The 233,342-nt window shown below is 40.1% G+C and overlaps 3 protein-coding genes across 4 annotated transcripts; 2 read left to right on the top strand and 1 right to left on the bottom strand.

Moving 5' to 3' along the window:
- Window positions 1–4,632: 4,632 nt before the first annotated feature.
- On the bottom strand, window positions 4,633–39,994 carry ANKRD29 (ankyrin repeat domain 29). The gene is made up of 11 exons (XM_042798242.1): window positions 39,924–39,994; window positions 38,391–38,582; window positions 32,959–33,069; window positions 30,971–31,069; window positions 28,348–28,446; window positions 21,407–21,505; window positions 18,332–18,430; window positions 12,482–12,580; window positions 11,940–12,035; window positions 10,770–10,868; window positions 4,633–9,106 (listed from the first exon to the last, which is right to left on the bottom strand). Exons 2-11 carry the CDS (start codon window positions 38,535–38,537, stop codon window positions 9,023–9,025), a joined length of 1,032 nt encoding a protein of 343 aa, XP_042654176.1. The 5' UTR covers window positions 38,538–38,582; window positions 39,924–39,994; the 3' UTR covers window positions 4,633–9,022.
- A 5,764-nt stretch (window positions 39,995–45,758) lies between these two features.
- On the top strand, window positions 45,759–171,228 carry LAMA3 (laminin subunit alpha 3). 2 transcript variants are annotated; one of them, XM_042798109.1, is made up of 77 exons: window positions 45,759–46,087; window positions 52,038–52,190; window positions 64,809–64,926; window positions 65,557–65,675; window positions 67,219–67,389; window positions 70,429–70,526; window positions 71,980–72,095; window positions 76,221–76,339; window positions 80,935–81,025; window positions 82,054–82,185; window positions 83,999–84,061; window positions 85,374–85,415; window positions 86,511–86,645; window positions 89,220–89,354; window positions 90,809–90,946; window positions 91,464–91,510; window positions 92,432–92,531; window positions 93,702–93,754; window positions 94,146–94,251; window positions 96,019–96,118; window positions 96,617–96,773; window positions 100,066–100,198; window positions 101,482–101,624; window positions 102,970–103,070; window positions 103,243–103,396; window positions 104,782–104,942; window positions 107,172–107,280; window positions 109,489–109,586; window positions 111,847–112,012; window positions 112,420–112,546; window positions 112,634–112,773; window positions 113,156–113,271; window positions 113,784–114,004; window positions 114,841–115,045; window positions 117,620–117,764; window positions 118,557–118,697; window positions 120,037–120,201; window positions 123,137–123,238; window positions 124,330–124,413; window positions 125,349–125,579; window positions 129,320–129,433; window positions 133,197–133,306; window positions 135,221–135,301; window positions 136,543–136,649; window positions 139,279–139,329; window positions 139,700–139,851; window positions 140,396–140,506; window positions 140,606–140,717; window positions 141,274–141,441; window positions 142,590–142,786; window positions 144,211–144,327; window positions 144,878–145,032; window positions 146,381–146,522; window positions 147,122–147,221; window positions 147,608–147,724; window positions 147,808–147,987; window positions 149,446–149,588; window positions 150,647–150,823; window positions 151,983–152,134; window positions 152,233–152,395; window positions 152,871–153,004; window positions 153,506–153,656; window positions 154,518–154,637; window positions 155,541–155,665; window positions 156,018–156,138; window positions 157,337–157,477; window positions 158,234–158,364; window positions 159,234–159,365; window positions 165,391–165,535; window positions 165,835–166,001; window positions 166,412–166,601; window positions 166,905–167,045; window positions 167,852–168,011; window positions 168,152–168,279; window positions 169,767–169,860; window positions 170,204–170,323; window positions 170,498–171,228. In XM_042798109.1, the coding sequence occupies exons 1-77, from the start codon at window positions 45,830–45,832 to the stop codon at window positions 170,641–170,643; spliced, it is 10,188 nt and encodes a 3,395-aa protein (XP_042654043.1). In that variant the 5' UTR covers window positions 45,759–45,829; the 3' UTR covers window positions 170,644–171,228. The 2 variants fall into 2 exon arrangements, with proteins under 2 accessions (XP_042654043.1, XP_042654042.1); XM_042798108.1 differs by lacking the exon at window positions 100,066–100,198 and adding an exon at window positions 99,736–99,874.
- Window positions 171,229–190,460: 19,232 nt separating this feature from the next.
- TTC39C (tetratricopeptide repeat domain 39C) lies at window positions 190,461–229,825 on the top strand. Its single transcript, XM_033001143.2, has 14 exons — window positions 190,461–190,861; window positions 201,171–201,219; window positions 202,742–202,870; window positions 204,429–204,543; window positions 208,072–208,426; window positions 209,750–209,918; window positions 217,128–217,221; window positions 218,060–218,167; window positions 218,700–218,809; window positions 219,492–219,615; window positions 221,993–222,090; window positions 223,043–223,147; window positions 226,084–226,122; window positions 226,781–229,825. The coding sequence occupies exons 1-14, from the start codon at window positions 190,716–190,718 to the stop codon at window positions 226,868–226,870; spliced, it is 1,731 nt and encodes a 576-aa protein (XP_032857034.2). The 5' UTR covers window positions 190,461–190,715; the 3' UTR covers window positions 226,871–229,825.
- Window positions 229,826–233,342: the final 3,517 nt, after the last annotated feature.

The raw sequence follows: 233,342 nt of genomic DNA, 5'->3' as shown, positions 1-233,342 counted from the left end.
CAGAAACAATGGGTGATGAACAGGGTGCAACCCCCATCCTCTGCCCCCCTGCACCACTGGTGGGGAGGAAGTTGAGAAATTGGGAGCAAAGCTGAGCCCGGGAAGAAGAGAGGGGTGGGGGAAGGTATTTTTAAGATGTAGTTGTATTTCTTGCTGTCCTACTCTGATTGATTGGCAAATTAGTAGTGGTAGTGGTGGTGGTGTTCAAATTAAATTGATGTTCTTTTCCTTCCCCAGCAGAGTCTGTCTTTTGGAGTCTGTCTTTTGCCGGTGACCATAATTGGTGAGTCATCCCTCCCTGTCTCCATCCCGAGCCTTTTGTTGTATTTTCTCCTTCCCACCCCTGAGGCGGAAGGGGTGAGTCAGTTTGTGGTGCTCAGCTGCCCTCTGGGCTCAAACCATGACAGCACAGAACAGTATTGCTGAATAGTTAACCCAGATCAATGCTGACAACAGCTCATTGCCTTGTCTGTGGTACATGTGACCCAGAAGAGACCGTCCCTACTCCCAGCTGCTCTTGTTGAAGGACATTTGTCAAGCCACATCTGATAAGGTTCCCTTTTTAAACCAGATGTTAGAGACTGTCTGCTTGGAAGGCTAATGGGGTATACTTTTTCCAGTTCTCATCAGCATACACAAAAATAAATTTTACTGCCTGAAAGAAGAGGCCAATATTAATTCACAGTGTAAGGTGTCACTTGGTGTCTCCATCACATCAAACAAGTCCTTTATTTGTCCGTTAGGATCAAATAAGCTCTTTCCCTCACTGAATACTCTGAATGGTGTAAAGGTGCCTGCTGGGAAGCACGTGTAAAATTCCTGCCTGCTTTGTTCTGGTTTACGTCTTTGATGAAAAGCCCTGATCATTGCCTTCAGAGGTGTAGGCCTCACTGATTCCATTGCTTTGCTCAATGCAGAAATGAAATTTGTGTTGTTGCTTCCACTAGAAACTCAACTGTCTAGTGTTAGTGACTTTGCAATTTCTAGATGGCAATCCGTCTGAAGAATTACTTGTGCATAAATATGGAAACATAGTACGTGATCGCTTTGCAGCAAAATCAATTAAAATGTCCATCGCTGTTTATTCTCCGTAATTTATTACAAACCTTTATTATTTCTATTGCGATAGCACCCAGAGGCACTTGCAAGAAGTTGGAGCTACGTTAAGCAACACCCTGCACAAGCCCATGGGAAAGCGGGATATTCTCCTTGCACGTCCTGTAATCTCTGTGAAGACAAGCTGCAACAGGCGGATGAGAAGTTCCACCCAGTTCCTCATGCCTCCATTTTTTTGTAGAGCCAGTCCAAACCACTATAGCTTGTTCCAAGAATGGTTTTCCAGCTAAACCAGAATAATACTTGCACTAAACAAAGCTGGAGTTTCCTATTTGGTGTTGTAAGCAAATCATATTATTTTAATCAGCTTTCATTTGTCAGCCTTCCTCACCTGTGGGGTCCTGCTCACCTTTTAATTATACCTGCCTCAATGTACCTATTACTTGGTCAGATGCTCTTGGCTTCAGACTTCCCATGTGGGATCAAATCAGACTGAGGGGGCTAACAGCAATCATGTGCCTGATGCTGCTAGTACTCACTTAAATATACATGTAGTATGTCAGGTGATGCTGAATCAAGTCTTTTAATCTTTGTATCATCTGCCCTAGTGTATTTTGACAGCTACTCTACCAACCTGTGCCAGTGTGTCACTATCTAACCTTAGAAAGTCCTATAGTCACTCTTTAAGATCACACCCTTTCTGCATTTATCACTGAAGTCATTGAAACTTGATCATTTTTATTACAATTAGGCAAAGTTATTTATTGGATAGTAGTAAAAGCTTGGGACTTGGATTCAAACCATTCAAAGTTTGTTCCAGTTTTGCTGCAAACTTGCTGGATGATCTGGGCAGGTCCCAACCTCTCCAGTTCAATTTCGTCTTCTATAAAGTGGTGCCAATTGCATGGTAACATGTGGCCTAGGAGCTCCAAAGCCAGGTGTCAGCCAGTGAGGTGTTGAAGGAAAACACTGTAGAAATGCAGCTTATTATTGCAGCAGAATCTGGAGGCACGCAGCACTTCTTGCTGTTAGCAAATAGGTGCAATGTGTACTCATGCCAGATACTGTGCGTAAGTGCTGATATGCTAACAGCTTCAAGGTTTGACCTATTAATGGCTGTGTGTGGCTTTTGGTTTGCATTAACATCAGTTTACTGAGTCCCTGTGAGGGATTCAGTCCCCATGACGGAGTCCATGCTGCCACTTGGTAACTCAGGATTTGCTGTCAAAGTGGAGAATATGGGCAGAACTGTTGCAGGAGAATCCCTGAGGGCACTACCAGAATCTGACTTGGCAGGAGGAACAGGAGGCAGGTTTATGAGCCACATTTCACCTGAGGAACATCCTGTTTATGGCTGGACTTGAAAAAAATTTGTCAGTTTTATAGCAGTTTGTCCCAGCGAGTAGGGTGCGATGCAGTGGCACGGCCAGGGGAGTGCCTGCAGAGACTGTTCTTGGAGTCTTCAGAAAGTGGAATAGTTCTTCTGCCTCTTTGTGCGATGCAGTCCAGACAAGCAGACCATGAGGTTCTGGTATCTCTTTTCCAAGGGGATCATAGGAGCCTGTACCCATATGCTGGGTAGAAAGTATGTATACATACATGTATATGTATGTACCACACAAGAACACATCTGTGCAGTACATATAAAATTGCAGTCTGTTTCAGGTCTGTGTTGTAGGTTAGTGTCATGCTCCATCGGTGCATCCAAGCCTGTGAAACATTTGCCACAGCAAAAAGCTGTGTCTCTTGTTCCTTCCTGACCTGGCTGGGCTCCCCACCGACACATCCCAGGTGACTGCTGATCCCTGCTCTCCGGCAAGGTGCAGCCCCACGCAGCCCTTGTGCCCACTCTGAACAAACTGACTCGACATTAAAAGAAGGACATTAAAGCATTAGTCTGGTTAAAATGCCTTGTCAACATTGTGAGAGTGAAACAGATTACTTAGGGACAATTCATGTATGTGTCTCAGATTTCATTTTGCTGTGTAGCTACAGCCACAGTTGTTAGGCATATGGTCATCTTATTGATCTCGTGAGAGTTAGCATCTCTTGAAATCACTGAGGAGATAAAGCAAAAATTTTATTGATTCGTGTATTTTAAGATCAAGGAGACTATTATGACAACATAATGTTAGTTCCTGCATATCATAATTTCATCCAGTGATTCCTGCACCAAACACAAAATGTTTCAGGTGAAACGCATCTTTCAGAATAAAAAGTAATTCTTTTTTTTTTCAAAGCCTAAATGATGAAGGAATCATCTTAGCAATTCATTTCAGTAGAGAATCACCTCGCTCTTGAAAATCCACATCTTGAAGTTTGAATTTTTCTACTTTCAGCCTCTTGACACCATTTTGTTATGCTTTCATGTGCAAAATTAACGTTTTTTTCACTACCAGAAATCATCCTTTGTAGTGATTTAGGCCATGAACAAATCACAGCACTTTCTCTGAATAGATGGAGATGCTTCACTGAGTTGTGGCTTTAGGAATTTTTGATGATGATTCAGAATGTAGCTCATCACAATAGAAAATTGTAGGAATAAGGCAAAAAGCCTCGGATGTCAAACACAAGGTCGAAAATACGGTTTTCAGTGTAGAGTCTTTTCCCCTTTTATAACGTGCATAATTCACTGCATACCATAATAAGCATATTAGCAGGATATTGACTTTTTTTTAATTGAAATAGGTCAGATCAGTGTAAGGGCCAGTTTTACATTTAGGAATAATAACAGAACCACCAAGACATATTCAAGTAACTGAACAAAAGTATAGTCTTATTCCTTTGGTTCCTAAGTTGCTTTTTATCATCTTCCCTTCAGATCTGACCTAATGGCTGTTAATGTCAAGGGGAGTCTGTCAGTGACATCTGGATCTTTGAAACAAACCTTGTTATGATGCTAAATTAAGTTTCTCTGTTTCTCAAGCCAGGGCATTGGCTTTATTTATTTTGTGAATGCTATCTCATCTGTAAAGACCTGGAAAATTATAAAAGTCTAATCAATCAAGTGGAATAGAACAAAGTGGTCTTTGTGTAAATAGGAAATTAATTCTGGTGTTCTACAAAGAGAAAGAGTAGAATACAGAAGAAAGGAACGAAATATTGAAATATGTGGATGAGATAATCTGAGTAGAATATTAATTTTTATTGAAATGATGGTATGGAAGAGTGTGTTTTAGCAAAGCAACACTCCTGTTGCAGAATATTAGTCTTACAGAGAGTTACATAAATTTATAGAGGTTTTATCAAATACATAAAAGGGCAGGTCAAAACAAACTGTGGAATTCAGAAAAGTATGGAACTGTAGTGACATTCCCAAGGACCAAATGCAGAGCTGCTGTGAGAAGGCACAATTCCATTTAGTCCCATATGTGCAGTACAATATGCCATTGCTGGAAAAAAGAGCCTTGTGTATAATCTTTGGTGGGACTCATAGCAAACGTTAACATTTTAACACTGCTGACTCAAGGGTTCCAGACAAAGGCAGGATTTTATGTCTGTTCAGTGTTCATATTAAGTGAAGTACAAATGGGCCAGCGTTTGTGCTACCTCATTTTCTGTACAACAATTCTGAAATTTCTGAGACAACACAAGATTTGGTTTATTTACGGATTTCCCAATAATCACCATGACTGGCCGAACAAAGAAGCGTAAATTATTCTTACAAGTAGGCTCTGACTCTGAGGCAAATAATCATTGTCATTAAAGTGCATTAAATATGACCTGCAGATGTTTGAACTGGTGCTCTAATCCTCTCAGCTCTCCTAAACTAAACACATGTGGGTGGATCAATAGTGAGATGGTTTTGCTCCAGGGGAAAAATGGCATGTGCATGTCAGGAGGTACAACACTGCCTTTTGTATCATTACTAAATAGATGTCCCCACACACTGCACTGCAGTGATCATCTAAATTAAGAGCTCTGTGTATTTGCGACCTCAGGCTATACCACTACCATGTCAGTGATGGGATGACACTTCTCTCTATACCCCAAAGGCCTTTCCTTGTGCTCATCCCCATCCTACAATGGTTTGATACTGGTGAAATAAAAGAAAGATGCCCTATACTTTTCATTGACTCATTTGTGTAGCCTGTTCTTGGTTGCACACCCTTTGTGCTCACCTGCAGCTGATGGGGAGTCAGCAGGCTATAGCACCTGTGTAAATCCCAGGTGGAGAGGACAGCAGGCTGGGCCCCGGGGGCTGAATGTGCCAAGAGGTAGGCCTAAAGCAGTGTGCTAGTGGAGCTGATTTTTTGGGGGTGTAAGATGGATATAGATATGGCAGGCTTTGGGGAGAAGAAACCCCAAAACCCAACCCAAAACCCAATTTGGCCTGTTGTCCTGTCTCAGTTCTATTTCACATAGTTATACGGTACCTACCTTCATCCTGACATCTATGAAATGGATGTGGTGCCCCTTAATTTCTAGTCTAAATTTACTCATCTGTTGACATGAACTGATGAACAGCTGCTGCATTTCACTGCTCTGTGAGTGAAATCATCTATTTCTGTGTCTCCCTCTGAAATGAATTTTGGAACTTACAAAGGTAATAGTGTCTGCAGAGCACTTTGAAAGCCTTGCACAAAAGGCACAACAACTATGCAAAGAACTACTGTCAATATTAGTGAACCACTTCAGCCACAAAGGAAACGCAGGTTTCCGTTTTAGAACAACAAACAAACCACAGCAGTATTTACTGAGCACTTTAAAGATAACAGCAGCTACATAAATACTAAGAATTATTAAGGTTTCTTTGTGAAAAGGTTAACTGCATGGTGAGAAACGGTATTGCAACTTTCAAGCCCATCCACAAGCAGAATAAGCACCTTTTGGTTACAGGGAACCCAAAACTAAAGCCAGCCCTCTTCCCAAAGGCTCTGAGATGAAACAGATGCTTCCAAGGGGAAGGTTTCCATGCCTACAAATCCCATATTGGCTGAAGAGTGTCTTTGCTGAAGCTAGATCCAACTTCAGCCTGAATGGGGCAGAGAAAGACTTTGCTGCCAGTTCTCCACCACAGAGCCCCCCCCAGAGCCTGTGTGCCATATCAGCCAGCACTAATGAGAGCAAGGAGGCAGCTACAAGCCCCTCCTTTCAACCTGTGCTAGCCTCACATTTCCAATTTTGTTTAGGATGAGGAAAAGCCAGTTACAGCCCATTATCACTCAGAAAAAGAGGACCTGGTAACTGCATCCTCTCAGGAGAAGGTCAGCAGATGCTCTTTCTGGGACACAGCATCCCAAGTGTTCTATGCTTGTTGCATGAGAGCCCCGGCTGTGGTGGCCAGTCACGGAGGCAGGTGGACACACAACTTGGAAAGTCCTACTCTAAATGGTGGGGCGCAGACATGCACCTTCCCATGGACAGGCATAGTTCAGGAAGGACCTCTTTGCTGAGTAGCTGCCTCCTTTGGGGTGAGACCACCCTCACAAGAAAATACACCTGGCAGAAAGGAGAGGCCACCTGCAGGTACTGGATATCTGCATGTTGTCATGTCAGCTTGCTCACGTAAGCTGTCACAGGACCACTGTTGCCTTGCCCTGTCCTCTCTCCTATGCTTCACCATCAGGAAAAAAATAGGAGGCCCCAACCAACAGTGGCTGCTTCCACATTTTTTAGGAAGACTGCTTGGTCATTACAGCCTGTCTGATATTAAGAGTATTTATTGCTCATCCAGCATGACTACTGAAGACCTTCTAATGATTATCCTTCTTTACAAGTGTGAAAGGGCTTTTTACTTTAAGAATGTGATTGTTCCCAGCTGTTGATCAGAAGAAACTTTAGAGAGAAAGATCAATATCGAGGCCAGTTTGCTTAGAGTTCCTCTAGCACTCTCCAAACCAATATGTTCATCTTCAACCCAATGGGGGCTCCAAATAAACCTGTACTCTCCAATGTTGTTTGTTAAAGAAGTTAAATCCCGTCCCATGTAATGCTGTGCAATTTAAGTTCCCAAAAAGGCTCTTGAGATTTCTGCATGCTCAGTATTTTTTAGTCCTTTGCAGAATTTAACCATGAATACAATAATCCTCTAAGCATCTTGCATAATTCTTTGGTTCTGTACCAGTTCGTCTGCAAGTTTCTGTTAGGCACAACATTAAATTTAAAAATACAGCAGCTTGAATTACCGAAACAAATATATTTTTCTGGTGTCTCCTTGTACTGTTGGAAAACGTAAAGCTTTTCTTTGTAATGCTGAATAGAAATTGAATAGCAATTCCAGCTTGCAAGCAAAAGTGAGCCCACTTCTGTTCTCTTCACCAGAACCCCGACTTCTTACCAAACTTACTCACAAAAAATAACAATTATTCAGTAATATATATGGCTAATTTGCACTAATTAAACTGCATTCATTTGTGCTAGCTCACTAAAAGATTTTTTTTAACCCACAGAAGCAAACAGTTCAGCTGAATCCTAGACAGACATTTTTTAAGCAGGGAATATTTTGTCTCCTTATGATCTTCTCTGCCTTCAACTTTTAAAGCAATTTTTCAGTAATTTGCCAAGGTTTGAAGGCAAGTGAAGTGCCTGGATTTAGGTACTGACCTAACTTTATGCCTCAACTCACTGTAAAACAATCTCTAATGTTTTGTGATTAACAGGATGTAGCATATACTGTTTATACTGCAAAAATGACTGGGTTTTAATGGGTTCTCTTACAGCAACACGGTTAAAACAAATCTTCACAAACCATCTACAATTTGCACTGCCTTCCCCACACAGGCACTAGTAGCACGTCTAAGCATCTCAACCACAACAAAGGCCAAAATTGCTGTTGAGAGTTCATTTTACATGCCTGCATTAATTAGTGGGCTCGTTCAAGTGTGGCTAGATGTAACCCTCTCACCAGCTGCTGAAACCCCTGTACACTGCGCACTTCTCCCTTAAGTCCTGTCACAGACCCGGGGAACAAGTGCATTGCATAGTAGCTGTGGGTACTAAACCATAGTGTCTCATATATGCGTGTGCAGAACATACATATACCACTTGTATAGCATCTGTGCTGTTGTGCTCAACAGCTAAATTTCTGATGTACTTGGTGCCAGTGAATGATATGTCCTGGTTGGTTTGCTCCATAACTGGCCCTCCCCTACCCCTAAAAATGCACGTACGTAGACTGTAGGGTTGGGGATGGATCCCTGTAGCACTGTGTATGTGTTGCAAAATGGTATCAGCTGCTCCACTATGTTTCTGTTGCTGGACAGATTGACAGATCAAGATGCTACAACTGAGGAGGACATCTCCTTGCATATTTTTGGTTGGCAGCTTTCGGCATAATTTGTGATGTTCTGGATCATTTCTGTGGAGCTTCATGTAGTAGACAAAACGTTACCAAAGCCCTGGGCTGGCAGGAGGACTTCTCCTGTTGAGATGTCGTGGGTGGGATCTCACCTCTAGCTCCATGCAGCACTTGGAGGTAGAGAGGAACGGTCTGAGCTAGCACTGCCAGCAAAGGGAGGGCAGTGGCACAGTGGGGCTTCTCCAGGACCAACTGCATCCAAACAGCTGCAAGGTCCAGATATCCTTTTGGCCAGAGCACTCCTGCCCCACACGTGCACCCTGAGGCACCCGTTACAGATGTGTGGCCACACCAGTACAGGGACGCGTGTCTGAAACGGCGAGAGGGCTTGCGTGTGCGGGGAAGCGTACGCTGCCGGCATGGAGGAGCAAACGTCGGTGCTGGGACCGGCAGGATCCTGGGCTACAGGCAGGGCTGCAGTGCAAACACAGCTCCCAGGCCAAACCCTGCTCTCGTCGCAGTCCTGCGTTCAGAGATGCCAGGCGGAGGCCCCAGCCCATGGCAACCCCGTGGCAAGGGCCTCGTGCATCCAGGGAGCGTGTACTGGAGAGGCTAATCAGTTCTGCAAACTGTTCCGACAAGCCCTTCTCGGGCAACCTAAGGTTACTGTCATGCTACCGTGGTCAGGGCTCAACTCTGTCAAACTGCATTTGCTATAGGGCTGCATTAGCTTTTCCTTTGCTTTTCCTTTGTGCGAAGGAGTCGGAGGATGCGTTCATTTTTTGTTAGTTCTGCTGGCAGTTCGTTTGCCTGGAACAAAAAAACCTTCAGGTTAGCAGAAATGAATGAGTATTTCCAAGACATGGTTTAAAAGCATTAAACTAAAGAAGATGGTACTGGGCATTATAATGACGTGTTTATTCCAGTGTTGTCTTCACCACTGTTGGAGATATCTTAAGAAATCACCTTTCAGTGTGCTGACTCACTTAAGTCTTCAAAATAATCCTAGTGTGGGGTTTGAGTGATCATCTTATTTTGTGCTGACTGTCCAGGCTAAGTGGTATTGCTATGCTTCTGCCACAGAAGTAATAGCATAGCTGCTGATTTTTGGGGGGAGATAAGGCAGGTCTTTAAGTACCGAAGTCCATAAAAATCCAAGGAAAGACTTTAATTGTTGTGAAATAATCAGTGCTATTCTGCAGGATTGGTAATAGAACATCAGAGTTTGGTCTTCTGTATTTATTGAATACCATTTTGGTAACATAAAGCACTTATATTGAAGCTACTTCTGAAAATCAGTAATTCTGTCCTGCAAATGTACTCTGCTGTGCCAAATTGCATGTTATTAAAAAAAAAAAATCAAATCAGTAGAAGAGGCTACAGCCACAGACTTTCTTATACTGCACACCCTCCTACTGCAAATCGCCATCAGCAGCAGAAAAATCTTGCACACTGTTTGAATGATAGTATCAAAACAAAGAGGCTATTGTCACGAACTACTGTGTGAGAGGCATTAGCTCTGCTGCCATCAAGTGGAATGATAGAGAAATAACAGGCACAGTTTTTACATTAAATGACGAAAACACTTGGAAGGTATGTGCTGGATTACTTGTATTACAAACTTTCATTCACCCAGTCATAAAGCAGAGGTAAATACCATTCACAGCTTAACAAACCCAACTAGATATCAAAGAGTAGTGACAAATAACTCATAAACACAACTCAGAGGAAGATATTTTCATGGAAATTATCAAACGTGTAATATTAACGCTTTACAGAACAAAACCAAGATAAGTTGTCTGCAGAAAAGTTGCTGTTATAAAAATAATATGAAACTATTTCAAGAAGCTAACAGATTTAGAGTAAGATATGGGAAAGATGCATGTAATTTGGGATATTTTTTTGTATTAGCAATGTGCTGAATTCTAAACAAGTTCTCTTACGAAAGGCATGCAGATACGCATTTCTCCTGCTGCTGAAATATCCTCCTTACACATCTGTATGGAGATACGAATATAACTTATGGCTTATCGAAATCATAACAGATTACTGTTTCCCTAAAATGCAACCTAGCCAGCCCATGACCAGTTATAGTTAACAATTTAGCCTGTGGTGCTCGAGGGAGCGAGTGCCTGGTTTGGTTATTCTCAGACTGATGTAACTTCACAAGAACCAGCATCACCAGTGGCACTGCCTAGCACCCTTACAGATGCTTGTAGGCAGCAAGGAATGGACCAAAGGGTGGTGCCTCGGGAGAGGATGAAGGGGCAACCACGGACCAGCACAGAAACGTGGGCTGCCGCCGCCCCCGTGGCACGCGTGGCTCCGCCGCTGGGTGCTCCCCGCTGGCTCCCCACCCAGGGCTCCCCACCCGGGGCTCCCCGCTGGCTCCCCACCCGGGGCTCCCCACCCGGGGCTCCCCACCCGGGGCTCCCCGCCGGCTCCCCACCCAGGACAGCGTGCCAGGACCTACCTTGTTCCTCAGGCACGGGTCCGCTCCTGCTTCGAGGAGCAGCGCCACTGTCCGCGCGTTGCCGCTCAGCACGGCCGCGTGGAGAGCAGAGGTCCCGTTCTAGAAAGTACCAGTGGAGATGTTTGTACCGTGCATGGGAAGAAATCAAAAGGCAGTGGAACACAAATGTTTGCAAAGAACGAACCCACAAACAAGAAAGAAGTAACGTGGAAGAGATTAAGCCATCAAAGGTATAGGGTGTGGTTTAGACAGGGTGCTGGATGGCTAGTGGGCTATAAAGGAGATGATTTTAAATGCCTTAATAAAAACGAGAGTCAGGTTCACTTTGCCACAGCAATATTTCCTTTTAAAAATTACCTTTGTCAATAGATTAGAGGTGAAATGAACACAGCACTTGCTTCTGTCTGGCAAAACCAGCCATTAGCAAGTGAAACAGAAGCATGAGCAGTAATGGAAACCATCTGTGCATTTTATCTTCTTTCTCTGATGATTAATGGTCCCAGTGTCAGACAGCTGAGTGGTGATTTTTTTATGGCTGGCCTTTTGTTTGCGGCTGCAAACTGACAGTTCAAATAAGTGTGGAAGCTGTTTCATACTTGTAATTAATAACTAAGTTAATGCCACCTGGGTTTTCAAGTACATCAAAATTGCCAATTAGTTGCATGCACAGAGGCTATCAAAGTATGTGATTTATTTATAGGCACATAAAATCAGATCAGGTATTAAAAAGCAGCTTCCAAATATCTGTTATTTTTCAAGTCACTTTTTGAATTCAGTGGAAAACAAAATCAAGTAGAGAATCTGCTCACAACAGATCTCTTAGGATACTATTTTGTTGACTAAATGCAATAGAGGGCAGGGTTTAATGCTAAAAACTGCACTGTTGAGAGCAATCCATTTACCATAGAAATAAAATCAGATGATGACAAGCAGGACAATTCCTTCTATGGCACAATGTGTCTCCTCACTCCAAAAACCACATTCACAATTTTGTTTCCGAAGATTTGTGTGTGGTGTTAAAGGCTAAATAAGAGAGTTTCATTTTTCTCTTGACTTTTTTGGGCTCACGCTCCTTGTCTTCCACTGGCATAGTCATAAACATCAGATCTTTCGTCAGACCCTTTGTCTTCTTGAGTTTCTGCCTAAAAATCTGTGTGTTTCACTACTAACCTTCAGCAGGCCAAGTGTGGGAGAGAATTTCAGCAATTCTTCTATCACATTGTTGTACCCTTTAATGGCAGCCTTCAGTAAAGCAGTCGTACCGTCCTTTAAAAGAGGGAGGAAGGTTGGTTCAGTTATTACCAATGCTTTGCCTGTATTCCCCTCGGCTGGAGGGAAATGCCAGCTCTCCCCCACACTTCTGAGAGGAGGGTCTCCTCTGCTCATCGTCTCTGAGGAGGCACCTCCACAGCATATGCTGCTGGTTTTAGGGCATCTGGCAGGTGAAAACTACGGTAAAATAAACCAGTGACACCATATGTTATCTTTGTCTCACATTTATATGGACATTTCCATTCCCTTATTCCAGAAGGTCACTCCAGGAAGCTGTCCCAGACATAACGGGGAAAAGGGAGCCCATGGTGGGACTTCACAACCTGGCAAACAGGACCGACTCTGGGGACACCAGGCCTCCGTTCAGGCACACTTGCAGCCCCCCAAAAAGCTGGGAGGGATTAAGCTGCAGACAGAGCGCAGGAAGAAATGCTACTCACGTCCCGCGCGGCGTCTCGCTCGGCGCCCCGGAGCAGCATTACTCGCACCACTTCGCTGTGACCCATCTGCGATGCAATCCACAAGGGAGCCGTCCCATCCTGCAAACAAAATATGACTGCTAACGGTTTCACTTCGAGATCCTGTGCTCCCTGGTATTTTACCTCCCAAGTCTTCCTACTGGAATGGACGTACTTCAATTCCTCAATTAAATCCTTCATCCCAGATAAACATATGCGGAGTTGCTTCCAAAAGCACGTGGGAGCTGGGTGTATCAAGTCACAACTGCTCCAGTTGTGGAGTAGGGCCACCCTTAGCTGTTTTCTCTTGCATGGTTGGCCTGAAACGTGCGTTGCTGCATGAACAGTTAAAGCCCTCTTTGGCTTACCAGCTGTGCCGAAGATACATGGGGAAGTTTGAAATGTAGACGCCAAAGGTATCCTGTGTACTTCGAACTCTATGTGGCTAGATGTGACAGAAGACACAGGCAAATCTCAGCATGCATGGGCAGATTCTGCAGCTGGGCTTCTGTACATATGGAGTGGAAGTTTATAGAAGCTAAAGAGCGATGCAAAGGTGATCACCAACTCTCAATATTAAGTTACATTATCCACCCTCATGGAATCTGGTAAAAATATCCTGCCTTACAGTGATGGTGAATATTTTACAAATCTTATCTTCAAGGACGCCACTAGAAAACAGAGCAATTATCAAGGAATCCAGCATGAAAAAATCTGGTTTGGAAAAATTGTCCTATGCAACCATTGAGCAGAAAACCCCAGAGAATAAAATTCAGAAAAAGGTGAACTTTGTGATGGAATTGCATCCCAAAGACAAATGTGAGTTGAAGCACTGGAAGTATTTCTCACTGCAATTATAATTTAGGTTTGTGTCTTCTCTTCCTTTTGCTTCTAAATGGCCTGATTCTCCAGACTACAGGAGGACTCCAGCAGTTATATGATGCCAAACTGATTCTCCTGGGCCTTTAACAAAAGGCTTTGCCTGTATGGACTTTAACATAAGAGTGAGGCCTCATGTAGCAGAGTGCCTGCTTCTACCTTCAGTGCTTGCCAGCTCCCCTCGCCACCCTCAGCAGCCTGAAGACTTGGCAGCAAAGAGGAAGACAAAATATACTGGGGCTTCCAAAAGAGCCTTAATGAGAAGTTTCAGAAGAAAACAGCTTTTTACTCTAAATAAGATATTTCCACCTTGATCAAAGAAGGAATCTCTCTCCTCAGTGCCAGCTGAAGATTCATATGACTTGCTCGTGCAATCCAAGAAACCATTGCTGAACCAGTTCTCTGCTTTCTATGGGCTAGTCTCTTAACCCTTTGGAAGAAACAAAAAAGTTATTTCTTCCTTTGATGTAATATTCTGGGCTTCCCTTTTTCTGATTCTGAGAAAAAGCAAATGCATGTCCTGAGATCTTCAGTCTTCTCAAATGGTGAGGAACAGGATCTTTGCCCACTCCTGTATCATTTCTCTATAAATTAACTCATTGAAATTAGTGACAGACCTCATTCTAGTATATATCCTGTTAATACAATGAGTGTTCTTTGTGATTCAAAACTTACAAAGGCTCTCTTGTATACAGTGTATGTGAAGTTAGCGCAATGGCAAAAACTGTCCCTCTCTAATTTATAGTGTTTTCCCTACCAGTAAACTGACACTTCATATTTTTTCTAATCTCCCTCCGCCAGATGGCTCTATAAAATAGCAACAGAGGCAGTGAAAAAGCCTATAAAACTTAGAAAATATCCGAGAGCCGACTACACAATTTAATCTGCATAAAGAACCAACGCTGTGCAAATCCACGCTTCTAGTTACACAACAAACACAAGCACGAGCACAGCATAGGGAACGTAGCAGCTCTTCTTTATTCACAGTGAAGTCTGTAAGAACAACTCTTATTTTCAGGTATAAATGAAAAGGAGCAGAGGGAAATACAAGTGTTGGGTAATAACACTTCTGTCAGATTAACTATCCTTAATAGTATTGCTGTTAGGCATCATCCTCAGTATCTCAGGCTAGAGGCAAAAATACATTGTGAGAAAGAGTTACTGTCTTGGAGGACTTACCGTGAAGAGAAGAAAGATGATGAAGTTGATGGGGGGCTCACACTAAATATTGTCAGCTTCTCTCTCCTAAGCAAACAGCATCTAACATGCAGGTTTATGCAAACGTGTATAATATTTACATAGAGTAGGTGAGACTTCTGTCCATTTTCATGTTGGTGTATAGTGCAAAAGAGATATTACATTTTACTAAGAGGCCACATGAGAATTCCTGTGTAAACAGATGTTAGGGCTTGGAGATGAGTCAGGAAGAAAGTGAGAACAGGGAAAGACATAGCTCAAAAACTACTTTCCTTTCCTTGTCCCTCTGCCCACTCAGCAGACTGCACACCATTATGTTTCTACAACAATGTTAAATACCCCATATGTTTTTAAGCTGTGCTTATTTCCATATTTGATTACAAGCTAGTATATGTGGACTACATCTTGCTATATCCAGCAGCCAGCAGTTTCAAACATACTCTGACCAAAATTTCTGATACTCTTTCTCTTACCCATCAACAAATGATTTTGTTTTGCAGCTTTGAATCTCAATGTTTGCTTGTGGCTTGGAGTTTTAGAAGGGGCCAGGTTGGGGTGGGAGGTAAAATACCCCTTGAATTTCCAGTAAAGACTTCCAGGGACAGAGAGCCTCTACTCTCAGGCTACTTGGCGTCTATTCTGCCACTGTTCTGCTCATCAGCCCACTCGCACCACTACACCAGCTGAATTCTTGCTAATAACAAATTGCTTGCTTGTCTGAAGTGTACACTCTATATAGGTTTACTGGCTTACATATACGTGTAATTGAATATCATGTGTTAAGAAAAAATCATTAATTTTCAGAGTATTTTTAATGTCCTTGGCCAGACTAGGCCTGATGGGATATTGGCTGCCAAAACAGTGCAAAATTCATTGGCAAATAATCTTCTTGCTTTGTTTATGAGTTGGAGAAGCAAAGAAACATCTCCCACACCAGGCTTCAGACACCCTCCCCTGCTCTGTCTAGACAAAGATGACAAAAGAATTCCTGCCCATCTCCACAATATCAGCAAGAACAGAAGGCAGCTAAAATCCAAGAGAAATGACATTGCCAGGGAAGAAAGTTGCCAGGAAGCTTCGCTATTTGGTCTTGTGAGACCTGAGCTGAAGGACTTTCACACAGACAGCCAGCACCATCTGAGATGTTCTGTGGTGTCAGGAGCACCCGAGTGGGACTGGGAGATGGGACACAAGGGTGAAGGGGAACTGGTATCCACTGCAGCAGCAGAAGACATACAAGGCAGATGCACACACTCAGGCACATGAATTAAGTCCTGAAATCCACAAGGTAGAGAGGAAAACCTGGACACCATGAGAAAGGAGAAGCACGAACTCACACCTGGCACTCTGCAGCCCTGTATTCAATGTTAAGTTGCTCAGAAAAGTTTCCTACAGCAGTGAGAGCAATGTAGTTTGTAACTGACAGTAAGAGTCATATGGCATTGAAACTGCTCCATCTAGAGCTACATACCTCATGACCAACATGCCACCTTCGAACAAAGTACAAATTTGTTTGTTAGTAAGAAAGAGATTGAAGTCCACCCAACCATTACTTTACTAATTAAACAGTAAAAAAGTTCCGTTTGTTAAGGAAATGTTTCAGATTACAGTGGGCTCAAATACAAATGCCACAGGTTTATCCAGGCATAATCTTAGCAGGGATCGGAGGTACCCTGAAGCAAAGTAAGCCTGTCCTGCTGGAGATGAAACAGAGCCGGGAGGAACATTCACACAGAGTCAAGGGTTTGCCTCAGCTAAGATTTTAAAATGCCTCATGGAACATTGTGTTGTAGAAATTGGATCAGAGAGCTAAAAAAATATTGTCAGAAAGAATTAGCTGGTGCATTATAATTATGATCAGCAGAATGCAGTTTTTATGGCAACATGGTTCAGCTAAATCTAAGGCTCCCCAACTTTATTTTGGCTGACTCAGAAGGCATTAATGCATACCTTGGTCTATCCTTCTCCATTGATCTTTTAGATTGCGTTTCTTAACAGCTTTTAACAATTCTTAATCTTGATCTTGGAAGACAGTGTGGAGGCAGCGTAGGAGCAGCTAGAGCATCAGTCCAGGGAGAAGCTGCCAGCACAGCTCTGGTGCTGGAGAGGTGGGGGAAGAGGCAGCAGGAAAATTACTTTAGTTTGGACACATAAAATATTAATCTAGTTTCCTTACACTACAGGAGTGGCAAGGAGGCTACGCAGACCTACAGATGCAGCAGAAGTCATATAGATCAATCTGCTGCCAGGCTATGATTTGTCAGGCTTTTGGTATTGAGTAAAGGAAATACTGAAAATACCTGGCAAAGCTTGTGACATGCCATGTTGTCCACTGTTATTAAAAGTTTTGCATTCATTTGCTCCTGCCTGCTGATTTTTTACTTGCTGCAGTCAGTGATCACAGCCACCTGGCAGACATACATGACTGATTGCAAAGACAAGACCTTATCCCATCAATTTAAAATGTGCAGTGAAGACCCAGGACAGCTACCTTGCCTGCAGGGTTTCAGCAGACCACAGGGGAGGCTCTCTCAAAGCAGGCAAAGATTCCTGGGAAGCCCTGTCTCTGACCAGACATTTCTACGTGCTGGGAGCAAAGCTAGCTGTGCAACCCCCACATCTGGCTACTCAAAGCAGCACCTAAAGTGCTGTTAAATCACCAGTTTTAGAGGCAAGTAACAGCTAAACAATTAAGGAACCATTTTTTGGAAACCAAGAGAGCTTTTACATACATCTCTGTACACCATGCATGCTAACATATCCCAGAGTTAGTTTAACACCTAGGAAGTCTCTTGTACCCTTGCTTAACACCATCATACAGTGATGCAACGTGGATCTAGGCCTCAGTGCCCTAGCAGGAACCTCTGAACCAGCCACAAATCTAACTCATGCATTTCATTTAATGATCAGACAGCAGCCTCACTGTCTGCAGAGGAGCTAAGTTCATGCTTATGGTTGCCACTGGTTGTATGTGTTTGCAGGATCAGGCCCACTACAGTAACTAACTGGAAATGGGGACAGCAAGGCTTTCCACATGTATCAAGAAATTCCAGAGATGAAGGTGACACTCATGCTGGAGTTTCAGAGTGCACAGGGGTAGCACAAAGCAAAACTAAAAAAAGCAAAACTAAAAGTAAAAGCTTTTGTCAAAGATCAGCTTCAGCACTGAAGTTGCAGTACTGAAGGCCTGGTGATTTCAATATACTGAATTTAGTACTGTGTCCCACTAGAGTTCCCAGATTTCCAAAAGCTTTTCCAAGGATTTCCAAAAGAACACAGGGATGTGGTAGGCTGTGTAGACCTTTACAAGTAACTTGGTGCAACGGAAACAGTTCAATAGTTGCAAGAGGTAGTGCAAGGCCCTTACACCAACAATATATACAGCAGGAGGGTTTTATTTTGATTTAGTTTGGTCCCTGGCCCAAGTGTGCATGTGGTTCAAACCCGTTCAAAGGATCAGTCAGGGGTTTGATCTGCTCTAAGATGTAAGGACAACTGGTGCAGATCTAGAACAGAGCTTCCAGTTTTAATTCTTCCAGAAACAATATGGTTTTCATGCAAACAGAAATAACTGAGGTTACTCGCTTCAAAACCACATTACCAATCTGAACTAGAACACAAATGCAGGCACAGCTGCAATTTTCCTTCTAGTGAAACACTTCCATGGGAACCTGATGCCCTGAAAAATTTTTAGTGCTTATTTTTAGTAACTATAAAAAATTAGACCCCAGCTCTGCCCTGAAGTGTTGAGCTTACCTGCCGTGGCTGGTTAACCTTTGCTCCTGAAGAAAGCAGCAATCGGATGACATCCAGATAGCCTCCTTGTGCTGCCAGGAAAATTGCAGAAGCTCCATCCTAGGAACAAATACATCCAGCTTAAACTGTGTTGAAATGATGCCATTTTTCCACACAAAACCAAACCAAACTGACTCAAGTTCTCGTTCTTAAGCCATTATGCAGTGTAACAGCAGATATACAGCCATGCTCAAGAAATAATTACAAAAATCCAAAGTCTAGTTCATAACAAACTATGGTAACATTTTCATTCAGTATGCACAAGTACTGGCTCCCATCATACATCAAACCAAGCATTAAATCCTGGGTCTGGAAGACTAAGAATCTAATTAATTGAAGCACTGATTTACGTAACTAGAAATTAATTCCTGTATAGCAATGTAGGTTTATTTAGCTTTTATATGTTCATGAAGAGGTGTTCTCCTACATAGATGCATGGTGACAATATGTTCAAGTACTTTGCAGGACTGGAGACTCCAGCGCTGAAGTCTGCCCTTGAGGCTGAAAGAGTAAGTACTGTGTCATATTATACTGTCCCACCCCAGCAACTACCATGCCATTGCTCTGGCACATCTTGTAGAATAGACTTCACCTGTAATATAATAATGTGAAAGTAGTACATGCAAGACAGAGTATCTCATTGTCTCATGAGAAATCAGCATTTTCCTGCAAAAATCTTGTGAAAGAACAAATTGTGAACAAATAAGGGATTTTATTTTTCCTCAACATGTCTTTCCTGTGCAGATATTCTCAGAATTCGACTTCACAGAAACTTTTTCCTTAGGAAAAAGATTTAAAAGTCATATTTCATTAAGTTTTTTTGTTGAAAAACTTTCAAACAGCATTATAATCCATCCCACCAACTAGAAGTGGAAATCTACGTTGAGGGTGAGACAGGTTTTCACCCATCCTATATCCACAGCACTCAGCACAGAGCACTCTAGGGCAAGCTTTCCCAGGAGGCGAGACTCTTTTAGTTTAAACAGACACATGAACGAAACCCTTCACTGCATCTCAGATGTGCAAGTACACACCTCATGCCAACTCATGCATATTCTTATCATAAAATACAGGGCATTTTAGTGGAAGCCTGTTGCTGACCCTGTTGGCATATCACTATGTTGTGATCAAATGCTGTTGTTTGCTGAGGGATACTGCTTAGCTACTCCTCTTCCTGCAAAACTCAGCACAGACTTAGTGAAGCATGAGCTGAATATAGTGCCCCCGGGACTGAAACTAGAATGTTTGACCTTGATTTCAAGACAAATGTCCTGGTAAACAAGAGGGGTGTCTGCTGGCACTACAAATGAACACCCCTGGGCTCTCTGAGGGGCTGTTTTGTCTGGTTGCTATGTGAGTACACGAAATAGGGTGATGCTACCAGGTCCTTTGCAGGTTTCATCCAGAGACAGGTATAGTGAGAACACTCCCATTTAGAAAGCAAACAAGGTTGTGTAATATTAAAAGAGCTCTTTATTGTATCATCAATCAAGATAGAGAACCTTGGGTTCCCTATCACCTAAATATTTTTAAAATTATTATTTTTTTGTACTTTATTTGAATTGCTGCTGTAATGAGAAACCTGTTTTGAGACTATAGCATATTTCTGCAAAGCTACTGTTTAATTTGGGTATTCTATTGTCGTCTTCTTCTTTACCCCTCACGTGAGTCAATTTAAGACTACATCTGTCTTGATGGTTTGGGGAGGACTACTGAAATGCATGCTCGGAATCCCTCTCATTTGGCCACCTGCCAGTGAAACTGCCAGCCAGATAACACTTCGCAAATGCAGCCTGTCGATGTCCCGCAAAAGGAGCCAGGCTAACACTCATTTTCAAGAGATTGTGTTCTTATATTATTAAGCAGCTGTTTGTGACTGGTTTTGCCCAATGGCTGTGAGCAGTAAAAATACTTCTCTAAATCCAATTTCAATTATTGCTCATTTCCAGGAGAGACAAGAAGGAAGTTATTTTACTGCCTTCACTTCTAGGTAGGTATCTGCAGGTGTGTCAGCATGGCTATTTTTAAACCAAGTGGTAACCCCTGGGATTACTATGCAGAGGTATGAATCACTGCCCTCAGATTAGAAAGGCAATCGCTATTTGCACAGCAGTAAGGGTGGGACACCCTTCTTTATAAATGTGGGGTGAGGGCAACACAGAGGTGGGGACCCCCTGTGCAACCAGTGCACAGCCCCTAGCATGCTGGTGGCTTCTGTGGTCACCAGCCCTTGGCTCCCACGCACGCTCATGGGAGCTGCATGTGAGAGCATCCTGCAGATCCAAGCCCCATGGAAATGGCTGAAAAAAATGTAGATCCCTGGGGAATAACTTCCTCTTTGTCAGTCTTGAGTGCGCTGGGGTAGGAAAGAGTGATGGGAGGTGGAGGGAAAATCTGCTGCTTGTTTCTGTTGAACATTGAAAAGTTCAAAATATTTATGTCTCTGTTGGAGTAAATTAAATCCAGTGTTTCACTGGCTCAGTCCAACTTTCTGAAAAGTCAACTAAACAACGTCAATTCAGCCATTTTAACCATTCTTTGCCCAAAGCACTGACAAGCTAGAAATGCACAAATACCAAATAACATAATTTTAACAGGTATTTTAAAGATGTTTAGAGATTTTAGCTTTACTACTCTTTCTGGCAGAACTGATTAACTCATTCTCTAGTACCTCATGGGCTTTATAGCTATTCACTCTTCTGTTTGCAGTGAAAATCATGGTAGAACATGACATGGTCTTTTCTTCAAGGCTACTGGATAGTACAAATCTGATCCAGATTTGGTATATATCCTTCATACAGATAATGAATCAAAAGGAAGCCAAATAATCTTTTCTGATTTTGTGCTACTTCTCCCAGGATCATGAAAAGCAGACAGTTAACAAAATTCACATCTTAGAAGAGTGGAGTACTATAAAACTGCAATGTTTGGCAAATGCTTCTCTGTGCTGGAGCCAGAGTGTCTGCTGTTGTCCAACCAACAGCACATTTGTTCCACCACCACTGTTCTCAATGTTATCTGTGTCAAATAACTCACATAAAGTTGATCGTGAATGTTGGCACCGTGCTTCAACAGAGTTTCTACTACTTTTGCATGCCCGTACTGACAAGCAGCTAGAAGAGCAGTACCTCCGTCCTGTGAAAAAGCAAAGAATGGGTACAGTCAGGTGAGAGAGCAGGTGCTGGACTCAATATCACCACAAAACAAGCAAAGTTTAAGGCTCTTCAGAATTTGGCTCACAGCAGTTCTGTAGCAACTAGCTACTGAATCTTTCATAATTTCAGTACCATGTCTTGCCCTACACTTCTTTAAACGTGGCTCTGTCACCATAAACATTTTTCTCCTGAGACTTTTTTAGTGAGGGACAGAAACCAAGAAAATTCTTCTTTTTGTTCCTCATCTTCCGCCTTCCCACTAGAAGCTTTGTTCCCTGCACAAGTCCAAGCTCCTCCATGTCTCTTTCCTTTACAAGCAAGTCCCCCATTCCTACCAAGCTCTTCCACCTGCTGAAGGACAGCACACATCTCCCCTGCTCCAAAGCCTATTGATCATCTACCCTTCCTTGGCCAGAACCTCATGCCCTGCCTCTCATCTGTTGATTGTTGGCCTGAAGAAGAGTGGGGAGGATGCATTTTAAAGCATGCTAGGTAACTGTGGAAGTGTGCATCAGACCAAACCCATGACCACCAGTGAAAGCCTCATTATTTCTGCTGAAGAAGTGATCCCTGCAGGTAGTAGCAATCCCAGGTGGTTATAGTTGCTGCACATCACCACTAAAGGGAGACCTAAGCACATGCATCACATCCTGCTTGTAGAGATGCCAAGCAAGCTGTCTGAGAAGGGAAACATCTCAGTATTGCTGGCTAATGAGTCCAAGCCATCTGAAACCACTAAGACTGTAAATGTGGGTCATGCCATCTTGTTAAGTGCACTGTGCTCCACTCAAAAATTACACTTATTTCTGATGCTGATAGAGAGAAGTTCTTATCTTCTGCTTAAGATGGCACCATGCCATCATGTAAGTATGACGCACACCCCAAATTATCCACACCAGAGGTCTTCTCTCTCCCTCCCTGCCTTCTCCATGTTTCGAGCCCCTCCTCCACAAGATAAGCTCTCTAAAGTATTTCACATAAATGGTTTCTAGAGCTGTTATTAATGTGGGCAAGAGATTGTGTTTCTCCTCAGACTTGTTCTCTGAAACAGCTCCAAAATTTTGTCTGAAATTTTCCACTCAGATATCCACAAGAGAAGTCACAGACTGAATGGCCAAATGGATCTTTTATGATGGGAAGTGCCAATCAAACTTATTAACCTGTGGTGTTATTTCATGCCTATAATATCCTCATGAAAACTCAAGCTCTAACATGACTGAACTAACCCACAGGGATTGGCTATAGATACTGTCAAAAACTCATATTCACCCTTCCTCTATACAACAGTGGAAAAGCAAACTAGACTCAAGTGTCAGCAGAGTCACAGATGTGAAGCTCTCGTGTGACAATCTAAGAATTGCATATTAATTTGAGTAAATATACTGTGTAATCAGGTCAGTGGAATTAAGTTACTTATAGCTACAATGAGTCATTAGAATTTCCTGTCAAATTAAACTACCCTAATTTAATAGGAACTGCTGGAACAAAACACAAAAACAACCACAACGGTTCCTGGATTTAAAAACACCTTATACACATTTAAAAGACAATGGCAAAAGCTAATAGCTTCGTGAAACCAGTTTCCTGTTTCTAACCAGCTGACAGCCATTTTGCTCCAGAAGTGAGTTACCAGATCAAAGCGCTACAAACAAAAAACAGGGACAGTTTTAAAGACTCTTTCCCCAAAGGAAATGGAGAGAGAAAAGTTGATGAGCTAAGAGAGAAACTGTGCTATCCAAATTGCAGATCCTCTGTGGACAGGCAGGGAAGGATGAGCTATAGGAAGCTTCAAAATTTTGAGGTTCTCCATGTGGAGAGTAAATAGACATGGTCAGTTAGCTGCATGTGGGAATAGTTTGTTTATTGCTTTATGGTCTTTTTTTTGTTGTTTTCTAAAATTCTTGTGTTCTCCACAAACTCCTGTTATTCTAAGAAGATTGGTTATTAACATATTTTCTGGAGGGAACCAAATGACAGGTCCCAAATAAAACGCTGGCCTGCAAAGCTAACTGCAGTTAGCATAGTGGGGCTGACACCCAACGCTTGCAGGACAACTGTGTGATCCCACCTTGGGAAATGTCACAGATTCAAGTTTAGGAAGGGAGACACTTCTCGCAGGATATGTCTAAGTATCTCAAAATGGGGATCCTGAGCAAGTGTTTGGTTGAATCCAGTAAAGAGTTTGAGGCAGATACATTTTTTGAAAGAATAACACATTTCCAAAATATACCATTTTGATCTTTCAGCCTAGAGTGACCAAGTTTTCTAGATCACCCTGATCAGAGTCCAGGGATCAGAAAAAAGCATTGGGTGGTACCCAGTTCCAGCTGTCCACCCTGAATCAAATATTTACTGGGTCAGAAAAAATTGGGTAACAACTCCTTGGCTAAAAGATTTGGTGCTTGATCAGGAAGACAACTGGGCTCTAAGACCTGCTCTACTGCGTGTCTCCTATGAAGTTGAATACATTCAACAGAAGAGAGTGGAATTCATTTGCACACTCTGGATGGGGGTACCACTGTGATAAACAGAGATAAGTCTTGCTGTAAGAAAGGGAAATTGGGACCAGGAATCTTTTCCACTGACCATGTGGTAAGAGCACTCAGTTAAATCAAAGAATTCTCAAACAGTGCAAAGATTCATGGTTTCTTAGGAGGAGAAAAATTCAGCCCCGTCCCACCCCTATTGGACTTCCATCTTGCTTTCTCTTACGCTTTCCCCCAGCAAGCTCCAGCTGGAAACTCCAATGTTTTACAGGCCATAGGGCAGGCAGATGACTTACCAAAAAAAACCCCAAGAAGTAAATGACAGAGTTTTAACATCCCTTTCAGCCATGTGATTCCCTCTTTTCCTTTTTGGCTTCAGCTGAGACGAGTAAAAAGCTGAAGCAGCATCTTTGGTACGTTGGCAAGCCTCTTGGAAACTCTGAGCAGGGCAGCGAGTGGGAGCAGAGACACGTGCGCAACCACGGAGGCGCCTCAAGGGCCATCACAGGTCGGAGGCCGGAGGCACCGCTGAGAGAAGGCACAGCACCTTGGGTTTATTTCTTGCTCATATCCTCTCTTCTAACACAATGTAGCTTCTATTAATCCTTCACTGCCAACCCTTCCAGCTCGGATAGGAGTCAGTTCTCTCAGCTACCTCTGCAATTCTTCCTCTGAAACGACTTTTTCTTACCCCTCCCCAGTCTGTTCTCCCTACTGGTGGCACACGCAGCAGCTCCCAATCTCCCATGTAAGCGCTTGGAACAGCAGCACCCTATTAGACCATACTATCTGATGTAGACTTCCCTGATTATTTGCCTACCTCTTCCTTTGCCTCTGTGATCACCTCCTGAAAGCAGCTTAGAATTATATGGTGTTTTATCATGTCTGAAAGATGCTACAAGGGAGGGGAACTGATCTTCTGCAGTCACTACCTGCTGAAAAACACCATTCAACCTGCAGTATTGCTCAGAAAACATGTCCCCATGTTTTCTGAGCAAACGCTTTTAAGAACCCACCTGCTTATAACACGTCTCAGAGTAAGAAAAGGGAACGTTTCAATTTTTGATGCATGCTTCTAGGGATGTTAGACTGGGATAATGCAGAATTGTATTTTATAATATATATATATTAAACTTCAATAGAACTATTTATTATCTTTACAGCATTAGAAATTACTGGTAATTACGTTATTACTCTGTTTTAGAATGTGTTTGTTTTGCCTGCCATAGTGAATATCAACTCTAATGATAAAAGGGGTAATAAGAATTGAATGCCTATACTAGGATAGTTCTCCAGCATTCTTGCATATGAGCAACAAATGTAGTAATTACAATTGACAGAGAGGTACCTTAAAAAGATGTTAGGGTTTTCATTTCCTTCCTTTAAAGTCTCTGTTTTGTAGGATACATTCAATTTGTTTTCTTATTTAATTTCCACATTTTAATTTATAATAGAAAGTTCTTTTCAAATTGATTAATTTTGCAATCCCCTTTAAAACCAGCCAGGATCAGTCATATCTTTTCCAGAACTGCTGCCAGCTGAGTGCCTTATTTGGAAAATGCCTTACCTCTGACCTGAAAAGACCTATTTTGTCAACTATGTTGTTTCTGGGGCTTGGGGGAGATGGAGGAGTCTGTTTTCTTAGTTGCCTGTTAATAGAACGATGATTTGATGGAATAATTCCAAGCTATGAAAACCACATAATTAAATCAGAAAATTGAACTGATAAAAAAACAGACTAGAAGGCCAATGGAAGATGCATACTGTCAATGCAGCACATTCTCAATGATGCCTCCTGCTCAGGTACACACAGCTGCACAAAGTACAGGTGGGTTTCCCACCCAGACTCAGTCTAAACTTTCAGTGGGTTTCCAAAGCCCAGTCTGGAAGCTGTAATCATTTGGATTCTTGCATCTAGATCCACATTTCAGAAAAACAGCTGCAGTCCCCAAGCAAGGAATGAGTGAAAGAATGGCAATTTCCAGGATAGGTCCCAGTATTAATGATAAATCTAGCAAAGCCCTCATACTACTGTTCAGAGAGAGCAGAACCTTTCAACAAAGAGGGCATGGACGTGACAGCTAACCTCAACTTTTTAAACCAGTGTCATTTTAATCTTGCACAGCTTCATTTTAACTCAGCTATCCTTTGTTCAGCTTCTGAGAACCTTTTCAGGCACTATAGCTTGGGTCATACTGGGAGTGCTGAAGTGGCTGATACACCTCTTGAAAAGGTGATGAGAAGGAGAGAGTGTTTGGACAGACATGTTTGATGCTACTGGAAAATAGCCTCACATACACATCATATGCCAGTTTTTCATGTTATGTCCTGTGGGAGTTGGTGTTGTCTTACGACCAGCTTGTCTGGAAGTGTCAGAAAACTGTGGCCTGGAGAGGAAGAGCAACCTGCAGCTTAAAAGATACTTAGGACTGGCATGTGGGCCAAGTCAGGTTTGAATTCAGAAGAGGAGGCAGGCAGGAATATGGGGGCTGGGAGCAAAGTTTCAAGGTAAGAAACAGTAGAGCCCAAACCTGCATTTGTCCAAAGGTGGAAGACATTAGGAGTGGCTGAATGCATGAAGGTTTTCTTATAGTTTAGTTCTTTACTTCCTTTTATATGCCCTAGTGACTCATGTCAATATATTTTGCATGGTTCATAAAAGATCATATATTGTCATGAATGATCATTTTCAAGACTGGTGTTCGCCTTCTGGACCAAGTCTTGGCCTCTTCACAAACTCCTAGTTCAGAGGCCGTGGAAAGGTCTGGTGAAAATGTAACTGTCCCTCTAGACAGGATAAGGTACTCAGCCTCTGTCTTCCCTCCTTATCAAGTTTGCTGCACTCCCTGCTTTCCCTCCCTCTGCAAAAACACTGCCCAGTTGAACGCTGAACTGCAGTGAGTAGTCCAGGCTCCTTCTACACCTGGGACACCTTTGTTCCTTCACTATGGCTTTGTGGCCTTTCATAGGCCAGAGGACTCAAAGGACAGTGTACTTGCCATGTTGTTTACAGCTGAATGCAAGAGAATATGATCTTTCTGAATCTTGTTAACCCCTACCTATACCCTGAAATAGAAGACTGAGAAGTAACCCTTATTTTAATGTGCAGCTTCTTTCAGTAACTCTGGCCCACATATTATCCAGCACTTTAAAAGCCATCTGTTGTATTTAACATTCCAACCCTCCTCACTGCCAAGTTCCACAGCTGCACTACATGTTGAGTTAAATAGCCACAATTTCATTCATGTTTTTAAATTTACTGATTGCTGCTGTGGTCAGAGTGTTGCTTACCACAAGCATAGCTCCCTGGGGTACCAGAATTCTACTGTATGGGAATGTGTGGACTCTGGCCACAAAACCTCAGCATTTTTAGTCCATGGAGCATAAGGAGTTGAGTCTCTGATGTTCCATCAATTTCTGTAGTATTTCAAGCCTGTATTTCCAGGGACTGTGGAAAGCAGGTATGGATTGAGGGAATCATTCAAATCACAGACCATAACATCTTGAAAAAATGGTTACTGTGGGGTAAAGAAATATTCCTTCTTCTTCAAACACGTCACTATGGATCCCAGGGTAAATGACTGGCAAGTGTCCTCCCCAAATTATGGGAATGCTCCAAAATGTGGCCAGCATGTCAAGGGCAAGAATATTTAATGAAAATATGTTGCTTTTGGTTGTGTTTGCTGAAAACAGAGGTGCTAGTACTGCCTTGGGCAAAGAAACTTTGTTGATGTACTACTGTCAGTGATGAACTGCTGTTCTTGATGCTGTTCACTCCAGGAGGGGTGATGAACCAGACCCAGGCTCTGCTGTCTGTGCTTTTGGCTATTCTAAGATTTTGAAAAAGGACCTGCCTGAACAAAGAAATAGAAGATCTGAGGTGCATTTAATCTTCTTTTCGCAGATGGGTAAATGGGAATTTAGGGAGCACTGAAGCTATTGTACTCTTATGTATCCTATGGTGGTATGCAGACATCCCAATGCAGATGAAATTTCAATCTATGCAAGTACATATACACCTAAAATGGGATCGTATGTAACACGTATGAAAAGACCCTTTGTTCTTGTATTGAAGGATGTCTGAAGAGGAAAGACTGATATCACTATCAAGGCACTGATCTTTGATCAACTTATGCCATTAAGTCTAGGTAGTAGAAGCTAGTCCCAAGTTAGTATTTTCACAATACATTGCATTACTCGTATTACACAGAAAATATTCAAGTGAAGAAATCCTTTTATCATCTTCCTGATGCCATGTCATGTTTCATGTAAATAGAAAAAAACAGCCTTGATTGTCAGAATGTATCAGCATGCAAAAATAGACCCACCATCTTACTTTATTCTTAAATTCAGTGGAGGCTCCGAATTCAAAGAGAAACTTCACTACATCATTGTGGCCTTGCTGTGCAGCAAAGAACAGAGAAGTTGCACCTGACTGTAAGGAAAAAATATATTAAAAAAACCCAAACACATAACATACTTGACTTAAGTATAAGCATTTCAAATTAGAGTATTGACCACAATTGGTTGAATACCAGCTGAAAAAACATGATGATTCTGAGGACTCCAGAGGACACCAGGTATCTTAGGTCAGTTTTCTTCTCATTGCACTGAGAAATCTGTAATCTGTCCAGCATCATACGTTTGAGTAAAATACAAATTTTGCAAGGGGCTTCTGCACAGAGTTTCTAATATAGACCTCTCACGATTTGCTCACTTCTACCCAGTCACCAGATGGGGAAAGCAAGCCCAGAGTGAGAAAAGAAGAGTTTTGAACAACAGAGGAACAGCGAGCTTGAGACCAACCCCTACTCCACTTGCCGCTACATCCTGAGACAAATAGGAGTATGGGATGGATTTGGATCAGGGTGTGGAAAGACCAGGGAGGTGGTTATTTGGTACAGCAGAGCTCCACCTTGCTTGACTCTCCACTGACAAAATGTGACTGCTGTTGGCATAAGGCATCCTTGTCTCTTGCAGCTGTAGATCCCCATGCAGCCACACAGCCTGCAAGCAACTATAACCAGCCCTGCAACTCCTGCTTTCCCTTAACCTCACTGAAACCCCGTATTTTATACTAGTTGTATAAAATACTGTCATTAACATGTGAGTAAACCAGGACCAAAACCATGTAAGATTTTAATGGCTAGAGAGAAGGGGAAGGAGAAAGGGAAAGGGAAAGGGAAAGAAGGAAAAGGGAAAGGGAAATAAAGGGAAAGGGAAAGGGAAAGGGAAAGGGAAAGGGAAAGGGAAAGGGAAAGGGAAAGGGAAAGGGAAAGGGAAAGGGAAAGGGAAAGGGAAAGGGAAAGAAGGGAACGGAAAAGGAGAAGGGCAAGGGCAAGGGAAGGGGCAAGGGCAAGGGCAAGAGAAAGGGCAAGGGCAAGGGCGAGGGCAAGGGCAAGGGCAAGGGCAAGGGCAAGGGCAAGGGAAAGGGAAAGGGCAAGGGAAAGGGCAAGGGAAAGGGCAAGGGAAAGGGAAAGGGAAAGGGAAAGGGTCTTTCCTGACTTTGGGCTCTCTCATCTCATGTAGAAGATGCAGGAAAAGGGAGCTACACATGAAATTCAGTCCAGTGCCAAAAGCCTTTACAACACATGGCCCCTTGAGACCATTTCAGAGCCCCCTCTCCCAGACACACTTATGGGGCTCTCACTTCCCCAAGCTTCAGAGTACAACAGCACTGGTTTGAGTATGTGGGTTTTATTTCAAAACAGTGCCGTGGGTCTTTAGGGCTTAAACTTCATCTGTTTTGTTTCCTCTCTGCAACAGAGTGATTTTGGAGGATTTCAGTGTTTCTCTTTTTGTCATCTTGCTGAATCAGTATATCCTGAGCGATACTCAAGAGCAGCTCCATAAAACTGTCCTCAACTTTTCCTTTTGTTGTTGCTTTTCAAGCAATGTTTACCTAAGGGAAGGGACATGTTTAAATACATGCTTTGTTGGAACAGGACCCCACTGAAAGACACTGACAATCATGGCTAGAGCAAGTTTAGGCCAGTAAGTGCAAAGACAATTTTATCATTGAATATGGCATTCACTGACTCAGTAACTTGCAGATGTCAGCATGAGATTAATGCTCTAGTTCCAGGTAACCAAGGAAAGTGAGAAACATGGGCTTCTATTGTTAAAGTAATGAGCACACTGCTGTCCTGCACTGCCTGCCACCATCCCATGTTACTGCACACCCTCCTTAAACTGCTCTTCTCTTAGGACCAGTACAACTGATGTTGTCCCAGAGCAATTCGGCTCTCTGTATAGCCAGCATACAGACCAGAGTGGCTGCAGGTACTCCTTACAATCATTTGCCCAGAGTATGAGGGGAAGGCACTTTCCCAAAACCAGATGCTGACATTGTCCCTTCCACAAGCAAGCATGTCATGGTGTGAGAGATGCCCTGAATGCAAAGCAGAGATGCAGGTAAGGGTATGGGTGATTAAGCTGTGTGATTGTTAGAGATGCCTTGGCTCAGACGAGGAGGCAGAAACTCCAAAGCATAATGAGTCTAAACAATCTCTGGGCTAGCAATGGCATCCACTCAATTTTAATGACCAGACTCTGCAAATCAAAAGGTAAAGGACTCCTTATCATTTAGATCTTTATCATTTCAGCTCCCATCCAGAGAGCTGAAAATTATTGTGCCAATAAGTAAAACTGCAGATGCATAAATGGTGTAACCCTGAGGGGGTGACATCTCAGATATAACTGCCCCTGACCAACCAGATGTGCTGGGAATGTTTGATGAGTTATTTATAAATGTAACACTGGCATCTCGTTTTCTATTATAAACTCCAGACATCTGATTCCTTGATGTCCTCGGGAGAACAGACCCTGTTTATACATGCACGGCACAGCAACTGACAAATAAGCAATTGGCGAAAAGTGACAGACAACACTCTTTTATTATTTGTAATAATCCAGCAGTCACTTAATCAATCCCTGTTTGAATGCAGAACTTCTCTTACCTCTCTCTGCAGATTGATATCTGCTCCTTGCAACACCAATTCCCGTACACAATCTATGTGGCCATAGTAAGATGCTACCATCAGAGCTGTTGTGCCAAGCTGAGAGTAAGGAAAAACAAGTCAGTACCTTCAACAGACACCTCCAGCAATGAATCAGGCTGCCTGGAAGAGACAGCACCTCTTCTGAAAATCTGAAGGAAGCTTATGATCATTGAAAAACTTGTTATAATTTAAATCTTACCATCAAGAATGTTTTGAACATGAGCAATTAGCAGCTGTTAAAGCGAAAACATTACAGACTTGCCTGCAGTGCTAAGGTCTGACCATTCAACATATATGTATGCAATGACTTTGCCTTATTGTCCCAAAATAAGTGCAACAAGAATAACAAGAATGTTTTTGGTTTATAAGCAGCATTTTTACCAGAGAATCCCAAAGACCTTTGCATCATTTCCAGAAGAATAACCTTAGACACAGGAGCTGAGTGACTTAGCTGAGTCACTTAATTCTGAGTCATAGTCAGGAGTAAGGTCCATGTGATTTGAATACTAATTCTCTATCCAAATGATGAGAGCAAACTCACTCTGTGAGTCTTCACTTTATATGAGAGAACTTTCCATACCAGAACTATACGTTCAGGTTCCCTCAGTACACCATAAGGTCAGTGCTCCAGTGAATCAAGTAAGATTTAGGTTATGTGTATGTGGTGTATGGACAATACATGGAAACCACATGCATAAGGATGTAACTCATCTTTCTAAAACATTCACACATTCACACACACCAGCTCAATTTAAAGAAGGAATGTGTGACATTACAAAAAAAAAAGCATGGAGCCTTAATCTTATGAAAATATTTTAGTCTAGAAAATGTGTATGTCTGATATAATTAATAAGTCAGGATATTTTATAGAGCATTGTACAAATTCTTGACTGAAGTTAGCCGTCTTTTGAGAAAAAAGGAGCAACATTGGACGTTATTTCTTTACATTGATCTCTGTCCTCTTTACTTCATGCCCCAATCTGAACATCCTTCCCTCCCTGTCAGAATGACAGTCATAGCATCAGCTCCAGAAGTACTGCAGGACAAATACTTGCCTACAGGGCAAAACTGAAATTAAAATTAAAAGATAGGTTAAAGTCAATGGGCTTAGAAAATCTCTTGCACTTTGAAAATATTCAAAGTGAGAGAAGCTATGGCAGGTTCATGTTTCAGGTTGGAAGCAGCACTAATCCTGTACAACACAGGCACAACTCTCAGTCCCAGCACCAAAGAAACCTGGGAACTTCTCAACCTTGGTTTTCCCCTGCTCTTTGCCGTATCTTAGTACAATCAAGTACCTCTCCATATGTTGCAGGCAGAATATCAAGACATACCCATTATCTGTGTTTTCAACCCATTTCTAATCTCAAAACTAATTTCAACCCATGCCAGCTACAGTAAGGAAATCCCCATGAAACCTATCTGTCACGTGTCTCAGCTCCTTGTTGCTTGGCAATCTTACTGTGCCTTCCTTTTGGTGCCAAGACCAGGAGATACTGGGGAGGGAGGAGGGAGGGGGAGAAGAAGTTAAGAGGCCAGCAGTTCTTCTAATTATGAGGAGCTCTGCTAGCTGACAGAATCATTGCTACCTGGGCTCGGCTGAGTCGATTCTTCACCATGATCTATTACTACAATGACATTTTCTTGCAAAGAGAAGCCCGAGGTGCTAGGATCTCTGTTTTTAATGTCAGTGCCGCAAGTAACTGTGTAAGACACATTTTTGAGTGCTGGCAAATTCCTAACCCCTTGCCACTGATGTAAATCATCACACTATTTTATCTTGAGTTTCAAACTTGCTTCCTGACAAGAGAAGGTTTTAAATCACCCCTAAGTGCCATAAGACTCTCAAATGTCTCGTGTAAACTCCCTGTCACACCCTTGGTGCAGCAGGCTATGGAAAACCATGTAGGATCAGTGCTGTGGGTGTAGGTGCTTTGTGTGCATACGCTGTCTTTGCAGTCCACATCTACTCGCCCACTGTTCAGCAGCAGCTGCAGGAGAGCCAGGTTTCCTTTTCTTGCAGCCCAAAATGCAGCATTGGCAAGTGGTGTTTCTTTCTGGAGAAAAAAATGAAAAAGCAGAACTAAAACACATTGGAAGATGCATTGGACAAACGCACATGCAAATTCTGCATTCAAGCCAAGCAAGTTTCAGCTTAGTGTGCTGTTCTTTCAAAACCAGGGCATGGAAGGGAAGCCAATTTAATTTCTCTGTGTAATTAAAGAGATCCACCTTCCTCTGCTACCTCATGTTGTTTCAGGTCTTCCCTGTGTCCATGGCAGCCTATGACTCTTAGCTTGCTTTGTAATGAATGAGAGATGATGATGCTAGTCCAGATCCCCAGGGAAACATCACAGAAAACAATGTGCTAACCAGTACCTGTGTTGTCTGCTTCTGTGGCAGGGCTGGGCACAGTTAGAGAGGCTGAATCATCCTGCTGACATGTCCTGCTGCAGGACATCCTCCTGAGTTTCAGGTTAGCTCTCTGCCACCTCCTTCTTTTCTGCATATAAAGTCCCAATACAGGAAAAGTATCGCTCATGCATCTCCCATACTGTTTGATCTGCCTCCTCCCTGCAACTAACACCCTGTAACTGTGGGCACATGAGATATCTCCTGAGTGATGCTAGGAAAAAAAAAGGCTAAAATCTTGCTGTCTATAGACTTAGATTCATCTACTAGGTATGCAAGGCAATATGTAAGGCAAAACTGGGAAACTCTGAAATCTAGATAACACAGACCACTGTTAAACAAATTAATAGTAATACAATAATCTTTTGAGGCTTTCTCAGTCCTAGAAACAATGCCACAATGTGAATTCTCCTGGGTAGGAACAAATCATCACTGCCCAGCATAGGAAGAGGACAGCAGAAAAAGAAACAGACTTTTCTCCTGATCTCCTTACCTGACCCATGTAGGCAGCTGCCAAAATTCAGCCCTGACAGGTAATCACTGTGATGGCTGAAGTGCAGCGGGGAAACAACACTGTGATGGCAACAGTACATATGCTAGAGCAGGCTCATGCTGCTGATTTTTTTAATAAGGCCCAAAACCACCAACAGGTCAGTAAAGCAATGTTTCACTGATAGCCATCTTAAACCGAAACGATGTCAAAAATACCTGCAGGCCTTGCTCTCCAGTAAATCCTGCCTTCAGGATAAGCCAAAGAGAGTGCAGAGTGGATATAAAAGTCAATCATTCTGCTTGAGAAAATGTAATACACACTTCTCCATGTCTAAATGTCAATGCGCACGTGTAATGTGGTAGAGAATCAGGATTGCATGGTTTTATGGTTGATACTTGAAATGCATGCATGGAGCAGAGTTTAAATTGCTTCCTTCACTGACACGCAGGTAATAAACCTCACAGAAACCAGCAGATGCAAGACCAATCTTGTGTGATCTATCCCAGATCCATCGCACTGAGCACTTTCCATGAGCTGCATTTTTAATATTCATAAGTTGGAAAATTGGCAGTTGTTTGAGATGAGAGAAGTTTCAACCATTCCATAAATTATAAGGCACTTCCTATAAATTGATAGCGATATTTCTTGTACCAGCACACACAGGGGCAGGAGTCTGAAGAATTTAGCGTGCGTAATAGGCTAAATTCTGATCTTCCTTTTACAGCTAATAAATTTCCCCTGGTGAATCTGTAGATAATGTCAATCAAAGTAGAGCTAGCAGTTTATATCCACTTTGCTGGCAACACAGTAGTGTTCTCCTACCTTTACCCTTACAACCACTAAGATTTTATGTAAAAGCAAACAACTGACCTAAACACACAGTGGCCCATGTTGCCCTTTTTGCTCTATCAGGCAGCTATTTATTTATAGAGCTGATAGTTAGGAATATTGTCTTATTTTCTTTATTATTATGATATTCAGTGGAAACCTATTGTAAAAGAATAATATTTAGACCTTACAGAATGGGAAATCGAATTCCTTAGCTTTTACTGTCTCACTCTACCCTTAACATTTTAGAAAGCTTTCAGGTATTGCAATATATCCATACAGGGAAAGATTTATTTCATCCAGCTCATTTTTCACTATGAGGGCATAGTAGCAATGTGACTGCATTTTATTATGCCTACCATACAACAACATCTTTATCGACCAAGTAGTCAGGAACGGGAATCAATACTGAGGAACTCTTTTATCTGCTTTCAGCAGTTTACATGAGGAGAGAAGAGAACTAAGTTGCCAGTGTTACCCTAGTCCAGAAGTCTAAAGTCTTTGGCTTTATGAGTCATAAATTCCTACCTCTTTTTTCCCTCTGTAAGTCCTACAGTAGCTCTCCAGCAAAGTTGTCCTTATACTTTGGATCAGACCCAAGGAAAGGAATGGAAGAATTTTCCAGTGCATCAAGGACACGAAATCAGGTTTTTCCCAGTGGTGCTTTTGACCCAATTTGGAATGACTGCTCTAAGTACTTGTATTTCCCCTCGTGCTTCCATGTTGCTGGGGATTCCTTCTATAAAAGCAGAGTATGCAGCACACTCAGATCATCAGCCATGTAGTGATTAGATAAAAAAAGTAAACACAAATCTGAGCCATTTTACCTGCTAAGGTGAATGGAATGTGCAAAATCACTCAAACGATCTGGCCACCCTACAAGGACAGCCTCAAGGAGTATCATGTAGCAATTTCTCTTCTGCTTTCAAACCAAGGATTTATACCTCTGTGCTCTTCATTTTCAGATGATATCAGCAATACTGACATCACTGGTAGGCAAAGTGTAAGACACTGCTTTGGGATTAATAATACAATTAATTGAGTAATTTTTGAGTAATAAATGGGTTTTAAACTTCAGGATATGACACAAGCCTTGACTGCTGTTGTTCAGGTATTAACGCAATCCTGTCTCATCAGATACTTCTTAGGGGAAGGTAATGTTGAATTTCAAGAGATTAACTGGATACAGTTTTCATGTAATTCTTATTATAAAGCTAGTCTGCTCCTAAAGCCTCCATAAAGTAAACAATTGATCCTCAGCATTGACAGCCTGGGAACAGAACATAATAAATGTTTGAAAAAGTCATCAGCTAATAGCTTTGGTGAAAATTACATGTTTCATTGTGTCATTTGCTCCAGCATCAGAAACTTTCAGGATACAATTTCTTCCACTTCATCAAGATCTCTAAAACATTATTTCAAACTTTGCCTCTGCAATTCATTTCAATTGTTTATATGTTTTTTTATGAGAGCCCAAAGATGAAAAGCTGGCATTATGTTCATGTTGTGCTGACATCAAGCAAAAACACTTATTAAAAAATGGCCTAGAGGAAAATATGTTACAAATCTGACAAGAGCATTTCTACGCAGGAATACAGAAAAAATGTGATAATGTATCTATATGTGTCATCTTAGGAATATTGAGGGGAAAAGTATCATTTAAATGCTGTGATAGCAGCTCCGTGCCCTACCTTTGACTCGCTGTTTGCAGAGAAGAGGCAGTTCACAGCGGGGTAACAGCTGAGGAGGAAGACTACAGTTGTTAAACAATGATCTTGAAGATGAAAGAGAAGAGGCAATAGTCAAAGAGAAATAAAAGAGAGGAGAAAGAGAACACTACCCTGGCAGCTTGTTCCTTGTACTGTCAAGAAAATTCCCTTTTCTTTCTCAGTTTCCAAACTGATGGAAGAGTTGAGTAAAAAGTTTTAAGAAGAAGAATTGGAAATGAGGATCAAAGGAAAATGTTAGTGGGACTTAGGACGAAAGAGAGAGGACTTTATTAAATAGCAATACATCCTACATGAAGGATCCTGATAAAAAGGAAAGGTCGTTCAAGATATAAATGTAAATTTAGACAGTCAAAAGCTGGTAGAAGAAGAGACAGTATTCGTGTGTATAGACGGTGAGAAAGAAAGATAAATGCTACCTCATGGGTAAGTAGGAGAGTAAGATGGAAAACATTAATAGACAGTGGCAAACAGAGATGGTAGGAATCCAAGGTAAGTACACAGTCTTCTGAGAGAAAGAGAAGATGCCAAGCAAAAAGACAGAAAAGAGAGAGAAAGTGGGGAGGAAGGCTGCAATTCTCCAGAGGGAGAGGGAGCAGGCAGTGAGCTACCTCGAACAGGAGTACCTGAGGGAATAGAAAGTGAAAAATAGGGCACCACAAAGGAGCTGATAGGGACAGAATAGAAAGGAAGACCTGAAGGACAAGGTAAAGACCTAAGGAGGCCACAAAAGGAGAAGAAGGCAAGAAGAAGGGGCTGGCACCACCAGGAAAACCTTTTAGGGTGGATGCTTGTGATAAATGAAGGTGGGAAAAAACTCAAGAGACAGAACAGAGGGACAGATGAGACTAAGACTAAGAAAAAATAAGTAGGTATGACACCAATGCAGGACCAAAAAGGGGATGACCACATCGGTTTCACAACCCAGTGTCAGGCTGTACTGCACTGTGAGCAAAGGTTCCCTGCTCCCTGCCACATCAGGGCTTTAACTGCAGGTGGAAAACCACCTGCTGCACCACCATCGCATGAGAGACACGGTGCCAGCACCGCAGCACCAGCGCCCGGCGGGGAGACGCGCTGACAGGAGTGAGAGGCAACTACAGGGAAGAAATCCACCAGATAAAGCAATGCAATGCAAGCAAGGTGGCAAAGGACAGGCACAGAGCTGGCGATCAATAAGAGATGGGCAAGCACAGCATCCAGAAAGTGCATAATGGAGAAGATGATGTACATCTAGCATAAATATTATCTGTTAGCATCAGCAAATTACTGCTTGCTTCCCTCTCTGACAATTGATTGTGTTAATCCTGCCCTCAGATTAAAAGAAAACTTATTTTAGGTGATCTTTTGAAGATGACTGCTCTTGCATGGTTTTGGATGGAAGAAGTACAAATAAAAAGTGACAGGAATCAGACAGAAAAAGGGAATGAACCAGCCTGGCTTCAGTGGCCACCACAGCCCGAAATGAAGAGCTCAGAAAAACGCTGCCTCCCAACTATTACACAACTAGCACCAGCAGAGATGATTGGAAAAGTGGAGAGGAGGCTCCCGACTGCAGCAAAGCCCACAGCGCTGAGCCGGGCCACCCTCAAGCCAGAGTAAAGCTTCATGGACGCTTGCAGTTTATGTAACCCAAACCATCCATCCTTTGGGGATGTCAGCACTGGGAAGCACCCACTCCATCAGCTGCCACCGCAGCACTCCCAGGGCACCCCAGAGCTCAGCAAGGACGCTTCTATTCTCTTTCCTTCCACCCTCAAACATCCTCTTTTTTTCCCCCCCAAAAAAACCCCATAAACAAATCCCTAAATCCAAGAATACGATGGAGCCGCCGGCACGGCAAGCACAAAGCGGGGGGGTGGGGGGGACACACACCAAACGCGCATCCCCCCGCCCCTCTCCCCGGCGCCCGGCTCACCTTGAACGACATCCTGCACATCGCAGCGCCCCGCCTCCTCGCCGCTCCGCGCTGCTCCGCGCCGATCCGCGCAACTCCGCGGCCCGGGGCTGCGCGGGGCCGGGGCGGGGCGCGGCGTGGCGTGGGGCCAGCGCCTCCCTCCCGCATCACTTTGTGCTTATGGGTTCCTGGCTGTTACTCCTCTTTGAAGGCCTGGGGCGGGGGGGAGAAGGGTAGGGGCGTGATAAGGATTAATTACTTAGTGATTATTAGTTATTATTGTTTATTATAATAATAAATCAGCGGGCACGGCTCCCCCCCGCAGCCACCCGCACCCCCTGCTCCAGCAGCAGCACCCCGAGAAGCAAGATCCCACGGTGGGGACCCCCACGGCTCCGGTTCAGACCTATCGACTGGGGCTCTGCTGCTCGGAAGTAGCACTGCAATGGCCCGAACCCCAGGCAGCCCCCGCCCCAGCGCGGGTCTCCTCACGGAACTAATGCCACTTCCACGGCACCTCGTCTGCATTTCACAACCTTCTCCCCTTGGTATCCAGGAAAAAACTGTGGGAAGGTATCGGTGTGAGCGCACCCACGCTGCAGCCGCACAGGCCCGTGGGGGCCCCACCTTGTACGTATCCAGCTATCGCCAACGCTACCTCCTGTGGGTGATGTGCTCTCATTAGGAAGACAGTAAATTCTTAAGGGCTTAATTTTAAGCCTTTAGAAATGAAGAGCCATAAAGCCAATGCATGTCCCGTTTTGCCTGGCTGCCGCAGATTTCATTCAAAGCCTGCGTGATATCAACTAGGCAAAACAGGGCATGCTCTGGTGGGAGATTCCTGAATTTCTTCGCTATTGTTGGTTTCAGCTGAGCCCTTAGGGATTTTCTTCTTTTGATGTGCAGACATAAATCCCATTCACGACAAAATTACGCGTGTGCACCGAGAGAAAATACTTGCGCTGAGATCCAGATAGTTTATTCTACAAATCTTCAAGTGGAGGATTTTCTGCAGATTTTTTTCCTGAGGCAATATTCATCTGTGCATACAGTAAAACAAACTGTAGGCAAGCAGATGAAAGCTGCTAATAGCGTAAGATCATCTCAGCATGTATGCCCTGATGTGAACCTCATCTTAATTGCTGAGAAGATCATACAAACATGGATGATCATCCTGATTTTTTCTTAAACTTAAAAATACTGAATAAACTCAGATTGCATAGTTAAGAGTCATCCTTGCTCTGATCCAGTTGCACAGTGATGCTTGCCCACTGATAGAGGAAAATATTACTAATCCATACACACTCCCTGCCTCACCCCTGGAAAATCCCTGCATTTATTCAATCTATTGTGAATAACATCCCAGTCTTTTCACATTCATGAGCCAAAACGTTAAATTTTCTGACAAAGAAAAACCAAAGAATTCTCTGGATGAACAACAAAATGGATACTAATGCAGTACGTGGATTTTTTGGGGTCTGTATTTATTTTAGATGTCAATGGAAAAATTTTGAAGTGTCTTTCTTAATTTGCCCACAAAATCTGAAACTGTACCTATTTTCAATAGCACACGGTCTCCTGTGATTTTGCTATTTTCATATTCAAGTGCAGTAACTTGTCAGAGCTGTTGAAGACAGAAATACATATATAAGGTATGGGGTTTTTGGTCACCCTTTGAAAGTTTATCCCAGAAAGCATTTAGAAACTATCTTTTTTGGTGTATATCTCTGTCTATTGTTACACGCAAAATCTTGTTTATGAGCAAAGGGGAAACACACCTCATATATATATGTATATATATATAAACCCAAGAATTTATAATTAGTATAACTGAATCTTAGCAGTCTAATCCAAGAATCATTACTAGATCAGATAAAATTATATCAGAAAAAGACAAAAATAAGTCTATGCAGAAAAAAAAATCAAAATTAATAATAATACAGTTAAAACTTATATACAGTTCCTAGATTTATTCCTTTTCCAGATATTATCCTCACCTTTCCCCTGCTCTGCTCAGTCCTAAAGTCAGTGGTTTCATTCTGGTGCTGGTGGTTTGGGATGTTACGGTGAGCTGTCAGCATCTGGAGTTGGTCGCTGCAGGGAACATGATATTCATGTTGATGGCTCCTTTTTCCTCCCTCTAGGATCTGCATAAGGTCATTTTATATGCTTGCTAACACCCTTTTACACCTTGCTCCTTCTTTGCTAGCCTACAGCTCCATTTTACAACCAAACTTACTACACATAGTGGCTTTTATGTTTGTTAGATACTATCGTTCAGTTCCTTTTGTTATCTTTAAATCCATTTTTGTCCAGCTCCAGGTCTGCATTTCTGTACCAGACTATTGGCAAGCTTTTTATAGCTGTGGGGTCACCAGTACCAAGCTTGTACCCCAGTGCCTGTCACCTCATGCCCATGCTCAGGCACCCTGCATCCCATGCCGCCACTTCTCAGTCACACCAGGTCTGCATTGCTCTACGCTGCATCATCACGTTAGAGTCATAAAGCCATGGTGGTACTATACAAAGGTAAGCAAAGGTAAATCAGATTACTTGTAGACACATGGTCAATTAGAAAAACTGCTGTTAGAACTAAACTGCGTAAAACAAAGTTGAGGGGATGTCAACAGAGCAAGTCTGACAAGCCTTAGTTCTGAGGCCTTACAAACTCAGTGCCTGTTCCTAGCAGTGGGAATACTGTATATTAGGGCTACGTGGTTACACTACCCTCATCTCCCCTATTCTTGATGCTTGGCAGGTTATTTAATATTGTGGGATATTTGAACTGGTTGAGATTTGTTACCTGTTTGGCAGAATTCATCTGCAGGGCAGCAGGCTGCATTCCTACCACCTAATTTTTCATCACAGTGATTATTTCAAATATCCTGAGCTATGTTGTTTTGAACAAATCTGAAGGATATCTAAAATGAATTGCTGGAACAAATGAAACCATTGCCTTTAAAAGCTGATTCAACTATTCTGTGTAAGTCACGGACAATCCTCACCTAAGTCACACAGTTCAGGCACAGCTATATATGGAGAATTAAAAGAAGTGGCACAAATGTTGGGTTAGCCAAAGCATTCATTTGGAGATCTTGAGCCAAACATCTACAAGTTTTTATGAAAACACATACATTCATTTGTACTTGCTTTAAAAAATAGCAATCAGCAAGCAAATACACATTTAAAATGTCATTGAAGAGCAATAGAAGTTTGCTTGCTCTGTATGTAAACAGCTAAATGTATTTCAGCAAAGTACGGCAAATTCTAGGTATAGAACATTCATGGTAAATGTGATACCTTCCAAGCATGCTGTATCTACTGAGCACACCTCGTGTCATCATTTTGTACCTATGCAACAAGACCGATATACCCCTGAGTGCCTGGGCATGCCCATTCTCTGCCTGGGAGTATTAATCATTCCTAATGCAGCATGCTACACCACCTGGGAGTATTCTTCTGCCCAAAGGGAATCCTCAGCTGCTTCTTGATTGCAACTTTTAGTGCCCTCTGGCTCCTTCACAGGCACTTAGGGTTGAGTTTCTGGGCTTCCTCCTTTAAATGAGAATAGCACTGCTGATCTCATGTGAAACATTTGAACAACCACAGATAAAACCAGTTGCATGTCTCAGATGGATCACTGCTTATGTAATTAGCTAACCTTTGTTTACAAAATCCTAGGACATTATGAGGTGAATATTAATTTAAGCGCAATATATTATTGTTATTCCAACTGTCTTTCAATATAGTTTTAGACAATTACTCTTAAAAAGAGAAATAGTGACAGATCTGAGAGGCATTTCTAAATTAGTTCTGCAAACTGGTATTTTACTTCAAGCATTCACTTTTGTGTACGAGGAGCCTTAAATCATGAAAGTACCAGTACACATCCATTAATGTGTCACTGTGAAAATGCAGAGGCACACATATATACTAGGTGCCTCACAGCTCTGCTGCTGGGGTGGTATTCTACATTACATAGGGTGAGCTGAAGCTCAAACCAAGTCAGTAAGTGCTTTTTTGTGGGTTTCTGCTGGCCTTGGATTCGACTTAAAATAGATTAAAAAAAAAAAAAAAAAAGAGATACAGAGTTTATAAATTTGGAGAGTTGCATTAAAAAAAAAAATTCTCACTTCTCTGTTCTCCTTACTCTACCCTTCCTTCCTGTGGTCCTAAAGTTCTGCAGGACTCGTGGTCATACCACAGCCTGCACAACGCTATCGGAACAGAAGGACCAAGCTGCTGGATAACTTCCATCTGCTAGTGACAGGCCACTGTCACCTCTACATACACACCCACAGTCTTGCTCCTGCCTCCTTCCTCACATACCTGATTCATGCTGGCTTTACATAGCTCCAGGGTCTCTGCGCAAAATTTCTGGTCACTTAGACATTTTATAGCAATCAAGTTATGGACTACCTGTGTTGGGAATGCTGCTATAAACATTTTTGTCCAACTGCTTTGAGTTAAAGGCAAGAGTTGTCATAACATTTTTCCTAAATTCTGCCCACATCTTTAGGTATCTCTTAAGATTTTTCAATGAAATCTAAGAGGTGGCGTTTTAGCCTCCATTTCTAGAAAGCACACTGAATAAAGAAAGCTTGTTTGGCATAAGTATTTAACAAAAGGACAGAAAAATCACCCAGGTGGCCAACAAAATATTTTTAAATCTAGATATACGTTAAGCAAAATGCACATAATTTTACGAGGAAGGCAACAGGAGAATTTCTTCCTCTCTTTTTCTATCCGGTAGGCTAATTTTCTGAATGTTTGTGAAGTTTAATCTGTGTTTTTAACTTTTAGGAAACTAGATGCAATAACATGTCATTATTTTACTAAAGTATTAGGTTTTTGCTCGCGTAAGCCCTGTTTTCTCATGTGATACCTCCCAATAAATTCACTGATACTCCCTGTTTGGGGAAGGACATCTCCTATGAGCAAGGGCTGCCTTTGTGCTGTGCAACCTACCAGACAGCTCACAAGAATATTCTCCTTAAAGTGAGGTTGCAAAGAATCTCCTGCAGCTGGATTCCCTACCTGAACTACCCACAGAACTATGCCAGAAAAATTTGCCAGGCATTACTCTGCACAAGTGCAAAGAAAATTTAGAGCAGATTCTAGTAGACACAGGACTTAGCTCTTCATCTCAAGTTCTTAGTTTAGGCACTTACTTCCTCTACTTTCACAGTACAATCTGTGACTTTTAAAAACTTCATCAAATGTATTTGAATCACCTGGTTTATGTTCCGCTTACTCTTATTCTAGGTTTATGCTTCTCAGAAGACTCTTCCCAACTGTTTATTGTGGAGATCAGGGACAGAGCTGCAGAAGAGTTCAAAACTCAAAACATGGAAATGCTGCTTACAATCCCCGCACATGTAGAGGCAGGGGTCTCTGCAATAAGTATGTTCAAACTAACTAAAGGCTGGGGTTTTTTTGCAGTTATTTGAAGCATTTATAGCAAAAGATGCCTTGTCATTAAAATCAACAATCCCACCACTGGAGTCCAGCTTGGAGGAATGTACAGGATAACTGGAGTAAACTAATTTCCTCAAATGTTGTGCAAGACCAGAAGCTTCTTTCTGTTTGAAGAGGAGAAAATCTTTCATGACTTGGATATATACTGGAGCAACATCTTTCAGATACAGCTAACTGGAGATAATCTGACTACTCTGAAAGAGATTGTGATGATTCTCTAATCTTCATAACTGTAATCTTCAGAGGTTACTCTTAATATTGTACTTTATAATGGATTTCCCTTAAAGTACCCAAACGTTTCTTTCTACCAGGAATATGCTCTGCTCAGCTTTTATTCAATTTTCTTTAATTCCTCAAACAATAAGGAGGACAATGATGCTCAGCAAGTTAACCAATGGCAGACCTTTGTAGGAGCTTGCCTGCTCTGGACTTAAAGGTCACTTATATGAGATACTTCCAGATCTCCATTTGTAAAAATTATATACTCCAGGATATAATTACGATTTATTCAAGAAACAGGTTGAAAAGACCAGTGGATATTCTTTCTATTAATGGGGTATTTTATTTAATGGGATGTTTGAAGATGGTGTGGCTTGTTTGTATTCAAACCTCTCATAGTTCTTGTGAAGTACAAACTACTGTGGGAAGTGACACGATGGACTTGTGCAACAAGATAATTTCCTTTCCACAATGTTACAGTTGGAAAATAAGAATATTTTTAAGCTGCTCTAGAAATTGAAAACATTTATGGATAGAATAGCCAAACCTAATATATTTAAATTGGCAGCATGCTACATTTCTGAAAGCCAACTTTTATATGGAGGATGCAAAAATTGCCTCCTACAGATATATCTCTATGGCATGATAAAGCCATAGTGGCACAAAACCAAGGGTGGTGGTATTTTCTTGCAGACAAAATCAATAGCTTGTGGCTGGTGCTGCCTGAAACAGTATACCAGGGATCTCCCTTGCTAGTGCTGTGTGGCATGTAGCAAAGCCCTCATAAAAGAAATACTTTGGTTCTGAGATGAATCACTATTAAAATATTAGAGGTATGTGTATCTTAGCCATATCTTTGTGCCTGAATCTGGCAAATTTTATTAAGAGAACTGAATGCTGGATGTGTGAGCACGTGTGGGGTTGGAAATGTGAATGGGTATGAAACCTGGGATAGCAATGTCATTAAGCAGTGCAACTCCTGATGCAGATGAGATGGTTCTTAGGCCTCCTTCTCCCTCTCCAACCTCCCCTCCAGCTTCTGTGTTACAAAAAGCCTGCGCCAAATACCTTCAAAAAGACAGGAGGTTCATTGTCCGCCCTGGATGAGCAGGAACACCACCTCAGCGGGCGCGGAGAGCGCTGGCTGTGCGCTGCAGCGGGGTCCCGGGGCTGTGGGGCCTCCAGGAGCCTCGGAGCACTGACTGCGGCCAGAGGAGTTGCCATTTCTGCAGCAGGGTTGCGCGGGGTGTCTGCCCCAGGACCTGCGGAGCGAAGCAGGGTACACCTTACGCGGGGACTAGCCCTGCGTGAGGGGAAAGCTGAGAAACCTTCATTTTTTCACGCCACATGCGCGCGCGACACGACAGGTCCCAGGTTATCAGGATGGATGCTCCGAGATTTCTTCACGGCCCGCTAAAAATATTAGCACTGGGGGTGGAGGGGGGATCAGAAAGCTCCAGCTGAGCCGCGGCGGGAGGGGAGGGGAGGGGGGGTGTGTGCGGTGTGTGTCACCCCTCGGCCCGCCCGCGGAGCTGGGCCTCAGGGCGCACACCCGGGGCCACCCCACCGGCCCGGAGACCCTTTTCCCTTCCCCTTCGCCGCCCGGTCCCGCCCCGCCCGGCGCCCCGCTCCCCCTCACCGGGGCTGCGCCCCGCCCCGCCCCGCCGCGCGCACGGCAGGCAGGGAGGCGCGGGCAGCGCGCGGGCCGCCGCCTGCCTGCTCCCCCGGCCCGCGCCGCCCTGAGGGCAGAGCCCGGCGCAGGAATGGCCGCGCCGCCGGGCTGCCCGCTCCTCTGGGCGCTCCTCCCGCCGCTCCTCACCCTCTGCCCCGCGCGGCCCGAGCCCTCCGCTTCCCGCGGGACGGGGCTCAGCCTCCACCCGCCCTACTTCAACCTGGCCGCGGCTGCCGGCATCTGGGCGACGGCCACCTGCGGGGAAGCGGCGGCGGGCGGCGGGCGGCCGGAGCTGTACTGCAAGCTGGTGGGGGGGCCGGCCGCCGCCCCCCTGGGGCGAGCCATCCAGGTAACAGGGCCGTCGTGTGGGGCCGGCGAGGGCTGGCGGCGCCGGGACCCCCATCCCCTCGCACGCTGTTTCCGTGGCTCAGCGGAGCGGCGTGGGGTGTGTAGCCGTCCCTTCTGGGGTGTCCCGGCGCCTCCGGGGGGTGCTGGCGTTACCCTGAGGTGCGTGGTCTCATTCTCTCGAGTGTTTTCTCCTGGCTGGGCGTGTGCCGCGAGCAGAGGAGCGGAGTGTAGACCAGCGGGACCCCACGCAGGGTGGAAGCGGGCTTCCTCCCGCAGGTGTCCCGGCCCCACGCCGCCGGGAGCGGCCGCCCGCCCCTCCGGCCCCGCTGCCCGGTGCCCCCGGTGCCGCGGCTGCCCCCGGGGATGCGTGAGCCGCTCGGGAGCCTGGAGGGGCTTCGGGAGTACCCAGGCGGCGTGTCGTGGCCTCGGCGCCTGGCCCGCGGTCCGTGGAGAGCAGCGTGATGCTTCTGGGAGCAAAGCAGTGAGCCTGGGGCGGGGGGACGGGAAACGAACTGCACCGGTAACCTCTCACGGGAGAGTGGGCATCTGTCCGGGGGGCAGCAGGAAAAGAGGTCCGGTTTGACTCAGGTGGCTTTGTGCTTTTTTTTTTTTTTTTTTTACAAGCACTAAATGTGAGGCTCATCGTCTATGCCTTGCATTGCTTGTGGGAGGATGCTGGAGATTCCTTGGGAGGCTGTCAGGGAGTATCAGCACACAAGGGCAGTGAGGATGATGATGTTCTCTCCTAGCGTAGTCTTAAGATTATTGCACGGCTTTTGTGCAACTCTCAAAAAATACAACAATAACTGGTAAAACTCCCGGAAAAGCGTTAAAGGAAATATATTTTTCCTTTGTTAGAAACTTGTATGAACATGTCTGTTAGAGGGTAAGGAATGAGTAACAAATGCACCAAACTCTGTCATGTACTGTGATGGATGCTCAGTATCAGTTTGAGCAGAACTTTGTTAAAGGGGGGACTTTCCTACAGTCTCAGACCTTCCAAAGTCCTTTTGTTTCTATTCCCTCATGATGGGAGGAGAAGAGAGCCAGGATAAAACTGCAATTTGAAAGGGATTTCGAAAGCTTTAAGGTCCACTTTTTGACTCCAGGCAATACAGAAAGAATGCAAGCAAATTTTTAGCATCTTGGAAGAAGGGTTAGTGTTTCAAAGTCTTATGAGGTGTTTGTATGTTTTTAATAGTGAAATAACCCTAATACCTTGTTTCAGAAGAGGTTGCAATGGATAAGAGCATTTTCTTCTAATTTTTTAATGGGGACAGACCCTCAAGAGGGGATGAGAGGACTAAGAAGGTGCACTGTACATGCTCCTCGTCATGTGCCAGGAGGGAGCATGCACCACGCCGCAGCCTGCCCTCACAGTTCATTAGACAGCCACAGCCTGCAGCGTGCTTTGCCCTGAACTTCTCTCTGCCATGCCTCTGCCTCACTATGAAATCTCAGTTTACTTTACATCTGTGTAGTGCTCTCCATCATAAAAAGCTCAAAGTGCTTTGGAGATGCTTACAACCTGAGTAATACACAGTTTCACTAATAGGAAGACTGGTAACAGTTATTATATGCTTAAACTAAGGTTGCAAAAAAACCCGTTGTGATGATCAGGAAACTGCTTGGTTCTTTGTTTCTAATACACCTCTGAAGTTCAGGCATCCATCCCTCCATACTGAACACAACACCCATGTTTAAAGTTGCCTGAAACAACCCTGCCACCAGGTGAATAGCCCAGTAATCTCTCAGCAACACACTGTAGCCCACTGCTGCAGTGAAACCTCATACTGGCATGCCTTGTAATAGCAGAAATTACAGTGTAACAAAAATCAGCCAAAGCAAACATCAGATAAACGTGTCATGCAAGTGGAATGAAGCCTGTTGTGTGATGCATATTGCCATTGATGGGTTTTGTAATCGGTCCCTTTATGTACTAACAACCAACTGGAAAAGAGGGTTTGCTGTATATAGGAAGAGGCTAGAAAGTGAGGGGATCCTCCTGTTAAATATTTGCCTTACAGGTTCTCGGTTAGAAGGCAGTTATGGTTCATGCCTGATTCACATTCCCAGAAGGGCTACTGATAGCTCAGCCCTGGCACAGGGAAACATGTTGTGGCTCTTACAGTGTTTGTGTAAGCATGCATACAGCAGCATCTCTCTCCACTTTTAACAAAGCCCCATTGAGATACATAACATGAATACTTCTGTGGTTTACTAGTAATAGTTATGGTTCAAGAAGGGTTGGAAAGGCTTTCAAAGGCCAGAGAAATCCAGCCATGGAAAATGCGATAACAGCACAATGTACATATTATCAAGCCACTCTGCCTCACAAGGTCAAAGACACTTGTAAATAAGAGAATCTCTTCTTTTGTGGAAAATGGGAGAGAAGTGCATTAAACTCTTACAGAAGCTGAGCTTACACAGAAGGATTTAAAATCAGCGTAAGTATTCATGTGTTGTTTCTTAAGAGTCTGAAGGAAGGTCATGAGGCTTTTACATAAAGTGATAGGTGTCACAGGTAGATAGCCACTGTGTCAGGCCAGTTCAAGTTAAAGCAGTGCCATACACTCGAGGCACTTTTGGGGTCTCTACAAGGCTGGATTGCGGCTGTTGCTCTAGGAACAGGGAAATTGGAAAGAAGTTGTGGAGGGTGATCCTCATTCTGATGACCAGAGCAGACAGCTCTGTTGACAGTACTATCCTAAACACTGAAAATAAGGCAGCCCCAGCTTAATTTCCACTGCTCTGCCATTGGCCTATCTTGTTCAGCTTGTCATTTGGTGATGTGTCTTTTAATGAAGCCTGTAGTACCCGGTAAACCCAGAAAGAGCGTTTGGAGGTCGTTTAAAGCTCTTGTGATCGGTGGGGTGGACAGTCCCTTCACAGGCAGCTCAACTGAGGCTCTTGAGGTGGTGCTGGACATATGCTGTGGAAAGCAGTATGTTTCCCTTATTTAGTACATTGACAAGTGGGACAATGACTTAATAAGAACAGTGGTGAGTGAAGAGATTCACTGCAGTGTAAAATATTTCAGCAGCTGATAGATAAATGGCATGCCTGGTTTTGCCTGCTGATCTGTTCGCAGTGGTGTGCAGGTGTGAATTAAAGTTTAACTGCCTACCTGTCCTGCCTTGCCAGTGGGTGCAAAACTGTTAGATATTAAAGAGTGAACAAATCCTTCATTGTTGTCACTTTCTATAACTTACAGGCGAGACATTTTTGTTCCTAGGTGTCTTTCTGTTCCATACTGATACATTTCAGCAAACTCCTTCATGCAGTTCCAGTTTTCTCCTTCACACGGGAGAACCAAGGGAAAGGAGGGTAACAAGGTCACCAGCAAATGCACACCTGCATGCCTGATGAACTGCAGCCAAAATTCAAACAAAGTCTGGAGGCCCAGTCTCCTTGAATGGAGACATGTCCTGTAGCAGACAGGCTGAGCACGGCGTGCCTGAGGTACTGCCAGTGGGAAGTAGGGAAGGCAGCTCTGGCCAATAATTTATTTTCTTTCATTTTTTGTTTTGCTGCCTTGTTGGCAGGGTTGCTGGAATGTACTTTAAATAACTGAAACTCCAGCTGTTGCAATGAAATTCTTTGAATTATGTGCCCCAAAAGAAAAAGATGGTATCTTGAGTTCAGATCAAGTGCTCTGGTGTGCTGAAATCACATAGGTGTATGTAAATGTAACGCTTGTATTTAATACTCCCAATTGTTTTCTGCTCATTTAGCCTTTCTTTGAGGCTGTTTCCAGATCAGAGGTGAAACTGCTGTAGCAGCAATTGTTTCCTGTGTAATTCCTGCCTGATTATTGTGAACGTGAATTTACATCTAAAGATCATGTTTCATGCACATTATATAACTGTTTAGGGAAGCTTGTACTGATGTAACATATATATGTCAGAACTTCAAGTATGTATTTGTCAGGAAAGATGCTTTGGTGTGGTGGTAACTGCAGTTGTTGGTGCATAGATTTATTTCTCAATGTATTGATTTTGCAGATAGTGACATGATGTTCTTTGTCATCACTGCAGAAATTGGCAATGTTGCCTGTAGCTAGCGCGGGCTGATGTGCTGCAGCAAACTGTATCTGAATGTAGCAGTATCCTGGCATATTGTAGTTTGTATGAAAATCAGCCAAATCATCTTCTCTAACAGAGCTGGAGGAGAATCATGTTCTAACATGTCCCCAGACATAGTTAACCAACCCATGTACATGAGGATTTAGTAAGTCTCTAAATAACTCTGAATTCTCAAGAGTTAACTCTCAGCCAGGTTGACACCTGCAGTGCTGAATCAGAATGGCTAATGGTAGCCGTGTCTTCTGGAAATGACAACATACTCTGGGCTTTCCAGAAGAGCAGGATGAGGATGGAACCATTGCTAGATGCAGATGCTGAGATTGTTACTACTGATGCAGAAATATTCAGTGAATATCTATGTTTGGTATTTACAAGGCACAAGATGGTGTATTTGTATCGCATGAGCATGAAGAGGTAGTTTCCAATCCATTAGTAACTATAGCAGATGTTAAACAAATCCTGGTAGAGATAAATATCTTAAATTCATCAAGCTTGCAAGACTACCCAGCAAGAATGTGAGAACCCTAATGTTATTCCACTATTAAAAGTGGGCAAGTATGATTGCTCCAGTTACTTTACACTGGTTAGTCTGACAACAGTGACAAACAGAATAACGGCAGTTATATGGGAGTCTGTTAATACTTAAAAGGTAGGAATATACTTCATGCCAGGAAATGTGGGTTGTGGAAACAACAAAAGATTTGTCACATCTTTTTGACGAAAACATGCTTAGCTGGTAAAGGGAATGGTGCAAATATTATCTTATTTAAAACAGGAGTCCGGCAGTGTCAGCACCTCATAGGCTGAATGGATTAAGCAACTGTCCGACTGAAGTAACCATTAAGAGGGTACTGCCATTCAGTGAAAATGTAATTTTTCTTTTGAGGTTCTACAAAGATCTGTGCCTGGCACAGTTTAGCATTTTCGTTGATTATCCCCACCCAGTGATTGGAGTAAGAAGTGAATGGGACGCTAAAAAAAAAAAAAATCCCTTAATAAATAATTATAATGCTTCAGTACTAATCTTAGTAGACTGTAAAATGCAGTTTCTTGAAGATAAAAATACTGCTTGTGGGGCAAGCCAAGATACCAAATTAAAAGACAATTAAGTTTCCAGGAGTTTATTCATCCTTATTGTACAGAAGAGTACAAAGAGCTTTAGAGACTATCAAAGAGAGATTATCAGGGCATCTCCGGAGTGTGGCTTTAGTTGGGGACTGGAAATTGGGCAGTAACTTCTGCAAATGAAGATACAATGGGATTCTTTAAAGGGAAACTTAAAGGGAACAGTCCTATAGGATCCATTGCATTTTCCACAAATACATATTGTTCATAAGTCTCTGATTCAGAGTGTATTATAACAGCATGAAAAAAATGAAAGCAGTATTATAAAATTGTAACACCAAACTTACAGGCAAGTAACAGAGTAATTTTTGTGATTTTTATTAATACCAAGATATGTACATATGTTGATATTTCATGGTCTTTTAGGAAGATTGAGGGTAATTTGTTGGTCTTATTTCAGGTTTAAGAATCTTTGTTTCATTAATTTCTTGCAGATGTAAGACATATTTTCACCAAATTATCAATAATTCATTAATAAAGAAATACTTACTGTAGTTTCCTTAAAGAGATTTCTGAAATTTTAGTTTGTAACATAAAATCTAGTATGTTTCAGGGTATAAGTGTGTAATTTAATGCCAGGGTAATAATTTATACATTAAAAATTACACTATATAAAGAGAGATACAAAATGTAACCTCATTTTTAGTCAGTGCCTCGTTCATAATCTTGGTGAACAACAGCATGCATCTTCAGTGTGTAAGATTTCAGCTGAGACCATCTTTTTAATTTATGGTGTTTCAGGGACAGTTTTGTGATTATTGCAACGCTGCTGATCCCAGTAAAGCTCACCCAGTAACCAATGCAGTTGATGGCACGGAGCGCTGGTGGCAGAGCCCTCCTCTTTCTATGGGCTTGAAGTACAATGAAGTCAATGTCACTTTAGACCTAGGACAGGTAAGTGCATGAACAATTGGGTGAGGTTTAATCATTTCTTGCATTTATATACATGCTTTGCAATTGAGAGAGATGTTTGAACTGATGATTTTAACTTCCAACACCACAGCTTTTTTGTCTAGTTTATGTTCTTTGTTTTTTTTACCAAGTTAACTTTAATGAAGTGATTCATTTTCCTTCAGGAGTTCTTGATGATGTGGGTTCTTGCCACTGGCATGACACAGATTTAATGACTGTGCTTTCTTGCACAGGCACTGTAACTTGTTAACTTGAGGTTACAGGGGGGACTGACTGCTCCGCTGAAACTGGGGCTCTACCTTCCATTTCATATTCCCCCTTTTCCATGGGCACAGAGAGAGACATTTCATGATCTCATACCATGTACACATTTCAAGAATAATGTTTGGAGTTTGCTTTTGCCTCAGGGGTCCTTCTGGTTTCCCTGTCATCCAGCAAGATCTTCAAGATAGACAGGAAAATACTGATAACATGGTCTAAAAGGAAAGGGACAGCAAAACCAGTGTAATACGAATTAATAGTATGACAGTAACATGAACACCCATATTTCCTCTGCAGGCGATAGGCAAAGAGCTAACAGTAAAGCCTCTGTATCTGTATCTTAAGTCATAGGGACGGGTTCTCAGCTGCCATAATTGGGTGCTGATCCAGTGAAATTAGTTATGCTCTGCAACTTCACACCAGCTGAAAATATATGACTATAAATACATGCTGGGGGCTGCAAAATGTATGTATATGTATGCATATATATATTTTGGACAGTAGTAACTGTTTATTGACTGATTATATAGGACAGGATTTCCTGAATAGGCATTCAACTTAGTTGACAGCAAGGGGAGGAATAACTAAGGAAAAAAGTTTCTCTGTGAGACTTAGCTGTCATTTTGTTGGGGATTGAGGTGCAAATTATTTTACATCTTCTGTTACATGGGGTTTTAATGCTCTTGTCCCTTGCATGACTGGAATGGTTCTCATTTTGAGGATATCTTCATTCAGTGCTTTTGGATTCAGCATAGCAGCAGCAGTGCAGAAGGGTCAGACAACTTAAGATAGAGAGTATCAGTAAAACTAAACAGCTGTGATTTTTGAATTTGCATTTCAAGTAATTAGATTAATAACATGCCTGTTTCTTAACTGCTTGTCTCCACTGTACCACAAAAGAAGGGAGAGCTATGTAGAAGCAGATGCATTTTTAGGCCACAGTGTCCACGTTAGCCTAGCACACAGTGGTTGGACCTACCTCTGTGTTGTGTTGATCTTTCTGTTACACTGTACAGTTGAGGGGTGTTGCACCCCCTGATGCTTTGTGCTCCTGGGAAGGGTATTACTCGGTCATTCTTTCCCAGCAAACTGTAGGGAGGTTTGTGTTTCAGGCTCGGCATACACAGTAGGGACACTGAATGCAGAGCAGGGTGCTATGGATAGGCATGGGAAGGCGATCACCTCCTGATAAAGCAGACCTTACTTTCTGAGCTGCATGCAGCCATCATGGTTTCTGCAAGACTCAGGATTAGGTTGCAGGCAGTAATTTGTGTTGCAGTATAGAACAGCATACTTGTGACCAACACTTGTGCATTGTCATCATCATCATCCACTTGTGTAGCACATTGTTCCATCCAAAACTTCTATTCCCACTGTGTACCTGTTAGCTTCTTTGGAGGACCTACTGGCAAACACCTTGTCTTTTAGGTGTTGAGTAAACTTTTGAGAAACCTCCTTCCTTCAGAGGAAGGATATGAACTGAGTGCCCTCTTCTCATGGGACTCCTTGAAGACCAACTGCTATGTGCTAAAATTCTTGTAGTTATTAAAGGATTTCTCAGCAGGAGACTTTGTGTTTCTCTTTACTCTGGTACCACTTGGAAAGGTGACTCTGAACTCCCTTACTTGGAAACGAGGGAAACACAAGGCAAAGGTCAAAATTACTCCAGGTCTTGTGATCAGGAAGGGATCTTTTTAATCAGTGGATGGATGAGGGTTTAGTAGGATTTCTGTGATTTTTTTTTTTTTGTTTTTTTTTTTTTTTTTTTTTTTTTGTTTTTTGTTCCCCCTCCTGCTTCAGTGACATTATCTTGGATCTGCATTCAGTCAGTTCATCTCAGGATTTGTTTGAACTTGAGACTCACTTTTGGCATTTTGCCTAGTATTCTCACACCCCAAATTCATACAGTAGTGCAGAAGACTAATAATGTAGAAGAAAATTAAATACTGTGACAGAGTAAGTCTGCTCAAGTGAACAGGTAAGCACTGAGACCCCAATTCCTCTTACCTTATTTCAGGGTCCTAAAAATTAAGAACTTGGTCTTTCTCAGTAGGAGACAGAAATTTTCAGAGTGCAATTCCTCAATGAAGGTTTTGTTTTTTAAGGAACAATAAATGTTCTTAAAGTTAGATGTGTGCCTAAATGCCTTGCATACCTAAATTCCTTGCTGAGTAGTTGTCCTGTTCTTCATTTTGACACAAGGCACCTTTTACTACAAACAAAATATGGAAATGTTTTTGCATATGCAAAACAGGACAATAAGGTACATATGCATGAAGGAAAGCAATGACTGAGTCGTAAGTTGGTCATCAAATATTCACAATTAGAGGAAGCAGAACTTAGTCCAATTTCAAAAGATTTTTATTTACTACATTCCTGCCATCGTATCTGTGAGACTGAGAGGGGAGTCCCAGTGGAGCCTTTTCCCATGGTCTGATGACAATGTTTAACTGAATAGTTGCATTATTGGTGGAAGTTTGAGTGCTCACTACCATGGAGTTGGAAAAGAACACCCACCTGCTGCTGCTTCTGTTTCACAAGGATTAGGGCTGATTTTGAAAGTTAGAATTGCTTCAGGATGTTAAATCTTTCTGCTAGAAAGATGCTTATTTTGCTGTACTTTGTATTATGAGAAAAAGCTTAAACCTTAAAGCAAAAACCTTGCTTTACTTCCCTTTCTGACTTTATGTACTATAGTTACATTTCTAAACAATCACAGACTTTCTGAATAATAATTATAATGTTGATCCCTCCGGCAGTCTCTTGATTCTGTTAACATACCTGCTTATACTGTGGCTATTCCTGACTTGTTTCAAATATTTGGATCAAGTCTCAATTATTCCTTTAATTGGTCCTGATTTTTCCCAATGTAGTTTTCAGCACATTTTAAACTTTTGAATCCAGAATGTCAGACTGAAGTTCACTGCCCTTCTCCTGACTCTTTGGATTGCCTAATTTTAGCAGGTGTGCCCTCGTCTTTGGCTTGCTTAATGCTCAGCAGATGCTACGGTAATACTCCCCCAGGTATTTTTCTGAACTCTGTCTTAAGAAGATGAAGAAGGCTCAGGATAGCATGATAGTGCATGATGAAAAAAAAATGTCTAACTGTTAAACTTCAAAAAGTTTAGTTCACGAATTTTATTGTTGCTTTTAGTTATGTGTGATTATTTTTGTACTGCATTTTTGTGGCAGTAATACAGTGCTGGAAGGCTTGGTGAAGTCTTGTGCACTAATATGTTGAATAGTTTTTATGCAGTGATATTTCTAGTCACGGTTGTAAATTAAAGGCACTCAGTGGAATGTAATGTCCAAATTAGTACTTTTATTAGGGAGGGAAGGAAACTTAACCATGAATTTAAGATAAGTGGTATGGCCTGGGGAGGACTTTATGCTTTCATGTTATCTGCAAAATAAAGCATGTAAACATTTTAAAAAAGCCTTGCAGTTTGGCAAATCTTCTGAGTTGCTTTTATATGGTAGGTATGTCTTATGTGTTTAATTTTTGTATTTGATAGCAATCCTTTATGTTCATAGCTTTACAAACAGTATTTGTTGTTGGGAATATTGATCAGCTTTGGCTAATTTTTGTTATTTAAAGCAATTGTTCTTAACTTGCAAAAGATTGACATAATTTCTTAAAATGTGTCTGAAGATACAGTTAATTTAACTGTCATTCTGTAAAATATGAAGTGTACTGTAGGCCCTTCTTCCATAGGAGAAAATTGTCAAGGTGGAGGGAGATGTATCAGAAGATACATTGAACTGGGCTTCCAAAAATAGTCATTGCATTCATTGTGCTTGACTGTTGAAGATTTTGTTACTGCTGACCCTGACATTAGACCCAGCTCCAGTGTGGAATTGCATAACCTCTATAATAACACCAAGAAGTTCTACTAATTAGGGCACAAGAACCACTGCATAAAGCTGCTGCAGTCTTACAGAACTGCCTCCAGCTTTCCTCTGGAACCCCTGCACAGCTCTGCCTCTGCAGCAGCACTGACCCTCGCTCTACTGTTTTGGTTCACACTGGGGAGAAAAGAGGCTTTTAGGTCTGGGGAAGGCACAATATTGTCTTTGCAGTACCCAAAAATGGGGATGCTAACAACACAGAGTCTTGCGTTACTTCGTATTAGAGAAGTCTGGTTTGAAGTATTTCAGTTTGTTCAGGAAGCTGATTTGGAATCATGCCACAAAATATTATGCTTTGAAGTTAGTTGATTTTGGCTCATGCCGCACTAAGGTGAATCTGTTTGTGAACTGTAGATTAACACAACTTCAGCTGATGAAGTAGCAGCCATCTGACAGAAGTTTCTAAAAGTTGTACTGGGTAATGCACACTCCATTTATTCCTCAGTCACACTGCAAGCAGCTCATTCTGAGCTGAGCTGCCAGCTTTAGTCAGTGAAATACCCTAAATACATCCTTTCTTGCTAATATGTTATCCTTTAAGATGTCAATGTGCTGTGTTTTCTTAAACCTTTAATTAAAGACTTTTTGAATGGCTCAGCCTTTTTGTTCTTATGTTTGCATTAATAGATCTATGTCATTGGCTTTAAAATGTGGTTTTGATATTAATTTGGTATTATTCTCAAAATATACAGGAAAAAAAATCTTGCAAGCCTTGCTCTCCTTCACTTTGCTGACACTATCTTCCTCTGGTTTTTCTTCAGCATCCCTTGTTCCCACTCACTGATCGCACTTTCCTCCGTGTCTGTACTTCTGATTCTCCCACCTCCCTTCCCATGCTTATTCCTACATGTTACTTTCATTTTGTGATAAATTGTCCTAAATACCTCACTTTCAACTCAATATAGAAAAAGCAGAACCTCTACTAATAGCCTCCAACCCTCTGCACTTCCCCGTGTTTCCTTCCAGTGCTGACAGTACTACTGTGTTTTTCACTTTGGACTGCAGCCCTCATAAGGGGACGTTTATCTCCTGAACAACTGAGGTCTGAATTGTACAAATCCCTTCCCATATGAAAAGCTTCAGTGTTCTGTGAAAAAATAAGCCATATGTAAGAAATAATTATGAGCATTGAGTTGGTCTTTGTCCAAATCCCAATGGAAAAGTGTCTGCATGAGAGATTTCAGGATGGTAATTGACAGTCATTGATGTATTTGCCCGCAGCCTTTGCAAAAAGACCAAAGACTGATTGAACCTGGACAATGGATTACCCTTTCATTTCTGGAAGTGTTCCTTCTTTCCAGAGTACTGCATGTGAAGTGTGGAGAGCTTCTTGCTTCTGGTCCTGCCCCTTGACTGTGATAGAAAAAAGACTTAACATCTTCAGTCATGTCAATGAGGCATATTTGCAGGCACTGACTTACATAACTAAATGAAAGTGTAGCTTTTTAGCACTGGTGGCTAGTTAAATGAAAAAGTGGTATGAGTACAATACCTGCAGTGCTAACTGAACAGTGTTGGAACTCCTGCACTTATACTTGGCTTCTGCACCTCAGACAGTGAAGCTGGCACACAAGGAATGGCTTTGGCATGCTGTGCAGTGGGAGCCTCTCCAGTCACTGTCACTGTTTATGCACTGTTTGCATTGCTGTATATATGTGTATGTGGTTAAACTGTATGGAACACATTCAGTGGATCTAATGCCTCTCAGATACTACCCACACGGGCTTTTCTCTATACCTCTACCATAGCTGCTTTTTCACATACTCAGAAGTGTAACTGGCCACTGCCAAAAAGACTGGTTCTGCTCTCTCTAGTTGGCAATTTTTTATATTATAGTTTCAGCTGAAAAATACATTGTTGGGGATTACCAAATACTGACTGTCAGGAGTGTTTTATTAAGTCTCTGGATCTGCAAGCATGCCTCAAGTGTGACCGAGAGGGTACTGAAGAAAGGGGATGCTGGCCTTTTTGCAACCACAAGAAATCAAAGCTTTTCATTTTAACAAGAGTACATGGGTTTTTTATTTCATTTAAATAGATTGTTATTTTTATGTCTTGGTCTTTGACAAAAATCAGTGTTCAGGACCTTAAGGCTTCATTACATTAAGAAACTAATGGACAGGCACATGCCAACCTTGTGGAATCGATGGCACTAAGGTGTGTTCTGTAGCAGGTGCTGAGCACAATTCCCATTTCCTTGATTCCCACTCCTGCATCAGTCCATGTCTGAGAAGTTTAATTTAGGTACTGAATGATCATTAGATTTCTGCCTCTTTCTCACTTTCTTTATTAACATATCCAGCAAGCAGAGAAAGGCTGCATGTCTGCTAAGGCAGGGCACCTTTTGCAGAAGTCCTTCAGTGCAGGGACCTCACTATCTTCTGTGTAGTGTGCAATGCCAACCCTAGTGTCATCATTCAAGATAATGTCAGAATCCTAGGAGAACAGTCAGATTATGTTGAAGGAAGTTTTGGTAGTGTAGATGTATCTGCTAATACAGTCTGAGGAAATACTATCGTGTTGGAAACAGCTGTTCTCTGTACTTCTACAATTCAGATTACATGAAGAGAGATTGTTGTTGGTACGTCTTTGAACACATCTTGAGATATGTGTAATGCCTCAAATAGATGGTCTACCTGGCTCTAGCTGCGTTCTTGTTATTCCCACACTCGAGGAATTTTTATTCTTCATGAGCCAAAAAGATCTTTTGCTACATGTGCAGCACACAGCATGATTGTTCAGAACATAGTGTGGTTTTCTTTTGTATTAGTTTATGTTCAGCATTTAGCTAACAAGTCATTCCAGTAGTTTAGTGTCCTGTATTGAGTCTATGGTGGTAGGAATGGAGGAAAATATACTATTAAATATGCATATCTTTCTTCCATTTGCATATGTATTTCAGTATGCAAACACATCTTGGAAGTTCCTCTATTTAAAGAGCTTTTTAAAATTTTAAGGAGAAAATGGAGAAAAGATTTTTGATGACTATTATCGTAATTTTTAGAATTCTCATGAGAATGCAATGGGTCATAGGAAGTTTTTGTTCTGTTGGATTAAAATAAGTAGTATGCATACTGTTAGAGATCATGAATATTTTATCATCAGAAATAATGGTACAGTGTAAATCTATTTCCATTTAAATGAGCTCTTTAAGACAGCCTTAAATTCACCTGTAAGGGCTTCTACAGAATTGTTTCAGTCTTTATAATGTAATATTGGTAATTCCTAACACTGAATTATAATTTCTGTTCTCAGATGAGCAAGACATTTTGCTCATTCTACTGGATGATTTTTTAAAAATGTATCTGGGTTTTTATAAATCTTCAAGGCCACTGCCTGCAAGAACATTTCAATTCTCAACGAACTTGAGTGAACAAGAAAAGGTCACATCAATGTGGAACTGGTTAAATTCCAGCTGCTGACAATCCATCAGGTTTGACCCATGCTGTTAGATTACAGCAGGATATGGTGTTGGGACATTTAGATGAATACATACTCTTTCAAACATGCATTTCCAGAGTGGATTGTTTCCAATACTGGAAACAAAATACTGTTTCTACTTTTAAACTTAATTCTTATTCATATAAGAAAACTGTAGGAATTTTGATTAAGCCATATTTCAGATTTTTTGGTGAAATTTTTTTTCCCACTATTATATAATCACACCAAAACAGCAGTTATTTTTAATGTTCACTTACATTTTTAACACTCCTTTTGAAAAATGGTTGTTTTTTAAATGAAAGAAATTTGACTTAAAAGCAACCAAATAAACCATTTTTACATTCTTCCAAAAATGAAGAAACTCACTTGTCTCCCAAAACTGAATGACTGAAGAAAAACACTGCTTTGGGTTTATTATGCCTTTTTTTTTCAGGGTAGATTTTATTTCTGTCAGTGCAATGGGATCAAGATTTAAATTACAGAAATACCAGCTTAGAGTGTGTGCTTAAAATTGATTTTATGGTTGCTTTTCTAGGTCTTATGTCAGCAAGGTTACTCTTCTATCTTTAGTTAGAATTTTTTTGCTAAGCCAAAGATTACTTTTCTTCCACTGTTGCCTCATCAGATCTGGAGAGAGACCATCCGTCAACTCGATCAGTATTGAATCATAGTGGAAATTTGTATTTTCAGGTGCTATTCTGCATCCTTGATCCAGGTCAGAACCAAATCATTGGCAACTATGTGAAGTCAGAATCAGGAGAGATGATAGGGTTGGTGACTAAGTTTTAGTGATATATTGCCATTAACTAACACTAATTTATTTTTTATCGAGACATGTCCCTTTCCCCTTTTTGAATGTGACTGTACAGACCTGAGCAGTATTTAAAACTATGAGATGTAAGGAGAGCTGCATGTGAATTGAAGGTTTTCTTAGGCAACAGTAGTTTGAAGTTGCCTTACGTTTTTTCTTCCATTTTGTGGTTTGCATGGAAGTATGCAAATTGTGGTGCTGGGAGACAGTTCTTTAAGCATTGGCAGACTTGCAGAGTTCCTGATACAATACACATTTTGGACAGTACTTCACACACAGTGAGTAGTCATAGGCTTAAGCAAATTCCACAGCTGCACAGGAGACGTGGCATACAGGTATTTGACGAGTGGCACATGCTGATTTAGCTGTGTTACTATTGTAACATTTTGGCCATCTTTAAATTTAAATGCTTATGAAAGGTTATAGTCCAGGGTGACGCTGATGTGTAAGCGAGCTTGTCTTCTATTTCTTCCGCAGTGTGGAAACACTGTGGAAATGGAATTCACTGCTGCTGTTTTGCTTACACTTATGAGAAGGTATCACCTGTTATGAGAGATGAGAGGAGGCTGGTTGTGTCAGCGCTTTGATTAGCATCTGAGTAAAAGAAAATAATAACTGTATTACAGGCTGAAGCAGATGTCGTCTGCTTTTTTGGACAGTAGGTAGAGGTCACTGTCGTAATGATTCCGCAATGTGATTACAAGCAATGGAACCCTGGAGGAGGCAGGACCTTATCTATATGATTCCTTTGTTTCCCTGTGGTGAGTTGACCCTGACTAGATGCCAGGAGCTCACCAAAGCTGCTCTATTACTCTCGCTCCTCAGCTGGACAGGGGAGAGAAAATATAATGAAAAACTCGTGGGTTGAGATAAGGACAGGGGGAGAAAGCATTCACCATCACAGGCAAAACAGACTTGACTTGGGGAAATTATTACTAATCAAATCAGAGTAGGATAATGAGAAATAAAAACTAAATCCTAAAAACACCTTCCCCCCACCACTGCCTTCTTCCCAGGCTCAACTTCACTCCCCATTTCTCTGCCTCCTACTCCCGAGCAGTGCAGGGGAACAGGGATGGGGCTTGTGGTCAGTTCATCAGACGCTGTCCCTGCTGTTCCTTCCTCCTCACACTCTTCCCCTGCTCCAGCGTTGGGGTCCCTCCCACAGGAGATAGTCCTCCATGAACTTCTCCAACGTGAGTTCTTCCCACAGGCTGCAGCTCTTCACAAACTGCTCCAGCGTGGGTCCCTCCCACAGGGTGCAACCTTCTGGGAACAGACTGCTCCAGTGTGGGTCCCCAATGGGGTCACAAATCCTGCCAGCAAACCTGCTCCAGCGTGTGCTGCTGTCTCCATGGGCCTACAGGTCCTGCCAGGAGCCTGCTTTAGCAGGGGCTTCCCAGAGGGTCACAGGCTCTTTTAGGCACATCCTCCTGTTCCAGTGTGGGGTCTTCCACAGGCTGCAGGTGGGTATCTGCTCCGCTGCTAACCTCCATGGGCTGCAGGGCACAGCCTGCCTCACCGTGGTCTTCACCCCGGGCTGCGGGGGAACTTCTGCTCTGGTGCCTGGAGCACCTCCTTCCCCTCCTTCTTCACTGACCTTGGTGTCTGTAGGGCTATTTCTCTCAGATATTCTCACTGATCCTTCTGGTTGTGGTTTTTCAATTTTATTTTTTCCCGTCTTAACTACGTTACCACAGAGGTGCTACCGCCATCACTGATGGGCTCGGACTTGGCCAGCAGCAGGTCCGTCTTGGAGCTGGCTGGCATTGACTCTGCTGGACATAGGGGAAGCTTCTAGCAGCTTCTCACAGAAGCTCACGCTGTAGCCCTCCCTGCTACCAGAACCTTGCCATGCAATCCCAATACATTCCTCTTGACCTTTCTAAACCATTTGTCTTGATTAAATCAGTATCAATCAACATGCAGAGTGTTATCCACACTTGTTAACATGCATGCAAGGATGGGACTCCCAAAGACCTCAAAACATAGGGGAAGCAAGACTATTAAGAGATAGGCAGTTGCCTGCCCAGTGCAAACCTGGTTTGAACAGGGCAGTGCCCCTTGAGAGATACAGCTGGCCAAAAGCAAGAACATGAAGCACATTTTTTTTAGGATTTTCAGAACTATTATGCTTTCTTGGGAGGATACCAGTCTTCACACTGAATGGCCATACTAGATGACATGTAATGTCCATATCACCAATGTCCCTACTCTGAAACTTGACAGTCAAGTAGCAGAAGTTACTTAGGCAAAGAGTATCAGAAATCCTGTAAAAGCAAATCTTGCCACAGTCCCCAAAGTATTCACCTATTTCTGACAATCACTGTAGAGACTTTCCATCGATAATTTAAGGGCATTACTCCACGTGTGCAGTCATTGTGCATAATTCTGGGTTCTGTTATGGTTCTGTCAACAGAATGGCTGCCACTTACTTTGCTTGATACTGTTGTCTAGTAAGTAATTTTCCATATGTAGATACTGTCTGGCTGTTTAGGTACCTAATTTAGTATCATGGGAGGTGAAGTTGGTGCTTTTCAGGCTGTGTTAGCCATTTAATTTAATGTCCAATTTAAAAACTTAGGTATTTTCTTCTGGGATGTGAGGTATTATCATGAGAGCATGTTTCACGAAGTCCCTGAATTCCTCCCATTTCTTCCTGAGAACGTTTTACTTACTTTTGTGGATACTTTTGATATTCAGAAGCTGATGTCTGAGACAGATGTGTGAAGATTGAGGCTGCATGTAGCTGTATGACTGCGGTGTCTGTGTAGCCATGAGATCGGCATATGCAGTGCTGGTTAGGGACAAATATTTCCAGGTATCTGCTCCACTGAGTTGTTCACCATTTGCACCTGGTTCTTGGTGACCCCAGGTGGTATGACAGCTATTGGATTGGTCCTAGGTGGCACCTGAATGGGCCAGGCATGGCAACAGATGCTGTTCCCAGTTTGTGGTTGGGAGCTTGTACACACTTGTGGTTTGGAGTCTAATACCCTGTGCAAGTATTATCTTCAGGGTTATGACATTTATGATGTTTGAGCAAAGATAAATTGCGTGTGTATATTTGATGTGAGGGCTGTGGCAGCAGTTACTTGACAGATTGTTGGCTGTAACTCCCTGCCTTCCCCCACAAAGTAAGAATCTCTTGCAAGCAGATGATTCTGAATTGACAATGTTGAGTTGGAAATTCTGGTGCAGCTTCATTTGAATATTAATGGTATCTCAGTATTGGATCACTTTTATTGACAGCTCATATCCATGTGGTGGTTGTTTAAATTCTAAACGACCCTTAGAATCAATTTGTGTTCAGCCTTTTGTGTACAGGCAATTTTACTGATGTTCTGGTTTTTATGGCTGTGGACTATCCCAATAGGCTTACAGTACAATTTCCTTTCTTGTCAAATCCATTTGTTGCTCTAGTGTTTGGGAGCTTTCTGTCTTGGTGGTCTGTTACTGTGATAGACGAGAACGTAAAAGAAGCTAGATGGGACTCTCGGCCTTGGCCACCTTGAGCTGATGAAGCTCTTTGAGCTGTTCCAGACAATGAATGAGTTACCAGTCATAAGAATATCTCCTGTGTTATTTGATACCCACAAAACTGTGGGGTGGCTTGCTTCTGTTACTTGGAAAGTCTGTCAAGTGGCAAAATTATCTAGAAACATTCTTAAAGTGAGGGAACAGGTGGCTTAGATTGCTATTGAATGCAACCAAAGGAGTCCCAGTGTAAGGGGTGCGTGCATTTTCTCCTACATCGTTGTGATTTTCCTTGACTACAAGCACGATTACATGATTGGAATGCAACATAGGTGTACCAGGATGCTGCAAAAGTATCTTAGTTCAAAGATGTATTGAGATGTTGACTCTTCAAGGTTAAGTACTATACCCATAACACAGACAAGCAATCAGTCATGAGCAAAACAGAGCTTTTCTGAAATGTGAGAGATGGTGTTTAACACAATCCTATTGCAGCTTTCTTAATGTATTTGAGCACGTTGCCAGATGAGGTAGCCATCTGAGAATCTGGCCTATTATTTTAATGGGAACGAAACTGCAGAGGAAAACATTCTCAGTATACAGTAACGAAAAGGTGTTCATTGGCATTAGTTTTAGTATTGCAATACTTTTTATAGAGTTCAAAAAGCTCCTGATAAGATCTATGTATATTCTGTTACCAGCTCTTCCATGTTGCCTATATCCTTATCAAGTTTGCAAATTCTCCTCGTCCAGATCTCTGGATCTTAGAAAGATCAGTGGACTTTGGAAGAACTTACACTCCCTGGCAATATTTTGCTCGTGAGTATGAATCCTTGTGTCACTGCTTTTCTGTGGAAACGTTTCTTTAATCATTTGCCCAGTAGCAGGAAAATCAGACCATGGGGCGTGCTAAAGATTTCAACTTCAGTGAAGGCAGTGAACATCAAATACATTTCTTTTGTATTAGTTATCCACAATAAATTACTGACAAGAGTGTAACTAAAAATGAGTATGATATTTTGAAAGTGTAACTCAACACATGAATATTTTTCAGTCTGTTGGGAATTTTTGTTTTGTTTTGTTTGTCTTGGTTTTGGGGTATGTTAGAACTACAATGTCTTTCATCCCCTGGGACCCCAGAGTTCTTTGCAAAAATCAAATTGAAACAGAAATGCAAAATCTTGGAGTAAATACATAGCTTTTTTTGTGACAGCGTGAGAAATATTTGTGCCGTGTCTTGTCAGGCACCACTGAATTACTTAGGATAAGAAATTACTTGTTTTTAGAAATTTCCATTTTTCTGTGCTGAGCAACACAATCACCATTATTATTATTCAATTACAGGGGAGAATTTACCTGAAAGCACAGGGGATGCCTCTTTGTTAATTTAAATTAGAACAAAAGTGTTTATTTTCACATACGAAAGTAATTTTGTTCTCACTTGACTAGACTCCAAAGCAGATTGCTTGGAGCGCTTTGGAAAGGAAGCTAATCTTCCAGTGAGGAGAGACAGTGATGTCCTTTGCACCACAGAGTACTCTCGCATTCTGCCTCTTGAAAACGGAGAGGTAAGTGCTTTTAGGAAAGTAATGTGTAATGCTGGAAGCAAACAGCATCAGTTTCAGAAGTTTGCAGTTTCAGTGAAAACCTAGAACTGGAAGTAATTTTTCAGCTATGAATGCTTGAATTTACATTCATAAATCTATAACCAAGCACTTAAGTAGCTGGTGAGATTTTTGGAGGGTGAGCTGGCTTCTGACTTTCACCATTCCCTGTGGGGGTAGGGACTGCTTGGAGCCACCTGTGTTGATTTTTATCATGATTTAGGTACCTCACTTTAGCTATATGCATTTGAAGGTGTTGACTGCATTTTCTGAACACTCCAGTGTACATAGCAGAACTTACTGCAGTGGAAGTGCTCATGGGAGTAAAGGCTGTAAAAACAGATATTTACCATTCAAGAGTAAGTAGATATTTAAGAAAAGTTTATGTTATATAATACACGTTTAGAAAACGTTGCACTGATTTTAGCCATTGTTCCTTGCTATGCAGAACTGTGGCTTGTGTTATTTGAATGAATGTTAAACTCCTGGCTATGCTGATCATTCCTATTGACACTCTCTTTTTACTCCTGATGTGGTTAGAATCCAGTTCTAAACTCTCAGGAGTTATCCAGACTTTTGAGCATATGGATCTGGGGTTGTAGCTTCATATTAAAGTAGAATTTGTTTATTAACGTATCTGTAAAATTTTCCTAATAATATATTGAAAAGAATAATTTCCATAGAAGAACACTGCTGGTGCCATCCCATATTACACGCTGTATGACTTTTCCTAAAGGAATTGTGCTGCAATCACAACAATCACCATTCCCTTATTACATGCTTCGGAATATAGGAGCCATTTGAAAACAGAAATCTGTTAACTGCTCAGTTATAAATAAGTGAAAGTCTCTTACTCAGTCCTGTACATGCAAACTGGATCGTTAATTTAATAGAGATTCATGATTGCTACGCTGCTGGCATCTGTTTCTTTAAAAAATAAAAATATACTGGAACTCTTGTTTTGAAAGTCAGATAAACCTGCTTTCATTTGAGGGGATTTTCTAAAGCAACACTGTGTACTTTCTTCCAAAAGACCATTAATACGCTCCCAGGCACAGGACCTGGTAACAATAATATTTTCCAGGAATGTTTGTGCCTTAACCCAAAAATAAATGTGCTTTGGGAAAGAGCCAAAACCTGGTGTTTTTACTCAGTCAAAACTCCCATTGACACTCTTAACAGCTAATATAACTATTTGCAACTATTCCTATTGTTTTTCCTATTAAAACATATACTTTTTGTGTGTTATACCTACTGTTTTCAATACAGATAGAGGCGCTTTTTTTTTCTGATGTGCCATATGGGTAATGAGAATTCAGGAGGATCCAAGACTAACAACACTATTTTTCCCAATGTCCTGGCTTTAGTATGACATGTGTAGTTGTTACTGCAAATATGCTCAGAAACAATAGTAAGGTTTTGGATTCTTTTATTAATTTTGTTCTGTGCCACTAATGACACTTGCAGTTGTTATATTTTAACAAAAATGTGCTTACTTCTTTGCTAGATTGTGGTATCTTTGGTAAATGGCCGCCCAGGAGCAAAAAACTTCACTTACGCCCCTAGTCTTCGAGAATTCACAAAGGCAACAAACATCCGCCTTCATTTTCTTCGAACTAATACACTTCTTGGACACTTGATATCGAAAGCTCAACGAGACCCCACTGTAACTCGTAGAGTAAGTACTGTTTTTGCTGAGGTGCTCTCAGCAATCATATTCAGCATGTTAGAGACCAAAAAATGATACAAATGTTTTAAGTTTGCAACAACCTAAGTTGAAATTTACAGTGACCTCCTTTAAATTCCCATTTTTTCTCTAGGTTTGTTTGAGACAAGAAGGTAACAGGGTCAGTGCAGATTTATGGATGGGAAGTAATGATTAATGAATTTGTAACAGACCATCTCCTTTCCCTGTTTTTGAATACGGAAGGAAGTTGGGTGCATCATGGGAGCTATAAGGAGCCAGTATGGAAATCTAAATTATCTTACACAGAACCGAGAAAATTAATCTCGTCAGCTTTATTTGACACTACTTTCCCTTATTTATTGAAAGAAAGATTTTCAGGAAACAGTACCTGAATTTCTGAAGGAGCAGGAATCAAAGGACATACTTGAAAATTATTATCTTTCCACAAATCATTTGAGATGCCTAGGTGTTTTCTGTGGATTTTGGGCTATCCAAGAGCTTGAAAGCCAAAGTCCCACTCCCATTCAGTGGGGAAATGTAAGGAAATTCATCTCCCTCAGGAGAACACCGCATAGAAATTCATATACTTAGAGAGGTTGCAGACTACATACTGTATTGTTATTTTTAACCTTTTAATTTAAAATGAAGACTCAGTAACAATTGGAGGAAACCCTGGGGTGAGGCACCGCACAAATGTGTGTGAGGGTTTCTGCATCATAAAACATAAAACTATTCCAGTTACTTGATAGCACTCCCATTAAGTACCTTAATTGTCTTAAGTAAATTTTAAGATGTTGCTTACAGGCAGATGTAAACACAGTTTTTAGTTTACTTGGCAAGCAGCGCAGTTTTAGTGTAAGGAACTTTTGATGTTATCATAGCCGTGGGATATAGGATAGATGAATAAAAAAGTCAAGTGTTTTATTAAATTGTTAAAAGAGAGCACAAGTTTTTATTGTAGAGACCTCCCAAGCCTAGGAAATAGTTAATATTCTTATGGAAAATCTTTGTGTTAAACTTACAGAAACAGATGAAAACCAGACCAGTTCTATTCTCCTATCCAAGTAACTGCCTGGCTTCCCCTGTTAATGGTTTGAGTTCATGACACACTGAATTATGTAGAGTATGTTCTACGTCTACGCTGTGGCAGTTTGGCCTATTAATCATTTTGGCCTACTGCTAATTCAACTTCTTACTGACCAGTGAGAGTACAATTACTGTTAATAGTAAAGCGTAGCTCTGCAAAGTTGTATGAAACTATTGACTAGGTTATGAAGACTCTTATATGAAAAAACACTGTAAAATATGGTGGCGAGAGTCACAGGTGAGCATTTCTAGCTGTGCTGAAAACACTGAAAGCTTTTACTTGAAAGTTTTACTTACAGTATGTAAATAGTATGCATACTTAGAAACAAATGTGTATATTTGAATAGAGATAGTTCAGAAAGCAAAAAAATATTTCCTAGTCTGTATATACAAGTTACTGTTCTTCACCTGCCTAGAGCAAAGAGAGCTAGTTGGGAAAGCTCTCTGCCTTGGGGAAACATCTCATCTGGGCCAGCCAACTCCACCTACATAAAATTAGAGAGTGTATATGCAACTGAAATGAATTGCAAAATCACAGAATAGTTGAGATGGGAAGGGACCTCTGGATATCCTCAGGTCCAACTGCCGCTGCTTAAGCAGGGCTACCTAGAGCCAGTTGGCCAAGACTGTGTCCAGACAGCTTTTGAGTGTCTCCAAGGAAGGAGACTCCACAACCTCTTGGGACAACCTGTGTCAGTGCTCAGTCACCCTCACAGTGAAAAAAGTGTTTTCTGATATTCAGAGGGAACCTCCTGTGTTTAAGTTGGTGCCTGTTGCCTCTGGTCCTGTCACTGGTCACTACTAAGAAGAGCCTGGCTCCTTCTTCTCTATACCCTCCCTTCAGGTATTTATATACATTGATGAGATCCTCCCTGAACCCTCTCTTTGCCAGGCTGAACAGTCCCAGCTCTCAGCCTTTCCTCACAGGAGAGATACTCCAGTCCATTCATCATCTTTGTGGCCCTTCACTGAATGTCCATGTCTCTCCTGTACTGGGAAGCCCAGAACTGGGCACAGCACTTCAGGGGTGGCCCCACCAGTGCTGAGTAGAGGGGAAGGATCACCACTGAGAAAATCTATATATACCACTTAGAGGGGATGTACTGGGAATAGCATGAGCACAGGAGATGTACCTGCATAATGTTCTGATCCATTTTCACTTCATCCTCCAGTGGCATTAAATTTGCCTCTAATTTTTCTGGGGGTTCGTTCATCGGGATCAAGATTTACAACCAGCTCTCTGTTCTGCCTGGTGCTCTAAAGAGGCAAGGAAACAACTTCTGAGCTACAAAAATGTATGCAGAAGTTGCTGTTTATATGTAAACGCTAATGATATTTTCACTGAGTTGTACCAATTAAATTTTTATCTTCCTTTGCCTGGATGCCTACAAAGCATGAGGATGAGATACAAAGCAGTTGAACTTCAGGTCACAATTTCAAATCCAGCTTGAGTCACGAGTGATTTTGACCAAGCATGTGATTTTGGTCTCTCTCTAGTGTTCAGTGATCATGTCTGACTGACTGGGGAAACTGCACTGCCCGTACCTGCATGTCCTGTTTGTTGACCAGACCAGTCTCACAAATTGATGCTTTGACAGTACTTTACATCTTCATCCTCAGGCTGGCTTTGAACAAGCTTTGGGCTTGGGTACTGGTGGCTGTGTAGCTGCTGGGGGATGGAAAGCTACAGCAATATGCATTTGGTGTAAGCTGTGCAAGCCTGTTGCTATCAGACAGCCTGTGGGTATTGACTTCGATTTGCTGGTACTCACACTGAGATGTAGACATCAACAGAGGTTTGGCCATTGACTTGCCTGACTTTGGTCTTTTGTAAAGTCATGCCTTTAAATTCTGATAAGCAAGATTTAACAATATGATGTTGATATTTCTGACATAATACAAGTAAGGAAAGACCTATACATACTTCTTGTGCTTGTTCCATAGTATTACTACAGTATAAAGGACATCAGTATTGGTGGTCGATGTGTTTGCCATGGCCATGCTGAAGTATGTAATGCAAAGAGTGCTGAAAACCAATACCAGTAAGTAAACTGAGCATAACATTAATTTGAGAAAAACAATACATGAATGTTTTCAAATTACCTTTTTTATTATAGAATGATACAGTCTTACGAGGATTTTTCATTATATTTAAAAAACTAGAATTTGCTAATGATTGACAAGAAAACATGTCAAGAGCTATTGTATGTGAAATATAGTAATAAGTCTTTACTTAGATTTTTTTCTCTAATTGAAATAAGAGTTTAGCAGATTGAATAATTTCTTAGAAACCCTTTGTTCTTTTTGGAAAACATGGGTTTATCACCTTCCAACAGCAGGAATTACAAGCCCAACTCAAGAACAAAGTTAGTGAAGTTCCTGGAGATATCGAGCATTATAACTCACCTCAGCCAAGATCCAATGGCTTTCGATCATTACTAGAAAAAATAAGAACAAACTGAATGAACCGTTCCGTTTCCCTGTGAAGTTTATGATCTCCAGTATTGACTTCACAGGGAGTTACATCAGGCTCCTTGGCTCATCTGCTATGGAGAAGTGACTGTGAATACTCAGCCCAAACCAACACACTAAAACATATTTTAAAAGCCTGGTTTAAACCATCTGTTGCTTTTATCCATGATGGTGTTGAAACAAACTTTTATCAGGACAATGCAATATTTTCAGTTGTGTTTTAATGAGGAGTGGGCAGATGGGTGCCTCCTTTCCAGATGTCTATGCTAGAGAACAGTAAGTACAGAAGGTGTGAAATGTACAGGAATAGGATGGTTATACTTTAAAATTTTATCATCCCTTGGTTATTAGACTACACAGATAAGAGAGGAACATTGGGAAAGGCCTTTCCAGCCTCAAGGTCTTTGCTTCTCTTGGGTTTCAGTTACTATGCATCATAGTAAGACCTAGCCCATAATGAGAGCCTGCCCTTTAAGTAGGCTATGCAGCTGAATCAAAATAAATATGAACTACATTTTCTTGATGAATAGTGTGCACTGTTTTAAAAATAACAAGATGATGTTAAGATCTTGGTTTATTAAAAACACTAATAAATTTATTGTAAAAAAAGCATAATGAAAAAATCATGAAGGCATGCATATAAAGGTGATAAATATTTTGATTTACTGTAGGTCAACAGGCTTGATCCTTAGAATTAAGGTTTAATAGGATACATCCTAAAATGTTATATATTGTCTTGATTTAATATTCTAGAATAAAGTTTCATAATCCAGTCTATTGAATCCAATTATAAATGTTCTTTATAAGTAATCTGTGCTAATACATTCATAATCACATGAAGTAATCAGTCTTAAAAAATTTCAGGAAAGTTCCAAAATGTTGTAGTCTTACTGTTTGACCTCTTTACATGTGAACTTATGTCCTGTCCTTTTCACACTATGTGTAAATCTTGGACTGCAATAAAATTAAGAAAAAAAACTTTAAATCAAGCTTCAGTAGAATAAGAGGATTTTATTTCTGTAGGTTTCAGTGTGAATGTCAGCATAACACATGTGGGGAAACCTGTGATCACTGCTGCCCTGGGTATAATCAGAAACAGTGGCAACCTGCAACAGCTGGGAGCACAAATATATGCGAACGTGAGTAGCCCAAAAGATGCTAGGTTAAAAGGGACATTGACAAGAGGGTGGGAATTAGCTGTAGCACACGTGTTCATGGAGCACAACTAGCACACTGCATGTTTTAACACGTTTTTTCTTTACTGAGAAAATTCTTTCCATACAGCAATAAGGAATAGATGATGCAGTGAATATTATTTATATTCTTCTCTCTTAATAAAGGAAATAGTAATTCATGTGAGAATATTACATGAGAAAAGTAGAAGCCTTCCTGTAGTACACTGAGTCAACATCTCTCCCCAGTCACAGCTGTCTGCTGACAGATTGTAGATCCAACCCCCTAGCAGAGCAGAGACAATAGGCATCCTGTACAACTCCAAAATTTGCCTCCCCCATCACCAAGCTTCTTGCTGTTCAGATTGCAGAGAAATTGCTCAAGGCTGCCACTGCTTACAGGTGCTTGAGCTGCCCTCCGTTCTCCTGCTGATGGTTTCCCCTCACTGACTATGTAAGTGGGCACAAAGGCTTTCCTGGTACGGAGTCCTGGCAATTCCACACTTCCACCCCTTCCTGTGCCTGTAGCTGGGAGTTTGGAGTTCTTTAGCCCCACAGACTGAGTAGTCAAGCTGGAGAAGCCCATTGACCTTTCTCCCACTTCTCCTGTGTTTCATTCTTTTGTTAAAGAAAATGATCATGCGGACCCTATTTTGGTAGAGGGGTATGTACTGTCACATATGGGTGTTTTGCATCCTTCTGGCCAGAAAGCAGTGAGTGTGGTACAGACGCTCTTCCCATCTCTCTGCACATCCTCTTCCGAGCAAAAGCATTGGTGGCCTGAAGTTTCCTTTGTGTCTGGCCTATTTCCCTTGTCTGCCATTCTTGAAAGTAGTGTAGCCAGTGGGTACGAACTGTTAACAGGGGAACCTTATCTGAAAGCTAAAGAAATGTACCTATATAATTAGTTTGAGGAATAAAGAGATGGCTTGTTTAATCAAAACTGCAGTACTGAGTGTTGGGGGGCAGGGAGGAAGGTGATTAAAATGTTTGATAGGAGATAGGCATGTTGGGACACAATTTTTGGACAATATTTGAAACCTCATTGAAATTCCCCTCTTTGAAATGAAAACATTTTCTGCCAGTAAAGAGGTAGACAAAGAGCATAAATAATGTCGTGTTTTTTAAAGAATGAATTTATAAAAGATCGTCTACAAGATTCTGAGCCAAAACAACTTTGCTTCTAACTACTTCTGAAAAAATACCCTTTTTAGTATGGATTGCTCCTAGCAGTTTGAGGCGATTTGTTGGGAGCATTTGCCAGATGCAGACCTCTTTTCCTGGCAGACAATAGTGAAGGAATTAAAGCAACCTCGTTAAGCCTCCCAGAGGTTAAGAAGCCTGAGGTCTCTTGAGAGAAACTGACTGAAAGAAGTTGGTGGGAACCTGTAGCGATAAGCTCAACCTTTCACTATGATTTTCCCAGCACTATATGGGTCCACAAATGGCTCAAAGTGATAAGAAGATACTTGGTGAGGGAGAAGGGGTTTCTATTCCCCTGTGAAACAAAATGCTGTTACTATAATCAGAGCAAATAATTTCCCATAGCTGTTACAAGACATACTTGTGAGCTGTAGCCCACAGATGGTTGGCCCTAGAGGCAAGGAGCTCTTACTTACAGTGGAAATATTTTGGCGGTGGGGGGATGTTATCTTCTTTCGTTTTCTGACTTCATATCTTGAACCAGCATATCACTTGTGCAATGTTTTATTTTCTTGAAGAATCATATGAATAAAAAACCCCAAAGATCTTCACAGACTATCACAATCTGGACAGGGAACCCAGTTTTGACTGGTCTGGTTCCTGTCAGCAGACCATAAGGGAACTTGATGATAGGGCCCAACCTATCATGACCACAGCCTCAGCTGTGTTATTAGCAGTTTATAGATAAAAGCTTCCTTGCCCAAGGCTGTTCAGATATAAAGACATAGAAGAGATACAGAGAATGATCTAGTTTTCCTTCTCTTGTCTGTATGATAGCATAGGAAGGCACAGAGAGTCAGTTGTCCCTGAGTTGTGCTCCCAGTTGTGCCAGATACTTGGAGTAGAGTTTGGAAGGATTACTTTCCATACGCTTTCTTCATCAGGAAGAAAGTAGAGCCAAGGCCCTTAGCTTCTTTTTTAAAGTGCTTTCAGGAACCCATTATCATCCAGAGTATCTTATCCCCCTGGTCCAGATGAAGGGAGGATAAAATCATAGAATCATTTAGGTTGGAAAAGACCCTGAAGTTCATTGAGGCCAACTGTTAACCTAACTCTGCCGGGTCCACCACTGAACCATGTCCCTAAGTGCCACGTCTACATGTCTTTTAAATACCTCCAAGGATGGTAACTCAACCACTTCCCTGGGCATCCTGTTCCGATGCTTAACAACCCTATTGGTGAAGAAATTTTTCCTAATATCTAATCTAAACATACCCTGGCACAACTTCAGGCTGTTCCTTCTAGTTCTTAGGGATTTCCCTAAACATGAAATCATAGCTTTTATAAAGTCAAAACTTCAGGAATTTCCTGGGAAGGTTTCCCTGGAGTTCTGGAACGTCTATAATTAAAAGCCTAGCTGGCACCCAGATGCTTGAGGAAGCCTTTTTTGCTGTTGTTCCTCTCCAGTGAGGAAAGACCAGATCGGGAAAAAAAGGACATGGGATGATTTTATGGCAAAATCATGGTCCTGGTCTTCGATTTATTTTGCTTGCTTGCTATTATGGTTGGTTCCTACTCAGAACTGTATTATAGTTCTGGAAGATTTCAGTGAAGACAGGCAGAGTTTTGCATGAGCAATGGGAAGTGATTAGCTTTAACTAAGATGAGATACACATAACTGATCTATAGGAAATTACACAGATTATTTTCTGGGTAAATCCATCACCCTTTACTCAAACTGTATTTGCAGGAACTGTTTAAAGTGTGGAGCTATTTTTCAGGTTCATTCTCTTCTGCAAGCAAGACATGAACATTGGTCTGGCCCTGCGATTTGTATTGCTAGACCTTTTTGCCAAAGGCAAAACAACAAAGGTGTTTCAGGATTTAGGTCTCCCGCCTTGATGTAAGGAGATTGGTGAAGCCAGCAGATGCATGTACAAGGCCACAAGTGGATATATCAGTGGATATATCTCAGATGTTTTTAATAGGTGAACTTCCTAGGCTGAGACATCTGTGAGGCTGATGTGCCTGCAAGCAAAGCCTCACAGGTATCTCTTAATCTCTTTTGAGCACTGCAATATTAATGTCTGTTAAAAGGAGTTACAAGTATAGCAGCACATGTGTGTAGAAGTGGATTCAGAACCACTGTGAGTTCAGCTATTACCTTTATTTGGCTTAACAGAAGGGAAAAGTAAAGGAAAGGAGCTAACCACGAACAACCCAAAGTAGAGTTTATCACAGCTGAGACTATAAGCAACAATATACTGAGAAAATGAGTTATCTCAGTCACCTAATTCTATCCTTTTCTAGATAATTATATATTGTTATTGTTGGTGGTATTACTGTTCTTCATACCATACTTCTTTAAACCATACTTATTTTTGAATCCACAATTCTTAGGAAGTAAAATGAACTCATACTTAAAACTCTTCCATTCAGAAGACAGCAGCTGGGTAAATGTATAGCTAAGTTTGCTGGTATATCTGTATATATGGCTGAATATGAGAATTCTTTGGTGTAGGTTTTTTGTGTATATCTTACCTATAATTGTTTATTTTAATTAAAGATTTAGTGCACACAGCTTCAGCCCAGGTATATTTTTTTAGACATGGAAAAATAGAATAAGTGTGTTTCTGATAATTTTTAAAAACTGCTGAGACCATTCTTCTTGAGCTTCCTAGTTCTGCATTTATGCATATAGTTTTGAAATGGTACAACTGTTGCCTCCCTTGATAAGCCTAGGAGCACATTTTCTTCATGTCTACATGATCTTACCGTGTTTCTGGTATGAAAATCCAGTTGTTGATAGGTAAGTATGTGCATCTGAGCATACTCCAACATACCTGAGTGTATGTATACATAAAAAAATCTGAATTGCTTTTTCACCTCTGCTACATTACTGAATTCCAGCATTATAAAGAAAGCTGACTTGGAATTTTACTTTTTCAGCCTGCAATTGCCATGAACATGCCACTGATTGCTACTATGATGCTGATGTTGATCAGCGTCGAGAAAGCTTAAACATCCATGGGCATTATGAAGGTGGAGGAGTCTGCATTAACTGCCAGGTAAAAAGGTCATTTTGATCAGCTTAAATAAATGACATTTGAAGAAGGGCTGCTGAAGTGGACTGTGTCCACAGCAGTAGTTTGGAGGCTGACCAGTCTAGATAGCTGCATTTCTCTGGTGGTTTTACGTATACTTGAAGCAGTGAAAAAGTTGTCTGAAAGTAATTTACATTGTACAACATTGCATGTTAATGTATAGAAGACACATAAAAATTGTATTTATGCTCAGTCTTGTGTGATTCAAATCAAGCCACACAATGCAACAATTAAATCAACTACAAAAATTCCCTTTCGTGGTATTATAAACTCTGCCATTTTCCTGCTTAACAGAAGAAAGTAAAACTAACCAAATAAAATTCCAGCTTAGGCCGTCTGGTTCCTTACTACAGCAAAACACGGAGAGCTCTCCCTCATCAGCACATGTAAAGGAGGGCATAGACTATACCGGGAAGGAAAGTTATAGGTATTGAAAAACCACAGAATCATAGAAGGGACCTCTGGAAGTCATCTAGACTAGTGTTCCACTTAAACAAAGCCTAGATACAAAGTTCTATCAGGCTGCACTGAGAAATATCCAGTTGGGTTCTGAAAATTTCCAAGGATGCAGATCAGACAGACTCTGGGTAATCCTTTACAACACTTAATTGCTCTCATGGTGAAGAGGTTTTGTTACTGTTCAGTAGGAATTTCCCCAATTGCAACTTGGGACAATTGGCTTTTGTCCTTTTGCTGTGCATGTCTGAGAATAGTTGGCTCTGTCTCTGTGTAGAGGAGAACTGCCATTAGACACCTCTACCCTTCTTGAACATCTCTTCTCAAAGCCCACCAAAGCCATTCCCTCAGTTTCTTCTTACATGTCACATGGTCCAGCCCCATAATTGTTTTAGAGGCTCGGTTGGATTGAATCAACAAATGTAAATTTGGAATCGGAGACTTTAGACTGTAGCTGTCATTAATGCATAACACATTCTTGGAAAGAGAAAGAATGTCTCTCATCTTGAGTGACTTTTACTCCACTCTGGCTAATTACTATCAGGAGAGATCATACAAGGCTCTGATCAGCTCAATCTAATCTTGGATTTATCTCTGCTGTGAGTGGTACTGAACCACCTGACCTCCTGAGGTCGCTTACAACCTAAATTATCCATTGATTTGGTGATCTGAGGGTTAAATACATCCAGACTTATTTGGAAGTCTATCTTCTTTTTGTTGTCAAGTCATCTGAAGTATGATGACAAGCAGCTGACCAGAACATAATTCAGAGAGAAAATTATGATCAAGCCTATGTTCCTATGAAACCTATGCATCATGATTTATGCATTACCATGCTGTGCATTTAAAAATATAGCTATATTTAAGCAACAGAAAAAAGGAAATATTCAGTAAAATTTATAGGGTATGTTTTCCATCCTGTTGCCACAATATAATCAGGTATTTTCCAAAAGGCAGTCAGAAGAGAGTAGAGTTATTTTTACTAGCACAAGTAGAAGAAATGTTCTTTGTCTTCCAGTTGACATTTCTGTGCAGAACTTTGTTCTTGCAGTCTGGTAAAATTTATCATGTTGGTCCTTCCTGTCAGCTCTTTGTTCATGAAAGAACATTTCTCTTATATTGTTTCCAGGATAGAAAAGAGCAAAATTAATCTAAATCTATGAGTCCTGGTTATATGACTGATATTAATTGTTTGTAACCTAATTTTGTGGAAGTTATACTGGATTAAATGAGTTTACCATAAATCAAATTACAGCTTTTTTTTTTTTTTTTTTCATGGATAAAGCACATGGATTTTAATTTACTTCTTCTGTTTATGTCAGGGAAAAAAGTGTTAGGAATGGATGCCTGGACAAAGAAGTGATAGAATAGAAACGTTGCATACAAAGTTAGATTCAGTTTCTTTAGAGTCTGATAATGGGAGCTTTGTAAATCACATAGTCCAAGTCCCTACTCAGAGCAGGTTTAATCAGATCAGGTTGCTCAGGGACTTGTTCAGTCAAGCCTTGAACACCTCCAAGGACAGAGATGCCACAACCACTCAAGGCAACCTCTTTCAGAGTTTGACCTCCTTCATGATAAATATTCCCTAATACCTAATCAAAATTTTCCATGTTCCAATCTGTGCCTGTTGCCTCTCATCCTACTGCTGTGCACCTCCGAGAAGAGTCTGGCTCCATCCCCTCTCTATCCTCTTATCAGTTAGTTGTAGATAGCAGTAAGTTCTCTCTTGTCTTCTTAATGCTGAAGAGACCCAGCTGTCTCAGCCTCTTCTTGGATGTCATGTGCTTCAGCCCCTCACCATCTTGCTGTCTCTGCCCACCCCTTGTACGCAGCACCAGTCATCTTACCACAGAGATCAGTGAGGCTGACGTGGCATACTTCCCCCTAGGTAAATTTATCCTGTCACCTTCCTGTCCTTCATGTGTTCTAAGATGATTTGTTCACTGGATCTTCTTACCCACTGAGCAATGGGCCCTTACTCCCATTAGCTTTTCTTTTGCTACTGATGTACTCCTAGAAACCTTTCTTTTTGCACTTCACCTTTTTTGCTGGTTTTAACTCCAGCTAAACTTTGGCTTTCCTAACTCCACTCCTACATGTGTGGGCAATGCCTTTGTACTGCCACCAAGTAGCCTGTCACTGCTTCCACCTTCCATGTACTTTCTTTTTGAGATCAATCAGGAGCTTTCTATGCGTGCTGGCCTCCTGCCATACTTGCTTGACTTTTCGCACATTGGAAAGAACTGTTCTTGTTCTAAGGAGACTGTCCATGAGAATCAACTAGCTCTCCTTGTCCCCTTTTCCCTCCAGGGCAGTTTCACACAGGATCTTGCCAGGCAGATACCTGAACAACCCAAAATCTGATTTTTCTGAAGCCCAGAACTGTAATTCTGCTATTTGTCTTGCTTGCTTGTGTCAGGATCTTAAAATCCACAGTCTTGGGGTCACTGCAGCCAAGGCTGCCCTCAACCTTCACATATTTTTCCTTGTTAGTGGGTGTCAGTTTGAACAGAGCATCTCCCCTAACGTGAGAGGTTCGTGAACCTCTACATCCAGAAATTGTCTCTGATACATTCAAAGTAAGTTCTGGATTGTTTGCACCCAGCTGCATTGCCCGTCTGGCGGGTATTAAGGTGGTTAAACTCAGCCACGAGTTCCAAAGCTTTCTCTAGTTCCCTAAAGAAAACTTAATTTGCCTGCTTGTTCAGGTGGTCTGTAGCAGACACCTCCTGCAATATCAGTTGTGCTGGTCTCTTCTCTGATCCTTACCCTCAAGCTCTGCACAGGTTCAGCACCTGCCCCAAGCCCCAGGGAGAGGTCCAGGCACTCTCTACAGACCCTGACCTGGACAGTGGCATCCACCTCCTGGAGCCCTCTCTGGGGTGGGGACTCTGGTGTGCCACAGGAGTTAGCACCAGCAATCTCCGGAGAATGTGCCCTGCAGTGTGTGGAGACCATTGGCACACAACCTCCAAGTAACCCTACACAGTCTTGAGCAGAGATGCTGGGCCCCTCTGTGTTCCTGCCATGCTAAGTGTTGCAACAACCACTGCATCTCTGTCTGCTGGGTGATGTGAACATCACCCTCACTGATCTCCCTGCAGTAGCTCAGATGGGAAGATGCTAGAGGTGGCTCCCAGCAGAGCGGGAAGCAGAACCCAAATCTGCTGCACAAACTGAGAGCGCCAACCACGAGCAACAGCCCCAGCAGCTTCTTGCATGCCCTGTTCATGAACTGCCCCACCGGCTCCTCCATTAAATGCTAAGTCCCTGCTCAGCCCTGAATTGCAACACTCCCTAAGGAGGAACTATACAGGGAGTGGGAACTGGGGGAAACTGCTTTGGTTGCTCCAGGGCAAAGCTTCCCCTTCCTGTTCCCTGCTCACAAGACTATGAGCTTGCCAGGCTGCCTTGTGACCCTGATTTACTCAAGTGGTGCATGCCATCGCTACTGCACACTCCTGCTGCCCCACCGCAGGGGAGAGCTTTGCTGCACAAATTGAAATACACTCAGGATTGTGTTCAGAGGGGAGTTACGTATTTTTGTTGTAGTTCAAATTACTTATGGTATTTTTTCTGTGTGCCTAAAACACATGTTTACAGAGACATATTTTTCTAATGAAAAATCTGTTATGTGCTGACCTGGCTGATCAGGTTTTGGTTTATTTTGATGTTGCTGATCTTAGACATGAGGTATTCAAAAAAGTAATACATAGTATGAGGAAAAATTTATGATGCATTTGCTTGAATGATATATATGTTATGACAAGAAAGTAGCATAAAAGAAGATATCGTGTGATTGGGAGAAGAAATTCTTTTTCTCTAAATTTTTTTTTTAAATAGCTCTTTTTTATAATGCTTTAAAGATAAAATTCAGCTGCTTTATGTGAGAATACCATGATTCAGAAATCTGTAGAGAACAGGTGGTTCAGGAACGCCAAATGATGAGTGCTGTCTTTATTGCAGTCATATTCAATTTTTTACCTGTGCTGATCCTTTCTTAGTTGTATATAGAAACAGTGTAAGGGATGTTACTGTTTCTTAATTCTTCCAAGTTCCCCTTTTTATCTCATATTTACCTTTTGTTTTATTTTTCACAGCATAACACAGCTGGTATTAACTGTGAGAAGTGTGCAAAAGGTTACTATCGTCCTTATGGTGTTCCAGCAAGAGCTCCTGACAGCTGTATACGTGAGTCTTTCTCTATTATGTATCTTCTCATGGTGGTGGCTTGGGGATTTTTTGGCTATAATCAAGGCATGGGATTTTTTGGGGAGGAAAAATGAAAGAGTGGCCAAAAGATGTTGGAGAACAACTGCAAATTACTTTCTGTGTTGCTTTAGACCCTTTTAATGGTATTCTTCTCAGCTTATATGTGATACGAGCCTAAATCTTCGGACCAGCAGCAGGTCAATAGGAGGAAATAAGCCAGAAAGGGCTGCTGATAGGATCACTTAAGCCTGGGGTGCAGCTACACACCCCACAGCGAGGAGGTGTGACCTCTAGGAAGCCACTCTCATCTCCTACCCTCATCACCTTGCTTCTCTTAGCTCTCTGATGTACATGTGAGGTATTGTTTGGCTCTTGGTCACATGAAAATTTGATTCTGTAGCTCAAAAAGTCATGAGGATCACTGCTTCTGTTTTATGCAGTGCTGTACCTAACTACTAATAAATGATTCAATAAGATAATTCCTAATATGACACTTAAAAAAGAAGAACTGAGTATAGGTAAGAGATAAGTGTTGAATTACAAACAGGCTGAAGGAGCCTTGTGACGAGTAGGAGGAAGCTACAGTTTGTTGTGTTCGGGTATTGAAATGAATGGGAAGTCAACAGAGCCATGGTGTGCTGCCGTAGTGGTGCGTAAGGAAGGTTGGGTGGAGGGTGGTGCTTAGCCTAGACCATGGAGAGGGATGAGCAGACACCACAGAAAAGGTAGTTGCTGCAGTGCTGTGGAGTAATAGCATGCAGCTTTCTGAATTAAAAAAACCCTAAACACTCTAAGAAAATAACATGAGTCTTACTTCTAAGGGATATCACAAAGATTATTTGGTGATATAAAGTATTTGGAAAATAGGTAACAGCATGCAAATGTTAATTCTTTAATTAATGAGGCATTCACAGCTGCAAAGTTACTATTATAATGCCATTGTGCACTGCTGTGAAAGGCAAATTAATTATTTTCTGAAGAGTGCCTAATTGCTGATACTTACTTAGCCTGCAGTTGTAACTTGGAGCATGCAGAGGGCTGTGAGGAAGGGTCTGGCCGCTGCTTCTGTAAGGAGAATTTCCAGGGAGAAAACTGTGAACGCTGTGCTGATGGATTCTATGGTTATCCATTCTGTGTCCGTAAGTATGCAAATAAAAATGCCTTTTTTTCCCATATTTTAAGTGTGCATTAAAGAATTAACAGTTTTGATTACACTTTATGTGCTTAAAACATCTGACATTTCAGCTTCACGTGTTTACATGTTCTGATATATCAGTTGTCATAATACTGAAGAGAGTCTGGCTTGTTTTACAAAACGATGGTTACTTGAAAATTGAATAGGTAGTGCTGCATTCTCACAATTCTGAGTTCATTTAAGACTTCTTCATTCAGGCTACAGCCTACCTCTCAGTAAGTCATGAACTCCAGGCCTAAAGCCCTGGACAAATTGTAGAAACATATCTTAAGGTCTTTAGGTATAAAAACCACTTGGACTGGGAAGGGGAACATAACTGTAGTGAGAGAGAGGGGAGAAAATGGTTATGTGTTCTCCTTGACACCTCCTAGTATTTGGAACTTGCATCCATGATAAACAAAGCTTGTGGGATTTTGGAGGATTCTAAAATAAATAAAAATAATTCTAAAAGAGTGCCTGCATAATGTTGGAAAGGCTCTCCTGGCAGAGCATAAGGCTCTCAGCCGTGCTCTCTTATTTTTGCTGGACTGCAGGTAGGTGCAGATACGTGTTGAAGGAAGGGTTCCAGTTTGTTTCAGATTTTTTGAGAAGTAGCTGAAGGAAAGATGTTTGTAAATCCAAAGAAAATAAACATACTAGAAAAAACAATGTGACACAGTACTGCTGAGTGCTTCCATTTATTGAAAATGGTAATAGAACGCTATCTAATGCTATTGATTGATTGAAAATCAGATTTTTACTTTAAAATGTTAATAAAATTAAATGTTGAGAATTCAGAAAATTAAATGCTTTCCCCATAAACAAATTATATATAAAATAATGGAGAAGAAAATATAACATCAGTTTTGTGTTTGCTGCATAAAAGCTTGTGACTCCATGAAGAGATTCTAAAAATGCATTGGTGGGATGTTTTGTGCCCTCAGGAGAAGCATGTTTCTGACAGTTGATAAAACAGGTGTTGTTCTGGGGCAAGATTTGAGGTCTGACTAAAAGAGGGGTGACATGATAAAAATGGAAGAGGTAAATCAATACAAAACAAAGGAAAAAAACTGTAAAAAAAATAATATTGTTTGAATTCAATGGCTGTGATAGAATAAATCCTTTCTGTACAGTGCATCCTAGATTATCACATCTCATGTATCCTCTTGTTTGTAATCCAACATTTTTAAGTAAATTCAGCTCAGGTGGACCTTGATCTAAGTCCCACTGATGTTTAAGCTCATCAACTTTGGATCCTATCTTAATGGAGGAAAGTTTGTTGGGATGTCGTTCCCATTCCTAACCTGGAAGATTCTCAAATAAAAAGCTCCCAAGATGTGTAGTACATGTCATGAATTCTGGCAGTTCAGGCAGCAAGTGATAATGATAGCAGGAGATGGACCTTCAACTGGAAGCAGAAAATGTGAAATAAATACGGAGCTCCCTAGATAGCTCTCATAACACCATCTAGCATGAGAAGGCTTTCTGTACAAAAGGGTAGGGACCAGGGAAGTAACCTGGTAGCATTTCCAAATGGTGTCTGGCCTTTCATACTGTTCTTTTGAGAAGAGATGTTTGTACCTGAGTTGGAGATCAAAAGTAAAATGTTTCTTATCCTGTTCCTAACTGAAAGAAAACTAAACTGAAGTTGGTTACCAGAGTCATGTGAATATCATGTTCTCTGTAGTGACAGGAGATTACTTCATGAGTTTTCATGGTTTTTAATGAAATAAATTTGTCTGTTTCAAATACACTTCACTGTTTCTTTTGTTTTAAAGGTATTCCTGTATATCCTTTTACTTCTCCAAATCCAAGTGATGCTATGGCTGGTGACATAATCGGCAAGTTCTTGGTGTTTCCCCCCCCTCCATTTTGCTGTTTTTCCCTGTGTCACAGTTTTTCACTGTTTCAGTGGGGCCTACTCTTTGATGGAGATTTATGTAGTTATTTTGCCACTGTTGGTATTTTTCTTTCAGATAGCCTTTGTGCTTGCTAGAAGTTAATCTTATTGTCATGTTTGTATTAAACAGTTTACTAGACTAGTTTCAGGAAGAGTTATGGATCAAAATAAGTTTGACCAGCCTCCGGCAAACATCTGCAGAAGAGCCTGACCATCTTGTTTTGTGCTCTTATGAACAGATCCATCAAGACTTTCTGACAAATACAATTTGTCAGACGCTTTGCGGTGTAAATCTCTTTCTTAAGGCTAACTGTCCTCTGCTTCTGGACTGTCCTCTTGCACCTGGCAAATTGTACATTGCCCTTGGCCATGAAGGATTTTGATTTCTAAGAGCACTATGTATTTCCTATTCAGCCCACTGCAAAGCTGCCTGAATTCCATTCAATGATTCCCTCAGTGGGCTCACATTTTTTAACATATTTCATTACATTGCTGAACAGAGACATCATCACAGCTAGTGCTTAATCACATACATGTAATGCTCTTCAGGATTAATAACTTTAAAAACCCTCAGAACTTTTTTCATATCCTTAAATCAACATTCTTTCCCTTTATTTCAATTAACTTTAATAGAACTGGAGTTTATGTTGGCAAATGAAGAAGTGTTTTTTTCTGTGAATGTAGCAGACACCAAGATAAGCTGGCAGTATGAATCCATGTATGTATTTACAAGTCCCAGCAGTTTTCTTGAAAGTGTCTGCAGTTGCCATCACATCCCACCAAGCCTCAGTCTCCCGTACCACTTATCTCCTTCGTACAGCATCCAGAATAATTGCCCTGGTAGGCCTGTGGGTATGCTCTGTTATATATCCCATTCTTTCACGTATTTTTGAAAGGAAGAAGAGAGAAAACTCTGAAGAAAAATTAATAAATATAAACAGGAGAAAACAGGTCTTGAGCTATTTACTTTTTCAGTGAGTAGCCTCTGAGTCTGAAGGCATAAGAAAGGCAACCGCCTCTAGGTGGAAGCTTCTGTGTCTATGGAAGTTGTAAATTAGTGCTGGCAGACTAAGCATGAATACAGATTATTATTTTTTTAAATGAGGTTTACATGTAAGGGTTAAATAATTTTGTCAGTTCAAGAGTAGTAATTGCTAATCACTGATCTGTTTTTCTCTGCAAAAATACAAGGAGTTGCATGTTTTTATGCACTAAATTTGTTCCTCTTTCTTTTCCTTTTCTGTTGTAACTAGAAGGTGGCTGCAAACCAGGATATTTTGGCCCCCAGTGTCTACGTAAGTGCCATAGTTTCTTTGATGCTTGGAGCCTGTGCTCCAGTGTAAATGCCAGCCTTCAGCTTCCAAGTGAAATAGGAACTTTAAGTTCGTAATGCCACAAATGTTTTCTTTACAAACGTGCTCCCCAGCGTGCCAGTGCCATGGTGCAGAGTGCTGGGCGGTGACTGCGGTGGAAATAGCAGACAGTGCAGATGTCAAACTGGATTTCAGGGGTTTTCCTGTGATACCTGTGCAGCTGGGTATTTTCATTACCTCTTCTGCCAGGGTAAGCTGGATGTTCCCTTTTGGCAAGCGTATCCAAAACACAGACCCAAGTTTTTTACTGAGGGATGAAGTTCTTTTGCCACACAGGGGTGTTTATAAAGGGCTCTCCTAAAACTCACGGAAGTCAAAGAAGAAGAAAAATGTGATGAGCAGGGATTTCCATCTAAAAATGCCCCTTTTTCCTTGATTGCTGTCTTACTGTGTGGCACATCTGTCAGACTCCACTTTGGGGTTGCATTTAGTAACATTGATGAAATATAGAATACCAGTGGGAACATTTGTGTTAATTATCCTTTTTTTTTTTTTTTTAAATATTTGTGTTAATTTGAGTTTGCAACCTCACTTGATTCATCAAACTGCCCTTTCTAGTCAATACTAAAAAACTGACTGTTTTCAAACTTTATTAACCATCTCTGTCTTTTTAGGTATTTTATTAATGCCTCCCACCTGAGATTGTAAATGCAAATCATAAATTGTTTTGGTTTGGTCTTAAAAAGGTTGAAACTACTTTGAATAGACATACTATACTTGGGATCTATACTTCAGACTCTGAGTGCGGACAGTCCAAGGGTAGTGTTTCAGTTGACCCCAGTAGTTGCTTTGAGCTAGATTCTTTTGCTCTTTCATTAATGTCTTCCTTGATGTTGAATTATTATTGATGTGGGCAATCAATAAAAGCTGTTATGAGCCAAAATAAATCTGATAGGAAGATTTTGGTCCTATTGACCATCAGAGAGTTGCTTTTTATTTTCTTTTGTTTTTTTTTCAATTTCAAGATAAGAGAGCCTGTGCAGAGGCTGCCTCTGAAATGTCTTTTCTCATCTGCAGTGTGCAAATGTAACTTGGTGGGTACCCAGCCCGAAGTCTGTGATTTTCTTGGGAGGTGTCTTTGCCGCTCAGGGGTAGCTGGACTTCAGTGTGATGGCTGTCAGCCTGGCCGCCACTCGTTCCCTGCTTGTCAAGGTAAGGCTGCTGGCTGCATGTACAGCATCAAACACGCCCCCCAAAAGGCAGACAGGAGTGCTTTTCAGGTACTGTTTTTGCAGTGGCTGAAGCAATGTTCACAGCAGTAAATGGGCAAGAGAGTCTTGTGTTCTACAGTAAAATCCTCATTTATTCTAATTCTCCAATTCCATAGTAGGGAAGAATTATATAGTCTGTTTTCTCACAGGCTTTTTTTTTTCACATGGTCAGACTGTTTGATATAGCCTCAGTCAGCACAGCTCTCTTACTAATCACAAAGGATTTGAAAGCTGTTTTCACATGGAGGCCCACAGCAATGGAGCATGCTTGACTGCTAAGGAACTGGCATAACAGAGCTGTGAAATACTAATCTCCTTTTGCAGAGGGTCTTTGTTTGGTACCTTGTAAAATGTGTGTTCTGTAAATCTGAAAATTAGAAGCTGCTATTTTGCCCTTCATGGTGATTTCTCACTCATTTTAAGATCATCCGACAGGCACTGAGCCAACCTCTGTCCATCTAATTGTGAGACATGAATAATCTCCATAGGGTTTCACCAGTGTACCTGTCACCAAGGACTAGCCTGCCTTTTACAAGAGGGGAAAATGGGTCAGCACTGATGAAGTATAACCTTGGATATCATAATGGTTTTGTGTGTGTGTGTGAGGAACCCATCACGTTCTGTCTGGCCCCTAGGTTTCATCTACCTTTACACTGAATGAGAGAGGGGCCCTTAATCCTTAGTGAATTTTACGGTGAGAAAGAATATAGGATATTGCTGAGTTCTGGTATGTACTTTCCTGTACAGTCTAGCAAGATTTATATAGAACTTTATGATTTCCTTTCTTCTCTCTTACTATTTTTGGTTGCTGGCTATAGCAGTCCTCTTTCTTTTGGGCTTAAGTACTTGTTTATGTCCTATGAACAGACAGCAGAATCCTTTATGCCCTTGTAAAGCTATATTATGTTGTGTTACCAAGCACAATGGGTGAAATAAAGAAATACCACAAGACTGTGTTTCATGGTCTGGAGTAGATTAACATTTTTTAATGAAAAACATAAAATCAGGATTCTGAGTTGGTACATGCTGTTCAGTGGTTTTGAAAAACTCTAACCATTATTTTTTTTCTGAGAACTGAATCAGGTATCAATCTTAAATCAAACCTATATTGAATACATTTGAACTTTTAACACCAAAAGCTGAAAGGAGACTTAAAAGCTTAAAAGAACATGCAAAAACAAATTGTAAAAGGCAGATAAAAGTAATTGAAAACACAGTCAGTGGGATTACTCAAAACTGCTGCAGTTCACAGCTTGTTCTGTTAAAATAAGCTGCCATAGGTTTAAACTTAAAGTAATGCAGCATGCTGCAAACTGTGGTGGAAAGTGAGCAGCCCAGCCTGCTACTTGTGTTTGGAGTTGTCATCTTCGGAAGGAAGGTAGATCTATAACTTTTTGACTGCTGCAGCTAGAACTGATCTCTCTGGTTTTGTCTTATTGAACTCAATAGAAGCTTTATTCAGTAGGAGTGATATCAAAATAAAGCCTTTAAACAAATCAGTATTATTAAAATGAGGAGAGAATGTTCAGCTGGGGGTGGACTCTAGTGTAGATGATGTTTTTGGAAGCTTCAGTGTTTGTATTTCTCTTACACAAACTTCCTAGCAAGCCCTGCGTCTTTGCAGGCGTCTTTGAAGTAAACACAGCAGTCAGATGTCCTTGGCTACAGCAGAAAGAGGAACCAAAAGGGGGAACCAGGAACGTGAACATGGAACAGAAAGAAAATGATTGTTTTATACTTCTGTCAGTCATAAAATCCAAGTGATTAACTGTAACACTTTGACTTGTACCTGGAGCAGCTGGAATTCCCAGATGGGCTCCCATTCATGTACCTGTAAAGTGTGACCCTGTAGAACGTCCAGATCGTTTCAGTGAAGTAGTGCATCTTATCTGTGACAGAGCTGTTTGCCTAAAATAGTGGTAACTCCAAGAGAAATTTGTTGTTATAGTCTGACAATAGCTTTTGTTGTAATCTGACAATATGCCTTGTGTATGACATGCAGATTCCTGCAATGCACTGCTTGCCAGCTTGTAGAAATAAAGTGTCGGCAGTTTTTGCCTTGTGCATCATTTATTTGTGCATCATGAACTTGTGCTTGTTCATCATGACTTACAAGAAGTTTATTAGTAATTAGGCCTAGCCTACCTTTACAGATACTCTCTCTCAGAGGTTATTTTTAAAAGATGTTAAGTACTTCTGTCATGTGATGTTCTTTCCATTGTAAATTGGATTTCTGTCCCTTACATATGTGTTTTGCAAGGCATCAAACTAAATCTCTAAACAGTACATTATAGAATTTCATTAAGAACCTGATTATCAAAGTTTGAGGAGGCAATTACAGTATAAACATCTATTTCAAGATATTTGTTTCTGGTGGTAAAACTATGGTTTGTTTGCTTTCCTCATGATTGCTTTACATTCAAAGGTAACTTTTTTTTTGGCAAATTCTGGTTTAAATAATTACGGGCTTTGACACATATCTGTCAGGATAGTTATTATTTTTTTCTCTGTGCAGAATGTAACTGTGATGCTGTTGGCTCAGTGGAGAATACATGTGGTCCTAGAGGTCAGTGTCTGTGCCATAGTAACTATGCTGGACTGAAATGTGATCAGTGCGCTCCAGGTTATTACAGCTATCCCAGCTGCCTGTGTGAGTAAAAGCCTTTCCTCCTTTTACTGCAGTTTCCCTTCTTATTCCTGCAATACAGAAGAAAATAAATTTTCTCAAATATATTTCCATCTAAAACTACCTTTGATGGTTTTGTTCCTTCTAAAGCTGGCAACAATAACACTGAAGGTCCAGTCAGTGGCCAGGCTTCCTGGCAGGCACACACTCCGCTAGTCCTCCCTGGCACACCATTGCTGTTCCTGTGCTGGTTGGATTAATGTGAGCATGGCAATGTTTGGCCTCGTTGCAGCTGTATCTCTCTTTTTTAAAATATGAAAACTAAAGCTTGGGCTGGACAATGGGAATTTACCTTTATTAGTTCAGGCTCACTCAATTTACGGAACATAAACAGTAGTTCAACTGATTGAGGCTTCTAATATTTGATATGCTGTCCTGTAAACTTTTAAGGGCATTATTCTGTGCTTTTAACATGTGCTAATATTGCGCCATAAATCATAGTCTAGAAGGGTTTGACTCTGCAAATCTTTCGTCATATCAACAATTTTTCCTGCCAATGTGGATCAATTGATCAGACCCAGAATGTGTGTGTAGGTTTTTCACATCAAGCAGAGGGAAACCTGCAGGCTCTGTCATTAAAATGAGCAAGCTACTAATCATCATGAACAGGTCTGCTCTTTCCTAGAAATCAGAATGTTATTAGTGCTAAAGAGGGAACATATCCTCAGAATTCTGCTATTACTAATCACCACAACCACAGCAAAAAATAATCCAACAGGCTTGTTCTCTCTCTTTAGGAGATTGGCTACTACTTTACTAAAATAATTGTCATTAACCATTTTACCCTTAGACTCTATCTGAGCAAAGATTAGTCCCCTGGGCTGTAGCAGCATTGTTCTTTTTTGTGGCATTATTCTTACTTACTCTGTGTGTGTAAATCATTACACAACTGAGATCCTACATAGCAATCTGAAACAATAAGACTGTTGCATGATATATTTCAAAGCTTGCTTCTGGCCTCCTCAGTCCTCGAATCTAAAGGTGTGATGGGCATACAATTTTGTATTCTGTATTTCGCCATCATGTTTTTAAGTGCAGGTCTGATTACAGAATTTGTCCTGTGCTTTCTGTAACCATGAAGAAAGCAGACAGCCAAAACCAAGCCTGCTCTTAGGATGGGACAAAGAAGTTGAGGAAGAAAGATTTACAGTTCCAGATAATCCTACCAGTTTCTGTCTAGAACAGAGGAAAAAAACAATGACAAGGTGGTACAGGTCACCTCAAACTCAGAGGTTCCAAGCAGGAATGAGGACCCTGTGAGTTATAAGAGGACCTTGTGGGATATTTATTGGAACGAAAAATGAACACTCTAGACAAATAGTATTCAAAGCCTTTACAGTACTAAAGTTTTGGAAGGTTGTTGCTTGGTACCTACAGGGTGAACCCTCCCACCACTGTCTATGTTTGTTGCTATGTAGCTTGTCAGTGCTCTGCCGGTGGTTCCCAGCACAGCACGTGTGAGCCGGCACTGGGGCAGTGCGCGTGTCAACTGGGTGTCACGGGGCGACGGTGTGACAGATGCCTTTCTGCAGATGACACTTTCCCCTACTGCAAAGGTAACTCTTTTGAGAGAAAATCCTCCATTCTGATCCAGATCACCCCTGTTTTTATTGCAGGGATCTCCAGGGCAGCCTGCTGCATGCAGAGCTTCATAGAAACCCCCTGAAGCATGGGGAGGGAGGGACAAACCAGGACCACATATTAGATAAGCTTATTTGTCATTCTGTATGTTATTTCATTAAGAGAACTATAAGATTAAAACATTTTTTAGGTGATGGCACACAAACTTTAAGAAAGTGCCTCTCAGTTCTGTAGGTTAGTGCTGTATTTTTCCAGGTGACTACCTTGCATATCAACCTAAGTATTCTAAACCAGGCTAAATACACATTTGAAAAATCATTATTAAAGATTTCTGTTCATCTTGAAGTTTAAAGTATTTGAGTCCCTCCAAGGTAACCATATTAAAAAGCCTTTTCAAACTCACATCTGCTACGTTGTACTTCTGCACTACTACATTCCACAGCTCTGTTTTCAAAAGATCTTTCCATGTGTTTGTTTCTTAATTTCATAAAGGTGTCAACAATGAATGCGACCCCTCAGGTAGCATTGGTTCTCATTCCGTAAGTATTCTACCATTGCAGCTAACAGTGCGTGTTAATAATTCATGTTCCTTTGCTGAACACATTCACTTCATTACCCAAGTCCTGAAGTGTGCTTTTAGATTGTGAATAAATTGAACAAGCTTATTTGCATGGTAAGAGTGGAAATAGACTTTGTGTTTTGTTCTTTGATCATACTTGTGCAATTAGCTGTTGAGGGTGGGGGTTTTTTATCTTTTATATATAGAATATACATACTGTTTATGTCTTGGTATGCTAGAACACTAAAATGCACATGCAGATATGCATATAAGCCTATGTATATCTCAAAGACCTTCTGTTTCTGGGTTGCAACAGGCCATTTCACCATCAAATTATTTTTGAAAAAATTATCTCTGTAACTGTTGCTATTTCTCTATTATTGTTATTAATGCAGTGATGGTTATTAGTAGTAGCAAATTACCAGAAATCACAGTCATTGCTAAATGTGTAGCAAAGAAGACCTAGAGGTTAATTCTGACTGATGGAAGTGGTATCTATGTAGGCTCATCTATACAGCTATGTGTGTTTTCCACCAATAAAAGAAGGAATTAACATGGAAGTTAATGCTTATTTTTGAGGAAATTTGTTTGTTAAACTTTTTCCAAAACATTTAATACTTCAGAGCAGTTCTAATAAGTCTATAAAAGGATTGTGAAGTACATCCCTTGGGACATTTAGAATAAATTAGTTATGGAAAAAAATACGCAGGATGGAATAATCCCGTGCTGATAGTATGAGACAGAAAAATCTAAGACATCTGAATCAGCCTCAGTTTCCATGCATCTATAAAAGTCAGTAAATGGCCTGAGCTGTTAATAATATTAGGTTTTTCTTCATACTAAAGAGCAGTATGTTCTTTATGAAACAGATGAACCCATATTAACTGCTTTCTGTCATTAGGGCTATTGTCAATGTCTTCAACACGTTGAAGGTCCTACCTGTAGTAAATGCAAACCGTTGTACTGGAACCTGGCCAAAGGAAACCCTGAAGGGTGTACAGGTATGGCTTTATGACATATTTCTTTGGCTTATGGAATGTGTTAAATTCTTTTGAAAGTCATCTTTATTCACTCTTTCCATCTTTACTTAATTGTAACACCAAATTACCCATGATGCCAGCAGTTACTTTTAGAAATTAGACCATGATTTCATGAAGTCTGCTAGTGTTGGACCAGTGTGTGCTCTGAGTTGTAATGATGTGTACTTCATGTGGCCCTATGGCAGTTTTACTGGAGTGAGGCAGGTTTTCTGCTGTTAACACTGAGACCAGAATTTGGCTCATATTTTAGAGGAAAAGGTGTTTTTTCATTTATTATCATTTCCTAGCTTGTAGAGGAGTGAAAAGCCTTCTTGTGGCCTCAGGGTGTGACAAATTTGTTATGGTTTATGTCTATATAATACTGATCTGTGTGCAATTTTCAGTGTTTACTAACAGGGAGTGTGTGTTTTTTGGGCAGATAATAATTATTTTAAAGATTAAAAAGGATAAAGATTAAAAAAAAGTTAAAGAATTTTTTCTCCCTGACCATTTAGTTTCCAACAGGTTCTACCACAACAGCCACCTAGATAGGATGAATAGACTTAGAGCCGATACTGATATCATTACATCTTTGACTCTAAATCCCTAAATACTGAACAGTCTAAACACCTCCTCAAAGATTAATTACTACACCTTTCATGTAATTCATCTTCTCTGCCTTCAGTCACAGAGTCAATACTGGGTTTCACCAAACCTCTAGGTCAGCATAGCTGCTTCCCGCAATATTTGCTTCATTTATATTTCATATGGAGAGTTGAACTGTTCCCAAAGTAGTGCTGCAGAATAGAAGGTGCCAGTCAGGCTGCAAGGCACTGTTTTGCATCAGCTGCCTGAATGTTTCTCAGAAAACAATTGTAAATCCAAACTTAAGGTTGTTTTTGTTGAATACACGTTAGAACACTTTAAAGCACGCCAGTAAATCACAGATACGCAGAAGTCCTCATTCTTTCTCCTTTGCTTTTTCTTCTTACCTTGTGCCAGTATCTGTCTGCTATTCTGAACCTTCTAGTGTAAAATCCATCTTGTAGCACTATAACTCGAAATTGCAGATTCAGGGTGATGGTTTTTTTTTTCCCTGAAAAAGTATCTTGGAAAAATGAAATGCAGATTGTCTTTTTTTCATCTGTGCAGCGTGCCACTGTGATGTGAGTGGAACACTAAGTGGAGTTGGAGAATGTCAGCAGGTAAAGTGAAATTAAAAGAAATACATTAATTAAATTGATTTTTGCAAAGATAAATTTTTATAACATTTGGTAAGATAGAAGTCTTAGTATTCATTATTGCTTTTGCACATAAGGTATCTGGTTTTATGCAACAAAGAAACGGTTTTATACAGAAGTTTTATACATCCTAATGACGTATACAAGTTCTGAATAATTTTCATCATCTTGGTTTTATGGATTTTCTAGTCTGTTAATTGAAGATGATAAATGACAGATGTTATGTCCAGATAATATTTTTTGTCGAGATTAGAATGTTTTTCCTATTTAGAATTAGAGGGAATTCAAAGTATTGGAAGATTAAAGCTCTGAAAAAGGTGCTGAAACATTTTTGATGAAATTTTTTTCTTCACAGGAAAATGGGCATTGTTACTGTAAATCTAATGTTTGTGGAGATTCCTGTGACACTTGTGAAGCTGGTTATTATGCTCTCAAAAACAAGAATTATTTTGGCTGCCAAGGTAAAATGAATAAAGGACATCTCTGGTAGCACATTTGCACTTAGCACAAAAGTCTTTAGCATTCCCTAGGTTGTATTTTTAACATGTGCATGTATTTGTTGAATCACTCGTGCACAGCATTTTGCACTACTGTTTGTAGTTGCTTGTAAGCCCTGTAGCTCCTGCTTTGCCTTCCCAAGGAAGCAGGAACAAGGCAGATGCTACCACCGTGGTTGCCAGCCACATTGTGGCTCCCTCCCAGGAGGAAAGGTGCTCCTCTCGGAGTTCACTGTCCTTCACCTTGCCTTTCCCCCCACTTGCCTGAGGCTTCGCTGTCAAAGCCTGCAGTGAGATCGAAACAGGCACTGCTAAAGCGGTTATCTTATCAAATAAGATAACTGAGAGTCATTCCTCCTTTCACTCCTTCTGAGTTATGGGGCCAGGGACGCCTGATTTTCCTGCAAAAGCGTTACCTGTAAGAGTGGTAGCTGTCTGTTCCACATAGCAGTTTTCTAAGGTCTGCTGCTGCAATAAAAAGATGTTAAAACAGATACTAGCTTGATTATTTTTTTGTTTGTAGGTATATTCGTATATTGCTTTATCCCAGGACTCAGTGTGTTTTGAAGCAGAGACAGATGTAGTTGTGATGTGGAGAGAGCAATCCTGAAGGATACTTGCTCTGCCATGTGTTTTGAGTGATGTAGGGCTACTTCAACAGTTCCCTTCCCTCCCTGTTCCCCCACTGTAGATTTAGATTTGTTAAAATTATTGAAAGCACTTCACTGACTTCAGTGTGCTTTACATGTGTCCAGGGCTGATGCAAGAGATTTATTTTTAAAGCACTGAAGTACTTCTAACGATCATTTAATATGTGCAAAGTCAAAAATAATGGCTACTGTATCAAACAAAGCTTTCATGACTAATGTGCAAACCAAGGAGCTAATGAAAGGGATCAGGTTTCACAAAGGTGTCAAATACTTCAGATATCCTTGATTTCAGTGAGATTACAGGTGCTTAACATGTCTTAGAAAACAGGACTCTTACACTACAATGTAAACATGTGTTTAGGAACTTTTAATCTTTCAGTTTGGCTTGAAATTTTTAGCCTAGACATACTTGTTCCTTAGTATGATATATTATACATCGTTATTAGAGGTGTCCTTTCGTTTGTGCCACAAGTCCTGTGTCCTGTAGAAAGTCATTCAATATTGTTGTCCAGTATTGGTTAAAAATATGCATATGCTATTATATGAACACATATATTCTCATTGTGTGCAAGTTTTGTAAAATAAATTAAGTATTGGAGTACCAGACTGAAAAATTAATATCTCACAATTTTTGTAAGTTAAGTTTTGTAGTTTTGTAGCTTTTTTTGGTTTGTTGTTTGGTTGGTTGGTTGTTTTTTGTTTTTTTTTTTTTTTTTTTTAAATAATTATTCATCATGATATTGCTGTAGAAATTCTGACTTATTAACAAAACATTTGCATGGCTGTTCTGCAGAACTGTAGTCCTGCATTTAGTAATGTAGCGTAGCCAATTACTTGTGTATTTTTTAAAAAGTGGCTTTTGTCACATTCCAAGGAGAACTAAAGAAAACAACCATGAACATGGGAACCCAGAAATAATTACAGCTTATACGTGTGTGTTAAGATGTGTTTGAAAGAGCCTGGGGGAAGGACAGTCTGAAGGGCTCTGGAAGGAGGAAACAAGTCATTAACAGTGTTTTCTGGTAACTTTTATCACTTTTTTTTCTGATGTAATGTTTGGCTTGTGCTCTTTGCCTGACAGGCTGCCGGTGTGATGTTGGAGGATCCCTCAGCGCGGCGTGTGCCGAGCCCTCAGGTGGCTGCCACTGCAGGGCTCACGTCGTGGGGACGGCCTGTCAGGAGTGAGTCTGGCTGTAGCTCCTGATAGCTCATGTTTCAGCTTTTAAAACTGCCCACAAGTCCCTTGCTATCCTTTCACGTGAGATTCTGCATTTGTTGATAAATAAGCTGGTAAATTGTATTAGTTACTGACACTAATTTTTCTGGGCAGTCTTCTTCTGTTAAAATAACAGAAGAAATAACTTAAATAAGATTTTTTTAACTCGTTTCCTTAAATGACCAATATCTGTTTTGCAATAGTATTGGATAAGTATCTATATATCTATCAAGATTTATGTAAGAAAATGTACGTCAATGTAAGTAAATGTACATGAGTGGTAAAAGCTTCTGGAAGGAGAATTCTCATTACATTCATCTTATCTTATCATCTTGAATTTATTAGCTGGTATCAGGATTCCTCAGTTATCAGTAGGTCACCTCCCTTCCACTGCTTTACGCTCTTAGATGTAGACCATACAGCAACTGGTAATTCTTTGTTGTTTTTTTTTTCTACTTGAAAGGCCTGAAAAAAATTATTTTTTCCCTGATCTGCACCACATGAAGTTTGAGATTGAAGATGGTACTACTGTCAAGGGAAGGGAAATTCGGTTTGGCTATGATCCTCAGGAATTTCCTGGCTTCAGTTGGAGAGGATATGCCCAGATGTCCTCTATACAAGTAAGCTGGTATTTTGCTCAAGGATTTGAGGTGAAAACATGGATGTATGGTACATATGTCTCTGAAGTACTGCTATGTGTGTGCAAGGTCATGGAGAAATCAGAAAAAAGGATAGGATCTCTCTAATCTGAACCTTTTGGCACTGTATCACTGTTTGATTTAGTGGGTGTTGGTATTATTGTAAGTTGGTCATTGCTTCTGCAAATGTGTGTTCTTCAGAAATGTTCTTTGGCGGGGGGTGTTCTGAGAAATATGCATTTTGCAGTAGGTGTAGAGAAAATAACTAACAGCTTTAATGCCTATAATACTGAGTACAGAAGTTCTTGTCATGCCAAGGACAGTGGAAACAGCAGAAGATTGATGCTTGGCTAAATAATTTGAATTTTACAATTCCTTTGCAGTCTGTGTCCATAGGATTTTCAGGTACTATCACACTGCTGTCACTGAAGTCTTCTTACACTTGCAACTTACATTGGGTGAAGAAGAGAAAGGTTCCAATTTTTATTAGAAATGATAACTTCACATTACAGCAAACAGGAAAATATGTGATTCAGTAAAAGAAATTGTGAGCAGGAACATATTGGCAACATTTATTTTAGTCTCATGACAGTCTATAAATAAAAAACAGCAGCTGTAAATCACAGGAAGAAAGTCACCATAATTTAATTGTGTGAGATGGGAATTTGGACTGAGCTGCTGAGCAAGTGAACCAGAATTTTGAAACAGTAAAATTGAGCAATAAATGGGATTTGCTCACTCTTCTTAAAAGTAGTACTCTGGTATAGTTGTGTCTAGCCCCTGTAAGTTGTCCAAGGACTAATGGATCACTACAGACTGAGACTTAAGCACATAACATTGCACAAGCATAGTGATCTCCTTTCTGTTCTTCATTTTTCACTCTTTCCTCTTTGTTCGTTTGTTGTCTATTTTTATCCCAAAGCTCATACTTGTTGGATCTTTAGCATTACTCCACATTCACAAATAAGGGCAGCTCTCCACTAACTGATTTCTTAATTTCTGCTTTCTAACTCAGCTGCTTTTTGCATTTCATACCCAGTGATACGGATTTTGTATATCCAGTGATCTGCGTTTTGTAATGAGGCAGTGAAAGGGCTTAGTCTCTAATCTTGCTAAAGGCATGCATTATTTTTCTTACCTGGATAAAGCTTTTCACTCATGTAAGTAATTGCCAGCTCCAGGCCCTCCTTAGTTAGATCCTTGCATAACTGAGATAGTCTCACATTCTTAATTTCAAGGAATTTTCCTAATTTTGACAACATTTTTGTGTATTGCAGGAGCCTGAAATAATCCTGCTGACATTTATTTTATAGAAGACAAATAGGGTTACCACATCTACCACGCAAAAGGCTAGTGTAACAACTTTGTTGTGAAAAGAAACTATTTCGATACATTTTAAAAATTTTGAGGTGAAATAAATAAGCTGTGTGTGACCTCAGTGGAGGTTGCTGGTGCCCTGTTACGCTGCTGACACGGATGTCTCATTATAGACTGACAGTCAGGCTCAGATTTTAAAGCACTGGCCAGAGTTGCCTAAGTCTGTGACAGAGTTCAAAGAATCATTTCTCCCTACTCCCTGCTTTTGCTTGAGGTCAGGGACCAACGTGTCTTCCTTCCTCATTCCTCTTCCTTTTCTCCCTTCATTGTGTCTTCCAGATTTTCAATAAAAGCTTAGAAAACATTTTGATATGTCTCCTGAAGCATGTTTCTTTATTTCTTTCACTTTTTCTTTTTTGTTCGTATCTATTTTTCAAGTGTTCCCTCAACGCCTGTCTTATCCATGTAGTATCCTTCAGAAGTCATCCTTCTCCATTTAAAACAACACTAGTAAAACCTTCCCTTGCTTATCTGTATTTTCCATTCTGGTCCACTGCCCTTCTGTGATCACCTAGATTTTAGCTATCTCATCTCTGTAGGTCTCTCAGCCCTGCTATCTGTCATATATCTGTTTTTGCTTTCTGTTTTGCGTTCCTATTAAGACGGTGGAGGTCTCTGGGATGGTGATGACAGAACTGAGGAATTTACATTCAGAGCAGCATATGGGAGCTGGCAATCTTGCATTTATTGTAGCATTTAGAAGAAAGAGAAAATGAGGCTTTGTGTTCCGTTCTCAAATGTATGGAGCAGAGAAAACCTGTGTGCATCCAGGGAAGCAGAATGGACCACAGCGGTGGGGAGGTGTCTGTACCACAAGCATCTTGGAAAGGGACAGCAAGTGGGTCGTGATGGGTGAACTGGTGGGAGCTGGATTATGAGGGGAGCTTTAGAATTTAGGATGGAAAGAAGGAAGACAAATGTTTGAGGTTGCATCAAACCTACTTTTTCCTAATCCACCACCAGCCTTCGAACACATCTCTGCCAATTCTGTTGCTCTGCAAACTAGATAACGGGGCCTGTGTTAATGGAGCCTCCCGTGGGCTCGGAAACTGCTTGGCTCCAGAGGTGTCAGTTCAGCCCCAGGGCAAAGAGAGTCATGCATGGTATTGCATCTCCAAGAGACTGTAGGATCTGATGGAGGAGCAGAAGTTTCGGTGGTGGTCTGAGGTGTCTGCATGCTGTGGAGCGTTGTGTGTGATCTCAGACTAGCATCAGTGATTCTGGCTGGTATCTTGGGAAGCAAGGAATATGGACAGCCCTTGTTACCATATGCCTCCTTTACGGCACGGGAGGGCAGAATAACATTAAAATAGTGTCCGTGTAGCAAGGTGGAATATCAACACACATGTTAGCTCAGCCATTCTGTGTCTTTCTGGATAAGCTATTACGCAACAAGAGTTTTATTTCACAGGAGGTTTTGTTTCTATGTTCTTTTGTAAGCTGCCCGAGCCTTTCTTTTCTGTTATGGAGTTTGTCTTTGCCAAATGGTTTTTCTTTCTCTGGGTGCTAGTAACAAATAATATACTTTCCTTTCCTCCTTTTTTCCCTTTCTTTTTATTTTTCCCAGCCAGAGGTGGTTGTGCCTATCACTGTGGCTTCCCCTAAGCTCTTCCACCTAGTCCTCCGCTATGTCAGCCTGGGCTCAAAAAGCTCTAAAGGGAAGATCTCAGTTGCTGAGGGAAAACATTTTGGCACTAATTGTACTTGTAAGTGAATTAATTTTCTCACTAGGCTTGCCTGTCATCCTCTGTCATACACCAGCATTGTCATTCCAGTATATACTTGTCTGCATGTATGTTTTTCTTGTAGGACATTAGTACGGTGCTTGCATGGCTTCTAGCTGTTCCTCTATTCAGCACTTTACGGCTGTTTTTGTTTATTAACTTAAATTTTTCAGAATGAAGTGAGGATAACTTTGAATGTGGAAAAATCAAACCTCTACTTATTTCGCATTATCCTGAGGTATATTAACCCTGGAGGTGAAACATTATCTGGTCGCATATCTGCTTGTCAATCTCGGCCTGAAGCAGGTAGGTGGAACTCAATGGCGCAACAGATCAGATGAATGTTAGATCAGAGACCTTTAAGGTGCACCTAAGTCAAATTTGTAATGTTGCTTAAAATGCATCACTTTTAACAGTGTCGGTGCTTTTGTGCTTTTCCTAATATATTTTGCCATGTAATTGATGTGGCTGTGTTTGCATGAAACCTCTACTTACAGTCGTAATCAACATTTGTTTTTTCAAATGTTTGCCAAACTGAGTACATTCTGTCCTGAGCTTTGAAGCTCTGAACTGTGTATTTTATGAATCGTTTAAAGAAGGGATTACAGCACTTATTTTGGTTTAGTTGCCTTTAATATTTCAGTTTAAAGTTGGCTTTTGCCTTCATTCCATGAATAACATTTGTTTAATGGTGAATCCAATCTACCAAGTTAGTTCTGATTACAGAGCTCAACAGCATGTGATGCCTTTTGGGCCCTGATAAAAGACAAATATTGTATATCCTTTGAATGGTAGAGGCAAGCCTATATGCAGAATTATCTCTTATTATGGTTAACTGCAGCGTACTGTTGGGAGCTAATGGAGCTTAGTTATAGATCCTTTTAGTAGTTCAGAGGAGACAAAACTGAAGACTTCACAGATACCACTCAGCAGAGTAGCAGCAGTCTGTGGTTATGTCTGGCTCATATTGCCTGGGAAGCAGGGAACCGGCTTTTGTCTGTGTCCAGGGGCTTCAAAGAGAAAACGATTAATATTGATAACAATTGATCCTCTCCACTTCTCTTTGATAAAGCATACCACAGCCATGTTTCTGTTGCACATCATCTTTGCCCAGAAGTTACTTTCAGTTACTATCTGTAACTAAACATCTTAGGTGCTACTGAGAACCTCCTGTGTCTGAAATACTTGGCCGAAAGTCACATGAGAACAGGCCTTGTATCAGCTGAACATGTTGTGAGTCAGTTCAGAGACAGGTTGAATGGAAAATAATGGAAGAAGAAAGTGAAGAAGTGACCTTTTTAGAATATTGCAAAACTGGCCATTACAGGGGCAGAGCTCTGCTTTTCTGAACCAATTTGCTCAAGACTAATAAGAACAAAGACAACAACCACTGCATAGCTCTGTAGGTTACTGTGTGTGGTCGAATGCACTGTTAATACATATTGATGGAAAAGCATTGATCAGCTCCTGTTAGACCAAGCTTAATGGATGAAATCATCAGTCCCATCAGTCCAGCACACTAAGCAAGTAGAGACATTTTACACAGTCCCTTATTTTTTCACTTGATTTTTTTTTTTTTTTGCTGGCAGGGACTGCTCAGAGCAAAGAATTTGTCTTCCCACCCAGCAAGGAGCCAGCTTTTGTTACAATCCCAGGAAAAAACTCCACAGACCCTTTCTCACTGGTTCCAGGAACGTGGACTGTCAGTATAATGGCAGAGGAAGTCCTCTTGGTAAGAAAACAATTGAGGAAAACAAGTGTTTGAAGGCTGTCATGATAGTGTTGCTCTGGGGTTACTTGCTGGGAAGAACCTGCAAGCAATTGAAACAGCACCAGTGAAAAGAGCACAGCAGCAGAGTATCATTATGAAAATTTACAGTTATGCCTCTTATCTCATTTTTTTTCCTTCCCTGATTTTCACCTGCTCTAATTGTTCTTGTGCTTACAGACTTTAAGGCTGTCTGGAATCTGTACCTTCAAAGGATAAAGTAATATTAATATACAGCACAATTGGTTGAGCATAAATGCTCACAGAAATTCATGATCTTACATATCAAGTGTCGTATCTAAAGCTTGGCTCAGCCACAGATAACCAGGGCCTCAGTTTCTTGACAAAGATTCTTCAGAAAAGTATTATAAGATGGGCTGCATGATTAGCAGGTCATTTTCTAAATGTTTGTATCCACCCATCATTACTCTTACTCACTGAAAAACTGAAAAATTTTATGACAGCAGTTCTGAGAAAGTGTTATAAAAAGACAAATTATTTGAGGTGATGGTTTATGAAAAACCTTAAACATGTATGATCACAAAAACGGCATACTGAAATTCATATGTATATTGTATAGGGTTAACAAGTAGCCAGTGTTTTCAGTCATTAAGCCTGGGGCTCTGTTAAATTGATGGAATATCGCATAAAATGTTACTAAAGAGCTTGCAAACATATTTCTTGCTGAAAGTGACAGTACTTATTGTGCCTGGTTTTGTTTACTAATACCTTTGAAAAGGAATTTATTAATGATCCTAGCTCAGCATGTTCTCACAATGACAGCTTTTATAAATAATCTCTAATATGTTAATTTAAGTAGGCAAGGCAGAGCAAAAATATACCAGCTTTTGAAGCACAGCTTAATAGATTACACAGAATATTTTTATAAAGTCACCTGGGATACGTGAATCTCCCTTGTGGAGTCACACACAGTTGAGTTGCGTGCCTGCGGGTTGTACTCCCGGGTGAAAACTACACCCAGCTGGCTGGGTGTTACCAAGCCGTGGGGAGGCTCCTGTATGAGCACTGTCTTGCACAACACACGATGGGAGAGTGGCTGCAGTTTCCCTGCTCACAGGGCAGCTGCCTTCATCTTGTTTCTATGAAGGTATAAATAGAGTTAGAGAGACACATTCTGATGCTATTGGTCCATGTAACAACAAGAAAAAAAAATCCATGTCTTGCAGATATCCTCTGTAAAAATTATTTATGTAGTTGGTTTTGTTCATTGCTACATTGTGAAAGTCTAGAGATGTTCCTGTTGTATTCTTCTGCGTGGTCCTGCATTTGTTGTATTCTTTGCTTTTAGGATTATATGGTCCTCTTGCCTAGTGATTACTATGAAGCATCCATCTTGCAGATACAAGTTACAGAGCCTTGCACCTATTCAGGACACGCTTCAACAGAGCAGTCAGTATATGTGCTACAGAATAAACCAGTGCCTTGGATTATTTTATTGTTACCTTGTTGCACTTGAAAACAATGATAATCCTGTGTTTTGCTTTGTTTGGTTTTTTTTTGTTGTTTTTTTTTTGTTTGTTTGTTTTGGTTTGGTTTGGTTTTTTTTTTCTTTTCATGTAAGCTGCTTGCTCTATCAGCATTTGCCATTGGCCAGATTTTCCTGTGTCCTTGGTTCAGATGCAGCGTATTTCAGACACGGGGGAGAATACAGAAGAATACTTGTACGACAGCCAACTCCTGATCAACCAGTGATGACCCATATCAGTGGAAGAGAGGTCAGATTCCTGCTTGCTAATTGCAGTCCCGTCTGCACTGTTGACTATAAACCTACTGGACTAAAACGGTTGCAGATTTACAGCTCAGGATTTGCAGATCTGTAATGCATCCCTAAAACAGACTCTGCGCCAAGTTCCGCAGTTTATACAGAACTGTGTAAGCGGATCAGTGTAGGCAGATTTATAACTGTGACTAGAGTGGACGTTTCACTCTGAGAAAAGTATTTTATTAAATAAAAATCACTCTGCTTTAGGCGTACTGGCTTGTTCAGCATACTGTTTAATTGCAGCATAAATGGCATAATGATTTGTCAGGAAAAATGGTGTACATACATCACTATAAATTAGTCTTTTTTTTTTCCTCACATAGCTATGCTTATGTAAAGTATTTGCTTTACTGAAAAACAAGCAGAAGCAATCATGCCACTGCTGTAGATTCAATGAAAGAGAAATATACGTTTTATGAAATGCAAAGTTATACTAGAAGTGTGTTTGGTAAAAATAAGGTATTTTATCAAGTACATTATAATTACATGTAAAAGGATTATGGCCTCTATTACTGTGGTTGGTTATTGTTTTTAAAAATACTAAGTGCAATAAGAATACTTACATACCACAGGCTTTGGTGCTTCATCACTGATGCATGTGCAAAACTTTACTGGTATGTATAATTAAAGTTAAGTCAAGAGGGCTGTTGACAGAATTATTTATTTACATGTTTAAGTGTTTGTAGCCTAAGGAAACATTGAGAAAAAACAGTTTAAATTTGAAAATAATTACATAGCCAACTGTAGCAAAAACCTCTGTAACCACAGCACTTTCCATGCAACTACTTCAGAATATTTTGCATTATGTATTGTGTTAACCAATATATGCAGGTAAACTAAAAGAAAAAACTCAGTACTTCAGAAAGTGGCGTTATTTGCTGGAGAAGATGCTTTCACTCTTCAGAGGGAATCAATATACAGCACTGCTGTAGTAGGAATTGTGTTCCTGGAAATATTTTTTTCAGTGGAGAAGTAGACTCAATTTTTATGTGTTAGTAAAGATATCTTACACATGATGGTGACAATTTTTTAGTAACATTAAAGTTTCCTCACTAGTATTTTCTACCAGGGAGAAGAGAAATAATAATATACTTATTTCCTAGGCTTATTTTACAGCCCTCCTAGAACTGTTATAATGGCAGATGTTTCTTGAACTTGGTTGACTTTTATTAGTGTACAGAGTGATTGCTTACATTCTGCTGGATGTCTTTTGCTGAGACATTACAGGACTTGCGCTGGACTAATGCTGACTAGTTGGTTTGCAGGGCAGGAAAAGACAGCTTCTGCAAGAAAGTGAGTTAAAAATCTAACTTTTCTTTTTCAATGATATTGACCTAGGTCAATTTACAGATGACCATAAGTGTTCCTCAAGTTGGTCGCTATGTTCTGGTTTTTGAATATGCCAATGAAGAGGATCAGTTATACACTGCTGAAGTAATAATACATAGCCCTGGACCTGTCACTGAAGGCAGAGTGAGAATATATAGCTGTAAATACAGGTAAGAATTTCTGAACCAATCACTAAATGATTAAATAAGCATTTTGGATATAATTATACTTTTTATATATTGGAATCCTTTTTACTATGTAGATTGTTTGAATTTAAGGGTGATTTAAAAGCAAGTGCATGATTCTGTGGGTAATATACAGATTTTTCATTCTCTCTGTGCAGTCAGCTCATTACATGTTTTTACTGCTTCAGTGAACTGTTTTCCTATACAAAGGGCTACTTTTTAATATACATTCATAAATCCTTACAAACTATTAATCTCTATGTCCATTGGAAGAGCATCACTATTGGCTGCAGATGCCTGCACTGTTTTTATTTAGTTAAAAGCATGTCCAAAGGCTTTGGCTATAAAAAATGTAGCAGCCAGTTTTACAAGATTATTCCCACCATTTCTAACAAAATCTGCAGAAGCAGAAGTATAAAGGTCTCCGAAATTCTGAGTGTAGCCATCCTCTGGCTGTTAGGCTGTAGACAAGGTCTTCAGCTGAATCCTTCTTTGTCCTTGTTGACTACTGAGGTTACTGCAGATGTTTCTGCACAAGAGATTTTGTCTGTCCTGAATGCTATTGTCTTTAACACTTGAGTATTTCACCTTGTGACTCAAATTAGGATTGTGATCCTGCAGATCCTGCAGTTTGTCCCCTTGGGAGAGCCTACCCAGTGTCAGGGGACTACAGACATGCATCCATTTTTCCCATGAGCCAAGTGTTTGTGCCAGTTGGAGGGATATTCAGGATGGAATTGCCCAGTAAGAAAAACAATTTTCATCAGCATGTTTCTGATACAGAGCAGAGCTATGTGGAGCAGTGACCTTGTCAGGTTATTGCTGGGGAAAACTTATTTTAGACTGTTAAGTAACACCTTGAGTGCCAAACTACTCACTGTAAACCTTCCATTTTATTGTTTGTTGTTTGTTGGTTTTTTTTTTTTTCCCAAACTCATTTTATGGGCTAACTTTGAACATACTTGTTTGTTCATATGATACACTAAGGACTAGCTCATGAAAATACAAAGTAAGCCCTTGCTACTTCAGTGTAGCAATGCAGTAGATCCCTTCTGCGGCCATTCTGCATGCAGCTAATGGTCACATTGCAATTAAGTTGCTGTGTCAGCTTCCCGAAGCAGGAAGCTATAAGTCTCTTCTGTTAAAAAATAAATCAAAAAATGACATACTGAGGTACATCCAGATAAGAGTAACTTGTAGAATCAGGAATATATTGTGCCCGGCCTTCTTACAGCTCTATGAGCTTGATTATTCCCAAAAAACATTGTAGGAGAATAAAACATAGCAAGCTTCCAGTGAATCACAAATAAAGGACATATATTTCTCTGGTCTTACATGTCCTTAGCCACAAGCTCTTCTTATTTCTGAGCTGTGCTCTAAACAAGAGTGAAACCTCTACATTCTCTGGTTTGTAGGGGAGAAGTATGGAAGCAGTTGTATGGTGGTTACAGCTTCTCACCCGTGGCATGCTGGATGGCCTAGCTGAGCAGAAGTGCAGAAGAAAGAAGATAAATTAGAGCCTTATATAATTTCTCTTTAGCAAAAGGGAATTGTTTCTACTTTTGGCAAGTTGCAGGGGCCACACTCCCTGAACAAGGCAGAGTCCAAAAGCATTAGCAAGACTCTTCCTCTTAGTATATATTTGTCATTACCAAAGATGCGCAGCCAATCGAAGGTAGCCAGTGAGAGGCAAACCTACATTTTTTCACTTGTACCAAGGAGTATCTCGGTGCACAGAATAGCTTCCTAAAATCGAGGCTTGCCCAGCTTCCATTGTGTGGGTGAGAGCTGCTGATCCACACCATCAATGGCGTGTGGCAGTGGTGAAAAGCAGCAACTAGTGTGTGCTGGCCCCTCGAGGAACACGGCGCAGGCACACAATGTTAGTTACACACCATGTAATGCAGCTTGGAAACCTCTGCAAATAGCACGTGGGTGCATCTGTTCACATCCTACTTAAAGCAGTAGCTCAGAGATCTGAGCTGAGGCCTGGAGGTCTGGGCTCTGGGTAGGGCAGCCCACAACAGACAAGCAGTACATTCTTTGTCTCACCAGCGAGGATACTGCATACTCAGCAGTGGCCGGAGATCCTTGTTACCTGTGACCTGGCAGGATGGCGAGGCACCGGTGGCGAGGCTAACGAGAAGCTAGGCGATAGCCTAAACAACATGGTAATGCCAGCAGGCTCATTTCTAACCCCGCTTTCTGTCTCAGTTTCCTTTGTCGCAGCATCGTAGTTGATGACAGGAATCGTGTTGCAGCCTATGACCTTCTGGCAGATACAAAGATACATATTAAGGCATCATCAATTAATTTTCTTCTGGTAAGTTTCCATTTTTTTTTTCCCTTTTGTAATACTTGTTCCCTGAGTGGGTAAAGAGAGATACTTTTCTCATATGTTCACATGCTGTATGGCAATGTGTGAAATTCTGTATATTAGATGCTTGAAGATGTTTCTTCACATATACTCAGAGAATACTGAGGCAAACTTTCAAAGATAAACAGGAGCCTGCCTTTCTTGGCGAGGGTTTTTCCAACTCTCATGCTTTATTTCAGTTCCCCTCTCTATTCTGCATGTAAACTTCAAATGAATTAAATGTATTAATGTATTTAAAATTTAAATTTCTGGTTGCTTTTTGTTTTTTTTTTGTTTTGTTTTTTCCTATTTTTCACTTTTTTTTAAATCCTCAAAATGTATGTGGGAGTTTCCTGGGTCTCTTACAAAATTCAGGTAATGCATTCATTAGTCATATAACTTTTAAATACTTTGCATGGAAAGCCTTCACTGCCCTCTTTTGGCCACCCCAGGAATATATTTTTCTGGACACTATTTTCTTCTATGCTGTTTCTGCTTTCCATTTTAGAAAGACGAGTTGGTTAAAATCTAGAGTTGAAACCCAGCTGTAAACATAGAGTAATTTCATGGAAGTATTAGGATTAACAACTGGTACCTGCTTTCTTCATTTCACAAGGCAGTGTTCAGTGTGAATAAATACCATTTAAATTGTCAGTTAGCTCCCCGCAGCAATTGCTGTACTGAAAAGATACATATCCAAAAGATGTTGATATTATTAGTCTGTATCTCTACATGTGAAAGTGTCTTGTGCTAAGAATCTCTCTATTTTTATTTCTGAATTCTGGTTCTCATTTTCTGAATAACTTGCTGCAAGATGAATTTCAATATTCTCCTGAGATACAGGAAATATTTCCCAGTGTTAAATGTAAAGACTGCACTTAGCAAAAGACAGGAAGGAGGGGGAAAATAAAAGCTTCTGGTATATGGACACTAATCATAGAGCAGCATCTTTGGAGTTGAAGACCCATGTGTGACCCCCCTGTCATGTAGACCAGAGAGGCAAAGAGGAACCACCCCCAACATGAGAGTTCAGAAATCTGGTCTAAATAAAGGGAAAATGGGGTCCTTGAGGTCAACTTTCAAGAAAGGCTCTTACAACTTGATAGTCTTTATCTCACACTGATGCATATGAACTGTCTAAACCCAGACAGTGTTTCACACTAACTATTTAGCCACTCATAAAGTGCAGTTCAAAGCTTCAGAGTCTACATTTGTTCTGCTATAATGAGCTGGAGCCCTGTGGGTTATTACATGCAGGACAGGCACAATGTTTGCTGCCCAAGAAAAGGGACTTTTAGCACTCTGCCTTCTAGCTTATAAAGGGTTTCTAGTCCCTGCTCACTACTGCTAAAACACAGGCTGAGCTCCTTTAGGACCTACTTCTAAACTGAATCACTTTGCACTTTAATGAATTCTCCCTATGCAATTTTTATTTATATTAATACATGATGCTAGTTATCTTACAGGCATTTTTATCTCCTTTTCAAATAGATCATGCACAAGTTTTGTAACCTGCACTTAGATATTTTGTAAGTGCAGGTAATATATTAGTGCAAACTGTTGTGTCTACCCACAAGCCTTACCTTATATCTTTACCATCATGGCTACAGCAGGACTACCACAGCTTCATTTGCTCATGTCTGGGTTTAGTTAAAAAAATAAAAAATCATATGACATCTTGTTGGCTTTTAAAATGAGTTCTGAATCTGTTGGGAGAAATCCTGGTGTCACTGAAATGCACTCAAATGGACTCTGTGTGAGCAAGTGTTCGTGCCTGCATTTCAGAAGGTCTAGGAATTCCGCCAGGGTCCAGAAGTCTCTAACACCATGGGTAAGGGCTTTTCCCTCCCACCTCTGTATGCTTCTTGCCTAGCTTCTGACCCCACAAGCTGGTCTTCTGTCATTCCCATTGCCATACATATACTTACATTTTAATTTATTTCACTTCTGAACAGCCAACATTCCCATGAGAAGGACAGAAAAATGCTATTCAACACTGAGGTGTTCAGGTACAGACAAGTAAAGGGATCCAGAATCTTGTGCAAAGTCCATAACAGAACATGGCTTTGGGCTCAGGTCTCCCCATGCTAAAATTAGGCTCCATCCTTTCTGTTCAGTCCTGGCCCAGTTATTTATGATATTAATTGTTAATTGTGCTTTGTGCTTATTTTTCAGCACAAGGTTTGTATTATATCAGTGGAAGAATTTTCTCCAGGATACGTGGATCCTAAAGTACAATGCATAGCTGCTTACAGGAGTACCCGTGATGGAAGGTAACTTGCTTGGTTTTAACCTTCATATTTTCTGAAGAAGACCCTGAAAAACAGACTAAATGGGATTTTAATTCTTCGAATGAACCGTTGCTCAGTGACTCACATGTGATTTGTACGCCACTTTTGCAAAGTAGTATTTCTAAAAAAGCTGAAGTGTTAGTGTTAATCTAGACAGTCTTTGTGCAGGATTTTGTTAATACTAGCCTCTTTCTGGCCTGAACTACTGAGTGCTGATGCAATAGAAAACACGCATATTTCACATGCCACACAGTATGATAGGAGTCCAAGCTGGAGAAACGTTGCTACTTCAGTGGCCTGAAATGCTTGCCACTCCATTTGGAGTTTCATTCTTCATGTTCCTGCTTCAGCTGTTCCAGAATGGCTTTAATTTGTCACTAGGCAGGGGATGTAACTGCCCTTTCAGGCACAAATCCGCCAGCTCAACTTGGCAGCATCAAACTACTTAATGTGTAAACCCCTGCTTCACAAACAAGCCATTCCCTTGTCCATCTCGTTGTGGGGCCTGTGTGGTAGGTGTGTCCTCAGTATTCACCCCCCCACAGCAAGGACAGGTGATCCTTCTCCTCCACTGTACTTGTATAAGGACCAGTAATTACAGCACTCATACACAGCTTGGTTGACCTAGGTTGATGGTTCTTCTCTTGCTGCAAAGATCTGAACCTGGATTTTCACTTCCTGAGCGGTCTGGTTTGGGTTCTGCAGAGCACTTGCTCTGTTCTGTTGAAGCTCTTCCCCACTCTGTATGCTTTATTCTTTGGGCCAGAGAGGAACTATCACTGCAGCTTCCAAATTAGGGAGCCCCGCATTTCAGTTCTTGTTGCACTCCTCAGGATGTGCCTCATGATGCTAATCCTAAAGCTTTCTTCCTGCTGATCTGGCAATGGGAAAGGCCTCAAAGTAAAAATAAATGTCATTTGCAGGACTTCAGAGGCAGAAGGAGTTGGTGACTAGGTCTAATAGTTTTCCAGACAGTAGCTTCTAATATAATGGTTGAATTGAAATAGAAAGGAGAAAAATCTGGATAGTGAATTGGATAAAAGCATGTGACTGCTCTTGGCTTCCAAGCATTTGTAGCATTGAATCACAGCTTTATTTTTCCTGCTTGGAATGTTACAACTGATGGCAGCTTTCTAAGGCTGAAGATACTTGTCCTCACACCAAAGGTGTTTTGCATCCTGGTCATTTATATTCTGAGTAAATGGGAGAAAGAGACTGGGTGAAAAACATAATATAAAATGAAGCTAATGTAGAAATGTGTACCTTTTAGTTTGGTTTTGTGTTGTGTTCTTTTCTAATCTCTTATTATATTTGCATAGTTTACTGTATGTTTATGTTCTGTTATTAAGACTATTATCTGGCAGCAGTTTTGCTTTCCTGAAAGTGTTTAGAGTTCACCAAGTTGAAAGATGCAGAGTCTTGTCTCAGTTTAGCAGTATTATAAATGGATGCTGCACGTGATTTCCCACATGGGCCTGGCAAATACATCTCAATCTTGGCCCTGAAACATACTTGTCATTCCAGTTCTGGGCCTGTCTTGAGCAAAGATTAATCGTTATCTGTTGAGTACTTATGAGAAGTGAAAAAATACTAGCAGGAAACCCCCCGCAACATTTTCTCCTGTGGTCTTGGAAAATACTTCTCTCATTCAGGTTCTTCAGAGTTAAATATACCAAGGAAGAAATAGTTTAACACAGCAGTGAATGAATAAAGTTCCTTTAAAGGAACACTGCTATTTATTTTGGCTCCAGTTCTACAAATATTTGATTGCACTTCTAAGTACTTAAGTAGTCCCATTGACTTCAGTGGGAATACCTGAATGTTTGAAAGATATACCTATGTAAATATTTGTAGAACTGAGAATTCGATGTTAATACAGATTTTGGTGAATGTATCTACTGGATTAACTAAAATTTATTTAATTTTTTAACACTCTTGGTTCCCCTAGGTTTCATCTTCCTTAGCAAACTCTTGCAATTGAAACTGTTCAGGTTATGGAAATTTTGAGTGAATAAAATCAGTTAATGTACATTTTCCCCATTGTGGGTTAAATCCATGCCTCTTGTTTTTGTTTACTTCCTGATCATTTACATAGGACCCAAAGAGTACCAGGAGTTACTATTGCATTATTAATTGTAATACAGTGCATTATATTGACTTTTGTGAGTTAACCACTTTTCTTTTTATGGTGCTTAAGAAATTCTCCTGGCCCCAAGAGTAATTACTCTAATTCTGTGGTTAGTGCAACATGCATTCCCTCAGTGTATGACACTCCACCAGCAGCTTTGGTTTTGGATGCACTGAAGGATGGGAAAATTTCCGAAGTACAGAGAAATATACTCTATGATCCACTGAGTGCTCCTTTACCTTCTGACTCAGTTAATGGAGTCACCTTGACACCGTTACAGGTATGTCATATTTCGAAAACTTTGTTTCATAAGTCACACAGTATCTTCTTGGTAAATGTAAATAGATTTAACATTTTAAGAGAATCAGAACTGAGTGATGTGATATGATCAAAATGTTGCAGACTGAGTAAGCCACAAAGACAGTATACAGAAAAAGAAACAAAAATGCCAGCTTCTTTCTGAACTATGCAGGAGTCTCACAGACTGCAGAAGAACGTTAGATGTGCTTGGCATACAAACAGATAGGAGTGTGCAGTTGTAATGCTATATTTTGAAGATACTTAATTTCCTGAGAGATGCTAAGCCCCCTCTCTTTCATTGCAGGTGGGTGGCACAGAGCACAGCTCAAAAACCCAAGAATATTTCATGAAACAAACATACTATCAGAGTTGTTCTTGTTTCTGCAGAGCCAGATTACCCTGAGTGGCAGAGTGCCCCACTTGGGCAGATACGTATTTGTGGTACATTTTTATCAGCCAGAACACCCAGTGTTCCCCGTGCAAGTGCATGTGGATGCAGGACGTGTATGGTCAGGTAAGCATCTGAATTTCATGTAACCCCTTGCCTTTCTCAGCATTTTGGCACATGGAGCATTTTTTGGCATTATGTTTTTCCTTCTAGGCTCCTTCAATGCTTCATTCTGCCCTCATACCGCAGGCTGTCGGGATCAGGTGGTTGCAGAAAGACAAATTGAGCTTGACATTTCTGAACCTGAGGTCTCTGTTACAGTGATGATACCTGATGGAAGAATGCTTGTCCTGGTACGCTTATTACCTAAATGTACTTGGAAATGTTATTCTCAGTTTCACCATTCGTTTAGAGATAGATGCAAAGGTGAAAGCCAAAAAAGAAATGATTTGTCTTTTAATGTTGTGTTTCAGATTTTTAGGATCTTGTGCACTGCTTCTGTTTTATTCCAAATTTTGAAGATAATATACTCTATTTTAATTGTATAGTGCTTGTACCATCACAACTCTGGGGGGAAAGAGAAATGTATTTTCCTATTTTCTTTCAGTTAAAATGTTACAGGTTTTGAGAAAATCCAGAACGCATAATGAAGCAACATTTAAATATATAAATGCCTTAACTTGTGTCTCTCGCTTTTGTCTAAAATGTACAATTTAGCTTTCTTATTGTTTTAAGGAAAATGTCTTAGTTGTTCCAGCAGACTCCTACAGTTACAAAATTCTTGACAAAAAGACAGTGGACAAGTCATTTGATTTTATCAGCCAGTGTGGAGGAAACAGTTTTTATATTGAGTAAGCATCGCTTTCTAAAAAACTGAACAAGCTGGGAATTAATATTACTTTTACTCTGTATTAAAGACATATGTATAAAGTCCCCATCGTTCTGCTACATTAAAATGCTTCTCATGGCTTATGCTGGCCCATTAAATTTCCATGAGTCATTTTTCCTTGACTTTCTATTGTAAATGAAATGTAAAGGTAGAGCTTTATTGCTCACAGTACAAAAGAGGAAAATCTATGTCATCTTTCTGTCTTTGGTATTTCCATCTTTGGTATTTGGTATTTTGCTTGGCAAGTCTGAACTGATATGACTAATATACGCACTTTCTTTGAAAAAAATTCTCTTACCTGCATGTTCAAAACCATTCACCACTAATTTAATTAAAGTATATCCTAGCATGTGTACTGATGCCATCCTTAGGTAAAAGAATTGTTTGAAAGATGGGACCCTAATTTACTGAACCACTGCAAAGCATGCTTGTAACAGTTTCCAAGTGCTAGTACTTACATGATTTATATTTCAGTTTAAATAGCCCAGAGGGGTCATCGGCCTTCTGTAAGGACTCTGTAAGGTCGCTAGTGGCCTTCTACAACAACGGAGCCCTGCCATGTAATTGCCACAGCACAGGTGCCACAAGCCCTACTTGCAGCCCCCTGGGAGGACAGTGTATTTGCAGACCTAATGTCATCGGTCGTCAGTGCAGCCGATGCCAAACTGGCTACTATGGATTCCCGTTCTGCAAGTGTAAGTACATGCTTGCGCTTATTCAGCACCTGACCCAGCTTTTTATTTCATGATCTGATTTTACTGCATAGGTACCGCAGCCTCACTTTTCTTTATAAGGCTTGATCCTATGAGAGGCTGGTTGAGCCATCTTAGATTTAGAATAGTGTAGCTTTCAGTTTAAGGCAGAAGTAACTCCATTCCCTTAAAGCACACCTAGCTGATGATGAAGTTTGCCTTTGCATGTGTTTTCTGATCAGGTGTAGTATGCTTACAGGTAAACTGGTTACAGTCCATATTGCCACTCTTTCAGTCAAATGGATTTTTCTGCACTGACTGCTAGATTGTTTCTGTTATTATTGTTGTATCCCAGTTTACACCTTCAAGTTTTTCCATAGATAATCAGAGATGTAGCCTTCATAATTTCTCATATTCTGATGTTATTAAGAATAACATCAACAGATTTATAGTTTACACCAACAGACCTCAGCTGCCTCCCCAGATACTATACTCAGTTTTTAAATGTTGCTTTGTAAAAGTGGTGCCCTTTACACCAAACTTATTAATTGTTTAGTTCTTGGCAGTGTTGGGAAGTGATTAATAATGCCTGTGGTGAAGTTAAGAAACCAATCTATGGAAAAGAGCCAGGCACTAAAGCTACTCTTTGAACCTACTGTTACAGTCACATAGTTGGTTTCCAGCTTTGAGCTTAAACCTAGCTTAAAACTAGTGAAAGAGAGAAAAGAATCATGTCCTTTATACATAAAGGTTGTGTGTGTTTCATATGCAAGTACAATAAGAGTTGATCATTGTAAGTTGAGATGTGATTGATTTGTAGAACATTTTCTTTGACCTAGTATGCAACTGCGGGCAGCGTCTTTGTGATGACGTGACTGGTAAATGCATTTGTCCTCCGCGAACTGTGAAACCGAAATGTGAAGTGTGTGAGAAACATTACTTCAGCTATCACCCTCTTTCTGGCTGTGAGAGCTGCAACTGTTCAGAAAGAGGAGTCGTTAATGTGGCAAGCCCAGAATGTGAAAAAAACAGTGGGCAATGCAAGTAAGTTTGGGTTATGTGTGTTATAAACAATGCATGAGGGGTTTGCTTCCCTGTTCCTTTCAGGTATTTGGAGGGGATGTAGGAAATTTTGATGATGGTGAACAGGGATTTAAGCAGAGCTTGGCGATAGTGAGGACTCAGCTGTTTCAGGGACACCTGCAATGTTTTAGTGGAAACTTGGTTTATGCAGGTAACTAATGGTGGGATTTGGGATTCCTGGGCTTGCATTCTGTTTGCCAGTGACATGCCATGTTGCTCATGGTAAGTCACCAAATCTCTGTCCAGCTCATGGCTTATACAATGTCAGTTACTAGCAGACCTCACATCAGAACTCTTGACTTCTGGACACTTCTATCATTTGTAATGGTGTACATTATTTCCCAAATCCTTAAAACTTTGCAGTTGACCTTCCACAGTCTCATGTCTGGATTTAAGTCTAATGATGTTTTTAAGTACTGCAAAGCTTGAATGTTTGCAATGAATTTTGAGGAACTTTGATGATAGATACTATGTCTATGGAAAAAATGGTTCAGTTGGAGCCATAGGTGATAACTGCCCTTAAAATTATGCCTTCTGTATGACATATGCTTATTTTTCTATAACTTAGCATGCTGATATGAGAATAAATTCTTTGGGTTTATTCTCTTATTTACATCATCTAAAATAGGTGTAGCACACAGCTACAGCCATACGGAACAATCTTAAATTCAAATGCTGTCATATTAGTATAGTTAAACATTTCTATTATTTTCTCGTGGAGATCAAGTTCTTAAATAGCAAGTACAAATACTTGATAGCCAGTTATGTAAGACCAGGATTAATTCAGTTTGATTGGTTTGGCTATGTTAGGGTCCTAACGAAGAGAAATTTGTCCTTCCTGCTCTGCCATTAAGCTTGTAAATATGATAGAGTACACTAATTTTCAGAAAATGCTCATATTATTTCCTGAATTTAAATTCTTATCCTGGGTCTGTCCTTTTCATGTGAAGTGAATAATTGTCATCCCAAGAGCAAAACAGGAACCTGTTTTCATATCTGGAAGTTGGAGTTTAGGGTGAAAGTATAGCATATTCTGTATCTCCTGATGCACTCTCAATCTGATTAGTGTCTGCTTTCATTTTCCCCATACAATACAAAATAATATAAAAATAAATGCTATGCAAAAATAAATCAAATAAATAACTCAGGTAAATAACATCTAGTTCTTTAAAGAAAGGCCTTTGCACATTTCTACTCAAGTAAAATTGAGGATAATTTTTTAGAAATAGTCACATTTTTCCATCTCCATGAAAAGCTGTATTGTCTGATTATAGTGGTGATATTTTTCATGTGCAGCCTAATTGAAAATATCAAAGAAATTACAGCTTATTTGTAAAAAATTCTGATGCAAAATTTGACATTTAGCAAATACTTTTGGACTGATTGCTGAAGTATATAGCTAACTTCTACATTCTGATTAATACTTTTCCTTTTGTGGGTTACATGAAGTTCAAAGTCTCCATCCAGCTCCAGTTATCTGTGTGGGGGGTAATGTATTCAGAGAGACTCTGAAAAACCTTGCCCATTGTTTGCTGAACTGAGTAATTGCTTTCACATATTACATGAAGTCTTGTCCACACGCTTTAACTGTTTATTTCCGTTACATTCATAGTGTGAGTGCACATATGAATTTGGTACTGAGAGCCAAAGGAGACTCCACTAACTTTCTGCGACTTATAAAAACTACCTTATCACAAGTAAGATGTAAAGTTGTGGATGCTGGTGGTGGCAGACAGTCTTTATCAATGGATCCTTACTCTCTTGAAAGCTGCTTTGGGCTGGTACAATTTACCAGCATAAACAGGAGGAAGAAGGATCCTCGGACCTACATTTTCACTAGTTTTATCAGACTGGGCAGGTTTGTTGTAAAGGTAGGGTGAAGTAGCTGCTGCAACAGAAGGATGTTCTCTCTTATCTCAAGCCTTGTTCATAGTTTGGTGTTGGTTTTTGCATCTGCTGTCCTTCACCTAAACAAATTCAAGGCATTCAACCTTCACTGTGAGAAAAGTGGATTTTATCCTTTGTGAACAGCTATAAACTAACCGAAGCCTTGTGGCAGGTTGAAGTCCCCATAATTCCTCATATGCCTGGGATTCTCCACCTTTTTGTTAGTAGGTGAGTGCCTTGAGTAATGCCCAGTCATATCCTCCAGCTATAAATCCTTTTCCAGCTCCACTTACCTGTGTGCAGCATCCATGTTTCATGCCTCGGTGTACAGAGAGAGTAGTTCTGCACTGCAAACACAGAGTAGCTGCAGAGGTCTAATTATTTTGTGAGCATTTATATCCTTCAAAATCAAATCCGTTCCTAATCAGTTCCATGACCACTTAAAATGTCTCATTATTCAAATTGGAGAACAATAGTAACCTGCTGCTGTTTCTTCGTGGAAATCATGAAGTTGTGTCATAGGCATGCAATCACTTCAAGGATCCACCTGCCTTTTGTTTTCATCTTCCCTTCCTTGCTCTGTTCTTGCCTCCCCTATTGACTCCCTCCTCTCTGTGTGTTTGTTTGTTTGTTTGTTTCTTGATAAAGATGCAAACCAGGAATAAAAGGACGGCAGTGTGATCAGTGTGCTCCTGGTACTTATGGTTTCCCAAACTGTGTGCTGTGTAACTGTAACAGAGATGGAACAGAACCAGATGTTTGTGATCCCCAGACAGGAATTTGTCTTTGCAAGGTCAGATAAATCAAATTACTTCTGCATTCACAAGCATTATTTGCACATTAGTGACTATTTCCTATTTAATGGGGTGAATGAAATGAGTTTATCATTAAGTTTTCAGTAAAAATTAAATGCGTCTGTACAAAACCATCACACCTTGCAGTATGTGCACAGATTATTGTGGTAGCAGTTAAATGCCATCTTTTAATGAGTTCAGTATCTGTCAGTTGTACAGGCGCTCTTAGGCTTTGCAGGACATTACAGAGCTGCAGAGTCGATGTCCATTGACTCAGTGAAGCAGCCCGTACCCTGCACAGATCTGCTTTATGCATCTGCATCTTGGCTTTTGGATGTTAACCAGTTCCTGTGCTTTTTTTTAGACATACTATGTCAGTTGACATTTCCACACATCATTATATCCAGAAAATCTTCTTTTGTTCTGATATGCATAATTAAATGTGATAAATGTGAACTTTCACAAGTGACCTTTTATATTGTAGGTTTGGAAAAGCCAGCAGGAGGGTTTTGGCAGGGAAGTTACCAGCTGGCTCTGACTAATATTTATTACTCAGTGGTTCACTTTATAAACTGTCAAGGCAGCTCATAACTAAGATAGTCTCCAAGAAGTCGGTTTTCTTTGCATTTGAAATATGGTGTATCCAGACAATCACACATTTTCATTAATGTTTCCATACATTTAAATAAATACCCTTCCAGAAGATTTGTTTTATATGCGGGAGGTTTTGGGGGGGCCTCACCAAAACCAAAAGGAAAAGACTGACATTTCTTTCAACTATGCCATAACAGGAAAATGTTGAAGGTGCAGAATGTGATACTTGTCGACCAGGATCCTTTTATCTGGACCCTTCTAATCCCAGGGGATGCACCTCTTGCTTTTGTTTTGGGGCAACCAGCAACTGTCGCAGCACAAATCATCGTAGAACCAAGGTGTATCCAACAGGTTTTTTCTTTGTTATCATGAACCTACATTTATTCCATTAAGGAAATGCCAGAATTCTCCCAAAATTGAAAATATCTTTTATTATTTTCTGAGGATGAGAAATCTTTTGCAAGCAACAGTACAGATTTAGTGCAGCCTTACTAAGATCTAGGTGTCATCTGAAAGTGCCTTTCAGCAGAAATGGCCCTTTTCACCTGTTTGTTCACAGATCGCTAGTTGGACTGAGGTCGATCTGGCCTTCTGTTGCTTTATCTTCAGATACTAGTTCATCATTAAAGTCAGTGGTCTCCTTCAAGATGCTTTGATAAGCCAATGTATGACAGATTCTAGAGACTGTAAAAATTGTCTTTCTTCCCTCCCTATAAAAAAGCCTTGACATGAAGTGTGAGAAAAGATTGATTTATAGTAGCATAAATGAATGGTAAAATGGCAGAAGACTGAAAAAAAAATGGCAACGACTGCCTGAAACAATGCAGGAGAAAAGAGAGAAGCAGAGTCCTAGAATGCTGGATGAGGAGTTTAGCTGGGGCTTAGACATAGACTAGATGCAATCCAGATTGTGGCACTTTACTGTTTGCAAGCAAAGGATGAAAATCTATCCTCAGTGAAGTCAGTAGCAGACTTCCATTTGCTTCAGGAAAATATCCTCTGGTGATGACTTGTCCTTGCCAAAAACTGGTTTTGAAAACGTTTATATTTTTGGTTTATTGCTCTGACCAGCCAAGGGCAACCCACCACAGAACTGCTCTGGTACATTTGCATTATGCTTTCTTTCCCCAGTGTCATGATAAATAACAGGATGTATGGTCTTTCATGAAACAACTCCCTGAGCATAAAATATGCATTAAAGAGCCAGAATACTAGGCTATATTGCCTGCCTCTCCAAAATATCCTCCTGTGTCCCCCTCCCTCCCAGGTAACCTACCACAACAGGTCTGCACTCTGTCTTTTAGGTTATTGTCCTTAGTTTGATTTTGGAATGGACTTTAAAAAGCACCTCCAGATTATATCCTTGGGTTTGTGTACACAATTTCTAGTCACCTCCAGAAGGGTTATGTCTTCATGTGACTGAAGATAGAATTTAGTTTGCAGGTGACAAACCAAATGCCTGCATCCCAGGTAGCTTTGGCACATCTGTCCCACTTACTCTCTCTTTTGAGGTTCTAGCAGCATCCATTGCACAAAGACTTTAGGCTGGCTTTGAAGGGATTGAATTTCATGCTAAGAGAATTATAGAAGCTAAAAAATTTGTCGTCATTACTTGGTGATGGTAAAATTTAATAAAAGATGAGACAAACTTGTATTTCCTTTATGTATTTTCAATAGTTTGTGGACATGAGGAACTGGCACTTGGAGGCAGTGGATGAAAATATTGACATTCCAGTCACTTTCAATCCAGTCAGTAATAGTGTAGTGGCTGATGTTCAAGAATTGCCTGCTTCAGTGCATAGTTTGTACTGGAAAGCACCACCGTCTTACCTGGGAGAGAAGGTAAATCACACCTAACTTACATGTTTTAATAACATGTATTCATTTTTTGCCAGTGTTGTTGATAAAGAGTCTCATTGTTTTTCTTTGATACATTTGTCTCTCTTCACTCACAAGATTCTTATCTCTCTTATCTGTCATGCCAGGAGTCACTACATTTACCTTCTGATTACAGTGTTAAAATTATAACCAGTAACACACAATTAATCATCTTGCTTGGTGCCAGGGAGGTCTTCATGTGAACAGCATGGTCAGCAGCTATGGTTCACGGAGCTGGTACCTTCAGCCGCTTTTCTGAAACCCAGAACATGTAGAGCTTGCCAATGTGCCTGAATATCCTTTAGACTCACTAGAGTGTCTCCTGGGCATATTTCTAAAAGAATAAAAGGTATTGGCATGCTCAGTGGCACACAAAAAACCCAACCTTTTGCTTTTGATATGTTGCTTGGGAAGAACAACACCTGATTTTCTCACCTTTGGGTTCTTTGAATTGCATGCTGCTCTTTCTACTCATGCATGGGAGTGGTCTTTTGCTCACGGTTAATACCTGTCGGCGTTTCAGCCTGGGGTAACTTGGCTGGTGGTGGCTTGCAGGCCCAGAGCCCCAGGTTCTCCCCGTTTGGAACTCTGACAGTGTTGATATTTGCTAGCCAGTTGTAGGACACACAGGCTTTTCAGATGCAATCCTCCTGCCACACAAGTGAAAACAAATGGGATAGACACCAGAGCATTAAAGATGGTACAATTTTTGAAGTTCCTCTTAGCCCTTATTTTAAAGACTAGGGCAGTATTTTTCATCCTGCTCTCCTACGCTCAGAGGTACATGTCTTTCAGTTGAACAGCACGTTTAGTTAGGGTGTATTTTGTTAATGTTATAGAGGTTCTTGTTTCAATGACTACAAATTATTTTTCAAAGAAATTTCATGTTAAAGCATATGTTATCTACTATAGAGCTAAACCAAAGGAACTTTTGTTGTTCCCATAACAAAATATAAAGCAGGCAATAATTCTTTTTAAACACAGCCATTAAGAACAGTGATATGAGTTTTATGTTGCATGTCAGAGTATCTAACTAGGCACGCCATGACTTGCTTTTATTTGCAGTGACAACACTGTAAATAAAATAGTTCTATTTTTGGACCTGATTTTGCTGTACACTGTGTGTAAGTGTATATTTTAGCACTGGCAATACTGCAGTATTGAAAGTCCCCCCCAAAAGTGCTATCTTGCTGCTAGTTTTACAAGCTCATAAATTTACCACTTATTCCCGTTACTGTATTCTGAAAATGTCAGGTTTTGGTTTACTTACATTGATAGCACCTCTTTTGGAAAACATGAAGATCACTGCAGACATTTTTCAATATGATGAGGGTATAAATACTGTTTTCCATTATCTTAAACTTTTTTACTAGTTCCACTGGAACATTAGTATTTAGCAGACTATATTTTCTTTCCTCTATATTTTGTTTACAAAGTTAAAAGGGAATCAAATTTAAAATCTATAGCAGTGCAGAAACTAATAGTCAGGAAATTCAGATCACATTGTCCCCATTTTCTGCTCTTTTGTATTTTAACATTCAATTTAATAGACCATGTTTAATATTAGAAAATAAATACTGTACATATAGAATATAGAGGGTAGTTTATAACACCACTATTTTCCTATTTTAAAAAAATCCATTAAGAAAGCAATAACGTAACAGCCTGTCATATGGCGCAGTCATAAAATGTGTGTTAAACAGGAAATAAGCTCTAATTTGAATTTTCTTATATTTTTGAAAAAAATTTATTTATACAAGGTTGTTTTGATTGTGTTGGCAAAATATAGCCAATGTTCCATATTATGCTTTTAAAAATGCAGTTGGCTGAAGATAATAGCATTAATTATGTCCCTATGATCCACAGAACAAATTTAGTACTGAGATGCCTGTGTTTTGTTTGTAATTCACTGAAGTATATGGAAAGGAATGGGCCGAAGGCTGGTGCTTACCTGCAGAACACCCAAACCTGACAAAGTAGTTCTTTGTCCCCTGTCAAAACCAAGCATAAGCTGTAAGGACAAACAGCAAGAGGTGCAAATCGAAGTAGTCTATCTGTGGCAAAGCACCTGATTACACCTGGTACCCACAAACCTCCCTTCTAGGCTCTTCTTGGAACAAAAACTGGCTAGGGCGTGCCTGGAGCTTCCTTTCCTCTTAATATGTTTTGAACTGAGTCACTCGTACACAACCCAGGGAAGCTGTTTGTCAGATGATGCAAACATACTTGCGTAAGTCTTTGTTCTGGGCAGCAGTGTATGTATTTGGTTGGGTTTGAGGCTGCCTGTGATCCCCTGTAGTTGAGCCAAAAGAAGTGTGGTTTCAGCTCAACATGCAGCAGCCGTCTGTCTACAACAGAGCTGATACCAACTGAAACCTGTAGAAGTTCTGTCCTCCAGAAGGTGGAGCAAAGATTTCCTGGTTACATTCATGTTTATAGTAAGTTCAGAAAATGCTGGTCTGTGAAAGCTGCCTTTAAACATACTTCATCTGACTTTTCCTTTTTATACATGGTTGTTCATGGGGTTCACTACGAGTTCCATTGTTAGTCTGACATCTGCTCTTGCTGAGGCAAATCTGTTCTGTAGAGTCTGGGGAAGAACATGGGATTTCTCTGTGACACAGATGACATGATCCCAGGTATGAAAAAACCCCAAACCTGATGCAGGTACACAGAGAACAGTAATGGGTACTGCTCAGAATGTGGTCAGATACACCAAGTAAACAAAACAAAAAGTGATTTCTTCCAAGCCACACATACTTTCATATTTGGTCTAAAGAACAAAGAGTGAATATAATATTTGCAGTGCTGGCATACAGAGTAAACTTGAATACAAACTTATATTAATATCAAGCAATAGTGCAGTAAAGTATCTCAGGACTTGTGCATTTTGTTACAGCTTTCTTCATATGGTGGCTTCCTAAGTTACCAAGTGAAATCTTTCGGCTTACCTAGTGAGGGCATGGTTCTTCTGGATAAGAGACCCGATGTACAACTAACAGTAAGTTTTGAAAGATCATTTTTTAATTTTGAGCAGTAACAATACCATGACTTTTTTCAGTTAACTGACAAGTATGGCAAATTTTGCTCCTATAGTTTGCTTAACTTTTATAGCAACTTGCAGCATTTCTATAAAAGTGATTTTACTGCATTTTGCTCAAAGCCATCAACACACCTATCTCGCTTGCCAGAGTAACATATTATTAAGCATAACTGACTTGAAAGCAAATAAGATAAAACAGAATTTTCTCTGTAAAATGCATCTGTGGAAAAACAATCGATTAGTGCCTTGTGCACTTGTCAACAAGTATGACCTGGACTCTGCAAAATACGTCCTGTATTCCATATGTAATTAATCTCATTTTCTGTGAGAATTTTCTTCAGCATAAGATTAAGCATAATTCTAAGGCTTCAAGGGACTGAAGTAAAAATGCATTTTGGGTTAACATTTTTTAATTTAACCACTTTAGGGCCAAAATTGGAATCTTTTACTGTTTGTTGAGACTCCCAAGAGGGTGGTCTTGTTTCTTCAGACCATCAGAAATATTAATTCGGTATTCTGGGATTATCATTGGGAAATATGCCTTGTGAAGTACTACAGCAGTATCCAAAGCTGTTTGTGCACCAGGATGTCAGGTCAAAGAGTGTTCCTCAGTCCAATATTGGTCTTACTCCCCTCCTCATGCCAACCATAAATTCCAAGGCAAGCTCTAACGATGATATCAGGAGGCATCTCCTTTTCTAACATGAAGATGGGGCAGCAAAGGAGAGTGTTTGAAAATGCAAAAACATTTTTACTCAAAAGTGGTAACTAGTTCCTGTGAAAATTGTCTGGCATTAATTTAATTCTCTTGGTGTTTTATTTGAAAATAAGGTTGTTAATAGGCAGAAGCAGTGAAAACCCTGCTGACAGTAGGACACAGTGCTTACTATACCACTTTGCTGACAAAATGACATACAGTTTTCCTAGGATTACTTAGTTTTTATCCCTCAAAGAAGAGAATTAATATGCTTCACCAAATTTTGTTGCATCTGAACGCTTTACAATAAGAAGTAGCAAAACAGCAATGTTATATCCTCATTCTCACATAGAGCCAACAAATGAAAGTTGTTTATATGGATCCCAACAACCCACTGCCAGATCGTCAATATTATGGCCGTGTACAGCTAGTTGAGGTAAGAAATGGAAATGGAATGGCCTTCACTTTTCTTGCCAGTGATACATAAAAATATGCAGGTAATATGTGCAGAAATGCCAAATACTTGATAATGTTAATAAATATAAACTTAAATACTGTAGCTCTTAAATATAAACATTTTTTTCTCTCTTTACTGCCACATTTGATCTAGGTTCCGGTTCACGCCACCTAATTTTAGCACCTCTACGTTAGGCATCTTGTCCATTCTAGCCCTTGGCACTCTCTCCAGGGCCAGTGGAGTAATACTGAATCCGTCATCAATGGAAGATGATTCATCACAGCTCCAGACTGTACTTAATAGGGGTGGAATGAACTGTTATCTGTTTTCCTTGGTGTCTAGGTACCTAGTTCCGAATGGGTGTCCAACACTTAGACAAGTGCAGTTAGCACGTACCTTAAATCTGTGCTCAGAAGGTCAAACTGGGTTATTTCCGTCTCATGTATAGGCAAAAAAGATGTTCCTTCATGCCAGATTCCATTTTCAGTAATGCTGTGCCTTTTAGCAAGAAAGCATGTGAAGGCAGCCCTCAAAGATTAGGTTTGTAGGACTCCGCTTACTCCTGAAAATAAAAACATTTTTCCCCACCTTTTTATGGTTTAGTGGGTGATCCCTCAGAGAAATTTGGATGACTGAAGAAGAACCTATAGGCTTCTTCAGTTTTTTCAGTACCTCAAAGTCTTGCAAAGTAAAGGGTACATCCCTTTTTATGCTCATGACTCCTTTTTCCACCCATCCTGTGTTTACATTCATTATATTTATTTTCCTGACCTCTATTTCACCCCACACCAATTGGCACCATAGGGGTGTGTTCCATGGGGTTTTTCTCCCTGTTTCTGTCATCCTGTCTTCTTTGCAGATACTCTTTTTAAGAAGCAACTGGGCTGTGCTCATTTTGTACCCTTAACACGCAGGGAAACTTCAGGCATGCCGGCAGCAATAACCTTGTATCCAGAGAAGAACTGATGATAATCCTGTCTAGACTAGATGGCTTGCACATCAGAGGCCTTTACTTCACGGAAACTCAACGACTAACCCTTGGTGAGGTTGGGCTGGAAGAAGCCACCAGCTCAGGAAGCGGCAGCATTGCGTACAGTGTAGAGACGTGCTCCTGCCCTCCGGAGTATGCTGGTGACTCATGTCAGGTAGGAAGCGTTTGCCTCCATACTGTACCAGCATCTTCTGTCTCGCCTACAGCTATACATTCTGGTTTGGTTAGAGGAACAGGCTAGTTATTATAAGTAATTAAATGTGCTTCTTGTGAGTGTGTGTGCTTTCAATGGCTCAAATACTTTCACTGTCTAAGAAGCACTGTAGGTTGATTGCTTTTGTGGAGCTGTGAATATAATTTTACATGGGTAAGGCACTATAATGATGGATTCTTCTGTGATGCCCTATGAGAGGCTGAATAATCTCGGTCACTACTTAATTTAATGGAGCGAAGGTCAGAATTTACTTGATCAGTCTGTGAGACCCTACACAGTGGAGAAGACTCCTGATATTCTTTATTTTAGCAGGGTCTAAGGGAAGTAACTTGAACCTAGATAATTCTGGATGCTTTTCTATTTTTATAGGAAAATGTTTGAAAGCTGAAGTTAATATATTTGAAAAAAATATTTTTATGAAAGATAATGTAAAAACTGCAAAGTAATTCTGTTACCTGAGGAATGGTGAAATCCTAGCTGCAGTTGTATATCCTGTCCCTGATGCTATTCCTGTAGCTGTAATTCTTTTGGTTGTCACTTTGCTTAGCTTAGAGCTTGGCTGTTCTCACATGTGAGCATCTAAGGCAGCAGAATAAAGTACTGGGGGGATAAGCAGTGTACAAAGTGCACAAAATAGGAGGAATTATTCTGTCAGAGGGTTACCATAAAGTAGTAATTGCTGTACTAACCTTGCAAACATTTTTGAAATGAGAATGAAAGAATAATACCTGGACTGGAGCAGCTGCAGAGAGACTGAACAAAACAACATTTATGGCTGGCTTATGTCTCATGTGTGCAGCCACTGCTCAGGGCAGCTATTCATGTTCTGTCAAATACCATTCTGGAAATATTCCTAGAAACTTATTTTTTCACACATCTGATGTTCTGTGCCACATACAAATGGATGAGCATTGGCTGAAATTCCAACTGCCATCCCATTGCTTTCAGCATACTGCCTTGATAAACGTAAGTTGTTGCGGTTTTTTCTATAACCTGGTGGAAATACATAGCCAAAGGAAGTGATCAAGACACTCACCTGGGTAGTTCGTAAGCCCTGTATGTTTATGCAGCATTACTCAGGCAGTGATTTACTGCTCTAATCACCTAGCTCTGTCTGGCTGCCTTAGGTGGGGAGGAGGTGATGCCTGCCACACCCCGACTTAGGTATATATTGAGCTACAGGAACTGCGGGGTTACTTGTTAACCTCAGGAACGGTAATGTGTGCTGTACAACTTGACTCACTTATAAAGTTTAAAGGTGGGGCCCATCACAGCACACAGCCTCATTAATCTGAGTCAGGAGCTGGAGAAGAAGGAAGAGTATAAGAGAACGGGCGAACACCGCAAGGATAGCGACTTATGTTCACAGTGGAGCTAAAGTAAAACGATGGCCCAAGCGCAGAAGCCGAGGAATGTAGGGTGGCTGGTTGTCACATTAGTAGCCCTAGGGCATTGTTTAGCACAAGATATGCAACAGAGGCTGTGGTATCCTCACCTTCAGGAAGGGAGTCAGCAGCAACAAGTTCAAAGGGATTTTTACCAGAGACAGGTAATTCGTTCATTTTTCCTTCCTTGATTGCTTCCTTCTTTCTCTTTGTTTTCAAATGAGCTAATTTGATAACAAGTTATACATTACTTCATATATAAGTAATAAAAAGGCTACCCTTATTTCTCAAAGTACTTTGCTAACAAAAGTATGTGTGAGGAGTTTCTTCTAAATTGCTGTTTACTTGAAAACAATCAGTCTGAACTCCTGAGAACTTGAAAGTGCCTAGAGCTTTATATTTGCGTGGAATCAATTTTTCAGTGTCATGCATGCTGCTTCAAAAACAAAGTGCCCAAATGTGTATTCCAAATGTGTTGTTTTAAAGACAGCATAAATAGGAAAACGAAAAGCTGCATAGATTTTTTTTCCAGGGCATTTGGATGTATTTTTAAAATGAGTGTTTCGTTTTGCTCTCCAAAAAGAGACTTTCAGTAAATAAAATTTATATGCATTAGAGCATGTATTTTACTCAGTCATGCTGTTTAATGTATTTCAGGCCCTGGTTTCTTCAGAAGCTGTGTATATTGGCTCCTTGTTGTTCAAGGAACATATTCACCCTTTTAACAATGTATCTGAAAAATTTCAAGTGCCTATTCTGAATTCAGTCCTTGTTTACACTGAAGTCAGTATTAAAAGCTGTTGAGAATATTAGTATTCTGTGTACTTTTTCATTTATCCCACATGTAAAGCAGGCAAAGGTGTGACTAGCAACTGTTGTTTAAACAGCAATAACACAATATTCCTTTGGGGATCTGCTTTGAGAAAGGTGAACTTCTTTTTCTCTGGTAGTTACATGGTTGATAAATTCACTGGTTAATCCTGCCTCTGCATAAAACACCTCAAAGCACTGGAACATGATTTGAGACACTGTCCCACAAACCATTTGCTCTTCAGATTAGTCCCATCAGTCTTGGTGGTGCAATTGCTATGAGAAAAGATTTATGGCTTTTAAGTTCAACTGTTACTTGTTTTATGAATGTAATTGGGGCCAGCCCCTAACCGTGAGGTAGAGGTGAGGTACAGGTACAGTGCAGAAGTACGTTGCCGGAGGCAGGAACCTGGGGGGTGGTGGCTTCGTGGGGAGCACAGCTTTCTCCCCGCTTCCCTACAGCCCCTGATCTTTCTTGCACCACACCCACTTAGTTACTAATGAAAAGGAGCTAGGGAATAGAAGGGGTAGATTTATGTCTGATCATTTGTGATGCCGTTGGTGTGCTAGAAGGATGTTGAGCAGAGAAGGTGGGCATGAATTTTTGAGTTGGTCAGTATACCGGAAGGCCCCATACCCAGAAGGAATTCCATTTACTTTCCCTAGCCTTGTGTTTTCCCTGACCATGACAACCAAGAACCTAGTTTTAATGTATTAGTTACTACCTTCATAGTGTAGGCTAATGAACTTCATGTCTCTTGCTTCGTTCATAATGTTCCTCTGGTTCAGCTCCCTATTTAAACCCGACTTGGGTCTGACAGTTTGTGCTCCTGTCCCTGTGTCCTCAATAGCTGAACATTCTTCTCATGCTTCCTGGGGCTCTGGGGCAAGCCTCTACTTAGAAATTAGACCTCTGTGTGTTTTTTACATCACCTAGCTCTGTCTAAGTGCGGCTTTGTATAGCTCTAGGTAGACTTACTGTGGAAGCCATGATGAATTCATGTAAAAGATCTCTCATTAGAAGTATTTCCAAGGAATACACCATAGTTAAATTAGTATCAAGATTTCATATAACCACTAGCTAATATGTGAAATTTCCATATGTTCTTCTTTGAGAACACTGTAGTGTAAAATCTTTTTCTGTGGTTAAGAAGTCATATTCTACACCTTTGTACATAGCCACAGGAAATGTTTTTTGCTCAGAGGTTAGAGTCAAAATGATGAAATCCCCTCTACCACAAAGTGTAGAGCACAGGGTTCAGATGAAACTTCTTCAGCTCCCTTCATTGGTATTCACTGCATTAAAATACATATAATTTAAGCAACAATATGGGCTTAGAAGAGCTTGCAAGCAAAGGTACACCTCCAGTATTCCTTAGAAATGGCAAACAATTTCAAAATATGCTTCCCATAACCTGCAAAACTTTATTTCTGACAACACTCTTTTTTTTTTTTTTTTTTTTTTTTTTTCTGCTTACTGTCTAGGAATGTGGCCTTGGATTTTATCGTGAGAATAAAGGATTATTTACTGGACGCTGCGTTCCCTGCAACTGCAATGGAAATTCAAATAAGTGTCAAGATGGTACTGGAAAATGTATTGTAAGTAACTACTAACATTCAAGAAATTAATTGGAAAAAAAAGGAGAAAAAAAGAATTTACCTTACTGTAGTATGGACTATACAGTATTGTTAAATTCCAAGCAACTAAAAATAATCCTTGCATGTCTCATTCTCTATATCTTGTACTATTAATGAACAGAAGTTGCATATACCTACATGTACGTTTAACATAACTCTGGGTGATTAGAGTAATTTGGGTCCTTGTTTTCTTTTTCTTCTTTCCCCTATAATTTTTGTTAGCTCAGGGTACAAATTACTAAATTAATACATATGTAAATGTTTGCAGTTATTTATAATAAATATGGGGTTTATACTGGTATATGCAATCCCTAGTTTTGTTCATACATACTGGGGTTCGCCAATGCTGACAAATAGCACATTCATATATAGTATAGCTTTTGCAGAATTTCTTGTTTAATCAGCATCAGTAAATCTCCATTAAGATTAATCTACAGCTAGGTGGATTAAAAAATACTGGAATAAATAAAATGAGTTAAAGGGGATAAAAATTAGACAAATGAGAAAATTTCAGCTGTTACAGAAGATATAGCAGGACAGATTTTGCTCCCTGGCACACCATATTAAACCCGAAGCAGTCTCATGGGATCAGACCTTGTAGCAATGGAAGTGTGACATTTGGCCGACTGTGCTTCTCCAGCTTCTGTCCGTGATGCTTCTTTGAACAGTTTGTTCTGAAAAATTCCCACTTAAAACCTTTTCACTAATTTTTCTCTTACTGTGTAAACAGAAACCTTGCCAACATCTTTCATGGTCTGTCTTCTCTGTTATTTCTTCCTTGTTCATGCTGCATCCGTTCTGCCCGCGGTGCATTCCTGCGCGTTATGTCATTCCCCCCAACTTTGTCTCAACCAACTCTCTTGCTTTAATGGAAACTATAAACCAATTCAGCACATTCTGGGAGATGACTTACAGGCGGCTGCTTTGGAGAGGCAGGGCAGGCCGTGACAGGAAAGTGCTGCAGCAGAGCTATAAAGATGAGGAAGTTTTACTTCAGATAAAAATTATAAAAGAAAAAAAAATGCAAATTTCACTTTTACCTCATGAAGTATGTGATTTAGGTTTCTCTCTATCCCCTCCTTCTCACAGCTGGATTAACTTTCAGATAGATAGAACTAAATCAACACTTGGCCCTGGGACAATATTTAGGGCAAGCAAAGTCATCCAGGATAATGCGGTGAAAAATGAAAGCCCAGAGGGCCTGTATTTCCATCATGAGCTTCCACCTACTAAGGAACAAGTTTGTCTCTCTGTAGAGGAGCCATGGGACAAAGACCTGTAGTGGTGCGGAGAAGACAAGGAGGCTTCCCAATGCAAAGTCGTCAAGTTTCATATCCAAAGTGCGAAGCTCGCTCACTTGGTCTCCTTCTTCCTGCTCCTCACCTGAAGCACTGGACCCCAGTACCTTCACATGTCGTTGTCTCTCCAGTGATAGCCTCCAGAGGAGGCTTTGTAAGGCTAAGCCCAGGCCAACTCTATCTTGTGTGGCAGCAGGGCAGTCCTCCCCAGCTCAGGCAACACCTATCGCACTGCTTGCTGGTGGAAGGAGAGGGGTGCAGTGCTGCACTGCTGAAAATGGAGAGCGGATTGCAGGAGGAGGTGGAGAAGACAGAACTGGTTCCCAGGTGTAGGGAAAAGCCAGCCCTCTGCCATTAATCAGGCTGTGTGTCCTCATGGTCCCTGCCCTTCCTTCTGAAAGGCACGTTCCCTCAGCAGCAGCATGGTGTTGAGACTTGCTCATCCCACGACATGTTGTTTCCTGTCACATAACCCCGTGTACACAGGTGTTTCTGTTGTGGCCCTGACACACTCTGCTCTGGCTTCCTTGTATCGTGTGGGTGCCTACAGAGTCAGCTGAGAATTTTCCTTTCCGAGTTTGCAATACTTGGTGGTTTGGAGATGCTGTGACTCCAGGGGTGTCTCTGGCCGTATGAAACTTGAAGGAAGACCCATGAGGGAATTTCTGCTCTGGCTTCATTCCACCATGCCTTGGGAGCACTGGATTATGTTCTCCAGCCCTTCTATGTCACGTAGCTAAAGGAATAGCATGGCTCATTCACACTGACTTATATGTGAAAAACTTTCTTCAGCAGTTATGGAATTGCTTCAGTTTCTGTAGACAGAATGAGGAAGACAAAAGCCAGGAGATAAACTTGAGCAGGGATGGGGAGATTGCTCCAAGATGAAACCAGCACAAATATTTTTAAATACCTCTCTTTTACTCTTTTCACAGTTTAGTTTCTTCTTCAGGGTTATCAAAATTTGCAGTAACTGTTCAGAAGCAGTCTGAATTTTCCATGAGCTTTTTGCAGGAATATATGTACCAGCTTTTATAGAGGCTGCATTTTAAAATTGTTCCTATTGAAAATATAGTGTCTTCATATTACTTTAACTTCCCCTAGTTAAACGACCCATATGTGAACTGGAGATATTCCTGTTCTTTCCCGGAACCTTTCGCAAGTGAGCCACAAATTTAGTTCTTTAACCAAGATGAAAACAAATTAGGGGGTACTGTGTGCAGTCTGGGGGAAGGGCTGTTGATGTGGTTGAGGGTGTGAAGAAATGTGGAGGAGAATGGAGTGTAAGAGAAGATGGGAGAGACAGAACTGTTACTCATTTGTAGGGGAAAAATGCTCCTTTTCTGCAAAACAAGGTAGTAGGGCTTTCAACCATAGCCCTAAGCCATCAAAGTCTATGAAATGGGAGTGCAGTCTGCTCACTGACTGTTTCCAGCCAATTTCCCAATTTCTTTTTCCGTCTTCCACTTTATTAGTACAACCTCAGCTCTGTGGGACACTGGATCAGTCTGTAGCACATTGAGGCAAACAACGTTAGAACTTGGGAGCTTTAATGCCTCTTGAGTGTTAGTCACATGGAATTTTTATGGCGGCTCAAAAATGTATTTGAACAACTTCAAATTTAAATTAGCGTCATTTTAGGTAATGCAAAAGCAACTTGCTCACCCTCTCTCTAGAATGTATAAATGTAAAATCATAGAATCACTTAGGTTGGAAAAAGTCTTTAAGATCATCAAGTCCACCTGAATGTGTGTGACAATTAGACAGCACTGGGAATAAGAATGTTTTTAAAATAAGATGTAATTCCCAAAATCTTATCATGGAATAAGTGGCTCAGTTGTATGAGTTTCAGTTGTTTTCCCAACCTTTGCTTTTCATCATTTATTCCAGTTTCCCCAGATAAATACAAATTTTGTATATACTAGAGAAAGTGCATGAAATTCAATTCTGATCTGAATCTACTAAAAGAAATAGTTTTTATATTAATTTCACAGGATTTTATTGAGAATGTACTTGGGCTCAATTAATTGCATGCTTCTAAATGATACCTGCCTCCTAATTAGTGTTAAAATGCAAAATTTAAAGTTTCATTTAAACATACTGGTTTGTAATTGAACTATGAAGACAGAGTGCATTAATGGAATGATCCTTAACAAACTACACATCTGATTGAATTTCTTTAAAAATACGCTTAATGCTGCTTATTTATCTGCTGCTTTTCCACAATAGTGAGCAACTTGTGCTTTCTACAATTAGAAAATAACTGGAATCGATCTATCCTGGTTTTGAAGGCAGTAAATGCTTGGTTATGTAAAAGGGAAAGAACATATCCACTGAGCAGATCTGCTGTAATTTTTTTTAAGTAATAATAAAGCCATATTGAGTGGTAAAGCACTGTTAACTGTCTTGCTTGTTTCCTTTTTAAGAACTGCCAGTATAATACTGCTGGGGAGAAATGTGAGCGCTGTAAAGATGGTTATTTTGGAGATGCCACTCAAGGTTCCTGTCGGGTGTGTCCTTGCCCTTATACAAACAGGTAGAGTAAAAGTTCACCAGGAGTCAAGCAGAGGGTAAAGAGGAGGTGAAAAATAAAATAAAAAGCCAAACCAACCAAACAACAGCCAACCAAATAACAACAAAACAAAACAAAACAACATACAAAAAACCAAACCGACCTGCTACCATAGGAGGACAGTGGTCTTTTCCTGTATCATATCACCTGACATGGTGGAGCATCAGACCCATCTGAGGCATGTAAGACCAGGAGTAACTTGGTGTAATTGGATGAGTATCCAATTCTCACTCAGTTTCTGAACCAGAAAGGCACACTGCTTATTGCCTGGGGGAGCCCCAGGCAGTTGTAATGGGCTTATGTACAAAACCACCAGTAACTCCTTCATAGTGAGAAATATAGGATGGAGTCTTTTGCATTATTGGGCGTATCGAGAATCCTTCTTGTTTACTGAAATGCAAGATGTAAGTTATCTTTAGTCTCATGCTTAACATCATTACTCTGGCTAGGAGATAAGTGACAACAATCAAACAAGCCTTTTATATGAATTCAGAAAATTTAGCAAGATGCAAAAACAATTTAAAAATATTAAAGCTCTTAAGCATGTATCTAGATTTCTGAAAGAGTATGGTTGCTCTTCAGGTGGAAGCTCCATTTGAAGTACAGACATACTGAGCTAGAAAAAGTTAAATTTCCTTGGATTTAAAAAGATTTCCAGGCTTTTAAAATTGGTCAGTAAATTGCATTTTAAACACATGGTATGTTTAGCCACATTGTCATCATTGGTCAGTTCTCAAATGTGAAATGTGTTAAATAAAAACAAATATTAAAAAAAAAGAAAAACAAGCTATAAATTGCTAAAGGCACCATATAGTATTTGCCAGGTGCAATAGCAAACACCAGGTAGCCTTGAGTAATAGATTTACACTAGCAGACAACAGACAGGTTTTTCATTTATCAGAGACCTCTCTGATAGATCTGGTTTTGACAGCATTGGCTTCTTCTGCAGGTGCTTGCCTGAGGCTGACTGAACATATTTTTAGACATCTTTTCCTTAAGAGTGCTGAAATAACTAGGGAGACCATAAACCTGTGCAGTTTCATATCTGCATTTTAGGGTGATAAATACCATTCCTGACATAGGAAACGCACCCCATCTGGCATTATTGGAGTTGACAATTTTCCACCTAGACAAATTATATGTAATTCTTAGTGCATACATCTGTCTTTGATACACAGGCTTGCTTTATCCAACTGTTTGTAGATTAAAAAAAAGAAAATAGCAAACATGGCCTATCCCTGCCTCATCTCCTGCTTTCTCCTTCCCAAACATCAGCCAAAAAATTGTTTTCCTCCCAGAGAAATTTGAATCTAGATGAGTTTGCTAGAAAAAACAGACAAAAATGTTCACTGTGTTAACCAGACACACTCTAGGGCTCCCCAGAATGGTGCACAACTCTATTCTGCCTTGGTTAAAAGAAAAAAACAAACAACATAACTATATAAAAATACCCTCTAATGTTTCAATCCATAAAAAAAAGAAAAAAAAAAAAAAAAAGCTATCCAAACAGGAGGAAATGTCTAGCACAGACTATTGTTTCTTGCCTAGTAAGATAAAATAGCTACCCAGACTTGTTTTATTTTAGAACATCACTATTAAGGTTTATTTTAGGCATTCCTTTGGGTAGTAAACTATTATATTCAGTGCAGAGTGTCAGGAAATTATTATTTTTTGTATAAGGAAAGAATTTAGAGGAAAAGTATAAAACTTCAAATAATTAGTCACAGTAATTTATTTAAAGGCAATTAAATTGGCTGAGAAGTAATTTAGTGGTATAAAAAGTTTTTAATCTGAAAGTCATTTAACTGACCTTAACCTCTAGAGTGTAAAACCTATCTGATGATGTGCTCAAAGTAATACTTTTGCCTCTTCTCAAAGATTTGCAACTGGCTGTGTGGCTAATGGTGAAGAAATTCAGTGTCTCTGCAAAGAAGGCTATACAGGAATTCGTTGTGAACGGTAAGTGACTTGTTTATCAAGACCAAGGTTTTTGAGAGGCACCATAAAAGGAGGTATATCTGTATTGGGTAATATATGGATGCACGCAGAAGCGTAGTATGCACACGTACACCTTGATTTATCCTGTGCTCTTTCTGATAATAATGACTCCCATATAACTTTTTCCTTTTTCCAGTTGAAAACATTTTCCCATATTCTCAAATGTACATCATGGTGTTTCAGTGTTCTTGGTTATCCAACAGCAACCATATAGCATTTAACACCATACCCTTGATCCCAGATCATTCTGATGTGCTCCACAGGTGGAGCGTACAAACACAAAGCTGAAGCCATCTCTTTTGCTGGAAGATTGCAGCAGTTTGGCAAGCCCAGCAGGAACAGCATGGCAATTTCAGGAAGGCAGAGGAAGCAATTTCACTGAGTTTCAGATCCAGGGGGAATTTAAGCATAATGGAGTGGTGGTGTTTGGCTTGGAAACTTTAGGCCAATAAGTCACGTCTCGCCTGAAGACAGTACCTCCGGTAACACATTGTCTCGTGCTTCAAGACTGTTACCTTTGACATCTAAGCTGCAGGTTATAGACAGATTTTCTCTTCCAGATCTAGCTGTACCTCAGCTGCTTATCATGGCCCATTGATCACGCATTACCACCCCTATAGGTCTTACACCAGAGTGACTTCTAGGAATATTAGCTAGCCAGTCCAGATAATATATTTTACCTGTAAAATATTTAGAGATCACTCACACAGACTGCTTTGCTGGCAGATGGCAGGAGGGGAGGTATCACCCAGCAGAAGGGTGATAATGTCATTCAGTGCAATTGCTGTTTGAAATCTCAACATGTGCTTGCAGCATGATCCTCCTTAGTATGTGTTTTCTGGTGGGATCATAGTCCAGAATGGTGTGGTTTGCTGGGTTAAGCCTTGTCAGATGCTCTATATATGTATGTATCTGTGTACATTATATTTTTTCAAATTAAGTTAATTATTCCTATACAAGCATTGTAGGAGTTCTTTTATTTTTAGAAAAAAATTCTGCAGTGCTTGTAAAGATATTTTTAGCATAGTGCAGAGGATACTGTAAACCAAAAATATACCCTTTTTGTCTGAGTAAAGAAAAGAAATCATAAGTTCTTGAAAGTTTTTTCAGAAGAATAACTGTGGTTTTTTTGTCAAGGGAAAGTATATTTCACAAAAGTAACTTCAAATATTTAATAAAAATTGTCTGTATCTTTTATCTAGATGTGCTCCAGGGTATTTTGGAAATCCACAAAAATATGGAAGCTACTGTCAGAAATGTAATTGTAATAATAATGGACAGCTGGCTGGCTGTGACCACCTGACTGGAGGTACGTGAGGGCCTATGAACATGGAAGGGAATGCTCTTTTCTCTCTGGGAAGCAGAGAAGGCAGGTACTTACATCAGTTGAACTGAAGGAAAGATGTGGACTTAGGAAATGCAGATCATTTTTAACAAAAAGTAAGGTTTCCTAAAACATAGTGTCATGGTAATACAAGGGCTGTCCCGAGTAATTGAGTTCACGCTTGTAAGCCATTTTGTCATGTATTTTCCCTCATAAATACTACTTATTTTATTTCATTTTTCTGTTTCACGGGTATGTTTTTAAATACGTGATGGTTCATATTCTGACATGGTTAAGTTGTATCTTGCCAGTCTGAGTTATGGGCTTATGAAACTGAGCAGTCTCAATATGCCTTTTTAAAATGTATATGGGACAGATCAGTGCCATCTTCAGAGTCTGCACCAGGCACTGCCATCTTAGGTGTCCAAGCTAACTGTGTTTACAGTGGAAGTTAGGACCTGACTCAAGAAGCTGTTTTATAAATCCTGCGATACACCATTCTGCCATCTAAGACATCTGTGATTTTCCCAGTATCAATCACACGTGTACTGCACTACTAGTAAGCTCTTAGAAGAATATTATGCCACTGCCATATGTTTGCTATTATAATTCTGAAGTAAAGGGCCTGAGCCTACATTCCTCAGGCTGTCTTTACTTCAGGTCTCTCCAATCCCTTGGGATACTCATTTCTGTTCAGAAACACATAGGCTGCTGCTTCTGAAAAGGACCTTGATTCTCCCATATTTTCTTTCTCCAATAAAATGACACTTTTCTTTCCCTGTAGGCAGCTTTTCCTCCTCAGATGTTAGTGAAGCGTCAAACTAATAATTCCCCATATTTCCATGGTCTTAATTTCTCTGCACTGCTCTTCCTACTGCATTCAAATGACTGCCAAGGATCACCTTATTTTTCCTTGATCACAGAAATTAGAAAACCAGAAAATGATGTGAACTGCTGTTGGCAGCTGGTTCAATTTTTCAGCAGCTAGTTCTCATTTCATATCTCATCTTTATTGTATTTATATCTTGTGTGGAACAGATCCAAGCAGTGTTTGATGTTTTGTCATTCCTTTCTTCTTGAAGCAAGAGTTTGCTAGGACAAACTAATCCGTAGGGCAAAATTCAACAAGCCAGTTTGTTTTCAGTTTGTCTCCAACTATATATTCTGATCAGCCGTCTCTTTCTCCACATTAGGAATAAAACCCTCTGTGATCATCAGCACAGCATGTTCTAGCAGGTTTCTTGTGCGTGATGTTCGGCACTTGGCCAGACTTTTTCATTTCACATTTTCTTGGCTGATGTTGTTTGTGCACAAGCTGTAATAATAGTTTTATTTAATTGGTACTTCACAGCCACAGCTGAAATGTGTCTGGTGTTAGCTGAATTACACAACAGCAGAACTGCACGGGTATTTGAATTTTGGAATAATTTCCTTCATTCTCTTACAAACATATTCTTTGTGACTTGTCTCCTTTTGGCAGCAGTGCTCACTACCAATTCCGTTTAACTTCCTGATGACTTAATGTGCAAGTGCCAAAGGAAATGGCACAGCTAGGCAGTTTGTTCCAGGCTGTTTCATGCCGCTGTTAAAGTTCAGGTCCAATTTTATCACTGTAACCTCTCACAGTTGCAAGCTGTTGTTGACTTCTGATGGCAGCAGCCTGTACCCTGAAAGCATCCTTTGCCTTCAGAGTAAAGACATGCATAACCCTTTTCATTTTCAAGATGAGATGAGAGTTTGGCAGTAGGACCAAGCCTATAAAAGGGATTTAGGCAGCAAGACAGGGAGATTCCTGTCCTATATGATGGCACTTTTAGGAGCCAGTTCCTCTCCTGCCTCCTAGAAGTTAGGATCCCAGGATGTTGCAATCCCATGTGCACCTGGAGAGTGTTAAGCTTCTTGCAACAGGGTTTGTAAAACAAACAAAACGTAACAGCACACTAGATGGGCAGTCACTTGTGCTAGCTTGTTGGAAAGTCTGAGGGCAATGTTTGTTGTATACCACTTGTATCTGTGGTCCAAGCTCCATGCCTTGGGTTACACAGAGTGCCTCCTTCCATGCATACGCTTTGGATTTCTCAGGAACCTGATTAATCCCTTAATCCTGCAAGATGTGATGGGCATGCAAGAAGGCCATGAACATTTCTCAGTTCCTTGTGGCTAAGACATCCTTTGGGGAATCAGAATCTGAGGTTTAAATGTGGATGCTAAAGTAGATAGAGGGATTTGAACCTATGTCCTGTGTAAAATGCTTTAATGATATAGTCTTGGCTCCAACCCCAATTCTAGGCAAATTCTAGCAATACATTCAGCACACTTGATGTGAGAGAGCCTCCTGCTGCTACCCAAGAAACATAGACTGGGGGGGGATTACAGTCAGTTTCCTTTGAGGGATGAAAAAAAGTTTTGATCTCAGCAAGGAATAAGTGGGAGCTGAATGTTCTGGCATGCTCAAGCCTTCTGGGCATTTCAACTCATACACAATGGGTATGGATTTCTGAAAGGGCAGCACTGTGTTTTAATGGCTGCCAACCATAAGAAGTGAGGGCAAAAATGCAATAGTAGGATTTCCATAAGAAAACTTTGGTTACTGATGACAATCTTGTGATTTCAGAATGTTTCAATAATGAACCAAAAGATGTGGATCCCAATGAAGATTGTGACTGTAAGTAATAAAATGGAACTGCACTTAGATTGCTTTCTGCTGGTTTCAGAAACGTACTGATGAGTCTTTAAGGGTGGCAGAGTTTAAAAGGACTGGAGGTGTCCTGTAATGAGTCTTTTAAAAGCAAACATTCAACCAAACACTTGGAAAAATTATAAAAGATGTGATCAGCTAGCCAGATGTAAATGGGGCTTTGGTCAGTCTCCTTAATAGTGTGGGCTTTGTTGTTGCTTTTGTTCTTCAGGTGGCACCAGGTGACAAGCATCAAAGTGTTTCCATCGCATCTCATTTATTAATGTACTCAGTGAAATGTTCTCCACACCAAGTATCAGTAATATGTATTGTTTTCCTTTGCTCATGCTCCCTCCAGCTTGTGATAGCTGTGTAATTACACTGCTGAAGGATTTGAGCACAATAGGTGACGAGCTTCAGCTGATTAAGTCTCAGCTGCAAAATGTCCGTGCAAGTACGCACACACTGGAGCAGATGAGGCACCTGGAAACACGCATCAAGGATTTAAAGGTAGGCACACATAAACAGAAAAGTGGATTTCAGATTAAGCGGCTAAGAGCTGAACCTAGGAACTTGTGCCATCTTTTTGTCAGCTTGCAAGGAAACACATATCAACTTCTGTTTTCAGATACCAGATGCTGACAAGCACTGGGCTTCACTTGTTAGAAGACAGCTGTTTTTTTCATGTCGTCCTCTGAAAGAGAATCAGTATCCCTGCTTTTTCTGAGGCCTGCTCACCTTGAAAGCTGTATCTCTGAGGTTTCCCCATAGCTCTGTCTTTTTCCAGCACTTCATGTCTCTGCATTACCAGAAAACCACAACATTCCAATTGCCAATACAGAAAATAATCCTAAAAAGATTTTCTTTGTTTGGAATAACAGTTGCTATTCTCACAGATAAAAAAGCCCAGGTTTTTGGCAGCATTGGTCAGCTTTCATGTCAGTAATGCTGCTTTTATTTACTTTGGGTAAAGATCTAACCCAGTGAATTTTTGCTTTTTGTCTCCTATATATGGATGATCTATTGGATTTTTTTTTTTTTGCTTTCTTTTCAGGTCTTATTGAACAATTACCATTCTGTTGTTCATAATCAGGGTTCAAAGGCGGATGAGTTGGAGACAAAATTCATTAAACTAAATCATGATGTGAATGCTCTCCAGGAAAAGGTGACTTAATAAATTAATTTAAAACTACACATCTCTTTATTACATATTAGCATGCTGTATCCAGATATTTTTAATCTAATCAGTTTTTTCCCTTGCTAGGCTGAAATGAACTACAAAACAGCTGAGAGATTATTTAATAATTTTGGCCAAACTCATCAGAAAGGAAAGGATTTAGTTTCACAAATACAAATAGTTGTCAACAATATACAAGGTAAGAATAGTTTCTAACTCCATAACATGTTTTGTTTTATGAAATCTTTTCAGTTTATTTACAGTATTGTTAAGCATGAGAGGTTTTCTTAGAAAACAACTTCATAAATCAGAATTTAGACATGGCTGTGGAATTCATTCTTCCTATTAGATATCTAATATATAATGTTAGTTAGGAGCCAACATTCCCTATGTAGTGAATAGGGACAGAGAAGCTTTACCACAGGGACATTCAGAGCAACAAATTGGCTAACCTGCCATTTGTCTGACTTCAGTCTGTGTTGCCATCATAAACTTCTAACTTAAAAGAGCCTAAAATTATTTCTGTGAACTTGGTTATTTGGGACAAATTTCAAGCCCAATATCATCTTACTAGCTCTGGTTTTGTGACATGATACTTTTCAGTTTAATACAATTAAGGCAAGATGGATCTGCTTAATTAGGGAATTTGGGAATAGGCATGTCTTTTTCAGAAAAGAGATCAGCCCTGTCATTTATTTCTTTCCCATAGGCTTAAGCTCATCCTGTCTTTGGCTTTGACAATACTTCTTTTTCAGTGCTCTTGGAACAAATAGCTGGTACAAATGCAGAAGGTAACAACTTGCCCTTGGGAGATGCTGCCAAAGAACTGGCCGAAGCTCAACGCATGATGATGGAGATGCGAAACCGCAACTTTGGCCAACTTCAAGCAGAGGCAGAGAAGGAGGGAACAGAAGCTCAGCTGCGTAAGGCTTGTTCTCTCAGCTTCTTACTTTCTAGAAAGATCAATCTTAAATCTGAAGCATTATTGATTGTTTGGAACGGAGTGCAGGGAGGGGCATTTTGAAATGTATCCTTGGGATCTGTAGTGATCATTAGTCCACAGGAAAGTGGTAGTTCTGGGGAGGATGAAAAAGCATTTTTAGTTTGTTATGGAAGAAACCGAGTTGAGCTGGGGAAAAAACCAAGATGATTCTTCTTCAATAACAAGATGAATCTCATTAAAATAAAGGTGTAGCCAAACATAATATACTTACGCAGCAATTCTGCATTTTATAATATATAGGCTATGGTACATGCAGCTATTTCAGAGGAATTACATGTGTAATTTAACAACAGATTTAAAGAGCTGCTGGAGTAGTCCAAGGGCCAGATCATACAAGGCTAAGGAAGTTCAGAAGTTCTAGTTTTACTAGTTATACTCCCTTTTATGTTCTCTGCATGTATTTGACTGGGACATTCAGAAACCTGATTCTGGACATTATAGATGGCAAGAACAGCAAAGTCACAGGCTTATCTCCTAACCAGGGGCATAGTTGAGAAATGTGAAAGCCTTTACAAGTGATAGTAATTTCCCCTCACTTTGAACTTTGATACCTACCTCTGAGTAACTCTTCTGTATCCTGTCTTGTAGGTAGTGAAATGGGCACTCTAAGAGTGTGATTCATATGACCTTTTTTATGTTTCCACCTTCCTTGAGATTAAATGTGCCTCTATCTCGCCACTGATTACAGAGGAAGCCTTGATAACTAGCACAAATGTAGATGTCTACGTTGTAGATGAAATTGCTGATGAAATTGTTAGTTGCATATAAAAAAAGAAAACTATTCAGTCTTTGCAGATCATCTTCATCTTTACTTAATTTAGAAATAGCCAAATAAATGTTTATCTGTGCTCTGTATCTGCAGCAGCAAACTTATGAGCAGGGTTGATCCAGTGAGTTGCTGAATAGCATCTCTGCTATAGTAACACGGAAATTAGCGCTGCAAAGGATGCTCAGAGTTTCGCGCAACCACAACTTTCTAATCCTGAATGTCAAGCCCTTTTGAAGGAAGTTTGTTCTGGTTCCCTTGTTTTCTGAACAAAACTTTTCTTTCTGGTCCTGATACTGCAGTACTGGCACATATTAAGAATGAACTACAGAAGTACCACCAAGAAAATCATGGGCTTATTAAAATTGTGAGGGATTCATTGAATGAATATGAATCCAAAATCATTGACCTTCGTGAAGCTCTGAATGAGGCGACGGGACAAATCAAGCAGGCTGAAAACTTAAACAGAGATAATGGAGATCTGTTGGAAGACATTAAGGTAATGTCAGGGTTTGAGAGAATTAAGTTAAACCTCAGGAGATAAGTGCTTTTGATTGCTGCTTTTGACATTTCAGAGTCAAGTAGCATTAATTCTTTAAACTTTCTCCATGGTCTCTTTCCATCTTTTGGTGTATGTATGGACACGTATAAATGTAGTCTACTCCCACTTGTGGCCTCTTTATGTGACCAGGACAGCATGACCAAGACATAGTTCTGATGAGAACAGGGAAGGAGAGTCTCTGCCTAGCTCTTCAGCTGCCACTAGTCTCTTTGTTTCCTAGTATAGATCAATTCCCTGATCCTGATGTACTTTTCATAGTAAATTTATTATAGTATTTGGCTTTAACAGCCACGAAAGATAGGAGTGATAACGTGTACAATACTGTTACATTACTTGGGACTAATGTGCTACAGAACTGCTTCTGAGGTCTCATCAGAAAGGTGACAAGAAGCAGCTGTCATTCCTGAGCAGTGCTTGATTTTTAGAGCTGGTAGAAAAGCACAACAAATAAGAGTGTGCTGCAAGACCCATTCTTTTAAACTAATTGTGGTTTTGCTGAAATATATCACTGTTTTAGCACACTCATGTCCATCCAGTTTGCTAACACTGCTTGAACAAAAGAATTTCTACATTCAACTGTCCCTTTCAATATTTAATTGTACCTTTTTGTGCATGGACTGTACAATACGTGTGCCATGTAAGCATGCACATTTGTGTTAAAAGATGGATGCATCTGTACAAGTCATAAATTTCCCAATACTCTTTTCCGGTAGAGAGATTTTTGACACATTGCAATGATAGAAACCCAGCTGAAGAGAGCTAACACATCCTTCCCTGCAACACCACTTATCTGGCTGTGTTTGCGGCGTCTCATGACCCTAGAGCTACACTGTGGACTGTCACAGGGCTGCTCTAGACTAAGGAGCTTCATTCCCCTCAGAGCTTTCAAGAGGGTAAGGTGTGGAGGTGTCACACCTGCTTTTTGGTAAGATCCCCAGATGAAGAGGTAGTGTAATCATTTAATTTCTGACTTTGAGAGAACAAAAAAGATCAGGGGACTCATCAGGGACCTGTTTTTAAAATTTCCAGGTTTGAAGTTTACAGGTTTGAGAGATCAGACACTTATATGGTCTGTCCTGACAGTTCATCTCAGCTGACTCGTATTACTTTTACTTTGAGTGCTAATAACTGAACTACTGTGTCCTGCTGCCCAGCCGTATGCTATACTACTGCACACTCCTGAGTTTTCTTACTCTTCTGATCAGTAGGATAGCATTAGTCCCTAAACAGTACAGGCATCTGATCAACCAGCCATAGTACCTTTGCTGAATCTTACTGCAAACTAGGTTAGGTAGATAGAGTTTTCCTTGCCTCTCATTTTTAACCCAATCATGGTTACTCAACCTTTCGTTTTTCCTCAGAAACGGATTGAGGAGACAAATGTACAACAGAATGGTGTCTTGGATATTCTGAGCTCTGCCCGATCTTCCCTGATGCAAGCTAACAGTGTGCTTGGATTATTGCAAAAGAGCAAAGAGGTATAGTTAACCTTCCTAAGTTAAGGTTAAAAACACCAATATCTTGCTGTCACTGTAACGGGTAGCATAGCTCAGTGGCTAGGACACAAGGCTTACCTGAGCCTCAAAAAAAGGGAAGGATTTCCCAGCCCATCCTGGGTGCAAGAGGAGCATGCCTGCACAGGTTTGCTTAAGAGAAGCTTGCGGAGGCTTGTGACATGTCTGAGGAAGGCACTGAGCTGCAGATAACTGAATTTGGGAGAATATCTGTGAGAAATACCATAAGTGATTGTGCTATTCTTGTATTTCTTTCTGGGCAATTGCTTTTAGCCACTGTGAGACAGGATAGTGAGCTAAAAGGGTCTTTGATCTGACTCAGTTTTTACAGAATATGTCTAGGAGCATAATGTAATGACTGTCAGTTGCTTCCAGTCACCGGCACAGTAAGTTGGAAGGGAATGTTTTTCCCCTTGGTCTCCTGAGGTTCAAGGTATATGTAACACTGAAGAAGATGAAGACAAAATCAAACATGTATGAATACAAATAAAATGTTATCTTTATAAACCCATAGGAGTATGAAAGCCTGGCTGCTCAGCTGGATGGAGCAAGGAAAGATATGAATGAAAAGCTGACAAATAACTCCTTATCAGCAAGTAAAGAACCATTGGTGGTGAGGGCTGAGGAACATGCCAAATCTCTGCAAGACTTGGCAAAACAACTGGAAGAGTACGTTGTCATTCCTGTAAATGAGCAAATTTTGTGCATAACATCCATGGTTGCAGTGCTCTGTCTGTAACTTCACTTGCTTTAATGACCATTTGCAACATTAAAAAGAAATTTGGTTTGTCTTCTTCTAAGTCTTCATGATGTACAGATGTTTTCTTTTCTTTTTTCCCCACAAACTAGGTCTTCCTGTGTTTTTCCTGATATTTTATTTTTCCCGAAAAAATTGGGGACTCCCATAATATAGGTTTATACTACTGCACTAATGCTTCATTAAATTCTTACTAACAAGAGAAAATACTCATGTACAGAATGGGAAGATGTTTAGAGTATCTTTTCTGTAGTGTTATTTCCTGTACTTGTACTCAGGGTTACTTTTATTATGTCAATTACTTGAGGCAAATAATTGGAAGAAATGCTATCCTGGCAGTCTTCAGACAGTGTAGCATTACTGAGGAAAAGACTTCCTATAGTTTTCTCATTCTTCAAGCAATCTTCTAGAAAGGCAAAAATATGATAAACTTGATACGAGTCAAGTGTTTCTCTCTCCATTACTTATACTTTACCTTGGAATTATGAATGAGGTTTTGGGGACCTTCTATGTTACATCAGAACAAAATGAAAAAAGTGAAATCCTGATACTTCCTTTTTTTTTTCCTGTGCAAATTGTTTGCATTTGTCATTACACCAACCAGAAACTCTCAAAAAGTTAAATTCAAAAAAAATTAACCCAGATGGAAAATTCTCGTTTAAAAGAACCATTCTCAATATTTTTTTTAGTTCTTAGTGTGATTTTTTTCAACTAAGAAGACACTGTTCTCACAAATACAAGGCAGCTGATACAGAGCAGTTGCATAGCTCATGGGGAGTAGGTAGAAGGGATTTTGTGTGTTGTTTCTGATTCCAGAGCTGCTGCACTGGTTCTTGGGAAAAACACAAGAGGTCTTGTAGTTACTCCATCCTGTAGGATGCTGGAGCAGCCAGAGATGATCTGGAAGCTGCAGTTCTCTGAAATCCTCTGAACTGAAGTATATTTGGGGAGCTGTGGTGGAGGCGGCTTACTGACCTAGTGCCTTGGTGAATTCTCATGATCTTTATAATTTAGAGACTGCTTTGGAGGCCCACAGTTGTGCTTTTCCAAGCACCTGAACTTATCCCATCTTCTGATGAATCTTTTCATATTGGTCTGCCTCTTAGTTTGATATTTTTTCAGAATGAAATTACAAATCTAACTGAAAAACTTTTTCTGTATTGGTATTCATTAGAAAATACTGAGTTCAGGTGGATTCAGAATACGTCTCAAAGTCTACAGTCCTTGCAAAAGGCTGCATTTTCCACCTTTTTCCCACAGAATAAAAAACAGTGCCAGGAAGGACGAGTTGGTGGGCTGTGCTGTGGAAGCTTCTACGGCCTATGACAACATTATTAATGCCATCAAAGCAGCAGAGGAAGCAGCAAACAAAGCTGGGAATGCGGCTGACTCAGCTTTATCGGTAGGTACCCATAAGTGGCCAAATGATTGTAAACTTGTTGCTACTAATTTTTTTTTTTTTTTTTAACTATCAGAGGGGCACAAAAAAAAGACCCATGTGTCTTGGCATGCCTTATTTGTCTGTGGCCATAATATGAGCTGCTATTCTGCATTTTCATGAATTAGTCTTGGTTCAGCACTAAGCAGGCTGGTTGCTGCCTTTCTGATGAGGCTGATCATATCAACGGTAACTGTTCCTTTCAGTGCAAAATAGAGACCTACATAAGGCAAGCCCAGTAATCACTGAAAGTGATTTCAGGTATTCTCTTTCACTTTGCACTAGCAGTACCCACAAGCTCTTCAGCAGAACAGTAGTATCTAACAGCTGTGTGCTAGTAATTTTTTCCAGATGCCCCACAATCTATCAGAAGTTTGCTAGAGACAAAGGATGTATTATGCTTAAAATAATCTTGATAATTGTTATTTAAGGTGGTGTTCTTCATATAAAATCTCTGCCCTTGTATAGCTGTTTTTTTTAACTGGATTGGGCTATCTCTTTTACTCTCTAAATTTTAGTATTTTCATTAAAGCAGTCTTACAGTACCGTGCTTCTATTACCAGACTGTGAAGAGAGAAGACCTGTCAGGAAAAGCTGCAAACTTAAAAACTGAGAGCAGTACACTGTTGAATCAAGCACAGGAGACTCAAAAGACATTGCAAGGTACCAAGAAAGAAGATGATAGTAAAAATGTTGGCACAGTATGACAAGCTTTCATTGAGCCATGAATTTTCACAGTTCAGCAAAGCTCTGCAGCACATATTTAACCAGAAGAGACTAGTTCATTAGAGTTGGACATCTTGTGATGGTTATTTCCAATGACAAAAAGGCGAGGAAGTGGATTTCCTACCTCTGCTATGCAATACACCTTTGCAGTACTGTCCAGCAAATCCCTAGTTTTGTACTTGTTTTGCAGTACACATGCTCATTCAGTGCTCAGTGGCAACGTGAGCTGTGTAAGAGTGCAGACTGGTGCTGCCACACCACCTGTCCAACAGAGAGGTGATATTTCTGTTCAAAATTCATACAGGGCATTCACTGTTTTGCAGCTATTGGTCCAACCCTTGAGGACATAAACCAAAGACTTGGTGTTGCTGATGGAAAGAAGAATACACTGCAGATTGATCTTGTCACTCTTCAAAATAATCTCAATGGGATAAACAGAGGTCAGTTACTTACTGATCACTTCTGTTTTGCCTCTTTCATCTATTACTACAAGAATCTGCACATGCATCTGTGTGTGTTTCAGATGACATCGACAGCATCATTACCAGTGCAAAGAACATGGTAAAAAGTGCCAAGGATGTCACAACTAACGTATTGGATGAACTGCTCCCAATTCAAGTAGATGTGGAAAAAATGAAGAGTACCTATGGAAGCACACAGAGTGCTGGCTTCAGTAAAGCATTGATGGAGGCAAACAATTCAGGTATTGTAAGTGCTATCTGAGACCTGCCAAGTCATTGTTAGGTGAACACAGTCAGTTTTGCAGCAGAAATTTTAGTCATCCAAAAGTTAGGCACCTAGTCTAAGCTAGTATTCTGAGCTTCCTTTATTGCCAGTGGAAAGGGGCAAGAACTGCAGAATGTGATTTGGGCCATCCTGTGGTACGTGTTAAAAGCTGATACAATGATTGGTCTCTAAAGACTTGGAGGCCAGTGACTAGCAGGGTACCCCAGTGTCCGCTCCTGTTTAACATCTTCATTAAAGATCTGGATAATAGGACAGAGTGTACCCTCGGCAAGTTTGCTGATGATGCAAAACTGGGAGGAGTGGCTGATACACCAGAAGTTTGTGCTGCCATCCAGAGGGACCTCAACAGGCTGCAGAAATGGGCTGACAGGAACCTCATGAAGTTCAACAAGGAGAAGTCCTGCACCTGAGGAGAAAAAACCCCATGCATCGGTGGTATATGCTGGGTGGCAGCCAAGCTGGAAAACTGCTTTGCAGAGAAGGACCTGGGGGTCCTGGTGGGCACTGAGTTGAATGTGAGCCAGCAATGTGCCCTTGTGGCAAAGGCTGAAACACGGGAGGTTCCCTCTGAACATCAGGAAACACCTTTTTACTTTGAGCATGACCAAGCACTGGCACATGTTGCCCAGAGAGGTTGTGCAGTCCTCCTCCTTGGAGATGCTCAAAAGCCATCTAGACACAGTTCTGGGAAACTGTCTCTAAATGGCCCAGCTTGAAAAATAATAGGTCTGGATTTCTTTTTATTTGCCTTCTGCATCACAGGGTTGCAGTCTGCTAATACTTTCAGGCGCTTTTTTTTTTTTTTTTTTCCAGTCACAGGAGATGGAAAATTGTTTCCTGTTTTAATGAAAGTTTAAATTCTAATAGTATCTCCCTTTCTTCCTGAAATAAACCTGCCCAGATACTATGTCTCACTACTGAATTGTGATGACTAGAACCCTGACACAAGGCTAAAAGACGTGCCCTCCTCAGAAAGGCCAGCAGTCTGCCTACTCACTCTCCAACAGTGGCAGCAGGAGATGCTACTCTGAAAATGCCCATAAGAGTGACCCTTGCCTGCTGTCCATTATCCTCATCTTCCCCTAGCATCCAGTCACTGGATAATAATGTTGGAAAGCACACCCCTGTCCTATTTAATTTTTTTTTATGGACCTGAATTTATGTAATATGTTTTTTGGAACGCTGATTTTATCTGCTTCTGCAAATACCTTTGGCTGCAAATTCCAGGGAGTACGATAATTTCTGTATAAACTGCTAGTTTCACTGAGGGCTTCCTAATTTTGTAGGAGTAATGAAAACAGTTCTGTCATCACCCTACTCGCTGCTTTTCTGATAATCGTGTAGTCACATCATATTTTTGCATCTGTTTTCCTCCTCCTTTTTATCAATGATTTTTTTTTTTCTTTCATTTCAGTAAAAAAATTGACAAACAAACTGCCAGATCTGTTCAGCAAGATTGAGAGTATCAACCAACAGCTAATGCCGATAACCAACATCTCGGAGAATGTAAATCGCATAAGAGAGCTGATTCAGCAGGCCAGAGATGCTGCAAACAAGGTCTGTCCTGAACATTGCAATCATGCTTGCCCTCAGTGGTTTGGACACAGCAGTACTTTTGTTCCTCTTTCTAAATCATTTTGTTAAAATATGTGTGAACGACCAGACATAATTTTAATTCAACAGCGCCACACAGAACTTAAAGCAACTGTGATGATGGGAAGCATAATAATTTGTACATAAAAATGAGTGGATGCGGTAGCATCCAGCTCCATCCTCCTGCCATAGGGGTTTTTTTCCAGGTCATCTCTGTAATACTTATTTGTACAATAGCCTCTTTCCTTCCAAAGTACATTGTGTTGGCTTTGGCAGCAGTGGTAGTCGATTCTGCAGCTTAGAGGCAGGGCTCTCCACCCACACATGGCCAGTGGAACACTGGCCATGCCAAAAAAGTTGTGTAGCCTTGTGTTCTTATGTCTCCAGCTGCCCCATGACGTTAGGAGCTGGCTACTAGCATCTTCTTATTAGTCTGCCCTTTATTCATTTATGCAACTGCTGTGGTTACTCAAGGGATAGTGTGGTCTCAGGTCCCAGAGAAACATCCCTGAGGTCATCACAACCTGTAGTTACAATGAGTAAGAAGAATCTGTGACCATGGTGTAAATAGCTGTAGTAGGACATGTCTCTATTAACGCACCTCTGATATTAATTTCCAACAGGCAGTCAAGTCCAGCTAAGTGAAGCATCCGGATATGTATGTAGACATCTAAATAATTAATAGGCTTGCTCTTTAGAGCTGCAGGGCATGTCCTTCCCTGTCTGTGTAGTGAAGGTAACAATTACTTGTCAGAGGTGTGGTAAGGGTTGATTAATTGATGTCTGTAGTAAAAAAGTGCTGTGTTAAGTAATAAGTATTGATAATACAGAATACTCTATTATCCAGTCTATTTCCTAGTTTTATTGTTTGGTAGGATCACAGTCCAAATCTGTAGTAACTGATGACTGTAACAGGACTAGGATATGTAGTAGATTACTTTGCAATTAAGCATAGCAGTGAAATAAGTAGGAATAGTAGCAATAGATAATTATAACGTACTGAATTTTGTTGTTCTTAACAGGTTGCTATTCCTATGAGGTTCAATGGCAGCTCTGGTGTAGAGGTTCGACCTCCAAGCAACCTTGAAGATCTGAAAGGCTATACTTCACTTTCTTTCTTTCTCCAAAGACCTCAGACAAGATTAGACATCCCCCAGAGGGCATCAAATAAATTTGTGCTGTACCTTGGTAATAAAGATGTAGGTATATTTTGAGATTTAATCTGATTTTTAGAACAGAAAACACACTTTGAGAAATGGATGGGAAGCTATTTATTTTGACTGAAATTTATAGCTACTGTTGGCCCGTTTCTTCATGATTGCCATTATGTGGTGACAGAAGTGTTTTGCGAAGAATAGTTCATTCCTCCACGAGCAAAGTAACTTCTTGCATGACTGACTGCTTTGCCCCTTGATGCTTTGCTGTCTTGCTCCTTTGGAAGTTACTTCTCAGTCACCGATACCATCGTACAGTCTTGTCAGAAGCGTCAGGTTCTCCAGCACTCAGCACAAACTCAGCCAAACTCCTGCCTCACAGCTTTGACTCTTTTCAGAATATAAACCACTGTGAGTTTCTCTGTTGGTTAAAAAACAAGTGATCATTTCAGTTTTAAAATTCAGTCCCTCAGATGGTAATTTCTTTCTCTTCTGAATATGCGGAATAGTACAGACTTGGTTGTGCATTCAGGCTTACTCAAGCACCATCAAAACATTTTAAAAATTTCACGCATGTGGTTCCTATGTATTTCTAAGTCTTGTTATTTGACAGCAGCTGGATCTGTAGTGAGTCTTGTGCATACACAGAAAGCTGTTTAAAGGTAGTTGTTCCACACTTGATTTCACCTTTTTATCCCCTGAATATCTGGCCAGGTTAGCTGTTGACAGCATTTTAATTGTTACTTGTGAAATATTGTTGGAGAGATACAATGTGAATTGTCTGGAAAAGTGGCTGCTTACAGCCACCTCAGTAGGAACCGTTGTCTTTGAGTGTCACTCCAAACATCTTTTTTATTTCACAGACAGTGAGTCTAATTTTTAGTAAAGGTGTCGTGTTTTCATGGCTTTAGCTGGGAGATGTTACAAATATGGAAATTATTCTAGCTACTATTGTTATAAGAATAAAAATCCACACATGACTCTTCAATAAATTTGTAACTATATTCACTGAATCCGTGCCACATATAAGATTACAATTTTTTCTTCCCAGAACTGATAAACTTAATAACAATCCTCAACATTAGGTTGGTGGATTTCTTATGACTCATGCACAGTATGAAGATGTCTCTGAGGAAGTGCTGCTGTATTTTACCTTCATTATCATTAATCATTTATTAATGATTATTTGCTTTGCTATTCTTAGGCTTCCAAGGACTATATTGGTATGGCTGTGAAAGATGGCCACCTCACTTGTGTCTACAACCTGGGAGACGGTGATGTAGAAATAGATGTGCAGCCATTTGTGACTGAAAGCAAAACCGAGGAAGCTGTTATGGATCAAGTTAAGTTTGAAAGGTATAAGATCCACAGTGAACAACAGTCTTTTCCAAAACCTGTTAAGAACATCTTTTATTAGTGTGATGTGATATTTTGCCTGTCTGTTTTGCTTTTAGGATTTACCAGTATGTAAAGCTGAATTACATCAAAGAAGCAACATCAGCTTCTCCAGAATATGAACATCCTTTGACTGCAAGCAGTGGAGGGAGTGACATGCTGCTCAATCTTGATCCCAGCACTGTTGTCTTTTATGTTGGAGGATACCCACCAGAATTTAGGGTACAAATTGCTGCTTCGTCTTTTAAAGAGATTTCTGTGTTAATTGTTCTGTTGTTCTTACAAGTAAAGATTGGAACTAGCAGTCTTCCAAAGGCTGTGTAGGAGTTTATCGATGTCAGTAGGACTAGGCAGGATGCAGGAGATGCTACTTCCTATAGAAGCTGCCTGGCTTGTAGTTATGCTAGAACTCAAAGAAAGGAGCGTGATGGTATTTCATCTGCTGAGGACAGCATGAAACCTGTATCCAGCCCTGCTAAGTACCACTCTCAATCCATCTGTATGACTCCATTTTAAATTCTGCTGCAGTAGTTCTGGGGTGGTATCAGACAGTTTGGGTATTATATACAAAGATATAATAATTTTATGATATTTAGAATGTCATAATCCGTGTTTTATTGATATTTGCAGTTACATGTCAGTATAAAATTCTGTCAGCTAATGTTGATGGAATGTTTCTGATTACACTATTTTGCAGCCTCCACGTAAGCTTGACTATCCTCATTATGAAGGCTGCATTGAATTAGACAATTTAAATGAGCATATTATCAGCCTTTACAACTTCAAGAGGACATTTAATCTCAATACCACTGAAGTGCAACCCTGCAGAAGGTACGATATAAACACAGAAGTGTTTCATGGTTCTGTAATTTTATCATTATGAATTCTTGTATTTTTACATCCAAAAGAATAACCGCTGTTGCTAAACTGGTGATTTTTTTCTAACTCTTGGTCATTACTACATTTCTTAGAGAAAATCCTCAGTGCTGGCATGATTCACATCTATGGCAATCTCAGTCCACTGGCCAACAATTTAAATGTAATACCCAGACACAATCCATGGACTAATGTATTCAGCTCCTTTATGAAGTAAATACTCCATTAAGTGAAAAGAAGTCAGTCACTAATGATTTCCCCTCTAAAGACCATATGTGACTCCAACGGAAGCCAGTGGAAGGTTTTCTCTTTACTTGGGTTAGATCAGAATTTGCCCCTGTTAGTGGGCCTGTACCAAATGTTTTAACTTCAGCTTTTTCAAAATTATGACAGTAGGTCCATGTCATAAATTTTTTGCTCTCATATATTCACATCTGTGACACTGAATTATTACAGGTACAAAGAAGAGACTGACCAAAGCTATTTCGAAGGCACTGGTTATGCCAGTGTCACATTAAAAGAACCAAATACCCACAGCCGAGTACGCTACGAGCAGACAATTGAGACTACTGCAGATGAAGGCATCGTGTTTTTTGCAGCAAATGGGGTAATTTATGGAATGCTTCTGTCTGTTTTGTGATCCAAAAACATTTTTAAAAGCTTTGCTTACTCAAGAATAAGGTAGATTTCATAATAACTGTAAGGAAATTTCTTAAAAGTGATATTTTTTTCTGTGTGGCAGGTTAGTATTATTCTGCTGTATGTTTAATGTTGTATAGTTTAGTTTTAGGAAGTCCTGTGAGGAGGAGGGAGTTGGACTTGATGATCCTTGTAGCTCCCTTCCAACTTGAGATAGTCTATAATTCTATAATGGTTGCTGGATACTCTCTTTGTCAAGACTGAGAAAAAAATCATTTCAAGTAGCTCCTCCATTAGGTCATGCAGAGAATTCAGAACTGGGGGTGGGCAGGGGGGATGTAATTTGAATCAAACCAATTTTGAAATACTGAAATCCTCCAAAAGTGGAAATGGACTCTTCCCAAATCTAGTCATGGATGATAACAGAGTAAGGAAGAATTTAGAAAGTGACATGGTGACTTACACCTGTAAAGGTGCTCAAACCAGCAGTGATGCTACTTATCTAATAATATTATAGGCATGTTTGAAATCACTGTGACATGTTCTAGATAATTTCTCAATGCTGGAAAAATTCAATAGGCATCTTAAAATGACAAAAAGTCTTCTAGAGATTTGGAGAGCACATCTGGAGCGGATACCAGATCTGTTTATAAAACTTTAATGTAACGGTGGTTGATTATTATAAGTTTTACTTGGATTTGTGTTATTTTTTTCCCTAAAAGCTTTATTGAAACAACTAGATTGCTTCATTAAAATTATTCACGTGACAGTGAAATATATATGAAATGTTGTCAGTTTAATTGTGGTGGTGTTTTTTTTATTACTACAGGATCAGTTCATCAGTGTGCTCATTAAAGATGGTCATACAGTTTTTAGATACAAAGTTGGCTCTGAGCCTCCAAAAGAAATAGAAACCAATGCAACTGTGAATGATGGAACATATAAACAAGTATGTAATTTTAAACAATCAAGTGATCATTATTTGTAAAAATACACATTATCTGAAACTAAATATCTTGTTGTAAAGTTTAGTTGTGAAGTTTTTCTTTTGTGTTGAAGGGATCATGCAGTTGGGGATTAGTTTGGATATGTGAAAATTAATCTTTCTACTGTCATGCTTTCCTGTGAGTAAGTTCAGTTTTAACAGAAAAATCACCAAAGAAAAAACTGTGACAGAACATTGCTTTATTTAGAGAGCTGTGTACACTGCAATTCTTAACATTATTTTATTTTAATGCTTAGATTAGTGTTTTCACCACCTAAGGGTTTATTTCTTCAGGCCAGGCTCATCTTTACAGAGATTACTTTTTGGTAGTCTTTTTGTTGTTGCTTGTCTACTTAGCTTCAGTCTGGCTGTTTTGTAGCACTACTAGAGTGAAATCGTCAAGACATTTGGCTGGTATGTTGGTTCATTCTCTTTTCCCCTTACTACATCTCCAACTAAATACTGTAGGTTGCAGGGTCGGCTGGAGGGAGTCGTTACGCTGTACTGGGTCAAGTTACCTCCAGCCAGCTGACTGACCTAGTCTTTGTATCAGGCAGAAGCTCCTGAATCTTCCACTGCAAATAGAAGGCAATGTCTGAATGTTAGGTGAGGTGTATTTTTAGGGCAATCTTCACGAGGAAAATAAAACCTCATCTTCTATTTGGATGGAAGAGCATTTTCCTTAGGCATTTGCTTTGGCTAAGTGTCCAAATTTTGCAAAGTACCTTTGAACTACTCCAGTTATTCTGGATTTAAGGCACTAGTAAACAACCCACAGTGTGTCCTGCTTTGTGGGAGTACTTTTAATCTGCTAAATGATTTTTGTTTCTGGTGAGTGAAGTAATTCTCGTTATTCACCTATTTCAGATTCATTTGGTGCTTGCCCGAAGCAAGAATACTGTTCATGTCAGTCCTGACATTAAAGCCAACATAAAAGTCTTCCTTTTCACTAAGTACTATCTAGGTGGAATTCCACCTTCTCTACGGGAACGGTGAGTAACTATAAAAAGACTGTAATACACAGGCTTTGTATGAGAGCTCCATCTAAACTCTTTCCTCAGGCAATTTCCTTCACACTCTGTATCGAGTATCTTATCTGATACGAAAATAACCAGTGTATAATACATGATCATAATCTGTGATTTTTGGCTAATGGTGGGATCTTTGTTGGAGTGTATCCTGAAAATTGGGTTTGATCAGCATGAAGTTTGTGTGTGGAAGAAAGGTTGTTCTTGTTCTGTTTTTCTATTTCTTATATTGTCAGTGTTTACAGGCCGCTATACTGGTGTGTGCTTTGAAATACCAGGCTACTGAACTCTTTTTCCTTCCACTCCCTGAAACCAGCTTTAATATATCCACACCTCCATTCCGGGGCTGCATGAAGAATGTGAAAAACCCTAACACTGCATCTGTTATTTTTGATGAGACTGTTGGTGTCAGCAAGAAGTGTTCAGATGACTGGAAGGTAACCAACAAAGTTCCTTAAAAACTTCTGGAGTTCACAGAGTCTCTTTTGTCTGTAAATCCTGGACCATTAGGTTTTACTTAGGTCAAAACTTATATTTGGTTAACATGTGATAGTTATAAAAGAACTTGGGCTTGGTATGAAGTTATGGAAGAAAGGAGACTCCATCCCTACTGTGATAACTTGCTCCAGCACATAGTCCACCCTCTTAATTAATATTGTATATAATTAAGAATTCATATTTACCATGTAAACTTGTTGGCTTCCCGTTACTGTTACTGTTTAGGCCAGAATACTTAGTTACTTAATACTACTCAGGATCTTTCATCTTGTCAAGGTGTTTATACTTCCTAATTAAACAGCCTCTCAATCTTTTTTCTCGAAAGAGCTGAGCAGACTCAACTTCCACTGAAGTCTCTCATTGTAAGGCTATTGCTCCACTCATATGATTGTTTTATAATTATTTTCTGTGCACCCTTGAGTTTTGCTGCGTTCTTTCTAAATGGGACAGTGTGATGTTTCAGTGTTGGCTTAACCAATGCTGCATGGAGCGATGAAAACTACCCTCCTGCTTCTACTTACTGCTGCTTATGTGGTGCGTGATCCTATTTGCTCTTTTTACTGTGGAGTTGCATCGACAGTTTGTGCTCATTTGCTTTCCTTTTCTGGCATCTAAACCTTTCATAGAGGAATTTCTTTTCAGGCCGTTTCCCTGTGCAGAGAATCTGACCTTCATTCTCTGTATCTGTATGACTTCTCATGTATTACAACGTGTTTTGTTCACAAAGGCCAAAGTATATTCTGTCCTATGACTCATACATTTCAGTCATGTAGCTCGTCTTCACACACTCCGTACTTACGAACCATTCCCCCAGCTGCTCGCTTTTACATCCCTAAATGTGAAGACTTTCAAAGCCATCATGTCAACGCAAAGAGTAGCTAGAGACGAACAGCTCATTATACTCAGCAAGCCTCATCCCCCTTCAGAGTTTCTCAGATCATAGTTAATGCTGGTGAAACCAACTCGGTAGGTCTGTTCTGTACTGAAATACTTGTACTTGCAGTCTGCCTTGTGCTTGGTTTTGACTGGAGTCAGTCACAGTTATGTTGAGGTGGGCAGGTGTTGTCCCATGTTGCTGTTTCTTCTGATTAAAAGGAAAATCATGGAAAGCATCTCTCACTGAAATCTCTCTTTCAGCTCGTCAGATCTGCAGCTTTCTCCAGGAAGGGGACACTGAGCCTGAGTGCAGCAGGTTTCCCATTTCCCAAGGATTTCCAAGTTGGCTTTGGCTTTCAGACCACGACATCAACTGGAACACTCTTAAATTACAATCTATGGGTATGAAACATGTTCAACTTAGAATACGAGATTGGCTTTATTTCCAGATCAGTCATGTCTGTTTGTGACTGTCAGTTTGACATCAATTTGTCTCGTATAGATTCCTGTATTTTAAGGCAAGAAATAGCTATTATAATTATCTTTTGAGCATGGCATCTTGCATGTCATAGGCCATAGAAACGCATCCTGGCAGTTTCTTCACTCAGCCAACAAGTAGTTCAATGAGTAACTGAGCTTTGAACTCGAGCCTTCTGCAGAGTAGCTCATGCACCATAACACCAGCATCTCAGTAAGATAACTGCTGCCTAATACAATCGGCTGGAAATTTTCTCAGGAAAAAATGGCATTCAGCCCCCACAAAATTGTTACCATGATCAAATACACAGAGGAAAGGGGTTGATTTTGGCTACATTCGCCCAGAAAGCAGAACCTCATTCTTGCTGGCTTGATGAATTAAGAAGTGAGTACATGCCAGGCATTTGAAAAGTGGAGAACTGAATCCTCTGCTTTTGGTAAAAATAGTTTAAAAAAGTATTTTAAATAACTGTTTTGTATTCAGAGGACAGAGGTATTTTAAAACAGGAACTATGCTGATCATGCAGAACTTGGCATAATATCAGGTACTAGGTAACTGAGAAATGCAGTCTTAGTGTAAGAAAATTTCTTTCCCACAAGAGACCACTGAGAACTGTATTAATGGCAATATCAGGAAGAAATAATGCTTTTACCTGATCGTTTTGTTGGATTCTTTTATAGCCTAATATTCTTACCATCTTTCTGAGACCTGGCTCTGTAACTGCAAAGATGGGAGAGAAGGAAATCGAACTGAAAAAGAAATACGAAGATGGGTCAATGCATTATGTGACAGTGATAAAAACAGACAACATGTGAGTCGAGTTCTTTATCTGATTCTTTTATGTTGAGGTTGGAGAAAGAAGATTAAAATTTTGTGTGACTTGTTCTTTGGGTACACAGCTAAAAATAGCCTCTGCTAGCAAAGGATAGTGAAATAATGAAGCAAAAGGAGATTTTTGGTCTATAAATGTGCATGTCAGTGCCTGTGATGTTTCAGCTATACACCACTATGCGTGTCTTTTATAGGTTATGTGAGTTTTGACTGTTTGTCAAGCCGGAGCTTTGGAGCTTTTCCCCATCCCATAGCCTTTACATATGTCATCATAACGTAGGTACAGGCCCAGGGAAGAAGCTAATATTGTGTCTGTTTTTTCAGTAATGATCTATTATGCAGGTATCAGAAGAGACAATTTACTGAAAAGCTCCTAAATCATATTGATTTCTGTGGAACACACAATATGACATAAGTGTTAGTTAAAGTGGAAAGTTTTGAATGATTGACTATGGCTCCAGGTAATTATAACATACTATTATCTGCACTACCTGTTGCTAACATGTCAAGTTCCCTGTTTTGACACAAAGGATGAAATCCTGTCCCATAGTTGTCAATGAGAGTTTTTTTATTAATTTCAATTAGAGCAGGATTTCACTGTAAGACTCAAGTCCTAGCTTCAACTCCTGCTCAATATCTACTACCAAAAAGCAGAGCAGTTTCATAGCAGTCAATGAGCACATACTGAAACAATCCCAGAAGTAAGCTAATGAAGCTCTAGCATATTTACAATGTAACAAAAAAACATTTGTCAAATGGTTCTTTTTTTTTTAATCTATATATATATTTCATTCAGGTTTATAGCTATATTTTTAGATTTCATACTTATTTTTATTCACTTCACTTCAGAGTACATCTGCTGGTTGATGATGAGTCGACATTGGCATCAGTTGAGCCTCTCAGAGGACGGGCATTAATCGAACCTATAAAATTTGGTGGAGATAATTTTAAAGGCTGCATCTCAAACATCTTTATAAAAAGGTATTTGACCTAGAAATAATTTTGTTTCATGCATTTTAGCCTGCTTTCCTTTTTTAATCATATTAGAATCACTTTTTGCTAAATTGCTTTTCTTCTACATGCATGAAGCCTTCGCGAGTGCATAACTTTGCTGACCCCAAATATTCTTTCATTCAGGTAGATTATACATGGTATCAAGTTGTCATTCAATCTGCTGGTCAGATGTAATGGAATTTTAGTCCAAATCATACCTGTTGCATAGTCTTTTAATCAAAGAATGAACTCAACATAGTGAAGTACCCCAACAAGGCGACCAAAAAGATCTCCTAGATTGTATCGTTATAGCTACACAGGGAGCCAGTTAATGAAATGAGCAAAGCTTACTGACAGAACCAAAACAGTTACATGAGAAAATGAGAGCATATGTATAGAAATCACGTGCCTGACTTATGTTGTCTCTTTTTTCACATGTGTTTGTCTAGCTATTAGAGACATCTTAAAGGCAAAATTTAGGAGAAAAATTAAGCGTAAATATATTCTTTAAAGAAAAGCATTCCTTGAGTCACAAGTGATATCCCAGTAGGGTTTTGTTTTAGCTAAATTTTGATAAATATTTGTACATCTATAGAGTTTACAAAAAATAGTGTATTTTGATTTGATTATCATGGAATCTCAGAATGGCTTGGGTTGGAAGCGACCTTTAAAGATCATCTAGTCCAACCCCTCTGCCAAGGGCAGGAACATCTTTCGCTAGATCAGGTTGCTCAAATTATATCTTCATTTAAAACACTGCAAGACAGTGAAATAACCTGTATATTAACCTCCCCATCAGAAAACAAACTTGGAAAATTGATTTTAATACAAAAATAGATGAAGAATTAATATTGTAGCTAGTCTGAGCAAGTGAATGGAGAACTGGACCAAAATTGAAGAAGTTCAGGTTCTGCTCCCAACTCTACCACTCTTCTCATAGAAAACCAGGGGCAAGGAGCTTTGTTGCTTTTTCTAGTTGTAAAGTGTTTTGTAATGTACTGGTTAGAGATGCTGTATACAACTTATTCAATGATAGTATGCCGCGATTGAGAGACGGAGACCCAGCTCGATGCAAGTCAGGATCTACTTTATTGAACACAACAACCGATTTTATATTCCAAACAGACAAAGAGAGACACGTGTTTTAAGCTGATTGGCACAATGGTTAATCACCTAATACATATTACAAAAATTGAGCTCATGATTGGCTAACGTCTAAGGTCAGCTTGACTTTTTCTGCAGTTAATTTTCTGCTAGCTCACAGCATTCTTCTCCTTAACGACTTCTACTCCTGTTTCTATAGCACGTGCTTATCTCTAGTTACGAAACCAGCCCTCCTGGAAGAAATCGTCCTTAGCCCCAGGGGTGTAACAGTTTGCTTACAGCTTATGCAAATTACGAGGCGCCAAGTTGAGCACGTCCTTGCTGCTAGAAGGAGAGACCAGGCTGCCCCCGACATCTCCCCCTTCTTGTTGCACAATAAGGACCCTTTTCACTGAACTGGCTATCAGGTTCTGCACACACTGCAAAAAACAGGGTAAACAAAGTAACAAAAGAATAAAAACGACTAAAGCATACACAATCATTTTTACAAGGCTTCTCAACCATCCTGATAGGCTTACTGTCTATCAAAGAACAATTCAGAAAATTAAAAACATATAAAGCTTTCTGAAGGCGTTCCTCGGGGGTAACGGTCCCTATTCCCCCTTTTTGTTGTTGCAATAAGCGTTTCAGAGACTGATGAGAGCGTTCAATTAAGGATTGGCCCGTGGGGGAATGAGGGATACCCGTAATGTGGTTGATCCCCCAAGAACTCAAAAACTTTTTAATTGCAGTTGAAATATATGCAGGGCCATTGTCAGTTTTAATTTGAGAAGGTATGCCTAAAGTGGCAAAAGCACGCAGCAGATGTCGTTGAACATCGCGCGCCTTTTCGCCAGTATGACAAGAGGCAAATAATGCCCCAGAAAAGGTATCAATAGAGGAGTGAATATATTTTAAGTGACCAAACTCCGAAAAATGAGTGACGTCGGTTTGCCAAAGTTGCAAACTTTGCAATCCTCTAGGATTAACTCCTCCTGCTATTGTAGGAAATGAGTGCCTTTGACAATCGGGACACACAGCAACTATACTGGTTGCCTGCTGAGTAGTAAGGCCAAATTGTCGCTTAAGCCCACCAGCATTTTGGTGAAAGAAAGCGTGGCTGAGTTTTGCTTGTGCTATGCGGTCTGGCAGTACCTGTACCGGTAATGTAAGCAGGTCAGCTTGCCGGTTCCCTTCCGCTATAAAGCCAGGCAAGGAAGTGTGAGATCTGACATGCATAATGAAACAGGAATGAATGCGAGAATCTAAAAGAAAAATAAGTTCCTGTAACAAAGCAAATAATGCAAAATGTGAGACATTTCGTAACACAGACGCCTCAGCTCGTTCAACAATCCCTGCAACATAAGCTGAAATCAGTGATGATATTAAGCGGTGTAGACCATTTTCTAAAGGCTCGGACGACGGCAGTCAGTTCCACGATTTGGGGGGAACCCGGCACTGTCTTTATATCCGATTCCCATTGTTTGCGCTGGTCGTCACTCCAGAGGATAACAGATTTGTGGGACTTCCCAGATCCATCTGTAAAAACAGTAAGAGCTTGCAACGGCTGGTCACTCCTCTTTGGTCTAGGTACAAGCTGGAAATTAGCATTAAACAATTGATGAGAAGGTGGGTGAGAAGTGAGCTGGCCTGTATAACCAGCTATCGCTATACTGAAGGCTTCCGATTGTTGGTGAAGCCACTGCAAATAATCACTGACCATAGGCAAATAAATACAAGTGAAGTCCATTCCAGACAACATTAACAAGCGCCGCCTGGCACGGACAATCAAGGATGCAAACATTTCATGCTGTGTTGAGATGGTTTTCGTGGGTTGATTCGGTAAAAATACCCATTCAATGATAAGCAACGGGTCAGACTCCTGCAAGTCCCATTGAAATATCAAGGCATGAGGCTGTCGAGCAGGATTCAAAATGATTAAAAGGAAAGGTAACTCAGGGGCATATCGATGTGCCTGTCTTAAGGTAATAGCTGTAGCAACTTTTTGTAAGGAATCAACAGCTGCAGGGTTGAGAGCGCGAGGGGAACATAAGTCTGTGCTCCCCTTAAGCAGGTCGAATAAAGGACTTAAATCTGCATTGGAAATTCCTAGCAAAGGTCGGACCCAATTAATTGTTCCCAACAACTTCTGCACATCATGCAAAGTCCTCACATCTGCTTGAATTAGTAAAGGCTGTGGGACTATAGTTTGAGCCCGTATGCGCCAGCCTAGATATTTCCATGGTGGTATTTTCTGAACCTTTTCCGGCGCAACACAAAGACCTGCTGAATTAACAGCAGTTATGACAAGGGCTACAGCTTCCTCCATGACTTCGTGATGTTGTGCTGCCACTAGAATATCATCCATATAATGGTACAATAAAACGCAGGGCATCTTTGTTCTAACAGGGCTAAGGACCTTGGCTACATACCATTGGCATATTGTGGGACTGTTTTTCATTCCTTGTGGTAGCACAACCCACTGATATCTCTGCAATGGAGCTTGCATGTTGACGCTTGGAACTGAAAAAGCAAATTTAGGAGAATCTTCTGGATGCAAAGGGATATTAAAAAAGCAGTCCTTGAGGTCAATGACTGTCAGAGACCAGTCCCGGGGGATCATTGTGGGAGAAGGGAGCCCTGGTTGCAGGGCTCCCATGTCTTCCATAGCGTCATTAATTTTTCTGAGGTCATGGAGCAAGCGCCACTTGCCAGTTTGTTTTTTAATCACAAAAACAGGTGAATTCCAGGGGCTTACAGAGGGCACAACATGTCTTTTGGATAACTGTTCATCAACTAATTCTTCCAGGGCGCGAAGCTTTTCTAGCGGCAGGGGCCATTGATCCACCCAGACAGGGGTATTAGTTTTCCAGGTTAATCTCAGGGTGTCGCGCACCTCAATGGCCCCTCCTAAAAATGCGTTTGAATAGCCATTCCCCATTGTGACAGTGCATCACGTCCCCATAAGATCATAGGCACAGGTAGCACAAAGGGCTTAACAGAGGCTACATGCCCCTCCTAAAAATGCGTTTGGAGTCCCCTCCCCCATTGCGACTCCCATAGCGAATACTGTGTGGGGGTTAACAGCAACTGTGCGAGAGATTTGAGATCATGCGGAGTCATGACATAAGTATCTAAGACAGAAGATAACAAACTCGCGAAATATGGGGAAGAGAGGCCATGCTCGGTAACAGTACGGCGCAACTCCTTCACCACAGGGAAGGATAATGCCTCCCATTGAGCCCCCCTCCCCTGATAGATAACAGGAGCGACTATTTTTTTCGCAAGTTGCAAGTCCCCCTCTTTCAGAGCTTGTCGTTTAATATTTGCCCATACGTCCTGGGGATCGGGAGGGTAGAGATCTGGCTCCTCCTCTGGGTCCACTGGTCCTGGATCAAAAGGATCATCCTCTGGGGGGTACTTGGCGGCACCCACCTCAAGAGGCTCCGAGGTCTTCTTATCGACCGGGGGACCTTTCCTGTCTTTAGTGTCTTTATTCTTAACGGTCTCCTGAGCCTTCAGAGTTTCAAAGATAGTCCTCCACCACGGGAGCATGCGCTGTGCTTCAGCATTCCCTGTTGTAGCCGCGTCCCACAGCTTAATCCCCACGTCATCCCAAAGCTCAGTCGTTAATATACTGGAAGCAGTCACAGTGGGGATTTTCACTTGTACCCACTTGAGCATAACCTTAAGATCTTGCCCAGAGAGATTCTTTTCATATTTTTCAAGAAGGGCTTTCATAAGTTCGTACACGTCCCTCTCTGGGGAAGACACCTGACTTCCCATGTCTCCCACAGCTCACCTCACAACTCCGGAGGGATTCTTAATGCCGGCTCCTGCTTCCTTTCAGCAGCTCATTCAAAGTTCTGTGGGACTCGCAGCATGCCACGCAGATAGGTGGTTCTTAATCCCGCATCACGTCGGGGTCACCAATTTGCCGCGATTGAGAGACGGAGACCCAGCTCGATGCAAGTCAGGATCTACTTTATTGAACACAACAACCGATTTTATATTCCAAACAGACAAAGAGAGACACGTGTTTTAAGCTGATTGGCACAATGGTTAATCACCTAATACATATTACAAAAATTGAGCTCATGATTGGCTAACGTCTAAGGTCAGCTTGACTTTTTCTGCAGTTAATTTTCTGCTAGCTCACAGCATTCTTCTCCTTAACGACTTCTACTCCTGTTTCTATAGCACGTGCTTATCTCTAGTTACGAAACCAGCCCTCCTGGAAGAAATCGTCCTTAGCCCCAGGGGTGTAACAGTTTGCTTACAGCTTATGCAAATTACGAGGCGCCAAGTTGAGCACGTCCTTGCTGCTAGAAGGAGAGACCAGGCTGCCCCCGACAATAGTATTACTTAATATTGGTTTTCACAGTCTTTCTGATGATTTGGCTATAATACTAAAGCTACATATTAAGTTGTGATGGGTTTTGCCCCTTGATAAATCTCATCAGAGCATATTATTTAAGGAGAGAGTGAATCATTGAGTTGGGAGAACCTGATGTTGCCATTTTTTCTTGATCTGCCACTGATTATGCATAACTAACCAGCAAAGCTTTGTAGTCTGATCCAGAAGTCTTAATCAAGGCTGCTATCAATTTTTCCCCTCTTTTCAATAGCAACATTTGTTTGGTTCTTTTTAAATAGATAGCTTTTAGCAAAAAATGCTTTGTTTAGAAGATATGAGAGCAAAACATCAGAGTTTTTCCATAGCCAAAAAGAAATGGGCAGAACCAGGACAAATATGAATACTTTCTATAGCACTGAATGTACATTTTTCATTGAAAAATAAAAATTGGTACTTTAACATCAGGTCACTGGGAAATCTGTTTTGTACTGAACACAGTTTTACAATATATTGTTGATTACGCTAAAGAAAAGGAATGCTGTGTCACAGCACTTACTGCTTTCATCACTCCAGGGCAGGTCAGCTCCCTGAGGTTCAAAATCTCGTTAATTATACTGCAAAGACCGGTGTGTCCCTTGGAGCTTGCCGCAAATATGAGAATGTTGAACCAATGTTGCTGAAGGAATTTAAAAATCCTCTCAGGTTTAAGATGCTCAAGGTATGCCTACTTTTACTGTCCTCTTCACTCCATATTGATGCCAAGGCTTTGTCTGCGCAGCCATGGTTTATAGAACTGAGATTCAGATGTTACTATTTTCCTTCCATCTCGCATCTGAGGCAAGTTCTTTCTGTGTTGAAGTTCTGTGCTAAACCCATACCTGTCCAGAATGACAACAGCTTCCCTGTCATTTAGAGAAGGCTGTTGACTGCCTCAGGTAGGAATTCTTAAATGTGTAGATTGAAATGTGAGGTTTTTTCATGTGCATGTATAGCAAATGTTTCCATTCTGTCTTACAGATACAGAATGAAAAATACCTTGATTTTTTGAAAGCCGCTAATGTGCAAAATCAGGAAGACCACACTTTATCAGCTGAGTTAAATGTCAGCAGTGAAGCATATCTCTTTGGAAACATTCCCAACAGTTTTATATCCTACATGTTTTCTCCACTGTCATCTACAGACAGGTAATACGAATGTCTTCTCTTCTCCTCCAAATACTTGAATTGTCAAAGCTGCTTGAATCTTTGGGTGCTAAGAGTTAGGATTTTCTTCTTGCTTATGTCTTGGGCATAACAGAAGAGTGATTCTAAAGGTTCAGGCATTTTTTTTTCTATGCTAACATTTACCCAAACTGAGTAGATTGACTTGGATGTGGTGGACAATTACAGTGCGTACTGATGCCAAGCCCTAAGCCTGAATATGTCAACTTTCATTCACATTCAGAAATGCAAGCAATGTAGAACACCATGATTCCACCCAAAAACTATTCCACATTTCACAAATGGAGTTTCACTGGCATTTTTCTGGAGAACAGAAAGAATACAACAACTAAGAAAATAGACCTATATTTGAATATCCTTACTTTCCACTACAGGTTGCATTTTTCTGTAGATGTACGGACTCGATCATCAAGAGGATTAATAGTTTTCATGGAGGAAAGATCTGAGGACTCTTACATGGCTCTCCACATTTCCAAAGGACGTTTTGTCTTATCACTTGGCTCTGGAGGAAAACGAATCAAAATCAAAACCAGTGTTAAATACAACGATGGGCAATGGCACACAGTAAGTAGTATGGCACAGGAACCGTGGTGAAACCACAAAAAGCATTCATCAGGCACAGCCAATTGAATTTTTAAGGTATTAGAAATTTGATTTTGGTCATCTGAAGTTAATTCCTATGCCTGAAAGTTCATGTGGTTGACAGGTCTCTGTTATGAGGGAGCTTATAGAGACTGAGAGTCCCAGCATGTTACTTTCAATTTAAGTATTTCAACAATATGGTCTTTTAAGTTAAAGAAAAAAAATCTCCAGTGGCTCTCATTGGGCTTGCAGTTTTTCACTCTGCTACGTTTGCACCCTGCAAAGGTTGTCTTCAGCACGGATGGGAGGAATGTCCGCCTGGTGGTTGATGGTCTAAGGGCACAGCATGGAAGATTAGCAACAAATTCTGCCATCAGCATTAAGCCACCAATCTACGTGGGAGGGCTGCCATCACTGAAAAGACAGGTAAATAATTGACACATCCACCCCCCACACGCTCCCCATACTGCACTAGTTACATGTTAAAGTGTTAATATGCAGGATTTCCATGTTGAAAAGTTTTGGGGGATATTTCCAAGGACCAAGTGAGCACATCAGTGACTGGTGTTTGCAGTTCATTACAGATCTCTTTCCTCACCTGTTCGCACAGGTCACAGCTGGAACCATACTTTCAACATGTGTGGCTGAGACACTGATGACAACCATGTACTGTCTTCATTTCTATTATTTAAAAAATAGAAAAGACCTAAGTCACATCTGTAATTCCAGGAATACCCTCTTCCCACAGAATATTTACCTCAGCGTATTAAGCAGTGAGCTGTAGAGAAGCAAGGGAATCCTTCTCATTAAGGAATTGTGAATGTAGAACTGGATTTTAATCTGAAATATGTGTGGTTCCTGTTACTTTAAAAATTGGACAAATAACGATGCAGGGCATTTTATAAAACCAGATTTAAATAAACAGTCTCTTAGGAAGAGAAGGGTGTACTTGTGATTTGCAATTCCTCTTGCCTTGTCTTTTTGACAAATCATTGGGAAGTATCTGTTCTGCGAGCAGGAGTTATGTTAACTCAAAATCAACTGTTACGTTCATGTTTTAAGCTCTTTTTTAAAATTTTGGGATACCTTTTCACTGCATCAGGGATGGGGTTTAGGTGCCTTTAGTGGCAGTTGGCTTTCTACAGTCCAAGAGTAGAAAAAAACTAATGGTTATTCTTACTAAAAAAATTGCCATCATACTTTAGTATTCATGTTTTGAAATATGCTTTCAGAATATACCAATGGACAGTTTCAAGGGTTGCCTGAGGAACTTTAAGATGAACGCAAAAGTCATGAATGCAGCTCAGGAAAAAAATGGTGTACTTCCATGTCTGGATGTTCCCATGGACACAGGGATTTATTTCTTTAATGAAGGAGGTTATATCACCTTTGGTAAGATGTGTAGAGATTATGATATATGGAATTACATCTTAAGTGTGGATGTGTAGGGATTTTTTAATTTATTGTTTACATGGTTTTCCAAATATCTCTTCCTATGATCGTTCCTCTACCCACTGTTTAATTCTCCACAGACAATTTGCTGCTGGGCTTGGATTTTAGGATTGTATTTACCATTCGACCAAGAAGTTCAGCAGGTATACTCCTCCACACTGGAAGCAAGCAAGACAACTACTTGACTATTTACATGGAAGGAGGAACGGTAAATACAGGCTGTGTTTCCATTTTAGCTGTATTGCCCTCATTCAGCAGGGGAAAGTCTGACCTTGAACTCTGAACTTACTCATTACAGCATTTGTCTAGAGGTATAACATTAAACAACTTCCTCAGAGATTTTTGAAACCATCACATGGAAAACTGAGCATTTAACCTGTCTCTGTGGCTACTTTAGCAGCTTCCGTGGTGTGCACATGAGTTTGCACATGCTTTCTTCACAGTGGTCAGCAATAGGGCAGAGTCTTAATTTTCTCAGGCTTCTGAGCCTTTGGAAAAACCCACTGGGGTTTTGGCCAGAGGCTACAGAACTCGGTGGCTTATTCCCACTCCTACATCAGTCATCATGTAGCTGTACTGATGCAGTGCCATAACCATGTCCATTCTAGAACTTGAGCAGTCTTGCTTTGTGTTAGCATCTTCTCCTCTAGTTGATGGGTGTGTCACGGTGGTGATTATTATCACTGTTACTGTTTTATAAGGTAACAGCTTCAGAACGTGGTTGCTGCTGGAGAAGCATCAAATAGAAAGATGTCAGTACTCCACAGAACCTGCTGTCTAATGGCACAGTTGAAACCAGCATGAGTCTACCTAAATTCAGAGAGCTCAGCTTTGCTCATCTCTTCCCAGATTAGGGAACTGGGTTTTATTATTTATCTTTTTGTCATCGGTTAGTTTCCCCCAGATCACACTGATCTGTTTCAAGACACAACTAGCACATGGAATCAGGGGCATCAACAGCTGGGGACTCCTTAAGGGCAAGATTGACCACTTTTTTCAGCAGTAACTTAGAGCAATGCTGGCTGTCGGTGTGGACAGGATGCAACAGGAAGGAGTAAAAGACCAGAGGGACACCATCAAACAGCCTGGTGGGAAGTGGACTCAACATACCGGTTACCTGACCATTACCAACTTTGTTGCAACCATCATGCCAAAAGAGAGTTTGAGGGGAAGATGTTAAAAAAAAAAAAAAAATGCACTCACAAGGAATGAAGGAATGAGAAGCAAGATGTGAAAAAGCACATGCTTGTTTAAAATGTCATCATAGTCAGTCTGCAAGCTTCATGAGTGAATTACAAATAGTACAAAATTGTGTGGAAGGCCAGAGAAACATATTGCAGAGATTGTCTCAGGAGATGCCAAGCATACAGATGACTGCTCTGGGAAAGGAAAGTAAGGTGTAGTAGGCAAGATCTTGTCTTGGAGAGATTATGTCAAAAGAATTAACACAATTTTGTCAGACTGAGAGGAAGAGACAAAGGTATGTATTTATGCTTGTAAAATTTGTCAGATATGCTCTACTGGGATTCTATTAGGGACATTTACTTTTTTCTTGGAGAGGATAATTTTTGAAATATGTATAGAATGACTGTGGCTCTTAAACCTAGGTGAAACCCAGCCATCACAAGTTCACTAAATTACTCCAAAGTACTGCATTTTTCTGTTGCTCTTTTCTTTGCCATCGTAACTTAACAGGTCGTTGTTGCTGGAAATAGTGGTGCTGGAGAATTCCAGACATCAGTCACACCTGAGCAACCTTTGTCTGATGGACAGTGGCATACTATTGCAGGTACGTTGTGTCATACCAGTCTTTCTAAAACTTTGAAAAGACAGTGGGCACAGAGCACTGCAGCTCCAGATTTTTATTCATCATTTCACTTCTGTTTATTCTGAGAATACTCTTTAGAACAATGGAATTGTCTTGTGTTAATTCAAGACTTTACATAAGAGGGGGGTTTGGGGCTGTATTTAGCCCCAGAATACCTAGATGTGTCAATCTGACTTTGAATGAAAATAAAATCTATTTTTCCAATGAGTTAAATTTCAAGTCATGCTATTTAAAAATAGTGCCATATCTAGTTGATTCTTTAATAGGGCTGAGAAAGAGTATTCATTTACCTGCTGCTTTGCAGTCTCTCAGAAGGAGAACACGGTGCAACTAGAGGTGGGCACACAGAGTAACTATACCACTGGACTTCCACTCTCTCCTCCTAGACGTGTGTATCAGCCACTCTACTTTGGCAAAATTCCAGGTAATATTATTGCTTCTTATTTTTTCATGTATCTACTGGATTTTTTTCCATTCCAAAACAAAGGTCCCGTTCATGCATGTAGTCCTATATCATTCCCCTCTCTTTTGAAAGCCCTCCAGTAATTAATGTCATTCTCACTTTACTAACTTGATGTTTCTACCTTGGTTTTTGTAGCAAATTTGGACACACTGTGGCTTCCAGTTAAAGACCCATTTGTTGGCTGTCTTCGGAATGTTAACATCAATGACAAACACATCTCCAGCAGGAGAATTTCAGAGGTTCATGGAGCAGTGAGTTTGCATGGGTGCCCAGCAAAGTAACTTTGCCGTCACAGTAGCTGTACACGCATCCGGTTGGGTCTGCTGAAGTACTGTGTGAATTCCTGCAACGGGGGTTCCCCTTTTGCTGATCCCCGTGTCACTGTCATCACGCTGGTTATTCAGGACAGCTGGTGAGCAAAATGCATCCTCTGGATGTGGACTGTGCCAAAGCATATTAAAAGTATTTGCTTTGATAAACTCCCTTTTAAATGTTACTGATTTCCAAGGTAATCCATTGTGCCTTTTGAAATATATGCAGAAAATGTAATTGTATATACCCTACTGGGCCAAATTTTGCTCTCACCCACAACAGCATAGACTTGAGTAACTCCAGTGTCTTAATTTTGGAAATTTGCCTTAATGCTGGTCATCTTGAGAGCAAATTTGATCCACTAATATAAAGAATTTTATAAAAATATAGATCTCTTCGGATTGATGTTTATACAAAAATGTACATTAATGTTAAAAGTAATAATAATAATAATATAAATGGAGTTTGAAGCACTTTAAGGAGTGAAACTCTGGGAGTTTGTTACAATGCTAGGAATTCTAGGGCCAAATAAATGCAGTGTGTTCTTAAAACCATCCATTTTCTTGCTTGGTTATTTTAACTTGGTGTTTCTTTTATGTGTTTTTTACAGGCTGCTAAATCCTGTTTGCTTTATGCAAATATTTCTGTAGCTTTAGGAAGCTGATTTGCCTGAATAAGCAGGAGTCCATCATCTCTGCTTCTTAGAATTTGGTTATATAAAAACCTCAGAAAGACAGTAATTTTTCTTGTACTCTTCAGAGCCAGAAAGTCTCCTCCATAGGTTTGTTTTTTTTTTTCTGATTAAATGAGGACGAGTTGTATTAGGAACAGCAGTTGCTCCTGCTACAGTTATGCAGCATGAATTGCAGGACTAAACCAGCAAAACTGTTTTCTTTGACGTTCATATCTTTACTTCGTACCTGATCGTGACCCATGGTGGAGGGCAGGGGACCCAGTTTCATTTATTCTTCTGAATGCAGGGCTGGACCAAATAGACTTGACATGGCTGCTTCTTCCACTATCATTCAGAAGCAGCATTCTGATAGTTACTTTTTTTTTTTTTTTTCAGTTCCCCAATGCCAACCCTCTTTTTCAAAATTAAAACATTTGCTAAGGCTGGTCCTAGGCGGGAGTAGACAGCGATGCAAACGAACCGTCCTTCCCTCCTAAAGCAGTGTTTGCTCCCACCTTCCACTGCCGTCTTGCTCAAGGTGCAGCAGCGTGTCGTCAGTGTGTTTGGAAGGAGGAGCTGGCTGGATTAATAGAAAATGCCAGACCAATAGCCCTTACGGCTTTGGTCGTTAATCCCTTATTAAATTTTTGCAGCTTTGCAGGGTAACAAAAGTGTCAGAACGCTGTTCACACCAAACCTCGTGTTGCTTTTGCTTTTATGGCAAATCTGTTCCAGGCAAATCTATATTCGTGCAGAGGTTTTGCAGCTGTAGAGGTGGTTTTGGAGGGCATGGGATGCAGTGGAAGCGTGCCAGGGTTGAGGCCTTTGAGAGAGCAGAGGATTGGCGTGTAATGGCAGAGCCCTCTCTCTGGAGATGCTCTGCAGAAACAGCTTCTCCTCCGTGGCTGCCTGCCACGTGGGACGGAAACACCCGTCGGCGGAGAGGTGATAGGGTTTGGAAATCGTCTTTTCAGACAGCAACAACTGAATCCTTTCTATGTGTAAAGCCCCCTGCTTTTGAAGTGGATTGTCAAATATCCAGGTGACCGAAACTGTGGAAATACTCAACTGATTGACTGGCCTTAGCTGGCACTGAAAATTTCCACAAGGAGGAAGGAAGAACAGTTGAACTTTATCAAGCAATTCTCTAGTAACATTTCATATCGCGTGCCCACCAGACTGCTTTCTGAAGCAGGTTTTCCTGAGGCACAAAAACCCCCTTTTCCTTCTTCCCTCATCCCTTCAGAAGAAGCAAACAGGGCAAAGATTCTTGCATCACAACCTAGAGCCAGTCCTGGATTTCAGTTCCCTTCCATCTGATTTTATTTCATCAGAAGTAGCTTTAATGCTGACAAGAAATGAAAAATGTATAAAGACTTGAGTAAATGTAAGTTATAATGATTAGTAAGTATTAATTCCGGCACAGTCCTCATGCATAACAAAAAAGTAGAAAAGCCTCTCTGGTTTTAAGGTTCTTGGTGGTTGGGTTTTCCCCGCCAGTTTCTTCAGCTGTATTGCTTCCATGGCATCCATAGCTGTCACACACTGTTGGGACAATCAATAAAAGCCAACTAGAGTTTCAGGTTTTATACTTTAACATAGATAAATCTATATAAGGCTGATAAACGCTTAGTAAAAAGCTTTTTGATCCTGAAGATCCAGTGGATGATCTTTACATGAGGAAAAAAGTTGTCCTGTTTAGATTGGTCTGATGAAGAAATCTTATTGAAGAAACTCACACAGACACTGAACTGTATATCATGTATTGTCTGTTTTGTGCTTAGAATATTTTGAATTTTCACACATGGGAAACAACTTCTGGAAAACAAGAGCCTGAATTTTCAAGCATTGCACATTATGGATGGAATACATAATTTCAATTGTAAAGATTCCTTCTCTTCAGGTTCACCAGGAACGATCTTTGTTAAAGTCTAAACAATTCCCCCAACACATTTTACAGCAGACCAGAAGTGACTAAATCTCGTAGTAAGAGGAAATGTTATGAGAATAAATAGCAATGTGAGCCTTGGGTAAAACACCTTGTCATGTTGTTTTTTTTTTTTGTTTTTTTTTTTTATTACTGTAAGTAGTATTTCCAAGGTTTTCATCATCCAATTGTTTGCATTTGACAGTAATTTCCATGGATCATTTCCTTTCCTTTGGCTATAGCAATTTCAGTTGGACCTCCAAACCTACCAATTCCCATGTTAGAATAAAAGTAAATAACTCCCACAGAAGAGGCTCTCCCTGTAATGTTTTACTCTCTAGTCATCTTTACTATTTGCTATTCAAGCCTTTAAGTAATACTAATATTTTCAATGGTAAAAAACTCTCAACTCCTGTCATCCTTTCTGAGCCTGCATTATTACTCATTGCTTGTGTTCAAGGGTGCAAAGCTTTCATTTTCCTTCATTCACCTTAAAATTAGAAGTAATAAGCAAAGACGTGCATTTTAATGTCTGCTGGCAAAATTTTGCTATATGGTTTGTACTTCTTGAAATTCAAGCTTCTGAGGAAAGTTTTGAAAAGTTTAATGAAAAAGAATCAAATACAGTGTTCAGTACACTGAGAGTGTATGGCTTAAAACCCACACTCTTCAACAGTGTGTTTAGATTGCCATAATGGCTCATCTGAATCCCAGATCAATCACATAAGGAAAGCAGATTTCCTCTCTAGACTAAACCACATTGGTATTGCTATAGTGCCAAATCTCTCTCTTGTCTGTATCAGTTACAAGGGCAAAGAGTTCTTCTCCAGTTAATTTGGATTGGATTTATCAGGGCTGTGTTATCTGAGGTGGATGACACCGAGGTCCGTGAGTTCCCATTTATTATAACTACAAAACACAGCCAGATTAATGGCAGCTGAAAGACAGTTAGGAAGCCCAACACTGAGAACTGCAGACAAATAAAACTAAATAGATCACAGGGCACTGGGAAAGGAAATGTACGTTCACTGTAGAAAAAAGCATACATACAGAAGGAAAACATTTTTCCTTTTCACGGCTTATAGATGATACTGTAACTTAAGTTTCTAATAATGAAAACTTCCAAGTAAAACTTCTTGACAGTCTTCCCATATATGAGCTTGCAGGTCTGTGCCTTTGTTACTGTGGAGCTTTCATGTAAAGCACAGAGCCATCAACCTTTCACTCTGTCAGCAGCAAAACGAATTGGGTGAGTCAACTTTCTCTGGTTTTGTAACCACTTCTTTGGAGTCACCTGTGAGCCATTTCATTTTAGCTCTCCCTCCTGCTAGTAGCTTTGCCTCTTTTGGATTCCTCTGTGAATTATCTTGGGTTTTTTCTCCCCTCTGCTTCCTTTCTGCCCCTCATAAAATAGCCTGGAAAATGCGGTCTTACTGAAAACGCTATAAATGCATTATGGCTTTGTAATGAACTCTTGCCATGCTTTTTGCTTCTTACCGTTCTCTTCGTGGTTTCCTCATTTTAAAAAAGCTTCTGCATCTTTCTCTAATGATGTAGGGAAGTTTAGGGCACAGTGGTCCAGTCTTCTGTAAATCTGTCTTTATTTTCTAAAAATACATTAAATGGATGTCCCTGGCAAAAGGAACTACTTTATGCTAAAGGAGATCGTGCCATAATACAATGTTATAGCTTCACTGAAGGCATTAAGATTGCAAGCCATAAGCATAAACCTCCTTTGTGCTGCTGGCCCAGACATCTCAGAACTGCAAGAGGCTGGTCATTGCCAGAGCTGCAGTGAAGCATCCTCTGAGTAGAAAGAAAGAATTACAAGCAAAATAGCCAATGAGTCTTTATGTTCTCTCTGTCAATTTTGGGGATCCTCTGTAGGAATGAAACCAAACTATGACCTGATGTTGATATCATATTAGGTCTCCTGGTTTGCAGCTGATAGCATTCAAAATACAATCCTTTTGAACACACCCCGAGCATTACTTTGCACCTCAGCCAATTACTGTTTCCTACAGGTTGTTCCAAATGCGAAGCGTATGTGAACTGTTCCATGAGATGCAGTTTCTTTGTTAAGATGTCACCTGCTCGTTGATAAAGATTGAGCACTGCTGCAATAATACACAGAATAAAAAGACAGATAGTTGGCATCATGATCTTTTGTCTCTGTTCAGTTATATTTAAACTGGGAACAGCAACAGATTTCTCTATTGTGCGAGAGCCTATGTCTAAGATTCCTGTCACAGGAGGACTATGCACTGGTAAGAATGAATAATTACATTCATAGGAATGTCAGTAATTTATAAATTAATATGGAAGAAGACTGGTAGAATTTCAATCCATTAAGAACTGTTTAGTTCTGGTTTTTGACCTGAAGATAAAACAAAATAAAGGATACAGAAATAAATGGCTCATGTGTCCAGCTCTTGCAGACACAGTTTTAATTAACAATGTGTTAATAACATAATGAGCTGAAATCTATAAGCATGAGATATTACTTAAAAGAGGATTTATATTGCTAGGTAACAGCACCTGCCATAAATCTTAATTTTAGATACTTCTGATTACTTTCTGATCAGAATTACTGTCCTGATGCAACAAACCTAGAAAGTCAGTAATACACCTCGATACCAATTCCTGTGCCTAAAGCTGTAACGACCCAGACTGGGAGCCCAGGGAGTCATAAAGATTCTGTGATCCCCTCGGGTTAAATTAAGGTGAAGTGACACCAAATGACCAGGTAAAATGTTTTACTTGTGGTAGAAACAACTTAAACTTGGAAAAGGACGGTAAGCAATGTGATCTGTTATTGATAAATCTCTAAGAAAGACTAGAAAGGAAAGAAGAGGAAAGGAAAGCAGCGGAAGAGAGAGAGGAAAAGAGTCTGGTTCACTACCTAGGTTCCAGTGTTGTCCCAGGTCTTGGGAAAACCATTTTGGGTGGGGAGTGCACACCCAGCAAAGTTTTCTATCACCTTTTAAGTTCATCTTTATCAGCTGATTAGCATGCTAGATCAGGAGAGGCAGGTATTCCCCAAAACCATTTCCATGAGAGAGGAGGAAAGGTTGGAGCATGAGCTCTGCACGTGCATTGAGGGGGAGTGGGGTGCACCAACCCCCTTGTCAATTGAGTCGGTGGCCGTGCTCGCTCCCCCACGCTTCTTTCTTCCTCAGTTTTTCCTTAGGTCATTCTGGTGCTGGTTATTTATCTCTCTTATCAATCCTTTAACCCAAACCTATGGTTTCATTCAGTCCACGTTTCCCTCCTTTGAGACTTATCTGAGGAGCTGGGCAGTACAACCGCAGGGAGTGGGGACGTGCAGCCTTCGATACACTCCGCGCCTCCTTGGGCGGCGTTCCTGAGACTGATCACAAAGGCCACAGCTTGTCCTCGAGGTTTTCTGTGTCAATGAATGTTTGAGGCATTAATTCCCTCAGTTCCTTACAAAGGCAAGGGTTCCAACTAATAAAATTTATTTGAGAATAAGGTGTCAAATCAGTGATAAAGTTCTAACTTTCCCTTCGCTGTAGTCAGTTAAATCAAAGGTAACGACATACCCTTGGGGACAGTAACCTAGGTAGTAAAGAAGTTAAGGGTGCTCTGGGCAGTTCTCCAAGAAAGCATGTAGGCATGATCCAAAGTTCAGTGGCTTAGTGGAAAGATCTAACTATTTCACAGGACTTTGGCTCACATACCTTATTAAAACATGCAGAAAATCTTACATACACTTTCTAAAACATGTATTCTAAGATAGGGCGAAGGTTTACAGACAATTGTTATTGCAGATTAAATCTGTGTTATGTAATAAAGGGCAGGACACAGTCTCCAGAAAACATAAGATAACCCTTTTTGTGCAAATATACATAAATGGAAACTTTACACAAATGCAAAGGGCATTTGCATGAGCAATAGGCGTGGAAGCAAGGAGGCGACAGAGAGAAACCGTTGCGCTTGACGAGTGTCAGCGGTGAAGGCAGCGCGGGGGGTGGTCTCAGACCACCACCCGTCAGCCCGCCAGCCTGAATGTTTGCGGGTAGAGCCCGCCCGGGCTCAGCCCTTCCCCGTGCTGCTCGAAATCAGAGGTTACCTGCAGTCATCCCACTATGCCTTTAGCAGGCTCAAAGAAAGGAAAACCCCTCTGGGGATTTCATTATCCCTGCATGCAAATGAGTAGGACCAAATTTTGAACTGGTAAGTGGTATTTAGTCAGATTCTTGTACCTTGATAGCACCATGCTAAAGGAAGGAAACGCTGCCATTGCTGAGCCGCTTAAGAGGACATGTGATCACTGAATCTATGTATATTGCATTTATCACAAAAGATAAAATGAATCAACGTGACGTATATATCAGAACAAATTTAATTCAAAACAGACACCACACACCCACTAATGATGATCACTGTTATTTAATTAAAATGGAACGAATAGGTTAAATCTTCCAAAGTGACACTAAGTGCCATCAAACAGAATAAAGGCCAGATGCACAATCGGTGTAAATCAACATAGCTCTGTTGTTCCTGGATTTGGGCTGATAGGAGAAAAGGATCTAGTTGTGTTTGCATAGCTTATTGTTTTTAAATGTTGGGAACACAAAGTATAGACCTTACGAAAAGGACTTTGCTACAAAGAGTTAAACTGAAGAATGTTTCCATTCACTTTCTGTGAAAAAATACCCTATTTTTTTATCAGGATAAAAATGCCTGAAAATCAGATGCAAGCCTAGAGGGTGGATAGAAAGAAAAAGACTTTCTAGTTGAAGAAGGAAAGGTATTTAAGGAAAAGTAAGCCTCAAGACTGCTCAGAGAGGACCTGCTCCTGCCAAGGGAATTGTCTACAGGAGAGAAGCTGGTTAGACACTGTGGTGACTGTTCGCTCGTCGGGACAATTTCAGGGGACGTGGTCGCGGCAAGGAGCCCCGCCACTGCTCCCTCCCAACCCGAGATTCCGTGCGGCGCCGGCGGGCTCTGCCTGCTGCGGGGCGGGGGGCCAGCCCGCACCCCTTCCCGGGACCGCGCTGGGAGGGGAGCTGCGGGAACCGCTTTTCTCAGGCGTCGCCTCCTCTCTGCCCAGGTGCTCAGCCTGTGTGAACTCACACATCTCTGCCGGCCATGAGGAGCTCAGCAGCATGGTAGGCCAGGCCGAGCGTACGACAGCAAGGAAACCAGCACGAAGCTGGCCCCTCTTATTTTGCTCTCTGACCCTTTTCCTTTTGTTTGTTGTATTTAGTATAATGGAAGGGAACATCTGGACTCTAGTGACAGCAAACCAAATTTGCATGCATATAGCAGCTAATTAAGCACGTGTCTATCTGCAGCTGCAAACGGCAATTAGTCAGAAGATAGCTTTCCCCACCCCTTCCTGCCTATTCTTCTGTTCCCCTCGGAGGGCCCTCTCACGCGTGCATCACTTGAGAGGCACTGAGCTCTGGCCTCCTTTTTATTTGTGGAGATGGTTGTACAGCTGAGCTTAAACCCTTCAGTATAACTTTGACTAGGATGAGCTTCCTCTGATATATCAATTTCTAGTAGAAACTGCTTTCTGCATAGCACATGATGCAAGTCACCCAAATCCCAACATCCGTGGCCACATCCCAGCTCAGCTGGGGCCCTGAGCAGGTTTCATTCCTAGGTTCCTCCTCTCAGATCTGAGGCAACTGAGCTCTGGAGACTTCTTTCTGACTACTGACATTTTCTGTGGCTGACCTTTGCCTCTCTGCAGTTGCCCAAGGCAAATACTGACTTCTTTACATCTTGCAGCTATAAAGAAATTTACATTTGCCCTGCGGTTTCCACCCCAGGCCTATGAAGGGCATATTATAAAATCTTATCCTGTCAAGTAAATACATATACCCTATGCGTGTCTTTTCAGTTTTAGAGAGCCCCCTGGCAATGAAGCCAAAGGTAGCATTTTGTTGCCCAGGATAGGTGTCCTCATTTCTCCTCTAATGGAGTCAAATTTTCTAGACGGGTAAAACAGAAGTCGCTCAGGGCTGCAACCGGGAGACACAGCCTGGAGTCATTTACAAAGCACAACAAATTTCTAGTTTGGTGAAAACCAAAGACCGTGTTGCATAATCCTAAATTTCAGCCTCTGGCATCATATCTAATTCATCTGTATGCTACAACAGAGTCTAGTAATAGGGCAGGCGCAAGCTGGAGAAGAAAGGGCTGGAGTGTGATCCAAGGGACCGCTGGGCCTCGTGCAGGGATTAGATTCAATGCAGTGGCTTCACCATCTGGACAACAGTGATTATTCCATGTGGCCCTTTGCATTTGCTCATTGTATAACCGAGCTGCCTTGATCAAGGATTTGTTGAGGTAAGAGTCTCATACCTACATAATAAGCTCTGCTGGAGAATTCTGTGCATGTTTGAAATAACGTTCTTGGGTATAATTTGCAACATTTCCATTGGATTTACTTGTGTGTGTGTTAATAGTATGTAGGCATTCCCAGTTATAAAAAATTCACACAAATTGCAGAAAGCATTTGCATCAAGTAGTCATTTGAAAGTGTAACTGCAGCTTTCAGAACCTTATTAAGGCTCAGAGACTTGTTTGAAAACAAAAGTTTGCTTCTCATATAGGTAAAATGAAGTCTCCTGAGTATCGGTGGGGAATACTAATGCAGGTTTTTTGTGAATGTCCTGCAACAGCAATGCCCAAAACAACCCCGGCTGGCACCAACAAGCACTGTACCATTGTCACATGTGTCTACATTTCAGGCATAGCTGTACTTAGGGGGGCACATTCCACCACCAAATCCAGACAAAAGCGTTAAGGCTTTTACTATTAGGTGAACTCATTAATTTTCATTTGGGACCCACAGAAAGTTAAAAACTATGTCGACCTGCTTGATTTTAAGCAAACAGAATGGCTTGTACGCATAGGAAACTGGCCAGCAGCACTGGCACTTGCTATATAACACCTACCTGACTTCAGTCAGATCCATAGCATTTGTGGAGTAGTATGGTTACTCATATCACGGCTTCAATTGTAAAAAAATTGGGTATCTACCCTAGGCCCGCCTTCTCTAATCAGTGGAGGGGGGTTAGTTATCCCCAGACAAAAACACACCCACACACCATCTTAAACGTATGCCGTAAGAGGACACAGCAGCATCCAGCCTAACTCTGGGCTCTGAGCAAGAAACCCACTGAACTAATTCCCTGAAGATGGGTGCGGCACTTGAATACACCTCAGTCCTCAGGAATCACCAGACCCCCTGACGACCTAGCTACAGAAGTGCCATTGCGCGGTGTTGTCAGCAGGCCTCAGTGAAGAAAGGAACAAGCCACAGGGAGTTATCTCCTGCTTCCAATTACGGGGAAAATTTATCATTATAAATGCTTTTGCCACTCATCCTTTTCAGCAGTGAGTTAACCAAACACAGTGTGGTTAGCTGCTGGCATCTCCCTGTGACGATGCTGTGACTCATCATGATGATAAGACAGCACTTGGATCTATGACACTGGATTTGCCAGCACTTCTGCACTTTCTTACTTTCCAGTGTCTTGGTGCTGCCGCTGGAAGAAATTTCCATTGAACTCACTGCTTCTGTGATGAGCCGGACACATTGTTGGGCTCATATATTTCTTCTCAGTTTCTGCCTTACACCAAGGAAACTAACATATATGAACTATTTTTTGTTTCTGTGCTTTGATTGATTTGAAGCTTGAGAACCTAAGAAGAAAATGTAGGCTGAACCCCGAGTGGAAGGCATATAAAATAACGAGATGTGAGATAGAACATGTATTTATATGTGCTTGTGTACTTATAACCCCTCTAAAAATAGGTAAGTGCAAGAGCTATCAAAATTAAAGGAATGGAAGGAAAAAGAGAGGAATGCTTGCTGGATGAATTGCAGTAGAAAGAAGCATTTGAGAAAAATGCTAATGGAATGAAAAATGGGAAAGCGCACTGAGAAAATAAAAGATGATTTCTCCTTGTGCTATGTCTGGAAGAGGAACTCTGAAAAAATGGCCTGCAGTAAAAGCATAGCTTTTCTTACTGCATTATCCTGGTTATTGCTGTGCATAACTCATAATGGCTAAAATTACACAACTCAATTTAAGATGCTTGCCTGGTACGTAGCTCTCAGCCTCACAAAACGCTGCTGGTAGAACAATAAATAGTGAGTCAGTACAGAATAAGTCACCCATATGTGGTTTTAAAGGCACTGTGCTGTTTGAGGGCAGGAGTGCTTTCAGAATCCAAATACGCTTTAAAAGAGAGGAGAGTTATTAAATTTGTTATTCCACATTTACCTTAATAAAAATCTTGTTGCATGTTAAGATTTGTAAGTCACTCCTGTGGTTACCATTACATGTACACAGAATCGACTTTGCCATCTCCCTCTATCTGCATTGCAGTGTTTCACTTGCAAAGCTGCCACTTCCCTTGGTGGGAACTGATTCTGGTAGTCACTGCTTGGAAGAATCTTTAATTCTCAAGAGTGTTTCCCAATTCCCATACTTTGATTAACAAGTGCCCAAATAGGAACATTGTATAAACCAAGCTGGACAGAGTACGCATTCCAAATAAACGGCCCAAGTTCCCAGGCGTAAGTGAAAGAATGGGAAAACCTAATGGTCAGCAAAAAGAGAAATCACTTCTTATTTTAGAGAATAGGAACCTCGGTCAACTGCATGCTGCTTATTTCATTAAGTACTGGGAGATAACACATACATTCCTGGTCTTGCTTAATTTCACTATGGGACTGTCAACTCAAAATCTAGTTGGTCAAGCATCAAGTTCCAGTCTCTTGACAGATACAGAAAATAATCTTACCAAAGGACAAATCTATATTTTTTAAGTCTGTTTTATAGTTTCACACATCAAATGTGAAGAATCTTCCATTCATATAAACTGACAGTCCATTCATATAAACTGATGATTATGGCTATAAAACAACAAATTAAGGCAAAGAAGACTCAAATGAAGATTATTTAAGCATGTGGCTCTGTTTAGCTGTTGCCTCTAGATAATGCTGTAACCTATGTATATAAATATGCATACTGCCTGAATACACCCTTAATAGAAGATGATCCCTTCCCTTTAGGTTTATACAAATAGACACGATGACTTTTCTTGCAAACTGAACGGTTCTCTGAATTAAATGGTACTAGTTGTTTTCTGGAGTGAGCAGCAGATGTGTTCAGACCAAAGCAGAAGTTTCACAGATAAAAAGCTAGTATCCAGAAATAAAAACTTTGATATCTGGAGTAGCATCTGTCCCTCAACATGTTTTATAGGCATTTTTTCTGTCTTATGATATATACTTCAAATCATACCACTTCTTTTAAAATCCAGTTGCCATGTCTATGTGTACAAGCCTCAAAGAGTTTTGTAAAGAACAGAGCACTATGTTCCCAAAGACATGATTAAACTCCCCAAACATAAGGAACTGAAATAATCAGGGACAAAGATAACAGTAGCTAAGACAGTGTATAGGCAAGGGAAGAAGCACGTACACTGCTGACAGAGCTGCTCAAATGAACATACTCTGTGTGGTCTATTCCATTTACAGACAGTCAAGATGATTTAGTTTGAGGAAGTCGTAGACTACTGTATGCCCCAATGTAGCATAGCCATCAATGTTAATGCACAAAATTATTGTGCATTACAATCCCATCAATAGATAGGAGAACCAACGCATGGACAATTTAAGTGGCTTGCTGAAAGACACAGGTGAGGCAAGGTTTCCTCATATGTGAGTGGCATATGACCATCAGGTGGTGATGGTTTCTTAGACCTTGAGGTGGTACTCCCATCTACAAGCCTACAGCAACAAGAAAATGTGAAAACAGGACAAAAGGGACATCTGCACAAGAATCCACTGACTGCAGCTTTTACAAATGCCAGGAGATGTGGCTCTGCCACAGCTGCTTCATAACTTCCTTCTGCCTCTCAAGCAGAGCTCTCGGCTGCCTTCTGTACCCAGCCATCAGCCCACCAGGTCTTTCTTCCATGCACTCCTTCCTGTTTACCTCAACTACTGGTCATTGCAGTCATCATTATCTTTCAAAGCAGAGCATAAAGCTAGGTCACACAGGTTTGCCTAGTCTCCTCTAGATGACTACCTGGACAATCTGTCTACATAAACTTGTGTTCTGTGTCAAAAAAACCTGTTGTCAGGGTGGTCTGCTGACTTCTTTGTAACTAGAATTTTAAACAAAATATTCCCCGTTCTCAGGCCAGGAAAGAAGAGGGGCAAGAAGTACAGATTTCAAAACTGAAAAACAAACATGACATCTAACTTGGCCAAAATAAACCCCCTGTAGCTCAATAGAGGCCATTCCATTTTTGTAGTAAAGGACTGAGAAATAAGCTAGTGAAAAATGTGAAGATGCTAAATATAAACCACATATAATGCTAAAAGTCCCAAATGGAAGTAGAAAAGTACAAATGTTGCTGACAAGTAATCTTTAAATAATCTCATTTCAAATCACATTATGGGTCAAACTGCTTGACACCTGTGAGAAAATATTTATTGCTAAACTAGTAAAAGAAAAATAAGCCTTAACAAGATATTATGTTTATTTCGTTCCAAACATTTCAAAATACATCCTACAAGGCTTTTTGATTATTTTAAATTGCAAGGACTTGGGGGGGGGGAGCACTAACACAAAGGGTGTTTATTGAGGCTGATATGTTTGTCACAGGTTATCTATGGCCTTGCCGACCACTCATTTCTCATCGTAAGCTTGAAATTACAAAGTGCCTTAGTAACTGGGCAAATGATTTGTTGCTGAATGCTATACATATAGTTAGATACATGTGCATGTATGTAGAGGAATATATAGAGAAAAATCCTTCACAAATGCATCTGGTCTGTAAAATGGCTTCATGCACAAATTAAAAATGCAGGAAAACTGGAGGGACCCTCTGAAACAGATCAGCAAAAATGATTAGAGGTTTAAAATTTATGGCCTGCTTGTGGAAGGTCAAAGTGTATGGGTTGTTATTTGTTCTAAAAATTGAAAGACTAATAGGGCCCCAGTCAAGATCCCATAATGTAGAAACAAGGGTATTGCATTGGGCCAAATAATGTTTGTATTTTCCACTTTGGGGAAGGCATCCTACCTCACTCTCCATATACAAAACCACTAAGCTCAACTGTTTAAATTTACTATTACCCCCTTGCTTCCATAACAAAGTTGCAATCAACTGTTTTTATCACTCACTGGAGCAAGAACAAGAGGGAAAATTAATTTGCAGGCTCTCCATACTGAAAAGATTTTAAGGCATTTAGACAAAGAATTGTCTTTAACAATCTAGATGAATTTGTTCTGATTCCCCAGAAAGGACTGGGCTACAACTGGTGGATTTCTGGCAATCACTTTGGGCTTTACATTTCATGCTCTCTGGCAATACAGAGCAGGTATTCTTACAACCAAATGTAGATCTGAACTCTGTAGGAAGTCATTCCTCTGAAAGTAAAACCTTTTAAATTGGCTCTTAAAAATTCAAGTAGGATGATTATTTTGTGTGGAAGTTTTTCCAATTAATTTTCATAAAACAGGCCAGCATGTGGCTGCTGCCTGAACAGAGCAGCTGTGAGTATTTAATACTTGTGTCTTCCTTTGTTCTCTCTGGAACTGTGTGCATATGTTTGGCCATTAGCACATTTGGGGAAAAAAGCCCAACAAAACCAACGAACACTAAAAAGCTCTGTCATTTAGCATCCTTTATATAGCAGAAATTATACACCTTCACATCTTTCAGTAAAAATAACTGTGTGACTGCACATGAATTTATCCCATTATATGACCGATTATTTATTGGGTCCAGAATAACAATAATTGCAGATAAAAAGAAACATTATCAAATATAATCACAATATGAAAAAACCCGTATGAAATTGCTCTTACTTGCTCTGTCTCATCTTTCACTTTCCTTTTCGAATTTCCAAGAACTTTACCTGCTCTGCCCCAGCCATCTCTATGATTTCACTGTGCAGAAATGCACAGTCTTGTTACAGACTAGATGAGAACAACCACAAACAAGTGCTTGAGAGACCAGGACTAAGAGATCAGTCGCCTTCCACCTGATATCCCTCCATCCACAAAAGTCTTCCTGTGAAAAATAGGCAGGGAAAACAGAAAGCTTGTGAGAGGAAGGACTGGTTGATCTGGACTAAGGTTCACTGCAACAAACAGCACTTATTCTTCTAATTGTTATTACTGTCATGCTCTTTAATTAGAAGAAAGGGTCAAAAGACTCAATTTCAGTATCATTGGAATACTTTGGATGAGGAGGTTCATCGAGCTTGTTTTATTTTACTAGGATATGCATGCATACTCCTTGTCTATTGCCAGAATAGGCAAATCATTTCAATAGTCATTTCATGTGTGTGTGCTTAGGTGGGGTTTAGCCCTTAAAATGACAATGCATATTAACAGAAAAATGTGGAGAGCCAGCTGTGAAGATTAACTTGGCTTTGTAGTATTGCTTAGTTGCTGCACTGTATGGAAAACGCATGATGATAACAGATGTAGAGCTCACCACTTATAAATATTTAAGTGGTAAGACACAATAGGCAGGCACCTTCATTGTTGCAAAATTCAGAGGTACAGTGTCAGGCACAAAGCCCAAGAACAAGTGGCTTTATCTACTTAAAAAGTATATTTCCTTAGAAATGTACTTGTGTCCTGGACTGGGCTGGAATAGTTAATGTTTCTTTTTGGTAACTAGAATAGTGCTGCATTTCGGATTCAGCATTGGGTTTGGTATGAGAAGCATGCTGACAGCACACTGATGTTTTCAGCTGCTGCTGCTGCGATTCCAAGGACTCTCCGACTCCTCATGTTCTGCCCGTGCACAAGTGCACAAGAGGCAGGGAGCACGGCCAGAGCACCAGTCCCAAATTGGCCAATGAAATATTCCATATCATGTAATATCATGCTCACTATATAGAGGAGGGGTGGTGGGAAAGGGGGGCTCTCTCGCTTCTGGGATTGCGATTGCGGGATCTTGGTATTTCGGGGTTGCTCACCGGGAACAGGCTGGGTGTTGGTCAGCAGGTGGTGAGCAATTGCACTGTGCACTGCTCGTTTATATTTTCTATTACTGTCATTTTTTTTCATTTTATTACCATTATTAAACTGCTTCTATCTCAACCTGCGAGTCTCCCTTTACCCCTCCAATTCCCTCCCCCATTCCCAGGTGAGCGGCTGCGGGGTGGTTGGCTGCCGACCAAGCTCAAACCACGACAATGTGTGAACTTAATAATTTTTTTCTTACCAAATACAATAAATTCAAAAAGAGAATATACTCACATTTATGTATTCATTGGCTGTTATTGGCAGTCACCAACATGGATAAGACCCTTCTCACAGCTGGTATGAAAAAGATGGCTATAGCCTGGATTGTAACACCCCATCAGAACCAACAGTGGGACCACATCTGATATTTATCTTGAATAGCAAAGGAATTTCTCAAAAGGAATTCAGAAATACAGGAGTGGATTCCACAGATTTGTGTCCAAGATTGAAAAAGTGTGGGAGATGTCTTTATGATTTTAACTAGTATTTTCAAGGCCTTATATATGTACACAGTCACACTTTCTGCAACACAGAAGAAAAAAAAGTTAATTCCATTCTAAAGGATTTTACTCCTCTCTACTTAAATGAGCAGTGACTCTAACTTAATGGCTGATGATCAAATATTCTAAATCCACTGCTGAAATTTCATCTCCATCTTAAAAAATATAAATTTCAGGCTTACTGAGGTGTTCCAGGACAGAGGTAGAGTTTTGGAACAAGATAGGTAAAAAGAAACCCAGCAAAATCAGATTTAGGGCACTCTGAGACAGAAGCAAGGGGTTATATTGCCTCATCCAGACACAGTGGAGAAGGGCCCTGGGACAAGTGGGACCTAATTTACAGAGTATGAAAATGATATTAAAGAAAATATGAATATAGGCCTGTTCTTGCTTTTAACTCTTTTCTCTCTGATACTTTAGATAAAACAATATGCCTTTCTGTAATAATTTATTCCCTGCTACTTCAACTTTTGCCATTCTCTGTATCTCATGGAGTTTATAGTAGGGCTAAATTCCTGTTAGACTTACAGAGGAAAAACACCAATGAAAAAGAATTTTTGATTCAGGGACCAGTATGTGAAGACAATGATTTGCAGGACTTCTCCTTGTCATAAGCACAAAGACAGGGTAGAAACTTGGAAAGTTTTTCAAAGGGAAGAGCAATTGAATATTCAAAAGTACAGGTTGTCTTGAACTTCAACACCAGTGTCCTGCAAAGGGGCTATAAAACCACCACAGTTCTGCATCTCTTACAGGATGTGAATATTGTAGCCACTTTGACTTTTATCTATCTAACAACTTCTGGGAAATCAGAGTAAAGGTCTTGGAAATTTTAGGCCAGTTAATTTATTAAAAGTACATTTCTTGCTCACCTTCAGTAACATTACTGCCCTTGAGTAATTACAAACCAATGGCCTCAACCTGTTTTCATAAGAGGGAGGTAACATAGGCCACGGTAGCATGGGGGGGCAAGGGGAAAGCTGGCCACTGACTCGCCCCTCTGCTAAAATTATTGTCTGATGACTGCCTATTGTGCTAGTATGCTACCAAGAATTAAAACAAAACACAAAAAAAAACCCAACAACAAACCCCAAAACAACCCAAGAAAGACGCTTAGAGTGTTGGTAGACTGTGAAGTAAGCACAAGCTTTGATCAGCAAGTACAAGTCATCCACGTAGTTCTGTTCACTGTGGTTTCCTCACTCCCCTGGCCATTTTTAGCAGGCTGAATCAGCGGTACCACATCCTCCGTGTGAATCAAACTAACTGTAACCCATCACAAGACCTCATCTGCCGTTACAGGGCAGGCAGGGAGACTTACAGCCCTGCTGATTTCAAATTCAGTTCTGCAGGAAAATGCGGTTCCAGTGCAGTTCACAACAAGGCGGGCACTATAAAACTGCTGCTGTTCAGCTGTTGAAGCCAAACTGCAGATGTCATAGTGCTTCATTACTGGAGTTTAAATGTGTTATTTCTCTACTTGAGCAGTTGAAATGCAGTTTCATTCTGCCAATTTTTTTCTGTAGATTTATAGCTGTGTGTCTGGAGAGTTGATTTAGCTATACACATCTCGAGTTTCAAAATTAATAGCTAGCTACCAGAGAGTTATAAAAGCATTTGTTACAGAAAACAGATTATCAGTGCCAGACCTAAGCAAGGTCTGGAGCAACTGGGTGCTAAGATGATCTCAGAATTCTAGCTCCTTGTGTATGGGGCCAAAAAGCTGCAGAGAGTACACAGCCCTGCTACACTATTATTCAAACACAGGGGCTAGGAAATAGGAGGCTAGCTTTGGAGAAAAGGAGTAGGTGTTTCACAAAGGACTCGCCTCTTTGCTGCTCCTCAGAAATGGTACTTGGAGGTAGGAGTTAGCCTTCTCCATGCCGATTTCTCTGGGAATCCATACGAAGATTCATTGCTTCTAGATTGAATCGATTACATATGACTAAGGGAAAGGGTATTATAAACCGCTCCACCATGAATCCCTGCCCACACAATCCTCCATGGGAGATAACCTTACACAAGCAATTTCTTTCATCTAGAATGCAGTGCCTTGAGCGTACCCGAAACAGAGATCAAAGGTGGTGAAACTGCAACCTGCAGCTTCCTTTTAGCAAGGCCGCTTGAATTTCTGGAGTCCAAATTTCACAAATAACCTGTAAATACGTGGGAGAACATGTCGCTCCCCATTCACACTGTGCTGCCTTCCTAGAAGCCCTTGAAGATTTCTAGGCTGTGTAGATCATGCTGTTTTGGAGACGTGCATTGTAACAGAAGGCATGTTTTCAACTGTAAACACCCCTCTGAGTATCCAGCTCTGCTCAGTAAGAGTAAGACAGTGGCTGGGAATCAGCCAAAGGGCCTGATTCACACCTGATGGATTTCAAAAGCCCCCTGGCATTAGACAATCCTCACCTTTCAAAAAGTAGAGGGTTTTGATACAGAGTATTTCCAGAGGCAGTGGTAGCAATTCCTGTAAGACACGTACAGAAATATTGCCACTTGAGTCACATAAGACATGTTTTTCTTGACAGGGAAGAGGTGTTGCTACTAAAAGTAGAGCATGGTCCCATTCTTTTGTATGCTAGCAAGGAGGGGGAGAAAAGTCCAATCCTTAAATTTCCAGTCGCAGCCATAGCACCATCCTAGCTGACAGGAAGACCAGGTTGTAGGTAATACCCTTTGTCTTTACCTAAATTTAAGCGCAGCAAAGAAAGCCTCTTCCTGCAAAGGAGGGTGAAAACAATGCGGGTGTATTTTCACTGTCCAGGTACATGGCCATTCTGGGTTGGAATGATACATTTCTGCAAGCATACTTTCTCACCCATCCTGTGTTTGGCAACACATGCCAGACTAGCCCGTATCTGAACCAAACTTGCAGAATATGTATCTTTGCTGTCAGTGTCACAGGCAAGCTCACATTGCTGCCAATGGAGATAGGTGTCAAGAGTTAGGGAGTGAGTCCCTAGAAACCCTACCGTTTCCCAGACTTGCACTGGGGAGGTCACAAAGTCACCACTGTACAAATGGGGAACTTCAGTTTCCAGTGCTAGTGACCTCGGCCACCGACTAAAATCACTTAAAGAAAAAAATACAAGACAAAAAAAACAACCCACACACAAACACTTCCCTGGAAAGGGAAAGCTGCATTGTCAGAGGACTTCACTCCTTCACTTCCAAACCCCGGCTGCGGCCCCAGCCCCCGCATACCACCCGTAAAAAAACCCCAGTGGGTTTTGCGGGAAGCCTCAGGGCTGTGGAGAGCCCGCCTGCCGGCCACTCACCCACCCACCCACCCGCGCTGCGCCCACCAGCGCGGCTGGGAGAGGCAACGCACACGGAGGGCAAAACACCGAAGGGGAACAAAACAAACAACCTCTCTACACCAGTTCCCTCCGAGCCAGGCAATCGGCGCCTGCCTGCTCCCGCCGGGGCTCGCCGCGCCTTGCCCGCTGCCAGCAGGACGGCTCCCACGAACAGAGAACGAACAAGCGCGGGGAACCAAACCGGCGCCGCCCCCTCCAAGCGCCGCCGCCACCGGAGCCGCCACCGGAGCCATCCCCGCCGCCCTCACGGCCCCTCAGCCGGCGGCCGCCCCGCGCATGCGCGGCCCCCTCAGCGCCTGCGCGGCGGCGGAGCGAGGCGGGCGCCGCTGCTTTTGGAGGGTTTGCGGGCGCGAGGCGGCTGCCGCGTTGCTGCAGCGCGGGCGGAGCGCGGCCCGGGGCCCGGCGGCGGGGCACGGCACGGCAGGGCGGGGCGGGGCGGCGGGCACCGCGCCTCCCCGCTCCGGGGCAGCGCCAAGCCGCCCGGGAACGGGCAGCGGGCGGGTAGGTAGGGAGGTAGGTAGGTAGATAAGGGAGAGCCGGCGGGGTCCTGCTGCCTCCTCATCGTCATGGCCGGCTCGGAGCAGCCGCCGCCGCGGCGGGAGGACGGGGAAGCGCCGCTGCCCATCGAGGACGCGGAGCTGGCGCTGGCCGGCATCAACATGCTGCTGAACAACGGCTTCCGCGAGTCCGACCAGCTCTTCAAGAAATACAGGTAGCCCCGGCCGCCCGCCCCTCCTCCGCCCAACCGCTCCCCGGGTACCTTCCTTCCCCCGGCCGCCCCGCTCGGCCCGCCCGGCCCCCGCGCACCTGTCCCCGCCGCTCCCCGCCGGCGGCCTCCCCGGGGTGGCGGCTCCAGCCCCTCGGCCCCCGGCGGGCCCCTGAGGCGCGCAGGGCCCCGGCCGCCTCGCCCTGCCCGGGCAGCGGGAAGGGTCGGCGCCCCCGGGGGCCGCCTCAGCCCGCGTTCGCGTGGGAAGGGGGCACGCGTGATTCGCCCCCCGTGGCCCTGGGGTGGGGTGGGGGGGGGAGGCTGCGCTGCTGCGGAAGGGGCCGGTGGCCCTGGGGCGGGAAGGGCTGGGCAGGAGTCGGCGGGTCCCTCAGGAGCGCTGGCCGCCTCTCGCTAACGTGCGTGGGTAATTAACACACGCGTGCGCCCGAAGATCTGTCCCGGGTTGGGGGAGGTGGGTTCGCTCTGATGTGACCTTATGCTGCTTTCAGCCTGCAAAACGGGTAGCGACTAAAGGTCCTTGAGCGCTGCCGTAATTATCTTCAAACTGTGAGATTATGTTCATAATCCCCACGTACATCGCGCCCAGGTTTGTGCGTTAAGTAGTCATCCGGTAGGAATGGCATTAACGCGACTGTGTACGTCAGTCTTAAAGAAAAGATTGTCCATACCTGTCCTTGTTTTTTTTTCTGAGGACTAATGTGATCCACCTGATCTTGAGCTGCTGTAATTGTGCATATGTGCTAAATAATTAATATGCACCATACTGCTGTCTATATGATTAAAAAAGTACTTTGACTTAAAATAGCACTTGGTAGTGATGGTGTGCTTATATACCTAAATCTTATTTACAAAAAGCTGTTTGGAGGTAGAGTGGGGGAAGTGAGACAAATTAAGAAAACTCCTATTAATACCTGCCCCAGTCCAATGTTAAACATGTAATTCTGTCTTTAGTATATGCTACTAACTAGAATATTGTAGGTGACGAGTAAGGTTCTGATTCTGCATTCCTTGAATAGATGGCACGCAGCTCACATTCACACAAAGCTGCACCCTAAGAGTTACTTCTTGAGTCTGTTGGAGTCATCAGTTGTTACAGGTATCTAAGGAGCCTGTTGGATATGGTGGTTGTTTATTGTGTTGTGTATTTTTTTTAAGGTGCCAGTTCAGGTACACTTGATGAGGTTTCCTCTCCTCTATTTCTGGTTGTGTTGTGTCATTCTTTTCTCTCAGCAATGTGAATCTGGAAGTAGTGTAGGAATTCTAAGCATGTGATGCTTCTCATATTGTATGCTAGGGAATAAAATTGTTACGATTCCTATTTTCAAAATGCAGTTTAGTCCTCCCTTGAAAGGATGAATAATGACTTCTTCCCCAAATAGTTCTCTTGGTTATCTAAAAGGTTTATTACTAAGGATTTCTTAAATGCAGAAACTTCCCCCCCCCCCCAGGTGCAGGTTTTTCTTTGTTTGATTTTTATCAGGAAGTGCCTTTAAGTTTAGTGTACTGTTTGATCTTGGCCTTTAAACACTACCTGCAAGGAGTAAATGGTTTTTAAGTGACTGTGAAGATCTCTAGCTCTTTCTATCTCATCCCAGAATTCGTGGCAAGGTTCCTTTTGCTGTGAACTAATAGACCTTTATTGCATTGCAGATTAGCTGTATGTTGAAACTTTGTATTAGTCGTAGGAGAGGAGATCCAGCAAAGTATGCTCAGCTTGCTGTAAATTTGGGGTTTGGAGATGCATGCAGTGAGGTTCACTTTCTTTCCCAGCAGTTTTTGGTTCTGTACTTGTCTTGGATGCATTCTTCCTACAAGGACTTAAGTAATACTATTATATGTTTCTTTGTATCCAGTCTTAAATGAGTATATTTTCGTTGCTGTGTGCTTGAAATTATGAAATAGAACCCATCCTAATTGGGACTGGTAAGACAAATGAGTGACTTGCGGGAGCTCTCAATAATTTAATATGGATGTTTGCAATTTGCAGAACTAGAGCTCAGAGATGTCTGATGAAATGCAGCTTTTTGAACTTGATGCAAGACCGTGTCATCTGTATTTCAAGTGACCTTTCTTACAGAAAGTGTTAATTCTAGACTACTGGCTATGCAGGTAGCTTAGCTCTCTTTTAGAAGCGTAACAGTTATCAGATGAATCCCAGAAGTGAAAGGAGGAATGTAAATTTTTTTTCTTAAGGAAACTGTTTAAGAACCTGCAAGTTGATTTGGAAACTTGATTATTCAGAAAAACTTTGTTTTACTAGCCATGTCATTTAAACTGGTTAAAACTGTTTCTTAGAAACTACTGGTTTTGCTTCTGCTTTTTATTACTTCATTTGCCACCTGAAGGATCTTGTGAAAAATTAATTCAAATCAATGCTGCTATCTTTATGGGACAGTAGACAGCCTTGATGAGCCTAAGGACAGCTGTCATTCCAAAGCAGGCAGGATCTGTTTCTTTCTTTGCTGTTCTGCATTTTTGCAGCTTCCAGAAAGCTGGCTGATGAGCCCCAAATCAGTTATTATTTGAAAGCTGGTCATAATGCATCCTTGAGGAAAATAGGGTAGAAATTGCAGCTGCGTTTCATATGTATAACCACACCAGTAAAGTCTTGCCTTTGAAGAGTGGTGGTAGTTTGAAGTTACAGGCTATAGAACCATTGTTTCTGTGTTGGGCATGGGAGAACTGTAGTTTCTTTTGGTGTTTAGAAAGAAACTACAGTTTATTTAGAACCTGAAGAAGTCAGGTGAACGTGTCGGTGTGTCAGATACAACATGTAGGTGGAACTTCACTGACTATCGCTGTAAAGCAGTTAATGATTTGTCAGGTGTAGTTTGTGACTTGTTTTGTTTTAAATTAAACTGGAGGGAAGATACCAGGGTTTGAAAAATCATCTGCAAGTGGCATCAACATCTGCATATGCTTTTTTCTGAATTTATTTTTTTAAGTGGTCCAGATCCTCCACCTGCTAGTGATGACAACATTCTGAACATGAATCAAATACTAATGGATGTAATATTTTCATAAATCTGCAACAGACAGCACTACTGTCTTTTAATGCTTGTAGCTGTGTCAGGTCCCTACAGTGCTAACTCATATTTGAAACAATCTTTCTATTCAGCTTGAACAATGCTGACACCATCCCAGTTCTCATGGGTTTAAACTTTGAGTACCTGTGAAAGCTGCAATAGATGTGGAGGTTAACCAAGGACACAGGCATTGGAGCCCACAGTCAGCTCGTGGGATGGTATCGTTTTGGTGGGCCACCCTGACACTAGCAAGAAAGCTGGAATTGGAGTATTTTTTTCCCTTCTAGGTTTGTGGATTCCTAAACATTTCAGAAAATAAATTGTCAGAAGACCTTTTCTTGGCCGATTCTTCACTTCTTAAGAGCATTTGCAATTCAAATATGGTTTAAAAACTTCCTCCAGCTAAGAGGAGAGAAGGTAGTGTCAAATAAAACCAGGAACTTTTTAGCTGAATGTTGACTCACAACATAACATGTAAGATTAGGGATATTATCTTACAAGAAATCCAGCAGTCTTCTGTCTCCTACCAGGGAAGCATTTGACTCCGCATGAATGACGCTTAACTTCTGAGCAGGCTTGATGAAGTATTCCACGTGCATCTGAATTGAAAGAGAAATGGTACGACATGAATAAGTAAAATGTATATAATAAGGTCATTTCCAAAGAAGAAAATGAAGATGATATTGAGGAAATGTGGTTCTAAGACAAAATGTGCGAAGGTTTAAAGAATGAGATTGGTGTAGGGAAACATGTTGTACAACCTGCTAGGGTAAAGCAGAACATAGAGAAGAATGGAAAGTTGGAGCAAATGGGAAAGTGAGAAAGAAGCTTAGTATGATTACTTTAAAAATCTGAAATATTTACAGTTATGGCATGTATACATACTAACAGATGTACAAACTTCAGTAGTAGACCAGAAATTCCATTGTGGGTGGTAGGCTTTTAAACCTAATCTTAACTATTTAGAGTGATGTCTGTGGCTCAAAATACTTTTGACCCAAATATAAGTTGAGTCAAGGTGACATTAAGCCAGCATTGATCAGCAGGTAGATTATGGCTCATGTAAAGACAGTCTGAGTGTTGTTGAAATTCTTGTTTATGAAGCTCAGCAAAGGAACCTTAGGAACAAAAATTAAGTGGTTTAGCAGATGTTTCAGTAGCTTCTCTAGAGATAAGAACAGTAGGGTGGGAACTGACGTAAGTCAGTTGGGAGAAGGATGATGGCATCTTGATTGGCAGAGTGAGAATAAGTCACGAGTGCCCTGGTAGCAACTCTGTGCCTTTGTTTATTGCTGTGATAGACAGGTGAGCAGCTGCTAGATGAATGTATATAGAAAGGAGTTATGTGTGAAGGAAGTGATTTTTAGCAGCAATATTCTAAATGTGTACCTTAATGAGGTAAGATTTCATTGCTCAAGGCTAGGCAGAGCACATGATACTAATAGTGATGCACATACAACCAGCATTGGTTTTCCAGAGATGTGGATAGATTAGAAAAATTTTGTGTTCTACAGTTTAAATCTTCAAGACCTGAGTACATAGAGATGATCACATTGAATGTGATGCTTAGTTTTGTGGCCTTCATGAGAGACAGATGTGTTTGCCAAAGTAAGTGGTAAAAAGGGTAGAGGGAAGTTATAAGATCTGTTTGGCATATGGAGCAAAATCTAGTGGCAAGCAGTCCAAGGGAAGATGACAAAGCTGAACAAAAATCTGAGTTTATAACTTAGAAGTCAGATTTGGTGGAGATGGCAGAAGAGTTGTGGTAGTAAGCAGATCTTATTTTATCACTGAAGAAATTAACTTTGTGAAAGGTACAGATATTGTAAAGACTTCTCACTCTTGCTAGTGCACCCATTCTTTGATCTACTATTTCTAGTAAATTATTTCATGCTATTGTGATGGGACAGATATGTTTTTGTTTTAATACACTTCAGGAGCTCAGAGATGGTAAGAAGTTATATGATGCCAGTTAAGCTGCTATAGTTTGTCCTGGAAAGTAGTTTTGGTTAGGTTAGTTGAACCTACAGTGGTCATGGAAAAAGATTTTGCAGAAGTCCATAATTCTCATGGATTAAGAGTGCAATTAGACAGTACGAATCAGTTGATATAACTAGCTTGTCTGTCAGCTTTGTCACTGCTTTTCAAAGTAAAGGTGCAATTTAAAATGCTTCTCACAATTCCCAGTGTTTTGATATTCTTGCGCATCTAAGTTTAACCGCTTGGAATTAGAGCAAAACAATCCCCTGTTAATTTGTGGGAGGACAAAACAAGTCAAGTAAAAACTGGATGGGACAGGGCAACAGAATTACTCCTCTTATATTCCTGAATTTCTTATGGTTATGTATTTCTAGTGAAAATAGAAGTGTATGCTAAGAGCTCATTTGACAATTAAAACAAACTTAGTCTGATTATGAAATACAAATTAAAACTAGATCTGACATTTGCAGTTCTCAGTGTGTCTTCAAAATGTAATGCTTTCATAACACTTACATTGCCTTAGCTGCTTCATATACCAATATTGGATGAGATGTGCACTTGTGTAAAGATTCATCTTACGTTTGTAGGCTCACAAATAATTTTTAGAGTATATTCTAGACTAATTTGTGATGGAATAATGACCAAAGGATTTGTATGTTGTCGCAGTAGATTACATACCTTTATGCATAGGTTATATGTATTTCTGCTTGTTTTCAAATATTCAGTAGCTGCTTCTATATATACCTGTGAACTTACATGAATTCTTTATTTTTTGTTATGCTTTACTCTCCCACTTCGGAGGAAAATACTTTGTTTTGTTTCAACTTGAGCATCAGTATGATGACTGGAATTCTTTGTGGACTGTGGTTAAAGTAGCAGTGCCTAGAGAAATGGGGAGGAAGTGTTGGTGGGTTAAGTTACTTTAAATTTAAGCCTGAGCTAGGCTGAGAAGCTTTAGAAGCTGATGTATTTGGAAGCGAAATACTATCATGGAAATGGCTGTAGAAAAAAGAAAATACTGATAAGTAACTGATTTTTCTTTTGATACGCTTTGATTCTGTTTTATTTCTTTATGGTAAAATTGGGCAACGCTATCTCAGCCTTATTAAACCAAGGCTTAAAACTCCTGAATATTATCATCATGTGTGAAAATGGGGCATGTGAAACACCCTTCTTATGAAAGTGAATTAACATCTTAAAGATATGCCATGAAGTGAGATGAATTAGTCAAGGTTTATTGGGAGAAGCAGTGTCTCGTATAACACCAGTTTACACAGCTGGAAGAAAAGTCTACCTCAGTTCCCTTAAGCTTATGACTTAAGTTTAGTTATACGTACCAACTTTATAGGTATGTACAATCTTTTACTGTGGTATCTTGTAGAAGAGGTGTTACTAGCACAGTTTCTTATAATCAAGATATGTTCTGAGTCCTAGTTTGACAGATGAGGTGCAAACAGTATTTTACAAAGTATGTCTGGAGACTGAAATTTTTCTTCATCTTTGAGCTAATTAAAAGTCTTGAGATTCTTCTTAATGGAGGTTATTGCTTCAGAGTAGTGAGGACAACTTCAGTAGTGCAGTGTCCCAATGTTCATTTGTATTCAGTTCTGTAACTCCTGGCCATTGGTTGCTGTTAGTATTTTCTTAAGTGTTGCCTCACTTTTTTGTACCTTAAAAACTTCTTGGAATCTGTCAAAAGATGTAAAATTATGTCTCATGATGAAGGTCACTTATAAGAAGTTTGAGCTGAGGGTTATTTTCATGGAATTGTGCTCTTATCAGAAACTTACTACTGTCGTTAGTCATGATTTAGTGTTTACTGGGACAGTACTGTGCCATTGCAAACATTTTTCCTAGCACTCCAGGAAAAGATAATCCCAAACTGTTAAAGCATTTATCAATCAGCATAGAATTTGCAAAGATTGAGTACTAAACAAAGTTGTTTAAATGGACATTAAATGCCGAAATTACCTTAACAAATGATCTTCCATAAAGCTGCAACTATAGTCTCTACCCAGGGACTATGTAGGAATGTGGTAGAAGTGTTCTTTATTTTGTTAAGTGATGAAACAAGCTCTGTGTGAGGAGCTCCTGCAGTAAGGTTTTCATGTTTTGTTTGCCAAACTCCATGGTCTCAACAGAAGCATCTCCCAGACATAGTATAATATTATGCATCATGTTTTCTCGCTTCAAGGTCCTTATGTGCTAGAGCCCATATGTGCTGTAATGAGAAGACTTTTTATAGATTGAGTGACTGAAAAATAAAAAGAACTAATCTGCAACATTTTACCTCATGTATTACAGCTAGTGATAATTCCCAACTAGTGATGTGGCTTGAGTTTTTTGTTGTCTTATCTTTGATCATGTGGGATGAATTGTAAACAAAGCGAGCAGTGAGTGTCAGAGTGCAAGCAAAAAAGCAGTTTTGAAAGATCTGCTGAAAGATAAATATTTGGGGAAAAAAACTTCTCAGTTTTACTTGGACAAGTATATGTAAAAATACTTGGACAAATTTTCATTGCTTGCAGTAAGTGCTTCTATGTCTTTTGTAATCTTGGAAAAGCAATTGGTTATCAGCTGTAAATAGCTGCCTCATTTTTTAACAGTATATTAAAATTTACCAAAACTAAATATAAAGGCTTTCAAAATGTATATTTAAATGTTGATGCCTTCACACATATTTATGTGCACACTTAAGAACAGGTTCTTGAAGTCCTGAATAGAAAAGAAAGCCAAATTTTTAAAAATGTTTAAACGGTATACCTGAATCAAGGTATATATTGACCTGCTGAAACAACATACACATACTGTTTGGTTCTCAACAGTGTTCCTGTTTATTCAGGTTTTAGTGGTTTCACTCCCAAACATGGCCATTATTTAAGTTGCTCTATTTGAAAATATTGTTTCCATAGACAAGGAATCAGTTTAACTCTAAAGCTGATGTATTTAGGTTTTTTTAAAGCTAACTATTTCTACAACAGGAAGATTTTTTTTTATGAATTCCTAGAAAATGAAAAGTAGCATGGAACTTAAAATGTTTTCATATACAACACTTTTACTGTTTTCTATAATTCCACAATATTTGCTTTGTATTTGTTTTGCTAATTAAACTTGCATCTTTCTTGCCAAGTCCTAAGGAATGCCTGGATGCTGATTTCTTCTGAGAGCCAAATGCATATGTTGCTAAGCTTATTTGATTTGTTTATGCACATTTGAGAGAGGGAAGAAACCACCTCAATCTTGGTCCTGTTGTGCAAAGTTTTTATAATACTTACCAAATTTACAAGTAAATTTTTTACAGCTGTTCAGATGCTCCAATTGTAGTTATTCCATTAAAATAATTTATTCTGATGCATGTATGGTAGTGAAGTAACACTTTCAGTGTGGATGGAAACTTAATACTCAAGAATTGTGTTCTAAGGCTATTACTGAGAAGTATGAACCTAATTAACTACTTCTTATGGCATGTTTTGTTATATTTAATGAGTGTTGTGGTTGAGTAGTACTCACTCTGATAAACAACTTTTCTCTGACAATTTTCTGTTCTGAAAGGCCTTCAGTATGAAAGATTGATTATCTAGAGATGCCTGCCTGCTTGGCTCCCCAGAACTGATCTCTCTCTATGTATGTAGACCTAAGAAATCTCAAAAATTAAACATTTGGTTTATTTTTGAGCTTCCTTAAAAGTATGATGTAAGCGCAGCTTTGTATATAAGGACATAAACATAAAAATTTCTTGTGCTGATCTGTTCTGCCGTTTTAGATTTGCTGGGTGTTGATAATGGAGTAGGTGTGACCTTGAAAAGTATGGTGAAGGTTATGTCTTGTGGCATATGGTGACAAGACTGGCTGCTGAATGGGTCCCCCACACCTCATGAGTTGAAAAGTGGATTATGTGTAACACAGCTGTTGGTAGAGAACAGTCCAGGTACTAAACAGTAGAGGCATTTACTGGCAGCTGTTCTTGTTGGCCTGCCAACAAATGGGGAAAATACCTAACCTATTTTTCTTTTGAAAAAATAATGAAAAAATGTGGCAAGTTATGTTGATCTTATATGTATACCTAGAATTGAGCAATGTATATAAAAATGGAAGGTTTTTCTGTTCTAACTTGCTTTATCTTCCATGGTTTTCTTTCTTTTTCTTCTTGTTCATGTCCTTGCTTTTAGATATGTATGCTAAATCAAAAAGTGAGAAAAGGTGCGTGGGGGAAATATTGATGACTACCTTTTTTTCCTGAAAAAAACGAACTCTTCTATTACAGGCTTAATAATGGAAATTTATGTTGTAATAAACAATATACTACTTTCTCTGTTTTTCAAGAGCCTGTCCTATTTTAAAAATACTTTAATGCTTGAAGAATTAAGTTGGAAACAGCATAAGTACTATACTATAGCAATATATGTACGTGTAGCATAAATGTTACCTCTTTGTAAATCCTGGAAGTCAGTGTTTTTGTATAACCTGGTAGCCTGCTGCTGAACAGTGTGTACCAGTGGTACTGCTGAGACCCTGAAACTTTTTTTTTAATTCCTTCTATGTGACATTATTGGATCCTCATGGTCTGTGTGACTGTAGTAGTCCTGAAGCTTGAAACCTGTCCTGTATATTACCAAGATTTTACTTGTCTGCATTTTTTGATCCAGGAGTTGATTTCACCCTTTTGGAATACCCCTGCAAACAGAATAGGTGAAGTGCCTTTAAAACTGTTCCACACAGAGTGTAGTAAGAGCTATATTCTGGACTTGAAACAAAGCAGCTATGAAACCATAAGCCTTGTAGGAACTTTGTACTTCCAAGAACTAACGTTATGTGACGTACATGTTTGTTGTTTTTTTTTTTTTTTTACATCTGGGTAGATTAACTTAAATTCATGGGAACAGGGAGAAGTGGGAAGCTCTTAACAGAACCAGTTAACATTTGTCTGCTAGGTCGAAGTTGTAGTGCTACATCACAAGAGTGCAATTAGCAGATTTTTAATTTTATGTAGCTCTTAATTTTTATTTACCTGCACTGAGTGTATTTTGACAACAGTGGTTTGTCTTAAAAAATATCTACAGCTTAATGCTGGAATAATTTTTTTAAGATTTATTCAGTTTAGTAATGATGAAACTTCTGGCTTTCCATTTCCATTATATCTTGCAGAATGGTATGTTTGTTTGTAACTTAATACAACAAATCCAAGATTTATTTACAGATGTATAAATTAAAATCAAGAAATGCAATTATTGATCTTTATGGTGGGAAATATGTGCAAATATAGTAACTGCATTTTGTTTTCTTTACAGAAATCATAGCCCATTAATGAGTTTTGGAGCCAGTTTTGTCAGTTTTTTGGTGAGTAGATGAGAGTACAGCATATACATGTCTTGTGGTTAACGTTTGTATGTGTATGTTCATAATGGTGCATACTCTAATTTGTTTCTTTTCGAGAATTTTTTCAAAGTTTTAGATTAAATGTAGCTAGAAAACAAGTCATTATGTTATATAAAACTTGTTTACTCATGTGGTTTAAATAGAAAGTAAAGGTTCTGTGATTCAGCTTCTTAAATTCATGAAATATTTATGTGCTCCATTAAAAGAGCCATAATAAAACCCTCTCTTAAATGAGCAGTAGAGGTATTAATAAAATAATACTCATAAATGCCATTTTCCTGATAGATTTTGCTATTGAAAACTTCTCTATCCATACTGCCAGGTGAAAAATGTTAATTCAATCCACTGACATTGCTTCCTTTTTTGAATATAAGAGAACTGAGAATATTGACTGACTAAAGAGTCTTAATGAGCAAGTTAGGTCTGTAAAATGCTTCTCTTTCTTTTAATGTATTAAAAATTAGAGTATCTTATCTGAAAACTGAGTGGATGTATTAAAAAATGTTTGGATCTTATTTTTTAGACTGTCCTTATTCTGGTTTTGCTGCTTAATCTTAGATTGTACCTGAAATTACCTATGGTAATATTCTTTTTAACGACATAATTTATTATAATATGCCAGAAATGGATAAATTGTAAATTAAATTAATTTGAAGTATCCCTAGTGTCTGTATAGACTATGCAATATGGAAAAATATACTGGTTAGGAAACCTCCTGGGGCATATGCTTGCTTTTAAGTCAGTGGAGAGGAGAAAGGAAGGAAAGAGGGAGAATCTCTTGGGCTTACTTATCTGAATTGATGCACTGAACTAGTGTAACATCGCAGCACAGCATCAGTGCATCTTGAAAATATCTTGCTTAGCTACTGTTCTAAACATAGCATCAGCACTTTGTGTGCCAGTGTCATTCAGAGCTTTTGTTTAGTAAAGCATCAAGAAAAGATGTTACTTGTCCTGAAATTCTTTCTAAATTGGTTCAACAGTAGTTGGCCAGATGCATTTTTTTTTTTTTTCTTCCTACATAGGTAGAAATTGTGGTTATTCTTTTGAAAAATGCAATAGCTATTGCTTGTTACTGACTTTGGAGGCCTGTTATTTATATGGATGAATTTTATAAAAGCAGTACCTGCACAGATGCAAATTATCCCTTATGTAACAATAATTGAAAATTAATTTGTATGAATTTTTCTTCCACTTAATGTAACATGACAGCGCATTCAGTTTGACTGTATATGAGCTTTAATACAAAGGGTTAGGACTTAGTATGTTCTGATTTCTATTGAAATTTTAGCAAAGCACTCTCAAATCTCTAGTTTGGTGTTTCTGTGTAGAAGTATGTGTACTGATATGTGTGTGTATTAATACTTTTTTAAAAAAAAACCTAAGTTTTATTGTCAAGTTTTTATGAAAACTTTTACTATCCTATAGCTTTTGTAGAAGCAAAAATATTTTATTTTTATAATTCAAATCTGATTTTTGGTAGAATGCCATGATGACATTTGAAGAAGAGAAGATGCAACTGGCATGCGATGACTTAAAGGCTACAGAGAAACTTTGTGAAAGTGAAGAAGCTGGTGTTATAGAAACAATCAAGAATAAAATTAAAAAGAATGTAAGAACATAATTTGTAAAATATAGAATTGTGTATTGGATAAATATTTTTGGAAGCTTCCTTTCTGTCCTCTTTGTATTTGATATGTGAACAGCAGTTGAGATTGTCCTGGTTTTGGCTGGGATAGAGTTAACTTTCTTCCTAGTAGCTGGTACAGAGCTGTGTTTTGGGTTTAGTGTGAGAGTAGTATTGATAACAGGCTGATGTTTTAGTTGTGGCTAAGTAGCCTTACCCTAATAGAAGGATTTTTTGGTTTCCGTGCTGTGCCAGCAAGCAGGTGCACAAAAAGCTGGGAGGGAGCATGGCCAGGAACTGGCCAAAGGGATATTCCATACCATGTCATGCTCAGTATGTAACCCAGGGGGAGGGGGGGTTGGCCAGGAGGGCCAGATCGCTGCTTGGGCATCGCTCAGCGGGTGATGAGCAGCAGTTGCATTGTGCATCACTTTGTCTCTTCTTGTGTTTTATTTCTCTCTCTCTTTGTTATATTCCTTTTCATCATCATTACTATTATTAGGGTGGTGGTGGTTATTGTCATGCTTTGTTTTAGTTATTAAACTGTTTTTATCTCAACCCACAAGTTATTTGGGTTTGGTTTTTTTTTTGTTTGTTTGGTTTTTTTTTTTTTGATTCTCCTCCCTGTCCCACTGGGAGGGGGGAGTGAGCCAGCAGCTGTGTGGTGTTAGATGCCTGCTAGGATTAAACAAGATTAACAATAAATTTAGAAATTAAGGAAAATATTTTGCTTAGATTTCCTAATTATCATAGAAGAGTCAGGTAATTTCTAAAGCAGCAATTTGTGTTGATGTTAGTAATTACTTTTTTAACACCTCACATTAGTGCCGTACTAAAATTATTTCAGGAAGCTTGTAGCCTGTCTAATTCAGGCTAATTTTAATTCATACATGCTCGAGTAATGTTCAAAAGTTGTGACGCTAAGGCTGCATAGTGCTGTGTGCCAGGCATATTTCTAGGGAATTTTCCTTCTGTTTTTAAGATTTTTTTCATTCGAAGTAATGAAGGAAGAATAAGGCATGCAAATTCAGAACTAGTTAGAGTAGTAGTATAGCAATGAGTGGCCTGCCTAGTGTGACATAGCAGATCTGCAGCATAGAAAGAAGCCATTTCTCCTCAATATATAGTTCACTTGGTAAAAAGTATTGAACCTGACATACTTAACTGTGTGCTCTTAAGAGGCACTGTATTTTCCCTGCCACTAGTCCTAGACCACTTTCTGTGCTTTTCCTATCTAACATCTTTTAGTTGCATGTCTCATGCTTTTGGTAATAATCAAATGAAATTTAAATCTGTTTTGAGTATGCGTAGAATCTTAAGAAATGCTAGTATATGTACAAATTTCCCTGTTTAATAAGTAGGATCTTGCTTGATGACCTGTCAAATTTTAGCATAATTTTGCACTTCAAGATGCTGAGTTAATTTAGTAGCAGTGCTACCACTTGCGGTTAATTTTGGATTTTTTAATGTCAGACTTAGACTAGTGTTCTGTATTATCTTTGTTGACGTTTTTCTGTGCTCTGTCTTTGTATATTCCAAACAGGTTGATGGACGAAAATCCACTCTAACCATGATAGATCGTCTACAAAGGCAAATAATTGTAGCAGACTGTCAAGTCTACTTGGCTGTGCTCTCATTTGTAAAACAAGAGTTATCAGGTGTGCTGTGGCTTTAATGTTTAGATATCTTTTTTGCATGATATCTTTTAAATAAAGCTTGATCAGAAAATGGCAATATGACTATCAGGAAATATGATTGTAAGAGCATAGTTCCATTTAAAACATTCCAAGATGGTATGTTTGCAGAGGTATTGTTCTACCTTTTGTGTAGGTAGTAGCATCATAAAATCTGGATTGCTACAGATTTACAGCTTTCTGCTTTTTTCATACCAATACTTATATTCAACTGATTCCCCTTAATTAGGGTGGAATCCTTTGTGTGTTCCCAAAGAGGTATTTGAGGAGTTGGTATGAAGATTGGTATCATCAGTGTGCTTCATGTGGCCTACAAGGTAAAAGAGGCTGTAGGTCCAGGCCACTGGGAAAATCCTAATGTCCATATGCATTATGTTCATGACGAGTGAGGGAGGTGACAAACTACAAGTGAAAAGTAGTTTTAAATGAAGTGTGTTGAAGATGGAACGGCTGGATCTGTTCTTATTTTCCGGTCACCAGAGTGCATCCTTGCATGCCAGAAAGGTTAATCCTGTTGTGTTGAATACAAACTTCCTCATCGCAGCTGCAAAGCTGTTTCTAATGTTCTCTTGCATTCCTGGATCTCTTGCATAATCTTAAAGCATGCCTTCATCCATGAGTTTATAGAAAATGTGATCGAGGTCATACACAAAGTGAGTGCCATTCTCAGGTTCTTACTAGATCAACAAGACCAGGAGATTGCTGTCAGACCAGGTTGTCAGTGAAAACCCTGCTGATCAGCTGAAAGGAATTGGGGAAATAGCATTCAGATTATTTAAAATAACACAAAGGTCTTCAATCAAGGACATAATGCTTTCTGTGATGTGCAGAACCATGTGCTTGATTTCTTCCAAGCCATGGCATCAAGAATGTGTTTGGTTCTAACTAGCAGAAATTAAGGGAGTATTTCTGTCTGCAGTGTGTGTAGTGCTGCAGAAAGGTTTTCTTACTATTTTTGATGCAGTTCTGGGCTTTCATTTGTGGGTTGGGTGGTTTTTTGTTGTTTTGTCTTTTTTTTTCCTCCCCTCTCGAGGCTTTTTTCTTATTACAGTATGTATTCTGCAGCTGCATAACTCAGTTGAATGCTATGACTGAGGGTGGTGTCTGTTCCCTCTCTCTCTTGTCTGCTGCTCAGAAAACTGAAGTGGGTAGCAGAGTACTGCAGAACATGCACTATATTTGGGTTACTCTACTGAGTAAAAAATACACCTGAAATCTTTAGTTAAAATTCCAAGCATTTAAATGCCACCTCAGTAACTGGTAGTTACTGCCATTGCTGAACTGTTGGATCCAGCATTTCAGTTTTTTGAGTATATTATCTTTTCTGATTATATATAAACATCTTTTGTTTTTATCATGTTTCTGTACAGAAATAGCAACCAGATATTGAAATGAGTGTAATTTATAAAAAGGAAAAAAAAAAAAAAAAAAGCAGCATTCTTCAGAGGCAGCCAAATATTTCTTACCAGTGGATGGGCGAGAATTTTCTTCTGTTTTTCTTCCTGAACAGTTTGACAAGAAGCATATGATGACACGCAAGCTGCTCTCTCATATGCCTAACACATTTTAGATTTTATTTTCTACCCTCATGGATATATTACAAATAGTTCCATCATAAATTTGGTAACATGGCAACTTATATTAGCTTCCCACAGCAATGTTGAACTACCTTTTCTCAGTATTTACCACTGCTGTCATGGGTCTGACTACTTTCAGAATTTCATGCTGGGAAATCTGCTCAGTGATTGGGCTTGATGTAATTTTTATGTTTAAAGTCAGAAAATCATTATTTTATTCTGTTAGATTGTTTTACCTTAGTATATCAAATCCATTATGGTTATGCTCTGTTAGTGAACTGTTAATGTCAGCACAATGATGGAAGTAAAGCCTAAAACTATACTTTTTTTTTTCCACATCATATGCTTTTCATTTGATGCACGTGTTGGAACACCTATTAACAGAAACACTATCTGTAGGATAAGTAGAAACGTGGTTTTTTTCTTACTATTTGTCTGCTGCATTGCTATGCATAGTTGTATGAGTGTTCATCTTGTGGTGAACCACATAACTTCTGAAATACTCTGTGCAACCAAAAAGTGGCCTAATTGAAAATTGAAGTAACGTTACTCTTGTAATGCAGCTGAATCATGGCAGGGCTTTACGTTTTTTGTTATAACACTTTAATATGGGACTCAAGTTAGAGGATAATTTTTTTAATGCTTTAAGTTCATGTTGACAGAACCCTTCTGTCACAACTGAGAATACAAATTTTGCAGTCTTTCTCAGTGCTATTTCTTAAGGCTATCAAACTAGCTTTGTACAACAGGAATCCAAAAAGAGATAGTCTAGTCTGTGATGGTACTTTCTCTAGGAATGTTTTCTTTTTGTGTGTGATTGAAAGGATTTTGTCAAAGATGTCAGAGGCTTATAAAGAGTGGTTTGGTATTAATAGCATTTTCCTTTTCTTTGATACACCCCACCTGTTACGATTTAATTCTGGCATCAGTTATAATACTGATCTCTACAAATTTGATGATATCTGTTTAAAACACTGATGCTATAACCATGCTTTATTTTCTCTCATTTTTAGTTAATTCCTTTGTCCCTGCAGTTTCTAACTGTTAGGGCTTTATCAAATGCTGGTGTCTGCTTTTACAGTTAATGTGTGCAAGTATATTCTGTGTTTGTTTTCTATTTACCACTTACCATTATCTAAGGATGCGCTATTGCGAAGATGAATGCTGTGTAAATAAGCAAATTGGACATCTTCATCTTTTGGTGTCATGCACACCTTTACCATCCTGTAAAGAGGGTAATGAGACTGAGAATTCTCTCATTCTCAACTGGGAATGTTCAAGACCAGATTTTTAGGGAAGCTTAGGTTCCAGCTTGCATTTGAAATTAAGGAAGTTAGGCAACTGAAAAAAATGTTTTAAAACCATAAAGTTAATGCATTCTTTTATTTTTTTCTATGATTTTTTTTTTCCTTAATTATAAGGCATTGTGTTCATATGAGGGACAGAGAACTGATGGTGTTGAAAATCTTATTATCTAAACCTAACGAAGGGTTTTCTTAGTATTTTCCTATCAACTGTCTTTCAACATCATTTGGACTTAAGAGGTGTAATTTCTTTGAGTTTTGCTTCTCTGTTTGCCAGGGAGCCATTTCATCTCCACTCTGTAGTGGAGCAGAATCCAGCATTAAGTTCTTTGACTTCTCTTTTTCTGACAGTTGTTTTGCTACATAGCTGAAGAGAAGTCCCTTTGTATTGCATGCTGTTTTAAAGTCTCTGGTTGAAAAGCACTTAATTTTGTAGTGCTTAGTATGAAAGAACTCTTCTAGAGTACAGTAGCTGTTACAAAACCCTTTATACAATAAGTTAATTCAAATAGAGAGAGCATCCTAGGATTTGTGAAATAACATTTACTACCTACTATGCTCCACTTCTGAGATATATCCTTGAAATATTTCTTTTTTCCCTTGATTTTTAGCATACATAAAAGGTGGGTGGATACTCCGAAAAGCCTGGAAAATTTACAATAAGTGCTATACGGACATTAATACACTTCAGGAAATATATCAGAAGAAGACAACTCAGGAATCCTTGACTTCTGATGCTGCAAATGATAATCATATTGCTGCAGAAGGTGTAACGGAGGATTCGCTAAACAGACTGAAAGGTGCTGTTAGCTTTGGATATGGACTTTTTCATCTTTGCATATCCATGGTGCCCCCAAACCTGCTCAAAATCATCAACCTGCTGGGTTTTCCTGGAGACCGCCTACAGGGGCTTTCTTCACTGATGTATGCAAGTGAAAGTAAGGACATGAAGGCCCCTTTAGCTACGTGAGTAGCTATATTGAAATGCTTTGGTAGATAACTTAGTACTAAAAGTAACTGGGAAAAAAGTCAAAACCAAAAAGTCATGTTGCTTTAAAGGAAACAACAGCAGGTAAAATAAACTTGTAGTTTGTTGTTTAACATGCCATGGTTTAATAAATTCATCACTCTACTCGTGTATGAGATCTCTTTGCTGTTAGTTATTTACATGTATTTGAGGTTTGTGTCAGTATTTTGCTGTATTCTTTAGTACCTACTCTTCTAATGTCTAGTAGTTTATATGCTATTAGAGTAAATAAAAGCACCCCTTGAAGGCTCAGTAAACTTACCTGAGTTATGCTCTTCACTATGGAGAGCAGACTATTTTATATGTCATTGATGTCACTTAGTTATTAATCCTTACTATTAGCCAAATATATTTTCCAGGGTTTTTAAATTTTTTTTTTTTTCATTTTAGCACAAGTAAAGTTGGATGTTCCTTTATAGTCTTTAGCGGATTATTTTTTGTGTACTCTTTTTTTCCCAAGCCTTCATATTTCGTTCAGGTCGATTTATGAGGTGAAGGGTTAGCCACACCTAATTTAAATTGCCCTCACAAATGGGTTTATTCCATTATCTCCAAATTAATGCTTTTTTTTACTGGACCTACTGCAGGTACCATCAGATGTCACTTTTGAAACATTGACAATAGAGCTAAGGTCTCTTCTGCTTGAGGAGAACTGTTAGATTTCTGATTAAGAAAGCTTAAGATTAAATGTTCCTGTAGATTGTTCTTTCTCTTTCATGGGAAGAAAAATGGTATTTTTTGGTGTGTTGCCTCCTTCAGATAGTCTTGGAAGTCTTTGTGCTCTGCCCTTGTTTCCTGGAGCGATGTAGATAATGTAGATGTCTTCCCTTCTGAACACCGGATGTATTTCTTTGTGACCTTGATTTCAAGTGTGTCTGCTGACCTGAGTTTAGTTTTGTTGTTGGTTTTGTTTGTTGTTTCCTCCCCGCCCCCCAACGAACAATTAATTTTCAAAGTTTTCCTGTGGGTTTTTCTTTTTTGAAATCTACAGACTTCTAAAAGCTAAACTGCTTTGATAGGATGAGCTTGATTGTTACTTTATCTTTGGGTAATGTGCACTGAATTGTATGTTCAGGTGCAGTTTAGAAGTACACTGATGTGTGGCAAGAGTATTGTGGGTTTTTTTAAAGCCAGGTTGTACAAGAAAAGATTCCTATCTTCCTTTGTCTTTCAGAATAATTTAAAAATACGCCTGTGTAGAATGTTACCCTTATATTTCTGTTTACAAGCTGTAATCCTTTTTACTCTTATGTTTCTTTTAGATTAGCTCTGTTGTGGTACCACACAGTTGTTCGTCCCTTTTTTGCCCTTGATGGCAGTGATAACAAAGCAGGATTGAAAGAGGCAAAAGAAATTCTTGTAAAAAAAGAATCTGCTTATCCAAATTCTTCTCTGTTCATGTTCTTCAAGGGAAGGATACAGCGATTGGAGGTATTGCATGTTTTCTTCCTTTTGACCAATTTCTCCTCCCTGCCCTTCGTTATTTTATGTTTTTCTGATGTGAAGAACTGTGCAAGCTTCAGCAAATTGTGACTAAAGATATAGATACATGGGAAGATAAGTAAGAAGAAAGGATTAACAGCTTCCCAGTTTCAAGTTCATGTGCCAAACCTGCTCTTCCACTACTGTCTGAATTAGTGGCACTTTGAAATTCTTTTTCAGCTACTTGGTATATTTGTAGGAAGCTAAAAGGAAGTGTTTTGGGTCACTCATGAATTTCTTGTGGTATAAATAGCTATTTCAGTTTTGCTTATCAAGCTAAAATCAGTATTATCTGCTGAGTACATAGCATTTATCTTTCCCTTTTCATTTTATGCATTGTTCATATACAGCTAATTCTCTGCAATAATTTCCCTCAAATAACTGCTTTTGCTTTTAAGAGGTCAAACCAGGATGTTTTCTCTTGCTAAGGGTAGGCTCTGACTCAAGCAGAAATGTATTCACTGAAAATGTGTTTGTGAATGCTGTTGCAGAGTGTTATTCAAACACTGCAGCAGCCTCATGGTTTTTGGCCGAGTTACTCTTTAAGAACCTGTGATAATACAAGATGGTGGTGAGTACGTTAAACTACTCAGCTCCTAGCTGCTGCTTTTATCAGACCAGAATATTTCCAGAGCAACTGCATTAACAAGAAAACCCAACACAAAAGCACAAACCCACAATGTTCAAACCCTTCTCAGCATTGTAATTACAAGAGCTAATCTAGATCTTAGCAAGGAATGGCCACCAATACTAGGGTTTGCAGTTAACTCTCTCAAATACAGCTTAATATTTTGAGGGAGGTAGCAACAGTAGCAGAACAGTGGGGCAAGGCTTCAGTGGCCTATCAGATTTTGCAGGCATATTCTTGCATGGGATTTGGATGTTGTGTTTTTGCTGTCTTGTCTGTTCTTTTTTTTCTGAAAGCAACAGTGCATTTGGGGAAGTTACAGTGTCATGGGCAAGCTCTCAGTGTTTGGGAAGTATTTCTGTTTTCTGAGTGGGAAAGATTTTAATGGTCTTTGTTCAGTTATATGCATATTCCATTCTTCTGATAAATCAAATTTGTTAGGAATTAGCTACACAATGAATGTAAGTGCAGATAAAAATGTAAATATGTTGATTGTCAGAGTTATGACTTGGTATTTGGAATGTTTTGGTTGTTTTTTTTTCCCATGTTTAGTGTAATGAAGGTAATGAGGAATAAAATTAAACTGATTCTTCTGACTTTCAGGGCAAGCTAGGCAAAAGTGTAAACATAAGTTGTCAGGAAACTGAGTAGATATTTCTGTGTATCAATATGGAGTATAGGTTTGGGATGAGTTGCCAGTTTTGCGTAGTCAGTTCCCTTCTGGAATACCATTACATTTCAAAGGAGAGTTCTTCACGTGTTATCTTACAGTATTTTTACATTAAATGATGCAGTATGCAGATACCGAAGTTTGGTTCCAAGTGAAATAGTTTGTGCTGGAGACAGCGTGGCCATGTTAATGAAATTAGTTAACTTAGGCAGGCAAAATGCTGTGCATTATGCTATGTGCCTGCACCCTCAGTCAGCAGAAAACTTGCTTGTTGCTAACAGGAATTAAAATGTCCCTTTGCTCATGTATTTGTTTGCATGAGAGCACTTCAGCATCCTCTTCCCCCTGCCCCCCCATTGTCATTCGTTTGTTCTAAGTGGTACTGTGTCACTGAGGCTTTGCTGTGTCTAAATGTTTTAGTTAAATGTCTCAAGCTCTTCTGCAGACTGTGTTAGGAATTTACGAGCTTACTTTGCTCAAATGTTTTTGACATAATAGTGAAGACAGATACGTGACTGGTGGCAGTGGCATGGGGAGCTGCACTGGATTTCTGCACAAGACACTTGTGGTTACATGTGTCTTGAACCTGGGCATTGGCCTCACAGCATCCATTGTACGTTCTGAACCAGAAGTGCACATATGCTCTTAGATTAAAAACTAATATGCTGAGTCATAATTTCCACCTCATCTTCAAGTCAGGTGAGGAGTGCTGCTGCAAAGCCTGGGAAGTGCTTAGATGGCCTTTCTTTAAATTGTTAATTTAAATTCTTTCCACAAGGTGTGGGAATATTATTTTCAGATGGTTTATTGAAATTGGGAAGTCTGTGCTTTAGCCTATATGCACTTAAAAGTATATCTTGGGCTGAAGCCTATATATCTTATAGTGTGACATCTATCATCTTTTAACAGTTCTGTGATAAAATTTAATTGTACACAGATGAAAGGCAGCTTAGGTGTTATACAAAAGAGCATGTGTATTCTGGAAGTACAGATCAGTAATGGTCATTGTAGGCTTTGTATTAGAGCCTACTAGTGCTCAGGCTATTGGATTTTTTTACAGCCTTTGATCCTGCATAGGTGTTGTTTCAGCTGATGGTATGTATATCTATTCAGTTTCTGTTAGCAAGTCTGGGTACACCTATAAATCTGTATGTGTGAATCTTTTCTGTGGAGAAAAAAAAAAACAGTAAGTAGCACGGTTCAGCCATGAACACTTGGAGGCAGGGAGACTGTTCAAAAGGCAGAAGCAGTAATGCAAGACCAGACAGTGAGACACAAGTCTGACAAAGGAGAAAATTGTCAAGGAAGGCAGTCAAGGAGAGAGGAAGATTTCATAGTGACAGTGCTATGAAAGACAAATGAAGAGCATGTGACTGTATAATGTTTTGTGCACCAAAACCCATGTACGAATATTAGTTAATAAAAGCCTTAACAGATTTCAGTTTCCTAAGAAGTAGCCTTACAGGTACTATAAACATAGACCAAATCATCTTTCAACTTTTTTCCCAGATTCACATTTTTGAGAAATGAAGTCTGAAAGCGTTCGGAGGCTATTGAAATTAATGAGTTAAGTGAAAGGAGAGGAGGATGATCTGGGAAAGCTGGAATGAAAGTGCACCAGAAAGTTAAAGGTTGCACTGGTAGGCTGATCAAATGTCTCTCTTTCAGGAATAGGTTAAGAGACTCTGTATTAAAAGTAACGTTTTTTCTGACTTTTACATAATTCACTTAACCTGTTTTTACAGACATAACTGTTGCTGTGCTTGACTTGTGATTGTATTGTATGTATTCCAGCCTCACAAGTATTTCTTCGTGATTGTGACTATTTCTGTCTTTGAAATACTTTCCACTAAAGCTGATAATGATGTTTCATGTAAGCTTAAGCTACTAAAAACAAGTGAGAATAATGTTTTATACTTGTGGCTAAAGGATACTTAAAAATGTAATTAGTATAATAGCTGCTGAAATCCACTGGTCTGAAATCCGGACTTTCTGGCTGTGATATTGCCATCCACTTGATAAATGTGTATTGTCTAATATTATAAATATGTTAATAAATACCAATTTACTTGTGAAACTGTGACTTGGACTAATCAAGTGTGATATTGTGGCCAGTCATGAAAGACGGACGTGGTAGTAGCATGGGAGAGGACAGAGTAAAAAGGTGGTGTTCTGAATCTTACATATTTTTGCTTTTCAGCTTGCAATTCTGCTTTTTCTCCCCCCCTTTTTTTTTTTCCCCCTAATCAGCAACACTTTTTAAAAATCTCTTAAAATCTCCATCTGCTTTTTTAAGTAGTACAAATCACCCCACTCAGCAATATTTAAACAGATTGATAGCTTCATGTACAAAGTGGTAAGAGGGTATAAAGCAAAATTAAAATGTGTGACAAAATTATGAACTGGATAAGATTGATTAGGAAATCAATTCCTCTTTGATTAGGAAACAGTGTCTGGGTGTGTATGTGTAAACAACAACAAATCTCTGAGGCTGGGAGAGAAAACTCCAGTTCTGAGGCTTGATCTATAGAGTTCAGCTGGCATAGCTGCATGTTAAGAGTCTGAAGGGTAAAGTGCTAAATATTCCAGCTGATGGGCAAAACACCAGTGGTACGTTCAGGTGTGCTACAGTGTTTGATGTGCAGGCTGGTGAAAATGTGCAGTGGTATTGCAGGCTTAAATGCAATGCTGACAAGTACTCTTGCTTTTTTAGTTACCTTTTGTAGACAACGTGGTACCAGTGGTATCATTGTTATTTAGGGGTGGAAGGGTGTGGCGCAGAAGAGTAGACTGAGGGCAAGAGTAATAATAAGCATTGAAAAGTCTTAAAGGAGTTTTCTGGAATAAAGTCACAGTGATGTCTGAAGAAAGTTTCCGAGCTTGTGTAATGTCAAGGTTCATTTTCAGGAATTGTGCTGGCCTCTCTAATTACTTGTTCTAGGCTGTAAAATACAGAATCCTAGTTTTACTCTATTCTGATTTTGTGGCATGTCTAGGGGAAAACTTGGGAGGGGGGGATGTGTTAAGGAATAGAAAATACAGGCATTGAAACTTCCATGTAGTGTTCTCCAGTGTAAATTGTCCCCTTTTAGATACTGTTTTCTGGTTTCCCCTTAATCATGACTTCTGAAAAGCTTTACAAATTCAGGGCTAACTGAGAATAGAGAGTTACTGGGAGAGGGAAGGTGTCCTGAGATTTCAGGACAAATCTGTGAGGAAACGTGTGTTGGCTCGGGAAGCCGCCTTGGCTCAGGAAGCTCTGTAGATGCTTAGTTGATGGGTTGAGGTGGTTTTGGTTATAATCTGAAGTCAAGAAATGCAAGATCATGGTTCTCACATTAGCTTTAATAATCCTCTTTATGGTTATGTAGGTCTGTATATTACACGTTTTATGGATTAGTCTTTTTTGGTCTTTGTATTATGTCTGAGAGAGGCATGGATGATGTCTGAAGGAATTACAAGTGTGTGCGTGTGTGTTTTTAAATCTCAGGAACATCAATTTCAGATGTCAGCCATGATGATATACTTGCAGACTCTTCAGACTTTGTAATTATTTCTGTTTATTCTCTGAAACAGTAAACGGATAGTAATTAATTTGTTTTAAGAATTAACGCTAAGAGTAGAAATTCATATTCCAGCATGTTGTCCCAATCCCTGGAGATGATTGAAGCTTTAATTATTAAGGAATGTCTCTGAAACATACTTACTAAGCTTGATGCTTAAGGAAAATTTAGGCAATGTCAAAACACTTGAGAGATGTGGCTAGTTAGAGAAATGGATGATTGAAGATTGAACTAACTGGACTTGTGTATTACTAGGTGGTCAGTATTTCATGTGCTGCCCCAGGCTGGTGTATGGCATTGCAGACAATGATGTAATTGCCATTAGTCATTGTGCAGAATGACATGCCCTACAAATAAGTGATTTGTATTTTCAAATGTTTAGGTTTTTTAGGTTTTTAGAAGGCAAAGTATCTTCACAGATGACTAAATATTTAGATTTCTTTAAAACATAGATTTACTGAGCTTCTAAATGTCTTAGCACAAAGATAAAGTTTTAAGCCAACATAATTTTATTTTTTTCTGTAAGACAACTCATAAATCTTATTTTCCAGGAAGTTGTGTTGGGGTGATGCAGCATTAGTAGGGTAATGTGTAGCAGAGAGAATGTGCTGCTACAAAAGTAAACAAGGTGTACATTGTTCAGGCTCCCTGGTAACTTTGAGGGCAAACATAACTCACCTGTTTTTCTGTGTAGTATATTCTTCTGTCATGCCAACAAACATCTTAGTCTAATCACCGTTTTATTTTCTAAGTGCACAGTGTTTATGTTGGTACAGCTGTGGTTCCCTTTGCTGGTAGTTGTGCTGTCTTGATGCAATATATATGATTTATGGTTAAATTGTTCCTTCGCAACTAAACCAGTTTTCCCTTTTGAGACAAAGAAGATGATCTAATAAAATCAATTTAGAGCTCTGTGTGTGTGTGCGGTCTTTAGATACAGCACTGTGGATTTTTGCAGGAATTTTTGAATTCAGTTATGCTCACGTAGATGACGACAAGTTTGCCTTTTCAAGGGTTTGTTTCACTTAAATGCTTAGCCAGCATATAGTGGCTTAAAGATTTTTCTGTTTTATAAATTATTACAATTGTATATGAGAATAAGTATAGGAACACTATTAAAGTGATTGTAGGCCATATTCAGATATATAGTGTGTCTGTCTGTAAAACTAATTGAATGTTGATTTGCAACCCCACCTTATGATGACTGCTATGGAGAAGTCCCATCCTAGACTGGGCAAACTTGAAGTTAAGGTAGTCAAACTATCCTTCTGGTTCTTAAAAAACTGTCAGCCTCTTTTCGCTAAGGTGTTGGTAACTAATGGTTTTATCACAATTTTTATATCATCATCTTAAATGTCATGCAGAATTTATGAATCTATTAACTGTTGCTTAAAGTGTTTTTTTCCTGAGGTATGTGGAAAAAGGTGAAATAGTTCAAAATAAATAAAATTAAACACTAAAGATACCCTTATTGTGCAGAAAGCTAAACTTTATTGGCAGATGATAAAAATATATGGCTTTTAAAAGTGGAATGACTAATAAGAGTAGAAGTGAGATTACTCCAAATCTTACTGTGAAAAACCAATTAATTTCAGACTTAATAGTAAATAGAAGGAATACAGCCACTGAGTTTTAAAGTTGAGAGATGATCCGAACTGGCTGTAAGTTATTTGTGATCATTATTGCATTATTAAACTGCTCTACTATCCCCTTCCGACCTTTTTAAACTCTTGTTCTATATTTCTCATGACTTTTAGAGTGCAAGTTCCTTCCTGTATGTTTCAGTTTTTACTGTTACACATGGTGGAACTGACTGTTAGTATCTTGCAAGCAAACACTTTGCATTCTTGTCTAAAGTTTCATTTAAATATAAACCTGGGTTGCTTTGTATTAGTGATTCTTACTTCCCTTGTCTCTTGTAAGTGGGCTTTTGTGTTATCTATGTATGTTATCATGAATACGAAATACATGAAAAACTGTGTTCACTATGGGACCTATTTAAGATGGTCATTTATCACTGTAAATAAAGACTTTGTTGTAATGTGCCCATACTTTCATTCAGAAGTGATTGGGTCAAGAGAGCTGTGAGGAAGGAAGCTGGCCAAAGGAATTGCAATGTGGAGCTGGTGTATTGAATTAGTATTAGCCCTTCTCCTGCAGACTGTTATGTCTGTGGTGGTGGGTTTTAGCTCATTTACAATAATCTAGAGCATTTTCTTTATCAAAATCAAAGTATCTAACAAGTTTAAATTTCAGACATCTGAATTTCTCTTTTTAAATTCTTTCACTTTTGTTAGTGTCAAATCAACAGTGCCTTGACCTCATTTCATACTGCTTTGGAACTTGCAACAGACCAAAGGGAGATTCAGCATGTCTGCTTATATGAAATAGGTAAGTTGGATATGTTTATACTATAAATAGCTCACTTTTAAGTTTAGACTATCAACTTCAATAAACAAACTGGATTATTTTTATTAGGATTTTAAAAAAGGTTTTAGAATACTGGCCTTTGTCTTGGATGGATTATAGTAATAATCCTGTCGTTTTGTCTGGGCATGTAGAATTCAATAATTTTTTTATAATTTTAAAGTTTTCTTCAAAGGTGATGCAGAATTAGAGTAGGCTATAGAATCAAGGGCGACCTGTCTACCTACAGAATATTATTTAAAATGAGAAATTAATTCATGTGATCTGTCTGTGGAACCATTATTTCTGTGCCAAAAACTAACTGATCTAGTGAAGCTTCACAGTTTGCAGGACCTCTATTTCATGTTCGTTTCCTTCTATCAATCCCAACATATGCTGTGTGTTCTTAATTTGCATACAGGTCTTTAGAGGGGACAAGGGATGTTGCTTCTGGCTTTCATGGTGTCTCATTAAGGGACCTTGTCACAGTGGGGCAGAGTAAGGGAGCAAGTAGTAGCTTTGTAAATTTCAGCATCCTACAAAATACAGTATTTAACTTTACAGACACCAAAAGTTCTTTTTTTATAGATTTGTTGTTGCTCTGACGTGGATTCATTGTATTGTATGGAATCTTATAATTCAGCATTTCTCAGTAAATTTAAACTTGGCTTTAAGTGTGTGTCATTGATTTGTTTTGGTTTCAGTTTTTCCAGTTGTTGTTAAATTATCTTCAGCTGTCATAACAGACTGTGTGTTTCCATACTGTTGACACCAAATTTGAATTGCTGTGTTTTCTCTGAAGTTAAATTAGTCTTGCTTTTAGGTTGGTGCAGCATGATCGAGATGAATTTCAAAGATGCATTTGAATCCTTTGAAAGGCTTAAAAATGAATCCAGGTGGTCCCAGTGCTACTACGCTTATTTAACAGCAGGTGAGCATATTCAGTGTGGTGGATGAGAGATAAATCAGAGATGTGATAAGGTTTTGACGCTGTTTTGTTTTGGGAAACTTACTAGTACACGTAGTGCTTCCATATTGGCCTGCTGATTATGCTGCTTTCTGCCAGAATTATGTATTTTTGTGTATATAACATCCACTTGCATGCACGCACATGCACATGTCTAAGTGCTTTCTCTCTCCCCCTCTCCTCCCTTCTAGATGTAGATACAACTGTCAGTGTAGTGACAGGTCATGTAACAGTGTATTGCAAAGATTTAATAATAAATCCGTAGGGTTTGGGTGGTATTAGTTCCTTTAACAGGTATGAAAAAGAAGTACTGACTTGTTAATGATCACAGAGGGTACCAGGGAGAGTTGGGATTTGCATGTTTGTCGAGTCCCCAGTCCAGATCCTTTCTGGAAGTGAGTGTGTGTTTTTCTGTGACTGGATGATATCTAATCTTAGTTTTTTCTATTTCATATCCCAGTAGTGTTAACACATTTTTGTTTCTGTGTCCTTACAGTGTGTCAAGGAGCCACTGGTGATGTCAGTGGTGCTCAGAATGTGTTCAAAGAAGTTCAGAAGCTTTTCAAAAGAAAAAACAATCAGATTGAACAATTTTCAGTGAAAAAGGTTTGGTTTAGCATAGGCTGACTTGTTTCAGTACAGTAACTGCACTTGGTAATTTTGTTGGATTCTTTACCAGTATTTGTTTTTGAAGGATGTATCTGTTTTCTGCGTGTTACTTCTGTAGAATTAGTGGGAAGGATTCAGGTGGAAAAACAATAGGGTCATGTATTTTAAGGACCTAGCAGAGGAAATGTGAAATAGCTGTTCACTTTACAACTAAAGTAACTATTAAAGATAAAAATACATGATACTGTAGTTGCTTTGGTAATTTTCCTTCCAGCTTTGCCTTTCTTTCTCCTTTGTATATTGTCTTGTTTGTCGAAGTCTTAGTTCCTTTTGAAAGCTAGAGGCTGTCTAGAAAGTATCTCCCAACTCATGACCTTGCAGATGTCACTGTTTCAGCATCCAGTCAGTGTGTACTTGAGTTTGTGAAATACAATAAAAGAGATCAGGCTGCATGCAAGGAAACTTAATTTTGATCGATATGTAAGCTCTTAAATTCATTGAAAGATTTTGCTTGTTAGTCCTTAAGCTAAGTTACCACTGACTTTATTTTCATAAAATTGTTGGATGCTTTCATGAAACAGTTAGGATAGATGTTTGTGATACATTGTTTGTGAATATTATGTTGCTGATAAACGGACAGATGACAGATGTCACTTCCCTCTTCCTCCCTACTTTGCAGGCAGATAGATTTAGAAAACAAATGCCGACCAAAGAGCTCTGTGTCCTGGCATCCATTGAAGTGCTGTACTTATGGAAAGCCCTTCCAAACTGTTCCCTCTCAAACTTACAGCATATGAGCCAAGGTATAATACGGTTTCTTGACTTTTTAAAATTAGGTGTATAATTGTCTTCTGTTGTGCGGAGTAGCTGATTGTTGTAACATGAAAATTCAAGCCTGTATGCATGTGCCATAGCAAAGCAATTTGAGTAACAAAAGAATAATGACCCATTAAGATTCAGCTTAATGCTTCGTTTTTACCATTTTTGTAGGTTTTGGGTAAGAGTTTAACTGCTTGCTGCATATAGTTGGTTTTAAATCAGTTACATTTGCCCATTGTTTAAAATGAAAGAATAGCATGATAATGATTGTTCAAAGTCACCAAGCAAAATTTAACTCATTTAAACCTAGCTACAAAATAAAAAAAAATACAACTAGCAATTAATTTCCGCACGTGCATTTTCTTCTAAGAAGAAATATCTGGCTGGTGAGGTCACATATGGCATGACAAGGGTTCTGTTTATCTTGGCTGCTGGGACTGTCTTAGTGGTAAAAGGAGCATCTATGATTGCTGCTTTCTCAGTCTCCAGATGTCTTTGGATATCTGTCATGTGCAGCTCATGGCAGTAGTGTTTATTGTGAAGTTTTCAGTACTCCTCTCTCCATCCAGTGATCAGTCTTGTTTCCGTTTTGCAAACAGTTTCACGTTACTATCTGCTCATTTAGAAAATAAAACAAAAAATGTCTGCCACCAGGATGCTTCCTTTTTTCTGAAATTGTGAAGTTTTGGGGATTTTACATGATTTATATGTTAAGCTAGAAAACTACCAGTCTTTAAGTTGAGAGTCAGAACTAGTTGTGGGGTTTTGTTCTGTCTGTTTAAATTGCGTGTTGGCAGTGGGTTACGTTCATATACCTAGTTTTACAGTTTTCTAGTCCCAAAGATAAAGGTGAAGGCTTGAAACCTAGTTTTACTCATGTAAAATTAGATTTCAGTATTTTTTTTGTCTGTCATTTGCCTTCAAAACAATCCACTTTAGAGGTTGTAAAGAGTATGAACTTTGTAGATCTTCCTTGAATGAGCCTCTAGCCAGTGGTTCACATTTTCATATGAAACAGCAGTATAGATTAAATTTCAGAGATACACTTCTTGTAAGTACGACTGACAGATGTGTCTGCATCAGTGATCCCTGGTCAAAGATTTTCTGCACAGAGTGTGTTCCTGCTGCACCTTATGTGTATCTCAAGAATGATGAGATGATAGGGGATCTATTTTTTTATTTTCATTTGCTGCTTCTTCTCTTGAACAGTTGGAGTTTAATTTGCTGGGATGACTTTCCAGGCTTTTCCTCAGGGCAAGAGGTTGACTTAAAAATAAAGGAACTAATTTGTATCTATGTGTATTTCTCTAAATGAAACACCAAGTAACTTGAGACTTGGAATACAAGTGAGAGTTGACAGCCTTCTGTATTGTGTAATGTCCAAATACTTCGTGCAGCCAACTCTTTGTTATTCATAGGTGGCTTATTTGAGTTGTAGCTTAACTGTGTTGTGAATGCAGAGCTAGTTCAGATCTGGCAGGGTTTATGAGATGAGGCAGAACATGAAGTTAAAGAAGCTCTACTGCTCCAGGCTGGAAGTTCAGCTCCTTTTGAAGGGATTAAAAACCCTGCAGGCCTCCCTGTACCCCGGCCTTTCTGGAGGTGATGATATAGACAAGTGCAAATGGCTCCTCATGGAACTAGCCTAGATTTGACAGAGCTGGTGCTAATAAACTTGATCAAAATGGAGCCTGATTCATCTAGAGATGGTTACATGCATCATGATTCAGTTTTTCCTGAAAACACCACACTTCTCAGCTGAGCCACCGGCTGTCCCTGGATTGTGGACCAGCTAAAGTCCGACAAATAAGCCCTATCATCTCATCAGCATTGCGATGCCAAAATACCCCAGGTGGGATTTTTAAGTCCGGTACAGATTTTTGTGTGTCTGTCACTTGGCTACAGTTCAGAACAAATCAGCTTTGTCTGATCTGCTTGCCCTGTGCTCCTTGTAACTTGGACTATGTATTTTTCTTTCAATATCTGGGACAAGCCAGTTTCCCGTAACACCAGAAGGAGGTGATTTGTTTTTCAACTTTACTTTTTAGTGGATATTTCAAAGACCAGTAGAGAAATGGATTCTCTTCTTCTTGTGAGAACAACACACCAACTGCCTTTGCCTTCAGCCCATTCGTTCCTGTTGAGAATTGTTCTCATGTGTGTCAAATTGCTTGATGAGGTTCATACAAAATGGGTTGTATTTAAAAGAAACCATATTACTGTGATTTATATTAATGTTCCTAGTATCTCCTTTTTCTGGTTAAGTTTAATCATCAGACTAAAAGTCACCGTAGACCACAGTTCTTGTCTGAGGAACGATTTCAATCCATTTTGTTTGTTTACTGGAATCTTTTCATTAAGCTTGTCAGGATGTTGATGATTCATCGGCTGTTGGCTTGAGGAATTTGCTTCTTGGCGCCATACACAAATGCTTAGGAAATTCTGAAGATGCTGTTCAGGTAAGTTGTTAAATGAGGATTTACACCATTTTGCACTATTTTATTACACATGTGATACTATTTTATGAGCTATTCTGCTAAATAGTAAATATTGTTGAGTAAGAGTGTTAAGCATGCCGTTAGTTTTCAGTGCTGTTGATCATTCTGTTTTGTGAATTCCAACAGAATATGTTGGGTTCTTTTCAGATCTTCTGGTTTAGTATGTCTTAATTATATTCTGTGTTGTAAAAGTAACTGGCTGTGATGAGTGAATGTGACAGCTAAAGTGGCTTGTAGGAGCAAGAGTTAAGGGAAAGCTGGGGAGAAGAATGGAAAAGTTCTTGCTTTTCTGGATTTACTTTGTCCAACAGAGAAAATTCAACTTTAAAAAACAAAAAAACCAAACTTGGAGATTAACCTTTCAAAACCACAGGCTTGCTGCTTTTCCTCCAGACCTATTAAACATAGAGAGGTTTCATTATTAGCACATACCAAAGAACAATTTTGCCCCTGCTCCAGGGTTTGATCAGTAGACATAACATTTTTTTTCCTCTCCAAAATAGAATGCAATTCACATAAGCAACAAGGGAGCTGATGCTAGCTTTAAATATTTTTTCCCCTTTTTTTTTCTCCTTCTGTTAAGCATATCTTAGATAATCTGGGTACTTCATCTCTGATACTAAAGTTCCTTGTTAGGTCTAATATTTTTTTAATATGAAGTTGGATTGAAACAGTCACTATATTACTTGGTAAAAGTCAAAGCAAATAATTTTGCTTTGATACAGTAGTGTTGGTAAAAACAGCTGGGTCCTTGCTTAAAGAATCTCTACCATTGGAAATTTTTAATGTATTGTCATTTTAGCTTTGGGCTAATTGCTAGTGCTTAAAGTTGAACAGTACTTCTGGGGTTTTTTACCTATCAAATAGTCAATTTTAATGAATTATTGCAATCTTTTTTCTTTAATTTTTATAGTTCTTTCAGCGAGCTGCTAAAGATGAACTGTGCCGTCAAAACAACTTATATGTCCAGCCATATGCTTGCTATGAACTTGGCTGTCTTCTGTTAGACAATCCAGAGGTAATAGCATGACCTGTTTTTAAACTCTTAAAATTAGGGTGGGGAGGGAACATACCACTATACAAAAAATGAAACAAAGTTTATAGGTGATAAAGTATGTTAAGTTTTAAATAAATTGTTTTATATATTAAGGAAATCTACTACTTTGGGGTTTTTTTGCAAAACAAGAAATGCTTTGCATTTGAGGTAATGTCTTAATTTTTCAATATCAAGAGCTATACGGACATTCTGAGGAGCTTAGTGTATCTTTCAGTAACGCTGCAAGTGACTTGTTTTGTTGCTGTTGGGTTTTATTTTTTACATAAAAAACAGAGCCTGAAACTCTCTAGGGTTCTTCAGGACAGTTGTTAGACACCACTAATGGTCAGGAATGTTTCTCTAGGAGTAAAATGAACATGTCTGCAAACATATAGCAAGCAGTAAAGCAAGAATTTTGATGAGTGTAGCACCACGTTGTTTTGATTATTATTTGGTATTTCACTCCCAAAAGCACCCCAAAGACTTCACTTTTCACCTCTCTGGTCATGTCCTGATGTCCATTTTTTCGCATGTACCTTTCAGAAGCAGTATATATGAACACTGGAGTATGGCAATACTTCTGTCACCCCTCAGGGTGCAAAGACCTCCCTCCCCCTTCACCAGCCTTAATGTTTCTGCTGCTACCAGCAGCAGGGGCCTGGCAACAATGCCTTGGGTAGGCAAGGATTTGTTGTCTGCAGGTGGTGCTTAGTGTGGTGAACGCCTAGGATCCTTTTCTTATGTATTTAATTTCCTGTTAGGTGCTGTGCAAACTACAAGATTACCTGGAGTTACCCTTTCCAAATAGAATTTGATGCCTTCTTAAAATAGCTCCATGTTTTGGGGATTAAATTTACATTTGGAACAATACGGTACTTGTCAAATGTCTTTTTACTTTGGGATTGTTTATCCCCACTCTTGGGACAGATATCGTTTTAATCTCACGCATCAGTGCATCTTGGGAACCTAAGGACACTGAGGGCATGCATACCATTGTACGATTTCATTGCAGGGAATATAGAAGTAAAGTGCTTTCAATCATTTAAATTACTGTAAAGCCGTGTGTGGTGGCATTTTCACTTCCACTCTGATGTATAGTGAGGTTTTTGTTGTTCAGGATGAAGAGGAAAATAATTCACCTGGCTTTCAGACTGCCCAAATGGCTTGGTTGATGATACATGTGAGCGCTCAGGTCTTTGCATATACTCTGCCTCCTGGGGAGCCCAGAGTATCTTAACCTAGGGCAACTTCTGCACCACTCTTGGTGCTGTTTCCCTCCTCAAACATGTGACATCATTCACTACTTGGAGTTTGTGCTGCTCTACGTAATACTTCCCCTAGCTTGGAGGCTGATTCAGGAAGTGGTTCCGGGTTAACGACTTGAACCCCCGCATCACTGTATGTAGCGTATAAAGTAGTTGGGCTAATAGTATCTCCTATTAAGATTCTGTTTTCAGTTGGTTTTAATCTTGTAAGATTTAATCATCTAATCTGAACCTTCTCTTTAAAGAGGGAAGGCAAGGAGAATCTTTCAATAAAAATTATTATCATGACAAAGGACAAAATGAGAAAAAATGCTTTTAAAAATAATTGTTATTTTTTGAAAACCCTGCTGCCCTAGGACTTAGAACTGGGACTTGACACCTGGTAGGGAGGCTCGAGTCCAGTAATGTTCCTGCTGCCTTTTTTCCACATTCGTGTTTAAATTTGAAAAAAACATGAAGATTTTCAGAATGTGGAAGCACTCCTTCCTCCCTGCTTTAAATGTAGTGTTTGCACACAATAACCAAATGTGCTTCATGTTGGGTGTTTGGGGACTGAACAAGCCTCAGCTTGTAGCTGTACTGAGAAGCTGTGGAAACACTCAGTACGTGAAGGACGTGCAGGAAACTCCCTCTTGTGGCACTTGGACTACTAGGAGATAAATGATGCTTGTCTTCAGTAAAGTGGGATGGGGTGGGGAATATCAAGAGCTAGAATTTGAGGTGAATGGATGCTCTTTATAGAAAATTCCATTTACTAGCTGAGGTGTCATGAGAGCGCTTTACAATGATTGAGAGAGAAGGGGATCAGATTTCATAAATCACATTTACCTGAGAGGTAAAGACCTGAGCAACAGATATAGACAGGAATATGCATGTTAGTATAAAAAGCATGCTGTTATTAAATTTACTTTACTTTGAAATTGCTCATAATTACATGTTTGATGTATCATGTCATCTGAATCGTCTTTGTTATTTTAAAGTTGGTTCTAATCAAGTTCTTTAAGATTTTAATATGATTATGTCAAGAAGTTTACAGGTTTTTTTTTTGTAGATGTTTTAGACACACTGTAACTTAAGCAATATAAATACATACTTTTATATTCATGTATTTAAATAAGAACACTTATTGTTCATGTCTACTTAGCAGGCAGTTGATTATTTATTTATAAGGCTTAAAAGGTACTGTATGATAAGAAATAAAACATGAGCTTTTCCGTAGTAAATATTAATCTGCAAATACGTATATTTTTCTTTAAGAGTTTGAGATTTCTGAAACAGTGCTTAAAGTTCCAGTAACTTGTTGTGTAAAACCGTTCTGGCTTAAACTTCAGTAAAAAAAATTGCTCTGTTGATCAGTTAGTCATTTATGTGTAGCCTCATTTGTTTCCCTACGTGTTATAACTCACAGTCATCAGTAGCAGCTTGCATTTAAAACTGTAATTTCTCCTTTTCTGTAGAAGACTAGAAATATGTACTGCATTTCTTGGGTTCCTCACTTGTATTTGTAGTTTCTTAATCTGAGAGGTTTATGTCTGCTCAGTACCTTGTTTTCAAGATGGAGAAGCTATTCCAGACCAACCAGGCAGTATACTGAATATATTTTTCTTGTGACATTTGCAATGCATTTCTGATACGATGTTTGTCTTTTTGTAGACTGTGCCAAGAGGCAAAACCTTACTTCTCCAAGCCAAGGTAAAAACTAAGACACTTTGAAATTTGTCTTTCTGAGGTGAGGGCATTTGAGAAGTTGTGTTTCGGGGGTTTGGGGCCGGGGGGTGGTGTAGATGTTAAGTGTCAGTGTCCCTTACTTATAACCTACAACAATGTCATGTAGATGTACATTAATGTATATGATACATAGCTACGTAACACACATAAATGCGTATTTCTAGGTCAGTTATAGCACAGAGCCCACATTAGTGACCTCTCCTGGAGTGTTAGAATCTTTACAAGTTTTTCAATGAAGATTTGGCTACGGAAAGTTTAAAAATGACAGCTCTCCACTCCTTGTTTGTTCCAACTGCTTCCTGCCTCGGGTGTGTTGGGATAATCTAGAGCTTTTGGACTTGCAGAAATTCCTAGGTGCTGTTCCAGCTACATGGGATGCAAATAGCATGTTGGAAATGGAAGCTTTCTGCTCTCTTCACCAACTTTGAGTTTTTGTAATAATTCTGTTACTTTGGGTAATGTGGGGATATTGCAATATGCAGTCTCCAGTTCATCTCTTCTTCAGTCTGTTTTGTAACATGACTTCTTAAGCGTTAGTAGTAAAATTATCATCATATCATAAAATGAAGGAGGCTAATAATTGTATGTTTGTTTTGGTTTGTTTTTTTTTTTTTTCCCCCAGGAGGAGTTTACTGGCTATGACTTTGAGAACAGATTGCACGTCCGCATACACGCAGCCTTAGCCTCTCTAAGGGAAGTAGTTCCACAGTGACGGACAGGAAGACTTGTTGTCCTTTCCCACAGTTTCTGCACTTTAAGATGAAGCAGAAGAAAAAGCTGTTGGGAAGACCAGCTTTTCTTCTGAAAACCACTTGTGCCAGAGACGCTTTCCTAGTATGGTCAGAGTTGATGTGGCTTAGTGAAAGATTACGATTTTAACTAAAAGTAAATCAACCAGGAAGAAGGTTAAGTGACCTTGTGTTTTTAACTCTTTAGTTTTCATTTTGTTTAAACCAAGCTGAACACAATTGGGTGTAACTCTGTGGGTGAGCCTAAACAAGCACACATCATTTACTTCAACAATATTAGCAGGTGTGACTTTTACCTTTTAAAATACATCTAGATCTAATATAAGCCAAGGGGAGCACTTCTGTTTTGATTAGTATAATACAATAAAAGCAATTGATGTAGATGTTGAAGTTCGGTATGGTCAGAATACTCTTTTTTTTTTTTTTTTTTTCCAAGCACTAGCCATACACAGCCAGAGGAAAACTGTTGAGCCACAAAAAGCAGATCTTACTAAATTTTAGCGGCTTATGTCAGTGACTTCATGATGACTAATGTGTGAATTTTAAATTTCACATCCCCTTCCCATTCTTCATTCCTTCCCTCCCAACCTGGCTCATACTTGTGATACAATTTATGTCAATATTTAGGATCTCTGCTTCTGGTACATTTCAGCCAGACACTTTGACATGCGCTTGCAGTGTGGGCAGTTCTTATTTCTGCTGTTAATATTCCAAATATTATGTTAAAATACATAGGCCAGATACAGTAATTTTACGTATTTTTCATTCAAGCTGCTGATAGCAGTGACCTGTAAAGGTACTGGAAAAAAACCCAACCAAAAGACAAAACCAAAAATCTACTTTGGTAGTTATACCAATATGATGATACCCTAAGTCTCTATATGGTATTACAAACCTGTGATGTTAAGATACTGAAATACCTCAGAGCTTAAAACTTTTATCATGACCATATCATTTTAAATACTTGGCCATCTGTGTATTGATCTGTAGCTTTTTTTTTTTTTTTTTTTTACTTTTGTCTGTAATATATACCCTTATGTTTTATATTCAGTTAATATCACATTCTAGGAAGGTAAATATTTTTTTAAAGAAGCTTGTGAATGGAAATCTGACCAGAAAGTTAGTTGAATTATGTTACTTTGCAAAGCTAAGAAAACTGGATATCCTTGGAAATAGTTATCCAAAAGCCTTATCTTTACTTTGGTCAGGTTGCCTTAAACAGTTCCTTAGCTTATACTTTCTTTTCCCCCCCTTACCTTTTTGTAGAATATGTTGCCAAAGTTTGAGACATTGCCCACACCTAACCTTCATTGATTTGCTTTTGAGGTTGCATCTAAAGCAAGACTGATATGGAGGAGAAAACTAATATCCTTTCTGGTAGGCCAGATGGAACAGTTGAAACACTTCTATTTCTCTCTAGAAATACACAGTTCCTGCAATGAAAGGCATTCCTAGAGCAGTTAAACACTTCTGTTGCAGTTCCTGAAGGAGAGACTTAACTCCTTAAAAAGCAGTTTTATTTTTCTATAATCTAGGTGTGTTACAGGTAGTACACTGGTTTTTTAATTCAACTTTGACAGTAATATTGAGTCATAAATGAGTGTTCAACCATATTTGTTCAATCCAAATAAGTATTGACTAGAAACCAATATATTGTATATATAGTGACTGTTTAGAATTCAAATAATGGTTTTAAAAACGGGCTTTAACATACTTGAAATCTTACTTTGTCCTATCTGACTTTTGATGTTTTGCAATCAGGGATGCAGTCCGTTCTGGGTAAATAGCTAGAAATGGCAGAGTTACTGACAAAATTCCTTTTAAATACACTGCTTAAATACAATGTGAGACTAGGCTGTTCAGAACACAAAAGCACCTGCATGCGATTTGTGTTGGGATATCTAGGGTCTATGTACTTGGAGGTAGCTAAGCAAATTGTAGTAGATTTACTAAAAGGCCTGCTGTTCTCACCAGGCCAGGAGTGAGTAGGGAAAGACACTATCTATTCATTCGTATAACAGTTTAGCTCTGTGCAAATTGCAGCTTTTCTGTGGATTTAGCAAACCGTCACTGAAATAGAACTACCTGTTTCTGTGTAAATTTTATTTTTCCTCCGCTCGTAGGAGAATCTCCTACATTGTAAATGTCAAAATTATTTTTTATGTTAGATTGTGCCTGTGATGAGAAAAATTTCAACAGTATTTTATGTAAACTGCTAAGTTTTTATACTTTGGAACTCGGAGGCATGGTCTAATAGCAATAATGGAATATGCATCTTGCTAGTTAATATGTTGACTATCTTTACTGGGTCAGGTATTTTTGTTGATGTTGATGCAGTTTTTATCTCAATATGACTCATTTAAAATAAGCAACTAGAACTTTTAGATGTCACAGGGTGGCATATTTATTGTGATGTACTGTAAATGTTGTTAATTTACAGAACTTGCACTTTTCTATTTCTGAGTAAAATTAAAAGAAATGTGGACATGAGTTTTGTTCCCTTGCTCCTCAAATTTGTCTTTGAATTGGTGGCCTCCTGAACAAGACGATATCAAGTATTGACAAAACTTCTGGGATGTCAAGTGACTCTGTAACAAAGTTTTCTAGTCAGCAATTACCTCAGCCTTTGTTCTTCCAGTACAATTACAGTCTCCTGGTTTAGAAAGTGAGTTACATGTGTCATGTTGAGATCAACCATAGAGTGAACAAGGTTTAAGATGCATTTTTAAGACTTCAGATTTACTTGTTCTTCATTAAAGAACCACACAGTTGTATTTGTATTCATACACCTTTGAAAAATGTTTCTAATTTACTCTAAAGTGAGCACTTTAATTTCTTCTCTCTATGACTTTGAATGCTTGTTTCATATCCTAGTTATGCTTTATTCTTAAATAAAATTCCCCAAATGTTGCATTGAATTGCTTTTCAATTTACAACAAATTGATTCATTCCAGCGATTGACCGCACTCATGTTTAAAAATTGCTGTGTAACTGTTTGAAGTTTGACCAGGAGCAGGTGTCGGTTGGCGTAGGGCTGTACGTGGTGTTACAAGGGTGCTGACTGAACCTTTCAGTCGAGTGAAGGCCAGGTAGCCTAGAAAGGACACTCAAATTCCCTCTCCAGGCATCATTACGAAATGCTAACGGTGGTAGCAATCGCTTAAATTACGCAATCCCAAACAAGTATTATTAAAGCTGCTGTTAAGAAGTAAATTTGTACTTAGCTGTCTTCTCAGGCAGTCGGGCAGCCAGTGGCTTCTGACCAGCACTCCTGTCCTCAGCTCAGCAGGGGCTCTGCAGCAGCCTAGGACACAAATGGGAGACTCCAGTGAAGTTTTGGAGTAAGTACAGGTATATTGACTTGATCCTTCATCCTCAAGGAACTGTATGACAACCTGTTTGATATAAATTAGCACCGTAGAAAAAAAAAGGCTGCACAGGGAGAGCATTGTTTCTCTGCTCATTACAGTTTGAGCAGGTGCTTATATAATATTGGCTTGCATTCTAATGTTTTGAGGAGAGCTAGAAAATACCGCTTCGGAAACTACTTTTATCTGGAAAAGTTGACTTACAGAAGATGGAAATGTCCAGGAAATCTCCAGTTCTCGTTCATTTTGACCAAAGCACAATTAAAATACAGTATTCAACAGAGATTCAAAAAGCATGAAAACCTGCTGTTTCTACTCTGAGTTATCTGTATCTATATACAATACTTGGAATACTCTTAATTTATGCCAAAGCAAATTCTTGTATGCAATTAGCTGGTGTGCAAGACGTGCTGTTCTTTTGTAAAACACTTAACTTTGTCACAGTGTCACAAATCTGTATTTTCCCTGGACTTCAAAACCTGTTCAATTAAACAGTTATGGAAGTGTGCCACTGTTAGTGGATGGCAAGAAGTGATATTCCCACTCACCACACCACCCCTGTTTCTTATGTGACAATAAGAAATTCAACTTGAAGCAGACTTTCCAGACCCCAACACTGGGCCCAGCGTGGGTTACCAGGGTAGGTGCGTATTAGAGTTGCATGTTGCCTCCCAGCTTCTGCTCAGAGTCTCTGTTTAATTTCCCAAGATTGTAATGACCTATTTAACCCCTGTGTTTTAACCACCAGTGTGGTTTAGCCACGGACAATTTATGTTCAGTTCTCTTACCCCTAATTTTTCATTGCTGCTTTTTCCAAAATGCTGTTTATCTTTTGATCGGACTTCTTCCAAGATGGTGTTCCAATCATCTGTTAAGCTCAGCAGTCCTCAGCGTTGTTTGTTTTTTGGCAAGGTGTGCTTACCTACAGGAGATGCCCAGAAGGGCTCCCAGGTGTAGAGGTTAAGAGAAGAAGCTCCTTTGAGCTGAATATTTGAGGGGGGAAGGAAGGGGGAGATTGTCAGACTTCGCTGAGCAAAACCACTGAGCAACAAACGTCCCCCTCTTTCACTAAAAGCAGTATGTTTGCTGTATTGAAAAGAGAGAATTGTACTGCTGGGATGTACGCTTTTCCTGGCTTGTAGCAAAGGCCCAGATGAAGGGGGTGATAAAGTTGGAGGTACACATGAAGACACCTTAAATAAAAGCAGTATTTTGTACCTTTGGTAGGAAAAGCAAGAAGGTTTTAGTGGAGATCTTTGTACATGAATGCAAACACCCCGCTTAGAATTCTACTGAGTTCTCAGGCAGGTAGAAACACAAAAATGGTGCTTGCAAAAAAGCAAGTTGTCTTCTGCCTATTAAGCTGAAGCTTTGAACAAGATTGCAAGTTGAAAAACCAAAACTGAACACCCCATGTGCCCCCAACCTGTGTGACTCATTAACCTGTTGTGAACTATCTAATGATGAGCTAATGATGATCTTTTTTTTTTTTTTTTTTTTGGCAGAAAAATAAGGCTTATCTGGGGCCTTGATTTGCTGAACTCCAGTCTGTCTTCTAAGACTTTAGTATTATGTGGAAGCTATTAATTCTGCAGGTGGGGTAAAGGATGGTAGGAGAAGGTAATTGCCTTTGGTTGGGCAAACTGCTCTTAGGCTGACAGGCTCTTCAGCTTGGGGCTAAAGGGCAGCCTGTTTGGGGAGTAGCAGGTACACTTGGTATGATGGATTTACCCCAGATGGCTCCCAGTAAGGGCGTGCAAGTTCCAGTACAGTGAGTTGGTTTCCAGATGTATTTTTTCCTATAGCTCAAGTTTCAGACAGGAACATTTTTGTTAGGGGCTGAAGCCTTTTGAAATATTTAAGGAGGTTTATGCCTCTCTTCTGTTTCCTCTGATAATAAATATTTCTGTGGTTTATGACATGTACTTAAACATTGTTGAAGCTTTTTCTGTGCAGAGTTTTTCAGACCTAGAATTCTGAAGGCTTTCAAAAGAAGCAAACTTACAAATTCCCTTGTAGTCTGTATTCATTGAGGATGGTTGCAAAGTAACCACATGGCTGCCTTTGCACTCAGGTATGTTTAATGCCTTTATGAAGTCCTGTTGCTTCCATATGTTCTCCATATAGAAAGGGACTTCAGAATTACTATGACTCCAGAAATAATGTGTTTTCTAGTCCTCATAAATATTCTTGAAGTATATCTTAACCTTTCTACAGGAAAGCTATTCTTCCTAATTTCATAAATCCTAGCATGTTCATATTTAACTTTTTTGATACTGTAGTCTGTGTTGTCGCTCTCCAGGACTGGTGATCTACTGTGAGAAGTTCTCTTAATGAGAAAATACTTTCTAAGGATTCTTTTATGGAAGAAGCAGTTTGTGGTGAGTTTACCATTAACATACTTGCCAGTGAACTAACTTGAAAGTGATGTAACATTCTGTTGATTTCGAATGACCTATTATGAATATGTTACTTATTAAAGGAAGCTATTGTAGATAGCCCAGACACTTTAGCAGCAATGACGCTTGAGTCTTAAATCTTCCGTGCTGCTGGCATTACCCTTGGGTTTTTTGGAGATGCAGACATCCAGGGATGCAAGGGTGAGTAGGTGGATGGTGGTTTTCCAACTTTGATGAAGACTAATCTGTAGCGTTGTTGGTGGATAAAAGTTTTTATCCCCCAGCAGGCTACGGACCATGGCTTGCCTTTGTGATCCTCAGAAACAGTCAGCAGTAACCTTGAAAAGACGTCACACTACAGTTACCTTTTTTGTGCTTGTTTTATTGGAAGGAAAATGACCTTGTGTGCATCCACCGAAAACGTGTACTGGAAAGCAAGTTCTATCCGCGGGGCTGTTGAGGTTTGTTTCAAGTTCTGCCCGTGCAGCCATAAGCCGCTGGGGTATGAAGGGACAGCAGTGCCCTGGATGGAGCTCGGCGCCGCCGTGGGTGACATCAGGGCACTGTGACATCGCGCCCCCCCGCTGCCTGCGGGGGCCCAGCCGGAGGCCGGGAGCAGGAGGGAGCAAGTACTGGAGGGGATGGAGGAGGAGGGGGAGGAAGAAGTG

The sequence above is a fragment of the Tyto alba genome, unplaced genomic scaffold (assembly GCF_018691265.1).
Source record: "Tyto alba isolate M040663 unplaced genomic scaffold, T.alba_DEE_v4.0 Super-Scaffold_27, whole genome shotgun sequence".
NCBI classification, from domain to species: domain Eukaryota; kingdom Metazoa; phylum Chordata; class Aves; order Strigiformes; family Tytonidae; genus Tyto; species Tyto alba.
Note: the sequence above shows the minus strand (reverse complement) of the source record. Positions and strands in the feature narration are given on the sequence as shown.

What these genes read in the sequence shown, in the direction of transcription:
- TTC39C (XM_033001143.2), top strand. Translation starts at nt 190,716, where the DNA reads ATGGCCGGCTCGGAGCAGCCGCCGCCGCGGCGGGAGGACGGGGAAGCG. An exon ending in AACAATTTTCAGTGAAAAAG is followed by an intron (nt 218,810 to 219,491) that starts GTTTGGTTTAGC and finishes CCTACTTTGCAG; the next exon opens with GCAGATAGATTTAGAAAACA. An exon ending in ATTCTGAAGATGCTGTTCAG is followed by an intron (nt 222,091 to 223,042) that starts GTAAGTTGTTAA and finishes TAATTTTTATAG; the next exon opens with TTCTTTCAGCGAGCTGCTAA.
- LAMA3 (XM_042798108.1), top strand. Translation starts at nt 45,830, where the DNA reads ATGGCCGCGCCGCCGGGCTGCCCGCTCCTCTGGGCGCTCCTCCCGCCG. An exon ending in TGCAGGACGTGTATGGTCAG is followed by an intron (nt 112,547 to 112,633) that starts GTAAGCATCTGA and finishes TTTTCCTTCTAG; the next exon opens with GCTCCTTCAATGCTTCATTC. An exon ending in GATCAAGTTAAGTTTGAAAG is followed by an intron (nt 152,135 to 152,232) that starts GTATAAGATCCA and finishes TTTTGCTTTTAG; the next exon opens with GATTTACCAGTATGTAAAGC.
- ANKRD29 (XM_042798242.1), bottom strand. Translation starts at nt 38,537, where the DNA reads ATGCGGGAGGGAGGCGCTGGCCCCACGCCACGCCGCGCCCCGCCCCGG. An exon ending in TGTGCAGGATGTCGTTCAAG is followed by an intron (nt 33,070 to 38,390) that starts GTGAGCCGGGCG and finishes TTTTTTCTCCAG; the next exon opens with AAAGAAACACCACTTGCCAA. An exon ending in AGGTTAACCAGCCACGGCAG is followed by an intron (nt 12,581 to 18,331) that starts GTAAGCTCAACA and finishes TTTTGTTTGCAG; the next exon opens with GATGGGACGGCTCCCTTGTG.